Genomic DNA, 224,226 nt, shown 5'->3' with positions numbered 1-224,226 from the left:
GGCCAGGTCACAGGCTCACACCCTATTCAAACAGAGACATACCCTTAAGACAGGATTTGTGAAGGAAAAGACAATGGGGAGGCTTTTCCACTTTAACTTTGCAGAGAAAACATTTGCTCAGTTTAGGAATCAAAATGGTTCCAGGTTGGTCTTCCTGGGCTGATCTATGTATGTGCTTAGTTGGTACACTTATGAACATTACCATAGATCTAAGACCATAAAATTCCTATCACATGAGCACCCCTGCCACACCGTTTCCACAGCGATTCAGCAACACAGCATGCATTGCTGGGGGTTCAAGAACTGGAGTCCCCAAAGCACCCTTTGGGTGTTGGCAGAGCTAAGCATGCAGCTCTTTGCGTCCTGGCCCGATTTACACAGCCTGACATTCCTGTGTCAATTTGTCGGTTCAGTTTGCATGCATTGAGCTGTGGAGAAGCTTGTAGATTCAGCAAGGAGACTATCCATTTCTGGGTAAGGGGATCTCTGGGGGCCTGGCCTGGCCAAGACCTCTCCCTGCTCAGGACTCGGCAGGCAGCCACAGCCTGTCCATTGAGACTGGTAGGGCAGTTGTTGTAAACAAAAATCTGCCCTTTTCCCCCTTATGGGGTATCCAAGAGCCCATATAGAGTCCTTACGTAGCTACGTTCCCTATTGGTAGGAGAAAATAACAGAGGCCAACCAGAGAATATTGAGAAGCAAAGCAGCTAGTAAGCCTGATCTTTATTGATCTGTTGCAACAGATTCCTCACTCACCACACGAAGGAGCGAGGAGGAACCCAGAACAATGGCGCGCAAGGCCTTATATAGACATTTTAAATTCCCTGCCCTGGAGCTCAAGACCACCCCTCCATACATACATCACAGAAGGGGTGTAACCTAAGACCACCCCCCAGATACATCATACCTACATCACAGAAAAGGCAGTCTACAGCAGAAATCTGAGTGACTTGTTTATCTCATCTGACAGGTTACCTGTTTAATGGTCACTTGATTGGATTGCCCGGGGAGCATGGCCAGTCTTTTGAAATGATAAATACTTAGTTCCTGGGCCAGGTCACAGGCTCACACCCTATTCATATCTTAAATGTGCCCTTAAGACAGGATTTGTGAAGGGAAAAGACAATGGGGAGGTTTCCCACTTTGACCTTGCAGAGAAATAATTGAGGTCAATTTGTTCAGGACATTTTTTCTGTGAGGTTTTCAGACCTGTGGTTTATATATTTATGTACGTGTTTGCTTGGTCCATTTATGAACATTTATTACATACCTAAGACCTTAAAATTCTTATCACACAGTCAAGGCTCTCCAAGATTTATAAAAATATTGCGAGCAATTGCTGGAGGTGTGGGGAAAGCAATGGAGACATGTACCACATGTGGTGGATGTGTAGAAAAATAAAGAGGATTTTGGGGCCTGGTATACGAAGAGCTGAAAAAAATCTTTGGAATGACATTTTTTAAAAAAAACCAGAAGCGTTTCTGCTAAGTATTGTTGGTAAAGATATCCCGAAAAACTTAAGAGAAATATTTTTATACGCCTGAACACTAGTAGCAAAAAATTGGAAAGGGGAAAATGTTCTGACTTGAATGGGGTGGCAGAATAAGCTACAAGAATATGCGGAAATGGCGCAATTGACCAACAGTTTACGGGGTAATTCAAGACAAGAATTTGGAAGAAAAAAAATGGGACAAATATAAGAGATATCTGCAAAAATATGCCGGTGGTTTATCGTCTATGACAGCACTTGATTGACCTTGGATAAAGAAACATATGAGAAATAAGATCAATGGTACAAATTGTTGTAAGAATGTATTGGAGAATATATAAAGAAGAGAGTAATAAATAAAATTATACAACAGGAATTGACAGGAAGTCCAAAGTCCTTAGGATATTTTTTGTTAATAATTTTTGATAAGAATTTTGGTTAACAATCACATAAAAGGTAACATAAATACAGTGGTACCTCGGGTTAAGAACTTAATTTGTTCTGGAGGTCCGTTCTTAACTTGAAGCACCACTTTAGCTAATGGGGCCTCCTGCTGCTGCGCCGCTGCCGCTGCACGATTTCTGTTCTTATCCTGAAGCAAAGTTCTTAACCCGAGGTAATATTTCTGCGTTAGCGGAGTCTGTAACCTGAAGCGAATGTAACCTGAAGCGTATGTAACCCGAGGTACCACTGTACAGCAGAAGGTCAAGGTTTATATATAGGTAAAAAAAGATAAAGTATATGTTTTTCTTTTCTTTTTGTGTGTGTATATGATTGAAACTTCAATTTACTTTATGAGATGTATCATATATTTATGTAATGTATTGTAAGACTATTAATAAAGGGGAGAAGAGACTGGTAGGGCAGAAGGCAGGGAGCTCAACAGCAGGTGGCGCCAGAGGCAAGGGCAAGTGGAGCCCAGCCGATGATGGGCTAGCTTTCTCCCCATCCTCTTGATATTGAGAAGGAAGAAGCTGGCAGGTTGGGGCTTGGACTGGTTGTAAACAAGAAGGCAGGGAGGCGGGCGGCTGAGGCTGGTGGGGCAGTGCCTTCATTGCCCCAATATACCAGCCTCCAGGGTTGCCAGTCAAAACAAACAGTACTGCTCTGGATGACCAGTGGCCTGACTCATTCTGAGGCAGCTTCCTGTTTACATCAAAAATGGGGAACCTCAGGCCCTGGGGCCGAGTACGTTTGAGGTCTCTCTGTCTTACTCAAGGGATTCTCCACAGGCCACCCCCCACCCCCACTCCCCAGTTCATACCCTCTATGGCTTCTCTGATTCACTCCCTCCTCATGTTTTTTGCCTGCCTGGAACGTGCCCTTGAATTCTGACCGTGCCTCTTGCTTCTGAAATAAAACAAAATTAAGGTCTTATATATATAATAATAAACGTTCATAAATGAAATATACTCAGAGTCGCAAAGTGATTTCATGCTCTTTATTCAGCTCATAGTGGTGAGGAGGAATGAATGAAAGTCCCCTCAAGGTATCTGCTTTATATACATTATTTACACAATGGGCTGCACATGATTGGCTAATTCCGGAATTCTACTGTAAGCCAATCAGGTTGTGGATTCACTTCTATCTGGAGCATGATTGGGTGGTTCCTGCCAACCAATCATACTGCTGCATTGTTCTAGGACCAATCAGACTGCTGCCTTTTGGATCCTATTGTTCTAGGACCAATCAGACTGCTGCAGTTTGGATCCTATTCAACTCAGTACATAACAATAAATGTACCAAGCAAACACGTACATAAATATATAAACCACATGTCTGAAGCAGCACAGGAAAACAGCCGTGAAGCCATCCTACCTCCATCCATCCATCCATCCATCTCTGACCGATCATGGACGTAGGGGACCACTCCTATTTTTCTATATCACAGCAGACTTAACTTACAATAAGACTAAAAACATTAACACTAAGCATACTATATACAGAACACCACACCAGAAGGAAAGGGAGACAGAAAGTGAAACTCAGGCGCCTTCTAAATTAAAAAAATTGTCCAGTAGCACCTTAGAGACCAACTAAGTTTGTTCTGGGTATAAGCTTTCGTGTGCATGCACACTTCACGAAAGCTTATACCTAGAACAAATTTAGTTGGTCTCTAAGATGGTACTGGAAATGTTTTTTATTTATTTTGATGGTGTCAGACCAACACGGCTACCTACCTGAATCTAGAATCGGCCTCCTTCTTGCCTCATTATTATAGCCAGCATGACCCTGAGTGAAAAGAGTTAACAGAACCAGTTTAAACCAGTGGCTCAGCTTCTCTGAAGGAATAACCCAAACATCAGGAACCTCCTGCATGCTTCTAGGCGGAACAGAAGCTTGCTGGTTAGCTAGAAACTTGCACCAGCTTTTATCACACGGAGAAGGTTCGAGAACCCTCTTGAATCGGTTAGAATAGGAAAGATATCTGCACTTTAAATCAATACTTTCTGTGCCAGAAAATGCCAAACTGACACAAGGGTAACATTTACGCACATGTGGCCCCCGGAAAGTTGCCCAGAAGGGAAAGTGGCCCTCAATCCCAAAAAGCTTTCCCACTTCTGCACTGGGGGATAAACTTGCTCATTCCTTTCAGCCGAAGAAAGCAAAAGGACACTGGGGAATGATGGGCAAGGCCCCTTGTTTTAAAATCAAATCCTATTTAATTTCATTTGATTAATACTCCAAGCAATTCAAAATCACATTCTGGGCATCCTGAAATGCTTCCCTTCCTCCTTAGGCCCTCTCAAGGCAAGCTTTCAGCCATGTCACAATTTTCTCTTGCCTTTTGTTGTTGTTGTTTAGTCGTGTCCGACTCTTTGTGACCCCATGGACCAGAGCACGCCAGGCACTCCTGTCTTCCACTGCCTCCCGCATTTTGGTCAAACTCATGCCGGTAGCTTCAAGAACACTGTCCCACCATCTCGTCCTCCGTCGTCCCCTTCTCCTTGTGCCCTCCATCTTTCCCAACATCAGGGTCTTTTCCAGGGAGTCTTCTCTTCTCATGAGGTGGCCAAAGTCTTGGAGCCTCAGCTTCAGGATCTGTCCTTCCAGTGAGCACTCAGGGCTGATTTCCTTCAGAATGGAGAGGTTTGATCTTCTTGCAGTCCATGGGACTCTCCAGAGTCTCCTCCAGCACCATAATTCAAAAGCATCCATTCTTCGGCGATCAGTCTTCTTTATGGTCCAGCTCTCACTTCCATACATCACTACTGGGAAAACCATAGCTTGAACTATACGGACTTTTGTCGGCAAGGTGATGTCTTTTTTAAAAGAACTTGGATGTTTACCACTAGGGGACATCATTTGCATTTCCTGCATTATTCATTTAAAGCAGCATCATGCTACTTTAACCTGTCATGGCTTCCCCTGGAGAATCGTGGGAACTGCAGTTGTGGGTTCTGAGAATGGTTAGGAGACAAGCTACAGTTCCCAGGATTATTGGAGAGAAGCCGTGGCTGTTTAAAGTGGGAATATGTGAGCTTCTTTAACATGCAGTGCAGATAGGGCCTTCTCAACTCAAGACCTGAGTGAGCTTTAATGTTATCCAAGACCTCCATCTGTACTATGCATTTAAAGTGCTATGATCCCACTTTAAGTCGCCATGGCTTCTCCCAGAGAATTCTGGGAGCTGTAGTGTGTTAAGGGTGCTGGGAGTTGTTAGGAGACCTCCATTTCCCCTCCCGGAACTACAATTCCCAGAGTTCCCTGGGAAGAAGAGGGGCTGTTTGTTAAACCACTCTGATAATTGTAGGTACTTTGCCTGTTTTATCCTGTGAAATGTCTCTCTCTGTTTTGGTGTCCACAACAGCCTCCTGGTTTCCAAATGTGCCCCATGGCACCAGAAAGCTGGGGAGCGCTGCACTAGACATCATTTCAGGACAGGTGGGAGAAAGGACTTCTTCACACAGCGCAGAGTTAAACTGTGGAACTCCTTCCCCCAGGAGACAGGGATGGCCATGAACTTGGATGGTTTTAAAAGAAAATTAGGTACGTTCATTGTGAGGAGGCAGCTAGGGATGGCTGCCAGCCACAATGGCTGTGCTCTGCACATTCAGAGGCAGTAATTCTTCCGAATACCAGTCGCCGGAAACCGCACTCGGGTCCTGCTTGCAGCCGGTTGGCCACTGTGAGAACGGGATGTTGGAGTACATGGGCCCAGGCTGCTGACATTGAACCAGATGGGCTGATGGTTCAACTTGAGATATAAGGCAGCTTCTTGTGTTCCATTGTGTGTACTCAGAGAACCATGAGGACTAGGAACTTTATTTCAAAGTGTAAAGTGCTAAGGCACTTGCTGGAAGTCCTGGGTTCAATTTTTGGCATGATTATTTCTTAAAAATATATCTATATAAAAGGGCTGCAAAGCTCCAGGACCTTTGTCCATTCAGTCTGATTTCTTTTACAGTTCTGTTATGTACTGAGTTGAATAGGATCCAAAAGGCAGCAGTCTGATTGGTCCTAGAACAATAGGATTCAGAATGCAGCAGTCTGATTGGTCCTAGAACAATAGGGTCCAGAATGCAGCAGTCTGTTTGATCCTAGAACAATAGACTTCAGAATGCAACAGTCTGATTAGTCCTAGAACAATGCAGCAGTATGATTGGTCCGCAGGAGCCACCCAATCCAGCTCCAGGTGGAAGTGAATCCACAACCTGACTGGCCTACAGGAGAATCCCAGAATTAGCCAATCACGTGCAGCCCATTGTGTAAATAATGTATATAAAGCAGATATTTTGGGGGAGCATCATTCCTCCTCACTACCATGAGCTGAATGAAGAGCATGAAATCCACACTTGACTCCGAGTATATTTCAAGTTCTGAGCATGGAAATCTAAACTTGCACCAAGAATGGTCTCCAAAAACAAAACAAAACAAAAATTCTTGCACCCCCAGAGCCAGAGACCTTGCCAGGCTCCACTCCATCAACACAGACTTCCTCCTGCTAAACACTGTGGGCAGATCGGCTTCTGTCTTTTTTTGGTTCCACTCAAGTCTCCGAAATTTGCATGCGTTTGTTTCCCCTTCGTTGGTTCACAAATGCTTGAACGTGTCTTCTTCTTCTTCTTCTTCTTCTTCTTCTTCTTCTTCTTCTTCTTCTTCTTCTTCGCAACATTTGTGTACGGAACCACCAACCGGCTGCCTCCACCTCCCTTGCCCCGGTTTTGCGTGTGTCTTTAAGAAACGTCAAAAAACCAGAGATCCAGTTCTCTCTTCCCAAGGTGCTTTTGGGGAAGCAGCCCTCTTGCAACACACGGCCTGCTTTAGGAGAAGTTGGCGGAGGCATGGGGCCCGAGATAGGAAGGATGAGTGCACATTTTCGAAGTCTGGTTTCGGAACGGAACAGGCAACGAAACAAACCCTCTTAGAAAAAAAAAATCAAAAAATTGCTGCAACGGTCTGAGGGTGGGAACGATTCGGCCACGGCATGCCCCCAAAGCATACTGCTCGTGCCTTTCGCCCTGCTTTCCTGGAGAAACAGTTTCTATCCAAATGCGATTTTGGTTTTAAACTCAGTGTAAGGTAGTCTCTACTGGGACACGGGTGGCGCTGTGGGTTAAACCACAGAGCCTACGACTTGCCGATCAGAAGGTTGGTGGTTCGAATCCCCACGAGGGGGGGGGGTTCCGTTGCTCGGTCCCTGCTCCTGCCAACCTAGCAGTTCGAAAGCACGTCAAAGTGCAAGTAGATAAACAGGTACCACTCCAGCGGGAAGGTAAACAGCGTTTCCGTGCGCTGCTCTGGTTCACCAGAAGCGGCTTAGTCATGCTGGCCACATGACCCGGAAGCTGTACGCCGGCTCCCTCAGCCAATAAAGCGAGATGAGCGCCACAACCCCAGAGTCGGTCACGACTGGACCTAATGGTCAGGGGTCCCTTTACCTTTAAGGTAGTCTCTATGGGAGTATATTGTATTTAATTATGGGGTATCAGAGTTTTTAGGGGGCTAAGCAGGCTGGGATACCTGGGATAGCAGGCTTGTTGGTTTTTGAATGTCTGATGTAGATTTTTTCAATTTCGTTGTTCTGTATAGGACAATGACAGTAAAGACTATCGTATCGTAAAAAAGGCTGTCCACAATGGCTACTGGTCATCATGGCTAGTTCTCCCTCCCCTATCAGAGGCAGAATACTAGTCACAGGGAACTGCAAGTGTTGCTGTTGTGCTCAGGTCACAGAATCACGGAGTTGGAAGGGACCATGAGGATCATCTAGTCCAACCCCCGGCAAGGCAGGAATCTTTCTGCCCAGTGTGGGATTTGAACCCATGACCCTGACATTAAGAGTCTCATGTGCTACCTTTCGGGTTTCCCACTGAGCCACTGCGAGAACAGAATGTTGGACTAGACAGGCCATTGGCCTGAATCGGTGGGGCTCTCTTCTTATGTACAGTAAGGTAAAGGTAAAGGGACCCCTGACCATTAGGTCCAGTCGTGGACAACTCTGGGGTTGCAGCGCTCATCTCACTTTATTGGCCGAGGGAGCAAGCGTACAGCTTCCGGGTCATGTGGCCAGCATGACTAAGCCGCTTATGGCGAACCAGAGCAGCGCACAGAAACGCCATTTACCTTCCCGCCGGAGCGGTACCTATTTATCTACTTGCACTTTGACGTGCTTTCGAACTGCTAGGTTGGCAGGAGCTGGGACCGAACAACGGGAGCTCACCCCGTTGCAGAGATTTGAACCACCGACCTTCTGATCGGCAAGCCCCAGGCTCAGTGGTTTAACCCACAGCACCACCCTATGCATGTAAAGGCCCCAAGTAGGGGCTGCGTGAGACCCTCTGTCTGAAACTCTGGAGAGCCTCTGCCAGTCAGTGTGCAGAAATACCAGTAGGTCTGACTCGGTATAAGGCAGCTCCCCAATTCTTTGCGGGAGGCCACAAGTTTTGAATGTCTGCTGCGGACATCACTTAACCTCCCGCCACGTGAGTTTTGAATTATGCGAGCAAACCGGGGCGGCTGCTCCAGAAACAGATCAGCCAACGAGGCCCTCTTCATATTTTGGACCAACCATCATCAAGGCCGGTCCTGTACCGATATCAACATCGCCTCTGGTTTCCTCTCCTGCAGAGATTGTTTTTTCCCACCTATTTCATTCTCCACTGCTGCTTTTCCATTCCGCTTTTTGTGGTGGGTTCCGCGGTTTGACATTTCCGCTCCCTCGCTTGCAGAAGAGTGGGCCAGCGTTGAAATCAGTAGGAAGAATTTACGCACCTGCGATGGCACTTCGGGTTGTTCCACCTATTAATAGATGGCCGGCCGTGTAGCTTCGCAGAGAGGCAGATACAGAGAGGCTGAAAAAAGTCCCTGCTTATCTCGCTCAACTCGAAAGTTGAGTCAGCCAGAACGAGGGCTGTGGGGCTTTCCCTGCCTCAGAGGGTGATTCTGTCACAGGAAAACCACAGCCAGGTGGTACCAGATTTCAGCGAGGGATCCCCTATGTCTTTTTGCCAGGGAGTTGCACCTGGACCAAAACCCTTGGGTGTTGTTTGTCAAACTGTTCTCTTTCTTTCTTTCTTTCTTTCTTTCTTTCTTTCTTTCTTTCTTTCTTTCTTAAAATACATCTTAAAAGTATGCACCCACACACCTTGATTGTATGAAAAAAGCCTCAAAGGAAGGGGGCACAACCAAAGCACAGCGAATTTACAGATTACGATATGCGTTAATGCGAACTGAAGTTAAGTTTTGTAGCTGTGGTATAATGGATTTTATCAAGAATGGATTGTATTTGGTTTCCGCAACGGTCTGGAGGCAGAATTAAAGGGAATCGGACCTTGAAGTACAGCACGTGGGAATCCTTGGTTTTATACCTTGGTTTACCTTGGTGGTACCTTGGTTTACAACCATAATCTGTTCCGGAGGTCCGTTTGTAAACCAAAACAGGTTGTAACCCAAGGCATGCTTTCGCCAATGGGGCCTCCCCAAAAAAAATTTGTTCGTAATCAAAAAAAAAATGGGTTGTAATCCAAAAATAGGTTGCAAACAGGGACACGCACTTCCGGGTTTGACATGTTTGTAATCCAAAGCATAGGCAAATCGAGGTACCACTGTAACTGGCTATGTACCGGTAATTGATTTGTATTTGAATTGGTACTGCTATTTGGTGTTAATATAATATGGCACATACTGGATTTTTGTAACTGAAAATTAATAAAGATTATTTAACATAAAAAAGAGAAAATAATCTTATGTACAGTGGTACCTCGGGTTAAGTACTTAATTCTTTCCAGAGGCCCGTTCTTAACCTGAAACTGTTCTTAACCTGAAGCACCACTTTAGCTAATGGGGCCTCCTGCTGCCACCGCGCCGCTGGAGCACGATTTCTGTTCTCATCCTGAAGCAAAGTTCTTAACCTGAAGCACTATTTCTGGGTTAGCGGAGTCTGTAACCTGAAGCGTATGCAACTTGAAGCGTATGTAACCCGAGGTACCACTGTACCAGCTCTTGGTGGTGGAGGCACTCTGGCCCCCCGCAAAGCTTTTAAGCCGAGAACTGAGGCCCTTCCATATCTGGCAGTGACATCATGTGACGTCAGTCTGTTTAATCGCGGGCACAAGCTGGTGCTCATGCTAATGGATCATAATAATACAAGAAGAGGTTGCAGGATCAGGCCAATGGTTTGTCAAGTCCAGCATCCTGTTCTCACAGGGGGAAAACAAACCTCAAAGCGGTTTACAAAAATAATAAAACAATTATCAATGCAAGCAGCTATTTAGAACATTAAAAAAAAATTTAAACCAACTATACACTTGAAACAGATGAAAACACAGGTCTAAACAAAAATGCAAAGGTGTTTGCTTTGTTTTTTTAATTCAATTTTTATTAGTTTTCTATTACAAAATCAGTCACAAAACATTTGCAAAACTTTTAAGCTTTAGACAAAATACATATTCTTTTTTTATATAAAAAACTGGGTCTTCGGAGGGTATGATACAAGTACCGGTAATATGTTTTAGCAATACATAATGATGCAATCTTACATTGAACTAGGTAGATAGGTTTTGATTTGCACTTTCACCAATAACTTAAAACAGGTTTGTGCGCTTTTGTGTCATGTCCAAAGCACTTACTTTTTCAAAATAAGGCAAAAATACAGAAAAAGAGGAGGAATAAAAGCGAACAATAAAAAACGGGTTTCCTGCCTACCAATCTGCATTGTAAATTGTATAAACGCCTCCCTTCCACGTGCTGACTGATTTTTAAAGCTCAGTTCCTAACCCTATTTATCAGTGCCATACATTAAAAGCACATCTGATGCACATTTAAAGCACATGACTTCTTAAAAAAATATATTAAAGCCCCTCATGGTGCTATAGTTCCCAGCACCCTTCGGAAACTACAGTTTTGGGGATTATTGCGGAGGAAGCAACTATGGCTGTTGAGAGTGGTATAAGAGTGCTTCAAATGCATGCCCTCCAACATTTCTCCGATGAAAATAGGGACGCCCCATTCCATAATGATAATTTTACGGTTTACTGGGTCGCCCCAGCCACTCTGCACAGCTTCCAACATACAGTGGTACCTCGATTTTTGAACGTCTCTGTTGACGAACGTTTCGGAACTCAAACACCAAAAACCTGGAAGTAAATGCTTCCGTTTTCGAACGCGCCTCAGAAGTCGAACATTTTCCGCTGAGTTCAGTTTTATGTATTGAATTTGCAGGCCGCCCTTTGTCCCTCGGTTTCCAAACGTTTCGGAAGTTGAACCATCTTCTGGAATGGATTACATTCGAAAACCGAGGTACCACTGTACAGTCATACCTCTTGTTACGTTTGCTTCAGGTTAAATCCTTTCAGGTTGCGTCCCATGGTGACCCGGAAGTAATGGAACAGGCTACTTCCGGGTTTCGCCAGTTGTGCATGCGCAGACGCTCAAAATGATGGCATGCGCAGAAGCGGCGAATCACGACCCGCGCATGCGCAGACGCGGGTTGCGTTCTGCTCAGGTTGCGAACGGGGCTCTGGAACGGATCCCATTTGCAACCAGTGGTACCACTGTCTATAAAGGTAAAGGGACCCCTGACTATTAGGTCCAGTCGTGGCCGACTCTGGGGTTGCGGCGCTCATCTCGCTTCACTGGCCGAGGGAGCCGGTGTACAGCTTCCGGGTCATGTGGCCAGCATGACTAAGCTGCTTCTGGCGAACCAGAGCAGCGCACGGAAACGCCGTTTACCTTCCCGCCAGAGTGGTACCTATTTATCTACTTGCACTTTGGCATGCTTTCAAACTGCTAGGTTGGCAGGAGCAGGGACCAAGCCACAGGAGCTCACCCTGTTGCGGGGATTCGAACCGCCGACCTTCTGATCAGCAAGTCCTAGGCTCTGTGGTTTAACCCACAGTGCCACCCGCATCCCTTACCACTGTCTATAAAAACATAATAAAACATTAAACATTATTAAAAACTTCCCTATACAGGATTGCATTTAGATGGCTCGGGGGTCAGAAAACGCCCTATCCTCCAACATTTCTCCAAAGGAAATAGGGACGTCCTAAGGAAAAGCAGGACATTCTGGGATCAAGTCAGAAACTGGGATGGCTTCTCCAAATCAGGGACATCCCTGGAAAATAGGGACACTTGGAGGGTCTGCAAATTCATGGGGCAGGTGTAACATGAGGAGACAAGGCAGTTGGCCCCGAGAGCAGAAAGGGGGCATTCAAACGCCCCATGGGATTTCACTTCCTCTGTCCCTCAGCGGGGCCATGAACTTCCTCTGGAGCTGTTTATCGGTGAGGAGGGACCGAAAAGGAGAACTGGAAGATGGAGGGAAGCAGCTGCCTGGACCAGGGGTTTCACCACCAGCCCTCCTTCTCCTGCGCCGCGAACCTGCCGCAGGCCCTCCTCTTCCCTCAAGATTGCTCAACATTTTTTTCTTCCTCTCTTTCTTTCTCACGGGCCAGCACAGCCAGGCTACCCCAGGAAGAGAGAGACAAAAGGAAAGCTGGGCCCCAAACAACGCACACATTTGAAAAGACCATATTCTACCAGGGGATGCAATTATTAGTCCGCTAGCAGTTCGAAAGCACGTCAAAGTGCAAGTAGATAAATAGGTACCACTCCAGCGGGAAGGTAAACGGAGTTTCCATGCGCTGCTCTGGTTCGCCAGAAGCGCCTTAGTCATGTTGGCCACATGACCTGGAAGCTGTACGCCAGCTCCCTCGGCCAATAAAGCGAGATGAGCGCCGCAACCCCCGAGTCGGCCATGACCGGACCTAATGGTCAGGGGTCCCTTTACCTTTACCGATATAATTTTGGAATGTGGCTTCTTTATGAGACACCACCCAAGATATCATAACCACATTTGGCACAACGGTTCCAGAAAAAACCAAAGAGCAATCCCCCATGTTTGGATAGAATTCTGGACACCAGTTTGATGGCCGACTGAGCCATTGAAATGGATCCTGATTTTAGCCACCAATTTCAAAATGGCCCTGATTTTCACCGCCGGTTTCAAAACTGCAGTGTTTTTGGTTTCTTAGACTACCCGGAAACGCTCCTAGACTGCAAGCGTTATCGTCACCAAACACCCCTTTCCCTTCTGCACTGCGGCCTCGCTCTCTTCCTGCGGTGGCAGGATGAATTGGCAGAGTCCTGATTTAGAAGGGTGAGCGTACCACTTCTGTGCAGGGAGCAGGGCATCAATAAATCAACATGCAACGGCAAGGGTGCAGCTCAAATATTCCTGGAGTGTCTCAAAAAGTCACTCGTTTTGAAAATCAATAAGCTAAGCCTTAAAAAAAGTCTTTCCTTTCATTTTCCCCTGGGAGGCTGTTATGCTAGCTTGTTAATTTTATTCATGGAATCCATTTAACACATTTATAAATGTCTTCGCGGCCTAAGGGGCTACCAAAGCAGCAGACGGGAATAAAATTAACCTTCAAAATGGAGACTTTTGCAGCCCTTTAAAAGTATAAACAGTTTTATGGTGGCACAAGCTTTTCTGGATTAAAACTTAACATCTGCAGATGCCCTATTGGCAGATGATGCAAATGGCAGGAACATGCAAAAGCAATGTTGCAAGGTGGAATGGGCTCATGTTCAGTGTGTGCCGGCCATGCCCTTTTACAAATACTCCATTACGTTCCTTCACCTTGTTTCCCCGCCCCCCACCTGACCCTCTCAACAGTCAGCATGCCATGCCTACTGAATATACCGAGCCTTTGTATTTGGGGATTTCACCCTCTTGGGGTCGGTCCCCCCAAATAATTTTCAGGTATCTACAAACCCTGGGGCTCCTGCGAAGCTCAGGTGGTACAATACTCCAATGTGTCTACACAAACGTACACAAGCTACGCACGGCAGTGGTTAAGACAGGAAAAATTGGCAGCCGTGCCATCGTCCTACCTTTGCCCTGCTGATTTAACGCATGTAGTGCATTTATGTGGAAAGAAAACCTTGATTCAGACAGAGTCCAAAATGAGTAGCATCGAACTTGCTGAGGGCAGCAGTTTCCTAGGGCTGGCACTCACTGGCCTTTGAAGTTTTTTGCTAGGCACAGGGTTATGAGAAATCTGTTTACCTTGGTGGCATCGGACCAGACACTTTGCTGAGCTGGTACCTGAACGTCACGCCGATTGCTTAAAGAGCAGTGATTTCCGGGCTGTTCGCCCAGGGAAGGTTCGGGTTCAGGAAACAAGCAAGGCACTGTTTGTGAGCAGCAAGGAGCAGGCAGAAAAAGAAAGGGAGGGATTGCTCCTTATTGCAAAACATACTTTCAGGGTGGGGTGGGAGAGTTAAGAAGCCACAATGCCATCTGCCCAGGGTACACCAAAAAGTGAAGCGAAAGAAGAAGTTATGCCAGGCATACTCAAAACAACCTCTTAAGCTCCATTAGGCCCTCTCCTGAATTGGCAGCTTTAATTTAAGCAAAAAACCTAAAGTTGCTAGTCCCTTTCGTTTGCGGAAATATATAAGGAAAATGTGTCCAGGCAGCATACACTCACGGAGGAGAAATGCAATAAATTTAAACTTGTGGGGCTACCTGGATATCTTTTCTTTTTTCCCTGGGCAGGAAGGGGGTAAGATTGCTATTTTGCAAACTATTACCTCTCTCCTCAGGCTGAAAAATCTGCCTGGGGGGGGATGTTGGGTAAACGAGCATGAACGAATCTTAAGGGCTCTTTGGCAGAGCCTTCCTTGGCTGGAATCACCTCCGGCGTTTTGCCTCCCCATAACCTCTAGATTCATCACCGTCTCCTACGTGGGCGACATCTGAGACACAGGGACACCTTTCACCCAAGCAAGCAGAGAAAGCAGCTAACAGCAAAAAAAGTAAATATCAGTTCTGTTGTTCTGCGGCAGGAAAAAAAAAAGACAGAGTAATGCTGGGTTTCGTAACATCCCAGAGCAGCAAAGTTCCCCGTTGGAGGCAAGAGTTGGAGACTTGTTTACATTGCAGAAAGAGTCCTCCCTTTCCTCTTTTGATGCACGGCAGGGACTATGGGTAACAAAGCCCCTCGCTTTCGAAAGCCCAAATCTCTGTTGCCCCCAGCCAGATTGGGGCCATGTTTCTTCCTGCACAAGACCAGTGGAACAGCCTTGTGTGTCACACCCACGACTCAGGGACCGCACACATGCTTTCTGTGATGGAGGAATTTTGCTGTTGTGCCCAGGTCCTTTTTCGGGCTTCCCATTGGCACAGTTGGCTGACCTTTGACAGAACAGGATGCTGGACTCGGCCTTGGGGGAGCTCCTGTTGTTCAGTCCGAAGCCTTTCCCATGGTAGGGCGGTGAGAAGGACAATTCTGGGACCGACAGTCTGGCTCAGCTAAAAGGCAGTTTTGCACCCACTCTTTCCAATACATCATAGGACTCTGACTGCACCAGCCCAGCCATAAGGTAGGGTTAGCTGGCTGCCTTGGGGGTGAGTTTCCTGGTGGGCAGGAAGCAGCACCAAACCCCCAGAGGACTACCTGTCTTCTGCCCCCTTCAACCAGGAAAGAGTTGCCAGACAGATCAGTTCCTTTGCGTGAAATCAGGGAAGACACGAAACGGCACCTTGTCCCGTGGCTCAGCTTTGCGTACAAAAGCCCCCTGGCCCAGTCCTTTGCTTCCCTAGGCTGGGAGAGACTCCCTGTCTGAAACCCTGGAGAGCTGCTGCCAGTCAGTGTAGACAATACTGAGCCAGATGGAGCAACAGTCTGGCTCGCCAGAAGGCACCGTTCCTTTGAACCAGGTCGCAAAATGTCCTGGGCCAGCCCTGGAACCTGGCCCGGATGCTCTTCCTTGGCATGTAGAAAAGGGCCAACAATTGCTCAAAGTGGTACCCAAAACCACTTCCTCCATCATCTGCCGCTTCGGCGATGACAGCTCCTCCGACGGCAGACCTCCCCGACTTCATGAATCCAGGAGGAAAGACACTTCCTGGAAAGAACTTTCAAAATGTAGGGACAATTTGTTGTTGGTGTCTCCAAGAGTTTTCTCCAGCAGCCACGCTGGGCCGGAAGAAACCTTGCGGCCATGTGCATCCCCATCACAGAAGCCGGGCAGGGACTTGGCAAATCTGCAACCACCATCTTCGGTTTCAAGGACACTTGAGCTCTTCCTGATGAGCGGCGAACAAAATCCTGAACGTGGAGCATCTTCTGAGCAGCCTGACTCCGGACGGAAGAGCAGACACCTTTCCTAGATCTCAGTAGCGTGGGCCTTGACGTCAGCGCTACTTGATGCTGGTACGACCCAAGGGACTCTCAACAATGTCCCAGGCGCCTTGGCTGTGCTCCTGACACTCCACATCCTTCAGGGTACGTACGGTGCCCACATGCGGGGACGCTGCGGCACCCAATAACCTCCCTAAATCCGACGTCTGTCGGCTACTACGGCATCAGGAAATAGTCCGCGTTTGAAACATCGTAGGGGCTGTTCTCCGGGATGCTCGGGGTGTCGACAGAGCTTTCGCTGAAGGGCGAGGCCGGAGGGGAGAGGAGAGGAGATGAACTCAGAGGAGGCTCAGGAGCCATGAGGGTCAGGGAGTGTGGTGGGGCGGTGCTGGATTTCTCTTCTCCGCAAGGCGATGTCCCCCATTTTTTCTTGTACCTGAAACAACAACAAGAAATGGCAGGTTTTGAGATCACGTTTCTACCATCACATCCACGGGAAGCAGTGAGGACCGCCCACTTGGATGGCTTTAAATACATTTATACACCCTTAAGAAGGGACGCGGGTGGCGCTGTGGGTTAAGCCACAGAGCCTAGGACTTGCCAATCAGAAGGTCGGGGTTCGAATCCCGGTGACGGGGTGAGCTCCCGTTGCTTGGTCCCTGCTCCTGCCAACCTAGCAGTTCGAAAACATGTCAAAGTGCAAGTAGATAAATAGGTACCGCTCTGGCGGGAAGGTAAACGGCGTTTCCGTGCGCTGCTCTGGTTCGCCACATGCTGGCCACATGACCCGAAAGCTGTACGCCGGCTTTCTTGGCCAATAAAGCGAGATGAGCGCTGCAACCCCAGAGTCGGCCACGATTGGATCTAATGGTTAGGGGTCCTTTACACCCTTAAGATATCAATGACTTCCCTTCTTCTCTTTCCATGGTTCATTTTTGCATAACATAAATCTTTTACATAAACTAAACCATTCAGTATTCCATTGATTATGGCATCCATCAAAACTCATTTACACTGTTGAATTTATCTTAATGCTGCCAACGTTTTCAAGTCTACACAATCCCCCCCCCCATATATTCAATAAACGTTTTCCAATCGTCTTTAAACCTATGTTCTTCTTGTTCTCTTATTCTATATGTTAAGTCCGCAAGCGGCGCATATTCCATCAGTTTAAGTTGCCATTCTTCTTTGGTTGGGACCTCGCTCGTTTTCCATTTGGGGGCTAACAAAACACGGGCTGCAGTAGTGGCAGACATAAACAACCTTTTTTGACACCTGGGAACTTCAGTCTGCCCTCCCCGGCCAAGACCGGGCTCACATAGGCTATGAGATTAACCCCACTCAGTGGACCAGAATGTGGTCTAAACCCCACCCTCTTTAAATCCATATCAACGAAAAGGAAAGAACTCACTCTGAAATTCACCCACAGGTGGTACCTAACACCAAGGAAATTAGCGCAAATACGCCCAGGAACCTCACCAAAATGCTGGAAGGGTGCACCTCCACAGGCACACACCTCCACATGTGGTGGGAATGCCCCAAAATCCAACTATTCTGGACAACAGCCATACGAGAAATATGTAAAATAACTACCGTATTTTTCGCCCTATAGGACGCACTTTTTCCCCTCCAAAAATGAAGGGGAAATGTGTGTGCATCCTATGGGGCGAATGCAGGCTTTCGCTGAAGCCTGGAGAGTGAGAGGGGTCGGTGGGCACCGACCCCTCTCGCTCTCCAGGCTTCGCGGACCTCTCCGCAAGCAGCGGGAGCGCTCCCGCTGCTTGCGGAGAGTTGCCAGCATGCCGAAGCCTGCGCGCGCTGAGATCAGCGCGCCCAGGCTTCGCGGACCTCTCCGCAAGCAGCGGGAGCCAGCGCTGGGCTCCCACGGCTTGCAGAGAGCTGCCTGTTTGGGGGCTGGGGTCGGGGGAAGCTCGGGCCTCCCCAGCCCCGCGCCTGGGGGGGGAAATAATTTTTTCCCCTTTATTTCCCCCCAAAAAACTAGGTGCGCCTTATGGGACGGTGTGTCCTATAGGGCGAAAAATACGGTAAGCAGGTATTAGAAATCACCCCAGAACTGGCCCTACTAAACATCTTCCAAGACCAAGGTTTCGTGAATTCACCGCTCCCAGTAATCAACATCCCCCCCCCAACTCCTGAAAATTAGGTGGTCTTCCTCACCGGAGAATGACTCCAACGACCAAGATGCCAACAATTCCAGTCACGCTTACAGCCATGATGAGGAACAAGTACAGAGGCGTAGAGGCAGCATTTTCCACTAGAAGGGACAAACAATCAGGGAACACAGTTAGGTCAGGCCACCCTCTTCATTTCCCACAATGCCTCCAGCTTTGCACCTCTCTTGGGCAAAGGCAGGGACCCTCAGGTCCAGGGTCCAAATGCGGCTCTCCTTCTGGCCCTCGGCCAGGTTGCCCAGCAGGGAATTCGGACCTCAGTCCAAAAGAGCCTGCCATGGGAGCCTGTGGGAAATCAAAATGGAATCCAATTTGCATTTGTGCCCCACCTTTTTCTCCAAGGAGTTCAAGGTGGCATCCATGACTCTCCCCCTCTTCCTTCAATCCTCACAACGACCCTGTGAGTTAGGCTAAGCTGAGAGACAGTGTCTGGCCCAAGGTCACCCACAAATAGGGAGCACGGCTATCGCCTGCCATCACCACTAGGGAAGCCTACCTGCCAACGATCCTTGCTCCCGGCACCCCCAGCCTTTCACCCGGGCGATGTCCCCGTATTTTTGCAGCCCTTGGCACGTACAGAAAGCCACCTTTGTGCAAGCGAGGCCACGAAAGGTGGCACACTTACCTGTCGGCTTAATCATGACGGCAGGGAGCTCAGAAGTGTGCTTGGGCTTAACGGTGCTGGCAAAAAGATCGACCTGCAAGAGAGAGGGGGGGGAAAGGACTGAGTACAGCCAACTCTGAATAGCTGCATCTCTCCATTTAGACAAGGAACCCTCAGTGGTCAAAAAGAGGAAGCGGGGTTTATTAGGGGCCGGTGTCTCGCCTGCTGAGAGGGGCAGTTGGAGCCTATGTATTTTGCTAGCGGAGCTGTTTTGAATGCTTGCAGTTTTTGGCCTTTTAAAAATTCATTCTCTCAGAATATTTCAGCTGGTATGGAGGCTACAGATTTCCTGAGTCAGAAGGGTGTCTTCATGAAGAGGATTGGGTTCTGGCTGCAATATTATTATTATTACTATTACTATTACTATTATTATTATTATTACAGTGGTACCTCAGGTTACAAACGCTTCAGGTTACACACTCCGCTAACCCAGAAATAGTGCTTCAGGTTAAGAACTTTGCTTCGGGATAAGAACAGAAATCATGCTCTGGTGGCACGGCGGCAGCAGGAGGCCCCATTAGCTAAAGTGGTGCTTCAGGTTAAGAACAGTTTCAGGTTAAGAACGGACCTCCGGAACGATTTAAGTACTTAACCCGAGGTACCACTGTATTATGATTATTATTCACCTTCTAAAGCTCCGTCTCAATGAAATTTGCACATAAGAAAATAGGAAAGAGTTAAAAACACGAAAACAACCAAGTTATTTAAAACAGCACCAAAAATCTAACAAGCGGAGACTTGTGGCCAAGACCCATTCATCCAACTGGGAAAGCCTGTTTAGAGCCAGTGGGGTGTTAAGTGGAAGCAGGGTCAGACTAGGACCTGGGAGATGCCAGGGTTCAAATCCTGCCCCTTGGCTATGAAGCTCACTGGGAGACCTTGGGTCCGTAGGCCCCCTTGAGCTCCTTTGAGGAAAAGGTGGGATATAGAATAAATAAAATAAATCGTAGCCCTAGGAGGGGAATAGTGTGGGGGTTTCCTAACAAATCTCTGCACCCCTAATGAACTACAGTTCCCAGAATTCTTTGGGTGGAAGCCATAACTGCTTCAAGTGGTGTGGTACTGCTACGGGGCCTAACTTTGGAAAACTGAGAAACCAAAACGAACAGATTATCCATTCTCCCCCAACCCCTGACCCTGCTGGCTGAGGTTGGTGAGAGCTCCTGGTCCACCCACATCTGGAGGGCCACGCCTGAACTTCAGTGACAGGTGGGTAGATTTGGGTTGAAATTTAGGGAAAACACATTGATGGTAAGTGACCTATAAGTCCCCTCCCTCCAATGTTAGGATTTTATGAGCCGCCCCCAACAGACAGTGGAAGCGCAGGAACTCTTCCCTTGTTTTTGAAACTACATCGGAGACTGGAGCGGGGTATATATGGACCGCTTGCTGGGACTCTGGAGCCACCACCCAAAAGGCCCTGCTTCTCATGGAAATTACTTACCTCTGAGGGGACCAGCGTGGTTTCTAAGTCGCGGTCCTTGGTTTCTGAAATGCCAAGGAGAAAAAGAAGGGATTGAATAAAAAATATATCTGGGGGCGAGGCACAGAGAGAGAGAGAGAGAGAGAGAGAGAGTGAGAGAGAGAGAGATGCTTTGTTGGGCTGCTGGGAGAAAAATCTATTTTGAAGCTAGACCCACAAGTCCATCTCCTCAGAGCCTAGGCATCAGTGACTCAGGCTTGTGTATGTGTTCTGCTCACCCCATATATATATATACCGTATTTTTTGCTCTATAAGACTCACTTTTTCCCTCCTAAAAAGTACAGGGAAATGTGTGTGCGCCTTATGGAGCGAATGCAGACTGTGCAGCTATCTCAGAAGCCAGAACAGCAAGAGGGATCGCTGCTTTCGCTGCGCAGCGATCTCTCTTGTTGTTCTGGCTTCTGAGATTCAGAATATTTTTTTTCTTGTTTTCCTCCTCCAAAAATTAGGTGTGCCTTATGGTCTGGTGTATCTTATAGAGCGAAAAATACGGTATATATTTTACAAGAGTACCACTTTGCAGGTCCAAAATACATTTCCCTCAACTCCTCAGGAACTACAGCCAGCTTCCACACAACTGATATTAGGGGTCGGGTGGTTTTTGTGCCAAAAAGCAAAGCTGGGGCACCTGTGTGCCGCCCCCTAGATACCCTTGGACTCCAACTCCCACCAGAACAGCCTGCCAGAACGGCCAATGCTTCGGGGATGATGGGAACCAGAGTCCCAGCAATATCTGGAGGGCCGCAGGTTCCCCAGCCCTGTCCTAGATGCATGTCCCAACCAATCAGGGATTCACATGTTAAATGCACTTACAGAGGCGTCAAGCAGGGAAGGGGAGCCCGTGACCCTCCAAGCAGACTCCAACTTCCATTAGACCATTGTTTCTTCTAGCTTAGTATTTTCTACACTGACCCACAGTGGCTCTTTGGGGCTTTGGCATGCAAAGCTGATGTTCTGCGGCTGAGTTAGAGAACTGTTAGGAGGCCTAAAGGCTACAGCTGAGCAGGCTCTGACCTAGCTAACCCCTCATTCTGCTCCTTGGCAGGTTGCAAAATGGTGGCCCTTGTGGCATGCAACATCACAGAAAGCAGTCAAGTACAACATTTCCTGTTTGCCCAGAGTGGACACACAGGGGGATGTTACTCCAGCCAGGAGGACTTCCTGCCACACCTGTTTGGAGGATCTTTCCCCTGCGTGTGACCAGGTAGATGGGGATGACCCTGGGAGACCCTATAAAGGCCTAGTCATGCAGCCATCTTCCCTTCTTCTTTCGCCTTTCCGCCTCGTTCCGTCTTGATGTTTTTGATGTCTGCTAGCTTTCAGCCAGCAGCACATGGGCTCAGTCCCATATGGTTGGTGCCATTTTACCATTGTACTGTGGAGAGTGTATTAACTTATGGTCTCTGTGTGTGGTTTGGGAGCTGCATGGCCAGGGAAAAAACAATGCAGTCCAGGGTTGTAAAGACTGCAGAGAGAATAATTGGGTGCACTCTTCCCACCTTAGATCAAATCTATGCTGTCAGGTGCCATAGGAAAGCTGCAGAGATAGCGCAGGATAGTATGCACCCCAGAAATATCTCTTTCAGCTTCTGCCTTCTGGAAGAAGGTACAGGGTAATAAAGACCGGGACTAGCCACTTGAGAAACAGTTTCTACCCAAATGCAATTCTGGTTCTAAACGCAGTATAAGGAGTCTCTATAGTATATTGTGGGGACACAGGTGGCGCTGTGGGTTAAACCACAGAGCCTAAGACTTGCCAATCAGAAGGTCGGCGGTTCGAATCCCCACGACGGGGTGAGCTCCTGTTGCTCGGTCCCTGCTCCTGCCCACTTAGCAGTTCAAAAGCACGCCAGTGCAAGTAGATAAATAGGTACCGCTCTGGCGGGAAGGTAAACAGCGTTTCCGTGCGCTGCTCTGGTTCGCCAGAAGTGGCTTAGTCATGCTGGCCACATGACCCGGAAGCTGTACGCTGGCTCCCTCGGCCAGTAAAGTGAGATGAGCGCCGCAACCCCAGAGTCGGCCACAACTGGACCTAATGGTCAGGGGTCCCTTTACCTTCATAGTATATTGTATTTTAAAATGGGGTTTCAGAGTTTTTAGGGGTTTTTGAATGTCTTATGTAGATTTTTCAATTTCATTGTTCTGTATGGGACAATGACAATAAAGATATCGTATCGTATCGGGATGAACCCACACCCTCTTCTGCAACTACAAGCTAAAGGCTGCCTTCAGGATCATACTGTGAACTGAATGTAAGTAAACTTCCTGTTTTTCTTAATAGAAGACTGTTGCGTCTTTATTCTTTTAAGAGGGAACAAAGGGGATTTACCAGGAACAAATCCAATCTGGATTCTGGACAAGCCAGACTGGATTGCTTAACTCAAGAGATCCAAACGAATCTACCAACTAGTTTCCTGCAATATACAGGGGAGTATACTCTGCTGCCAGCTCACTAGCGTGAGTGAGGAAAAACAAATACTTAATCAATACAGTGGTATCTCTGGTTGCGAACAGGATCCGTTCCGAAGGCCTGTTCGCAACCTGAAAAGAATGCAACCTGCGTCTGCGCAAGTGCGGGTGGTGATTTGCCGCTTCTGCGCATGCGCGTGACGTCGTTTTGCACGTCTGCGCATGTGCGAGCGGTGAAACCCGGAAGTAACCCTTTCCCGTACTTCCGGGTCGCCGTGGGACGCAACCTGAAAACGCACAACCTGAAGCAAACGTAACATGAGGTATGACTGTATATCCTCTCCTACTGTCCACAACATTCCATATAAGGAAGGGCAGGGGAGGGGCAACGGAAGGGGCACTGCCAACCTGTCCAGGGCACTCCAAAGCTCTCCCGGCTCCATTCGCTCCAGATCCCTTGGTTGAATTCTTCCCGGGCCCGCACCTGGATGACATGGCGGACACCTGGCATCACGTCAGAGATGGTGTAGGAAGTGTATTCATCCTGAAGGTGAATCTGTAGCCGAGAGAAAGGGAAAGGGGCACAGCTCAGTGGCCTGGCATGCAAAAAGTGCCAGGTTTAATCTGTGGCAGCACCGCCAGGTGAGTCTGTGAAAGACGTCTTTCCTGATACCCTGGAGAGCTGCTGCCAGTCCGTGCAGGCAATGCTGAGCTAGGTGGACCCAGAATCTGATTCGGTATCAGGCAGCTTCCTGCGAAAGCCAGATCTTCAATATGGTACCATGAGGACTGGAAACTTGGTATGTAGGGGAAGGACCAGAGCTCAGTTGTACAGCAGATGTGCTGCATGCAACAGGCCCAAGGACCTCGAGGGAGAGTTGCGGATGGTTCTTCAAACCCTGGGGTTTTGCCACTACAAATCAGCATAGCCTAGTGGAGAACCTGTGGCCTTCCAGATGCCACAACTCCCATCATCTCTAATCAGTGGCCTGGTTGGCTGGGGCTGATGGGAGTTGTAGTCTGACAGCATCTGAAGGGCCACAGGTTCCCCAGCATCGCTCCATTAAAGTGCATTAAATATGTGTTCCCTGATTGGTTGGGATATGTGTCCAGGACAGCGATGGGGAGCCTGCGACCCTCTAGATGTCGCTGGACTACAAATCCAGTCACCCTGATCATTGGCCATGCTGGCTGGGGATGATGGGAACTGTAGTCCCAACAACGCCCAGCAGACCACAGGTTTCCCCACCTCTGGTCTAGCGAAAGATGCAGCCAAGAGGCACACAGGAAATAAGGTGGGGACGCCCATTATTTCTGCGTCCCGAAATCGAGCATTGCAACTTGTACACGTTCAGGGAATGCCTGCCCTCTCCTCACCCCAAAATCAAAAGTAAGGGCAGACCTTGTTGTACGCTGTTGAGGCTTCCACCCGGTAGCGGATCTCGAACTGCAGGCGGAAGAAGGAGGAACCCCAAGAGGGGGGTTTGCGCCAGGTCACAAACAGTTTGCGGGGGTGCAGCTCCACGTTCCTCACCTCCACATCGATTGGTGGGTCTGGCTTCACTGTGGGGGGGCGGGGAGATCAGCCAGAAAGGTTTAAAAAAACCTGATACTACCCTTGCTGGTACCTTTCCCAGGAAAATCAGAGGCTCACTATGTCAGGTTCCTATTGGAAGACCGGACAAATGCTAGAACATTAGCAGTAGCAAAGTTTTTACCGGTGGTTGCAAGAACAAATAATCCCTATATTCTGAACAAAATGCTTGTTTAACCTGGAGGTAGGCTGTATGAATTGTATATTGCTTTGTAATGATTTGTTGGGTCTCTGGACCGTAATAAAGATTGATGATGATAATCAGGTTTAAAAAAGGAGAAAGGAAAGTCCCTCTCTCTCTCTCCCTCTCTCTTTCTCGACTGTTTTCTGCAACATGTCATCGATGCAATATTGGAGCATTTGTGCTGGATTCATGCTGGACCGGAGTATCAAAAGAGAACCAAACTCCCTTTCCCACAGACAACACATTCACAATTAGAAAAACGAGACTTGGTTCAGCCACATCTTGACTACTGCAGCATAGCTTTCTGTCTTTGATTTCTTTTCCCATTCCTTCTATTGTACATAACATAACTGGTGTATGTGCACAGACATGCATATATTTTTTTAACTAAATGGCCAATGGTATGTTTTGATCACCCCATGAAGATGGGGTGGTAAAAACAAACTGGTCTGTGAAAATGCCCCATTCCTCCATGGCATGCTCCTCTAACTTTTATCTTTGTATTCCAGTAAGTTATTTTGCTCTCATTGTTGAAAAGCAAAAACCTTGCATACCTTATTTGATTGGATAATTTCAATGTTTTTCTTTTATCGTTGTACAACCAACTTTTTTGTACGTAGCTGTTACATGTAGAGCAATCTGTCTTTAAGCAGGGGTAAATTGCTCTGAAAGAAATTTGATCTTGGATAGTTTTCCCTTCAAGTAAAGCGTCTTGTTGTTTAAATAAACTTCTCGTTTAAAATAAAAACAAAACCTTTCCCGAATCTCCCAACCTTCAGCTTCATTAAAAAGGTAAAGGGACCTCTGACCGTTAGGTCCGGTCACGGACGACTCTGGGGTTGCGGCGCTCATCTTGCTTTATTGGCCAAGGGAGCCGGTGTACAGCTTCCGGGTCATGTGGCCAGCATGACTAAGCTGCTTCTGGCGAACCAGAGCAGCGCATGGAAATGCCATTTACCTTCCCACCAGAGTGGTACCTATTTATCTACTTTAACTTGACGTGCTTTCGAACTGCTAGGTGGGCAGGACCAGGGACCGAGCAATAGGAGCTCACCCCGTTGCGGGGATTCGAACCGCCGACCTTCTGATCGGCAAGCCCTAGGCTCTGTGGTTTAACCCACAGTGCCACCCGCATCCCTCAGCTTCATTAGATGCTCACAAATTCAGATGTTATGAGAGAGTGAGGAAAACCTCTCTCTGTCGACCATCAACGGGAAGGAAGATGCTAAGAGTTCACGGTCGCTTCCCAGCCGTGTTAAACCATTCACGGCACATGAGGGGAATGTCCAGGGGCTCGGGAAGGATTCTGGGGGTCAAATGGAGAGGTCTGGGGGGCTGCAGACTGATGCTCCCCCAGTCCTGATTCTACACTTTATAGAATTATGAATTGTGGAGTTGGAAAGCACCAATTTTTGCCCCATGTGGGGCTCTAAAGCACAGCCCTGAAATTAAGAGTCTCATGCGTCCAGGAATATTTGGGAGAATTTGCAAGCAGCAAAAATGTGCAGGGAGGAGAGCCGGGGGCAGGCAGATTCACTCCAGCTCCAGCCCAACATCATAGCTGACAACCGTCCCTTATTTGGCGGGAAAGTCCCTTATCCCAGCGCCGTGTCCCGCTGCTGTCCCTTATTGATGATGTCCCTTAAATTTCCCGGGTTTCAAAGGAAGCAGCTCCTCTCCCTCCCTCCCTGCCGGCCAGGGAGGAGGGAGGCTCCAACTGTGTTGCTTGGCTGCGTTTCTCACCCAATAAGGAGTCTAAGAACGACTGGAGGGTGGAGCTTGCCTTGTGCCGATCAAATCAGCCGCGTTGCCTGGGGACTCGCCTTTGCTCAGCGCTTCCCAGCGGAGAGGTGACGGTGGTTTTCCTTGCTGCATCCCCTTTGCCAGGTTGCTGCGCTGTGGGAACCACCGCTTGAGGCTTTGTTTGGCTGCTGGTTGACTAAAATCCCTTATTTTGGCTGCTGGTCCCTTATTTTCAAATCTGTAAGTTGACAGCTATGCACAAAATGCGCCCTGACGCATGTCGTACTGGCCCCGATTCAGAGTAAAGGTGCTGCTACTCACACAGATTTTCGGTGCTGATGAAACTGTGGCTGCTCAGGGCTCCCGCCAGGTTGAAGATGCAGACGGACACCTTCAGGATGTGCACGTCGTCAGCGATTCCTTCGATGCGGCAAGAGAACTTCCGGGACTTGGCGTAATAGCGGCAGGGCTGCTCAACGCGGTTCACCCCGACGAAACTAGGGGACACAGGGGGAAAGTGTGATAGGAATTTTGAGGTCTTAGATATATGGCAATGTTCATAACTGCACGTACATAGATCAGCACAGGAAGACCGACCTGAAGCCATTTTGATTCCTAAACTGAGCAAATGTTTTCTATGCATGGTCAAAGTGGAAAAGCCTCCCCATTGTCTTTTCCTTCACAAATCCTGTCTTAAGGGTATGTCTGTGTTTGAATAGGGTATGAGCCTGTGACCTGGCCCAGGAACTAAGTATTTATCACTACAAAAGAATGGCCGGGCTCCCCAGGTAATCCAATCAAGTAACCTGCCAGACAGGAGATAAACAAGGACAGGAGAAAAACAACATTCAAATTTCTGTTTTAGACCGCCTTTTCTGTGATGTAGGTGTGATGTATCTGAGGGGTGGTCTTGGGATGTCTGTATGATGTTTCTGGGGGTGGTCTTGATCTACAGGATGGGAATTTCAAAAGTCTTTATAAGGCCTTGCATGCCATTTTTCTGGGTCCCTCCTCTCTCCTGCGGGTGAGGGGAGCACCCTGTTGCAACAGATCAATAAAGATCAAGCTTACTAGCTGCTTTACTTCTCAATATCCTCTGGTCGGCCTCTTTTATTCTCTCCTACCAATAGGGAACCCATGTAAGGACTCTATATGTTTTTTATATATATATAAATATTTATTAGGGTTTTACAAAAAAAAGTAGAGATTTACAGAGTAAAAAAAAACCACAAAAAGAGATAAACAATAAAAAAAGAAAACACAAAAAATACAAAAATTCACATGAAAAACAGCTAATTAGAGAAGAAGTTAAAAAAAGAAAACAAATCCATTTTTTCTCGATATCCTCAAATTCATATGCTTGTTTCCTTGACCTCCTCACACCTCCCCCCTTTGTACTCCCATTTACATAATCAGTTCAGCAAATTCTTACCCTTTTTTTCATTTATCTTAACTTTGTGTCATAACATATTATAACTCAGTATTTTCATCCATTTATCAATACATTTTTTACATATTCTTGTTAACTTTTGTTACTAATTCCCACTTATTGCCAATCCAAACATAATTTTAACATTCATTAATTTTACAGTATTTCTGAAGATAGTCTTTAAATTTCTTCCAGTCTTCTTCCACCAACTCTTCTCCCAGGTCTCGGATTCTGCCAGTCATTTCCGCCAATTCCATATAGTCCATCAGCTTCATCTGCCACTCTTCCAGGGTGGGTAGCTCTTGTGTCTTCCAATACTTTGCGATAAGTATTCTTGCTGCTGTTGTTGCGTACATAAAGAAAATCCTATCCTTGTAAGGACTCTATATGGGCTCTTGGATATCCCATAAGGGAAAAGGGCATTTTTTATTTACAACAAAAGAACACGGAATGCTCAGCCGGAGGAAGGGAAGACATTGGATCTCACCGCGATCGAGCATAGCTGGCATGGAAATGCCATGTCTCGCCAGCTACAGCGCATGACAGCGGCCGATGAGCAGACCCTGCCTTGAAATTAATGGGCGCAGCTGACGGAAGGCCGGTTGATTTCAACGGATCTTCTCTGCGGGCGATCAAGGCTGGTATGCACTGTGCATTTAAAGAACATGTGTGTGTGTGTGTGTGTTTTCTATTCATCTTGCACTTAACAGCAGACCCACCTAATCTGCACTTCCCAAAACAATGTGCCAATTGAAACACAGCCATGCTTTTGAAACTTGCTCTTCTCCAAATTTTGCAACGGGAACAAAAAAACCACATATACTGTACTTCAATAGGCGTGGGTAAAAAATGCGCACACTGGCGAAAACGTCATGCATAATTGTACTGTTCCTTTGTGCGCTCAAAAATAAAATAAAATGTGCCTGTTAAGGAAAATTACATACTGTGTAATTTCACTATACTGTGCATATTAATCGCCTTCTAAGCTACCGTCTCAAGGAGATTCACACATCAGATAAATTAAAAATAGTTAAAAGCACAAAACAACTGATGCATTTCAAACTGATACATTTCAAACAAGACGGAGACCCTAATAAACGGCCCTTGTGATTCAAGACCCATTGATCTAGCAGGGAAAGCCTAACAGAACAAAGATGTTCTGACTCTCCTTCCCTGAAGATTCACAGCGATCAATAGCTCAGTCAGTAGAGAATGAGACTTTTAATTTCAGGGTTGGGAGTTCAAGGTCCACATTGGTTGAAATTCCTGCATTGCAGAGGGCTGGACAAGATGGTCCTTGTGGTCTCATCCAAATTGTTATAAGAATGCTAAGGTCTCAAATATAAATTAAATGTTCATAAATGTACAATGCAAACATAAGTATATTAGCCATGTGTCTGAAATAGTATAGTATAGTATGTGTCTGAAATAGTATAGTAATCCTGAAGCCATTTTAACTCTCCCAATGACCTCAAATGCAGTAAGGGAGGCAAATGGGGAAACCCTTCCCATTGTCTTTTTGCTTGCAAATCCTGTCTTAACCATCACAAAAGAATGGCCAGGCTGCCAGGTAATGCAATCAATGACCATTATTAGGTATCCTGGCAGACAGGATTTCTGCTGCAGAGCGCCTCCTTCTGTGATGTATGTATGATGTTAATCTTGATCTACAGGGTGGCAATTTCAAAAGTCTTTATAAGGCCTTGCGCACCATTGTTCTGGGTTCCTCCTCCCTCCTGCGTGTGGTGAGTGGGGACCCTGTTGCAACAGCTGAATAAAGATCAGGCTTACTAGCCGCTTTGCTTCTCAATATTCTCTGGTTGGCCTCTGTTATTTTCTCCTACCGATAGGGAACCCACTTAAGGACTCTATATAGGCTCTTGGATACCCCATAAGGAAAAAGGAGCAGTTTTTTCTTTTAACAAATTCTATGGTTCTGTCTTCTAGGTGATAGATAAGGGTGATCACACAAGGTCCCCGGACATTTCACCGTCTATTGATCCCTGTGCCACCACTTTATTTCTCGCTGCCACCACCCAGGCCCTACCTGGTACAATACTGAGTCTGGTCAGGGTTAAAATGGAACATAAACTTCTGTTTATTTATTGCAGTTTAACAAGTGTGTGGTTTCATAAACGGTATCGGTCAATTACAATCATGGGGTTCCCTTCCAGACCTATAACTTCCGCTACCTGCTCTCACTCACTAAACCACCTCTCAGATATTTGCTTGTCTTCCTAGCCCCTAACTGTTCCTCAAAACAAAAAAAATTTTTTTCTTCCAGTAGCACCTTAAAGACCAACTAAGTTAGTTCTTGGTATGAGCTTTCGTGTGCATGCACACTTCTTCAGATACACTGAAACAGAAGTTGCCAGATCCTTCTATATGGTGAGAAGGTGGGGAGGGGTATTACTCAGAAGGGTGGTGGGAATGGGTGGTTGGCAGATAGCTGTGATGAGCCTGTTGACGACTCTTAACGACTGCAATAGGTCTTACAGGAAAAAGCAAGGGGTGAGAAGGTGAAAAATGGCTTTGTCATGTATAATGAGATAAGAATCCAATGTCTTTGTTCAGACCAGGTCTCTCCTGGTCTGAATACAATCTTTAAATAATCTTTAAAAGATAATAATCTTTAAAGATAATACAATCTTTAAATAATCTTCCCAACAACACTATACTAGCTACTATGGATGTGGAATCTCTGTATACCAACATCCCACACAACGATGGTTTACAAGCTATAAGGAACACCATTTCAGATAAAACCACAGCGGACTTTGCCACCAAACTCTGCCAATTTGTCCTTACCCACAACAACTTCAAATCACCCTTCTGAGTAATACCCCTCCCCACCTTCTCACTATATAGAAGGATCTGGCAACTTCTGTTTCAGTGTATCTGAAGAAGTGTGCATGCACACGAAAGCTCATACCAAGAACTAACTTAGTTGGTCTTTAAGGTGCTACTGGAAGGAAAAAAAAAATTTTGTTTTGACTATGGCAGACCAACCTGTTTAACTATTTCACCTCCAGAACTCTCATATGTTAACATCACACAGTCTCTCTGGTGATATCTAGTAGGGTAAATTAGCATTGGAATACGGAAGAATTCCCACCAGGATTTACTTTATCAGCGCACACTGATGCGGAAATATAGAAACGCGAACTCAAGATCGGGGTGGGAATGACAGGGTTGCCCATTGCTAACCCAACAACCCCGACATCCCTCATATCATATCCGCCCCCACGGTTTAAATGTTGCCCCAGCCTCCACTCACTTTTTCTGCACCCACATCCTGGCTTTGGTGTGACTGGACATCCCACGAGGCGTCTTCCACTCGCAGAAAATGTCCTTGGCTAAGCTCTTTCGGAAGCAGGTGAAGTTTGGCGCCTCTGGCGGTTCTGAAAAGGGGGGAGAGACTGTTACATGGGGGCAGGATACGCAGCCTTCCGCATATGCTCAGGAACTCCAGTGCTGGCTAGTTAGTTCAGTTTAACAAAGTTCACCGGATTCCCTCTGTATATGCAAAGGTCTGGCTTGTTTCGTTCCTCATTTCACTTGCATGAGCCACCTTCTCAAAGCTAAAACCATGCGCAAGGCTGCTTACCCTATGGGATTTATTTTTTATTTTTACAAAATTACAAAAGCATTCCTAAAGAACAAATCAACCATCAAAAAGTGCACAACCCAACAATTTGCACATGAATCACAGTAAGATCCAAGATAAAGATATGGAATAAAGTGTATCAATAAAAGGGGGGGAAAACGGTCAAAAACGGCTGCAGATTCTCCTTCATCAGAGATTTTTTAAGCAGCGGTTGGATGGCCACCCGTCATGGATGCTTTAGTCGCACGGGGTCAGTCTAGATGACCCTCAGGGTCCCTTTCGATTCTGCAATTTTATGATTCTATAATACCCCAGCCCAAGAGTGTGTTCAGCAGCCTCAGCTTCTGCAGCTGGGGTCCCAATTTGTCTATATAGAAGCTTTATAATGAATGATTTTAGAGTGTTGTTTGTGCTGTACTTTTGTACTGTTTTATTGTTGTTAGCCGCCCTGAGCCCGGCTTTGGCTGGGGAGGGCAGGATATAAATAAAATTTATTATTATTATTATTCTCTATAATGATGAAACTCACAGGTAGAGAACACTTTTATTATTATTATTATTATTATTATTATTATTATTATTATTATTATCCCAACTGGGTTGCCCCAGCCACTCTGGACAGCTTCCAACAACTATCAAAGCATAATACATATTTTCTTATTTGTTTATATATAATATAATATATATTTATTATATGGAAATGGAATCTTTGGAAGAGTCCATGCTTTTTAAAAAAAAAAGCTTTTATTTATACATTTTCAAATTTATACATTTCATTAATTTTACAATCATTTTAACATTACAATGTTTGACTTCCTTCCCCCTCTTTCTGCAGTTCCTTAAATTTATTTTTTTAATATCTTCTGCATATCCAAATTCATTTAATTTGCTTGTTTAATTACCTACTTTGAATTCAATTATCTACTCTTCTGAAACTGCAGCTTATTACAATAATCCTGCCAATGTTTCTATCTGTTTGCAATTTATCTGTAAATTACACACACACACACACACACACACACACACACACACACACACAAACTTTCTTATCCCTTTGGAGCTATGCAGTATCTTTGTAATTCTCTTTCCAGGCTGTGGCGTTTTACGGTTTACTGTCTGGTTCTTATTTTATTTCTCTTTGCTATGTTGCGCTATTTATTATTATCATTATTATTAGTTAACAAATCGTATATCCCCTAAAACATCCGAGCCACACCAGGAAGCATCTCCCATCCTTCCCAGGCGAACAGAACATGAATAACAAGTGATGATACCGTTATCAAGAGGGTGCAATGGGGGGGCGGAGGAGGGGGCGTGTCTGGGGAGAGGGGGCATGGTCACGAGGAATCCCGAGGGCCAGGTAGAGAGGCTTGGTGGGCCACATTGGGCCTGAGATTCCCCTGTCCTGGCTCAGGCCCTGGGAAATCAATTCGAAGGAAGAGGGAGGGCAGTAAATGACCCAACCGGGCGGCAACAAAACCCAAGCAGAGGTGCAGCTGAGCAGAACGGGCCCTAACCCTCTCAAAGCGTCTCCCTCACCTTCTACCATCAGGCGCAGGGAGCAAAGGAGGCGGCGGCTGTCGGTGTAGCAAGCGTAGCGGCCAGAGTCACTGAAATATACCGACGGCAGGAAGAGGCTGGGTCCAGGGATCACCTGCCTGCCGATGGATGCGCTCAGGTTCCTTCCATTGAACATCCAGTGCACCTGAGTGATGTTCTCTAGCTCCCCCTCCAGGCAGGGCAGGGTGACGTTCATCCCGGGCTGAACCAGAATCATATTGGGAGACACAGCTGGGGGTCGAAATAATGAGGAAAGAAGAGAGAAAAATGGTCGTCAGGTTATTTCCCCAGAGATGTTTATCCTCTCTTCCCTGAGCTGAACCAAACAGAGTAATACCTGGGGTTGCATACGCTTCAGGTTGCGCGTTTTCGGGTTATGGGCCGCCGAAACCCGGAAGTACTGGAACGGCTTACTTCCGGGTTTCGGTGGTCGCACATGTGCAGAAGCGCTAAATCGCACTTTGTGCATGTGCAGAAGTGCCGAATCACAAGCCGCACATGCGCAGACACACCGCTGTGGGTTGCGAATGCTGCGGGCTGCGAACGTGCATCCCACACGAATCACATTCTCAACCCAAGCGTCCACAGTATACAGAAATCATAGAATCATAGGGCTAGAAGAGACCCTGAGGATGGTCTAGTTCATGAATATGCAGCCGTCCCACAGGGATGGGGAACCGGGCGCATCGAAAGAAGAATGGCAGACGAAATTAATGGACTATGCAGAATTGGGCAAAATGACAGGAAGGATTCGAAACCTGCTGGACCAGAGATTTACAGAAGATTGGAAGAAGTACATGAAATACTTGAAGAGCAACTGTAGTCAACAAATTACGCTAGTAGGACTACAAGAAGTTTTGTAAGGAGGAATATACGAAGTGTTACAAAGTAGAAAAAGATAGAGATGTTGGTTATGAGTTTGAAATGTCATAGGGAAAATAAGAAATGCATACTAAGAGATTAGACTGGAAAATTTTCAGACAGGACTGGTGGAAGTCAAAAAATGGAATAAGATGTAAAAGTATGTTTAATTACTGTTGAAACGGTATGTTAAAAAACTAATAAAAATTTATATTAAAAAAAAAACCCGAGTGGGGAAAGTGTTGTTGCGCTCGTTTCCTGTTTACACCTGTAGACATCAGTTTGGCCACCGTGAGAACAGGACGCGGGCCTCGGATGGGCGGCTGGTCTGATCCTGCAAGCTCTTCTTCCTATTTCTAAGCTGGAGAAAGGGGCACGGCTAGCAGCCAGCTGGCATCCTGAAGCAGAAGCTCTCCCAGGAGGAGGATATGCTGCAACATTTTGTTGCAAACCCCACTTTCTCACACAGTTACATAAACAGGCCAGGCAGGTTAATTCATTCTGGCTGGTTGGCAACCTGTTTGTGTGTCGGGGGGGGGGAGAAGGGGGGGCACAGTCACCTCTGCACTGCTTTGCCCACCCAGTAAATATTGACAAAAGCTACCTTCACCTTTCCAGGAGTGGTTTCCTAGCAACAGGAAAGGACACGCTGTGCGGGGAAACGCACCCCCCCCACCTTGCTCTATGGGGCCCTTCCAGTGGCGAAATCCACCACTGAGCATGAGTGGTACCCAGGTTACATCAGAGGCCCTCATCCACAGCATGCAGTCCAAGCATATTTCACACACATAGCTTCCCCAAAGGGATTTTGGGAAATGTAGTTTTCCCTATACTCTATATAATTCAAGGTATGGTTTTCCCAGTAGTGATGTATGGAAGTGAGAGCTGGACCATAAAGAAGGCTGATCGCCGAAGAATGGATGCTTTTGAATTACGGTGCTGGAGGAGACTCTTGAGAGTCCCATGGACTGCAAGAAGATCAAACCGATCCATTCTGAAGGAAATCAGCCCTGAGTGCTCACTGGAAGGACAGATCCTGAAGCTGAGACTCCAATACTTTGGCCACCTCATGAGAAGAGAAGACTCTCTGGAAAAGACCCTGATGTTGGGAAAGATGGAGGGCACATGGAGAAGGGGACGACAGAGGACGAGATGGTTGGATAGTGTTCTCGAAGCTACCAGCATGAGTTTGACCAAACTGCGGGAGGCAGTGGAAGACAGGAGTGCCTGGCATGCTCTGGTCCAGGGGGTCACGAAGAGTCGGACACGACTAAACAACAACAACAATATGCATGGGTGTATACAAGAGGGGCAGGAGGCCTGCAGGTTCCTTGCCCTTTCTTGCAGTCTCTCCTCCCGTTGCTCCTGAGCCGAATTAATCTGCTTTTTCGGAACCTGGCTGCGCTGTCGGGGGGGGGGGGGAGTGATTAGCATCTTGGGGGAAAGGTCATGGGGGGGTGTATCTATCTCTGAGCGAGCAACACGGCCCGCACCCCCTCCGCCTTTCCTTGCTGCGTTGCCGAAACCCGGGACGCAGCGAAATGTCAACAGCCCAAAGCAAACAGTCCGTTCACCTCCCTGGGCTGGCCTCTTGGCCCTTCCTGGTCCTCTGCCAGGAACAGTTGGTACTCAGCCACGGAAATATCACGGTGCTCTGCTAATCCGGGAGCTTTCGTCGCATGGATTTGGGGAGGAGGGACACGGTGCCCACAACCAGGCTTAGGCCCAGACTATCTGAAAGACCGTATCCTCTCATACAGGGCTGCCAGGGCTCTGAGATCTTCAGGAAAGGCCCTTCTCTCAGTTCCATCAGCCACACAGTCCCGAATGGTGGGGACGTAGGACAGGGCCTTCTCAGTGGCTGCCCCCAAACTGTGGAACTCAGTTTTCCTCGGGAAGCTAGACTGGTTCCCTCCTTGCTGTCTGCCTGCCAGCAAGCAAATGCTGTTTTATTCCACTAAAGGTAAAGGTAAAGGGACCCCTGACCATTAGGTCCAGTCGTGGCCGACTCTGGGGTTGCGGCACTCATCTTGCTTTACTGGCCGAGGGAGCCGGCGTACAGCTTCTGGGTCATGTGGCCAGCATGACTAAGCCGCTTCTGGCGAACAGCGCACGGAAACGCCGTTTACCTTCCTACCTATTTATCTACTTGCACTTTGACGTGCTTTCGAACTGCTGGGTTGGCAGGAGCTGGGACCGAGCAACGGGAGCTCACCCCGTCGCGGGGATTCGAACCACTGACCTTCTGATCAGCAAGCCCTAGGCTCTGTGGTTTAACCCACAGCGCCACCCGTGTCCCTTTATTCCACTAGGGCTCGTGAATGTGCTTTTAACAGTGCTGTCCTGCTTTCACTGCCTGCAGATTAATAAGATTTGGGGTTTTTAAAAAATATATTGCTTTAATTTTATGATTACTCTTTGATGATGATCTTTTATATGTTTGTAGCTTTTTCGTTTTTTACCTGTGTTGTTTTTAATTTGCCTAAGCCACCTTGAGTCCCAGTCTGGGGGAAAGGCTGTGTATAAATAAATATCAGCTGGATAGCTCAGTTGGCTAGAGAGTGGTGCGGATAATGCCAAGGTTGCAAGTTCAATCTGTGAAAGGGACAACTGCCTTGCAGGGGGCTGGGCTAGATGACCCTCAGTGTCCCTTCCAACTTTATGATTCTATGATGATCAGTATCAAACAGGTGTGGGGAGGCTCTGGCCCTCCAGATGTGCCTAAACTACGACTCCCATCATCCCCTGCTATTACCAATGTTGGCCTTCTTTTAAAGCAAAAGCCTTTTTTTAAAAAAAAAGAAAAAGGTTTTAAAGTTGTGCTGAACTGTTTGGACACCTCTTCTTATTTTAATAGATTTTGTTTTATTTCGTTTTAATTCTGTTACGGCTTAATTCTTTTTAAACGAACCTCTTCTACATGTTTTTATCCCTGTTGTTTTTAATTTGTGTAAGCGGCCTTGAGTCCTGGGACTGGGAAGGGTGTGAATAAATATAACAGCAGCAGAAGCAGCACAGTTTCCACAGTATGATTTGGGGCTTGATCCTGGCACACCGAATGGCATATTAGCTACAGAAAGACAACACAACTGCGGTTTCGTTATCAACTTAGGAGGAAGAGGAGCCACACAGAAAGATTTTTTTTTTTAAAGGTTTCTAAATCGAGCCTCCTGCCTTCTTCCTGCTGTTGGTTTTCTTTCTTCAGAACTTAAAAGATCTGGTTTGCATGCAGGAGGTCTATGGTTCAAATCCTGACACTTCCAGGTAGGGCTAGGGAAAGACCTCTAAAACCCTAGAAATCCGCTACCAATCAGTGTAGACAGAGAGAGATGGACCTATGATTTGATCATTTTTTAAAAAAATGGTTCATATCAATATAATAATGAGAATAAATAAGAATAAATAATTCTCAAGAGCAGCAGGTCTGAACACATGTCATCTCTGGAAGCAGAGAAGGTCACTTTCCATTGACGACTGGAATATGGATGAGTCAGTTAAACTGGCAAATGTAATTAGTGCTGGAGAAAGTTGTTCCGCTGTCTGAACGGCTTAGGAGTCAGAAAACCCGCTGCTGGTTCTGCAGCAAATTGTCCTGAGATCCACCAGCTTCCGCCTGTCCTTAATGTAGATTCATTGTTCTATAGATAAGGCAGGCAAGGCGGCGTACAACACACATCTCCCCCAAGAAAAGAACCTGGAGAACTGTAGTTTTAAGGCGCTGGGAACTGTAGGATTGTCAGAGGCAATCTACGGCTCCCGGGGTTCTGCAGGGGATGCTATGTGGTTTAGATATTTGGTGCGCCCGCAACCACAGATAAGATAGCCCTTATCTTCCTCTATCCTGCTGCAACCACCACTCGGAGCCGGCAGAGCGATCATTCAAGAATCTCAAACCACTTCTCCCCTCCAGCCTATTCTCACAGACCGAAAACTCAGAGGTGTGTGGTCTTCCCAAAGGTGATCCCCAGACTCCATTCCGCTCTCAAGCTCTAACCACTAGGCGCCACATCTGTGCCGTCTCCTCCATCCAGACCCCTAAACGCCAGCCCCTTCCACAAGGCGCAACGACAAGTTATAGGAAGAAAAAGAAAATAGAGAACCAACAATTCAGTTTCTCCAAACTTTTGAGGGGTGGGTGCGCACACAATTTGCCAGATTAAACGTGCCAAACTGAAATTGCGGAGGCCTCACCGTTCCATTCACTGCCTTATTATCCCAATAAATCCCCACCGACAGAAAGCCCATTTGAAGGAGCGTGGTGTAGTGGTTAGAGCAGCGATGGGGGGAAAAACCTGGGGGCACCTTCCATATATACCCAGGCTGCAACTCAGCTCATATGTAAGAAATCAATATTTGAGCCTGGCAGCGTCTGAACTTTCAAACTCCCTTCCTATTGATGTTACCCTTTTGTTTTACTCTTTTCTGCACCTGCTATGAACATTTTTGTTTTAGTCAAGCCTGTCTAGAAACGTAGAACACTGATGCACGAGTCTGAATCTGGTTTTTAGCTCATCGTTGGTTTTAACAATTTGTTGAATATTTTTGGATTTTTGGCTCTTTTTAACTGGCTGTTCTTAAGATGAAACATCACCCAAGGGTAAAAGTGTCCTGAGGCACTTCCTTAAAAATTTCATTCTGTCAGCTTAGCCTGCATACTTCCTTGCTGTGAGGGTCAAACGATGGGAGAAGGAACAGAGAGATCGATCATAATAAATTTAATAAAGCTCATCCCGACAGGGCAAACAATCTCTTGCTCTTAAGAAGAAACATACCCCCCAGTTAGCGTTTCCCTAACATGCCATTTTCTCTCAGCCTAACCTACCTACAGGGTTGTTGTGAGAATTAAATGAAAGGATAAATAAATCTAATAAATAAATTTAATACATTTCCTCCTTACAGGAGGAACTGTTTGAAACGTGCCCCCAGGATAAAAAAGGGAGACCCCCCCCTAATTTTTCATTCTCTCAGCCTATCCTACCTCACAGGGTTGTGGAGAGGATCAAACGAAGGAAAACACGGAAAAAAAGCTTTAAAAGTTCATCCTTACAGGGCAGGCACCTCTCGTTCGAAACACGCCTCCACGATTTATTTTTAAAGGAGATTTCCCTTTATTTTTTTCCCTTCTCTCTCAGCCTAACCTACCCTGTGAGGCTCAAAGGGGTCAGGTCGCAGGGCGCAATCGTTGAAAGAAGCGCATTTTTGCAGGGCAAAGGACTGGGGGACTGGCTCGTTTCCGCAGCATCGCGCAAATATTTAAGCCGTGCCAACCCAGCCGTGCAATGGGCGAAACAAGTCTCGTTTTCTCACCCGGCTTCGGGCACAGCTGCTCCTGGTCCACCAAGCCGCTTGCAGCCGCGACCAGCTGCGCCACCCAGGAGACCCCGAGCAGCCACATGGTGCCAGGCAGGTGCCAGCTGCTGCTGCTGCTGCTGCTGCTGCCGCCCCCCCGGCTTCTTCCAGCCAGACCCCCCGGGCTGCCGTGCCACCTTCGCCTTGGCACCATCCTCGCTCAAGCAGCGAAGCGTTTGAGGAACTGTCCCGAGGGGAGGCTGCTGCTGCTGCTGCTGCTGCCTGCCTGGCAGGGTTGCTCTGGTTGGTTGTGCAAGCCGGGGCGGGGAGGTGGGTTGTGCAATGGGGTGGAGCTGAAAGGGGAAGCAGGGCTGGGGGGCAGAGTGACAGCTATGGGGTGGGGAAGAACCCTCCGCAAGAGAGGCCGCCCCAAACCCCTTGGCTCAGCGTTTTCTTTTTAACTTCTGTTTTTAAATTTGAAAGGAGAGGCGCTAGATCTCATGGAGGAAATCTGGGAAAGACCCTGCCGCCCAGGACCATAGAATTGCAGAGTTTGAAAGAAGGGCCGTCTAGTCCAGGGGTCAGCAAACTTTTTCAGCAGGGGGCCGGTCCACTGTCCCTCAGACCTTGTGGGGGGCCGGACTAAATTTTGAAAAAAATAAATGAACGAATTCCTATGCCCCACAAATAACCCAGAGGGACGCAGGTGGCACTGTGGGTTAAACCACAGAGCCTAGGACTTGCCGATCAGAAGGTCGGCGGTTCGAATCCCCGCGATGGGGTGAGCTCCCGTTGCTCGGTTCCTGCTCCTGCCAACCTAGCAGTTCGAAAGCACGTCCAAGTGCAAGTAGATAAATAGGTACCGCTCCGGCGGGAAGGTAAACGGCGTTTCCGTGAGCTGCTCTGGTTCGCCAGAAGCAGCTTAGTCACGCTGGCCACATGACCCAGAAGCTGTACGCCGGCTCCTCGGCCAGTAAAGCGAGATGAGCGCCGCAACCCCAGAGTCGGTCATGACTGGACCTAATGGTCAGGGGTCCCCTTTACCTTTATAAATAACCCAGAGATGCATTTTAAATAAAAGCACACCTTCTACTCACGTAAAAACACCAGGCAGGCCCCACAAATAACCCAGAGGTGCATTTTAAATAAAAGGACATATTCTACTCTTGTAAAAACACGCCACTAGCCAGACCGTCTGCAGGCCATATTTAGAAGGCGATTGGGCCAGATCCAGCCCCCGGGCCTTAGTTTGCCTACCCATGGTCTAGTCCAAACCCCTGCAAGGCAGAGAATCTTTCACTCAATATAGGGTGCTCAAACCCTGAGATTTAAGAGCTTTCTGCTCCGTTAACTGAACTCGACCCACCTAGAAGAGGGCAGCTGCATATAATAAAACTGAGCTGCCTGCTTTCCAAAGGCGCAGGTTTGCCCAATGTGAAGCCTCCTTGGACAGTGGCAGTGTACCTCCACACCGGCTTATTGGCTGGGAATGGAAGTGCAAGGGGTATTTGCAACTGTGATGCTGCTTGAAAGTCGCGGCTCCCCCTCCCCAAAGAGAATCCTGGGAATTGTAGTTTAAGGGTGCTGAGTTTTTAGGAGACCCCTATTCCCCCTCACAGAGCTACAATTCCCCGAAGCGAGCCGGGGTGCCAACTTGAATAAAATATTGGGCAGGGTCAGTAAAATGGAGAGGGAGAAATAAGTACACCTGCTTGACCTCCTCGGAGGAAAGATGGTGATATAAACTTGGCCTGATCCTGGCGGCGGTTTCCCTTGCGCTTCTCCCTCCTCCTCTCGAGTAGCCCAACATGCAGGAACAGTGCGGTAATAAATCTCCAACCTACTTTGCTGCCACGAGATGGGAGGGTGGGTGGGAGAGCTGGCAAAGAAGCCTACCCACCGTTGAAATCTTGAAACCCACAGTTGAAATCTTGAATGTCCAGATTCAATGGTTCTTCAAGGTTTGCGTATGTGTGTGGGTCTGCTTGGGACATAGGTGCCAGGGCCCTGGGTGATTGAAGCACCCACAAAATTCCCCATGCAGGTGCCTGGCACCCACAAAATTTGGTGCCAGGGCCATGCACATCGCATGGCACCCAGAGCAGGCCTGGAGAACCTCTGGCCCCCCAAAGCTCTCCACCCGGCCCTCAGGACACTTCTGAGGCCTCCACCACCCAGCATCTCACTCTCCTTCTGGGTTTCTGGCTGAAATTTGCCCTTGACAGCATTTAGCAAAAACCATTGACTGCCAAATGACCCCCCACCAGTTTATGCCAACAGCCAGTCGAAACAGTGACCGCCTGGGATTTTGGGCGGATGTGCCTTTTCTGGACTTCCTGTCATTTAAGCAACAAACACAAAAAGACATGACGATAGCTTTTTTTGGTCTTTTTTAAGAAAATGCAATTTCTCTTTATACCCATAAAATGATACAATTCTGCCAAGTATAGAAATATGTAATAAATTATATGGAATGTCCCTCGGTCCTTGCACGGCACGGCTGCCCTGCTTATAAAGCCCCTCTCACCCTGCACCCCCCCAAAAAACCACACACAATAAAAATAAGGTAGTCCATGGCAATCCTCTCCCCCCCCCCCGCCCCCCAATGAACTTTTCTCTTTGGTATCGAAGTCGGGTTTTAGACAAGAAGGGGGACGGGTGAGAGGCAGACCTAAAATGTTGCCGCTGCAAAAAATAGCCCCCTGCCTGTGCCTCTGAGATGGGGGGGGGGAGGGAGAAAGAAAATTTGAGGGATATGCTAGGAAACTTCAAAAACTGGGTAGGGGGTGGTCACACAGCAGAGCAAGGAAGGAACCCACCCACAGAGAAATCTTAAATTTTCTGGCTTTTCCTTATCCCGACAGAGGCAAGGAAACTTGAGGCCTCCTAGGCCCCAACATTTTGGCCTATGAGGCTGTTGGGACTGTTGTTGTGGTCAAACTCAAGACTATGCATGTGTGTGTCTATATAGACACGACAGAGGTGTATGTATTTTAAAATTTGCCATTTAGGATTGAAGTGCAAGCCAGCGAGAGAAGACTTTCAGGCCCTGTTCATCTGCATTCAAGGGTGGTGATCCTCTTTGTATCCACTCCAGAGTCAGACCGACTGTGCCTAAGCTGGTCATAAGCATTCGCTTCAGTAGGTCTACTCTGAGTAAGGCTATCATTACATACAACGCCCCAGTTCCTAGCATATCTCAGGAACAGTTCCACAAGGCACGTCCTCACACAGCGACTTGCCGCAAGTGCCTGGATTTATTTATTTTAAATGAACTTTTGCAGGACAAGTAAGCCGCCGGGACGTCTGCCAGAATAAATGTTGCTTTGTGGGAGAGTGGTGAGGAAACTGGGCGCAAAGGGCTTGACGCCCTCTCACATCCTCCGCGGGCCGCAGTAGCAAAGCCCCGAGCCGAGCGCAAGGATGGGGGAAGCTGTGGCCTGAGCACAGCCCAGCCGATTCCTCATCCTTGGCCAGCACCACAACAGGCGAAGTCCCTTGCCTTCTCATTCTCGACTCAACATTTGCGCCATCCAGTTAGCTCTGCTGTGATGGGTGGGCTTTTGCTGGTGGAAACCAGAGAATCGGCAAAGGTGGTTGGTTGGTTGGGTGTTTAAGAGGAGGGAGCCTGCTTGCAAGCCGAGGTCCTACGTTATATAAAAATATTTTTTTTCTTTTTCTTAAACTATTTCCTGCCTTGGGAATAGCAGACCCAAGGGTGTAGACTCTCTGGGGCGCAGACAAGAGGGCAAAAAATAACTAACCAAGCAGGTTCTTCGAGGGGGGGGAGGCGAGAGAAAATAGCCGATGTGTTTCAAAGCTCCCCCCACCTCCCCGCAACCTCTTTCCCCGAAAGAAAAAAAAAAGGCAATCCATGCTCCAGGCATCTTGCTGGAGGCTAGCAACCTCTTGTGCCCGAATTCTTCTCCCTCGCACTTTGGGTGGCACAGCTCCTGCGGAAGCGGGCACCAAGGATCTCCCAAGCCGTGCCAGTCCAACCTTGTCCTTTAAACACCGCCGCCCAGTGCCCGAGGGAGGCACACCTAGAGAACTTCCAATGCCAATGTGGGATAGATAAAAATAATAATCTTTTTTTCCTCCTTTTTTTTTTTTTTGTAAACGTGGATCGTTTTCTTTCATATAGATCTGTATATATATATATATTTTAAAAAGACACGATTAGATGATAGGAGGACAAGGCATGGAGGGCGGGTCAAAAGCGGGGTGCAGGGCCCCCGCCCCCAATCTTTCGCCCGCCGCCTCTTGACGCGAGGCTCCAGCCTCCGACGCACCTTTAAGCGCCCCCAACCTTCTTGCGCCTCCAAGCCAGATACATTCATGTGCGGTTCAGGGAGATGTCACTGGGTTTTTCATTCTTGGAAGAAGAAAAAAAGACTCCCTTTTGCACAACAGTTCAGGGTAACATCAGTCTGAGGGTTGTGTGTGTGTGTGTGTGTGTGTGTGTGTGTTTGGGGTTTACACCTGTGTACCCCCTACCCCAGCCAGTGACCTGTTTGCCACTGTAAGCCAGCAGTCAGTTATTTTTATGATTATTATTATCATCATCTTTTTGGTTATACGGCCGCAAGCCTCCTAGGCCTCCTCGATCCATCCGGTAAGATCCGCATCTCTGCGGCTACCGGGGGGGGGGGGCATTTTTGGCCCGTGGGGCAGCCCTCCCCGCCCCTCCTGAGGCAGGGAGTTCCGTCCGTTGCGTGTGTCTATCTGTCTGTCCCGGGACCTTCCTCCTCACACCTTCAGCGTCTTGTCGGGCCCACCCCCACTAGGGCTGCTGGCCACGCTGCTGTCACCGCCGCCGCCGCTGCCCTTCTTCTTGCGCAAAGTCTCGATCCAGCTAGCGCTGGGGCGGCCGCTGAAGCTGGAGAGGGCGAGGGAACTGAGGCGCATGTTCTTGCCGGACATGATGAGCTCTCCGAAGCCCTCCTGGTGGGAGAAGGCGTAGCCGGAGCGGCGAGAGCCCGCCCGGCCCACCCTCCCCATGCAGCGGTGCTGGGCTTTCTGCTTCTTCCTCACCAGCTGGGTGTAGCGCACCTGAGGGGGGGAAAGGAGAAAGCGGGGAGGAGGGGAGAGTCAGAGGCAGCAAGGAAATCTGTTTCCCCCCCCTCCTTCGTGGGGGCATCCATCAGTCTCCCTGTCCCCATATTCCTCACGACAACCCTGTGAGGCATGTCAGGTTGAGAGAAAGTGACTGGCCCCAAGATCACACCTGGGGATGAGTGGGGATTCGAACCCAGATCTCCCAGGTTCTAGTCTGAGACTTTTAACCACTACGCCAGGTTAAAGGCCTAGGCTGGGACGGTCTGTACTCTTTTAAGAAGTAGGAGGCAACTGCCCAGGAGTTATGAGTTTGAACCCCACGTTGGGCAAAAAGATTCCTGCATTGCAGGGGTTGGACTTGATGACCCCTGTGGTCCCTTCCAAATGTGCAGTTCAACGATTCAGTGATCTGAAGAGCGCCAGGATGATTGAGATTCAGAGTCTCCTACTCCATCGACTGAGCTATCCCACTTACTGTTTCAGACTGCATCTCCCATCAGCCCCAGGCTGTAACTCTATGGCGTGCCGGCTAGAAACTCATGGGAGTTGTAGTCCAGAAATGACCGTGCCGGCTGGGGCTGATGGGAGTTGTAGTCCAAAATAGCCACGCCGATCAGGGAGGGTGATGGGAGATGTAGTCCAAAACTTATGGAGGGCATCCGGTTGGCCGAGGCTGGCCTTGCCCAATATGGCTGCCAGCAATATCCCAAGGATTTGGGCTGCGGACTTAAGTGAAGTGGCACCTCTCAGGGCAGACAGATGAGACCTGCTAGAAGCAGAAGCTTTAATGTGGGATTATAGAATGCTTCATGCTCTGGTTGGAAGAGCCTTTGGGCATTTTCTGCATGTAGCTACCTGGGCAAGAGTGTCGTCAGAACCCTTGATGTGCCACGATGGAGTGGCAAGGGCGGGTCACAAAAAGAGTTGGATCCAAAACCTTACAGATGCCCTGCTTTACGTCAGCGTCCCGTGTTAATACGCAGAGAGATGCTGTACGAAACAAACCCTGAATAGCCACTGTCGACATAATAGATAACAACCAAATGCAAGAATGGCACTTTTTGTTTTATTCCAAAATATCAATTATGTTCCTCAAATTATCAGACAAATGTCTTCCCGGGAGAAAGCCCGCTTGGTCTTTATGAATCTCTTCCATCAATACTTTTTTCAATCTCTTGGCCAAAATGTCAGCAAAAATTTTGTAATCCACATTAAGTAACGATATAGCGCAGTAGTTCTTAAGCTGAGTCTTTTCAGTCTCTGTTTTCGGTATAAGTGTAATATACGCCTCTTTCCACGACTCTGGTGCCCTCTTCCCTTCCAGAATTTCATTGCAGACTTCCTTCAAAGGTTGTATTAACCACTCTTTCAAAGATCTATAATATCTAGAAGTCAGCCCATCCGGTCCTGGAGATTTGCCCAATTGCATATTATTCCAATCTCTCTGCGCTCTGGTTATGCTCGACAGGTGTTGAGAATCATATCGAGTTGGAAGGGACCATGAGGGTCATCCAGGCCACCCCATCCCGCAATGCAGGATATTTTGCCCAATGTGGGACTAGAACCCGCAACCCTGAGATTTAAGAGTCTCATGCTCTACCTGCTGAACCATCTCATTCTTTTTCTGCTTGCATCGAAACATATTCATTTTTTAAAAAATAATACCGTATTTTTCGCTCTATAAGACACACTTTTCCCCTCCTAAAAAGTAAGGGGAAATGTGTGTGCGTCTTATGGAGCGAATGCAGGCTGCGCAGCTATCCCAGAAGCCAGAACAACAAGAGGGATAGGTGCGCAGCGCTCCCTCTCGCTGTTCTAGCTTCTGGCTTAGCCGCGAGAAGCCTCTTCAGGGCAAGGGAAGCCTTCATCCCGCTGCCCTGAAGAGGCTTCGCGCGGCTATCCCAGAAGCCAGAACAGCGAGAGGGATCGCTGCTTTCGCTGCGCAGCGATCCCTCTCGCTGTTCTGGCTTCTGGGATTCAGAATATTTTATTTCTTGTTTTCCTCCTCCAAAAACCAGGTGCATCTTATGGTCTTAAGAGTGAAAAATATGGTAATTAAAAAGAGAATGAAATTTAGAACCTGAGTTTGGCAGGGAGAGTGGGGGCTGGCAGACAGACAAGGTGTCTACCTCGGGGGTGGGGGAGGGAGGAAGGGCCTCTCCCCCATCTTCCATTTGGGATCCCTCTGCACCCAAACTCACCGTATCCGAGAGCTCAGGCTTCAGGTCCAGCTTGAGGAACCGGAAGGCGACCACTGGCATGATACAGACGACGGTGGTGAGGGCAATGGTCAGCCACACGGCGGGTTGGGCCAGTGTGTTCTGGGCGTTGCCTGGGCAGAGGAAGGAAAGCAAGAGGTCAGGGAGAGAGGGAGAGACTCAGAGGCACCTCTGATCTGGGAAACAGGGGAGCTCACGACAGCCTGGGCACCAGGTCCCTCTGCCGTCCCCTCCCCTGTACAAAAGTGTAAAGGAAATTTCCCATAACACACATTGCAGAAATGTCCCCTTTGTGGCTCAGGGCCCTCGTATTTACGGGACCGCCTCTCCCGGTATGCCCCGCAGAGGACCTTAAGATCCATGAATAATCATAGTTTAGAGGTCCCGGGGGCCCTAAGGAAGTTTGATTATCCTGCACCAGGGCCAGGGCCTTCTCAGTGATGGCTCCGACCTGGTGGAATGCTCTGTCCCATAAGACCAGGGCCCTGCAGGATTTAACTTCCTTCCGCAGGGCCTGAGCTATTCTGCCTGGCTTTCAACTTGAATTTAGCCTGGTCTTTTATTCCCCTTCCTTCCCTCCCCCTCCCCTTTTTATGAAGATTACCAGCTCTGGGATCCCACAGCTAATTCTCCCCTGGTCTCCTCGCTGGCCCAAATAGGACTAATTTAGCCAGCTAGCCCTGGTGATCATCTAATGTTTATTGGATGGATTTCCTCCCTAAATTTATTTCTGAATTCTGAATTTATCGTTATTCACGTTTTATACTCTATTTTAAGCTGTTTTTTGTTGCATCAGTTAAGTGTTTTAAATTTGTTGTTAGCTGCCCTGAGCCCGGTTTTTGAACCGGGAAAGGCAAGGTATAAATAAAAAATTATTATTATTAATGCACGGCCGCTGGCCATGCAGCCGAAATCTCCCAGAATGCACAGCCCTTGGGCCCCAGTAGAAATCTCCCAGAATGCACCACCTTTGTCAGTAATAGTTCTGCAAGGAGGCAAAGAAATGAGGCATGTGTGAGAGAGGGCAGGGCGGAGAGAGAGGAAGTTGTAGACCCAAACAGAGAAGCAGTCTCCAGACTCACCCACAAAACGGAACTGGTTGGGGAAGAGCTGGAAGAGGCCATCACTGTGCATGGCAAAGAGGATGGCGAAGTAAACAGCCAGGCTGCCCCAGATGAAGAAATGGTTGATAGCCGTCCAGAATCCTGTATCCAGGCCAATCTGTTGCGGGGAGGGGAGAAGGTCAAGCAGAGCATCATGGGGGTGAGGGACGGCGCAGGCTCTTCCTGCCGCCCCACAGCGGAGAAAGGTTCCACTGAGCATATGTGGAATGTATTCCCCTCACCACCAGCAGGGCAGCGGCAAATTCAGAAGCGCAGGGTCCCTTCCTGATTTTCACAGTGACACCCTTCCTCGCAGCCAAGCCTCCTTTCAAGATTATACAGTAAACTCATAATACAGTGGTACCTCAGGTTATATACGCTTCAGGTTACAGACACTTCAGGTTACAGACTCCGCTAACCCAGAAATAGTACCTTGGGTTAAGAACTTTGCTTCAGGATGAGAACAGAAATCGTGCTCCGGCGGCACGGCAGCAGCAGGAGGCCCCATTAGCTAAAGTGGTGCTTCAGGTTAAGAACAGTTTCAGGTTAAGAACAGACCTCTGGAACGAATTAAGTACTTAACCAGAGATACCGCTGTAACGCAATACAGTCATACCTCATGTTATGTTTGCTTCATGTTACATTTTTTCAGGTTGCGTCCTCCAGCGACCCAGAAGTACCGGAAAGGGTTACTTCCGGGTTTCGCTGCTCACGCATGCACAGACACGCAAAATGACGTCATGCGCGTGCACAGAAGCAGCGAATCGCAACCCGCGCATGCGCAAACGCGCCGCTGTGGGTTGTGTTCTTTTCATGTTGTGAACGGGCCTCCGGAATGGATCCCGTTCGCAACCAGAGGTACCACTGTAATTATAACTGGGAATGCATTGCAACAATCCCCTTTCACCGATACCTAGGGCTAGTCGAAATCTCCCAGAATGCACTGCCCTTGGCCACCGAGCAGAAATCTCCCAGAATGCACTGCCTTTAGTCCCCTAGCAAACTATCTCCCAGAATGCACCACCCTTGGCCCCCTGGGCTCATGCAGATGCAAATACACCTTGGGTGGAGCAGCTGTTTTATTCGGAGCAGATAAGAAGGAGTAGAAAGCCTGGACTGGTGGGAGATATATATTTTTGTTGTTGTTGTTGTTGTTGGGGTGGGTGGGTGGGTTTGTTGTCCTACCTGCACACTGACGACAATGACGAGGGAGGTCGCCACGGTGACGGCAAAGGACTGGTAATCGGCCAGGTGGGAGTTGTCGCTGAAGACCCCGTAGGGAATGAAGAACATGAAGACGGAGGTGTAGATCCCTTGAGCGATGCAGATGAAGAACTCCCGCTTGTTGAAGAGCAGGTTGAGCTGCCCCGGTTCGTACAGCTTGGGGTACTCCAAACTGCGATGCTCAGGCACATCCTAGGAAAAGGGAGTGGGACAGGGCTAAGCCTTTCGGCCTGAGGGCAGGACCACCCCAAGTGGGTCACGCAGGCCAGGGACAGACAGGGACAAAAATTGGGTGCGGCACACTCAACGCAGACTCGCCAGAGGGGATAGACACACATGCACAGAGAGAAACAAACCAGAAGAAGTTGGCCATTCAGGCAAAGGGGGCACTGCTCCGTCAATATCTAACCCAGGGGTTCCGAAAGAAGAAGCAGAGTTTGGATTTGATATCCCACTTTATCACTACCCAAAGGAGTCTCAAAGCGGCTAACATTCTCCTTTCCCTTCCTCCCCCACAACAAACACTCTGTGAGGTGAGTGGGGCTGAGAGACTTCAGAGAAGTGTGACTAGCCCAAGGTCACCCAGCAGCTGCATGTGGAGGAGCGGGGAAGTGAACCCGGTTCCCCAGATTATAAGTCTACTGCTCTTAACCACTACACCACACTGCCCCCCGGGGGAATAGTGGGATTATCTGGGGAAGGGTGTTAGGAGGCAAGGGGGCTGCATGGGACGTTGGAGGTGTAAAGGATTTTGAAAAGCTGGTATCGCTGGATCAAGCCCATTCATTGTGTTGAATTAAACGAAATACTTCTAACTGGATTTTTAATAAAAGTGCCATAATGCAACTTTTATCTTCCCTGGTAGGTCATGCAAACTGCAGTTCTCAGTACAGTGGTACCTCGGGTTAAGAACTTAATTCGTTCCGGAGGTCCGTTCTTAACCTGAAACTGTTCTTAACCTGAAGCACCACTTTAGCTAATGGGGCCTCCTGCTGCCGCTGCGCCGCTGCACGATTTCTGTTCTCATCCTGAATCAAAGTTCTTAACCCGAGGTATTATTTTTGGGTTAGCGGAGTCTGTAACCTGAAGCGTCTGTAACCCGAGGTACCACTGTAATGCTTTTTATAGGGTAGGGAGCACTGGGGAATTGGTCTATGGAACCAGGGGGCACTCGCTTGAACAGTTTGGGAACCACTGACCCAAGCTAAGGATCTAACCCTCCGATCTAACCCTGTGGCCCTTGCTGGACTTGCAGCGTCCCTGACCGTTGGGGCCGGCGGGAGTTTGGAGTCCGACAACATCTAAATGCCCATGGGCTTCCCCACCACCACCTTACCCCCCTGTAATTACATTTGAATTTGATAGTTCAGTAGGAAGAGCATGAAATTTTTTATGTCATGGTTGTGGGTTTGAGCCCCCTATTGCGCAAAAGATTATGTTGGACAAGAAGATGATCTTCGTGGTCCCTCCCAACTCTACAATTCTAGGATCCCTGATTGGTTGGGACATGACGGGTGGGAAAAACATGTGGGGCCCACATCTGAGACAGCCATGGGTTCGCCGCCCCTGCCACTGGTCCTTCTGGCTCACAGCAGCCTTTGCCAGTCTGCTGCCCTCTAACCGCTGTATCACACTGCAGAATTAACATGACTGACCTGGTCAAAGACACCCATGGCGAGCACTGGCAGCGAGGTGTAGACAATGTTGTACAGCGTGATGAAATATTGATCGTAGACAGTCTTTGAAAAGAGAGAGGGAGAAATTGAGAGACCAGGGAGAGGAGAACAAAAGGAGTCTTTGCTGCCCCCTGCAGGCCCGCTGGTGTAAAACAAAACCCAGTCACTCAGCTGGGTTTGCTGCATTTCCAAAACATTTTACAGTAGCTTTTTTGGGGGACGGGGAGTAGGATTTTCAAACCTCCAACTTCATCAGCCCTCAACAACATCAAGCCCCTAATCAACTCGGGACCCAAATAGCTGAAAACCAGGTCTTCCTAGTTATTTCATTGCTCTTAGATCATGGGTACTCAAACTAAGGCCCGGGGGCCAGATCCAGCCCAATCTCCTTCTAAATCCGGCCCACGGACGGTCCAGGAATCAGCGTGTTTTTACATGAGTAGAATGTGCCCTTTTATTTAGAATTCATCTCTGGGTTATTTGTGGGGCCTGCCTGGTGTTTTTACATGAGTAGAATGTGTCCTTTTATTTAAAATGCATCTCTGGGTTATTTGTGGGGCATAGGAATTCATTCATATTTTTTTTTTCAAAATATAGTCCAGCCCCCCACAAGGTCTAAGGGACAGTGGACCGGCCCCTTGCTGAAAAAGTTTGCTGACCTCTGCCTTAGATGGTTGGGGGGTGGCAGAGGAGGGCCTTCTCTGTGGCAGACCTTAAGCTGTGGGCCTTCCTCTCCACAGAAGACAACTTTATTACCCAGCTTTTGGAGAATTCTGAAGATGTACTGCTTTATTGCTATTATTGCTATTATTACTGTTGTTATTATTTACCCTGATTGCAAGTTGTTTAACTGCTTGTGTTTCAGTTGTTGTAAAATGCCCTGCGACCTTAAGGTGAAGGGCAGATAGTAAATTATAATGATTGTCATCACCAAAGAAGACTGGCTACTTAGCAGGGTGGCATGATCCTCTTCACTGAGTGATCCGTGATAGACTGGGATCACCGGTGTGGCTAATCCACGACAACTCTCCTTTCTCTCGGGGTGAAATTGCTGCCTTCAGCGATGCATTTAGCGACTTACTCAATCTACACCCCAACTTTTTCCTCTGAGGAGCTCAGGGTAGGATGAGTGGTTCCCGCCCCCCTCGTTTAATCTCCACAGCAACCCTAGCTTAATTCATTTGGCTATGGCAGGAATGTCCAACAGGTCGATCGTGATCTACTGGTCGATCCCTGCGAGGTTTTGGTAGATCACGGTTGATCTCTGGCTCCCTTTCCTTAGTGTCGCTAAAACTGACTCCTGCACCACCCCCTTGCCCCGCCCTCCATTGTTGTTTGATCTCTGGAAGGGAAGGCAGAGCTTTCTCTGTGCTGCTGTTTTCACCCCCAAAAAACTCCAGAGCTTTCCTTCTCCCCCAAAACGGGGGTAAATTAATAATAATAATAATAATAATAATAATGATGTAAAGGGACCCCTGACCATTAGGTCCAGTCGTGGACGACTCTGGGGTTGCGGCACTCATCTCGCTTTACTGGCCGAGGAAGCTGGCGTACAGCTTCCGGATCATGTGGCCAGCATGACTAAGCCGCTTCTGGCAAACCAGAGCAGCGCACGGAAACGCCGTTTACCTTCCCGCCGGAGCGGTACCTATTCATCTACTTGCACTTTTGACGTGCTTTCGAACTGCTAGGTTGGCAGGAGCAGGAACCAAGCAATGGGAGCTCACCCCGTTGCGGGGATTCGAACCACCGACCTTCTGATCGGCAAGTCCTATGCTCTGTGGTTTAACCCACAGCGCCACCTGTGTCCCTAATAATAATAATAATAATAATAATAATAATTATTTATTTATACCCTGCCCATCTGGCTGGGTTTCCCCAGCCACTCTGGGCGGCTTCCAACAAAGTATTAAAATACAGTGGTCTGTTAAACATTAAAAGTTTCCGTAAACAGGGCTGCCTTCAGATGTCTTCTAAAAGTCTGGTAGTTGTTTATCTCTTTGACATCTGGTGGGAGGGCGTTCCACCAGGGCGGGCGCCACTACCGAGAAGGCCCTCTGCCTGGTTCCCTGTAACTTGGCTTCTCGCAGTGAGGGAACCGCCAGAAGGCCCTCGGCGCTGGACCTCAATGTCCGGGCAGAACGATAGGGGTGGAGACGCTCCCCAGATCACTGCCAGCTTTTAAATCTGAAAGTAGATTGCAGTCTCTTAAGAGTTGGCCACCCCTGGGCTATGACCATCAGGTAGCCAAATTAAGTGGGCTGGATAGCTTTCGTGACATCATCCCCTGCTTTCCATGACCCTGATAGGCTACGCTCACTCAACGTGCGGCTCATCCAGGAAGTAGGGTGAAGCATGAGCCTGGAGAAAGCCCCCACTGCGGACCCCCGCCCTACCCACCCCTCCGATTCGCCAGCCGAGTCACCTGGGCAGAGAAGCCGCAGAAGAAGCCGAACCAGAAGTGCACCATGGTGAAGGCAAAGTTCTTGTAGAAGAAATAGCAAAGGAATTTGCACATGCGCAGGTAGGACCAGCGCCCGTGGACCAGCAGGAGGCGCTGCAGGAACTTGAACTGCGAGAAAGAGTAGTCCGAGGCCAGCACTGCCTGGATGCCCTCCTGGCCGCTGATTCCAACACCGATGTGGGCGGCTGGCGGGAACGCAGGAAACGGAAAGAGGGGTAAGGGGAAGTCAGGCTACTACGGCATCCCAAGCTCAGATCCCCCATCTTCCATCTTAGGAAGGACAAAGCACACGTGGTTCTCTCTGTTTCTAAAACAGGAGAGAGGAGCCTTTTTCCCATGCAGTGGTACCTCATGTTACATACGCTTCAGGTTACAGACTCCGCTAACCCAGAAAGTGCTTCAGGTTAAGAACTTTGCTTCAGGATGAGAACAGAAATTGGGCTCCAGCGGCGCGGCAGCAGCAGGAGGCCCCATTAGCTAAAGTGGTGCTTCAGGTTAAGTACGGACTTCCGGAACGATTTAAGTACTTAACCCGAGGTACCACTGTATAGGTAAACGGACCCCTGACCACTAGGTCCAGTCGTGGCCGATTCTGGGGTTGCGGCGCTCATCTCGCTTTATTGGCCAAGGGAGCCGGCGTACAGCTTCCGGGTCATGTGGCCAGCATGACTAAGCCGCTTCTGGCGAACCAGAGCAGCGCATGGAAACGTTTACCTTCCCGCCGGAGTGGTACCTATTTATCTACTTGCACTTTGACGTGCTTTCAAACTGCTAGGTTGGCAGGAGCAGGGACCGAGCGACAGGAGCTCCCCCCCGTCGCGGGGATTCAAACCGCTGACCTTCTGATTGGCAAGTCCTAGGCTCAGTGGTTTAACCCACAGCGCCACCCGCGTCCCTCTTTTACCATATAGAGGACCAAGAGGCCACATTTCAGTGGTAGGCAGGGCCAGAGGAGGGAAGCAGGTGTCTCAATCCATCAGGGCAGCCAATTGGCTCTGCCTCTCTTTGGAACTTTCCCACCCTGCAAAGGCCTTCGTCACGGAAGTCTGCTTATTTCCTCCTCCCTCCCAACGCGTTTTCCTTTTGTGCTGTGGCATTTTTTAAAAAAATACGCATCCGCGGAACTAAAAAGACGAAAGCTCACGCAAGCGCCGCCCCGGGACTCACTCTTGATCATGCTGACGTCGTTGGCCCCGTCGCCGATGGCCAGCGTGACGGCCTTCTTGTACTTTTTCACCAGCTCCACCACCTGGGCCTTCTGCAAGGGGGTGACGCGGCAACAGATGACGGCTTTGCAGGCGCAGGCCGTCTCCAGGAACTCCAGCTCCATGTCGGCCTCCAGGGCATGCGCCTGTGGGGAGAGAGGAGAGTGAGGGATGCTCAGTGCGACTTGCTGAATAACTGGATTAGCATGCAATGCCCTAAAAGAAAATGTGATGAAAATGATGTATAGATGGTATATTACACCTGTTAAGTTAGCGGAAATGTATAAAGTCAGTAATAAATGTTGGAAATGTAAAGAAAAAGAGGGAACATTTTATCACATGTGGTGGGAATGTAAAAAGGTGAAATGCTTCTGGGAGATGATATATAATGAGTTGAAAAAAATGTTGAAATATACATTTATAAAGAAACCAGAATCATTTATATTGGGCATTGTGGGGAGTGATATAAATAGAAAGGAATGTAAGCTCTTTTTATATGCAATAACAGCAGCAAGAATATTATTGGCCCAAAAATGGAAGCAAGAAGAGTTACCGTCGATTGAAGAATGGAGGATGAAGTTAATGGACTATGCAGAATTAGATAAACTAACAGGAAGGATTCGAAACCGGCGAGACCAGAAATTCACAGAAGACTGGAGTAAATTTACGGACTATTTGAAAAGTATTTGTGAAGAACAGACGACGTTTGTAGGGTTGCAAGAAGTTTTGTGAGGAGTATTATTAGAAGTATTGTAAAAATGGAGAAGGGGGAGGATGATTTGTTAAGAGATGTAAAGGCAATATAAAGTTAAGAAATGCATAACAAGTGGTTAAAACGGTGGGTCATCAGAGGTGCTGATGGAAGTCCAAAAAGATTGTATAAGTGATAAGTTCTGTGGTACATTTTATAATTTATATGTTAAAATTAATAAAAATATTATGAATAACTGGATTAGGCCCTGGGCAGATTCCCTGCAGACAAAAAGGTGATGGGAATGCTAGCTCCAGAGGGGAACTATAGTTCCCAGGATTCCTTTTGGTGGGGGGCAAGTCGTATGTGTTTAAGAGGTGACACGATGGAAGCTTATAAAATGAAAGTATTACATGGAGGATAGAGAATAGTTTCTTTTTCCCTTCCCTCTCTTGTTACTCTTATAACTTACAAGCACACAAGCCAAGTGCTGGAAGGCCCAGGGCAGCTAAAAGGATTTTAAACTGTGGAACTCACCGCCACAGGGGCAGTGATGGCCGCCAACTTGGATGGCTTTAAAAGAGGGTTGGGCAAACGCACAGAGGAGAAATCAAGGCACAGTGGCTATGTTCTACCTCCACTGCCAGAGTCATTATGCCTCTGAATACCAGGTCCTGGGGATCTCAGCTGCTGCTGCGGTTAAATCCAGCATGCAGGGTTTCCATGGGCACCTGGGAGAGCAGGATGTTATCCAGCAGGCCTCAATCCCACATATTTATCGTCCACACAAAGAAGCAAATAGCCACTCCAGGAAATTATTATTATTATTATTATTATTATTATTATTGTTGTTGTTATTGTTATTGTTTTATTGTTATATACAGCCCTTCATCCAAAGATCACAGGGTGGTTCACAACATGGAAACACAAAACTAAGCATTAAGATATATTCAACAGTGTAAATAACTTTTGACGGATGTAATAATGGAATACTGAATGGCTTGGTTTATTTAAAATATGCAGGGATTTACGTTAGGCAAAATGAACCATGGAAGGAGAAGAAGGGAAGTCACCGATATTCGACGGTTGGTTAAATGAATATTCTGAATTTTAAAGCAGAAAATTTAATAACACACACACACAGACACAATGAGAACAGAAAATGCATAATAAAACAAAAACAAACCAGCAATCCGCCTCCCACAAAAAGACCATACGTAGAATGTGTAACTGCAGCTGCAAAGGGCAATATTGTCTCCCAAGAACTATCTGGGCCCTTAAACTACAGCGCCCAGGATTCTTTGTTTAAAGAAGTATTAAAGTGCTTTAAATGTATGGCGTGAATGCGGCCTAGGCAGTGGCGTAGCGTGGGGGGTGCAGGGGGGGCCGGCCGCACCGGGCGCAACATCTGGGGGGGGCGCTCGCCGCTTCCGGAGTCGCCGAAGAGCCTCGGGCGCAGGCTGTAGCAGAGCCCCATGTCTCGCAGAACCGACGAGCTGTGTGCGCGTCCGGGCTGAAGGCGTCCGGCAGGCAGCGGCTCTCAGCGCTTGCCGCGGTCCCCGCGCGTCAGGGCCGCAGAGGGCGCACCAGGCAGCCCCTCCTCACAGCCCTGCCACCGCTGCTGCTGCTGCTGCTGCTGCTGCAGCTGCTGGGCCATGTTGCATTTTCCTCGCCTCTCTGCCCTCCTCCTCTTCCGGGCAAGCGGTGTCGTTTGGGCGGCAGCGCCAGCGGCAACTCGCCTCAGATCACCTGACACGGACCTGCCGCCGCCGCCGCCGTGGCTACCTTACCATAAATACCCCAGCCCAGGCAGCAGCAAGAAGAAGCTGGCAGCGGCGGCAGGTTAGGGGTTAAGGGGCGCAAATTACTTGCCTTGCCCCGGGTTAGGGGGTGCAAATTACTTGCCTTGCCCCGGGTGCTGACAACCCACGCTACGCCGCTGGGCCTAGGTACTCCCCCCCACAAGGCACCCACTTACCAGGCTGTGCCCATTGATCACCAGGGCGTACTCCCCAGCCACAGCCTCCAGCACGGACGTCAGCTTCGAGGCAGAGAGCTTCTCCTGGTAGGTGAACCCATTGCCCACGGACCGGGAAGCGTCCACCAATTTCTCTCGAGCCTTCCTGCCGGAGAAGGTGGGGAGGAAAGCGGGCGGGGGAAAGGATTTGAGAAGCAGCCAAGGACTCACCTGCCTTCTTTCCAAACCCTCTAAGGGCAGATTCGGCAGGTCAGAGGGAACTACAGCAAACCATTCCTGTGGGTGGGTGGGTTTTGTTGTTGTTGTTCATTGGGCTTAATTTTTTGAATGTTACCTTTCCGTTTGCGTGGCTTGGAAAGGGGCAACGGGTAGCACAGAGATGAGAGAGAGAGAGAGAGGGAAGAAAGAAAGAAAGAAAGAAAGAAAGAAAGAAAGAAAGAAAGAAAGAAAGAAAGAAAGAAAAGGAGAGGAGGAGTAGCAGAGAAAAGTGTGGAAATGAGAGAGAGAGAGAGAGAGAGAGAGAGAGAGAGAGAATAGAATAGAATAGAATAGAATAGAATAGAATAGAATAGAATAGAATAGAATAGAATAGAATAGAATTTATTATTTATACTCCGCCCACCTGGCTGGGTTTCTCCAGCCACTCTGGGCGGCTTCCAACAAAGCATTAAAATACAGTGGTCCCTCGGGTTACATACACTTCAGGTTATAGACTCCGCTAACCCAGAAATAGTGCTTCAGGTTAAGAACTTTGCTTCAGGATGAGAACAGAAATCATGCTCCGTCGGCACAGCAGCAGCAGGAGGCCCCATTAGCTAAAGTGGTGCTTCAGGCTAAGAACAGTTTCAGGTTAAGTACGGGCCTCCGGAACGAATTAAGTACTTAACCCGAGGTACCACTGTACAGTAGTCTGTTAAACATTAAAAGCTTCCCTAAAGAGGGCTGCCTTCAGAAGTCTTCTAAGAGAGAGAGAGAGAGAGAGAGAGAGAGAGAGAGAGAGAGAGGGGTTGCCCCTGACCATTTTTGGTTTTTGCTCCACCCACTGCTGTCTTTAGACCTGTCCATTTCACGAATCTGGCCCCAAGAGATCACCACTATTGGAACACCACCAGTAGCAGGAAACGCACCTTGACTAGCCAACAGAGCAGTACTTTCTGCTTGCGTTCAATGTTTGGTGCCAGACAAATGGAAAGGCAGAGAAAGCCCCTAATGGAGGGGCCACCACCAAGGGGGCCATGCCCGCGGGCCTCCACTCACCGCAACTCCTGCCGCACCTCCAAAACCGTGTGCCCCGTGATGATGAAGACCTCCGTCATCTCATCCGTCAGCATCTTGCAGGAGTAGCCGATGTTCACGGCCGTCTCTGAGGGAGGAGAGAGAGGGGACAGGCCCGAATCAAAACCCAAACCCTCCAGGAGTTAAAATTTTCAAAACGGGGCCCCAAGAACCTATCTCAAATGGCAGAGGGTCTCCTAACAACCGTCAGCACCCTTCACAAAATGGCAGCTCCCAGAATCCTTTGGGGGGAAGCCATGACGGTTTATGGTAGTATCACAGCGCTTTGAATGTACAGTGTGAAAGTGGATTTAGGAGGCCTCTTAGACCCAGCAATCTGTGCCGTAATAAAGAGTTGGGGGGACATTCCTGGTCGGGCTGCAAAATGGGACACGTTCCGCTGGCATTTGGAACAGCCGCCTCACCTTGCTTGTCTCCCGTCAACACCCAGATCTTGATGTTCGCCAGTGTGAGGAGGGCAATGGTCTCCGGGACGCCCTGCTGCAGCTTATCTTCGATGGCGGTGGCCCCCAGCAGCTGGAGGGAGACAGAAACAAAAGGCAAAGTTACCTGATGCCACAAAATGGGAGACCTCTGACTCCCGGGTCCAAATTTGGCCCGCGAGGCAGCTCCTCGCAAACCACAGCCACCTGTCGATATTTGCGACATCCCGCAAACGGCAGGAACACGCGCAGCAGTGAAGAAAAGATCAGGAGCTTAAAACGAGGGGCTCCTCTGGAGGCTCCTGATAAAAAAAAGGGCACTCATTTATTTAAAGCAGTCGATGTGGTTCCTTCCAGATATATTGCTGGACTCCCGGCTCCCATCATCCCCGCCCACTAGGCAAAACTGTCACGAAGCTGATGGAAATCCAGGAGGGCTATTCCTGTCAGGCTACCCCCCAATATGAATTATTTGTAGGTGGGTTTTCAGGGTTAAGCCTCCCAAAGGGTAATTTCGGCATGTTGTTGTTGTTTAGTCATTTAGTCGTGTCCGACTCTTCGTGACCCCCTGGACCAGAGCACACCAGGCACTTCTGTCTTTGGTCAAACTCATGCTGGTAGCTTCGAGAACACTGTCCAACCATCTCATCCTCTGTTGTCCCCTTCTCCTTGTGCCCTCCATCCTTCCCAACATCAGGGTCTTTTCCAGGGAGTCTTCTCTTCTCATGAGGTGGCCAAAGTATTGGAGCCTCAGCTTCAGGATCTGTCCTTCCAGTGAGCACTCAGGGCTGATTTCCTTCAGAATGGATACGTTTGATCTTCTTGCAGTCCATGGGACTCTCAAGAGTCTCCTCCAGCACCATAATTCAAAAGCATTAATTCTTCGATGATCAGCCTTCTTTATGGTCCAGCTCTCACTTCCATACATCACTACTGGGAAAACCATGGCTTTAAGTATCTGGACCTTTGTTGGCAAGGTGATGTCTCTGCTTTTTAAGATGCTGTCTAGGTTTATTTCGGCATACAATGGAAAAACCAACACGAATTTTAAAAATCCCTTTTTTGTTTGTTTGTTTGTTTAAAAAAGGGTTATCTAAGGTATCTAACTGTTGGAGATGCAATAGGGATAATGCTTCTCTAAAACATGTTTGTTTATAAAATGGCTTTTAGATTTTAGCGAAAAAATTCCCTCCAAAGAGGAGTGGATATGTAAAATAAAATACTGTGGTACCTTGGTTTACAACCATAATCCGTTCCAGAGGTCCGGTTGTAAATCAAAACAGGTTGTAAACCAAGGCGAGCTTTCGCCAATGGGGCCTCCCCAAAAAATGGGTTGTAAAAAAAATAAATGGGTTGTAATCTAAAAAAAGCGACACACATTTCCGGGTTTGATGTGGTTGTAATCCAGAATGGTTGTAACCCAAACCAAGGTACCACTGTATACAATTGGCAAAAATAAAAGCAGGTTACAGTCAAATCAAAAGGTAAAACTACAATTGAAATGCTTTGAAGAGTATCTAGGTGAACACTGTTCACAAAACAATACGTTGATATGTATAGACTAAAACTGTAGAGTGTATAAGAAGAGCGATGTTTGACTTGAGATACGAAAGGAAGTTAAGATAAGGAATGCAATGTTAAGATTTAATATAATCGAGAAGAGATATCGAGTAGTGGTGGAGGGGAGCCAAGGGTGGGACTACGTATGTAATTTTATTTATATCTTCTTTAGGTTTTTTCCTTTTGTCTTTTTTGTATCTTTCTGAATTGTTTAAAATAAAAATTTATTATTTCCCCCCAAACAAACAGCTTTTAGATTTTAACATGCACTGGCCCAACACAATACACCTACAGTTGCAATTTATGTAATACATGAACAACTAGATTTTATATTTAAAAATTGTAAATAAATAAACATAAAAATAATAATTTAAAAATTACCGCTCAAGCAATAAGAACAAGAATGAGCAGCGTAAACAAATTATGCTAGTAGGACTACAAGAAGTTTTGTAAGGAGAAAAGTTTGAAGCATTGCAAAGTAGAGAAAGAATAGAGATATTAGTTATGAGTTAAATGTAACTGTGGATGTAAGAAATGTATATTTACTGAATAGATTGGAAAATTTTCAGATGTGATGGATGGAAGTCAAAAAAATGGCGTAAGAGATGAAAGTATGTTTAATTACTGTTAAAAATGATATGTCGGAAAACTAATAAAATAATTATATGGGAAAATAAAGAACAAGAACGTGCAACGCAGCGGTGAAAAACACCAACCATCATGTCGTTCTCTACTTCCTCGTAAAGCCGGGCCAATCTCTCCTCGCGACCCTCGCCGGCGGAACTGGCTCGCTTCAGGCGCTCAGCCCAGCCCGAGTAGTAGCTTTCTTCGAGGTCGCGATAGGCAAGCACCAACGTCCGCAGACCCTCGCCAGCATATTCCTGGGGGTGGAGAGGGGAAGAGAAGGAGGAGGTGGAAAAAGAAACCAGAAGCATTTTTACTAGGCATTGTTGGGAGTGATATAAATAGAAATGAATGTAAACTCTTTTTATATGCAATAACAGCAGTAAGAATATTATTGGCCCAAAAATGGAAGCAAGAAGAGTTACCGACGATTGAAGAATGGAGGATGAAGTTAATGGACTATGCGGAACTAGATAAACTAACAGGAAGGATTCGAAACCGGCGAGACCAGAAATTCACGGAAGACTGGAGTAAATTTACGGACTATTTGAAAAGTAATTGTGAAGAACAGACAACGTTTGTAGGGCTGCAAGAAGTTTTGTGAGGAGTATTATTAGAAGTATTGTAAAAATGGAGAAGGGGGAGGATGATTTGTTAAGAGATGTAAAGGCAATATAAAGTTAAGAAATGCATAACAAGTGGTTAAAACGGTGGATCATCAGAGGGGCTGATGGAAGTCCAAAAAGATTGTATAAGTGATAAGTTTTGTGGTACATTTTATAATTTATATGTTAAAATCAATAAAAATTATATTAAAAAAGAGAGAGGAGGAGGTAGAGAAGCCGGAAGCACTTTTTGCAGATCACCGTGGTTTGTCCCCAACTCAGTACAGTCATACCTCTTGTTACGTTTAAAGGTAAAGGGACCCCTGACCATTAGGTCCAGTCGTGGCCGACTCTGGGGTTGCGGCGCTCATCTCGCTCTATGGGCCAAGGGAGCCGGCGTACAGCTTCAGGGTCATGTGGCCAGCATGACTAAGCCACTTCTGGCAAACCAGAGCTGTGCACGAAAACGCCGTTTACCTTCCCGCCGGAGTGGTACCTATCGATCTTACTTGCACTCTGACGTGCTTTTGAACTGCTAGGTTGGCAGGAGCAGGGACCGAGCAACGGGAGCTCACCCCGTCGCGGGGATTCGAACCGCCAGCCTTCTGATCAGCAAGTCCTAGGCTCTGTGGTTTAACCCACAGCGCCCTTGTTACACTTACTTCAGGTTAAATCTCTTCAGGTTGCGTCCTGCGGCGACCCGGAAGTACTGGAAAGGGTTACTTCCAGGTTTCGCCACTCGCGCAAGCGCTCAAAATGACATCATGCGCATGCGCAGAAACGGCGAATTGCGACCTGCGCACACGCAGACGCGGGTTGCAATCTGTTCATGTTACAAATGGGGCTCCGGAATGGATCCCCATCCACAACCAGAGGTACCACTGTACGTTTCTATTTAATTGTCACTTTTTTTTAACACGAAAGCATCAGAAAGGGGTTTAGAATGCAAGAATAGCAACACGAAACCAAACGTAAGAACAGCCTTTGAACAAGAACCTAAAAATGCTGATCCGCTGAGAATACGTCAAGAGGACGGCTCACACCCCACCCCGTTAAAAGCAGGACCAAAAAAAACAGAGGACACACACGCATTCCCAATCTCTCTTCAAATTAAGGCCCAAATGCCCAGGCCAAAAAGAAAAGAAAAAAGTTTGGCATCTAAAACGCTTCTATTCAAGTCGCCCAAATTGGCAACCATCACTAGCCCCACAGAACGGCAGTCTTGCATTCCACTCACCCCTTCTCTTGCTCCCCCCCAAAACTACTTACATTCAGATGGTCAGTGGTGACGTTATACAGCTCTTGGTGGCCTGGGTGAAGCCTCTCCAGCAAAATGGTGTCTGCTCCTTTACAGTACAGACGGATCTGGCCCTCGTGGTTCCGTACTTATGGGGAGCAGGGAGGGGAGACAAAAGGAGAGGAGACAAAAACCCCACAGATTTTAAGCACAAGCAGGTTGAAATTTATTTATTGCTGTTTTAGCTCGTTTTTGATGCTTTTGAATTATGGTGCTGGAGGAGACTCTTGAGAGTCCCATGGACTGCAAGAAGATCAAACCGATCCATTCTGAAGGAAATCAGCCCTGAGTGCTCACTGGAAGGACAGATCCTGAAGCTGAGGCTCCAATACTTTGGCCGCCTCATGAGAAGAGAAGACTCTCTGGAAAAGACCCTGATGTTGGGAAGGATGGAGGGCACAAGGAGAAGGGGACGACAGAGGACGCGATGGTTGGACAGTGTTCTCGAAGCTACCAGCATGAGTTTGACCAAACTGCGGGAGGCAGTGGAAGACAGGAGGGCCTGGTGTGCTCTGGTCCAGGGGGTCACCAAGAGTCGGACACGACTAAACAACAAAGCTCGTTTTTCCTCCGGTGAGCTCAAGGTGAAATATATGTAGTTTCGAGTTGGAAAAAAATGTTTAAAATAACCTTTTCTCAAAAACCTGGAGCTTTCCTTTTAGGAATTCTAGGTGCCGAAATCCCAAAGGAGTAGAAAAGACTATTTGTGTATGCGACTACGGCTGCACGGATGTTACTGGCCTAGAGATGGAAAGAAGATAAAGTCCCGACCAGAGAAGAAGTTAATGGACTATGATGAAATGGCTAAAACGACCGGAAGAAATCAGAAATCAGGAAGACCAAAATTTTAATAAGGAATTGGAGAAATTTTATAACTTATCTTAAAGACCATTGTAAACAGTTAAAATCGTTAGGAGGACTGGAGTAACACTTGTAACTTAAGGTTGAATTCTGGACATACTGGAAGAGGTAAAGGATTTGGAGTATCATAAAAGATGCAGGAGGAAATGATTAATAATAAGACCCACAAAGGGGAGGATGGAAGTCCAGGAGACTCCTTGGAATCCAGTTTTATGTTGCATATGTGACTGTAAAATTTCAATCTGAAAAACCAAATAAATAAATTTCTGAAAAGAAAAGAAATATATGCAGTTTTTTCCTTCTGCTGTATTTTATCCTCACAACCACCCTGTAAGGTAGGGCAAGCTGGGGCGAGGGGGAAAGAGCAAATGAGACTGACTGGCCGAAGGTAGAGACCTGAAATGAGTCACAGAATCATAGAACTGTAGAGCTGAAAGGGACCCTAAGGATCATCTAGTCCAACCCCCTGAAATGAAGGAATATGCAGCTGTCCCATACAAGGATCAAACCTGCAACCTTGGCGTTATCAGCACCACGCTCTAACCTGTTGAGCTATCCAGTGAGTCTACCCCCTCTCTGTGGCTGTAGACTGTTTTTAATCCTGAATTTCAAATTGTGGTAACCCGGACTTGCTGGAGAAGGGCGGGCGATAAAGTTAACCCATGCCTCGTGCTACGATTTATACTCACGCCAGCCATGTGAGGTAGGATAGGCTGAGAGAAGATGGAGAGGCACTAGCCGAGAGGTCGGCAACCTAAGGTCCATGGGTCGGAAGCGGCCCGTGAGGGTCGCTTAACTGGCCCATGAGCTGCCCCCAAACTGAGCCGCGTACTCGGTGAGTCCCCACGCAATCCATTAAACCGGCGCAGGGACTCTTTTCTGCGGCTCCAGAAATCACGTCTGCGCATGTCCGCAGTACCAGAAATCGCTTCTCTGCATGCCCAGACACTGAAAATCGCTTCTGCGCAGGCGCAATTTTCGGTCTCTGGGCATGCACAGAAGCAATTTCTGGAGCCACGGACATGCGCAGGCGCAATTTTCGGTCTCTGGGCATGCACAGAAGCAATTTCTGGAGCCACGGACATGCGCAGAAGCAATTTCTGCCGTCTGGGCCTGCGCAGAAGCAATTTCTGGCGGCATGGACATGCGCAGACGCAATTTCTGGCGTCCGGGCATGCGCAGACGCAATTTCCGGCACCGCGGACATGTGCAGGCGCGATTTCCAGCATTGCGCTACGCTGGTCCGGCCCACGGAGGATCTCCGCAGGAGTGATCCAGCCCATGCCCGGTAAGCCTTGCTGACCTCTGCACTAGCCCAGGGTTTGGTAGCCGCTCCCCTGGCCTCCCATCCCTATCTCCACCGGCGCCTCCCCCATTCTCACCAATGACTGACATGCGCTTGCGGACGTTGTTGAAGTCCAAGATGGCGAGAAGCTGGTAGGTGACGGGCCGTCCCAGCTCCTGGATCACGATGGTCTTGGGGGTGCGTCCGCGGAAAACGAAGCCAAAGTTGCGGGAGGCGGTCACCAGGGCGCCCTCATCCGGGGACTGGGCTTTGTAAAACAACTCCCCTGTTTGGGTTAAAGAGGGAGAAGAAAGAGAGAGAGGAATCTGAAACTGGCGCTGCAGAACGGATGCATTTCCCAAGAAAATATATTCTGAACGAAACAGTGGATGTGTGATTTTTTTTGGTGCAGGCTATATCCATGGACATGCTATGTGATTTGATGGTGAATTTGGGGTGACCCAATGCAAAAATCCTGAGGATTTTACCTTCCCCCTCCCAGGCAGCCTCCTTTCTCGCTAGCATCCCTTATCTCCCTCCTGATCGCTTGCCGATCAGCTGCTCAGCGGCTTCGTTTCAACACCCCCTTCCCTCTTTCTAAAAAAAAAAAAAAAGAGCACAATCTGCTTTTCGCCCCTGGGCAATTCGGCTCCATTTCCCCTTACAGTGGTACCTCGGGTTACATACGCTTCAGGGTACATACGCTTCAGGTTACATACGTTTCAGGTTACAGACTCCGCTAACCCAGAAATAGTGCTTCAGGTTAAGAACTTTGCTTCAGGATGAGAACAGAAATCGTGCTCCGGCGGCACGGCGGCCCCGTTAGCTAAAGTGGTGCTTCAGGTTAAGAACAATTTCAGGTTAAGTACGGACCTCCGGAACGAATTAAGTACTTAACCCGAGGTACCACTGTACTTTTTAGGAGGAAAAAAGTGTGTCTTATGCAGCGAAAAATACGGTAGTTCTCCTTCAAGGAATAACATGCTGTAAACTTCAGAAGACTCTCCATCCCTGTAGCAAGACCAACACCTCCTCCTCTTCCCCCTGATTTTTTAAAAGACCTGATCCCAACCTGGGCTCTTTTCCTCGGACATGACCGTGTGGCAGAGGGAGAGGAGACGGAAGAACTCGTGTACATGAGGGTCACCGAGCTTGACCGCTTCCAGCAGCGCCGCGTCCCAGAAGGTGAACTTGGGGTCTGCCAGAGGATTGAAAGAGAAGTCCACTGGTTCCGTCTTCTAGGGGAGGCCGGGAGAGAAGAGGAGAAGAAAGGGTTACAGTGGTGGCTGGGTGAGCGTGGGGACTGGTAGGGTGGGAGGCCGGGAGCTCGACAGTAGGGGGCGCCAGAGGCAATGGCAGGTGGAGCCAACGAATGCAGTTTCGTCCCCATTCTCCTGCTCCTGATCCCTGCTGAGTTCTGACATGATCAAACTGAGAAAAAGGAGGGGAAAGATGCTGGGAGGCAGACAAGCCTCCTAGACTGGATGTAAGAAATCAAGTAGGCAGGTGAGGAGCTGGCGGAGAGCCAAGTGAAGCTGGTGGGGCACAGCCCCCATTCGCCCAAATACAGCAGCCTCCAGTGGCCAGCAATATCACCCAAGATAACAATTGCCTATTTTTTGAGACTACTATTGGATTGTTGTGGGACGCGGGTGGCGCTGTGGGTTAAACCACAGAGCCTAGGACTTGCCCATCAGAAGTTTGGCGGTTCGAATCCCCGCGACAGGGTGAGCTCCCATTGATTGCTCAGTCCCTGCTCCTGCCAACCTAGCAGCTCCGGCGGGAAGGTAAACGGCGTTTCCGTGCGCTGCTCTGGTTCACCAGAAGCGGCTTAGTCATGCTGGCCACATGACCCGGACGCTGTACGCCGGCTCCCTCGGCCAATAAAGCGAGATGAGCGCCACAACCCCAGAGTTGGCCACGACTGGACCTAATGGTCAGGGGTCCCTTTACCGGATTGTTGTAATTGAAAACTAATGAAACTAATAAAAACTTGACGTTTTTATCCCCCAAAAAGTTTTTGATTGCATTTCCACTGAAATGAGGCTGCATTTTAATGTTTTAATGTTGTATTTTAATCTTGTTTTTTTAAGCTGTATTTCAATCAATTGTTTTTATATTTGGTGTTAGCCACCCTGAGACCAGTCTTAGCTGGGGAGGGCGGGGTATAAATATCTAAAAAAATAAATAAATAAATAAAAATTATTATAAAATAATAATAATGCCTATTTTGACGAGGGCTAATGGAGGGCATATAAAAAGCCACCCTACATAAAGTTTTTGTGGGGTGGGGGTGGGGGAATCTACAGCAAAGGTTTTATTTGGTCCACGTTTTTAAGTCAATGGGACCACATTCGTGCTTCCAGGACAAATATGCCGCTCGGAACAAAAAAACTCCTCCTTTCGAACGATGGATTTTCATCCTCCAGACAGGACATTGGGGAGTTTAAGATTAATCTCTTTTTTTTTCATAGATTGTAAGCTCATCAGGGCAGGGACTTTGTCCTTTTACGCCCTGTGGAATGCCATGCATCCTAATGGGAGTATATAAATTAATTAGGTGACCATTATCACTGTTATTATTCCCGATAACAGGTGGCAGCTCTGCGGGTGGGTGTTTCCGCCACCACTTTCCTTCCCCCTCCCCGCCCCACCCCCCACTCCCCTTAATAAAACTCCTTAATAAAACCCATTTCCCCGTTCCTTTGTGCCATCCATCCCATCGCAGAGATTCTCCCACAGCGCCTACCTCTCCAAGCTCAGCCTTGTAACCCAGAACATCCAGGACATCACCTGCAAAACAGAGAAAAATAAAGAGCGAGTGTTACGACCCAGGAGGGCGAGAGAGAGAGGAGGTATTGACACACCATAGTAGGATACTACCCCAGTAGAACACCATCGCTGTTCTGGCTTCAGCGATAGCTGCGCAGCCTGCATTCGCTCCGTAAGACGCACACACATTTCCCCTTACTTTTTAGGAGGGAAAAAGTGTGTCTTATAGAGCAGAAAATACGGTAGTTGTTTATTGCCTTGACATCTGGTGGGAGGGCGTTCCACAGGGCAGGTGCCACTACCGAGAAGGCCCTCTGCCTGGTTCCCTGTAACCTCACTTCTCGCAGCAAGGGAACTGCCAGAAGGCCATCGGCGCTGGACCTCAGTGTCTGGGCTGGATAATGGGGGTGGAGACACTCCTTCAGGTATACAGGATCGAAGCCATTTAGAACGAGCTCCATCTGCCCCTCACTTCCCTCTACAGCATGTGCAGAAACTACTTTCTTGACCACTGGGCCCATTATTGGTCTTGTCCGTTCAATTCGCTGGAATCTGTCTTCACATGAAATGGAAGTCCCTAACTCACTGGGGTTTGAGACCCATCGGCTACCCTCGCCTGGTGCAGCCAGTCAGTTGAACAGTACAGTGGTACTTTGGTACTCAAACAGATTGGCTGCCGAACAAATTGGCTCCCAAACGCCGCAAACCCAGAAGTGTTCTGGTTTGTGAACATTTTTCTGAAGCTGAACACCCGACACTGAGTGCAGGAAGCTCCTGCAGCCAATCGAAAGCCGCACCTTGGTTTTTGACTGGTTTCGGGAGTCGAACGGACTCCCGGAACAGATTAAGTTCGAGAACCAACCACCAATAACAGCAACTAATAATTTGAAAGAGAAGAAGAAGAACCAATAACAGCAACTAATACAGTGGTACCTCGGGTTAAGTACTTAATTCGTTCCGGAGGTCTGTACTTAACCTGAAACTGTTCTTAACCTGAGGTACCACTTTAGCTAATGGGGCCTCCCGCTGCTGCCACGCCGCTGGAGCATGATTTCTGTTCTCATCCTGAAGCAAAGTTCTTAACCTGAAGTGCTATTTCTGGGTTAGCGGAGTCTGTAACCTGAAGCATATGTAACCCGAAGCGTATGTAACCCGAGGTACCACTGTAATTTGAAGAAGAACCAATAACAGCAACTAATATTTTTTTTTTTTTAAAAAAAAAAACCCTAGTCATAATGACAACAAAACTGGTTTCGAACCCGGCTTTGTCTGCATTTTGGGCCACCTGGCTTACCGTAGCTGCGCCCGTTCACCGAGCACTTGCTGAAGACCATGATGTTCTGGGTGAGGGTGCCAGTCTTGTCAGAGAAGATGTACTCCACCTGCCCCAGCTCCTCGTTGAGGGTCGTGGTCCGGGCCTCGGCCGGCGTGCACCTCTTCACGCAATACATCTTCTTATCCCAGTTGATGAAGTAGCTGTGCCCGAGGCGAATCACCTCCACGCTGCGCAGACACGGGAGGAGGAAGAGGTTAGCGCAGGGATAGAAACCAGCCCACTGCACCAAGGTAAAATTCATTCCCCCGCTCTCTCTTTCTGCCCAGACTACCACTGGTAAGTGGCCCTCGAAAACATGCCCTGAAAGGCCCTCAAGTTGGAAAGGGTTCCTTGCCACCAAATGCCCCCCCCCCGCCTGCCTGGAGGCTCCTCAAAACCACAGATTTACAGACAGGCGGGTGTAAAAGCTGCTCTGAGGCCGCGAGATAGACATCTGACGAATGAACGAAGAAACAAACAGAAGCCCCGAGAAATGAGAGGAAGATCTCAGAATCGGCTACTCACAGGCCTTAAACGCTCTCCCCTACCAGGGTTCGGGGAAGGGGTGGAAAGATAGCAGACTATACCTTATAGAAGAACAGGAAGTTGCCTCATATATTGAGTCAGGTCATTTGGTCCATCTAACTTAGTACAGGCAACTCCCCATTTAAAAAAGGTAAAGGGATCCCTGACCATTAGGTCCAGGCGTGGCCGACTCTGGGGTTGCGGCGCTCATCTCGCTTTATTGGCCGAGGGAGCCGGCGTACAGCTTCCAGGTCATGTGGCCAGCATAACTAAGCCGCTTCTGGCGAACCAGAGCAGCCGTTTACCTTCCCGCCAGAGTGGTACCTCTTTATCTACTTGCACTTGATGTGCTTTCGAACTGCTAGGTTGGCAGGAGCAGGGACTGAGCAACGGGAGCTCACCCCGTTGCGGGGATTCGAAACGCGACCTTCTGATCGGCAAGCCCAAGAGGCTCAGTGGTTTAACCCACAGTGCCACCCGCGTCCCTACTCCCCATTTACAAGTGACATTTTTGCATGCAACTGTGCACACTTGCAGTACCAGGAACTAGAAATGGGGAACACCCTGGAGAGTCCAACTGGCTTGCGAGAAAGGTAAAGGTAAAGGACCCCCTGATGGTAAAGTCCAGTCAAAGGTAGGATCGCGGCGCTTATCTTGCTTCAGGCCGAGGGAGCCGGCGTTTGTCGACAGACAGCTTACCAGGTCATGTGGCCAGCATGACTAAACCGCTTCTGGTGCAACGGAACACCGTGACAGAAACCAGAGCGCACAGAAATGCCGTTTATCTTCCCGCCACAATGGTACCTATTTATCTACTTGCACAGGTGTGCTTTTCAAACTGCTAGGTTGGCAGGAGCCGGGATGGAGCAACGGGAGCTCACTCCATCGCAGGGATTCGAACCGCCACCCTTCTGATCGGCAAGCCCAAGAGGCTCAGTGGTTTGGACCACAGCGCCACCCGCATGCCCTGGCTTGTGAGCAGACCCTCCACAGAGTCCAATGGTCTTCTCGCGAGCTGGAGGCCTCACCGCTTAACACATGAGCAAGCCCCACTGCCCCCCAGGCTTGTGCGAGTCAAAGGGGCAGTGGGGGTCTTCTTGATCAGCTCAGCTGATGGGCAGGGAAGCTGCTTCCCTGTGTGTCAGCTGTGCAAGCTGGAGATGTAATTGGGATTGAACCCAGATCCTTTGGCAAACAAAGCAGCTGCTCCATTACTGAGCTATGGCCTTCCCTTAAAAATAATTGCTTGTGGAACTGAACTAAGCTGCCTTATACAGGTGTATCGGTGGGACACGGGTGGCGCTGTGGGTTAAACCACAGAGCCTAGGACCTGCCGATCAGAAGGTCAGCGGTTCGAATCCCCGCGGCGAGGTGAGCTCCCGTCGTTCAGTCCCAGCGCCTGCCTACCTAGCAGCTTGAAAGCACCCCTAAGTGCAAGTAGATAAATAGGGACCGCTTTATAGCGGGAAGGTAAACGGCATTTCCGTGTGCTGCGCTGGTGCTGGCTCGCCAGATGCAGCTTAGTCACGCTGGCCACGTGACCCGGAAGTGTCTTCGGACAGCGCCGGCTCCCGGCCTCTTGAGCGAGATGAGCGCGCAACCCTAGAGTTGGTCACGACTGCCCCTGATGGGCAGGGGTACCTTTACCTTTACAGGTGTATCATTTATCTATCCAGCTCAGCACTGTCAACACTGACCTGTCTCTCCAGGTTTTAAGGCAGGAGATGCTCTCGTCTGTACATGGGAGATGCCAGGATTTGAACCTGGAACCTTCTGCATGCTATAACCACTAAGCTACATCCCTTATGCAGCTCACAGGATGTTATGGAACGGGACGTCCCACTCACCCCCTACCTCACCGTAAGCTGCAAGGACCCAAGCAAAGCTGGAAGAGGATTTCAGGTGGCGGCGCATGCTCTTACCTGGGGGCTAAGGGTGTGAGAGAGAAAGAGAAATTCGTGCTGAAGAATTCAAAAGAAAAAGAGAAATTAAACCAACAAAAAAAAAAAGAAAGAACAGACACAGATAGCAGGGTTGCAGGCAGAAAGGCAGGGGGAAAATAAGATTAAACCAAAAAATAGGAATGTGGCAGTGCAGCGATCAGGACATACTAAATGCGTATGACAGAGGCATCGTTAGGAGAAGGTGGGAGAGATAAAACTGGTCAGATCATTCCTGATAATAGCATCAGATGCCTGCTTCCTAAAATTCTGCCTGCTCACCTCTTTTAGAATCACAGACTTGTAAAAGCTGGAAGGGGACCTGAGGGTCATCTAGTCCAACCCCCCTCCAATGCAGGCATCTCAACACGTGGTCCCCCATCCAACTTGAAACCATACTGGACCCTGCTTAGCTTCGCAAAGCTGCAAGCGGTTTCATCGCTGCACCACTAGGAGGATCCCAACTCTCAATTCCGTCTCCTCCTGAAGTTATAGGTTGGTTTCGAGGGAGCTCAGGGGTCTGGACACTGCCTGTTTAAAGACTCTGGGACGAGATCAAGGATTCAGGGACAGCAGCTAATAAGCAAAAGCCACAGTTGCAATCTCAGCTGTGAACTCGTTGGAGGTGAAGCAGTAGGCAAGTCACTCGACCTCAACCTTCCCCATCTGTAATAGGGGTGTAATAAATGCTGGCCATGTCTTACAGGGGTTGATGCAAGGATTGTTGACCTGTATTACAAAGGGGCTGTGCCTGCACGAAGCTGCAGAAGTATCAGTCTCACTGACCCTTTCTTTCTGCAAGGAGGAGAATGGGAGATTTCGCTTTCATTTTAGACGCCTTGCAGTTTGTCATGACATCCAAAACTGGGCAGATTACTGTCAGTTGAAACTACGCGCAGCAGAAGCAAGCTACCTCCAAACCCTAGTTTATGAAGCTGGCTTGTTTTCCCTAACCATGGTTAAGATTAAGACTAACCATGGTAAACTAACCATGGTTAAGATTAACCACAGGCCCTTTTTATCCATATAAGTTTTTATTAATTTGCTTCAAATAAAGGAATAACAAAGAATATATATAAATAATAAGATAACAAACAAAAAAACAAGTAACCGACATTAAATACTTCACATCAAAGATTTTACATTACTTTCTCTTTTAGGACTTCCTTCAGCTTATCCGAAAATCATTCGTAGTTACAATTTAAGTTTACGCATTTCCTGGCTTATATTGACATTATATATCTCTCTTTCTTCTAATTCCTTTAGACAATAACTCTTACTGCTTCACAGTGCTTCTTTAAATCCCACTAACGTTGTTTCTCCCTCACTTACATAATCCAGGTAATCTACATATTTCCCCCAATCCTTAATGAACTTTTGGTCTCTTAAATATCTAATCTTTCCTGTCAATTTATCCAACTCCGCGTAATCCAATAGCTTTGATCTCCACTCGTCCACCGTTGGTATATCCTGCTGTTTCCATTTCTGGGCTAGAATTACCCTTGCTGCTGTAACCGCATAGTACACAAATTTATGGTCCTTCTTTTTTATTTCATTCCCTAATATCCCTAGCAGGAAGATTTCTGGTTTTTTTATAAACGTATATTTTAAAATCTTCTTGAGTTCAGTGTATATTTTTTCCCAAAATCCCTTCACTTTCCCGCACTCCCACCACATGTGGTAAAAGGAACCCTCCTGAGCTTTACATTTCCAGCATTTATTACAAACCTTATACATTTTCGATAATTTTAAAGGTGTTATGTACCACCTGTAAAACATCTTCATGACATTTTCCCTTATTGCCATAGATGCCGAAAAGTTTATACCCTCTTTCCACAATTTTTCCCAGTCTTCGAATTGTATACTATGTCCCACATCTCTAGCCCAGTGGATCATTACTGCCTTGACCTCTTCATCTCCTAAATTCCACTCCAACAAAATCTTATACATTTTGGATAGTGTTCTCACATCATTGTTTATAATTTCAATCTGGAATTTCGACTCTTTATCTACATATCCTCTTTCTTTAATATCCTTTTTAAACAATTCATTTATTTGGAAATAGTGTAGCCAGTCATAAACAAGTTCTTTAACCTGATCATACGGTTTTAGTTTCCATTTCCCAACTTCCTTAATTACTAATTGACTGTAAGTTGGCCAACTACTTCTCATATTAATTTTCTTCACACTTAACACTTCGAGAGGTGATAGCCAGTGTGGAACTTTAGCTTCTAGCAGGTTTTTATACCTTTCCCATATCTCAATCAATGGACCTCGGAAGATGTGGTTCTCGAATCCCCTATGTACTTTTCTTTTCTCGCACCATAGGTAGGCATGCCAACCGAACCTGTTGTCGAAACCCTCTAAGTCGAGCAGATCATTATTCACTAATTTAACCCAATCTTTTAGCCAGCAGAGGCATGATGCCTCATAATATAGCTTCAGGTCCGGCAGTGCATACCCTCCTCTTTCCCTTATATCTGTTAACAGTTTGAATCGAATTCTAGGTTTTTTGCCCTGCCAGATGTATCTTGAGAGCACTCTTTGCCACTCTTTAAAAACTCCGCTCCCCTTAATTATAGGGATGGTCTGGAATAGGAACAGCAACCTTGGTAATACATTCATCTTAATTGTGTTAATCCTTCCCCAGAATGACAATTTCAATCTACCCCAAATTTCCAAATCCTTTTTTATTTCCTTCCACAACAGTTCGTAGTTATTTTTATATAAATCTATATTTTTAGGAGTCACCCAGATTCCAAGATACTTAACTTTTTTGACCACCTCTATCTGCGATTTTTGCTGGATTATTTCTAAACCACAGGCCCTTTTTAACAAGTCAAGGCAACCGTACGTCAGGCCTGTACCCCATTAATATATTACTACCCCCTTATTAGAGAACTAAGCTACTGAGAATACTGAAAGGCACATCCCATAATCACTAGGAATTATTAAGGGCGACAAAAACAGTGGGAGGGGGATGAGAGTGCCCCAAAATACCTGACGTAGAGGGAGATGGGGACGACCGTGTTCAGGATGATGATGTAGGACCAGAAGGAGAGGAAGCCAGAGAAAAAGGCACTGTCGACCGCCTCGTCCCAGGGCAGGTAGATCTGGAAGCAGGCGCCCACCTCGTACTCCCAGATGGAGTTGCCAATGGCCAGGATGACGCCCATGCACACGAGAAAGCCAAAGATCTGCCGGGGGAAGGTGCACGGAGTATTAAAAGTAGACAAAGAAAACACACAAAGAGAGGGCAGGATCTTCTATGCTCAGGTGGAACAGGAGGGGAGACTCCTTGCTTAAAAACCGTGGAGAGAAAGGAGCCCTCCTGTGGCGCAACGGGTCAGTGCATCCGGCTGTTAACCAGAAGGTTGGTGGTTCGAGCCCACCCAGGGACAGCTGCAGGCAGAATTCCTGCATCGCAGGGGGTTGATCAGGGGTTGGCAACGTGCAGCCCATGGGCTGGATGCAGCCCACGAAGACCGTTTTACCAACCCACAAGCTGCCCACTCAGCAAGTCCCCCACACGCTGCACTAAGCTGGTGCAGCGCAACGCGGGGACTCACCAAGCGGCGCCAGAAATCACGTCTGCGCATGCACAGATACTGGAAATCATGTCTGCGCATGTCCAGACGCCGAAAATCGCTTCTGCACGGGTGTGATTTCCGGTGTCTGGGCCAGTCCGGCCTACGGACAATCTCACGGGCAATGCGCAGAAGCAATTTCCAGCGCTGCGGACATGCGCAGATGTGATTTCTGGCGCTGCGCCAGTCCGGCCCACGGACAATCTCCATGGGAGTGATCCAGCCCACGGCCAGTAAACCTTGCTGATCCCTGGTCTAGATGACCCTCAGAGGGTCTCATCCAACTCTAGAATTCTAGGAAGGGAGGGAGAAGGGAGCTTTACGTACCCAAAGCACCAAGGTGTTCATCAAGCGGTCAATGCTCGTTCTCTTGAATTTCGTGCGGCCGCTGTTCTGCATCAGTTTGGTGTCTGGGCCTGTAGGAGCCAGAGAAATAAACATACAGGACGAACGTGATGTAATTTACAGTGGTACCTTGGGTTAAGAACTTAATTCATTCCAGAGGTCCGTTTTTAACCCGAAACCGTTCTTAACCTGAGGCGCGCTTTAGCTAATGGGGCCTCCCGCTGCCACCGCACCACCGCCGTGCAATTTCTGTTCTCATCCTGAGGTAAAAGTTCTTAATCCGAGGTACTACTTCCAGGTTAGCGGAGTCTGTAACCCGAAGTGTTTGTAACCCAAGGTGTTTGTAACCCGAGCTACTACTGTAACGTGACTCCAGCATTTACAACATTTGCACTGGCTGCCCATCTACTCCTGAGCCAGGCCCCAGGTCCTTGTCTTAAGTTACGAAGCCCCAAACAAATTAAGATCCAAGGTACTGCAGTTACTGCTTTGAGGACTTGCACCCATAACAATGTAGATTTTCTGCATTGGCCTAGATCAGGCACATCCAACTATCTTTTTTAGGGGGAGAGACCATGGTTGTTGAGCATTTTCTCCCCCTTTCCTATCCTTTTTTTGGGGGGGCCGGGGGAGCTAACAATCGCTTAGGATCAACCAGGAACATCCCACGATCGACCAGTAGATTGCGATCGACCAGTTGGACTTGCCTGGCCTAGACGACCCTTGTGGCTCCTTTTCAACTCTCCAATTTTATGGTTCCATGAAATGAAATGTAAAAAATAAGTCAAGGATTGGGGGGCACTGACTTTCCCCCATTGTTGTGACCTTGTGAAAAAATTCTTCGTTTTTTCAACCAGATCCTGATGGAGCTTCAGGAGACCATGAGAGATCAAGTGAGGGAGGGACAATAACCCCCCTCCCTTTTTCCTTGCGTGTGTGCTGGGCCCAGGGGTAACCTGTGAAATGCGGTCCAGGACAGGACCAGAACCCGAAGGTTCCGCTGGGAGACAGTCCGACAGGGCCAAGGCAGGAAACCAGGCAAGAACAGGTACAGGATCTCAGGCAGGATCTAGCATACAGCCATGTTGCTCCCACAACCTGGAGTGGGGTCCGACAGCCTTTTATCTTTGTCAGGGTAACGGCCGGTCCTGATCCCCCAGCGACTCACCTCCCTGTTTCGCCCGAAGGCGAGCACTCCTCCTGCGAGTACTCAGGTCTCTCCTTCTCTCAGACCTCAGTCTCTGCACCTCGGGAGACGTCGGTGGGTTACTAGACCCAGGGGCCGCCTCAGCCTCCCCTGACCCAACCGGTAGTGGAGCAGCTGTAAGTGATGGCCCAGCTGAAGGCAACAAGGGAATCCCCACCTCTGGAGCCAGGGCAGGCTCAGGCCCCTGACTTGGCCCAGCTGGTGTTTGTTGCAGAGGGACCTGTGCAGACTGGGACTCTTCAGGATCAGGCCCCAGACTTGGTTCAGATGATGTCTGAGGCAAAGGGTCCGGTGCAGACCGAGACTCCTCTGGTTCCGAGTCTGAGCCCGAGTCCCAGGCCATCACAGCGTGTCGGGCCTTTCCAGATTGTGCACCGAAGGGCAGGCTGGTTTTGGGGGTGGGGAGGCAAGGTGCTCTGGATGAGGCTGAAGAGCAGGGTATCAACCGCTTTAAGGAAAACTGAAATAAGCTGGAAATAAGCTCACGCACCTGCGAAGATGACAAGGCCAAAACACCACTCCGTATTGCGGAGGACGCAGCCACGAAGCAGCATGTTCTGGTTGCTCAAGGAGTGCTTGCTGTCCTTCCAGTAGAGCGTCCCGCTGAACTTGTCCAGCTTATTGTTGGGCGGCTCGCAGATCACCTCCCCTGAAGTCGAAAGGCATCAATTCAGAACAAATTCCCCAGCCGGAAGTACCTTGCATTTCCTCCAAGCTAGGAAATTTTGCTGGGTGCAGCGAGCAGAGGCTGGAGGTGCCCACTGGGCGGCAGGCAGGGAGCCCAACAGCAGGTGGCGCCAGAGCCAATGAGAGACTAAGAGGAAGAGGAAGCTCAGCTATTCCTGGTACACCTAAACGGCCTCGGCCCAGTACACCTGAAGGAGCGTCTCCACCCACATTGTTCAGCCCGGACACTGAGGCCCAGCTCCGAGGGCCTTCTGGCAGTTTCCTGACCGCGAGAAGTGAGGTTACAGGGAACCAGGCAGAGGGCCTTCTCGGTGGTGGCGCCCACCCTGTGGAACGCCCTCCCATCAGATGTCAAGGAAATAAACAACTATCTGACTTTTAGAAGACATCTGAGGGCAGCCCTGTTTAGGGAAGCTTTTAATGTTTGAAGTTTTATCGTGATTTTAATATTCTGTTGGGAGCTGCCCAGAGTGGCTGTGGAAACCCAGCTGGATGGGCGGGGTATAAATTAATTAATTCATTATTTATTAATTATTATTATCATCATCATCATCATCATCATCATTGTTATTATCATCACCACCTTGCCCTCAGTCTCTTCTCCAATTCAACGAAACTTCAGATCTGGAAGATCCTCGGGGCAGAGACTTATCTGGTTGGAGTTTTATTGAGGATGCTCCCCTTGCCCTTCTCCCGTTCCCTCAGCATTTTATAATGTAAGCTACCTGGGGCAGGGACCTGTCCCTTTGCAATCTGGAAAGCACTGGTGGCACCAGGCAAACCAGAGGTGGGGAGCGTTTCTCAGCCCCAAGAGACGAAGGACTGTCGGCCCAGGAAGGGGAAAACACACTCACGGAGGGAGGGGTGTGCCAAGGGCCAGTTAGGAATACCTGCATGCTCTGTGTCCCATGCAAAACTACGCAGCCCCCCCCCCACTCACCATCAAAGTGCGCAAGCTTGCTGGTGTCACTCAGCTCCGACGTCACTGGGATGGCCTGACGGACCTTCATGTTGGTCTCCCTGGAGGCAGAAGCAGCATTAATCATAGAGGGGGGGCCCAAGGAGCAGGCCCAGGCGCCTAGGTCCTGGATCCCCGCCCGGGGAGGCAGTCCTCACACTCAAGCCTACCCCCAATGAAAAGAGGCACGGTAAGAACCGGATCAGGATGAAGGGATCCAAGATGCACAGTGTCCTGCTCCTCACAGGTTGAATCCTGACTGAGGTTGAATCCTGACAAGACAGAAGTACTGTTTTTGGGGGACAGGAGGCGGGCAGGTGTGGAGGACTCCCTGGTCCTGAATGGGGTAACTGTGCCCCTGAAGGTCCAGGTGCGCAGCCTGGGAGTCATTCTGGACTCACAGCTGTCCATGGAGGTGCAGGTCAATTCTGTGTCCAGGGCAGCTGTATATCAGCTCCATCTGGTACGCAGGCTGAGACCCTCCCTGCCCGCGGACTGTCTCGCCAGAGTGGTGCATGCTCTGGTTATCTCTCGCTTGGACTACTGCAATGCGCTCTACATGGGGCTACCTTTGAAGGTGACCCGGAAACTGCAACTAATCCAGAATGCGGCAGCTAGACTGGTGACTGGGAGCGGCCGCCGAGACCATATAACACCAGTCTTGAAAGACCTACACTGGCTCCCAGTACGTTTCCGAGCACAATTCAAAGTGTTGGTGCTAACCTTTAAAGCCCTAAACGGTCTCAGTACTGTATATCTGAAGGAGTGTCTCCACCCCCATCATTCTGCCCGGACACTGAGGTCCAGCGCCGAGGGCCTTCTGGTGGTTCCCTCGCTGTGAGAAGCAAAGTTACAGGGAACCAGGCAGAGGTCCTTCTCAGTAGTGGCACCCGCCCTGTGGAACGCCCTCCCATCAGATGTCAAAGAGAAAAATAACTACCAAACTTTTAGAAGACATCTAAAGGCAGCCCTGTTTAGGGAAGCTTTTAATGTTTAATAGGTTATTGTATCTTAGTGTTTTGTTGGAAGCCGCCCAGAGTGGCTGGGGAAACCCAGCCAGATGGGCGGGGTATAAATAATAAATTATTATTATTATTATTATTCACAGATGTCTCCAGAAAGGCCAAAAGGCAGGCAGAAAAGCCTACAGCCAAGTGCCAGCTGGTTTACCAACCTCCTCCACCAGCAACTGACATTGATATAGACTGTGACTGAACAGGGAGGCTCCGCTGAGCTCGCTCCCATTTGTTTGCCGATTTAAAAACTGCTTGGCAGGCAAATTTTTAAAATGTTTTGATTGAAAGGCTGAGGTTCTGTTTTGCTGTCAACGGCATTTTGTAGAACGTAGAAATTCTCTATTCTTTTCTAATATATATTTGGACCTGAGTTATAACCATGAAGAGCCTTGTTTAAACATAGGTAAAGGTAAAGTGACCCCTGACCATTAGGTCCAGTCGTGGCCGACTCTGGGGTTGCGGTGCTCATCTCGCTTTATTGGCAGAGGGAGCTGGCATACAGCTTCTGGGTCATGTGGCCAGCAGGACTAAGCCGCTTCTGGCGAACCAGAGCAGCGCATGGAAACGCTGTTTACCTTCCCGCCAGAGCGGTACCTATTTATCTACTTGCACTTTGACATGCTTTTGAACTGCTAGGTTGGCAGGAGCAGGGACAGAGCAACGGGAGCTCACCCCGTCGCGGGGATTTGAACCACTGACCTTCTGATCAGCAAGTCTTAGCTCTGTGGTTTAACCCACAGCGCCACCCATGTCCTACTCTGTTTAAACGTAAGCAGTACATAAATGGGATGAATGAAATGAACTAGGTAAGCGGTTCGGATCGCCTTGGAATAAAAATAGCTGACATGCCAAAAACAGCCACCCTTTGGAACTCCCTGCCTTTTGACAACAGCCAGCCACCTTCACTAAAAATATTTTTATTTAAGCAAGTCTATCCAGACATGTGGAACGCTGACATGTGCTTCAATTTGGTTTTCAGCTTATCGGTTTAAATTATTTTTTGGAGGTTTCAAATTGTTGCTTTTAAATGTTTTCTTGTCATTGTTCTATTCCTCTTGTAAACTGCTTTGGGGTTTTGTTTTTAGAATTAAGCAATATATTGATTTTATGGGGGGGGGAATAATAAAGTATCATTTTATTCATTTAGTTCGTATATATCCCGCCTTTTCTTCCAAGGAACTCAAGGTGGTAGGAATCATACAATTGTGGAGTTGGAAGGGACCCCTAGAGTCATCTAGTCTGACCCTCCCCCCCCGCAACACATGAATCTCAAATAGAAAACGTTTTACTATGTTTTATATGTGCTGTAAAGCTGCCTGAAGTGGCTGGGGAAACCCAGCCAGATGAGCAGAGTATAAATAAAATATACTAAGTTTTAATTTATATATTTTTTAATTGTTGCTAAATCTGTATTGTCCCTGCTATACCTAATTGCAAATTCAAATGTATCCCTATCGTGTTTTATGACTTCCTTGATATTGTACGTGGGCTGGAACTGGTCTGTGACCGAAATAATAAAATTCATTCATATAAAATATAAAATAACTAAAGCATCCAGGACGGATAGCCAACCAATCTCTCCCTGGTATATATGGTTTTCACTCCTCCCAACCCTGTGAGGTGGGGTTAGGCTGAGCGCCTGCGACTGGCCCAAGCGACCTTCGGGGCTCAGCGGGGATTTGAACCCTGGTCTCTTCCAGGTCCTAGTCTGGCACCTTAACCACTATACCATGCTAGCGGTCCCAGCCCGACGGAGACCCCCATCCAAATGAGCAGACACCTGCTTCAATGCGTAAACCCAATAGCGCAAGGCTCACTTTCCGAGACGGCCCCCTCAACTGCCCCAACTGCTGAGGGAAAAGCATGGAAAATGGAGTCAGCACTCACCCGTCCAGCTCTGCCGTTTCGATGTAGCAAAGTCCGTGAGGTTCGCTGCTGGACAGGAGGAGCAAGTCAGCCTGGGGGGAGAAGAGGAGGAAAGCGGCTAAAGCAGCAAATACCAGCCACAGAGGCTGTGCCTGGATTCACACAAACGTGCAGACTGCACCCTTTATATTCCTAATCTTCTCAAAGAGTATAGCGCACCACACTGGTATTGGCAAGGGGGGGGAGAGACGTCAAATGCATTTAATATGTTGTCAGGTGCAATTTTCCAAAGTGACACCAGATGGCGACGGTGAGCTATGCCAAATTGAATGTATTTTTCAAAACGTTTTTTTAAAAAAGAATTTCCACAGCATTTTTTAATATGTGTGTAGATTCCACCTAAGAGTCTCATGTTCCACTGACTGAGCTATCCATGGCAGTGGCGTAGCGTGGGTTGTCAGCACCCGGGGCAAGGCAAGTAATTTGCGCCCCCTAACCCGTGGATTTGCGCCCCCTAACCCGTGGATTTGCGCCCCCTAACCCATGGATTTGCCCTAACCCCAGATGTTGCGCCCGGTGCGGCCCGCCCCCCCTGCACCCCCCACGCTACGCCACTGATCCATGGTACTATATAGTATAGTACAGTACAGTACAGTACAGTATAGTACAGGGGTCAGCAAACTTTTTCAGCAGGGGGCCGGTCCACCGTCCCTTAGACCAGTGTTCCCCAACCTTGGGCCTCCAGCTGTTTTTGGACTACAATTCCCATCATCCTTGACCACTGGTCTTGCTAGCGAGGGATGATGGGAGTTGTAGTCCAAAAACAGCTGGAGGCCCAAGGTTGGGGAACACTGCCTTAGACCTTGTGGTGGGCCGGACTATATTTTGGGGGGGAAATATGAATGAATTCCTATGCCCCACAAATAACCCAGAGATGCATTTTAAATAAAAACACACATTCTACTCATGTAAAAACACGCTGATTCCCGGACCGTCCACAGGCCAGATTTAGAAGGCAATTGGGCCGGATCCAGCCCCCAGGCCTTAGTTTGCCTACCCATGGTATAGTATAAAAATAATTTCTCTTTTTTGCAGACTATGGATAAACGTATTTTCAAAACGAGAGCAAGAGCATTGGCTATTCTACAGTTGCTGTGATCAGGGATTTTCAACTCTGACAAACAATTTTGCTATTTATACCCCACCCATCTGCCTCAGTTGCCCCAGCCATGGGAAGATCAGAAAAGAGAAAGGTTTCTTTGTGTGGATGAGGAAATGAGTGTTGTTTGTCTCAAATTAGACCTAATTTACATGAGATTATCCGGCAAAAGCAAGCTCACACCTCTCATTGAGTTTGTATACATACTTAAGGTACGTATGTAAGAGGATCATTTAGAATTATATTTTGGGAATGAGTCATGTTCTTAGGTGGCCGTGTAGTTTTATACTTTCGGGACGTCCTACGATCATATTATAAAGTTGTTGTGTTCCACGTTACAAATCAACCACTGCTAGTAGTTGTTTGTTTTGCTCTTTGCTTCACAGTGTATTTCTCATTGATTAAAAAATGGTGTGGCACAAGCAAATTCTTACTATAAAAGTGTGGCCCAGAAGAAAAAGTTTGAGAACCACTGTCCTAATCTCTCAGTACAGTGGTACCTCAGGTTAAGTACTTAATTCGTTCCGGAGGGCTATTCTTAACCTGAAACTGTTCTTAACCTGAAGCACCACTTTAGCTAATGGGGCCTCCTGCTGCTGCCACGCTGCCAGAGCACAATTTCTGTTCTCATCCTGAAGCAAAGTTCTTTACCTGAAGCACTATTTCTGGGTTAGCGGAGTCTGCACCTGAAGCGTATGTAACCTGAAGCGTATTTAACCTGAGGTACCACTGTATAGGGACCACATAGGCTACGTTATAATTTAGGAACACAGAAAGCTGCCATATACCGAGTCAGACCATTGGTCCATTTAGTTCAGTATTGTCTACACTGACTGGCAGAAGCTCTCTAGGATTTCAGGCAGGGAACAGTTCCCAGCCCTGCTCAGAGACTGAACCTTCGGCACGCAGAGCAGGTGCTATATAGTCCTTTCCCTGAAAAGAAACTAAGGTTCCAGTCCTCATGGTTCCGTGCAAAGGTGTGATTTAAGAGGAACATAAGCAATAGGAATATAAGCAAGAGCCTTATAAGGGACGCGGGTGGCACTGTGGGTTAAACCACAGAGCCTAGGGCTTGCCGATCAGGTCGGCGGTTCGAATCCCCGTGATGGGGTGAGCTCCCGTTGCTCAGTCCCTGCTCCTGCCAACCTAGCAGTTCGAAAGCACCTCAAAGTGCAAGTAGATAAATAGGTACCACTCCGGCAGGAAGGTAAACGGTGTTTCCGTGCGCTGCTCTGGTTCAACAGAAGCGGCTTAGTCATGCTGGCCACATGACCCGGAAGCTGTACGCCGGCTCCCTCGGCCAATAAAGTGAGATGAGTGCCGCAACCCCAGAGTCGGCCACGACTGGACCTAATGGTCAGGGGTCCCTTTACCGTTACCTTGCCTTAGTGCAAGTCAGTCCATCCATCTCAGTATTGTCTACACTGACCGGCAGCGCTCTCCAGGCAGGGAGAGTTCCCACACCTACCTGGAGAGGCCAAGGACTGAACCTGGGACCTTCTGCACGCAAGGCAGGTGCTCTACTCACCCTGCCCCAACACGGCTCACCAGACCTTTCCTTCATTCCCAGACTTGCAGGTACTAGTGGGTCTCACTCAGCTTAAGTGGGGCAAACAGCACTGCGGGGCTGGTCTAGGACTCACCGCCACAAACTGGTTGTTCTCCAACTTTATGATGTCACCAACGCGAACATTCATCCACTGTTCCTGACGGAGGCTGTAAGGACCAGGTGTGGGGAAGATTTGGGGAGAGGGGGTTGGCAGTGGAGAAAAAGGAGGTGTGTCAAATGAAAACAGGCAGACAAGCCCAACCCCATCACTTAAGATATATTTACTTCGATCAGGTGTGGGGAACCTCTGGCCTGCCAGGTGTGGCTGAACTACAACTCCCATCAGCCCCAGCCAACACGGCCTTTTTTTTTAAATGCTTTTTATTGATTTTCCAAAACAAGAATAAATAAAATATATACTCTTACATTCAACATTATTGTGTCTTCTTATTTGCCATCACGCCCGGACTTCCCTCCTTCCCTTCATCGGTTTTCATAATTAACATCCACTCTTACAGATTCTTATTTACATTCTGTCCATGTCACAAGATTTATATCAGCCCTGCTACAGTCTTTAAGCTTCTACAATTATTCCTTATACATTTAACGAATTTACTCCATTCCTCTTCGAACTTGGTTACTTTTTGGTTCCGAATCTTATAAGTCATGTTCGCCAGTTCTATGTATTCAAAAATTTTCGTCTGCCACTCCATTAAAGTTGGAATTTCCGCCCCATCCAACACGGTCAATGGCCAGGGATGATGGGACTTGCAGTCCAGCATTCCCAACACTTGTTTTAACTCAAGGATGGGGAACCACCAATCACAGGCTCCAGCTCTAACAATCACAGGCTCCGGCTCCACCAATCACAGGCCCCAGCTCTAACAATCACAGGCTTCTCCTCCACCAATCACAGGCTCCTGCTCCACCAATAACACGCTCCAGCTCCACCAATCACACGCTCCAGCTGCTCTTACTGTTGGGCTCCCTGCCTTCTATCCATCACTCTCAATGGCCACCAACCACCCTGGTGTGTGTGTGTGTGTGTGTGTGTGTGTGTGTGTGTGACCCCCACAGCCCTACAAATTTTGCTGGGCTCAAACTCACATCCTCCTGCTTGATCACTGGCCATGCTGGGTGGCTGAAGCGGGTGTTTTGAGTCCAGGCGTATCCAGAGGGCCACAGGATTCCCACCACCCATTGCTGGTCTAACAGATTTCCCACCCCTCACCCAGAAATCCACCACAACAACCACCACCGATCCGCAGTTGCCGTGGTAATACTCACATCCCATTGATCAGCACCTGAGACTGGCGATTGTTCACCTGGTTGTCACTCTTGTGGCGAAACTGCAGAGAGACAGCAAGATCGCAGAATCTTAAGAGTCGGAAGGGACCCAAGGGTCATCTAGCCCAACCCCGTGATGCAGAATGAAAGGAAGGTCCCCCTACACAATCGAGAAGGGTCAGGTGATCAGGGGCCGCTAGTCACAATGGCTATGTTCTCCCTGCACTGTCGGAGGCAAAATGCCTCTGAACGTCACTTGCTGGGAATCGCAGAGTAGAGAGAGTTGCTCTCGCACTCAGGTCCTGCTTGCGGGCTTCCCAGAGGTATTTGGTTGGCCACTGTGAGAACAGGATGCTGAACTAGATGGGCCATGGGCCTCATCCAGCAGCCAGGATCTTCTTATGCCTTTTTATATTCTTCTGCTTTGAGTGCAGAAGGTTCTGGGTTAAATCTCCAGGTAGAATAATAGTGTTGGAAGGTGTTCCAGTGGTCATCTAGTCCAACCCTAGTCAGAAAGTTCTTTCTAACGTTTAGTCGGAGTCTCCTTGTTGTCTGAATCCATTGGTTTGGGTCCTACGCTCTGAGCAGCAGAAAACCAGCTTCTGAAGATTGCTATCATATCTCCTCTCAGTCTCTTTTCCAGGCTAAACATGCCCAGCTCCTTCAACCATTCCTCATAAGGCTTGGTTTCCAGACCCTTGATCATCTCGCTTGCCCTCCTCTGCACACCTTCCCAACTTGTCAATATTTTTCTTAAATTGTGTTGCCCAGAACTGGGCACAGTACAGTGGTACGTCTGGTTACGTACTTAATTCGTTCCGGAGGTCCGTTCTTAACCTGAAACTGTTCTTAACCTGAAGCACCACTTTAGCTAATGGGGTCTCCCGCTGCTGCTGCGCCACCGGAGCACGATTTCTGTTCTCATCCTGAAACAAAGTTCTTTACCCGAGGTATTATTTTTGGGTTAGCGGAGTCTGTAACCTGAAGCGTATGTAACCTGAAGCATATGTAACCCGAGGTACCACTGTATTCCGGGTGTCGTCTGACCAAGGCAGAACAGAGCGGAACAGTGGTACCTCTGGTTGCAAACGGGATCCGTTCTGGAGGCCCGTTCGCAACATGAAAAAAACGCAACCCACAGTGGTGCGTCTGCGCACATGCGGGTTGCAATTTGCCGTTTCTGCGCATGCGCGAGACGTCATTTTGCATTTCTGCGCATGCGTGAGCAGCAAAACCTGGAAATAACCCTTTCCAGTACTTCCCGGTCGCCGCGGGAAGTAACCTGAAAGAAAGTAACATGAAGTGGATGTAACATGAGGTATGACTGTACAGTGGTACCTTGGGTTACATACGCTTCAGGTTACAGACTCCGCTAACTCAGAAATATTACCTCGGGTTAAGAACTTTGCTTCAGGATGAGAACAGAAATCGTGCTCCGGCGGCCCGGCAGCCCCATTAGCTAAAGTGGTGCTTCAGGTTAAGAACAGTTTCAGGTTAAGAACGGACCTCTGGAACGAATTAAGTACTTAACCCGAGGTACTGCTGTACTATGACTTGATCTGGACACTCGACTTCTGTTAATGCGGCCTAGAACTGCGTTAGCCTTCTTTGCTGCCGTATCACACAGCTGTCTCATACTAAGCAGGTCTGGGTTTGACCAGCGCCGGGGTGGTTGACCTCCCCTTCCGAGGAACTGCCCCGTATGATCCCGCGAGTCCCACGGCAAAAGAAAGGCAGGGTGTGAATTCTGGGATACCAGCAAAGCACCGATAAGCGGTCCAAATCGCCACCAGCCCCAACCCAGGTCTCCCCTCTCCCAGACTCCCCCCCCCCTGCTTACGTAATCGTCGGTGGCATCCTTGACCGCCGTGATGGTAAGCACAAGAACCAAAGGCACTATGGTGGTGAACCACGAAAGGGAGGATATCTGTGGAATCAGCTGGGTGGAGGAAGACAGGCGAGAGGGTAAGTGAAGGCAGGGGAAGAAGAGACGGCAGGGTGCTTCTAAGGAGTCTCCTCCACCACTCTCCAAAACGAAACCCAAAATGCCGCCCACATTAACACTTCCAAATTCCCCTCTTGCCCCAATATGAGAGTCCCGTGAACGGGCCGCACCTGGAGAATAAGGAGGAAGAGGAAGTAAGTGTTAGCCACTTCCTGGAACTGCTCAAAGAGGTTGATGGGCAGGAATGTGACCACGTTGTACTTGGACGTCTTGATGCAGTTACTCTGCGGGGAGAGGAAAGGAAACAACGTAAGATGGCGAAACTCGCAGGGAGCGCGTGTCTCCGCTCTGCCCCACGGCCAGCTTTCCCAGCAGCCCCCCACCCCAAAACTCCTCCAACAGATCTTCTCCGCCCTGTTTTCAACCCTTGGGGAAGGGCTGTCGAAGCTGGCAGAGCTTGGCACGCAGAATGACCCGGGTTCAAGCCCCGATAATCTCCAGGAAGGGAAATCCTGAAGAGACGCTGCCTGCCCGTGCAGACAATATGGAGGCAGGTGGACTCAGAGGCGATCTGACTCGGAATAAGGAGCCTTCCTGCGTTCCTGTTTAAATTAGCCCCCCTTATTTTTCCAGAACTGTGAGGACTACCAACTTCATTTTGATTTGGTGGAAGGAGCAGCTGGAAAGGACATCGGAACAGAGGCCTGCTTTCTGCATGCAAAAAGCCCCGGGTTCAATCTGTTCCCGGTAAGGTTGGGATGGACTCCCTTCCTGAAACCCTGGAGAATCACAGAATTCATAGCATTGTAGAGTTGGTCATCTGGTCCAAGCCCCTGCTATGCAGAAATAAGATTGGTTACTGCCAATCAGTGTGGGCAGTACTGAACTAGATGGACCAGGCGTCTCACTCAGTGCAAAGAAACGCCCTGTAAAGGTACAGGGACCCCTGACTATCTGTCCCAGCTCCTGCCAAACTAGCAGTTCGAAAGCACACCAGTGCAAGTAGATAAATAGGTACCATTGCAGTGGGAAGGTAAACAGCATTTCCGTGCGTTCTGGTTTCCGTCACGGTGTCCCGTTGTGCCAGAAGCGGTTTAGTCATGCTGGCCACATGACCCGGAAAGCTGTCTGTGGACAAACGCCGGCTCCCTCGGCCTGAAAGCGAGGTGAGCATCGCAACCCCTTAGTTGCCTTTGACTGGACTTAACCATCCACGGGTCCCTTACCTTTACTTTACCTTTATATACAGCTATAACAAAAACATTCTAAAACCAGTAACAATTTAAAGGTAAAGGGACCCCTGACCATTAGGTCCAGTCGTGGCTAACTCTGGGGTTGCGGCACTCATCTCGTTTTTTTGGCCGAGGAAGCCGGCGTACAGTCATGTGGCTAGCATGACTAAGCCGCTTCTGGCAAACCAGAGAAGCACGGAAACGCCGTTTACCTTCCCACCGGAGCGGTACCTATTTATCTACTTGCACTTCGTGCTTTCGAACTGCTAGGTTTGCAGGAGCAGGGGCCGAGCAATGGGAGCTCACCCCGTCATGGGGATTCGAACCGCCGACCTTCTGATCGGCAAGTCCTAGGCTCTGTGGTTCAACCCACAGCACCACCCGCAAAATGCCCTGTGCCCCTTGTTAATTCCCTGACGAATAAAGTTGCACTTCTTTGCCATTTTTATTAGTTACTGTTCAACACACTTGGATGTGCACAAGGCTGTGGGGATAATGTACGGGTGGACTAGGAACACAACTTAACTGTTGGAGGATAAAGACTCAAAATCTTTCTCTCCACCTTCGCTCCAGAAAGAGGAAAAAATATCCCAAAGTTTCTTTGTCTGCCTTCCACACTTAACGCTCTATTTATAACCGCTGAGCTGGGCTCTTGTCCCCGGACAGGAAGTTATTCACAGACACACCCTAGCCAAGATACGAGGGGTCAAGCCCAGTCAGAAGCAGGGCAGTGGTGTGGAAAGAAGCTTCCAGAAAGCGGAAGGGCAGCTCAAGGTTTCCGGGGATTTCCCGCAAACCCCCCACCCCCCAAAATAATACTGAGCAGCAATCGCCTCCCCATATGGGATGGGCATATCTGATTCCGTCTCAGTTTCTCATTTTTTCCCCAATCTTAGTTCCAGTTCTCCACACTTCCACATTCGTTTGTGGGTTTTGTTTCAAAGTTCCCTTGAAAATTCATCCGGGCTTTAGCGCAGAATACTCCTAAATCAAAACGGGGGGTTTTGTGTGCAATTTCGCCGAAGTTCTGAAAAAGGATGTTCTGTAACGGAACGTCAAATGTTCTGTAACAGATGTCAAAGAGAACAACAACTACCAGACTTTCAGAAGACATCTGAAGGCAGCCCTGTTTAGGGAAGCTTTTAATGTTTGATGTATTACAGTATTTTAATATTTTTTTGGAAGCCGCCCAGAGTGGCTGGGGAAGCCCAGCCAGATGGGCGGGGTATAAATAATAAATTATTATTATATTATTATAATATGCATCTGTGTAAGCTGTTTTTGCTGAAGTGAAATTTACAAGGCACGCTCCATGTGCATTTTCGTACGCTTGGTTTGGGAGAACGACATTGCAAAAGTCAGGGAATTGCAAATTTCAAAGGATGGCTGGGTTTCATCCTGTGCATCATTCCAGAAAGTGCAAACAGTAGTGGTAGTAGTAGTAATAATAATAATAATAATAATAATAATAATAATAATAATAATAATAATAATAAAACTATTTACTTCTCATATTTATATCCCCCATTTTTTCCAAGGAAATTTAAATCCAAAATACTCCAACTTCTCATTTAATCCTCGTAACAACCCCGTGAGGCAAATTAGGCTGAGAGGCAGCGACTGCCTCAAGGTCACGCCCAGTGAGCTTCATGGATTTGAACCCAGGTCTCTTCCAGCTCCGAGTCCTACCCTCTTAACCACTACACCGTGGGTTAGCCTTTTAAATATTTACACCCACATCCCTAGAGCCCTTCATGACCTCTGATCTCCCCCCCCCCCCCGGCAAAAAAAGGTCTGGGCTCTTCCTTTTCTATACCTAACTCCCCACAAAACCAAGCTCACCCCTTTCACATCCCTCCCTATGGGGTATAAACGCAGCCCCACGCCCCTTCTCTGCCCCACCAACACGGATTTCGTGTTCCCGCCACGAAAAGTGGGCTGTTCCACCACCACCCCTCCCTTCCCAGAAAACTCTCTCACACACAATTTATTATATATATATAAGACTTTAAATATTGTATTACAGCCCCCAGCCGCAAACTCCTAACCCCGTACTTACCGCATACTGGAACTTTTCGTTATACTCTCGGGCGTTTGCTTTCACCCGCCTTTCCTCCTCTGAAAACAGAGGCCAAAAATCAGCTGCCGGCACACAACACCCCCCCCAAAAAAAATCACCGTACCCCACTTTGCCAGGCTTACCACCACCCCTCCAGCAGTTGCCCCTTGCTAGCCATTCCAAGCTGAACACAAAGGGTAGCGGATTTGATAACCCGCTTCCCGACTGCATGAGACTGGCTGGCTCTCTTAATTCTTTGCATGCCCCCCACCACCACAAAAAAGCACCCCAGGAGTAGCTCCCCGCCCCCCGCCTGTCCCAAATACTGAAATAAAACTGCTCTGGGTTTTCGCAACCCCCCCAATCCATGGTTGGAACGGTCTCTGTCCCAGTTTCCAAACTTGCGACTCTCGGCAGTCTCAGAAGCAAGGTCATTTGCGGGGATGGGGGGACGGGTGGGGAGGAGGGGGTATGCCTTTGGGTAAAAGGGGGGCTCTCCTGTGTCCCCACCACCACCAAAAAAAATTTAGTGCAAAGGAAAGGAGCCAGAGTTGGGGGGGGGGTGAAGGAAGCAGGCGCGGTATGAGGTAATGTTTGTGAAGAGAACTGCAATGACAGCTTTCTCCACGGAGGTCGTGACAGGACAAAGGCTGGACGTGGATATTTGAGGAGCCCCCACCCCTAAAAAGCAAAAAAAAAAAAAAACCCTGCTAGTCAAACCCCCCAAACTTTCACTTGTCAAACCCCCACCCCCCCAAAAAAATACCTGTCCCCCCAGGCGCCTGTCCGCGGCTGCCCGTCGCCACGGCGACCCAGGGCCATTTCTCGGGCATCTCCTTAGGGATCGTCATGGTTACCGCCGGGCCCGGATTTGCGTGTGTTTTATGGGGAGGGGGGGCCTTGCAGGAGGCCCCCCGGGCTTAGGCAGCGGCCCCCCATCGGCCTCCCCAGTCCGTGCCCCCCATTCTCCTCCTGCCTCGGCAGCTGCTGCTGCTGCCCCCCCTCCCCACTCGCTGCAGGAGAAAACTCCACGCTGACATTGAGGGAGACGGGGGCCGCCCACCGCCACGCGGTGGCCAATGAGGGGCCGGGATGGCGTTGCTTAGGTAACCGCGGCATGGGGGGGGGGACAAGGGGGGGGCGATCTCTCGCCTGCTTGCTTCTCTTCCCCCAGCCCCACCCCCAAGCCAGAAAGACCTTACGGAGTCAGTCAAAGGCATGCAAATCACTATAATGGGACCCCCCAACCAAAAAAAGTCATTTTCCTTAGGTTGCTGCTCGCTATTAAATCTGTTTTTACCTCAGTCCACCTCTTCTGCCAAAGAGACAGCCACCCATCCCAACTCTCTCTCTCTCCTCACAAGAACTCTGTAAGGTAGTCCGGGCTGCTGGGTTGCCAACTGACCAGGAAGTAAATAAGGCAATGTGACTTGATCCTGTGCTTTAGACAGGAGCCTGACCCAGATGAAAAAGTCATAGGCTGGTAGATTGGGAAGGGACCCCCAAAGGCCATCCAAACCCAGCCCGCTGCTCAGCTCAGGAATCATCAGTGACTTTACAGGTAGGAAGCTAGCTTAGCAGGGAAAGAGAGGGCTGGGCTATATCTCCTTGAGGAGCTACTTGTCTACTTGCAGAACATTTGGCTGGCTTTTAACCTGGGGAACGGGGTTGAATTCAAAAACGGGACAAGACCGCCTTCTGTCTAAAGTGGTACAGGCCCTTCTGTACCTTCTAAAGCAGTACGGACCCACCTCAAACTCCTCATGCCGCTGGCAAGGGTACATATACTCTGGATATGAAAATCTGTCACAGAGCTTTAGAACTGGAAGGCACCTCGTGCAGTCATCCAGTCTGACCCCAACCCCCCGAAGGACGCAGGAATCTTGCAACTATGCACCCCTGACAAACGACTGTCCAGCCTCTGTTTAAATACTTCCAGCAAGGAAGAGACAATCGCCTTCCAGGGCACCATCGAACAGCTCTGACCATTAAAAAGGTAAAGGGACCCCTGACCATGAGGTCCAGTCGTGGCCAACTCTGGGGTTGCGGCGCTCATCTCGCTTTACTGGCCGAGGGAGCCGGCGGACAGCTTCCGGGTCATGTGGCTAGAATGACTAAGCCGCTTCTGGCAAACCAGAGCAGCGCACAGAAACGCCGTTTACCTTCCCGCCGGAGCGGTACCTATTTATCTACTTGCACTTTGACGTGCTTTTGAACTGCTAGGTTGGCAGGAGCAGGGACCGAGCAAAGGGAGCTCACCCTGTTGTGGGGATTCGAACCGCTAACCTTCTGATTGGCAAGTCCTAGACTCTGCGGTTTAACCCACAGCGCCACCCGCGTCCCTTCTCTGACCATTAGGCACCTTTTAATTTTTTTTTATTTTTTTTTATTTAATGCTTCATGGTCTCTTAGAGGAAGCCATTGCGAATGAAATGGAATTAAGCAAAAGCTTCTCAGACGCACAGTTCCCCCACCAGTGGCTACACTGGGGACGCAGGCGCAGAGATCTGTTGGGAAGTTGGCAACCTAGCAGTGGCTGAGTGAGAAAAAGAGTCTGAGAAGTTAAATCACCTAGGTTTTGTGGCTGATTGGGGAGGGTGGGGTGGCCCAGCCCCAGCCCCTGTCAGTCCCACTCCCTTCCCCACCCCCACCCCAAAAAACCAGCCCCATCAGAAGATCTTACCTGGAGGATGTTTCTTAGAACAAAGTTCCATGGCATTCGATGGCAGTTTATCAGGCCCATGGGAGGTGCTGTATTGGGGCGGGGAGATGGGGGGAAAGCAAAGAAATAAAAATAATTGGTTTGGGGTGGGGTGGGGCGCACACACACACACACCTAAAACAAACCAAAGGTGGAGAACTTTGGGGGCGGAATGTGGCCCTCGGAATGCTTCTGTCTGGCCCTCGGGTCTCTCTGCAAGCTGCACCCTTCTTCCCAGGTCACAGCCCCTCTAACACCCTGCTCCATACCCTCCCCAAGGACTTTTGCAAGCAAGGGGGGTGGGGAGGATGAAATAGAAGAAACCTCAGACTTTTGCATGGCTGGAATGCATTGTACCATACAAACGTAAGAGTCACATTCATTGCTCTGCTCACATTTTCGCTTCTGATTCCATTGGCACATTTCCCCCAAGGGGCTTCCCAGAGGGAATGCATCCCCTGGGCAGGAAAGGGTTAACCCTGGAAACAAACTAAGGGTTAACATCATCTTGTTAGAAGAGTGTTCAGAATTTCCCCACCTTGCTGCCTGTTACTCCTGCAGCCCCCCAGCAAATCTTCCTTCTCCTCTATAAAGCCAAAATTGCCCTTCATCCAAACAGCACCCAGTAACTTTAAAATACGTGATAATAAAACAACAGGACTCTCTTCCCTACGAGCAGCGGAATGGAAAAGGATGGTTACGATAGGTATACTAAGCCAAATGAAGCCATCGAGCCAATTTAACAGGGCCACATAAAAAATGCCTTTAAAACCTGTTGCCGGATCTCTTCAGGAGAAAGCACTCCAAAGAGCAATCTGGAAACAGAACAGGAAAAGTTTCCCGCAGGAATTTTTCCAGAAACAGAATCTGCATGCAGGAAATTTTCCACTTAAATGAGCTCATTAGCTAATAGATACCAATTGCAAATCCTCAGGGTTAGTGCCCATTGCGGCTGGTGGGGCGGGAGCCAGGGAGCCCGACAGCAGGGGGCGCCAGAGCCGATGAGAGACAGAGCCCTCTCATCCTAATTTTGTCCCTATCCTCCTCCTCCTCCTCCTCCTCCTCCTCCTCCTTGCTGAGTTCTACAAGCTCTGCAACCCTGAGACGTGGTTGTAGTTGGACCCGCGCCAGTCGCAAAACGCGCCTGGCACCTGGCTAATTTCTAACAGGGTTCCCCACCCCCAAAAGGAAGTGATTTAAAAGGCAGTCGACTGAATCACATGAACCTTCCAGGCCAGTCCACTATTGTCCCTTCCTTTCTAGAACGGACCGCAATGCTGCTGCGGTACCTGGCTCCAAGTCCAACAGACGAGATGGCTCAAAACCACGCTGAGGACTAGAATGCTGGAGAGGCCTGCGGGCCCCTCTAGCGATGGTGGTCGTTTCCCTAAAAGGGCTAGCATGCCGACACATCCACCACCGACCAGCCAGACAGCTACACCAGTGCCAACAGCTGCTACGCAGGCAAAAGACACCTCTTCTAACTGTTTCCTGCTCCATTTCCTGTTTTGCTCCTGGTGGCTGATTTGTGGCAAGGAGCACAGAGAGAAACCTAACATCCGGGGGCACTTCAGAGCAGACAGCAGAAGATCTTCCAATCAGTGTCAGGAGAGATGCTCTTCCTTGTCGAACATGTTGTTGTTATTTAGTCGTCCCCGACTCTTCGTGACCCCCTGGACCAGAGCACGCCAGGCACTCCTGTCTTCCACTGCCTCCCGCAATTTGGTCAAACTCATGCTGGTAGCTTTGAGAACACTGTCCAACCATCTCATCCTCTGTCGTCCCCTTCTCCTTGTGCCCTCCATCTTTCCCAACATCAGGGTCTTTTCCAGGGAGTCTTCTCTTCTCATGAGGTGGCCAAAGTATTGGAGTCTCAGCTTCAGGATCTGTCCTTCCAGTGAGCACTCAGGGATAATTTCCTTAAGAATGGATGCGTTTGATCTTCTTGCAGTCCATGGGACTCTCAAGAGTCTCCTCCAGCACTGTAATTCAAAAGCATCAATTCTTCGGCGATCAGCCTTCTTTATGATCCAGCTCTCACTTCCATACATCACTACTGGGAAAACCATGGCTTTAACTATACGGACCTTTGTTGGCAAGGTGATGTCTCTGCTTTTTAAGATGCTGTCTAGGTTTGTCATTGCTTTTCTCCCAAGAAGCAGGCGTCTTTTAATTTCGTGGCTGCTGTCACCATCTGCAGTGATCATGGAGCCCAGGTAAGTAAAATCTCTCACTGCCTCCATTTTTTTTCCCTTCTATTTGCCAGGAGGTGATGGGACCAGTGGCCATGATCTTCGTTTTTTTGATGTTGAGCTTCAGACCATATTTTGCGCTCTCCTCTCTCACCCTCATTAAAAGGTTCTTTAATTCCTCCTCACTTTCTGCCATCAAGGTTGTGTCATCTGCATATCTGAGGTTGTTGATATTTCTTCCGGCAATCTTAATTCCGGCTAGGGATTCATCCAGCCCAGCCTTTCGCATGATGAATTCTGCATATAAGTTAAATAATCAGGGAGACAATATACAGCCTTGTCGTACTCCTTTCCCAATTTTGAACCAATCAGTTGTTCCATATCCAGTTCTAACTGTAGCTTCTGTAGAGATTTCTCAGGAGACAGATGAGGTGATCAGGCACTCCCATTTCTTTAAGAACTTGCCATAGTTTGCTGTCAAGGCAGTGATCCATGAAGGGGCTTGTCAAACATGCAACCCCGCAACGCCACATATGATAGAATCATGCAAGAGTGTGGGAGGAGGAGGGGATGAAATCCCCAAAAAGGATGTTATTTTTTTCCTGTATGCCACAACAGCTGTGAGAATATTACTAGCGAAGAATTGGAAGAAACAAGATTTACCAACTATTGAAGAATGGCAGATGAAAATGATGGACTATGTGGAACTTGCCAAACTGACTGGGAGACTCCGAGACCAGAAGGAAGAGACAGTGGAAGAAGACTGGAAGAAGTTTAAAGAATATTTGGAAAAAAAATATGTTAATATTTAAATCTTAGAATAGCTTTGCAAGTGGATATAGGCTGTAGGGTTAGAAGACAGTGTATTTTAAAATAGCATTGTCTGTAAAGGATAAAATGTCAAGATTATTATTGTAAAAGTGTGACAAAATGGTTAAAAATTATGATATATGTAAACTGCTAAAGATGAGGTAAAATGAAAATCAGATGGGGGGACTTGGGGAAGCTCACCTAACAATGTTTAGAAAAAATAAGGATAAGACAAGAATTTGTTTGCATTGTTTGTTTTTTTGTGTTGTTTATTGGTGTTTTAAAATGAATAAAAAAATTGGGGGGGGGGAAAGAGTCTGGGAGGAGGAAGTCAGGGGGAAAATGACTCTCCCAACTATTCTTGCTGGGCTCAAAACCATTAAAGGAGTTAAGCTTTGTGGGTGGTGTTAAAATAGCTGGAAAGGGCATGATGTGGAAAGCAGAATTGGTGGGTGGTGGAGGGGTTAAGCACCCTTCCCACCTGCTATCCATCCCATCTGGACTCGGTTCTGGTTTTTAACGGTATGTGTGAGAAAAACTGCTCTGGAAAACGTAATTTGCTGGAAGGGGATGGGTTAAGCACCTCCCTCATCCAATTTCCTCAGGCAAAAACTCCTCCAATGCTTTGAAATTGGTGCCATGAGGAAACTTGGTCATTCCAGAGAGGTCAGCCCTCTGTTTTTAATCCTAGGGAGAGCCAGGGTAATGTAGTGGTCAGTGTGCTGGCCCTGGGAGACCCGGGTTCAAATCTCCACTTGCCCACTAGGTGGGACCTTGGACCAGTCCCTACCTGTCAGTGTAACCAACCTAGCAGGATTGTTATGCGGATTAAAGGAGGAAGCGGAGAACCATGTACAAGCCCCCTGGAGTAAAGCTAGGACATGAATGTAAGAATGAAACAAAATAAATAAATGCTGGTTGAAGAATGTCCAGCTCTCTTTCAGCTGAGAAGGGATTTGTAAGTATGTAGGGCCTTTATATGAACCTGACATTAAGGCAGGGCCTTGTCTGAAGTGGCCCCCCGTTAAAGAAACTGCTATTTCCTCTCTCTTCCAGACCACACCATGGTCTGAAGGCACATGAGGCCACCACCTCCCTGAAGCTAAGCAGGTCCAGGCCTGGTCAGCTCCCGGATGGGAGGCCACCATGGAACCCCAGGTATGTTGCCTTGAGTTCTACTATGGGGGAAAAGCAGGACAGAAATGTGAAGAAATAACAGAGGCACAGCAGTTGTTTAAACATGGAGCTATTTGATACATTTCTGCCCCTTCAGAGACTTCGAGGTGCTTGGTGATGTCAAGCAAGGCCTTCTCTCCCAGCCTAGCCCACTTCATTGGGTTGTTGTGAGAATAAAAGGCTGGTAGGGACGCGGGTGGCGCTGTGGGTTAAACCACAGAGCCTAGGACTTGCTGATCAGAAGGTCGGCGGTTCGAATCCCTGCGACGGGGTGAGCTCCCGTTGCTCGGTCCCTGCTCCTGCCAACCTAGCAGTTCAAAAGCATGCCAGTGCAAGTAGATAAGTAGGTACCTCTCTGGCGGGAAGGTAAACGGCATTTCCGTGCGCTGCTCTGGTTCGCCAGAAGCGGCTTAGTCCTGCTGGCCACATGACCCGGAAGCTGTACGCCAGCTCCCTCGGCCAGTAAAGCGAGATGAGCGCCGCAACCCCAGAGTCGGCCACGACTGGACCTAATGGTCAGGGGTCCCTTTACCTTTACCTATGTTTAAACAAGGCTCTTCACGGTTATAACAGGGTTGGCCAGTGGCTCGTCTTCATCCTAACCTTCCTCACAGGGTCATTGTGAGGTTAAATGGGAGCCTAAATCATTTTTAAAGGTATCAGTCATGACGAGGGATACGTTCCTGTGTGACCAGTTTCCCCCACAATTCCCAACTTGTGGAGCCATCGGGAGACACAGCTAACACAAGAGAGGAGTGCTTTTTAAAACCCCAGAATCTTAACACAAAGAGAGTCCGAATGGATCAGGCCAATGGCCCAACTAGTCCAGCATCCTGTTCTCACAGTGACCAACCAGATTCCCCTATGGAAAAAACCATAAGCAGGATTCGAACTCGAGAGCAACTCTCCCCACTTGCAATTGTCTGGCGTTCAGAGGTCTATCACTGCCTCCGACAGCGGAGGGAGAAAATAGGAAATATGGCTGGTGGAAACCTTTGAACACCCACCCAAAAGCATCGATAGGTGAAAGCGGAAGTCAGAAAGGTTACTCTCTTTTCCAACTCTATGGTGCTTTTCAAGGCTGAGATTGGTACCCATTCAATAATAATAATAATAATAATAATAATAATAATAATAATAATAATAATTTGTTATTTATACCCCGCCCATCTGGCTGGATTTCCCCAGCCACTCTGGGCGGCTTCCAACAAAACACTAAAATACAATAACCTATTAAACATTACAAGCTTCCCTAAACAGGACTGCCTTTAGATGTCTTCTAAAAGTTTGGTAGTTATTTTTCTCTTTGACATCTGGTGGGAGGGCATTCCACAGGGCGGGTGCCACTACCGAGAAGGCCCTCTGCGTGGTTCCCTGTAACTTGGCTTCTCACAGCGAGGGAACCACCAGAAGGCCCTCGGCGCTGGACCTCAGTGTCCGGGCAGAACGATGGAGGTGGAGACGCTCCTTCGGGTATACTGGACCAAGGCCGTTTTGGGCTTTAAAGGTCAGCACCAACACTTTGAATTGTGCTCGGAAACATACTGGGAGCCAATGTACCATAGGTCTTTCAAGACCAGTGTTATATGGTCTCAGCGGCCGCTGCCAGTCACCAGTCTAGCTGCCGCATTCTGGATTAGTTGTAGTTTCTGGGTCATGTTCAAAGGTAGCCCCACGTAGAGTGCATTGCAGTAGTCCAAGCGAGAGATAACCAGAGCATGCACCACTCTGGCGAGACAGTTCGCGGGCAGGAAGGGTCTCAGCCTGCGTACCAGATGGAGCTGGTAAACAGCTGCCCTGGACACAGAATTGACCTGTGCCTCAAGGTATTCCGGCACAGAGATGAAACCACATGGGAACAAGAGAAGAGACACTTGCAAAGATGGGGAACGGAAATGAGGTGTTGAGCTGTGCTATTTAGGCTATTATCATTGTGCAGGCCGGAAGCTGAGATGAGCCTCAGGCAGCCACAGAACATAAAAACCAGAGAGGAAACCCCAACCAGTCCATTTTTTTGACTCAGGGCTCTGCTGCTGGGGAAAGGGCGGTACTTTTTGGGTAGGGAGTGAGCAGCCAATCCCAATTGCCACCTCCCCAGGCACCGAGCCACCCAAACTCCAGGGAATGTTTATTTTTCAAAGCCACAGACACACAGAGACACACACACACAAAAGTTTCCGGGCAGGCAAAGACACAGATGCCACAAACTCCCTTTGCCCCTCCCTCTCGCCTAATCCCAGATCACAAAAGACACGACAACAACTTGAAAAGCACTCTGTGAGAGTCCCAGAGAACTGTCCTCCGCCCTGTCATTTCGCACATTCCAGATGTGAAAACAGAATTTGGGGCAAGGCAGTCAAATTTCCCAGGGCCGTTTGAGCAAAATAAAGAGTTTGTGATCTAGGGCAAAAGATTGGGGGGGGGGTGTGGAGAAGAGTGAGGCAAATACAGAGTTCTCCATTGGCAGTTGCCCCCTCCATAATGTCTAGGTAAACGTAAAGGGACCCCTGACCATTAGGTCCAGTTGTGGCCGACTCTGGGGTTGTGGCGCTCATCTCGCTTTACTGGCCAAGGGAGCTGGCGTACAGCTTCCGGGTCATGTGGCCAGCAGGACTAAGCCGCTTCTGGCGAACCAGAGCAGTGCACGGAAACACCGTTTACTTCCCGCCGGAGCCGTACCTATTTATCTACTTGCACTTTGACGTGCTTTCGAACTGATAGGTTGGCAGGAGTAGGGGCCGAACAACAGGAGCTCACCCCGTCATGGGGATTCGAACCCCTGACCTTCTGATCAGCAAGCCCTAGGCTGAGTGGTTTAACCCACAGCATCATCCGGGTCCCCCATAATGTCTGGGGCATGCCAAAAAAATGAGAGGGGCAAATTCATAGAATCACAGAGTCTGAAGGGACCCCACGAGTCATCTAGTCCAACCCCCTGCAATGCAAGGAATCACAGCTCGAGAATCCCTGGCAGACGGACACCCAACGTCTGTTTAAAAACCATCTTCCCAGGTACGCCAGCTTCACCTTGTTTAGTAGCACAGAGCTTTGCCTAAGAAGGTCGATGTCACACAGGTAAAGCAGAGGCACAGAGGAAGCTGTCTCCTACCAAATCCAACCATGTAGCCCAGTAAGGTCCACACTGCCTGGCAGCAGCTCTGCAGGGCGAGTCTCTCCCAGATGCTTGGGACTGAACCCCAGGACCTTCTGCACACACATTCTTCTACCGTTCCGTTGTGTCCTTTCCTCCAAAAATAAAGCAAGATTCCAGTCCTCATGGTTCTGAATAAAGGCCCTGATTTAAACAGTAAACGCCAGAAGCTGGCTTATTCCCACTCAGAACAATGGGCCACCTAGCTCAGTAATGTCCACACTGGCTGGCAGCAGCTCTCCAGGGTTTTCACGCTCTCCAGGGTCTTTCTGCTTGGAGATGCCATTGCGGATCAAACCTAGAAGCTTCTGCAGATGCTTTGCCACTGATCAGCTCACCTTCCCAAACACTGGAGGCCAGTCCTGGGATAGCTCAGCAGGCAAGAGCACATGGCACTTAATCTCAGGGTTGTGGGCAAAATATCCCTGCATTGCAGCGGGTTGCACTAGACGGCGACTCTTTTAAGATTCCATGGAGCTAATATTGCCTGCACTGACCGGCAGCAGCTCTCCAGGGTTTCAGAGGAGGGTCTTTCAAATACTCTACCGCTGAGCTACAACCCTTCAATCCACATATACAGGTAGCGGGAAAGAGGCTGGTGTATTTAGATAAAGCGGCCAAGGCTCTCCTGCCCAGAGGAGGAGAGCAGTGCTGTCCCTCTCCCGGAATACCCCGTCTACTGCCTCCGTTTGGTGCCAAGCTGGCTTGTTTGGGCATCTGGCTAAGGCTTGGGGGGGGGGAGAAAGCGGTGCGTGGATGTAGGGAGAGATTGCTGCTTCGAGATCGCCGGACATGCCGAGAAGATGACACGAAAGCAAGGTCTGGCTCCCGCCGGCAACATCTGGAAGGGGGGCGTTATGCCAAGGTAGAGAGGAATTGTGGGCGGCCAGCAGGCGGGTGGGGTGGGTGGGCAGGATATTACAGGGGCAGGATCCAGAACGTGGAAATGGGGCAGCGGGGAGGTGGAGGGTAAGATATCTCAGCATCAGCAGTTGGGGAACCGGTGGGGTTGCAGAGGGAGTGAGAATCTGGGCCTAGGAAAAGGATACAGGCTTGGAAATCCAAATCGAGCAGTATAAGATATCTCGGCATCAGCATCTAGGGAGAGGGGCCACCCAAGCAAATGGATTTTTTTGTGGGGGGGTGGGGAAGAGGGACCAGGGAAGAAACTGGGAGTGAGACAAAGCAGGATCCAGAATGTGTGGGGAGAGAACTGGAAGGAGGGGTAGTTGTTTTCTACTGTGCTAAGGCAAGGAACGGGGATAGAATATCAAGGCATCAGCGTTTTGGGGGAGGAGGGGTTGGCGAGCAGGGAAGAGATATGGGGCAGCTAAGGAAGGAGGGTGGGGGGGTCACACTAGGCCAGAGGCACACAGAAACCTGCCTTATTTAGCTCCATCCGCTAAGTAAAAAAACCTAAGACTCCAGTCCTCATGGCTTTGAATAAACGGCTGGTTTAAATAGGAGCCCAGAGAGCTGTTTTATAGCACTGGTCACAGGAACAGAAGGGAGCTGCCTGAGACCGAGTCCATCTTGCTCAGTAATGTCTACACTGGCTGGCAGCAGCTCTCCAGGGTTTCAGGCAGGGATTGAAGTTGGAATCTTCCGCATGCAAGCTGGACACACTACGGCCCTTCCCCAACGTGGCGCCCTGCAGACATTAATTGAGGTTTCCAGCTCCCAGCAACCGCACCCGCTACGCCCAGAAATGATAGGAGGTGGAATGCAACCACAACTTAGCGGGCACCAGGTTGGTTAGCCCTGCGTCGGGCAAAGAGAGGAATAAGGGTTCAGGGCACCCCCAGCAATTGTGTGTGCAGTGGGGAGAAGGAAGGGGGGGGAGAAGGACCCAGAGTTCAGGTGGGACTGGGAGAGGTCAGATCTTGGAACGCACCAGCAAAGAACCCCTGGAAGGGTGGTTTGCCAATAAACTGGGGGAGAGAAAGGCTTCAATATTTAAGGCTACATTTAAAGCACATTGATCCACACACACACACACACACACACACACACCCAGAATCCTGGGAACTGTAGTTCACTCCTCCCAGAACTGCAATTCCCAGCGCCCTCCACAAACTACAGTTCCCAGGATTCTTTGCAGGATGGAGTGAAGAATGTGCTTTAGATGTACTGTATGGTGCGTAAGCAGCCTAAGAGAGGCACCCATAAATGACTTATTTTTTTGGAGGGGGGGACTGAAGGATCCAGAGCATGCATTCATTAGTGAAATTACTATGCAACTGAGAGCTCTAGGAATGAGCATTCGAGCAGGGATCTAGGTAAGAGTCTGGAAGAATCTGGAGCGAATATCTAGAAGAAGGAAAGGAGGTAAGCAGGAGAGATACGGAGCTGTGAGCCTTTCAGGTACTTCCCAGTGGGGGGGGGGGGAGTAAGACCCACTGATCTGAAAAAGCTTACTTTTGGACCCCTTAGTGGGTTGCAACCTGATTTAAGGCAGGTCGCCACAGAAGCACTCGCAAATATATGGTAAAAATTTAAGAAATGGGCATGTTTGGGTTAAAAGGGAGCCCTGGCTGGGAAAAGGTTGTAGATACCTAGCCCATGTTTTTTGGGGGGGGGCACAAACCTTCCCATGGGGGTCAAGGGTGGGGGAGGTTAAAGGTCAAAAGAGAGGGGATCCAGGAGGGTGTTCAAAAGTTAAGGGAAGGGAATGGGGGAAGGGAATTCTCCAAAATTCATTCCCTTCTCCCCAGTTAAGATATTAAAAGAACTATAAAAAACAGAGAAATAATCTGGGGTGGGGAATCTCCAAACCTCAACCCCCCCACACACACACCAGAAACTAAAATAATAATTATGCAAACATTGGAAGTATTTAGAGAGGTGATTTCCCAAAATTCACCCCCACCCCAATAACTAATAAAATACGGATAACATGGAAGGATGGAGGGGGGGAATCTCCCAAAATTCACCCCCAATAGCTAAAAAATATATAATAAGATGGAGGGGAGCAATCTACAATATCCACTCTCAGTAACTTAAAAACAAATAAAGACGATGGAAATATTTGGGGTGGAAATAACCCCCCCCATAACAACAACAAAAAAGATAGTATAGAAGTACAGTATTGCGGGGGAAGGGGGGGAGAAATCTCCCAAATTAACTAAAAAGAGACAGAGATACAACACAGAAGCATTCATGGGGGAGAAAATGCCCCAAACCTACCCCCCCCCACACACACACACACAACTACAAAAAAGCAGTATGACATTAAAGTATTTAGGAGGAGAGAAATCTCAAAAAAATATATATATTTGGAGAGGGGTTGTTGTTGTTTTTTGAGGTTTCTCTCCTAAATACTTTCATGTCATCTTGCTTTTTATGTAAAAAAAATTGAAATAACTACAGTTGAGAGCACCATCTCCCCCCAACCCCGCTCCGGTCCCCTTGCCCGGCCGGCTCCCTTTCCAACCGAGCGGCGGAGGGAGGCGAGGTCCGGGCCGCCCCCAAAAACTCGGCCGGATCCCCCCGCGCCGTCGCCGCCGCGTGGCGCACCTTAACGAGCCGCCTCCGGGCGCCCCTCGCCTCCGCTGCTGCTGCTGGTGCCGCCGCCGCGCTCCATCCCCCGGCCAGGGCCGCTACGCCCTCCTGGAAGCGGCCCGCGCCCGTGCGCCCTGGCCGCGCCCGCCGGCCCGCCGTGCGCCCTGGCCCATGGCTGCGCTGCCGCCGACGCGCCCGGCCCCGGATTGCCTGGCTGGCTTGGCGGTGGCGGCGGCGGCGGCTGGGCTGCTTTCCCCCCCTCCCCGTTTCTCGGGCGGGGATGGATGGAGAGGAGGAGGAGGGAAGGAGGAGGGCTGGGGGTGGGGGGACGGAAGTGATGAAAGGGACCGCCGATCTCGGGGGCTGCTCCTCCGAGAAGCAGCTCCGGGTGCAGAAAGCGCCGCCGAGCGCTGGATGCGCTTTTACGCACGAGGAGAAGCCGCCTCGCGTTTCCTCGGGAGTCAGCCTCTCCATCTCCTCCAGCCAAGCTTTCCTTTGCAGGAGGCGCTGGATTGTTCCCCCGCCCTCCCCAAATCCAGACTTATGTCGGGCCCTGGGCCGGATCCAGCTTTTCTCACGAGTAGACCCATGGCAATGAATGGAGCGCAATTGGCCTGGCCCGTTCGCTTTCAGCAGCCCATTTGACTCCCTCCCCCCTGCAAGAATCCTGGGAATTGTAGTATCTTACTCAGGGTGCTGGGCACGGTAGCTCCGCCATGGGTGAACTACAGTTCCCAGGATTTTGGGAAGGCGGGCAGAGAATGTGCTCTGATTGTAATGGTTGCATATGCAGCCAGGCTAGTTTCTCGGCCCATTTTCTAACATCATGGAGCCCAGAGTAGCATGCAGGTGGATCTCATCCGGACACTGGCCAGACCTGCTAAACTTCAGCAGGGCGGTGGCCTCCTGAGTCTTCTGGGATGGGAACCTGGGGTTCTCCAGATGTTGCCTTGGGACTCCAGCACCTTCGTGGTCAGGGGTTGGGGGATGAGGTGAGTTGAACATCTGGAAGGCCGCCAGATGAGAAGGCTGCGGTATCTGATGATGTGGGTAGTGCATGGGTAGGCAAACTAAGGCCCAGGGGCCGGATCCGGCCCAATCGCCTTCTCAATCCGGCCCGCGGACGGTCTGGGAATCAGTGTGTTTTTACATGAGTAGAATGTGTGATTTTATTTAAAATGCATCTCTGGGTTATTTGTGGGGCATAGGAATTCGTTAATTTTTTTCCCTTCAAAATATAGTCCGGCCCTCCACAAGGTCTGAGGGACAGTGGACCGGCCCCCTGCTGAAAAAGTTTGCTGATCTGTTTTCTTTTTTCCCTTTTTTCTGTCATTTTTGGAAAATTAATAAAATGTTAAAAATAAATAAATAAAGAAGGAAGGAAGGATTGGGCAAATTTGTGGAGGGGCTATCGATGGCTTCCAACCCTATGCTTTGACAAGCCAGGCTCTTTTTATGTTCTTATTTAATACCCCACATTTCTACCAGCATGGCAAAAATGAAAACAGGCACCGTACAACTAAAAAACCCAGTAAATAAAAATCTACAGATGGAAGGTGGTATACTACTACTACTACTACTACTACTGATAATAATAATAATAATAATTTGAATATAGCCCTATTAAAAGGAGCGCCAGAAACGCTTAAAGCTATTTAAAAGCACACACACCAACACATACCTCCAGGAGACCTTGCCACAGCAGCTGGTTAGTGGCCAAAGGCTTGTCTGAACGACAAATTAAAAAGTCTGCTTGCCAAGGAAAGGAAAGCAGAGGGAGCCTCCCATGGAAGGGAATTCCACAATCTGGGGGCAGCCACCAACAAGGCCCCGCCTCATATCATCACCGGGCACAGCCCTAGAGGACAGGTGGGCGTCTCCCAAATTTGATTGGTGGGTGGTGCTGACCTATATGAGTTCGGGTGATTGGCAGGTGGGCGTGGCTTGGCCGAGAGGCCCAGGGATGAGGCTCAGAGACTAGGCAGCTTCACACCACCCATCAATGTGTGAATATGCTTTTTTAAAATAACAAACACACCCTGCAAACAAGTGACAGCAAGTACAGTGGTACCTCAGGTTAAGTACTTAATTCGTTCCGGAGGTCCATACTTAACCTGAAACTGTTCTTAACCTGAAGCACCACTTTAGCTAATGGGGCCTCCTGCTGCCGCCGCGCTGGCAGAGCACAATTTCTGTTCTCATCCTGAAGCAAAGTTCTTAACCTGAAGCAATATTTCTGGGTTAGCGGAGTCTGTAACCTGAAGCATATGTAACCTGAAGTACCACTGTAATGTGTGTGTGTGTGTGTGTGTGTGTGTGTGTGTGTGTGTGTAATGAAAACTATAGCAGGAAGTCACACAGACAGATCTGCTTTTGTGACTACGGTCCCCAGAGGCAACATCCGCACTATCGATTTAAAGCAGTGTCATACCACTTTAATTCCCCCCCCCCCAAGAATCTTGGGAACTGTAGTTTGTTAGGGGTGCTCTTAGGAGGACCCCGCCCCCGTTCTTCTCGCACAGCTGCAATTCCCAGAGTGGCTTAACCATCAATCCTTCCTCCCAGGGAACTCTGGGAATTGTAGTTCTGAGAGGGTAATACTGTGGGGGGGTGCGTGTCCTAACAATTCCCAGCAACCTCAGTTCACTACAATTCCCAGAATTCTTTGAGGGAAGCCACGACTGCTTATAAGTGGTGTCGCCCCGCTTTAAATGTACAGCGGGACGCGGGCAGCGCTGTGGTCTAAACCACTGAGCCTCTTGGGTTTGCTGATCGGAAGGTCGGTGGTTCGAATCCCCGCAACAGGGTGAGCTCCCATTGCTCTGTCCCAGCTCCTGCCAACCTAGCAGTTCGAAAGCACACCAGTGGGAGTAGATAAATAGGTACCACTGCGGAGGGAAAGCAAACGGTGTTTCTGTGCGCTCTGGTTTCCGCCATGATGTTCTGCTGCGCCAGAAGCGGTTTAGTCGTGCTGGCCACATGACCCGGAAAGCTGTCTGTGGACAAACGCCGGCTCCCTCGGCCTGAAAGCGAGATGAGCGCCACAACCCCATAGTCGCCTTTGACTGGACTTAATCGTCCAGGGTCCTTTACTTTTTACCTTAAATGTATAGCTCAGTGGGCCATGGAGAGGTTCCGCATGGAGGAAATTTTCAACCCTGTAAATGGCCTTCTTGGAGCAAAGGAACTTTGAAGGGAGGCTGCAATGTGAAATGGCGAAATTGCAATACATCCATAGGTTAAATGCTATCACTTGAGGAAGGAACGGAAACAAAGGGGTTTTAAATGCATACGTGCTAATCGGCTTACCAATGCCAGGATATCTCTTGTTATCAAGAGCTGTTTTGCAAAACCTCGCTGTTGATCTCGCTATCTCTGATTCTCTGCAACTCATCTCCCACCGACCTCTCTGTTTACAAAACCCCACCCTGCTGCCAGCCATGAGTGTACAGTGGTACCTCGGATTAAGAACATAATTCGTTCCGGAGGTCCGTTCTTAACCTGAAACTGTTCTTAACCTGAAGCACCACTTTAGCTAATGGGGCCTCCCACTGCTGCTGCGCGATTTCTGTTCTCATCCTGAAGCAAAGTTCTTAACCTGAGGTAATATTTCTGGGTTAGCGGAGTCCGTAACCTGAAGCATATGTAACCTGAAGCGTATGTAACCCGAGGTACCACTGTATATCCCTAACTCAGGACGGCTCTGTTTTTCACAAAAGCTGATGCCGTAATAAATTTGTTCGTTTCTATTAGTTGCCGCAAAGCTCTGTTGTTTTCCCCCCTTGGTTGTCCAATGCAACTCCTACTCAGATCAGACCCATTGAAACCAATAGGCTTAGAAAAGGGTTGGAGACAGATCAGAGTGGGCTTTCTCGGGGGGGGGGGGGTGAGGCTGAAGAACTGGGGAGATGGGGGTGGGATTCAGTTCTCAGTATGAGGATGGAAGACTGAGATGAAATGGCAATACACAGATATATAAGATTGTGCTTTATTAGGAACACAGATACCATATTGGCCCGAATATAAGCCACACCTGAATATAAGCTGCACCTTTAAAAGGGAGGGGGGGGAGAGAGAAAAAGAAAAAATACCCAAATATAAGCCGCTCCATTCCTTGCTGCTCCTGGCTGCATACTGGGGGGGGGGGAGCCATGCTGAGTTGCCGGCGGGCTTTCCCCTTCCTCACACTCTCCCTTCCTGGGGGAGAGGATGGGGGACTATGTGTGGGGTGGGCACCTCTTTGCCACGCTGTTTGCCCCCGCTCCTGGCTGCAAACTGTAAGGTCGTGAATATAAGCCGCACTTTAACTTTTCACGGTCGGAATTTGGGGTGGAAAATGAGGCTTATATTCAGGCCAATATGGTACAGTGGTACCTCGGGTTAAGTACTTCATTCTTTCCGGAGGTCCGTTCTTAACCTGAAACTGTTCTTAACCTGAGGTACCACTTTAGCTAATGGGGCCTCCCGCTGCCACCGCGTGATTTCTGTTCTCATCCTGAAGCAAAGTTCTTAACCTGAGGTACTATTTCTGGGTTAGCGGAGTCTGTAACCTGAAGCGGATGTAACCCAAAGCGGATGTAACCCGAGGTACCACTGCATTCCATTTTGTATTTTCTTTGACAGGCATAGGCAAACTTGGCCCTCCAGATGTTTTGGGACTACAACTCCCATAACCCCTAGCTAACAGGACTGGTGGTCAGGGATGATGGGAATTGTAGTCCCAAAACATCTAGAGGGCCGAGTTTGCCTCTGCTTGTTCTTTGCACCCTCCCCAAGGGCTTTTGCCTGGCTGGAATGTGTCCTCGAACTCCGACCCTGCCTCTTGCTTCCCTGGAGAGGTGTGTGTGAGTGTGTGGAGAAACTAGCCTGTGGTACAGAGGGAAAATTTGCATTCATTGCTTCGCTCCATTTTGCCTCTGGCCCACCCCCCATTGCCTTGTGGCCCCTGCGGAGATCATCCAGAAGGGACCGTGGCCCTCGGGCTTCCAAACCTTTCCTGGCCCTGTCCTTGTGATAGGAATTTTGAGGTCTTAGATATATGTTAAATGTTCATACGTGTACCAACCAAGCACGTACATAGATCAGCACAGGAAGACCGACCTAAGACCATTTTGATTCCCAAACTGAGCAAATGTTTTCTCTGCAAGGTCAAAGGAAAATGGAAAAGCCACCCCATTGTCTCTTTCCTCACAAATCCTGCCTTAAGGGCACATTTAATATGTGAATAGGGTGTGAGCCTGACTGGCTCAGGAACTAAGTATCTATCATTACAAAAGACTAGCCAGGCTCCCCAGGCAATCCAATCAAGTGACCATTAAACAGGTAACCTGGCAGGCAGGAGGTAAACAAAGCACTCAGATTAATCTTGTAGACCACCCTTTCTGTGATGTAGGTATGATGTATCTGGGGGGTGGTCTTATGTTACACCCCTTCTGTGGTGTATGTATGATGCATGTGGGGGTGGTCTTGATCTACAGGGTGGCAATTTCAAAAGTCTATATAAGGCCTTGCACACCATTGTTCTGGGTTCCGCCCTCCTGCGTGTGGTGAGTGAGGACCCTGTTGCAACAGATCAATAGAGATCAGGCTTACTAGCTGCTTTGCTTCTCAATATTCTCTGGTTGGCCTCTGTTATTCTCTCCTACCAATAGGGAACCTACGTAAGGACTCTATATGGGCTCTTGGATACCCCATAAGGGGGGAAAGGGCAGATTTTGGTTTACAACATCCTAGTGAGGCCCCCCTCACCTGGGGCTGCTAAACCTGCCAAAGAGAGCAGGGGCTTGTCAGTGCCAGCCCCACAGCTCTGAAACTCTAGAGAGCTCTGAAACTGATGAAAAGCGCCCCTTTTCCAAGGAAGCAGCCAGTTTCTGCTATGTCCTGTTCGTCAGCCGAACTCTGAAGGAGCTGCTGCCGCCTTGCTGCTCTTCCCATGCCTTTGGCTGGCGGGATTTCCACCAAGGGCCGCATACGGCTCCATCACACGCGTCGTAAATCGTAAATGTTGTTGTTTAGTCGTTTAGTCGTGTCCGACTCTTCGTGACCCCCTGGACCAGAGCACGCCAGGCACTCCTGTCTTCCACTGCCTCCCAGAGTTTGGTCAAATTCATTTTAGTAGCTTCGAGAACACTGTCCCACCACCTCATCCTCTGTCGTCCCCTTCTCCTTGTGCCCTCCATCTTTCCCAACATCAGGGTCTTTTCCAGGGTGTCTTCTCTTCTCATGAGGTGGTCAAAGTATTGGAGCCTCAGCTTCAGGATCTGTCCTTCCAGTGAGCACTTAGGGCTGATTTCCTTAAGAATGGATAGGTTTGATCTTCTTGCAGTCCATGGGACTCTCAAGAGTCTCCAACACCATAATTCAAAAGCATCAATTCTTTGGCGATCAGCCTTCTTGATGGTCCAGCTCTCACTTCCATACATCACTACTGGGAAAACCATAGCTTTAACTATACGGACCTTTGTTGGCAAGGTGATGTCTCTGCTTTTTAAGATGCTGTCTAGGTTTGTCATTGCTTTTCTCCCAAGAAGCAGGCATCTTTTAATTCCGTGGCTGCTGTCACCATCTGCAGTGATCACGGAGCCCAAGAAAGTAAAATCTCTCACTGCCTCCATTTCTTCCCCTTCTATTTGCCAGGAGGTGATAGGACCAGTGGCTATGATCTTCGTAAATACCCGCCAGCAAGTTCAGCCAGTGGGTCAATGCTGATCGCGAGGCAGAGATCTGTTTGGGGTGCCTCGGAGGATCCCTTCGGCACTGGCCCAGCCCTAGACCTCAGGAACTGCCAGGGCATGCCAGGCCTTGCCCAGAGCTTGCCAACCAACATTCCTGGGCCCACTGACTGGCATGTGCTCACAAGCCCATCCGAGGGCAGCCCCTAGTGGCAGAAACGCAAAACGCCGCCTGCCTGGTGGGCAGTCCTTTTGGGAACAAGCCAAGACTCTCAGAAAAAACCATTTCCTTTGGAGCAAAAACCTCTTTGAGCCACTGAGAGCTAAGGAGCATAACTAACTTAGACCTGTCAACTGCAGCAGGGTCTACTCGGAGTAAAACTCGGCTACCCTTTCTGGGTTTTTTAAAAAAGTGTCCGTGTGTCCCCCCCAAAAATCCTGGCTGCTTGTGGTTTGCAAACGCGAGGTTTGTTTTGTTTCCTTCATTGTATTATTATTTTCATTTGGGAAGGTTGCAAATTTTAACACGCTGTCGCTCGTTATGCCTTCCGGCGGGGTGAGCATATCGATTGACGAAAGGCGTTTTAAATGAAGAAATGACATGCTGTCGGCAGAATCTTGCAACGAAGCTTCTTGGGTTTCCAGTCTGGAACGTTCCCTTTCTGTACACTCTGCTAAATGGGTCTTCTCCTCCCGCAACCTCTTTTCGCTTACCTGGCTCCCAGGAGGGGCTGCATAAGCTGATTCTTCCAGCAGAAAGAAAGAGGGCAAAAACAGAGACACTTCAAGCCTGGCCTCACACCAGCCTGTATCTCTGTAGAAGAACGCTCCACCGTGCCAAGTTAACATTGCCAGCCATACACAGAACACACCTTGGGGGCTGCTACCCCTCTTCTTGTTGCTCATCACACCCCCAGCAACCCACCACCCGCCTTTCCAGGTCTCCAGTCTCTCTCCTTACACCTTGCCCCCGCCTCCAGCATAAGGTTACCAGATTTTTTTCAAAGAATCCGGGGACACTTTTTTTTTTTAAGAGAAAAAAAAAATATTTAAAAAAATATTATTATTTTTTAAATAAGAAGTAATATCTTCTCTTCTGTGGTCTCCTCTGTTGTAAACAAAAATTGCCCCTTTCCCTTATGGGGTATCCAAAGCCCATATAGAGTCCTTACATAGGTTCCCTATTGGTAGGAGAAAATAACAGAGGCCAACTAGAGAATATTGAAAAGCAAAGCAGCTAGTAAGCTTGATCTTTATTGATCTGTTGCAACAGGGTCCCCACTCACCACACGCAGGAGAGAAGAGGAACCCAGAACAATGGCGCGCAAGGCCTTATAAAGACTTTTGAAATTGCCACCCTGTAGATCAAGACCACCCCCAGAAACATCATACATACATCACAGAAGGGGTGTAACCTAAGACCACCCCTCAGATACATCATACCTACATCACAGAAAAGGCGGTCTAAAACAGAAATTTGAATGTTGTTTTTCTCCTGTCATTGTTTATCTCCTGTCTGGCAGTTTACTTGATTGGATTGCCTGGGGAGCCTGGCCAGTCTTTTGTAATGATAAATACTTAGTTCCTGGGCCATGTCACAGGCTCACACCCTGTTCATATCTTAAATGTGCCCTTAAGACAGGATTTGTGAGGAAAGAGACGATGGGGAGGTTTCCCACTTTGACCTTGCAGACATTTGCTCAGTTTGGGAATCAAAATGTTTCCAGGTCGGTCTTCCTGTGCTGATCTATGTACGTGCTTGGTTGGTACACTTATGAACATTACCATATATCTAAGACCTCAAAATTCCTATCACACCTCTGTTGCATGGCCTTCCTCTGGGCCCCAGCCTGCTCTCTTGGAGCGCTAGCCGCCGTGGAGTAGGCTCGGGCCGGGCCTGGGCTCAGCCACGTGTCCTTGCTCTCCCGGTGCTCCCTTACCTTTCCTAAGTGGCGGCAGCGGTGCAGCAAAGTCAGGGCTCCCCTCTTTTTTCTCCTTCCTCTTTCTCTCTCTTCCTTCTCCTCCTCCCTGCGTTGGCTCCGGGGTTTTCCTAGCCCTGGAGCGCCACTGGGCAGTTGGCTGGGTGGCCAGGCGCTCTCGCTCCCAGCTCGATTTGGGTCGCCGGGAGGGGGCTGTCAATGGTTCCCCCAGTTGACGCGCCGGGCGTCCCCGGTTCCCTCTCGGCAGTGGTGGTGGCAGCGGCAGTCTCAGCAGCCTGGAGCCAGCCTGGTAGCGCAGTCGGCTCTGGCTGGCTTCAGGAGCTGCTCGCTGCCGTGGCGCCTGCCATTTTGCCTCGCCGGAAGTCCCCATATGATGTGTCTTGTGCCATTGAACCAATCACGCAACATTCATTCCCTACTAATAAATCTATAACACTTAAAATATAAATCTGGGGACATTAAATGAAATCCGGGGACATTCCAAGGACGGATTTTGTCCGGGGACAGATATGTAAATCTGGGGACTGTCCCCGGAAAACGGGGATGTCTAGTAACCATACTCCAGTGTCCTCCCAGCCCCTCTGTGCCCTTCCACCCCGGTTTCATCCATCCCTCTGCTGCCTCCTCTTCCTCTCCACCCTGCCCTCCCTGACTTCATGCAAATCTGGGGTTGTGACTCTGTGCGACGACAGCCTTGCATTCCTATATGTATAGGAATATACTTCATTGGGTTTCATCACACACACTCACAAACACACACACACATACAAAATTGACAGCAAATGTGGCCCAGTGGATTCAGAGCTGGGAGAGACCAGGGTTCGAATCCTCCCACTCAGCCATGAAGCACCCTGAGTGACCTCGGGTCAGCCACTGTCTGTCAGTCTAAGCCTACCTCACAGGGTGGAGCTGCTATTTGCCATTCCTCAATCGGCAGCCTCACTGGGGTGTGACTTTGGTGGGGAACCCCTGATGTCTTATGTCGCTAAGTAGAATGACAGGTTCTCAAGGCGCTACCCGGCGCTGCGGTAGTTTAGTTTTTCGACCTAGCTGTGGAGTGCATCCATTCAGCTCTGGAAGAAAGGTTGGTACTTTTCTTCACCCTCCCATGGCAAGGCTCTCGGTCTCTGCCACCTGACACACTCTATGATGTAGCCTGGTCTCCATCTTGCACCCAGATTAAGCCTTGGAATCCCTTTTGGGATGTGGTTCTAAAAGATGCAGTTTAATAACCACAGAGCACCTCTGAGCATATACAGAGTGCGGCGCCTGAGAGAGCCAAAACCTGACAGGGTGGAGAGAATTAAGACGCCTTTAGTGTCACAGCAGAGATGGGAAACTTGTGGCTGTCCAGGAGCTGTTGGACTCCAACTCCTATCAGCCCCAGGCAGTGTGGCCCAATGGTCAGGGATGATGGGAGTTGGAGCTCAGGAACAGATTCTTCTACTGTCCTAGAACAATCCTGTCCCAACCAATCAGGGATCACATATTAAATGTACCCACAGAGGTAAAAAGCAGGGCTGGGGAGCCAGTGGTCAGGGAAGGTAGGAGTTGGAGTTGAAGGACGTACAGGGTGGGGCCAAGTTTCCCACCTCTGTGTTAGAGGGCTTTTCCCAGCACCCTACGCATTTTAGAAACCATTTTTCGTTTTATTTCATCCTTTCATCTCGTTACAATACAGCGGTCGATAAAAAGCATTTAAACAATTCATCCATCAGAACAGCAGCAAGAAAACATCGAATAAAATTAACAGAACACACACACACACACACACACACACACACAAAGAACACAAGTCATCATAGCAGCATTAGGTCAAGTAAGTTGCATTGTGCCAAGGCAAACCATTGCTCCATGTAGCTCACTATTGTCTAGCCTCAGGAATGGGGGGAACCTGCGTCCCTCCTGCTGGACTACAACTCCCATCAACCCTGATCATTGGCCCTATTGGCTACGGCTGATGGTAATAGGAGGAAGGCCGCAACTTCCTCTTGGTCTACGGTGATTGACAGCTTTCCCCAGCCAATGGTGGCTGGCGCTCATTGGGGCTAGTGAGGCGGAAGGCAGGGAGCCCGACAGCAGGTGGCGCCAGAGGCAAGGAGTGGCTAAGTCAACTCATTCTAGTTCCGTCCCCATCCTCCTTCCTGTCGTGTTCCGCAAAGGCAACGCTGCGTATTAAGGCCATATTCACAAAACACATTTAAAGCCGTACAATACCGCTTAAAACAGTCATGGCTTCCTCCCAAATAATTCTGGGAGCTGTAGTTTGCTCTGGTTGCTGAACATTGTTTGGAGACTCCCCTCACAAAGCTACAATTCCCAGAGTTCACTGCAAAGATGGATGAATTGCTGAACCACTCTGTCAAATGTTGCTCTGGGAAGGGAATAGAACTACAGTTCCCAGAATTCTTTAGGGTGGAACCACGGCAGCCCCTGCCCTGTAGGATAGAGCCTTCCTCCCCCAATACGATAAAAAGAGTCGGCACTGAGCAAATACTTCAAGAGTGGTCGTTCCGCAGTGGTGCCACCACAAAAAAGGCCCCGTCTCTGGTTGCTGCCATTGTGTAATCCCCAAAGGTGGGAGTCATTCTGCGCACGACCTCAGGTGATGATTTTAGCAAGCGATAAAGTTCATCTATGGTAAGGTTACCAGATATATTTTTTTCAATGAATCCGGGGATTCAGTGGATTTTGTATGGGGACTGATTTGTAAATCCGGTGACTGTCCCCAGGAAGCGGGGATGTCTGGTAACCATAATCTATGGGGGAAAGCGGTCCTTTGTCATTCCAAAACATCGCTCTTTTATGTGGAATTCACACGCCCAGAGACCTACATCAGTCGTAAAACCAACAGCAACAACTCCATCCAATAGTATATAAAAACGAAAGGATTAAGTCTTTCGCCTCTTCCGGCGCCTGTCCCGTTTTAAAAGGAACTTGAAGTTTCCAATTTGTTATGCCCCCCGTCCGGGGGGGTGCCTGCGCTCCCGCCTGTCCAATCCTCTGCGTATTTATTCACGGCATAAATCGAGATCTCCGTATCCTTTTCCGTCCCTGGGTGATGCTTCTTGGTGGTCAAGGTCTCTTCCTCGTCCTGGGACGGCAGGTGGTGAAACTCCACCCCGAGCTCATACAGAGCCGTCCCAATGGTGGCCCCCACCATCGGAGCCACGACCGGGACCCAGCACCAGTAGTTTCCAGCACTGGAAAGATAAAGCAGAATTGTGACTGGTGGCAGAGATGCAGCCGTACGGAGACAATTTGGAAAGGAGGTGAGTGTGTCACAGAATCATAGCATCGCAGGGTTGGAAGGGACCCTGCACGTCAGTCCAACCCCCTGCGATGCAGGATTAATTTTTTTATTTTTCCCCCCAAAGTGGGTTCGAACCCACAACCCTGAGATTCAGAGCCTAATGCTATACCGACTGAGCTATCCCAGCAGTGGCTTTATATGGAAACCTCCCTACAGGGGGCATGGCTGTGGACCCTCCAAATTGACCATTGCTCTGCCCTGCTCAGGGACGCGGGTGGTGCTGTGGGTTAAACCACAGAGCCTAGGACTTGCCGATCAGAAGGTCGGCGGTTCGAATCCCCGCAACGGGGTGAGCTCCAGTTGCTCGGTCCCAGCTCCTGCCCACCTAGCAGTTCGAAAGCACGTCAAAATGCAAGTAGATAAATAGGTACCGCTCCGGCGAGAAGGTAAACGGCGTTTCCATGCGCTGCTCTGGTTGGCCAGAAGCGGCTTAGTCATGCTGGCCACATGACCCGGAAAAACTGTCTGTGGACAAATGCCGGCTCCCTTGGCCAGTAAAGCGAGATGAGCGCCGCAACCCCAGAGTTGGTCACAACTGGACCTAATGGTCAGGGGTCCCTTTACCTTTACCTGCCCTGCTCATCAGCACAAAGAGACCTTGTATGTTGTCAGGTGGCAGATGATCCAACCCCCAAGACAGGGAAAAGTCCTTACCAACTGCTTCTTATTCAATATTCACAGAGAGGGGCTTGGAAAGGCAGCCTCTTGGAATAATGGTATTGCTCCGAGTGAGTCTCCACTCCCTCCCTCTCTCCCATCACGCATCACCACTACAGGTCCTGAAAGGTGCCCTCTGCCTTTGAGCTCTTTGCTCGCCTACTTTTAAGGCTCGCCAGGTTCTAGGAGAAGGTTAGTGTCAGGTGTGCGTGCAGGAGCCAGGCCCTGTGACCAATAGGACTTTGCAGGACTGGGGCCTTCCTAAGTTTGTTCTGAAGAGGCAAGGCATGGCCTCACAGGTGAGGCCGATTGGTAACTCACAGCACCTGGTGGCAAGAGCCGGGAAGGGATATAGGGTCAGCATTTCCCTTCGGCTCTTTACCACAGCAACACATTTCCTGCCTTGCTGCATTTGGCTCCTTGACTCCGTGCTTCTTGATCCTCGGACCCCTGACTTCGTGACTCCTTGCTCTCTGACCCTCGGACTCTTGGCTTCCTGACTCCTGCTTCTGGACCCCCGTTCCTGCTCCCACCCCGCCATCTTGCCCCTGGTCCTGACGTCCCCTGCTGGGACTTCAATCACCCATGAACCACACCATGACAGTGGGTCTGGAATGCTTTCTAAAGACACCGTGTCCGTCAGCTATCGCCCCTCTGGCGCTTCTTCTTCTTCCTCCTCTCCCATTATTTCTTAGCTTTCCCCCTCATCCGCCTCTGAGCTGTGACCTTCTTCAACCCCCTGCAGTAATTCTGAATTGTCACCTTCTTCTCTGGAAAGGTCAGGCTGGGGAGAAGGTCTCCACCATTCCCCAGTCCCTGACACGCACACACATGCAACTGGGCACCACTTCCTCGCCCCTCGCGCACTCACCTGAACACCTGAGGCCCCCATCCGGCCAGGTAGGTGAAGAGTCGTGGGCCCAGGTCCCGGGCTGGGTTGATGGCGCACATACAGTTGGCTCCCATTGCCAAGCCGAGAGCAGTGACCAGCAAGCCCACCGCGATGGGCTCCAGTCCATGTGGGACGCGCCTGTTGCGGGAGTCGATAATGGCCAGGATGCTCAATATCAGCACCCCGGTGCCCAGGACCTGATGAGGGGAAGAGGGTGGAGGGAGGACAGGACATCAGCCAAAGCACAGGGGCATCGGAAACCACCGGAGACCAGCCTATTCGTTTATCCAGGCACCGGAGACTCAGCACCAGCCTGAGAAGGGCCTTCTTGGTAGTGGCCCCCTCCCTGTGGAACGCCCTCCCACCAGATGTCAAAGAAATAAACAACTATCTGACTTTTAGAAGACATCTGAAGGCAGCCCTGTTTAGGGAAGCTTTTAATGTTTGATGCATTACTGTATTTTAATATTTTGCTAGAAGCTGCCCAGTGTGGCTGGGGAAACCCAGCCAGATGGGCGGGGTATAAATAATAAATTATTATTATTATTATTATTATTATTATTATTATTATTATTATTACAGTGGTACCTCAGGTTAAGAACTTAATTCATTCCGGAGGTCTGTTCTTAACCTGAAATTGTTCTTAACCTGAGGTACCACTTTAGCTAATGGGGCCTCCCGCCACCGCCATGCGATTTCTGTTCTCATCCTGAAGCAAAGTTCTTAACCCGAGGTACTATTTCTGGGTTAGTGGAGTCTGTAACCTGAAGCGTCTGTAACCTGAGGTACGACTGTCAATCTTTTTTAGAAAGGGGTAAGAAAGCGTCTGTAACCTGAAGCGTCTGTAACCCTAGGTACCACTGTATTATTATTATTATTATTATTATTATTACTATTATTATTATTACTATTACTTTGCACCTGGAGGTGCCAGGATTGAACCTGTTACCTTCTGCATGCAACCTTCTGGTGCTCTAACCGCTGAGCCACGGCAAATGAATGGAGCAGCGGCAGAGCAATTGGACATATGGGACGCATCGCCCTGAGCAAAGCATGCCTCCATCTCCGGGCAGCACTGGGAGTTCTACAGACGGCTGGCCCTACCTGGTCGAAGAAGCCGTTGCCAAGCGACAGGTAGGGAGCTGGGTAGGTGGCAAAGATGGAGGCGGTTTCACGGGGTCCGGTGACTGCAAGGGTCCCGTTGCTATAGCTGTGGATGGCGTCTGCAGAGAGAAAAGCCAGTGGCCATGAGGCTTAGCTTTATAGGAAGAGAAGCCGAAGGGGGAAAGGAGAGCAGCAGACCTGCTCCGTCAGTTCAGCTGAGAATCCACCTTCATGTGATTCCTGCCCAGTTTACATTCCCAACTGGTCATTATAAGGACTACCATGTAACTTCGACATCTGATTCCACTGCATTTTTGTTCATCCTCTCCCCTCCTCATCCCTTTTTCCTTTTGTGCTGTGTCTCTTTAGATTGAAAGCCTGCAGGCAGGGATTTTCCCCTGCTCCGTGTCATCGTTCTTACGCAGGGGTCGGCAAACTTTTTCAGCCGGGGGCCGGTCCACTGTCCCTCAGACCTTGTGGGGGGCCGGACTATATTTTGAAAAAAAAATACATGAACGAATTCCTATGCCCCACAAATAACCCAGAGATGCATTTTAAATAAAAGGACACATTCTACTCATGTAAAAACATGCTGATTCTGCCTGCAGGCCGGATTTAGAAGGCGATTGGGCCGGATCTGGCCCCCGGGCCTTAGTTTGCCTACCCGTGCTCCTACGGCAGAAGCGTTTTAAGTAAATGAATAAATATGCAGTGAGCCTCACCGCTTGCAATTTCATACCCTACGGCTGCCAAGGAATGCTTTCGGGCGTCAATAGCAAACTTATCAGCGCGATTATGGCTTTTCTAGTATATCTGGTATATCTTTAACCCAAAGATTGGCTTTTACATCAGCAGAAGATGAGCTGGGCAGAGTCAATGAATACAGACACGGCGAGGCAGGGGAATGTGTCATAAGCCGAGCTTGTGAAGTTTGGCAAGAAAGGCGCCTCTTATTTTCCCCATTGTGAAAACTCTGGGAGATAACGTTACCGTAATAAAGCATGTAGACGGTGCCTGCGCCCAAAAAGGCTCCCATAGTCTGAATGACAGAGAAGATGGGCAGTTTCCACCAGGGGCACTGGCCAAGCAGACACATGGTGAGCGTAAAGGCTGGATTTAAGTGCCCTCCTGTAAGACAGAGAGAGAGAGAATCGTAGAATTCTAGAATCATGGAGTTGGAAGGGTCCGTGTGGGACATCTAGTCCACCCCCCCCCTGCGATGCAAGAATCTTTTTAGCCCAATGTGGGGCTCAAATGCACAACCCTGAGGTCAAGTCTCATGCTCTACCGACCCCCGTGTTTGAAATCCTGTTCCGTATGTTCTCTCGCTTCTGAAATTGCACTTTGCACATGTCCTTTGCAGCAATGAGGACTACGAACTTAGGCTGCACATACACACCATACTGTATATTTAGAGCATATTATTCCCCCTAAAGGGACGTGGGTGGCGCTGTGGGTTAAACCACAGAGCCTAGGACTTGCCGATCAGAAGGTCAGCAGTTCGAATCCCCGCAATGGGGTGAGCTCCCGTTTCTCGGTCCCTGCTCCTGCCAACCTAGCAGTTCGAAAACACGTCAAAGTGCAAGTAGATAAATAGGTACCACTCCAGCGGGAAGGTAAACGGCATTTCCATGGACTGCTCTGGTTCGCCACAAGCGGCTTAGTCATGCTGGCCACATGACCCGGAAGCTGTACGCTGGCTCCCTCGGCCAATAAAGCAAGATGAGCGCTGCAACCCCAGAGTCGACCACGACTGGACCGAATGGTCAGGGGTCCCTTTACCTTTACCTTACCCCTGTGTATGCGTTTTTGTACACGCGGCTTGGCTGCATTGCAAAATGTGGCGAAGCACAAACTTCAAAAGGATGGCTGCGTCCCAGCTTCCTGCATTGTTTCAGAAAATGCAAGTTGTTTAAGACCCGCATCAGATTTCTTCTCTGTCACTTATGGGGATGCTCAGTGGCGTAGCGTGGGGGGTGCAGGGGGGGCCGGCCGCACCGGGCGCAACATCTGGGGTTAGGGCAAATCCATGGGTTAGGGGGCGCAAATCCACGGGTTAGGGGGCGCAAATTACTTGCCTTGCCCCGGGTGCTGACAACCCACGCTACGCCACTGGGGATGCTTGCTGGGGATTGGGCCGCTCCTGCTTCCCCGGTCCTTCCTCTGAAAAGACCCCACCTTCCAGACCTGGGGAAGCCACGTGAAGGTGCTTGCCAAAGATTTATTCTCCGGGGATTGCTTTCTGTCGACTGCAAGCTCCTTATCGCCTCTGGTCCCTGTTATCTCTGCCAACCTTATCTCCCGGAGCTATGACTCAGCCACCTTATGACCAGCTACCAGCAGTTATTATTAACCCTGATAGATCAATGGAGCCTCCATGGCCAGTGGCAGTGTATCTGCTGAGGCTCTGGTGCAGGGAACAAACACTTGGGTTTCCTTAGTCTCAGTTTTGTCCCTTGTAGAACTCGGAAGGGAGGAGGAGGAGGAGGAGGAGGAGGAGGAGGAGGAGGAGGAGGAGGAGGATGGGGCAAATCTAGAATCAGGTGGCCCTGACTGTCATTGGCTCTGGCGCCACCTGCTGTTAGGCTCCCTGCCTTCCGCCCTACCAGTCTCCAATGGGCACTAGCTGTACGCTGGCTCCCTCGGCCAATAAAGCGAGATGAGCGCCACAACCCCAGAGTCAGTCACGACTGGACCTAATGATCAGGGGTCCCTTTACCTTCTACCTTTTTATTCCCCCTAAAGAATCCTGAGAACCACAGTTTGTTCAGAGCACTCTGAATTGTAGCTCTGTGAGGGGTAGACACCTCTCCGCTTGTGAGAGTTCACCCATCGTTTCAGGCCTATACAGGTCCACTGTTCCTTAGACCTTGTGGGGGGGCTGGACTATATTTTGGGCGGGGGGGGGGAATGAACGAATTCCTATGCCCCACAAATAACCCAGAGGTGCATTTTAAATAAAAGGACACATTCTATTCATGTAAAAACATGCTGATTCCCGGACTGTCCGTGGTCCGGATTTAGAAGGCGATTGGGCCCGATCCGGCCCCCAGCCCTTAGTTTGCCTACCCATGGTATAGATAATACTACACTCACCTCTTCTTCTGAGTAGTGGTGCAAATCAGCCCCAGGCAGAGAGAACTAAGCATGTCAAAAACTAGTGCCCATTGGAGACTGGTAGGGCGGAAGGCAGGGAGCCTAACAGCAGGTGGCGCCAGAGCCAATGACAGGCAGGGCCACCTGATTCTAGATTTGCCCCATCCTCCTCCTCCTCCTCCTCCTCCCTTCCGAGTTCTACAAGGGGCAAAACTGAGACTAAGGAAACCCAAGTGTTTGTTCCCTGCACCAGAGCCTCAGCAGATACACTGCCACTGGCCATGGAGGCTCCATTGATCTATCAGGGTTAATAATAACTGCCGGTAGCTGGTCATAAGGTGGCTGAGTCATAGCTCCAGGAGCTAAGGTTGGCAGAGATAAAAGGGACCAGAGGCGATAAGGAGCTTGCAGTCGACAGAAAGCAATCCCCGGAGAATAAATCTTTGGCAAGCACCTTCACGTGGCTTCCCCAGGTCTGGAAGGTGGGGTCTTTTCAGAGGAAGGACCGGGGAAGCAGGAGCAGCCCAATCTCCAGCAAGCATCCCCATAAGTGACAGAGAAGAAATCTGATGCGGGTCTTAAACAACTTGCATTTTCTGAAACAATGCAGGAAGCTGGGACGCAGCCATCCTTTTGAAGTTTGTGCTTCGCCACATTTTGCAATGCAGCCAAGCCGCGTGTACAAAAACGCATACACAGGGGTAAGGTAAAGGTAAAGGGACCCCTGACCGTTAGGTCCAGTCGTGGTCGACTCTGGGGTTGCGGCGCTCATCTTGCTTTATTGGCCGAGGAAGCCGGCGTACAGCTTCCGGGTCATGTGGCCAGCATGACTAAGCCGCTTCTGGCGAACCAGAGCAGCGCACGGAAACGCCGTTTACCTTCCCGCCGGAGCGGTACCTATTTATCTACTTGCACTTTGACGTGTTTTCGAACTGCTAGGTTGGCAGGAGCAGGGACCGAGAAACGGGAGCTCACCCCGTCACGGGGATTCGAACTGCTGACCTTCTGATTGGCAAGTCCTAGGCTCTGTGGTTTAACCCACAGCGCCACCCGCGTCCCGTATACACCTGGATAAAACGTGCATATAATAGCACGTTAGGGAAGGTGGTTCTGCAAAGATGTCTTTGTTAAGATGAAAGTCTCCAAAGGATAAAAAACGAAGAAGATGACTTTGACAATATACAGTGTTGCTTTAATTTCTTACGTGAATAAATCTAGCCGAACTATAACTCCTCCATCAGCCCATGGTACTTTTCGGAGGGAGTCTTTAAAGTTGATACGCTTGACTTTCCATTGTTCATTATTGCAACAGCTGCGTTGTGAATCTGCTTATTGTTTGTTACTATGGACACACCCTCCAAATGTCCCCATTTTCCAGGGACGTCCCTGATTTAGAGAAGCCATTTTGATTTGATCCTGGAATGTCCCACTTTTCCTTAGGATGTCCCTATTTTCACCGGAGAAATGTTGGAGGGTATGGAGTTATCTGACCCCCGAGTCGTCTGAAGGCAATCCTGTATAGGGAAGATTTTTGATTTTTTATGTTTAATGTTTAATTATGTTCTTATGTTGGAAGCTGCCCAGAGTGGCTGAAGCAAACCAGTAGGATGTGTATAAATAGTAAAATTATCATTATGGAATGGGACATCCCTATTTTCATCGGAGAAGTGTTGGCGGATACTTGCATATTTTGAAAACCTTTGAATAAAAATATTTATCCATATTGAAAAAGATGTCTCTATCAGGCGAAATCATATACAAAATTCATATACAAAATTCAGAGACAGGCAGAGAATTTCGAAGGATGGTCGTGTCTTGGCTATGGTATTGTTTCAGAAAGCGCCACAGAGGTAGGTTTTCTGCTTGTAATCTTTCTAACCCGCACAGTTTCAAGCCTAATTTTTTTTCCAACACTAAGGACTAGCAACTTGCATATTCAAAAACAAAACAGATAGAAAGCCACTATGATCAGGAAGCTGCAGCCTGAGTTCAACACTGTATTCTGCGCCTCAGATTCAGGGCTGGATTTAGGTTTGATGAGGCCCTAAGCTACTGAAGGCAACGGGCCGTTTTATGTCAACAACAAATTGTTATTGTTTTTTGTGTTGAATATATGCTATAAGGTAATTTAGGGACCTCATAGGTATCTAAAGCCATTTGCCAATGTTGCTGTATGTAGGTTTTATTTTATTTCTTTTTTATCTTATATTTTGGAAATGTACATCCAGTTGTTTTTTTCCTTTAAATTTTTTTGGGGGCCCCCAAGAGAGTGGGGCCCTAAGCTATAGCTTGTTTAGCTTATACATAAATCCAGCACTGCTCAGATTTCACCAGGCTTAATTTGTGCCCTGGCCTTTGCAAAACAAAAGAAACTATGAAATTTGCTGCTGCTGCTGCTGCTGCTTTTTTAAAAAGGATTTATAAGGAGATAGTGGGGACGCGGGTGGCGCTGTGAGTTAAACCACAGAACCTAGGACTTGCCGATCAGAAGGGCGGCGGTTTTAATCCCGGTGACAGGTGAGCTCCCGTTGCTCGGTCCCTGCTCCTGCCAACCTAGCAGTTCAAAAGCACGTCAGAGTGCAAGTAGATAAATAGGTACCGCTCCGGCGGGAAGGTAAACAGCATTTCTGTGTGCTGCTCTGGTTCGCCAGAAGCTGCTTAGTCATGCTGGCCACATGACCCGGAAGCTGTACGCCGGCTCCCTCGGCCAATAAAGTGAGATGAGTGCCGCAACCCCAGAGTCGGCCACAACTGGACCTAATGGTCAGGGGTCCCTTTACCTTTTTATAAGGAGATAAACACTGCATCTCTCCCCCACAATTGCCCCAAATTTTGAGCGAAGCCTGGACCAAGTGCCTGCCCCATCCCCGGGGCCCGTGCACAAGATAACCTCCCCTTTCTCACCGGAAACTCCTCCCGAAACATGGATGGCTACCATCACAGCAATTCCGCCTGCCAGGGCTGAGCTGAAATAGCCACCCTTCGTCCCTTCGCTGGTGGTGGCCTGCGCAGATGCACTCAGAGTAATCACCTGGGAAAGAGAGAGAGAGAAAAAAAAATAGGGGAAAAGACCTTTGGGAGAATCTTTGCGCTGGGTCAACACTCCTACATCATGCCCACGTTGTCCCTTCTGGGTGGTCCCTGTTTGCCCTGGCGCCAATCAGCTTCCATTTTCTGATGGTTATGGGGTGGAAGCGATGGGCTATGGCAGCGATAGCGAAACTTTTAGAGATGTCGCAGGAAACACCCCCCCCCAATCATTCAGTTTGTACAAACTTCACACACACACTCACACACTACATACGCTATGCTTCTGTTATAAATTCATAGAAAATCAACCATACATCGGATCTGCACTGTTCCACTTTTATTTTACTCCATGAAGGAAGGACTACAAAATGGGGAAGGTTTGATACAGGCCAGCCATAATCCCTTGAGCATACCAGCACATACACAGGAGCCCTGCCCAGTTGCTATGCCAGCCCTGATGGTCCTAGACAGAAGACCATCAAGATCACAAAGAACTTGCATATGGGAGTGGATTCAGCATGGACTGGAACAAAGGACAATGATCAGCTCTTCCCTCTGGGGGCAGGAAACTGCAAACTCCCCTCTGTCACCTGGAAAGTACTCATGGGGAGGGGGAAAGGGGGAACCAGCCAGGTGACAGGACACTCAGGTTACCACCACAACTCCTCCCTCAGCCCCTCCTTTTTGTGATGTAGTTGTGATGTAGTCTTAGGGGTGCAGTTTGGGGAATTAGTAACTAATAAAAGTTGGGGTCTTTTGTTCTGGGCTTCCATTTTGCTTCATCTTGTTGCGGGTGGGAGTCCTGTCGCGACAGTATTTAATAAAGGCCAGGCCTACAGGCTGCTGTTTTGCTCCAATTACAGATAGGTAGCCGTGTTGTTTTTTTGTTTTGCTCCAAGTTTGTTTGCTCCAAAACAAAATTTTTTTGTTTTGCTCCAAGTTATCCTGGTTGGTGTCTTTGTTTTTGTCCAAGGGAGCCCTTGGATTTTTCGGTTAACAGAGACCGAGTGCCCAAACTGCAGCCCCAAACCCACTTATTGATCACCAAGTGCCAACATGGGAATTTAACCTGTATATCTCATTCCCCCCCCCCCGTGTGTTTCACGTTTCTTCTTCATGACTGCTGTTGTAATAAATAATCCTTCATAAAAGCTACTGCATTACGTTCTTCATTAAATTATCTTTTCATCGGTATATAACTTTATGGCATAACTCAGTGCTTTCTTTCTTAAAAAAATGTTTAGGGGTACTCTCGTTTTGGCTCAAGAAAATCACCACCGGGGGAAAATAAATACAGTTCAATATGGGGAAAATAAAGACAGTGAATTTCTTCTCCCGTTAAATTCGCAAAATGTTTAGGGGTATGCGTCCCCCTGTGTCCCCACAGGAAAAAGAATTGCACAGGTATTACTCCAAAACAAAGTGGAGTTAATGAGCCATCAAACCTCGGAAATACATTTTTTTCCAGAAGGTTCCACAATTTTGGCCACTAGTGTACCCTGGAGGAGTGTACGAAGAACCTCCCTCTCCCAGTTTTTAATATGAGATAATAATGATTGTCTGCGTGTGCACATACAAATAAAAATAAATAAACCCATCCAGATGGACAGGGTATTATTATTATTATTATTATGATGCAGGTGGCGCTGTGGGTTAAACCACAGAGCCTAGGACTTGCCGATCAGACGGTCGGCGGTTCGAATCCCCGCGATGGGGTGAGCTCCTGTTGCTCAGTCCCTGCTCCTGTCAGCCTAGCAGTTCGAAAGCACATCAAAGTGCAAGTAGATAAATAGGTCCCGCTCCGGCGGGAAGGTAAACGGCGGTTCCGTGCGCTGCTCTGGTTCGCCAGAAGCGGCTTAGTCATGCTGGCCACATGACCCGGAAGCTGTACGCCGGCTTCCTCGGCCAATAAAGCAAGATGAGCACCGCAACCCCAGAGTCAGTCACAACTGGACCTAACGGTCAGGGGTCCCATCCATTATTATTATTATTATTATTATTATTATTTTGCCATTTCCTTGGCTGCTGTTTGATTGCAGCCTCCACGGAATGAATTTCTCTTGTTGGCTTCCGCAAGAAAGCCCAGCGAACATGTAAACCCCTTTTTAGGTTGCTTACTGACCTGGGAGTTAAGCCCTGCTGAACTCAAGGCGGCTTACTCCCGAGTAGAAAAAACAGACTGGCAAGAGGCCCTGGCACATCAAAAGTCTGCTCAGCCTCTCGCTCGCTCGCCAGGCCCTAGTGCCAGCCCCGGCACGGAAGCTATGGCTCTGCTAGGGCGACGGCGCACGTGACCACAGAGAGGGCTCTGGGTGCCCTTTCTGGCAAGCGTGCCATAGGTTCACCACCACTGGGCTATCATGGGGTCCTGGATTTTGGTTGCCAGCTGGCAAAGTGATAAAAATGTACCTAGAGGGAGGAGTGTTGGAAGTTGCACCCTACGGAGCCCGTAATAAATGATAATAATTTTATTATTTATATGCCACCCATCTGACCGGGTCGGCCCAGCCACTCTGGGCTTCTCCCAACAAAACACACTAAAACATCAACCATTAAAATCTTCTCTGAACAGCTCTGCCTTCCGATGTCATCCAAACGTCAAATCATTTCATCAGGGCTAGGGAGTCCCCTGTCTCCCAGAAATCATACTTCTGTCTTGTCAGGATTCAACCTCAATCCACTTGACTGCCACTCATCCTCCAACTGTCACTGCCAACCCATCGGAACACTGGTCGTGGGGCAAGCATGGGGCAGGATTTGGTATTTCCAGTCAAACTGATCAGTCTGAATGCTCCGAAACGGTATAGGAACTTGTATCTTTCAAAATCCCAGACAAACCACCGCTCCAAAATTAAAGCTTTCAAAATGCACCTATTAGGAGAAGCCGTGCAAAAAAATGAATCTGAGGAGTGCAGTCGCTGACAAGGAAGGTGAAGGTGAAGGTGAAGGTGAAGGAACCCCTAACCGTTAAGCCCAGCTGCGGACGACTCTGGGGTTGCAGCGCTCATCTGGCTTTCTTTCTTTTTTAAATAATTTTTATTAACTGGCCAATCACATCAAATTAAATCACATCACATAATTCCAAATTACAAAGCCAAATTTTTAAATTTTGTTGGGGGAACCCGTACTTCAAGATCCAAAGGGGGATTCAAATCATCTTCTTATTACTGCGTTAATGTCCAAATCAGTCCCATTCCACATCATATCTTGTTCATATAATTTCTATTTTTCCTTTACGATCTCTTCTGTTAGTCTCCTTAAACCGATAAGCAAAATAATAATCCTGTGTGGATTTCCCGTTCCTCCACTAAGTCCAGATGGTTTCCATATATCTCCTTCGTAGATAGCATCGCTCTTTCCATCATAAATTTGGCATTTGTCGCTCTTAAGTCCCACCGAGAAGTTGATCCACGATATGTAAACAACTCTATTTCTCTCTTTCTCCTCCCAGACCCAAGAGCTCCAACAATGCCTCCCAAAATGGCGACGGCATTTTTAACTGCGTCATTCCAAAACTCTTAGCTTTCCAGCTTCATCTTGAAACATTGCTTTGGTTCGAAAGTTTATCTCCACACAGCCTTAAATCCACAGCTTAAGTCCTTAGTTTCTGACTCATTAGGGGAGGGGATTCTTGTTAAATCACATAAGAAAAAGGAAGGCAGGGTTTTTCCCCCTCCCCCCTCAGTCATTTGTCGTACCGTATCTTGACGTATCTTCTCATATTTTATTCTTGTCTTGTTATCAGAGATCTCTTCTGTCAGCAGTCTTTACTCCCCTTTTTCCTTGAAGCATGTGCAATTTATCTCGTCCAAATTGTTTCTTTTGAAGATGCTTGCAACTAGCGGCGCGAATCAGGGACGGCGTCCAGGAGTGCCGGAATCCCACAGGAGGGCTTTGTGCCTAGTGCCCCCACCCCCACAAATTCGGGAGTGGTATAGGGCACAGCAGGCAAGGGCCGTCCCCCCCACAATCCTGGTGGGGGGTTAAGGAGGCTAATTACCCCCATCATAGCCTCCAAATTACCTCATATGGGTCGGAGAGATGTTATTGTCAGCCATCTTCCGATGCGCCACCTAGTGGCCAACCCGCGCTCATCTGGCTTTCAGGCCGATGGAGCCGGCGTTTGTCCACAGACAGCTTCCGGGTCATGTGGCCAGCATAACAAAGCCGCTTCTGGCACACCAGAGCAGCGCACGGAAACACCGTTTACCTTCCTGCCAGAGTGGTACCTATTTATCTACTTGACTTTGACATGCTTTTGAACTGCTAGGTTGGCAGGAGCAGGGACCGAACAACGTGAGCTCACCACCGTCGTGGGGATTCGAACCGCCGACGTTCTGATCGGCAAGCCCTAGGCTCAGTGGTTTAGACCACAGCGCCAACCGCATTGTTACACACCAGCAAAATTGGGGGGGCTTACTTCTGAGTAAAGAGCATGGGGTGGAGAGGCTTAGCGATGAGCCTATTAATAATAATTATTATTATTATTATTATTATTATTATTATTATTATTATTATTATTACTGCTACTACTACTATTTCAAATGAGGAGAGGAGAGCCCAGGTTATCTCCCTGGGCTCCAAGCAAGGGAACCTGAACTCCAGAACTATTTTTTGCATTCCAGAAGAGGTGGAAAACAAGCCTTTTGGACCCTGAACTTTGCCTCTCTGGCTCGCCCGCTCCAGGGTCAGGTGCAATGCAATTAAACACCCATTACCCATGAAGGCGGGTCCAGCATTAACAGCAAGACATCAAAGCATGACAGGTAGCCAGACAGGAACCCCATTCTTAAAAGCATGTCTTCAGAGACAGAACTCAGATCCAGATGTTGCAAACAGCCAACCTGCCAACCTGCAGTGGCATGCGGCAGCAAGAGCATTACTATCACCCAGGGCAACCGATGAACTCCTTTTTTTAATAATCTTTATTAATTTAAATTACACACTTATACAAAGAATTTACAATCTCATACTACAAAAAGAAAATTAAAGAAAAAACAATTAAGAAACAAGAAAAGAAGAAAATACAGAAAAAAAGAAAGAAGAAAAAGCAAATTTACGTACATAAAAAAAACCTTAATCTTCCTAATTAATACTTAATTAAACCGATGAACTCCTATTGTTTCCTGGGTGATAACAAGGTCTTCAAGTTTTCTTTTTATTTGGTGATGGATTAGCAGGGAGGAAGTCAGAGAATCCGCTGGGCTGCGGTTTTGGATTCTGTTTCGGGAGCTGGTTGTGTGTGTGTTGTCATGGTGGACTCCTGTACCTAAATCATTTACACTCCCAGCAAAAGCCAACCTGCGCCTGAGCTCTAGGAGGTCAGGTTTCAGGTAGGAAAGATGGGAAGATGCGATAGGGAGCTGACATGCCGGCACTGACTAGTCATCTTGACACCGATACCAGGGGAGATCCCAGAACGGATAATTAAACAGATAATTGGTCGGTGAGCAATCGGGAAAGGATGCCGGGAGCATGGGTTTCTCAAAAACAAGTCACGACACATGAATCTCGTTTCTGTTATTGATAATTACAGGTTTCGTGGATCATAGGAATACTGTGGACATAAGTGTACCTTGATTTCAGTTAGGCTTTTGATAAAGTCCCCCATAATATTTTTGCAGAGAAGCTGGTAAAATGTGAACTGGATGAGATAACCGCAAGATGGATTTGTAGCTGGTTGACTGACAGAACCCAAAGACTGCTCACGAATGGTTCTCCATCATCCTGGGAAAAGTGACAATGGCGGCATGCCACAGGGGTCTGTCCTGGGCCCTTTGATGTCTTTATAAACATCTTGGATGAAGGCACAGAGGGGATGCTCATCAACTAAGCAGATGGTACCAAACTGGGAGGGGTAGCCAATGCCACTGAAGACAGAATCGGGTTTCGATGTGGCCTTGACAGATTGGAGAACTGGTCTCAAGCTAACAAAATGGATTTCAATAGGGACAAATGTTCAGATTCTGCACTTAGGCAGGAAGAACCAGCTGCACAAATATAAGATGGCGGACACCTGGCTTGCCAGTAGTAGTAGTGATAATTAATAATAATAATAATAATAATAATAATAATAATAATAATATATACCCCGCCCATCGGGCTGAGTTTCCCCAGCCACTCTGGGCAGCTCTCAATCAAGTGTTAAAAACAATACAGCATTAAATATTAAAAACTTCCCTAAGCTGCCTTCAGATGTCTTTTAAAGATAGGGTAGCTGCTTATTTCCTTCACATCTGATGGGAGGGCGTTCCACAGGGTGGGCACCACTACCGAGAAGGCCCTCTGTCTGGTTCCCTGTAACCTCACTTCCCGCAATGAGGGAACCGCCAGAAGGCCCTCGGCGCTGGATCTCAGTGTCCAGGCTGAACGATGGGCGTGGAGACGCTCCTTCAGGTATGCAGGACTGAGGCCATTTAGGGCTTTAAAGGTCAGCACCAACACTTTGAATTGTGCTCGGAAATGTCCTGGGAGCCAATGCAGATCTCTCAGGACCAGTGTTATGTGGTCCCAGCGGCCACTCCCAGTCACCAGTCTAGCTGCCGCATTCTGGATTAAATACAGTTTCCGGGTCACCTTCAAAGGTAGCCCCACGTAGAGTGCATTGCAGTAGTCCAAGTGGGAGATAACTAGAGCATGCAACAGTCTGGCGAGACAGTCCGTGGGCAAGTGAAAAGGATCTAGGGGTTTTAGTAGACCACAAGCTGAACATGAGTCAACAGTGTGATGCAGCAGCAAAAAAAGCTAATGCTATTCTAGGCTGCATCAACAGAAGTCGAGTGTCCAGATCAAGGGAAGTAATAGTCCCACTCTATTCTGCCTTGGTCAGGCCACACGTGGAGTCCTGGGCCCAGTTCTGGGAGCCACAATTTGAGAAGGAGATTGCAGAGGAGGACAACCAAGATGATCAAGGGCTTTATGAGGAACGGTTGAGGGAGTTGGGTATGTTTAGCCTGGTAGAGACTGAGAGGAGATATGATAGCCATCTTTCGATATCTGCAGGACTGTCACATGGAAGATGGAGCAAGCCTGTTTTCTCCTCTTTGGACCTAAACCAATGGCTTCAAGTTACAAGAAATGAGATTGTGAGGTTTGGGAGTTGAGTTGAGTTGAGAGTTGAGGTTTGGGAGTTGAAGAAGGAAGAGGGAGATTTAGGTGTGGGTTGGTAGAGTTGTATTGTGAGAGAGTGAGAGGAATTGTTAGGTGGAGTCAGATAGATAGTTGGGAATAATCAGTTTGGAGTTGTTAGGAACTAAGAATAAGAAACTGCCAAGAAAAATTAACCGTAACCATAAGCTTGTTCCTGCATTTAAAAATAAACTTGATTATTTGTTTATGTTAACAACTGACTGGACTCCGTGTGACCCCGTGAGATACGGGGTGGTGGCAGCGGAAAAAGCAATCGCAGTGGCGGCACAGGGTCAATAGACTGTCAAACGTCCGGGGGCCCTGTGTGTGATCGCCACAAACATCAGGAGGAACTTTCTGACAGTAAGAGCTGTTCAACCGTGGAGCGGACTTCCTTTAAAGGTGGCAGTGGGCTCTCCTTCCTTGAAGGTTTTTAAACAGAGGTCAGATGGCCATCTGTCAAGTATGACCTAACTGAAATTCCTGTATTGCAGGGGGCTGGACTAGACGACTCTCAGGGTCCCTTCGAATTCTTCAGTTCTATGGTTCCAGCCCTCATAGCTCTACACAGAAGTCAAACTTAAACAGGAACATAGCAAGCCACCTTCTTCCAAGTGAGACGATTGGGCCCATCTAGCTCAGTACGGTCTACACTGGCAGGCAGCAGCTCTCCAGGGTTTTCAGACAGGGAGCGTCTCCAAGCCCTGCCTGGAGTTTTCAGGGTTTGAAACTGGAAAAAGCAGGTGCTCTACCGCTAAGCAAACGCCAGCCCTTCTCTGCAACATAGGGATCGTGTACCAGCTCCTGCCCACCTAGCAGTTCGAAAGCACGTCAAAGTGCAAGTAGATAAATAGGTACCGCTCCGGCGGGAAGGTAAATGGCGTTTCCGTCGGCAGCTCTGGTTTGCCAGAAGCGGCTTAGTCATGCTGGCCACATGACCCGGAAGCTGTACGCCGGCTCCCTCGGCCAGTAAAGCGAGATGAGTGCCGCAACCCCAGAGTCGGTCACGACTGGACCTAATGGTCAGGGGTCCCTTTACCTTACCAGCTCAGACTAGGGTTACCAGACGTCCCCGGATTCACAAATCTGTCCCCGGACAAAATCTGTCCCCGGATTTTAATTGATGTCCCCGGATTTATGCCTGGGGACTTCTGGTGAGGCAATATGGCGGGTGCCATGGCAGCGAGCAGCACCAGAAGTCCTGGTGACGTCAAAGTCCCAGCCAGCCAATCTGCTGGCTGGTGGGGCTATTTAAACCGAGACATGAGCCAGAGAGCTCCCTTCTGGCTCGCTTCCTCGATCGACGCTCGCCCCGAAATCGTGCAGAGCCGCCCACAGAAGAGCCCGTGGAGCTCTTCTGCTGCGGGCTCTGTGCACCTGAGTTGGGGGGGGGGTGCTCAGGCGGTGAAGAAGAGGAGAACTGTAGAAAAGAGCTGTTCTGCATTGCGAGACAGAGAGAGAGAGAAGGAGCCTTGTGTGTGTGTTTTAATGTCTGTTTTCCCAAGACCATCGAGCGCCTTTACTCAATCTCTGTCTCCCCCCCAAACCTCTTTGGAGGGGGGCATTTGTGTGTTTGTAGATGGGCCTAGGACTTGCCGATCAGAAGGTCGGCAGTTCAAATCCCTGCGACGGGGTGAGCTCCCGTTGCTCGGTCCCTGCTCCTGCCAACCTAGCAGTTCGAAAGCACGTCAAGTGCAAGTAGATAAATAGGTACCGCTCCGGTGGGAAGGTAAACGGTGTTTCCGTGCGCTGCTCTGGTTTGCCAGAAGCAGCTTAGTCATGCTGGCCACATGACCCGGAAGCTGTACGCCGGCTCCCTTGGCTCATAAAGCGAGATGAGCGCCGCAACCCGAGAGTCGGCCACGACTGGACCTAATGGTCAGGGGTCCCTTTACCTTTACCTTAGATGGACTTATCTGCCTGCCTTTTGTCCAGGTGCATGCCTGACAACTTTGGGGTTCCCCCCCTAAAAAGGTCAAGAACTCTGGGCAACCCATTTCCTAAAATAATAAAGCATGAAATATTTAAAAAGTACCTCCTAGATTCCTTGAAAAAAATCTGGTAAGCATAGCTCAGACTACTTCTTCTAGCTTAGCATTGTTGACACTGACTGGCAGTGGCTCTCCAGGGCTTAATTCAGGGTGGGGGTCCTCTCCCCAGCCCTGACTGGACTGAACCTGGGGCCTTTTGAATGCAAGACAGATGTCCTACGCCTGAGCTACAGGTGCTTTGCCATCTACTGTTTCCCCCGCCCCAAAACCAGCAAATATTTGCAACTTACGATCAACATGAAGACCCCCAGGAGCTCTGCGAGGCACTGGCGGAGGAGGAGGCTGCGGAGACGAAGGCAGGCTTGCGCTTTGGCTAAGAAGCGGGCGTAAATCATCGCCAGCCGGGAGAGAAAGCTTTCCGAAGGCAGATCAGAAATACAGATGTGTGTGTAGCTGCTCTCGGGCTACCGGTGATAATAACTAATTATTCTCGGAACTCGTTGCTTAAATGCCCGGGGAAGTTATGTAAGAAGGGAGAACGGCAGTATGCAAGCGAGAAAAAAGGGCATGGATCCCTCCAGCTCCAGCCTCTCCCCAGGTTGGAATTATGACCCCTGTTGTCAGGAGGAAAAGGCGTGCTTGACCCATATGCCAGTGCTACTGGCACGGTGAGGCCGTGCTGGAGTTTTGCATGTGCCCTTGCAACAACGTAGAGAGAGAGCCAGCTGGATCAGGCCCCCTCCTTGTCCAGCATCCCTGTTCTCGCTAGACAAAAGCCCCAGTGGGAAACCTTCAAGCAGGTTTCGAACCCAAAAGCCCTCTCCCCTCCTGTGGTTTCCAGAAACTGGTATTCAGAAGTATCGCTGCCTCGAACTGTGGAGGAAGAGCGTGCTGGGCCCGGGGGTAACCCGTGAAACGTGGTCCAGGACCAGTCCACAATCCGAAGGTTCTGCTAAAAGCCAGTCCGATAGGGCCAAGACAGGACACGAGGCAGGAAACCCGGCAAGGACAGGTACAGTGGTACCTCTGGATGCGAACGGGATCCGTTCCAGAGCCCCGTTCGCATCCAGAGCAGAATGCAACACGCGTCTGCGCATGCACAGGTCGCAATTTGCCGCTTCTGTGCATGCACGTGGCGTCATTTTGAGCGTCTGCGCATGCGTGAGCGGCGAATACCGGAAGTAACGTGTTCCGTTACTTCTGGGTTGCCACGGAGCGCAACCCGAAAACCCTCAACCTGAAGCAACTTTAATCCAAGGTATGACTGTACAGTGGTACCTCGGGTTACATACGCTTCAGGTTACAGACTCCGCTAACCCATAAATAGTGCTTCAGGTTAAGAACTTTGCTTCAGGATGAGAACAGAAATCGTGCTCCGGCGGCACGGCAGCAGCAGGAGGCCCCATTAGCTAAAGTGGTGCTTCAGGTTAAGAACAGTTTCAGATTAAATATGGACCTCTGGAATGAATTAAGTACTTAACCTGAGGTACCACTGTACAGGATCTCAGGCAGGATCTAGCATACAGCAATGTCGCTCCCGCAACCTGGGGCAGGGTCCGTCAGCCTTTTATCTTTGTCTGGGTAACGGCCGGTCCTGATCCCCCGGTGACTCACCTCCCTGTTTTGCCCAAAGGCGAGCACTCCTCCTGCGAGTACTCAGGTCTCTCCTTCTCTCAGACCTTAGTCTCTGCAACTCGGGAGACGTCGGTGGGTGACTAGACCCAGAGGCCGCCTCAGCCTCCCCTGACCCAACCGGTAGTGGAGCAGCTGTAAGTGATGGCCCAGCTGGAGGCAACAAGGGAATCCCCACATCTGGAGCCAGGGCAGTCTCAGGCCCCTGACTCAGCCCAGCTGGTGCTTGTTGCAGGGGAACCTGTGCAGACTGGGACTCTTCAGGATCAGGCCCCAGACTTGGTTCAGATGATGCCTGAGGCAAAGGATCCGGTGAGACTCCTCTGGTTCCGAGCCCGAGTCCCAGGTCATCAAAAAGAGCACAGCAGCTGTAACTAGAAGCCATGAAGACAGTTTCCATGAATTTGTCCAATCCTCTTTGAAAGCTATCTGGGTTAGTGGCCATCACTGCCTCTTGTGGCAGTGAGTCCCACAGTTTAACAATTTTATCTCTTATCTGTATTGACTCTTCCAACAGTTTTTGACTCTTTAATGGTTTTATTGTACAGTTTTATGCTTTTATTGCAATAAACCGCTTGGGTGTATTTTTTATGATATACATTTTTAATTTTTTTTTACATTCTAGTGTTATGAGAAGAGAAGGAGAAAAACGTCTCTCTATCTACTTTCTCCATGCATGGTGTAATTTTGTTAATTTCTATCGTGCCATCGCTTACCTGCCCTTTCTCTAAACTATAAAGTCCCAAACATTGCAACTTTTCCTCACAGGGACACCTCTCCATCCCCATGATCAGGGGTCAGCAAACTTTTCCAGCAGGGGGCTGGTCCACTGTCCCTCAGACCTTGTGGGGGGCCGGACTAGATCTTGAAAAAAAAAGTAATGAACGAATTCCTATGCCCCACAAATAACCCAGAGATGCATTTTAAATAAAAGGACACATTCTACCCATGTAAAAACACACTTTCCCCCTGACTGTCTGTGGGCCGGATTGCCTGCCCATGCCCTGGATGGTTTTGCCCGGGCCTTAGTTTGCCTGCCCATGCCCTGGATGGTTTTGCCCGGGCCTTAGTTTGCCTGCCCATGCCCTGGATGGTTTTGCCCGGGCCTTAGTTTGCCTGCCCATGCCCTGGATGGTTTTGCCCGGGCCTTAGTTTGCCTGCCCATGCCCTGGATGGTTTTGCCCGGGCCTTAGTTTGCCTGCCCATGCCCTGGATGGTTTTGCCCGGGCCTTAGTTTGCCTGCCCATGCCCTGGATGGTTTTGCCCGGGCCTTAGTTTGCCTGCCCATGCCCTGGATGGTTTTGCCCGGGCCTTAGTTTGCCTGCCCATGCCCTGGATGGTTTTGCCCGGGCCTTAGTTTGCCTGCCCATGCCCTGGATGGTTTTGCCCGGGCCTTAGTTTGCCTGCCCATGCCCTGGATGGTTTTGCCCGGGCCTTAGTTTGCCTGCCCATGCCCTGGATGGTTTTGCCCGGGCCTTAGTTTGCCTGCCCATGCCCTGGATGGTTTTGCCCGGGCCTTAGTTTGCCTGCCCATGCCCTGGATGGTTTTGCCCGGGCCTTAGTTTGCCTGCCCATGCCCTGGATGGTTTTGCCCGGGCCTTAGTTTGCCTGCCCATGCCCTGGATGGTTTTGCCCGGGCCTTAGTTTGCCTGCCCATGCCCTGGATGGTTTTGCCCGGGCCTTAGTTTGCCTGCCCATGCCCTGGATGGTTTTGCTTGCCCTTTCCTGAACTTGTCCTCAACTCTACAATGTCCTTTTTTTGTGGTCCACTGAGGTGCCACTTCAGGTGTGGTAGTGCACAAACTGTCCCATGTGCTGTGTACCCATTTTCCCCTTCCTGTGTACACAACACACAGGAATGTACCGTATTTTCTGGCGTATAAGACGACTGGGCGTATAAGACGACCCCCAACTTTTCCAGTTAAAATATAGTGTTTGGGATATACTCGCCATATAAGACTACCCCCGCCTGCTGCCAACTAGAGGAAGCCAGTCTTTTCATCCCTGTACAAACACCGCAGCTCTCGCAGGAGGATCGGGGGGGGGGGGGGGAGGACAGGACTTCAAAGCCCTGCTTGCCTCATCCCTCCTCGGCGGCAGCCAGCCCCTTGGAGCGGCGCCCTGCGATGCAAGGCGGGAGGTGGCAAAGGTGTTTTTGGCACCCACCGGGCATCTCTTCAGACGGGACGGGAGGGGAAGTTGCGGGGGGGGGGGAGAGAAAGGAGGGTGGCTGGCAGTGTTTAGTTGTGGGTGAACATATCAGACGACACAGCGATTCTTCAAACAGCTCTTGTTTATTCAGAGGCCAGGACAGAACTGAACTGAAGGGTTCAGCCAGCCTGCTTATATACAGCTCCAGTACATCGTAACTGTAACAACTTTCTAAAACTATCCAATCACTGAACGTCACCTTCGATCCCTTATTTGCATAACTATCTACAGTATCCCCCTGCTGGCCCAGGGTGAGAAATTCAGTACATAACAGGCAGAGCGACGTCTGTCGGGTGGGAAATGAAAGTCAAGTCTCGAAACCCATCCCCCACCTCCCATTTCTGGTCCTCCTCGTGGGATGGGGGGCGGAGAGGAGGGGGCGGGGACTGGCCGGCTGCTGCCACTGCCCCACATGGCGCCGGGGCTGGCGGCGCCCCCGGCAGGTTCCCTGTGCACTCCGTGCCCCTCTTGTCACGTTTGTGGTTTGGGACGAGGCGGCGAGTCTGTGCACCAAGAAAAGCCGCATGCCCTTGACCCCCGCCGCAGACCACAGACAGCACTGGCCCCGAGCACCGGCTCCCAATGCCGCTTTGCTCGCCGTTCCTTGGAGCGAGGGAGACGGGTCCAGAGCTGCCAGACCCTCGGCGAGAAGCAGGCACAGGCTGGAGCCCCCCAACCTAAAGCCCGCCATGCGCCGCCAGGGGCAGAGCACGCGCCCCTCCACTGCTTCTGCTGTCGCTGCAGCAGCAGCAGCCTGAGGTGAGGCGAGCGAGCCCCGATCGGCCGTCCAGCAAAGCGGCGGGCCGTGCTCACTGGCTCCCTCTCCTCCTTCCCTCCACGTCACCACAACCATACCCGGCCCCCGACTTTTGAGAAGATTTTCCTGGGTTAAAAAGTCATCTTATACGCTGGAACATCCGGTACCCCCGCGGTGGTCAGCACCACATGCCAGGCGTATCTGCACGATCGGCGGGCAGTGCTGGCACCCCCGGGAAGATTGTCACACCGCTGATGGCACCCCCCCCCCCCGGGTGCACGTCATGTTTGCCACTCCGGGTGCTCAAGAGGTTTCCTCCGCCATTGCTAGGCCCCGCCCCCTCTTCTGAGGCCCCGCCCCCCTCTTCAGCCCCTCCTCGTGTGTTCTTGCCTGGCTGGAATTTGCCCTTGAAACCTGACCATGCCTCTTGCTTCCCTGGGTGGAGGATCGGAAAAGGGTGTAGCGAGTGTGTACCGAAAGCAGCCTACCGTACCAAGGTGAACTTTGAATTTTTGCTCCACCCTCTTTTGCCTCGGGCCTCGTCCACCACTGGTACGTGTCTCCTCCTGCCCCAGGTACAGAGCCTGAGAAGAGCTTGCTGGATCCGGCCAATGGCCCATCGAGTCCAACCAGCGGCCTGTAGGAAACCCTTAGGCAGGGCCTGAACAAAACTCTCCCCTCCTGCGGTTTTCAGAAACTGGTAGTCTGAAACTTTGCTGCCTCCAACTGTGGAGACAGAGTGTAATCATTGAGGAAACCCAGCCAGATGGGCAGGGTATAAATAATAAATTATTATTATTATTATTATTATTATTATTGTTGTTGTTGTTGTTGTTGTTGTTGTTGGTGGTGGTGGTGGTGGTAGTCACTGAGAGCCTCACCTTTCATGAATTTGTCCAGACTTTTCTTTCTTTCTTTCTTTCTTTCTTTCTTTCTTTCTTTCTTTCTTTCTTTCTTTCTTTCCCTTCCTTCCTGCCTTCTTTTTTTTAAAAAAATATTTATTATTAGGATTTATAAATGGACATACAAAGCTTAATATCAAATACCTTTTTTTGGGGGGAGTCAAAAACTAAAATATTCATCTAAATACAATAAGAACATAGAAAGAAAAGAGAGAAAGAAAAGCAGGAAAGACAGAGAGAGAAATACAGAAGGCGAAATAGGTAAGAGGTTTTTTAAAAGAGAGAAAAAAATAAAGTTCAGAAATTAAAGAACTTCCGACTCTTTGTCTGGCCGCTGTACATAAAAAACATAAAAAACATTCACTCGCAGTTTAGCATCCTATAAAAGTCACGTTCTATAAACAAACATCATCTCCCATCCTCAAATTCCAGTCCTCTTTTTCATTGGGTTGTTATTTTTCTTCCTTTTCAGATTTGAGGCAGAGCTCCTTCAGGCCTTATAAGAGCAACTCTTTCAGAATGTGTGCCCCAAGTTTGTTTTTTTCCTCTTCCCTCCCTGTCCCTTTCCCCTTGCGTGCCGTGCACCTTCTAGGTTGTAAGCCTGCGGGTAGTGACTGTCTTGCTTTGACTGCATGTAAGCTACCCTGGGAGCCTTTTTGGCTAGAGAGCAGGGTGCAAATGCTCTAAATATATAAGTAATTTGACACGACACAATGGATGCGACAGGGTTCTTTTTCGGTCTTCAAGAGGAACGACTGAGCAGGAGGGTTTCCCCTTTTCATTTCTGCTGGAGGCAACTTTGGATGGGAAATAAGCACACAGAAAAACCTTAAGCATAAATAAAGGCTATTTAATGTTATATTTCTGGGAGATGGAGCCCACGCGGAAGAAAGAGGAGGCCGCAGGGAACTGAAAACACACAGGAAGGAAGCAATATCTGAAATGGAGGCCTTGTCCGCAGAGGGCACAAATCTGAAAAGAAAAAAAACAACAGAAACCCAATGAAACGGAGAAGAACCCGATGTCCCTCCCCTCACCGCCTAGCTTCCCCCCCCCCAAATCTCCATTTTCATTCTCACAGTAATCCTGCAAGGAAGTTTATGCTGGGAGCTTGTGACTCAGTGACCTTTTAGGGCCAAGCAAGGATTTGAACCCAGGCCTCTCTCCGGGCTTCGTATGACACTCCAACCCACAACACCACACCATAGCTGTCAACTTACAGATTTGAAAATAAGGGACCAGCAGCCTCGAAAATAAGGGATCAGCAGCCTCAAAAATAAGGGATCAGCAGCCAAAATAAGAGATTTTCCAAGCACAGGTATGTTCAACTTCTGAGCCCCTCTGAGCCAAAGGCAGAAAGCCCAGCCAGCAGCCAAACGAAGCCTCAAGCGGGGGTTCCCACAGCGCAGCAACCCGGCAAAGGGATGCAGCAAGGAAAAGCACCGTCACCTCTCCGCTGGGAAGCGCTGAGCAAAGGCGAGTCCCCAGGCAACACGGCTGATTTGATCGGCACAAGTGCCTCATTGGGTGAACAACGCAGCCAAGCAACCCAGTTGGAGCCTCCTTCCTCCCTGGCCGGAAGAGGGAGGGAGAGGAGCTGCTTTCTTTGAAACCCAGGAAATTTAAGGGACATCATCAATAAGGGACAGCAGCGGGACATGGCGCTGGGATAAGGGAGTTTCCCGCCAAATAAGGGACAGTTGACAGCTATGCACCACACTGCCCTCCTTGCTCCCTGAGCACCCAAACTTTGGATAAATTACGCCATGGGCTTCCATAGTCCCTGGGGCAAGATCTGTAATGCTACGCCAACAACTCAAGCGTCATGGAAGGCCATAGGCTTCTCGCCTACATCCTAGGCCCATGTCCCAACCAATCAGGGATCCCATCCCTGACCATTGGCGCTGCTGGCTGGGCCTGATGAGAGCTGAGGGTCTGCAGAGCTGCTGGTTCCCCACACCAGCTCTAAGGTTGAAGGCGAGAGCCCCCAAAGCTGTCTGACTCAGCCACAGGAAAGAGTGGAGGCTGCTCCATTTAGAGAGAACGGGGGCACTGCCTCACCAATCTCAGCCCCCCTTCAGCCACCCCCACCTGCCTGCCTTCTTACTTGCATCCATGTGTGGGGCGGAACTGCCTCTCATTGGTCAAGGCTGTGCCTCTCGTTGGCTCTAGCGCCATCTGCTATTGAGCTCCCTGCCTTCCGCCCTACCAGCCCCAATGGGAGCCAGCCTACCACTGCATAGAAAGACCTCAGATCTTACCCTCTAAGGCCACCCACCAGGCAGAACTATCGGCTCTAGAACCAACGGCGGAAAAAGGTGTCCAGGATGGAAGCGGAGTCGCCTAGGTCCTCTCCAGGGCGTGAGCGGAAGGGCGACAGGTCTCCTGTGGAAGGAACCAGCCCGGTTAGCCAGAGGTGGTGTCATGGATAGGTTGGATGCCAAAGAGCGGGGGGAGGTATCAGCTGAGGAACCCCCAAGGGAAGAAGGCTTCAGAGCCAGGGGATGGGTGGTGGGAAGGCGATGGGTGGTCAGAGGGAGAAGACTGGGAGGAGGAAGTGTCCGAAGATGAAGAGGGAACAGGGTTTAGTGCACAGGAAGAGGCAGTGGCAGAGAGCAGTTCAGACTCAGAGGTAGAAGCGGAGGCTGGAGAAGACGGGGTGGCCAGGCTGCTGAAGAAGCCAGGGAGTCTCCCCCTCCTGCTGTGTGACCAGCTCCTCTTCCCTCTTGGTCTCCCAGAACCAGAAGAGGCATGAAGAGGGTGAAGCAAAGAGTGACAAGACGAAGGAGTCTCAGGTTGCTGGGGAAGGGCCCATGGGAGGAGCCTTAGAGAGCGGTGGAAGGCAGGGACCTTCCGTCTTCACAACTGCCTCAGTTGGGCAAGACCTGCTGGGAAGAGTTGCTGTGCTCGCTAGGCCTGGACTGCTTTGTTTCTTGGAATGAAGAGTTAACTTTTCTGACACATAAGGACTAGAAACTTAAAAAAAAGAAAAAACGAAGAAGCAAAAGTTGAGATTCTTAGGAAGCTTCTGTGTGCTTCTCAGGAACAGCAGAACACACACTATGCTGAATTTCTGTTTCTCGTGACTGTTTACCCTCAAAGGCCAGCATGAGATGAAAGTTCTCTCGAACCAGGCTCCCCCTCTTTGCACTCACCTGAGCCTCCTTGCCGGCCACCATCAAACCCTGGACGTGGCTCCCCTCCACTCTGGCGGGTGACAACTGTCTCCTCGTGACCCTGACTGTCACGCACCGTCCGCCTCTCTTCCACCGTCTGAAGCAAGAGGATGTAAGGGATGGGTGAAATTTGAGGAGGATTCCTGGGGTAGAAGTATAGACTCTGCTCATTAAGAAGGGGATCCAGTAGGATCCAGTGTGAGGAATGGCATGCCGAAATTCAGAGGAGACCTTTACATTCCCAGAGACCTCAGGAGTCAATTCCTCCTAAACTGTTTTGAAGATTAATAAATGGTCAAGAAATTACTGAGCCCATTGTGTAGTTTGCCATTTTTCAGTTTAAAGCCAGGAGGTCCTGAGAGATGTCAATCAGCAGCACCCCCTGCTGCCAGGTTAAAAAGTAAACTTCACAATGCAGCTCAACGCCCTCTTCAGTTCATCTGAATGCAGAACATATTGCCAAATTATCAGTACAGTATACTCTACATACCACTATATAATAAAATTGTCAGGCTGTCATCACGTTGCAGTTTGCATAGCCACCAACAGGTGGTCCCACAAAGTGACAGAACAGAACAATATTACATATTGATATGTTACCCTTCAACCACCACCCAAGGCCAATTAATGCAGACAAAATATTCAACGCAATGAAATAAACCTATCCATCACCATTGCTTCTCAACCTCTCCTTGGCAGAGGAGTGAAAATCCAATAGACACAAGTATCATCTAAGTACTCCTGAAAGTAGATCTTCAAAATGAATGGGCCTAAGTGAGTCACGTCCATGGATTTTGAATGGGACTATTCTGCATGAGGGTGGGATGTGGGTGGCGCTGTGGGTTAAACCACAGAGCCTAGGACTTGCCGATCAGAAGGTCAGCAGTTTGAATCCCTGTGGTGGGGTGAGCTCCCATTGCTCGGTCCCTGCTCCTGCCAACCTAGCAGTTCGAAAGCGCGTCAAAGTGCAAGTAGATAAATAGGTACTGCTCTGGCGGGAAGGTAAACGGCGTTTCCGTGCGCTGCTCTGGTTCGCCAGAAGCGGCTTAGTCATGCTGGCCACATGACCCGCAAGCTGTACGCCGGCTCCCTCGGCCAATAAAGCGAGATGAGCGCCGCAACCCCAGAGTCGGTCACGACTGGACCTAATGGTCAGGGGTCCCTTTACCTTTATTCTGCATAAGGCTAACCCAGTACACACACTCACTCATTCACACACACACTGAATTAAAGAAGCTTTGGCACATACCCCATCTGGTGCTACCACTTTTGTGATCGAGACGCTTTTGAAATACGACCGAGGTTGGGCTGGGGGAAGAATAGTCTCGAGCCCTTTGGACGTGACCTGTGAGTCCAGATCTGTAATAAAAATGTGACCGAGTATCAGCTGAGCCAGTTTTTACACTCACACACCCTTCTCCATTCTTCCCGCAAGACATCCAAGTTTCTACAACAATCCCCCCTTAAGAAAACAAATTCAGCATGTAAAAACACTTTTGCTTAGAGTGTGAATCATTTTTAACCGAGAGAGAGGCTTCTATGCTTTCCTCTGCAACAATAAAGACTAGCCACTTGAATGCACAAGAGTTGTCCTGGCAAAACAGATCCCTCTAAGTCCAGTATTTGGCTCCCCATAGAGGCCAAACAGACACCTCTGGGGAGATCACAAGCAACAGCCCTCTGCTGCCATATCTAGGGGTTGCCATGTGCCTGGAATATCCTGAATATTTGGCAGCAGCGTCCTGGTGAAAATCAGAGAAATGTCTGGGAAAATCCAGTCATATGGCAACTCACGTCGGCAGTGGCGTTTTTTGGCGATTTCCCATAAAAATAGCTCCAAAACGGTAGTTTTGTTTGCGATTTTGCCCAAAAAGGCTCAACAACCTTGGGCAAAACTAAAAAAAAAATCTCAATAATTTTGCCCCACTCCCCCGAAATGCTCAACAACTTTTCTGTCCGAATTTTCACTGTTTGAAATATGGCAACCCTAGCTATCCCCAGTCACCGAACAGATATACTGCTCCTGAACTTGGAGGTTTTATCTTCCCAAAACGAAAGGATAGATTCTTGCATCACACAGCAAATTACATACAGTCGCATACAGAATATATACAGACACCCAGCCATTTCCAAAACACTCATGAATAATCTGGGCGGTCTCAAAAGACCCAGACATGTGGCTCTTCGGATGTTTTGCCCCAAGCCAACCACTGTTCCCTCCCCGCCGTTTGCCCTCTGACCTCTGTCTTCCTTTGGGGTATCTTTCAGTTCTGGGAGAGGTGGATCAGTCTCTCGCAGCTGTAAAAAAACAACAACAGAGAACGCGGTCAGTAAGGCCTGTGAAAGTGTGTGAGCGATGGGAGAAGGAAAAAACACATGCAGAAGGAGAAGGCGGAGTGATATGGCAGAGCGATTGAAAGACTGGCTATCCAATTGACGTTCACCCATGACAGGGCCTTTTTAGTGATGGCTCCCCAGTTGCGGAATGCCCTCTCCATCATTATTAACTTCTGGGAGGAATTGTAAAAACACTACTCTTCACCCAGGTAATTGGTTGCCAAAGAAGACCGTTCCAAGCAACCTTGAGATCACTGCAAGAAGTATTGTTTTCAACTGTAATTGCTTTTAGAATGTTCTAAATTGTTATTAGGGAGGCAGGTGGTGCTGTGCGTTAAACCACAGAGCCAAGGGCTTGCCGATCGGAAGGTTGGCGGTTCGAATCCCCGCGACGGGGTGAGCTCCCATTGCTTGGTCCCTGCTTCTGCCAACCTAGCAGTTCGAAAGCATGTCAAAGTGCAAGTAGATAAATAGGTACCGCTCCGGCGGGAAGGTAAACGGCGTTTCCATGCGCTGCTCTGGTTTGCCAGAAGCGGCTTAGTCATGCTGGCCACATGACCCGGAAGCTGTACGCCGGCTCCCTCGGCCAGTAAAGCGAGATGAGCGTCGCAACCCCAGAGTCGGTCACGACTGGACCTAATGGACCCTTTACCTTTAAATTGTTATTGGTTTTAGAATGTTTTTGTTATAGCTGTATACAAAGGTAAAGTAAAGGTAAAGGATCCCTGGACGGTTAAGTCCAGTCAAAGACGACTAAGGGGTTGCGACGCTCATCTCACTTTCAGGCCGAGGGAGCCGGCGTTTGTCCACAGACAGCTTTCCGGGTCATGTGGGCAGCATGACTAAACCGCTACTGGCGCACGGAGGACCGTGATGAGTGCCAGGGTGCACGGAAATGCCATTTACCTTTCCACCGCAGCAGTACCTATTTATCTACTTGCACTGGCATGCTTTTGAACTGCTAGGTTGGCAGAGCTGGGACAGAGCAGCGGGAGCTCACTCCATTGCGGGGATTCGAACCGCCGACCTTCTGATCGGCAAGCCCAAGAGGCTCAATGCTTTAGACCACACTACCACCCACATCCAGAGTAGGAGGCATAGCTATACATATAGTTTGCTGCCTTGGACTCCTTGGAAAGGAAGGGCAGGATCTAAATTCCATCCATCCGTGGAAATAACTCCCTGCCTGCAGAAAAGTAGCCTATCAGGGGGGAAATGCTACAACAGCCCTATCTGTGACGTGCTCATTTCCTATGGGAAAGGTCTTTTTTCTTGGTTTTTTTAAGCATGCGTGAGATTGTGCAGAAACATCACCGTGCCCCTCAAAATTTAAGGGGCAGAGCTGTAGCTCAGTGGTTGAGCATCTGCTTCTTGCATGCAGAAGGTTCCAGGTTCAATCTGTGACACCTCCAGGCGGGGATGGGAGAGACTCCTTGTCTAAAACTCCTTGGCAGCCACTGCCAGCCAGTGTTGGCAGAACTGAACTAGACGGACCAGTAAACTGATTCAGAACGGGGCAGCTTCATGTGTTCCTACTGGCCATGTGACGTAGTGCCACCCCGAATTCTACCACCTTAGTCATCCAACTCATTCTGCATTATGGGCAGAACAGGTCAAACCAGGTAATTCCTTTGCAATGATCCCTGATGTCAGGGAACTGCCATCAGCTCAGAGGCGAGAGGTGGAAGGGCAGTTGTGCTACAGGGAGCCTCCGAAGATCTTGCAAAGCAGTTCTTCCTCTGGCGAAGAGGAAAGCCCCGCCTCCAGTGGGGAAGGGGCGCAGGGATCAGAAGATGCTGGGGAGAGCCTAAACACTGAGCCTGAGCAAAGCGGAGGGGTTTGCGCGCAGAGAGGGGAGGAGAAGGATGGGGGTCACATGACTGTTATGCTGGGGGAGGTATAAGGACCGGCCACTCCCAGATTCTGCTAGCGACTGAGCAGACATGGACTTGCGACGCTCTGAGCTGTAAATAGTTTACACTAATAATAAAGCCTGGAAAAGGCAGGTTGGAGTCTTGCTTGTTTGCTCTCGAGCAACCACACCACCACCTGACACCTGACTTTGGGGATTTGTTTAAAGAGCAGACTGTCCCCATCTCTCTGGCCACTGCCCCTGCCCAACCCCAAACATCAGGCCTCCTCTGCCAGAATTGCAACCATTTCACTTGGCTACCTCAGTGGGAGAGAAGAGAAGCAGGGCAGCTCCTACTGGTACCTGAGTTTGCTTTTTTCCTCTTCCCTCCCTGTCCCTTTCCCCTCGTGTGCTGTGTTTTTTTCTTAGGATGCAAGCCTGCGGGCAGGGATTCTTTGATTTAAATGATTATATTTAAATGATTAAATGACCTTTAAAGCCTTTCACGGCCTAGGACCCTCATACCTACGGGACTGCCTCTCCTGGTATACCCCACGGAGGACCTTAAGGTCCATAAATAGCAACACCCTAGTGGTCCCAGGCCCTAAGGAAGTTAGATTAGCCTCAACCAGAGCCAGGGCCTTTTCAACACTGGCCCCGGCCTGGTGGAACGCTCTGCCTCATGAGACCAGGGCCCTGCAGGATCTGATTTCTTTCCGCAGCGCCTGTAAGACGGAGTTGTTCTGCCTGGCCTTTGGCTTAGAATCAGTTTGATTCACTCCCCCTCTTTCTTTTTCCTTTCTCCTCCTGTGAAGAGGCTACATCCTAATGTTTTAATGTTGCATTTTAATCTTGTTTTTTAAATTGTATTTTAATCAACTTGTTTTTATTATTGTTTGTTAGCCGCCTTGAGCCCAGTATTGAGCGGGGTATAAATAAAATTTATTATTATTATTATTACATAAGCCAATCTGGGAGCCTTTCCTGTAGCAGAATGGGGTACCAAACACTCTAAACCAATAGGCAAAGATGAGGCATCGTATCAGCGATGGTCCCCAATTCAGAGCACCACACACCCCTTGGAACGGCTGCCAGGGCCTCCTCTCTGGAGCCGTGGGGCCTGAGTCGTCCTCTAGGGCTCTGCTGCTGGACCTCTGGCTATCCGGATGTTTCAGCATGAAATCCCGCAGAGTCTGCCTCTTCTCAGGTGATGGTGCCGGTGGCTCTGTGGGTATAGAAACAACAGTTGTTCATTTTGATTTTATTTATTCTGGGGCTAAGGCTGTAGCTCAGGGGCACAGCAACTGCGGAGAAACCGCCATCTGAAAATCTGGAGAGTTGCTCCCCTTTATTCAGGACCATGAGGACTAGAACCTTGCAGTCTTTTTAAGGGAAGAGAAGAAGGTTCCAGGTTCAATTCCCACTTGCCCATTTCCCTCCAAACCGGGCCATCCCTAGCAGGACGCAAATCCAGTTGAAGCCACCCAAGATCTCGCCTACCAAAGGGCCCAGAAGGCAAACTCCTCACTCCCATCTCTTGGAAGAGGTTGTTGAAATCCTGGAACAGCTCGTCAAATCCGAAGGTGTCGTGGAAACGCATCCCGCCTGGGCTGAATGTGAACCCGAACCCAAAGTCCCCGGGGTGCCTCGCCCCAAAGCCATCTTCATCATCATCATCATCGTCCCGTGTGATTCCCCCAAAGAAGGGGTCGCGGGGCCTGTAGCAACAATGGGGAGAAGGGGAGAGGTTTTTTGGGGGGGGTTGTTTAAAATGTTGATGTGCTTTACAAAACACATTTTGTAATGTTTTTCTTTTTTTCTTTTTGATAAATGTGAAAATCAATAAAAAAAAATTGGAAAAAAATAAATAAATGTTAACGTGCTTGCTCAGCCTTAGCTTATTTACTGTTAGGCGGTACTCAATTTCTGTTTAAATAAACAAAAATCAAAATAGTATGTAATGCACGATGCAACCCACAGCTCGTAACTACACAAAATGGCTAAAAACGGTTACATGGATGGACCCAGGTTTAAATCTCCACTTGGGGATAAAATGGGGGGGGGGCCTTGGGCCAGCCCATCTCCCACAGCGCAGCCTACCTCGCAGGGCTGTTGCAAGGGGGGGTCGGGGACCCTCCAGCTGCTTTTGGGGAAGGGCAGGATACCCACGGTGGCGCGGGTCACCCACAGGATACCCACAGGATAGAAGGGCAGGATACCCACAGAGACATGAGCGGCGCTGTGGGTTAAACCACAGAGCCTAGGACTTGCTGATCAGAAGGTCGGCGGTTCGAATCCCCGCGACGGGGTGAGCTCCCGTTGCTCGGTCCCAGCTCCTGCCCACCTAGCAGTTCGAAAGCACGAAGTGCAAGTAGATAAATAGGTACCGCTCCGGCGGGAAGGTAAACGGCGTTTCCGTGCGCTGCTCTTGTTTGCCAGAAGCGGCTTAGTCATGCTGGTGACATGACCTGGAAGCTGTACGCCAGCTCCCTCGGCTAGTAAAGCGAGATGAGCGCCACAACCCCAGAGTCGGCCACGACTCAACCTAATGGTCAGGGGTCCCTTTACCTTAACCCAGTTCAAGGATAGGAGGTGCCTGACGGAACTGGACTTTCAGTTGCTCGATGGTGTGAGCAAACTGTCCACCTCCATATATCAGCTGTCCTATCGATGGGGAACTTACATCGGGTACCACCACAGATGTTTCCAGGGAGATAACTCTTTGCTTGCTCTCCCCTTTACCTTAGGATACCCACGCTTCGTTAAAATGTCACCAAATAGGCGGATTGCTTGGAATGAGGCCTTAGTAAATAATGCGATCGCTTTGCCAGCTGCAAGGCAGGCAGAAACTCGGCCGGTGTAGCCCCAAGGTGTTGGGAGGGAAGCTGCCCCGGTGGGATTTCCGCCTGCCAAGCTTTGAAAAGCTCAGAGGAGGAGAGGGGGCAAAACATATGCGCATAAAATAAGAAGCGAGGAGGATCCTGATCTCCCAGAGTCTCACCTTCGCTCCCCGGGGAAGCCGAAGAAACCCCGAAATACGTCGTAGAGGCTCATTCCGCGGCCAGCCGTAAAGCAAAACCGCCACGCCTCCCTTCGCGCTTCCGCCACTCTGCTGTGAAACGCCCTCTTTCCTCCTCCCCCCGTCTGCCCTTATATGGCGGCCGTAAAGCAAGCCAGGCTGCACGACGCTACCTCTAAACGAGACTCCAGAGATAGAACTGACGTTCTCCTCTCCGGCGGCTCATAGACTTATTCGTGAGATAGACGGATGCAATGCGCAAGCTTCCGAGTTCAATCCCAACGTCCCCCAAGGGACCTTGTGAATCAATGGAGAATTTAGAGTTCCTTAAGAGCGATTGTTGACTGGCGCTGCGAGAGGGCACCAAGTATTATTATCATAGCTGTCAACGTTTTCCCTTTTTTAAGGGAAATTCCCTTATTCCGAATAGAATTCCTCGCAAGAAAAGGGAAAAGTTGACAGCTACGATTATTATGACATCGTACGTGGCTCCCTCCCCATTTTAACCTCACAGAGGTTGATGTAAAAGCCTCCCTTGCCTGCAAGAATGCTGGTAACTGGAGATCTCTCAATTTCCATGCAATCTTCAGTTTATTTCAGGTTTATTGATTGTAAGCAAGCTGGCTGGCAGGCCCTCTCCTTTTAACTATTGTACACCACCCAATTACTTAAAGACTTAAATGCAGGTTTAGTTTTGTACAATACAGTGGTACCTCGGGTTACATATGCTTCAGGTTACAGACTCCGCTTACCCAGAAATAGTACTTCGGGTTAAGACCTTTGCTTCAGGATGAGAACAGAAATCGTGCTCCGGCAGTGCGGCAGGCCCCATTAGCTAAAGTGGTGCTTCAGATTCAGAACAGTTTCAGGTTAAGTACAGACCTCCGGAACGAATTAAGTACTTAACCTGAGGTGCCACTGTAGTTAAGGGACACAAGGTTTTGCTACCATCCCTGGACAACAAATATTCAAGGCTGCCATAGAACAACTTTGGACCCAGATGCCTCCCGGAATTCCTCCTCCAGTCCAAAGATCTACAGGCTAATGGTTCTAGAGAAGGGATAAAAAAATTAATTCCTTCCAGTAGCACCATAGAGACCAACTAAGTTTGTTATTGGTATGAGCTTTCGTGTGCATGCACACAAAAGCTCACACCAATAACAAACTTAGTTGGTCTCTGTGGGTTAAACCACAGAGCCTAGAATAGAACTTGCCAATCAGAAGGTCAGCGGTTTGAATCCCCGTGACGGGGTGAGCTCCCGTTGCTCAGTCCCTGCTCCTGCCAACCTAGCAGTTCGAAAGCATGTCAAAGTGCAAGTGGATAAATAGGTACTGCTCCGGCGGGAAGGTAAACGGCATTTCCGTACGCTGTTCTGGTTCGCCAGAAGCGGCTTAGTCATGCTGGCCACATGACCCGGAAGCTGTACGCCGGCTCCCTCGGCCAGTAAAGCGAGATGAGCGCCACAACCCCAGAGTCAGTCACGACTGGACATAATGGTCAGGGGTCCCTTTACCTTTATGGTGCTACTAGAAGGAATTTTTTTAAAATTTTGTTTCAACTATGGCAGACCAATATGGCTACCTACCTGTAACTAGAGAAGGGACATTTGGGGAGTGGTGATGCATTGAAAGGGCTCTCCTGGGGTGGGGTATTGGGGAAACTGCTGGAATAATCCACCCCTCTTGGATAGCCACTTATCCTTGGTCTTTCTGGGGGGGTGAGAAAAGCAGGATCTGCAGATACTGCGCAACACTGCAACACCTCAAGAACCGCCTTTCCCCATAGCTGGAGGACCCTGTGCCCATCATCTGAGTCCCTTCTTTGTGTGCCTCTTCCATGAGAGGTTGGGAGGACATCAACAACCAACGGGGCCTTTTCTGCAGTGGCTCCCTGCTTGTGGGATGCTCTCCCCAGAGCAGCTCACCTGGCACCTTCATTACATAACTTTAGGCACCAAGGAAAAAAACATTCCTTCTCCCAGGCCTTAGGCTAACTAAGCAATTAATGGCTTGGGGTGTGTGTGCTGTTTAGTTACTGTTTCTTTGTGTTTTTATATTGCAAAACAACCTGTGATCCTCAGATGAAAGGCAACATTGGAATTTATTAAATAAACTACCACAAGCCACTCAAGTTCAAAGTTATCTGCTAAATTGATTATGTTTATGGATGTTCTGTATGGTTCCAACGAGTGAAGCACAGGTTAGTTCAAGTCCAAGAAAGCAGCTGCTCTCGATTTGACTGTCTTGCAGTCTGCAATTCTTCCATTCAATGTAAATCCGTCCCCAAGATTTTGGCCCCCATAAATCCCAACGCTCCATTGCACAAAATGATGGTACATACAAGCAATGCCAAACTAGTATGCAGCATTGATTCTGGAGTTCTTCAATCTCGAGTCTGCAGGTGTTGCTGAGCTCGAACTCCTATAATCCAGAGTGTGTTTAGCCAATGGCCAGGGATAATAGGAGGTGTAGTCCCAACGTAATGTTTGAAGGCCAATTATCTAATGGTGGTGGGCTTTTGAGGACTGAGTAAAACTGAGTTCTTTATGGTATTGCTTTGTTTTTAGTTACTGATGCACAAAAGTCACTTGAAGTAGCTGAACAGAACAAGGACTTGTGTATACAGTGGTACCTCGGGTTACATACGCTTCAGGTTACAGACTCTGCTAACCCAGAAATAGTACTTCGGGTTAAGACCTTTGCTTCAGGATGAGAACAGAAATCGTGCTCCGGCAGTGCGGCAGGCCCCATTAGCTAAAGTGGTGCTTCAGATTCAGAACAGTTTCAGGTTCAGAACGGACCTCCAGAACAAATTAAGTACTTAACCCGAGGTACCACTGTACATCCTTCTCTTGACTACATTTGTACCTTGCCTGACATCACAGGGGGCGCAAGAGGCACATGAATGGCCAGCCCTTGCAGAAATCCGTTATCAGAGCCCAAATATGTGAGGTGGGGAGAGGGAGGGAGAGAAGGCACCATGACCTGCCCAGGGTGTGTGTGTGTGTGAGGCTTTCTCTGGTAGGCAAGAGACAAGGAAGGTGGAAGGACAAAGGAGAGACACTGAGGAGGAGAGATATTATGACCCTATTGTGCATGGGTAGGTAAACTAAGGCCCAGGGGCTGGATCCGGCCCAGTCGCCTTCTCAATCCGGCCCGCGGATGGCCCGGGAATCGGCGTGTTTTTACATGAGTAGAATGTGTGCTTTTATTTAAAATGCATCTCTGGATTATTTGTGGGGCATAGGAATTCATTCATATTTTTTTCCAAAATCTAGTCCGGCCCCCCACCAAGGTCTGAGGGACAGTGGACCGGCCCCCTGCTGAAAAAGTTTGCTGACCCCTGCTATTGTGGGTTGGGTAGAGAAAATACACAAACACAGCAGTCTTGGGGAGATGGCTTCAGTGTGGGGAAGGAAACAGGCATGGAGGGGGGCTGGGGCTGCCTGGCAGGTACCCTCTAAGTGCACACACACGCACACACACACACACACACACAAACTATGGATGGAAAACGCAAGGCCCAGAGAACAGAGTGGGGTTTTCGTTTTTATATACAAGACACATTTATCCATTAAATTTAGAACACAGTACAAAAAAAACACTTCAACTAATTAATCTTACAATGCGGTTCATATCAATTACTGATCTTATTCCTAATAATAAAGGGGGGCATTGTAGGAGGAGGAGCGGGGAGAGAGAGAGAAAGAGAGAGAAAGAGAGAGAGAGAGAGGATTCCAGATGTTGACTCCTTTGGATCTGTCAGGCGGTACTTCTTTTTTTTTTCCCCCTTCCTTTTTCTGGGCGGGCGGGAAGAGTAAGAGTAAAGGAGTAGAAAAACAAAACAAAAGGCCCCTACGGCTGAACAGCTCGTAATCTGAATGAATGCAGAGAAAGAGAGAGAGAGAGAAAGGAAAGAAAAAAGATACAAATTCTATATTACATACAATGGGGAGGGGGGGGGAGAAGGTGGCTGGAGGGATGGGGCGGGGGGAGGATGCTGAGCCCAGAGCCATGTTGGCCGGGGTCCGCCGGGGCTGTTGCAGGGCTGTGCTGAGGGCAGGGGAGCTCTTCTTTCCTTCTGGGGTCCTTCCTTCTTGGGTAGATTGCTGTCGTCCTTCCGTTTGTCTCTTGGTTGAAGTGTGTGGAGCCGCCTCTGAGCCTCTCCTCAATTGGCGCCCCAGTTGTAGCTGTTGTAGGCAGACTTGTTCGCCTGCGACTTCTGCGGGATGGAGGTGCCCTGGCTGCGCTGCCCAGTGCCGCTCTGTGCAGGAAGAAAAGGGGGGGAAGAAGGGAGAGAGAGAGAGAGGGGGGAAAAGGAAGAAGGTGAGCGAGGCTCGACTAGCAGCTAGCTCAGCTCCCCAGGCCTTATCTGGACGCACGAAACAGGCTCCAGCAACCCATGAGCATGTGAAATGAGTAAATCAGCTCAAGAAAAGAGGTTGCTTCTCTTGCCAGCAACAGGAATGCTCTGTCTGCCTCTAGATCAGTGTTTCCCCAACTTGGGTTTTCAGCTCTTTTCAGACTACAATTCCCATCATCCCTGACCGCTGGCCTTGCTATCTAGGGACGATGGGATTTGTAGTCCAAAAAAACCAGCTGCAGACCCACCTTTGGAAAACACTGACCTAAACGCTGGACTGCAGCTCCCACCAGCCAGCAAAGGCAAATAAGTCAGGGATGATGGGAGTTGTAGTCCAGCAACATCTGGAGGACCCCACAAGTTTCTCGCAGCCCGGCTCCGGAGCAAGGCCAGGCAGGGCTTGGGTTTTTTTTTTTGATAGGGCTTTTGTTAGTTCACCAGCCAGAGCCAAGCGCAGCACAGGGTGGGTGTGGAGGAATGCACAAAATTACAAGTTTTGGGTGGGGGTTGAAGCCAAGCATACTCCAGGAGACATAAATGGGGATGACCTGTGTACACAAGTATAAATTGGCACCTGAGGACTGCCAATTCGGGGTTTGGAAAGACCCTTCTGCTGCCACTGCTGCCAGACAAGGGGAAGTCAGAAGCCTTTGCCAATTCCATGGCAAGTGGCAACTTATCAGTAGATCCTCCCTCCCTCTACTCTAGAGGGAAGAGCCTGGACTCTGCCACCAATGGCCGAGGACCATAGCAAACTGCCACAAACGCTTCTTTTGATGTCCCAAATCCTACTGTGCCATTGGGTAGACTGGGAAAGCAAGGTACTCCAATTCTAGTTGCAAAATCTGACGTGGAGAGTTTTACGACCTGGCGGGGCAAGACACTAGCAGCTGCTATTAGTTATCAAAGCATAGCCAATAGTCTGGACAGCTCTGCCTGCTGAGCATAACGGCACCTGCAGCTTATCTCTGTGCTTGGCCATTCAGATCTGAGGTGGGAGACCTAAGCTGGACAGCTTTTACCGTATTTTTCGCTCTATAAGACGCATCAGACCACAAGACGCACCTAGTTTTTGGAGGAGGAAAACAAGAAAAAAAAATATTCTGAATCCCAGAAGCCCGAACAGCAAGAGGGATCGCTGCACAGTGAAAGCAGCAATCCCTCTTGCTGTTCTGGCTTCTGGGATAGCTGTGCAGCCTGCATTCGCTCCATAAGACGCACACACACATTTCCCCTTACTTTTCAGGAGGGAAAAAGTGAGTCTTATAGAGCAAAAAATACGGTAATTTTATTTTATTCATTGAGCCGACTTGGATCGCCCGGTATTCTGTGGCGGGGAATCCACACTGCACACAACACAATTTGGTAGAGGGAGCAAGTGCTTCTTAACACAGCGCACGGTTAAAGCTCATCACCAGGGATAGCCAACGTGGTGCCCTTTAAATGCTGAAGGACTGCAATTCCCACCAGCATCCCAGAACAACGTTCAGGGATGATGGGAGCTGCCAATCAGCATCATCCGGAGGGAACTTAGTTGTCCAGCCTCGTTCCTGGCGGAAAGAGCTGTTTGATGGTGGAACAGCTTGGATCTTTTGTTAGAGGTTTCTAAGCAGAGGTTGCTTGGCCATCTGCCTGGAATTCCTTTAACTGTGCTGTAGGGGGCTGGACTAGATGACCCTTGGAGTCCCTTCAAACTCTCCGATTCTGCTCATGACGTGCTGCCTCACTTCCAACACGTCCTGCCTTTGCTCCGTTCTCCTTAGAGAGCCTGTGCAAGGCTGGTTCACCATCGACCAGCCCCAGGACAGAGGGAGGAGCAGGGAAAGAAGATTTCTGTGGGTCCGTCGCCCTGTGCGTGTTGTGTGTGTATGGTTGTGTTTTTATGCCCACGTCTGTCTGGGGCAGAGCTGGGGGAACTGGCAGTCTTTTCCAGGTTCTGCTGGACTCCCAGGAGCCTCCGGTCAACAGGCAGGAAGGAACGATGGGAGGCTGGAGTCCGGCACACACATGGGAGGAATGCAAGCTTCCCTCCAGCTCCCTAGCCTACGCAAAGACTGACCACAGCCACCAGGGCGCAGCAGGATGGGCGCAAGCGATCACCCCCTTCCAAGAGGTTCGTTACCTGGTCTTCCTGCTGGCGTTGGAAGTACAAAATCGACTGTTTTGGGAAGGTGGAGGCAGGCCCAGGATATGGAAAATACAAGGAGACGTTATGACAGCCCCCCTGGACCCAAGTGTGCGAGGACGAGTCTGGGATGTGGCAGGAGGGGAGAAGTGGAGTGGGTAACGAACCAGCAGCTGGGGCGATCAAGACACCTGTTAGAAAAGTATCCCAGGGCCTTCCCTACTGCGTGTGCATGAGGTGTGTTGTTTTAAGTCTCTGTGCAATGAGGGGGATGGAGATGGAGGAGGAGGAGAAGGAGGAGGAGAGACCTGGAGACAGGTGGTGGTTGCCCAAAGGAGGGAAGGTGTATTGGGACCCGCCCTTACCTGCCCGTCCTGCTGCAGGTGGTGGTGCAAGATCTGGGAGTGCGGCTGCTGATGAGGCGTCAGGATGTGCATGAACGGGGCCGGCGGATATGCTGCGGCGGTGGCAGGGTTGATGGGGCCGCCACTGCCCAGCGCCGATGGCAGGTTGAAGGAGGCCGTGGGGGTTCCGGTGTGGAATCCCTGCTTCTCAAAGGACTGCTGCTGGGTACACACACACACAGAGGGGCCTTTAGGGACAGGAATTCTACCCCAAGCGTCTCCTATGTCCATAGCTGTCAACTTACAGATTTAAAAATAAGGGACCAGCAGCCTCGAAAATAAAGGATCAACAGCCAAAATAAGGGATTTTGCTGTTGTGAAGAGTTACATACATTGGTAGGATTGCCAGATGCTGTCAATCTGGCATGAGGCGGTTGCTGCGGCGCCGCCGCAGCCACTGAAGCGCCGCCCTTCTGTGTCCCTCCCCATCCCCTACTCTTCCTCCTCCCTCAGGCCGCCTCCTCAGCTGCCACCACCGCTGCCGCCTCTGGGCTCGCGGGCGGCATGGGCGAGTCTCTCTCCCTCCCCCCTCTCTCTTGGGCGGGGAAGGGCCAATGGAACTCCTCGCGCCAGGACGACAGCGCGCACTCTCTCTCACAGCGGACGACCCTGAGCCACTGCTTCCCTCCCGAGCCGGGTGAGCATGAAACCCGGGAAATTTAAGGGACATCATCAATAAGGGACAGCAGAGGGACACAGCGCTGGGATAAGGGAGTTTCCCGCCAAATAAGGGACGGTTGACAGCTATGCCTATGTCGCTGGCAGGGAACCAGCGTCACCACCCCACACCCAGTTCCTGATGTTGCTAGGCTCCCATCAGTCCCTGCAACAGCCAGAGTGGCTCAACCGTCAGGGATTATGAGAGTCAGGAGTGCAGCAATATCTGCAATGCGCTCCACATGGGGCTGCTCTTGAAAGTGACTCAGAAACGGCCCGAAATGCAGCTGTCAGATTGCCCACTGGGGCTCCATTTAGATCACACACAAGCCCTCTTTGAAAACAGGTTGCCAGTTCATTTCTGGGCCCAATTCTAGGTGCTCACGTTAAGCGTTTAAAGCCCTAAACCACTCAGGCCCCAAATATATGAAATATATGAAAGACCAGATCCTGCCCTACAGACCCTCTAGATGGGACCTGCTCGGTAGTTTTGCCTCCCTCAGTAGGCTCGGGGAGAGGCTGGCCAAGGAGTGGGCCTTCTCTGTGGCAGCCCCAAAATTGTGGAACTCCTTCTGCACAGAGAAGCGCATGGCACCTTCATTATACAGCTTCCGGTGAATGCTGAAGATGCATCTCTTTACCCATGGGCCTAGGACTCCGAAGATATATTCAGGCAACCCCTGATTTGTGTGGGGTTTGCGTTCTGGGTCACTGCGTGTTTGCGTGCAATTGAAACACCTCATTCTGCTCTTTTAGTGATGCCTTTTATGATGTTTCTGAGTCACTTCCGGGTTCGGTGCTATGCGCATGTGCACAATCATGCACAAAATAATACAATCACAAAAAACAGGGGAGGGGGTCCTGAAAAATACAGGCAACTCGTTTTAGGCGCGACCCCCTCCCGTTTTTTGCGATTGTATTATTTTTGTTTCTCAGCAGGGGAAGGGGAGATTTTGGTGTGGAAACCGGGGCAGTTCCTTTGCTCCTACACTCCAACTGGATTACTGCAAGGCAGCCAAGCACCCAAACCTCACACAGCACACTCAGGAGCCACCTCCCACATTGCAGCACCAACCTGCGTTTTGGAGTAAACGGAACCAGAGATGTCTGGCACTCCTGTGTTACTGGATGTTACTGACACACCTGGAAAAGGGGGGGGGGGACAAAGCGGCGTTAGCAGTTAGCTTGGTCGGTTGCATGCAAAGCCCAAACTCCTCCCCTCCTGGCTCCCCTAGCTCCTTCCCAGAGCGATTTGAGGGCGGGAACAGCCTCCTAGCCATATCATGATGTTGCAAAGGCTGACTTTGGTGTACATGTGCACACATCAGCTTGGATGCAGTGGCGAGATGTCTCCTAGCAAGAGGGAGGCACTGTGGGAGAGTGGCTCCCATGTCCAAGAAACTGGTCAGATGTCTTCTCTGGAAGGAGCAGGCTCACAATATGGCAGTGCTGCTCTGTCACTGGAATGCCCAGGTAGTCTCGGTGGCCAGATGCTCATTTTACCATACTGATGCAGACTAAGTTCCTTGGAGCATTAAAGGTAAAGGGACCCCTGACCATTAGATCCAGTCGCAGATGATTCTGGGGTTGCAGCGCTCATCTCGCTTTATTGGCCAAGGGAGCCGGCGTACAGCTTCCGGGTCATGTGGCCAGCATGACTAAGCCGCTTCTGGCGAACCAGAGCAGTGCAAGGAAACACCATTTACCTTCCCGCCGGAGCGGTACCTATTTATCTACTTGCACTTTGAAGTGCTTTCGAACTGCTAGGTGGGCAGGAGCTGGGGCCAAACAACAGGAGCTCACCCCGTTGTGGGGATTCGAACCGCCGACCTTCTAATCAGCAAGTCCTAGGCTCTGTGGATTAACCCACAGCGCCAACTCAGAGCGTTAGGCCCTACCTAACGCCGTGTCTGTGTCTGCCTTCCAGATTAAGCAGTGCAGGGTCTGTATCTGGGAGCAAGACCAGGGTGGGTGTTCCCAGCTACCCCAACCGCAGCCTTTGGAAGCCTTGCAAGTTGCTGCAGGAGAGGGACTGTGAGCAACACAATGGAAAGGGTGTTTCTGGGACCAAGGCGAGACTTCGAAGCTCCCTTGTTACTTTTGCTGTTGCCAGGAGGTCTAATGTTTCAGTTATAGTAATGAAGTGCTGGGGTTTTTTTTTTTTGTATGCTGCTATATTTGCCGCTAGGATGCCGTTATGAAATGGCTCTTGCAGTGGTTGATTTTGAGACATGCTCCTGTTTTCTTTGCTGTTCTTTTGGTGGGAAAAAGGCATGCAAATGAAACTACAAATGAACGAATCTGATGGAATCTGTGGAGAAATGTGGGGCCATCAAGAGGACCAACCCAATGGAGCTATTTTTGAGGAGTCAAAGCAGGCATAGGCAAACTCCATCCATTCTGATGTTTAGAACTACACTTCCCATCATCCCTAGCTAACAGGACCAGTGGTCAGGGATGATGGGAATTGTAGTCCCAAATGACTGGAGTCTGCCTATGCCCAAGTCAATGGATGGCTGTAGGAATTTATAACAGACCCTAATATTATGAGCATGCAAAGCTGCCTTGTCTCAAGTCAGACCACGGGGTCCATCCAGCCCCACATGATTTTGGTCCTCCAGAAGGCAACTCTCAGGAGCAAAAAAGGCTAGTGCTATCCTAGGCTGCATCAACAGACGTCTAGTGTCCTGGATCAGGAGAAGTAATAGCCCCACTCTATTCTGCCTTGATCAGGCCACACCTGGAGTCCAGCTCTGGGCAGCAGAATTTAATAAAGATGTTGGCAAGCTGCAACGTGCGCAGAGGAGGGTGACCAAGATGATCAAGGGTCTGGAAACCAAGCCTTGTGAGGAATGGTTGAAGGAGCTGGGTATGTTTAGCCTGGAAAAGAGAAGCTATGATAGCCATCTTCAAATATCTAAAGGGCTGTCCCATGAAAGATGGAGCAAGCTTGTTTTCTCCAGCTCTGGAGGGTAGGACTCGAACCAATGGCTTCAAGTTACAAAGAAAGGAGATTCCGGATAAACAGCAGGAAGAACTTTCTGACAGTGAGAGCTGTTCGACAGTGGAATGGTCTTCCTCAGAAGGAGGTGGGTTCTCCTTCCTTGGAGGTTTTTAAGCAGAGGTTGGATGGCCACCTGTCATGGTCACTTTAGTTGAGATTCCCGCATTGCAGATGACCCTTGGGGTCCCTTCCAGCTCTACAACCCTATGATCCCTACCCATCGGCCATCCGAGCTGGGGACGCTTGGAGCTGGTGTCCTGCAACATCTGGAAGTAACCATGTTGGCTTTTGCCTCGATTCTTAAAAATGAACCACTCTGTTATATTTATAAAAATATCTATACAGCGGTACCTCGGGTTACAGACACTTCAGGTTACAGACTCCGCTAACCCAGAAATAGTACCTCGGGTTAAGAACTTTGCTTCAGGATAAGAACAGAAATCGCGCGGCGGCGGCAGCGGGAGGCCCGATTAGCTAAAGTGGTGCTTCAGGTTAAGAACAGTTTCAGGTTAAGAACGGACCTTCAGAACGAATTAAGTTCTTAACCTGAGGTACCACTGTATACCGCTTACAACAACTGTACCCAAAAACCATATATGAAAGTTAAAAGTCAGAAATCACGGTAACTCTTGCTGAAAGACGCTGGCCTGCATACCAAGCCTGGCAGAACCCATGTTTTCAGCAGGCATTTAAAAGGTTGCAATGGAAGGGCCTGCTTGCAGAATTTCTAGCGGCAGGGCGTTCTGCAGGACTGGGCTGAAGGCACCAAAGGTTTGGCGCCTTGCCATCGCCCAGTGAGCCTTGCCAAGGCAGGGAGCTGTGGCAAATGATGCCCCTTGCAGACGATCTCACGCTCTCCCTTCAACTCTTGTGGCCGCCCCACCTACTCACCGGTGCTGTATCCATGGGAGCCGTAGCCGCTGGGCTGCTGGAAGGGGGTGGCCGAGGCGTTCATGCTGACGTTGACGCTGTGCTGCTTGGAGGAAGTGGGAGCCACCTGGGGAAAGCAAAGGGCTGGGGAGTGAGCAGGGTGGGAGGAAGCGGCCGGGTCTGGCTCCACCCCAGCCCCACAGCTCCACAGCAGGCCGGCACTCACGGGGAACACAGCTGGCCCGTACTGGAAGGTGCTGGGCAGCCCCGGGACTCCGGTGTAGTAGGGCAGGCTGGTGTAGCTGTAGCCGGGAGGCAGGGCCGGGTTCAGGAACGTCTGCTGGGTGGTGTGGTGGGTCTGGGTCTGGTTCTGCTGAGGCTGGGCCAGGGTGGTGGCCGGCGCGGGGGAAGAGGCGTCACCGCGGCCAAACTTCGTAAGGTCACCTGGGGGGGGAGGGAGGGCAGAGTGAGAATAATAATAATAATTTATTATTTATACCCCGCCCATCTGGCTGGGCTTCCCCAGCCACTCTGGGCAGCTTCCAAAAAAATATTAAAATACGGTAATGCATCAAACATTAAAAGCTTCCCTAAACAGGGCTGCCTTCAGATGTCTTCTAAAAGTCTGGTTGCTGTTTATTTCCTTGACATCTGGTGGGAGGGCGTTCCACAGGGAGGGCGCCACTACCGAGAAGGCCCTCTGCCTGGTTCCCTGTAACTTGGCTTCTCGCAGCGAGGGAACCGCCAGAAGGCCCTCGGAGTTGGACCTCAGTGTCCGGGCAGAACGATGGGGGTGGAGATGTTCCTTCAGGTATACTGGGCCGAGGCCGTTTAGGGCTTAAAAGGTCAGCACCAACACTTTGAATTGTGCTCGGAAACGTACTGGGAGCCAGTGTACGTCTTTCAAGACAGGTGTTATATGGTCTCAGCGTAGGGTCCCAATGGCAAAAGTGTGCATCTAGTTTGCCACCACCCTTCTCCAGCAACGTAGGGAGATTACGACACATTACTGATAGGATACAGCTGCCTCTGCGTGTTGTCCACCACCTTGCTCCATTTTCTGCGCAAATGATGTTTGTAAATACTTAGAATAAATATCCTGTATTTTTCAGCGTATAAGACATTTTTTTTTGCTAAAAAACCCACCCCTTTTAGTCCAAAATTGGGGGTCATCTTCTACACGGATAGTGAATGCACAGGGGTCCATCAAATGTCTGGGTTTTTGCCTTGGGTGGGCCAGAACGTGGTGTTCGGCAGGGTGATTGGGTGTTGGTTTGCCTGAAAAAAAGCTCAATGGCTTTGAGGGCGATTGCCCCCAGAAGGCTGAACAACTTTTCACCGCCACCAATTGCTCGGATTTTCACTTCTAAAGTTATGGAAACCCTAAAATACTGATTTCCTAATTTTGGGTTCAAAAAAATAGGGGTCGTCTTATACACAGAAAAATACGGTAAGTGGCAACCCACCCCCACAAGAAAAACCCACCCAAAGGACCTAGCTTGGTGCCACCAAGTTAGTGTTCTAGCAGGTATCTTTCTATAGAAAGAAGAATGTTAGATGTCGTCATGCTTTGCAGTTCACGTCGCTCCCTTCCCCATTCCCTTTTCTTTCATGTGTCATGTCTTTTAGGGAAGGAACTGCATTGTCCCTTGGAGCGCCTCTTTGACTGATGGACAGGATATGAATACTGGAAATAAGTTAGTTAAACAGAAACCTACAGAACTAGCCTGATTAGGACGACAACTGAACTGCCCTTCCCAGGTGGCTTAAATCCAACTCCCTTCCCCAACCGTCTCCTACCAGAGTAGGGATTGCTGCTCAAGCTGGCATCTCTTCCAGTAAGCGGGGTGGTCTGTGTGGGGAACGGGATGCTGTAGTAGTCCTGGAAGAGAGACGGGAGGAGAAGCTAAGGATGCTCATCTCAACTGGGGAGGATGAGGAGGAGGGAACTGGCCTCTAGGGACCAGAAAGCAACCCCAGCACACATCTGAAGCACATGACTCAGGACAAAGAACTGTTGTCTGCTAAGGATGCTGGAGGCTGTGGCTCTGGGAGGGGGAAATTACAGTCCCCAGGATTCCTTGGGGGTAGCCTTGTGCTTTAAACGGGCAGAGCGTGGATCTGCCCCAAGTGAAAAGGTTGGTGTCTTTGTGAAAAACAAGAGCTATATCTGAAGGGGCAGGCAAAGAAGGAGAAGACCAAAAGCAGTACCTTTGTTCAAAAACTGGGCTTGTTTATTAGTTACTGGCAAAGTACCACTCCCAGGTGTCACATAGGTTTAGCAGATGTTACGGGGTGGCATACAAATGTCATTGACAAAGACAATTTATTTTCAGTTTATTTCGGGTTTTGCATTTAAAATTATTCCAGTCTGCTCCGTTATGAAAGTGTTACAAACATTGCAAGAGAAGAACAAAGGTGTCCTGCTACACAATGCAGAACAGCGGGAGGCAGCATGTTTTCTAAGTAGCAATGATGATGATGTTATTTTAGGAGGGCAGAGGGAGGGCTGAATTTAACTCACCAAGGGGAATCTCGTCTGAAGCATCTGTAGGTCGTCGTAGCCATAAACCTGCGGCTGCAAGAGAAGCAGCAGGTTAGGGAGAGGCCCGCATCTCTCACAAGGGACGTTCATTTTTGCATTGTATTGTATTGGTTTGTTTGGATTCGCTTCCCATAAACCAGGATTATTTCAAAGGTCTTGGGTTGTTATTTTTTTGTCAGAGTCAGATGTTGCAACACAAGCAGGCTGGAGGCTGCTTTGATTGCATCTGGTACCGACTCCAGGTTGATTTCCCATGCTCTGTCCCTCCTGCCATGCTATGGTCAAGAGCCAAGCAGGATCTACTGGCATGGAACTATAAAGTGGCCCCTACTCACCGGGTAGGCGTGCAGCAGCCCTGGAGCCATGATGTATGGGTTCGGCAGCAATGGTGGCACACCTGGAGGCAGGTTGGGTGGAGCCTTCCCTATGGGGAGAAAGCAGAGTTAACTATGGACACCCCAGGACCACTGCCCCCTCCTCTCCCACAGGCACCGAGAAGCAGGGAGACTTACAATTAAGAGAGAGAGAGAGAGAGAGAGCATGAACAAACCAAAATTTTAAAAGTGTGTGACTGGCAATGTTAGATATGGAAGAGTAAGGATAAAGCTCACAGCTGAGTGGGAGGAAACAAGCTTCTGTGTGCAGAAGATGGCAAGTCTAAAGCCTGCTGTTCCTAGATGTTACTGGACTCCAGCTCCCATCAACCTCAGCCAGCATGGCCAATGATCAGGGATAATGGGAGTTGTAGTGCAGCAACGTCTGGCCACAAGTATTCCATGCCTGTCCTAGACACATGTCCCAACCAATCAGGGTATTTACAACCAACAGTATGGGATGATGGGAGTTGTGGTTTGGAAATACCTGGAGGGCAGAAAGTTCCCCATCCCTGGCTTAGGGACATAGGAAGCAGACTTCGGCCAGTTATAATACAATTAATTAATTAATTAATTAATTAATTAATTAATTAATAATATATTTATTTATACCCCACCCATCTGGCTGGGCTTCTCCAGCCACTCTGGGCGGCATCAACCAAATATTAAAATACAGTAATACATCAAACATTAAAAGCTTCCCTAAACAGGGCTGCCTTCAGATGTCTTCTAAAAGTCTGGTAGTTGTTGTTCTCTTTGACATCTGGTGGGAGGGCGTTCCACAGGATGGGTGCCACTACCGAGAAGGCCCTTTGCCTGGTTCCCTGTAATTTGGCTTCTCTCGCAGTGAGGGAACCGCCAGAAGGCCCTTGGCGCTGGACCTCAGTGTCCGGGTAGAACGATGAGGGTGGAAACGCTCCTTCAGATACACTGGACCGAGGCTTTTGGTATATGCAGCTCAGTATTGTTAGCATTGGACTTCCTTCATCAGCAGAGGGAAGGACTACATGACTTTGGAGGTATGTACCAACTGTGTGATCCTACAGTCTATGCCAGGGGCACCTCCAAGAATTGCTGGACCCAGCTCCTTTCAGCCACAGTCCGTGTGACTAATGCTCAGGGGTGATGTGACCTGCAAGTGCAGCAGCAACCTTATCCAGCCCTGCTCCAAAGTAAACTAGTCACTAGTGACAGGGACTAGACATAGCTGAAAAGGAGGGATTGGAGGGACAACGCAATGAAGGCGCACCCATGCTTCAGAACGTGTGGCACAGAGGGTGCTCACAGTGTTCTCCCCACTTCTTGCTTTATTACAGGGCTGGGGCAAACCTGTGACAAATCCCCCACAAGAGGTGGTTGGACTACAACTCCCATTAGCCCCACATAGGAAGCCAATGGTCAACGGCTCATAGGAACTGTAGTGCAACAACAACTGGACTCTTATAAGAGGGCAGGAAATGCGAGAACCAACCAACCATATAAGCACAGCTCTGCTGGCACTCTCCATTGTTAAAACCCCCCACCCTTTATACATCTGCCTCCTCCATGAGAGATCTGGAGGGTGGAAACATGAGAATGGGCCTTTTCTGCTGTGGCTCCCTGTTTGTGGAATCTTCTCCCCAGGGAGACTCACCTAAACACCTTCGTTACGTATCTTTCGGCACCAGGTGAAAACATCTCTTCAACCAGGCTGATTATTATTCTACAGTTTTCTAAAAATGTGTGTGTGATTTGTTATTGTTTTATTGTGTACATTTGTACCTTGGTTTGCGAATGCCTTGTGATTCAAACATTTTGGCTCCCGAACGCCACAAACCTGGAAGTGACTGTTCTGGTCTGCGAACTTTTTTGGGAAGCCAAACATCTGCAGCGGCTTCCGACTGAGTGCAGGAAGCTCCTGCAGCCAATCAGAAGTCGCGCCTTGGTTTTCGAACATTTTCGGAAGTCAAATGGATTTCCGGAACGGATTCCATTTGAGACCCAAGGTACGACTGTATTCGCATTCTGTATTTTTCTGCTGTAAACTGCCTTGGGCGCTTTGGATGAAGGGCGGTGTACTCGTTTTATAAATAATAGTGATATTATACGAATGACGGTCACATCAGCTCCAGTTCGGCTCTGGCAAACACACACTCACTCTCTCTGCTCAAAGCAGACGAGTGAGGCTGAAGGGAGCTCAAAGCTCACCACTTGGCTGGCTGCTAAAGAGGTTGCACTTGCCTTGCCTTACAGAGAGGGACACTGTCCAAAGAGGGAAGAGCAGAAATGTATATATGAATCAACAGCCGCAGGAACAGAACGTAAAGCAATGTTTAAAAAAGGAGCAGCCCTGCTCTCTCCTTTCTCATGCACACATGTGCATTTTAGCCGCTGGCCAGGCCTAGAGCCTTGAGGAAGCACCTGACGTCGTGGCAACAGAGCTGCGGGTCGTGGCAGTCACCGTGGAGTTGCCGCTGAGGCTCAGGCCCAGGCTGCTGACGCTGCTCAGGCTCGAGGAGGCGCTGACCACGGGGGGCGCAGCCGAGACGGTGCTGGAGGAGGTGGAGAAAGTGCTTGCGGAAGAATGGAGCCCGGCGTCGCTCTCCACACTGGTGTGCTGCAACAAAACCAGGAGGGGAAGCAGGAGAAGGGAGGAAGTCAGGATCTGCAAGACGGAGACCAACATGTCCGTGTGGAAAAGTCGCATGGCGCAGCAGAAAGGCGCATGTCAGAGCACTGCAGTTCAGCCAGCCACGGGTTCTAGGCTGGATGCATCTGGTTGCGGCTCAGGGGTTTGCTTTCGCACGCTCACCGCCCTCCTGGATAGCTACGGGGCAAGCTAGGCAGGATGTTGGGGGGCATGCACTTTGCAGGCCTCAAACTTAGATGGGAAGCCAAACACAACAGAGACAAGAGATTTACAACCATACAGATTTACAAACACCAGCAGACAACCTTGCATCTTCAGGTGTTCCTGCTCCTGCACAGCCAAGTCAGGGATGATGGGATCTGAAACTCACCAGTATCTGGAGGGTCACAGGTTCCCCATCCCTGGTTTTAAAAAACAAAAGCCTTACAACCCCTTCAGCTCTCGCAGCAGAAGAGGAACGAAGGCAGAGGAGATATGCTTGTTGACAGACTGCATGGTTTCAGAATACAGTTATGGGAGCATCTATTTTTAGTATTTCCTCCTCCACACAAAACGCCCCATAGACACACAAGGCTAGTATGTCAGGGAGAATAATATGGGGGGGGGGGAAACAAAATATTCATTCCCCCCCACAGCATATACATCACACAGGGCTCATACTGAATTGGTGGGGGGGGGGGGCAGAGAGAAACAAAGGGTGAGTTCCACTACATATATTTCGGGGGGGCCAAAGAGCAATTGGGGAATAAACCACTAATCTTGCACAAGCAGTTCTGTCTGCCACATGACAAGTAGTGCAACTCCCTGGCCTACTTTCCTGAGGTTTATCTAGCATCATTATTTAGCCTCAGTCATATGTTGAAGCTTTTTACCCTAGCTCAGAATCATGTTTTGTGACCCACTTAAAAACTGTCAAGTTACCTGATGACTTCTGTGTATGGCTAGTTGGTTTTACTTTGATTTAAAGGGTATTGTTTTGTTGTAATCTACACTGGGACATGGGATGTGGGTGGCGCTGTGGGTTAAACCACAGAGCCTAGGACTTGCCGATCAGAAGGTCGGCGGTTCGAATCCCCGGGATGGGGTGAGCTCCCGTTGCTCAGTCCCTGCTCCTGCCAACCTAGCAGTTTGAAAGCATGTCAAAGTGCAAGTAGATAAATGGGTACCGCTCCGGCGGGAAGGTAAACGGCGTTTCCGTGCGCTGCTCTGCTTCGCCAGAGTCCTGCTGGCCACATGACCCGGAAGCTGTACGCCGGCTCCCTTGGCCAATAAAGCGAGATGAGCGCCGCAACCCAAGAGTCGGCCACAACTGGACCTAATGGTCAGGGGTCCCTTTACCTTTTTACACTGGGGCATGACAACAAAATAAGAAGAGTTCTGCAGGATCAGGCCCATGGCCCATCTAGTCCAGCATCCTGTTCTCAGAGTGGCCAAGTAGTTGCGCCGATGGGAGGCCCACTCCGCTCACACACGGTTCCCAGGAACTGGTTTTCAGAGGCATGATGCCTCGGTCAATAGGAGGCACAACAACTCCCTCTTGGAAAGCAGAGAGGGATTCTAGTATAACCTCACATAAATTCAACCAACGGAGCTCTCATGTGTGCATAAATGTGCTCGTGCCCTTAAAGAGGGAGCAGTCAAAGCAGAAGCAATACCATGCATGACCCAGACAAGGGTACCTGGAAACAGACTGCTGTTGGGTCTTGGGAAGACAGACACGAACTTGCACTCCAAGCCCACTAATAGGCACCGCCGGCGCCAAAACCTTACTCTCCCCTCTCATTCCCTCTACTCACCAAGAGAGTGGAAGTCGACGTGCGGCCAGCAGAGGTTGACGAGGAGAGGCTGTTCTGAGGGGTGGGTAACGTGCTGTGGGGAGAGAGGGAAGGGAATGCTGATCAGCCCACAGCCAAATGGCTGGCAATGCCTGTGCCTGGCCTTTTCCATTTAACTTGACCTTTACAGAATCTTTGGCGCTATTCCATTGGTTCTCCCCTCCTTTTTTTTTAAAAAAAATTAAATTTATATGCTGCCCTTCATCCAAAGATCTGGGGGCAGTTTACTTCATTTCCATAGTTGTTTTAAAAACAGCTTGTTTTTAAATCAAATCGATAGAAAAATGGAATAAAACTGAACACACGACAGCCAATGCAGTGGTTTTCTTAGGTGCAAAATACAGATCCTCAACTTTACTGCAAAAGGAAGTTGCTAGCCCTCATGACCGAGCTTGAGAAAACTGCCTTAGGCAGAGTCCAGCTGTTGGGCCCAATTCCAGGGGTGGGGAACAGAAGATATTCATCTCCTCACTCCCCACCCCAACATCTGCCATGGCACCAGGTGACTCAACTTCAAAGGAAAGCACACTATTGGGGGTGGGATTGGGGTCAGTTCTGAGGGCCCCCTGCTGCTACCTGCTGTGTTGCGTGGTGGCCGTGCTGGGGAGCTCCTCCGTGTGGTTCAGGCTACTGAGCACCGAAGAGTGCTGGGTGGCCGTGGTGAGCAAGGATGCTGCGGACACAGTGTCATTGAGAGGGGTCGTGATGCTGGGGGCAGAGGGGGAGTCCGATTTCACAGCGGGGCCTGCAGAACCTGGGGGGGGCGGCAAGTTTGAAATAACAAGAGAAACACAGAGTTAAGGCGCAGATCACCCAAGCAAAACTTCTTCCCCCCTTCCCCTTGCAAAATTTGAAGCAGCATAGAAAGCAACATTAAAAGGGCAAAAAACCAAGATACAATACACAGTGACTGTTTTCTAATTTATGATAATTTAGAATTTTAATGGATTTTCATGTAATGCTTGATACTTCGAGTTGATGAAGGTGAATACATCGAAACAGGGCCCTGTCCTGGTTTCTGATCCATAACTGACTTCTGACTTCTGCTCAGTGATTGAAACTAAGACCTTCAGGTCGAATCTGACTATGAACTAACATGAACATATCTCTACTCATAAACTCTGATCTCTAATTCTGTAACGAATTATTGTGTTATACATATCCTTATGAGTTTGAGTTTGTAATCCTTGTCAGAATACATACTTTTGAATGGATTAGTTTTTGTTACAATTGACTATTGATTTGCAAGTAGGGACTACTCCCACTACTGAAACTTATACTGGCCAGAGTTCTTGGTGTGCTTTTTTCAAGATACAATACACGTCAAGTCCAGCCCAGCGCCCTGTTCTCAAAGGCGCCAACCAGATGTCTGCTAGGGGGCGCCTGCAAGCGGGAGCAGAGCGTGCCGCAGGTTCGCCAACACTGCTTGCTGCACAAATTCTTTGCGAGTTCGGCTCGTTTCTTCCCCCCTCCCCAACCGCAGGCATGCTGGAGAGGCACTGACCTTCGGCTGTCTGCGTGGTCTGCAGCTGCGTGGGCGGCACCGAGCTGAAGCCGTTCTGAGAAGAGAAAGAGAGGGGGAAAGAGAAGTCAGCGGCTGTTGATACAGAAACACATATTAGGTGCACAGATCAAGCATCGCCCCAACCCCAGCCAAGTACCCTGCTCTCAAACACCTCCCTATTTTAAAAGACTAGGATCTGTTAAATGTTTCTAGTAGCGACGCTCATCGTAGGCACTGGTCAAGCTATGAATTACTTGATGCTTTGAATGTGAGACCCAAAGGCATCCACTATTCCCCATATTCTTTCTAGGCCAGGGGTGGGGCAGCTGCAGCCCTCCAGATGTTGCTTGGACTACAACTCCCATCATCCTTGACTGTCAATCCTGATGGGAGTTGTAGCCCCAGCAACGTCTTCTTCCCCTGAAGAAGAGCCCTGATGGATCTAACCCCTTCTATTCCAGCATCCTCTTGCCGTCAGCCAGGTGCCTCTGAGAAGACAGAAAATGGGAGATTTTCACGTTCTGTGAAGGTTTTATCCTAATCCAAAAGAGACCACCTCTGGTGACAGAGTTTTCCACAGGCTGCCATGCTGATCATCATCGCTGTTGTGTTGTTAATAAGGCCCCATCTTAACAGAGCACACGGTCTTCTAATGCAACACACAAGTCAGTCAATCCCGTTCTCTGAGAAACGCAGAGGCGACCGGCAAGAAGGAATGGGGCATGAGATCCACACCCGCTCAACACTAGGCACTCGGGAACAAAGCTTACCTTGGCCTGGGTCAAGTCTTTTTGGGGCGAGGAGGAAATGGAGTTTGGGTACCGCCGGGTCTGAGTGGATCTCTGCTCGTACAGTGGTCCCTGAGCGCTGTTCTGGGAGGTATATGTTGCTGTAGGCATGGTGCCGCTCTGGTAACCCGGCTCCTGGCTCTTATTGGACGAAATCGTGGAGAGAGACTCGCTGCAGGTGAAAAAGAGTCAGGAGATTTCAGCATGCAAACTGCCAATGGGCTCCGGCCAATGGCGTGCAAGAAGAGACTTCCACCAAACTAAGCCTCCTAGAGCATGGGTTGGCAAACTAAGGCCCGGGGGCCGGATCCGGCCCAATTACCTCCTGGATCCAGCCCGCGGACAGTCCAGGAGTTGCTGCGTGGATTGGCATGGGGATTCTGATTGTTTGGGCTGCACCATTCCCCGCCCCCCCACAACTGCGTCAGCGCCTCCTCCCTCCCTCCTCCTGGCTTCTCCCCGCCCTGCCTAGAGGAGGAAGAGGGCTGGGCTTTGTTGAGCTGTTGGCTGAGTGCCATTTTAAGGAGCCCCTCTCCAGAGCCAGCCCTTTTGCGCTGCTCATCGTCCCTCTGCCCCTCGCAAGGCACAGGTAAGCAGCCACTGGGGCTCGTCTGGTGCTGTGGAGGAGGGAGGGGGGAGTCGATGGGGGGATTTTATTTCCCTTCAAAATATAGTCCAGCCCCCCACAAGGTCTGAGGGACAGTGGACTGGCCACCTGTCGAAAAAGTCTGCTGACCCCTGTCCTAGAGCAAAACATACACCAGGAGGCTTAGTTTGGTCAGAATCAATTCCACACTTCCAGAGTTAACACTAAACACATTACTCCTGGAAAAAGAACCAGCATAGATGCTAGAGGGCCATGAAAATTTGTGTCCTGGGTTTTTTAGATTCATCTACCCGTGTACTAGGGACGCAGGTGGTGCTGTGGTCTAAACCACTGAGCCTAGGGCTTGCCGATCAGAAGGTCAGTGGTAGATAAATAGGTACTGCTCCGGCGGGAAGGTAAACGGTGTTTCCGTCTGCTGCTCTGGTTCGCCAGAAATGGCTTAGTCATGCTGGCCACATGACCCGGAAGCTGTCCACAGACAAACACCAGCTCCATTGGCCTACAGAGCAAGATGAGCGTGCAACCCCAGAGTTGTCCGCGACTGGACTTTACCTTTCACCCATGTACTATCTGAAACCAAAGGGGCTCATTGGTTGCCAGATGTGAAATTTACTGGCACTATTTTCATCTCTCTTACCCCACTAAAGGCGTCTTTTTGCAGCCCAACATAGAGACACCACAGAGGATTGTGCCTGGGACTTTCTGCTTGCCAAGCTGTCTCCCACTTAAGCTAAGACCCTTCCCCCAAATACAACGTCAACAGGCTCGTCTCACCTTGCAGTACTCGTGTACAGGCTGCTCGGAGGCTGGCTGACGGAGGCGCTTGTCGCGGGGGCAGGCTCATACTCCGAGAGGACAGGCTCCGAACCGAACTGCAACGCCCCGAACTGCAAGTTGAGCCCCGAGATATCCGCAGAGCCGGGCATCTCCACTGCCAGAGCGGGAATCTGAGGAAGGAGAGGTGGCCTGATGAGCTGCCGACATGCAACCTGAAAGTGGCGTTCCCGCTCTCAAACTGGCAAACCATGAAGAGCGGAGGCTGCTAAGGCTTTCCACTTCCTTCTGTGGCAGAGGGCGTGCCTGGGTTTCAACGTCGCCTTTAGAGGCTCAGGGTTGTTGCATTTTTAAAATTATCACCATCATCATTCAATTGCTAAAAGCGTGCCACGCTTCCACGCTGCAACAACAAAAAACTAGTTTTAAAAGTAACAGGGTGTACAAAGAACTAAAAGCAACGAACGGCTGTATTATCAGCGTTCTACTTAGTAGTACAGTATATCAAGAAACAACCCCCCCCCCCCGTTTTCCCATGGATATATTAGGGTTTTGATTCAATTGCATCCTCCTAATCTAATCATATTGAGCCGCTGTGAGATATACGGGGATAGGGCGGTATACAAATTTAATCAATAAAAGAACAAATAATCTAATGATTTTCACCACTGCCCATTTTTCTCATTCCTTTCTAAGATGGCAGGTGGTGCATTTCCCCCACCCCCGTAAGACGCGAGGTCTTGAACAACAGAATCAAGGAGCTAGAAGGGACCCCAACCCCCTGCAATGTAGGAAGATTAAGAAACTTAAGAGTCTCATGCAGCTGCTGGGGGCTGAATCAGAGACCTTGTGCACACAAAGCAGCTGCTCTACAACTGAGATTCCACCCTTCCCCAGTACAATATCTTTGAGTCATCATCATCATAATCATCATTTATTTATACCCCGCCCATCTGGCTGGGTTTCCCCAGCCACTCTGGGCGGCTCCCAACAGAATATTAAAAACATGATGAAACATCAAACATTAAAAACGAAACAGGGCTGCCTTCAGATGTCTTCTAAAAGTCAGATAGTTGCTTATCTCCTTGACATCTGATGGGAGGACGTTCCATGGGGGGGAGACACTACCGAGAAGGCCCTCTGCCTGGTTCCTAGTACCCTCACTTCTCGCAGGGAGGGAACCAGCAAAAGGCCCTCGGCGCTGGACCTGTGTCTGGGCAGAATGATATGAGGTGGAGACACTCCTTCAGGTACACTGGGATGAGGCCATCTACAGATTCAGACCACTGGGTCCACCCAGCTCATTAGACTAGCCTCTGACGCTCCACTCCTGAGCTACGGGCCCCTTCCCGCTCACCTGCCAAGTTCATTGGGCCCTTTGGGGGGGCTGCCTCAAGCCTAAGCCCCGCGCCCTGCAGGATGGGAAATTCCTGTGTACCTTTGATGTCAAGGACGCTTTCTTCTTCTGCTGCTTCATCTTCTGCTGGGCTGGCTGGGGGCTGGAGGACTGGTTGTCCGAGGAGCCCGGAGACATCTGGGGGACAGGGTTAGTTTTGCTGGCCAGGGGGGACGACGGAGGCGGCGGGGCCGTGACGGACGCTGTCACCACAGGCTGCTTGTCCTGCAGGAACACTTCCATCATGGCGGAGGTGGGCGGGAAGGCCTGGCGCTTGGCAAACGGGCTGTGCACAGCGGATTCCGACGGGTTCTTCAAATCTGTGTGCCGGAGACGGAAGGAGGGTGGTCAAGCCCGGGACAGGAAACTCCTAGTTCCTCCTCCTTACAAAGCATCTGTGTATTAACCTATGAGCTTTGCCCCACCCACACCAACCTCTGGCTGCACCTGTTATTAGCATGTGGCCCCCAGATGGTTCCGTATGACACCATGCAGCCCCAGGCTGAAAAGTTCCCCCAACCCTGGTTTTAGACGCAGCGGGATCTGCAATAAAAGCCTTGTTTGTTTGATCACCACAGGCGGTCAGTCAGCTACCACAGACGCAGGACTGAATTTGCTGATGATGCCAAGACTTGCTATAGCATACGCTGTCCCCCCTTTATAGCTATGAGGGAGCCAGAAAGGGTCTACTGGTATGCAGCCCACACGAAGGCAGGAGGGATGTGTAGATTTAAATCAGGATTTAAAAATCAGTGAGAAAATAAAGCTCTCCGTCAGTAGTACGAATCTGACCACTCAACCCATGTTGATTTAGGGTATTACTTTTACCCGGAATACTTGTTTTTATTTTTAAAAAATGGCTTTTTAAAAAACAACAACCTAATTTCATAGCACACTTTGGCAAGCATTTCGAGGTAGTTTTTATGGTGAATTTTAACTGATCTTATACTTGGTATGGTTTGTCTTGTTAATGTTTACATACACCCATTAGAAATTCTGAACTATTATGTAATTGTACAGATACCCGAAATAATGTTACAGAATCTATTGCTAACCTAAAAAATGTCTATGGGCTGTTTGCTGTCTGCAACACTAATCCTACTCAAAGCAGACCCACTGCATAATATTGGAGATAATGGTCTCTTCTGTGTATGATTTTAGTTGGCAGCAACCCTAGGTTTGTAGGGAAGTGTGCAAATACTCAATTTTTCACAATGTTTTTATTTTCAAGGTACAGAAGCTAAATCTTGAGAAAACAATTGTTACAACAGTAAACAACAAATAATTTGTCCTGATGAAATTACAATTTTTTTTCATGCCAGGTATAAAGTTTCATTTGATAGCCTAAGAGATCACACTGCATTTTCCCCATGAGTGCTAGGTAGATCCTGCCACAGTCTGAACAATTTATGTATTCAAAAAACATTTGCCATCTGTTATAAAAGAAAAGTGGATTGCGTTTGCCCTTTGTCGCTCTCACCTGGCATGTTAGTTTCTCAGCCAATGCTGACTCTGTCAAACCAAGAATCAATATTCAACCCAACACTGCTTTTCCAACACCTGGCTATCACCATATGGGCCGCAGCCAACAGAAAGGCTAAGAGGTTATTCTTTAGGATAATCATGAGCAGATGGGATCCTAAGCCCAAGTAGTGCTAGCGCAGGGGACATTTCAATTGTTTTGTCGTAGCACTTCCTCAATTTACACTAGAATATGGCAATCTATTGTACACAAAAGTGCCATGGGCAATGGGACCTAGATGTGCAAATACCAAATGAAAAATGGAATGGCTTTCTGGTCTGGGAGACCGTTGAAATCAGTTTCTGCAAAAATATTCATATTTGAGAAATGCTCATTTACACAGAAAAAAGCCTCCTTAAACTCAGTGTATTTGGTAGAGGAACTAGTTCAGTTTAGTGATAAGCAGTAGGGCTAACATGCTTCTATTCAGATTACTTAAAATGAACCAATTATTGCTTAGGACAAAAAACTTAGCACTCATAATTCTTAAAAAATATATTTTTAATCTTTTTTTTTTTTTATTCCACCCTGGCCTCTTAAGGTCAGTTCAAAGGCTCTGACAAACCAGAGGTGCAGGGCCAGAGTGTTTTAGTGGTTAAGAGGGCCAGACTAGGACCTGGGAAAAATGAGGGTTCAAATCCCCGCTCAACCATTACACTTGCTGGCTGGGACCTTGGGCCAGTCACTGCCTCTTGGCCTCACCAACCCCACAGAGTTGTTGCGGGGATTAAATGGGGGGGGGGGCGACAGCGTGCAGCTCCTTGGAGGTAAAAGAAAGGTGGGATATAAATGCAAAATAAATAAGTGTTCTTCACAGGTTCAATTCTGGCTGCTGGAGTGGCCAGATACGGAGTTAGGTACACAATGGTACCCTGAACATAATACGTTCCGGGAGTCTGTTCGACTCCCAAAACCGTTCGAAAACGAAGGTGCGGATTCCGATTGGCTGCAGGAGCTTCCTGCACTCAAACGGAAGCTGCGTCAGACGTTCGGCTTCTGAAAAACGTCCGCAAACCGGAACACTTACTTCCGGGTTTGCGGTGTTCGGGACCTGATTTGTTCGACAATTAAGCCGTTCAAGAACCAAGGTACCACTGTAGAAGAAGAAGAAGAAGAAGAAGAAGAAGAAGAAGAAGAAGAAGAAGAAGAGTAGTAGTAGTAGTAGTAGTAGTAGTAGTAGTAGTAGTAGTAGTAGTTTGGATTTGATATCCCGCTTTATCACTACCCGAAGGAGTCTCAAAGCGGTTAACATTCTCCTTTCCCTTCCTCCCCCACAACAAACACTCTGTGAGGTGAGTGGGGCTGAGAGACTTCAGAGAAGTGTGACTGGCCCAAGGTCACCCAGCAGCTGCATGTGGAGGAGGGGGGACGCAAACCCGGTTCACCAGATTACGAGTCTACCGCTCTTAAACACTACACCACACTGGCACTGTACTAAGAAGCAGTTATTAACTCAACCAAAGATCCTCAAACAGATTCAGAATTTGGGGGCATTGGGTGTAGCCCTGCCAGGGCTGTAACAGTGAACTGTGCATTCCAACACTCTCTCCATTCAGAAGACCCCTCCAGCCTCCAGCTGCCCCCTTCCACCTTACCGTACTGCACAAGAGACGAGGAGTGGCTCGTGGTGCCGCTGTCCCAGGACGTGGCCGCACTGCTGCTCCCGGATGGCTGAGGATGCTGAGCCGCCAGCTGAGCCAACGCCTGGGCGGTCTTGAACTGCTCCAGGAACTGCGAGCCGGTGGTGGTGGTGGCGGCAGCGGAGGCAGAGACTGCGGTGCCTCCGCCGCTGCTTTTGGCCTCGCCGACGTCGCTGAACCCCTTCCCCAGCATGCCGACCTGAAACGGCAGGAAGGGAAGGCCGGCTGAAGCAGGCGCATGCCGGCTTTGGCTGGGCAAAACAACACAGCAGCCCCAGATGGGGACCAGGAGGCTGAACTCTTCTAAATACGTGCACGACCGCAGGGTTCAGAGGCTTGTCCTTTTCCTTACCATGCCGTGGTGCGGGAAGGTGTTCCCCGAAGTGGGCTGGGATATAGGAGCCTGCTTGGAATTGCTGAACACCAGCGGCTGGCTGAGGGCAGGTGCCTGTGAGGAATCCAGGTTGGGTGACTCGTTCTCCAGAGAAGAAGGGGTCTTTCCTAGCAGCACAGCAAGGTCGATTCTAGTAAGGAGGCAGAAGCGTCACCGTGAGTGAGGGGTTGGGTGAATGGCCTGGCCGGCCCACCACTGCTCCTGCACCAAAAGGGATGCCCCATGCCAGGGCTAAAGCTAACAAAATGAATTTCAATAGGATCAAATGTCAGGTTCTGCACTTAGGGCAGGAGGAACCAGCTGCATGAATGTAAGACGGGGGACACACCTGGGTTTCCAGTAGTACATGTGAAAAGGGTTTAGGGGTCTTAGTAGACCACAAACTGAGCATGAGTTAACAGCAGCAAAATAAGCCAATGCTATTCTGGGGTGCATCAACAAAAGTACAGTGGTACCTCTGGTTGCGAACGGGATCCGTTCCAGAGGCCCGTTCGCAACATAAAAAGAACACAACCCGCAGCAGTGCGTCTATGCATGCGCAGATTGCGACTCGCCGCTTCTGCGCATGCATGTGTGATGTCATTTTGCGCATCTACGCAAGTGGCGAAACCCGGAAGTAACCCTTTCCGGTACTTCCGGGTCGCCATGGGACGTAACCTGAAAGAACGTGAGTATGACTGTATAGTGTGCAAATCCAGGAGGGTAATAGTACTGGTCTATTCTGCCCTGGTCAGACCAAACCTGAGGTTCTGTGTTCACTTATGGGCACCACAGTTTAAGAAGGATGTTGACATGCCGGAATGTGTGCAGAGGAGGGCAATCAAGATGACAAAGGGTCTGGAAACCAAGCCTTATGAGGAACAGTTGAAGGAACTGGGTATGTTTAGCCTGGAAAAGAGGAGACTGGGAGGAGATATGATAGCTATCTCTTTAAATATCTCAAGGGCTGTCACTTGCAGGAGGCAGCAACCTTGTTTTCTCCTGCTCCGGAGGGTATGACCTGAAGCAATGGATTCAAGTTGCAAGAAAGGAGATTCCAACTAAACATCAGGAAGAACTTTCCGACGGTAAGAACTGATCGACAGTGGAATGGGCTCTCTCTCTCGGGAGGTGGCGGAGTCTCCTTCCTTGGAGGTTTTTTAGCAGAGGTTGGATGGCCACCTGTCACGTATGATCTACAACTCCCAACTCTACAATTCTATGTGATCTGCTTGTGTACAGAATTACTGTCCAGTGCAGAATCAGGCAGGGTTGGCAGAGGATCTTGGGCATACCAGCAGGCTGCTGAGGTGGCTGAATGCATCTGATGCTGCCTGTGCCAACATGACACTCTCCAGATGTTTTGGACTACATTTCCCAGCAGCCTGTGTTAACCCAGCCATTGGCGGAGGCTACTTTAGTCTCTGATCTGGCATCCACGGTGAAATTGCTCATGTTCAGTTTATGCTACAGTATGGTCTTGGGAAGCAAACGCACACAGAAACCAGGGTACAAAAGACCTTACACCTCAGGGAGAAAGTTGTGGGTTTTGTGTTGGGTTTGGGTTTTTTTTGCTTTTTCAGGCAGAGGGAAGCCCCTTCTGGGGGCCACAGAGGCAAATGTGGACAGAGCAAGGAATGTGAATTTTCCCTCTGTGCAGCAGCCTAGTTTTTACACATGCCCCCCTCTCTTTCTATCCTCCATCCTGGGAAGCAAAAAAAGCTTTATCAGAGCTCAAGGACACATTCCAGCCAGACAAAAAACTCCCAAGAAGAGCGCAAAGGAGGACTGTTGGTGAGGAATGTGCCTCTGGATGTTGTGCAATCTGGGGGGGGTGGAAGAGTCCCAAGGGCCAGATGGAGAGGACTCAAGAACTGCATTGGTAGGAGCCAGAGCAACAATTGGTAGGAGTCAGCTTGGGGGACGGGAGCAAGAAAACCCAGAACAGTACATGGGGCGGTGAGAGAAGCAGTAAGATTGTTCTATCTGGCAAGCAGAACTGCTTCCGTTGATGGAAGGACTGTAATAGCACGCCTCTGAATTCTTCCCAGGGTGGCCTGACACAGCCCTGCCTGACCTCTGGTCATACAGTGGTACCTCGGGTTACATTTGCTTCAGGTTACATTTGCTTCAGGTTACAGACTCCGCTAACCCAGAAATAGTGCTTCAGGTTAAGAACTTTGCTTCAGGATGAGTACAGAAATTGTGCTCCGGCGGCATGGCAGCAGCAGGAGGCCCCATTAGCTAAGGTGGTGCTTCAGGTTAAGAACACTTTTAGGTTAAGTACGGACCTCTGGAACGAATTAAGTACTTAACCCGAGGTACCACTGTACGGCCAGGGCTGAAGTGAGTTGGAGAGTCCAGCAACATCTGGAGGACTACAGGCCTGTCCGCCACATCCTGGATACGGCAATGGTTGTTTGCTTTCTTCCCCTGCTCTCCCCCCCAGCCCCGCCGCCAAAAAGAAACTCATTTCTAAACTGAAACCCAGCTACTGTGGCAGGCGCAAATGGACCACCTCTGTCCAGCCGTGATGGTCACATTTTCCGCAGGCAGAGGCACAGAGGAGACGTTGGAGGCAGTGAAGATCTTGGTCTCTGAAAGCTGGGGAAGGAAAGGAGAGGCAGGAAGTTAGGGTGATCCCAAGTCAGAGAAGGCAAAGCGCACACAGAAAGGGAAGCAACGCAAGAGCTGGGGTGTACCTACATCCTCATTCCAGTCCTCGGTCCCCCATTCCTCCGTCGCCGTCCTCCACGCACCTGGCAAAGAACAAAACAGAGAGGGGGTTTGGTACAAGCGGATCCTGGGTGCTTCCAGGGAAAGGGGGTGATTTTCAAGAAGCATTGCAAGCAGCTAAGCAAGTTGGTGCCCCTCGGCCAGACAGACACAAGCTTGGGGTGGGGGGTGGGGGGAGAGGAGGAAAAATATGGGCACACCACGCAAGCTCCCCCACCCACTGAACCCCAAAGCAAAGAGGCTGGACCCTGGAATCACTGTGGGGGAAAGAGATGTCTTCCTTGACCCCGTCCTGAAACTCTCTTCCCTTAGGAACAAACGGTGATGGACTGCCCTACTGATATTCTACATGCCCCCTGCCCAGTTTCACTGCTCTCTTGCAATCAAATGTGGCATCTTTTCCACCCTCCTCCTACCACTGCCCCTCCCCAAAGTCCTGCAAAAGCCCAATTTTCCCAGAAGATCGCCGCCACCGGGTTAGGATCCGTGCAAAATGGTCAAGGGAAGGTTTCGTTTGTGCATACGTGTGTGTTCACACAAATTTATTCATTCAAGCAGTTTATAAACTGCTTAATTACAACAGTCTCTAAGCAGCGTATAAATAACTCAATGCTACACGATGCTTGTGCATCCTGCAAGAGACTTGCTCAGATGTCTCCCCCTGCAAAATTTTGCTTTCAGCCCTATGAAGGCGAAGGCAGATCTTTTACCGTTTCAAAGAGGCAGGCTGGGTAAATGGTTAAGAAACAGCTGAATCAAGCCAAGATACATTTCTTTCCCATGTTTTAAGGTTACTTTTACTAAATAAAAATGCCCCCTGCCCCCCCATGCTGCTGTTCAGGTCACTTCCCTGTTCCTTGAAATCTTCATTTATTGACTATGGGCATTTAAAAACATGCATACACTCTGCTGGCTCCTGAAGGTGTCTTTTGCTTTTTAAAAAAACCCACATAGCGCCATTAGCCAAAAGTGCAAGGGAAAAGATATGAAGACTTGAAACTGGGGGGAAAAGAAAACTCTGCAAGGCACTACAGTTGGGAGTTGGACCAGGGAGACTTGAAGCACGCCCCGCCCCCAGCCACGTTTCTCAGGCATGAAGCTCGTCGAGAGACCTTGGAGCAATCCCACACTTTCTTTCTCTCAGTCTAATCCAGGTGCGTAACCCCCAGAGCATCCCAACTCCCATCAACTCCAGCCAGCACGGCCAAGGGCCAGAGATGATGCAAGCTGTGAGTTCTGCCTCCCACGTCCCCCACCTCCCCAATCTGCTCTGGGGTTTCTTCCAGCCCCTCCCCAAAAGTAGAACAAGGGGGCGTGCCAGGAGAAATTCCACTGGGCCAGCTCGAGCGGTTTTACTCGCACAAGACCTTCGCTAGATTCAACACCCTGTCAGCATTCACCAAATCTGCAGAAGTCTGCACACAGTTGGTCCCTGGATGGCTAGCAAACCAGACTTGTGTAGCAGGACTGCCTCCCCTCCATAGTCCATTTCCCCCCCCCCACTCTGCACCCGCAAGTCAGGCTATTGATAAGTTTTTTAGAAGCTGCAGAAGGGGATTAACTCAGGATCTCTTCACGGTCAAGGGGCAACTAACCTGTCTTCAGTGATCCCAAGTCTGCGCTCTTGCTTACGAACATAAGAAATGGCCTCACAGGATCAGACCAAGGCCTCGCCCAACTTTCTCTGCAAGAAATCTCAGCCGCCTGCCAGCAACTGGCCAGCAATCCACCAGGAGATTGTAAGAACCCACCAGTGTTAACTACCCACAAGTTGGAACTGCAAACGAACCACCTGTAGATCTTGAGGAAGGTGTTGCAGCAGAAATTGCCTCATCATTGACTCCTCAGAAGGCCAATTAGATGGAGTGTTTAGAAGCAGTGTATCTGTGGATGCCAGATACTGGGGGACTGTCACCTTCAGTCCCACTTGTGAGAGCCCAACAGAGGCACCTAGCTGGTCCCCACCCCAAAAAAACCCAGAAATATAGATGGACTCCTTGGTCTGAACTGACAAGGCCATTCTGAGCTTATGTCCCAAGGATACTTGGCCTTCGAATCAAGATGCAAGAGCTTTAAAGAGCCAGGAGAGGGAAACCACAACAGGGGCAGCCACAGCCGGTGGAGGGTGCAATCAAAACAGCCAGGAAAGCAAACTCATCTCCCCACCCCCCCAAACACAGAAAAACACAACACATGGAAGCCCAAACCCCGCCTCCCCTTAAAAACACAGAGGTGTGGGGAAGGCGGGGTGAGGTGGGGTGTCAGTGTTAGTAAAAGCACAGGCAAGAACGTACACATATTCATTAAATGAAACCAAACCGAGATGGAAAGAGATGGAGGAGGGCAGGGGTTGTGGAGTGGAAGGAACGAGACAATGACATATCCACAGATATATTCCAACTTATAAATAAAGAGATCCCGGGCAATTAGTGCACCTGGATTTCTCGTACCAGGAGCAGTGTCAAATTTTCGGGGATAATTTGACCCCTCTCCCCTAATGTAATCAACTCCTGAAAAGAAACAGAAAAAAAAGAAAAAGAAAAAAAAGAACGGGGTAAAAACAGTGAAAACGGTTTTGTATTCTAATGAGAAAAGCGAGGCGATTCTGCCGCTGCTGCCGCCGCCACCCCCTTCTCCACCCCAAGACTACTCTGCCGCCCACCATACCTGTGGATATTGTTAAAATTAAAAAAATATACTTAATACTACAAACTAATCATGGGAGTATGAAATGAGGAGTGCGTTCTGTAGACACTGTGGACAAGTAAACCCTCCTTGGGGGCCAATGAAAAGGGTCGTCCCCTTCCAGCGACAACTTTTAACAGTCCCCCTTTCTTAGCTCAGGACACACAAAGAACGGCGGGATCTACTTCCAAGAGAAAAGTTAAAGACACTGCAGTTCTCTCCCCGCTTCTACATTTCTACTGCACACCCAGGAAAGGGAACCTTCCCTCAAAAACCTCAAGTGGTCTTTTTGCCCAAGCAGAAAGACATTGTTGTTTTCTTCTATGGAGGAAGGCCAGAGCTCAGAGGCAAGGTTCCAGGTTCAGCCCCCAAGGGCATTTCCAGGTAGGACTGGCAGAATGGCCCCCCCTTTGCCTGAAACCCGGGGGGGTGTGTGCCTGCCGGTCAGTGTAGACAGTACTGAGCTAGATGGAGCAGGATTTCCGAAACTTGGGTCTCCCTACTGTTTTTGAGCTACAATTCCCATCATCCCTGACCACTGATCCTGCTAGCTAGGGATGATGGGAGTCCAAAAACAGCTGGAGACCCAAGTTTGAGAAGCTCTGGTCTACGCCATTACAAGGCTGCTTCCTGCATTCAACACTTTAGTTCCCCGAAGTTATGCTGTTGCTGAAAGAGATGAAAAGGGTGTGCAACGGAGCGGTGGGTGGAGAATATGTTTCTTCCCTTTCTTGGGAAACCTTCATTAAAATCATAGGCTGGCGGACCCAACTCACCCCTGCCCAGTGGAGGTTAACCACCACACCCTAAAGACCAGGGGTAGCTGATGGGATGCACTCAGATGATGCTGGGACTCCCAGCTCCCATCAGCACCGGCCAGTGTGGCCAAAGCTCAGGGAAGATGGGAGCTGGGAGTCCAGCAGCTTGCAGGGTGCGCCACAGGCTCTCCAACCCTACACTAGGACTTGCCAGGGACACCCTCTAACTCCAATGCAATACAAAAACGGATCAGAAGCGCTTAAAGTGGATTATAACCGTGACCCAAAGCAGTTTTAAACTGAAATAAAACCAGCCATTTTTTATTTTTTTTTACAGCATCAAGCACAAGTAAAATGGCTGGTTTTAAAGGCATGATGGGGCAACTGGATAGGCATTAAGTGGCTCTAAAGGTAAAGGTAAAGGGACCCCTGACCATTACGTCCAGTTGTGGCCAACTCTAGGGTTGCGGCGCTCATCTCGCTTTATTGGCCGAGGGAGCCGGCATACAGCTTCCGGGTCATGTGGCCAGCATGACTAAGCCACTTCTGGCGAACCAGAGCAGCGCACGGAAATGCCATTTACCTTCCCGCCGGAGCAGTACCTATTTATCTACTTGCACTTTGATGTGCTTTCGGACTGCTAGGTTGGCAGGAGCAGGGACCGAGCAACGGGAGCTCACCCGGTCGTGGGGATTCGAACTGCCGACCTTCTGATCGGCAAGTCCTAGGCTCTGTGGTTTAACCCACAGTGCCACCCTATGATTCAGTGGCTCTAGGTGGCAGAATTGGGTGACTTCAATCACACAGGGGCATGGCTGGTCATCGCTCAGCGGCAGGGCAGGTGCTGGGAATGGTGGTTCTCTCCCCCCACCCACAGTCTCCATTTAAAACAGTGTTTTTCAAACTTGGGTCTCCAGCTGTTGTTGGGCTACAGTCCCCATCATCCCTGACCACTGGTCCTGCTAGCTAGGGATGATACGAGTTGGGTTCTCAGCTGTTGTTGGGACTACAGGTTTGAGCAGTGTTGACATAAAGGGATCTCTGGGGAAGGTGTCTACCTGCAACACCCAGAGCGCTGTTGCCAACCAATACTGGGATGGCTGGACCAACAGGCTGACTTGATAAAATGCAACCCTTTATGTTGAAGAAAGGCAAGCTGTATTGAAGGGGACCCACTTGTTGGCCTTTTTACTGACAAGAGCTGAACTCTGGCCCCAAACTGCGGCAGCACAAAGCGCCCAGCTCACTTACTCGTGCCGTCGTCCGGCTCAAAGCTCCCGGTGTTGTTCCATGTATTGCTGTTACTGTTCCCGTAGCCTTCTTCCGTGCTCGTGGGCTCGGCATAGTCCGCGGGGTTGAAAGTTCTGGAAGACAGGGTGGGTGAGGAAAGGGGAATTTGAGCGTACCTCTCAAGGGCACGTCTGTCCTGCTTTGACCCTTTAGTCTCTTCCCTCCCCCTATCCAGGCCACAGGTGAGTGTCATCTGGTCACAGATAAACTCCCTTGCTCTGCCCATCCCGCCCAAGATTAGAGTTAAGACAAAGGCTGCAAAGCTCACCCCATGCCTTGGGCTGAAAACCTTCCTCCCCGCCTTCCAGATCCACCTGCAACAACAAAAAAACACAGGCAGCTTTAAACCTTACTGGACCCAGGATACACCTCCAGGTAAACTAAACCAGATTTTTAAAAGTCTTCTATCTGCACCCATCTCTTGTTTTCCCCACCAATTTCACTCCTTTGAACCAAGGATGGGACTACAACTTCCATCATGCATCGATGATATTGGTCGGGGATGATGTAAGTCAGCCCCCCAACAACTTTGGAGGGCAGAGACAGAGGACCCCCAGCCTTGCTTTAAAGCAAAACAAAAATGAGCCTACTGATACAACCACCCACCTTGTAGGTACCAAATTGAGACTGAGAGCTGGACTAGTGCCGGAGTTCAAATCCACAACGAAGGTGGGAGAACATGGGATATTCTAGACGTGGAGAACCTGTGACCCTCTAGTTATTGGGCTCCCAACTCTGACCATCTGCAGCAGGCATGGCTGAGGGCCAGGGTTGAGGGGCACTGTGGCCCCCAGAAGGTTCCCTATGTGGGAATGAAACTTCCAGGCTGAAAAAGCTTCCCCTGCCTGGTTTCAGGTGCAGTCGGATTAGGAATCAAACACCTTGTTTGTTTGATCACCGGAGGCGGCCAGTCAGCTATCGCAGCTGCAGGACTCAGTTGGCCAACGATGCCAAGACTTGCTGTAGCATACGCTGTCCCCCCTTTATAGCTATGAAGGAGCCAGAAAGGGTCTACTGGTATGCAGCCCACCGTACAGCAGGAGGGATGGATTTAAAGGCACTTTAAATCAGGATTTATTTATTCTTTGTCTGTCCTGAGTCTTCCGACGTTTGTTTGATGAGCCTGGATTCTAGTGTTAAGAGAGGAAAACCTCTCTCGATCAACTTCCTCCACACCATACTTAATTCTATACACCTCAATCACCTAGGTTTTAACCTGATTTTATGGTCTTACAAAAAGTGCATCTGATCCATCCTGTTCTCAAAGCGGACAAGCTAAGCAAGGGAAGCCTGGAAGTCTCACTTTCTACACTTGATTCCCAGAAACTGGTTATCAAGAGACACCCTGCCTCCAACAGTATGGGGAGTAAACAGCCACCGTGCCAAGTAGCCACTGGCAGCAGTATCCTCCATGGTAATTTCCAGTCCTCTTTGTAAAAGCTATCCAGGCTGCTGAGCCGCCTCTCTCACCTCTGCCTCGCCCGCGGCCTCGTCGCCCTCTCTCTGTGCCTCTTCCAGTGGGTCCGGCTGTCTTGCCACTGTCCAGTCCATTCTCCTGGCCCCGAACTGGAAGACACAAAACCGCAGTAGTAAGTTTCCAGTGTGCTGAGTGCATGGGGGGGGCGGCGCAAGGCTCGGGTGCAGTGCTGAATGAATTAAGGATTCTTGAGCGACCTGCAGAAAAGCTGGCAGAAGCTGAATTATCCAAGGGTTTGCCCTGCCCACCAGGTGCACCCTCTCTGAAGTTCAACCGCTTGCCAGGGGAGAGATGGGTGGTGACAATCCACACATGATCCCCTTCCTCTACTGCAGGAGAAGCAACCCACGCCACACCGTTCCAGTTTTCCCAGCCCTGCCCTGCAATAGGCCCGTGTCTAAATTTTACAGACTCAGTGTCCTCAATTTCCCTTGAGGGTCTTTAGAACGAGCCATCTGCTTTTAAAGGAATGAAGATACGTGGTCTTCAGATGAAAATAAAATACAACCCATAGGTTGCGAAACAGATGTTGTAAAGGGTGTTGGGTGGTCTTTTTTTGTTTGTTTTAAAGAAGATACAAACACCCAAGCAAAACACATCTTCACAGTTGGCTTGTGAAACGGCATTTGTATAAAACAGGTCTCAATTTTAAAAAACGAAAAACCCTAAGGATCCCGATTACCCAAAACACCTGGATATTTGAAACATTTTTTTGACTCCCAAGCAGAGCTAACTATTAAAAAATAAAGGAAGTGTGGAGCAGGAATTCAAAATGTGACTTATTTTTCCAGCTCCGTGCACGGCAATGCCAGGTACGACAGGGAAGACAGGGAAGCCATAACTGCCCCCACGCTGCACACCTCTGGCCGTGAGGTTTTAACCATCTGCTACCTTTCCTCTCGTCTCATTGCCCCACCCCACACCGGCAGCTACCCCGCACAAAGTCGCGACTCGTACACTCTCTTCCGCGGCTCGTCCCTCGGCCCCTTCTTGGCAATCCACCTCGTCGCCGGCTGAAGTCCCGCTCCCTCTCTCGGTTCTCTTTGCTTTCTTCGCTGGGTTCCGTCTGCCCGCTGTCTTTCTGTCCTGAAACCCCCTTCTTCTTCCCAACCATCTCCCAGGAGTGCTGCGAAGGGAGAGGCAAGATTTATTCCCACTCCCCATGCATGTAACACACGTTCAATTTCACAGATGCATGCAAGAAACATTATACAGGTTTCATTGAAGTTGGTCACGGTCGTTTTATAAAAAACCAATATTCTTTTTCAAAAAATATTTTTCAAAAAGCACCGTACAGGAGAGATGTGGATATACTTGTGCTGACCCTTATAAAACAGTGTACCGGGTGTGTTTGTACATTTTAGATTAGTTGCAAAGATGGTATTGTAGAACTAGACTTGTACCCGGTTATTGTTTTTAAAAGTTTATAAAGTTTTATTTTGGAAAATAAAAATTTCATTGGAAAAAAAGAAAGAAAAGCCTGCAAAATATCAACTAGAGTTAAAATTCCAGTTCAGTTCTGGACATTTTTTGAGAGGGAGGGGGGCAGAAAGCATAACTGCATCAACCAGGTTTCATTTTTTCACATTTCTAAAATGAGAATTCATAGAAGGAATCAACACTGGAGTGAAGGCAGCAGAATATTTTGCCAACTAGAAGCAGTATGCAGAGGGGGCCATGAATGTCAGGAGAGGAGAACCGCAAGATCTGGGCCTGGGCCGATGAACAGGTGAGTCATCCTCAGTCTTCTCAGGTCTCCCAAGGGCTGCATTTCCGCCTGGGGAACCTTCCAAGGGCCACATGCCAGCGGTGAGGCAAAAGTGGGTGCGCAAAAAAGTACAAACACATACAGATGAGAGGCATTATCAGAGCTCAAGGACACATTCCAGCCACCCACAAATGCTTGGGATGCCAAGCAGGGCTAGGGAGCGGTGTGGCCTGGGAAGTGCTCCAAGGGCTAAGCCATGGGTAGGGAAACTAAGGCCTGGGGGCCGGATCCAGCCCAATCGCCTTCTAAATCCGGCCAGCAGACAGTCCAGAAATCAGCGTGTTTTTACATAAGTAGAATGTGTGCTTTTATTTAAAATGCATTTCTGGGTTATTTGTGGGGCATAGGAATTCGTTGACCCCCCCCCCAAAAAAATATTCCGGCCCCCCACAAGGTCTGAGGGACAGTGGACCAGCCCCCTGCTGAAAAAGTTTGCTGACCCCTGGGCTAAGCTGAGAGGCCTGGAGTGAGGCATGCAGCCCCTCGGGCTGCTGTTCTCCCTGCCTGCCTTAGACCCACAACTTAAATTTAAACCACAGAATACTACACAGATTTCATAGTGCCCCATGACCTGACTTTTCAAAATCTGCCCTCTGCAGATCTGCCTCACTCTGTCAGCTTTTTTCCTGGGTCTGTCTCTCTCTCTCTCTCTCTCTCTCTCTCTCCTTTCAAACTCCCATCAGCTGCAGCCAACACAGCCAGTTATGAGGGATGATGGGAATTGTAGTCTAGCACAGATAGTAGACTGTGAACTGCCTCATCTTCTGAGACATGGGGTCTATACATGGGCTGCCCTTCTCCCCTCCACAATGCTACTCCCTTTGCCCAACAGAGAATAAAAAAAGGCCTTTGCAACCCGCAACGCCACTCTGCTAACCGAGTCTGCAAAGCCACAGATTTACCGTGTCCGGGTTGCCTTCCAACAGCACGTTGATGGCTCTGTTGACGTCCCCATTGCAGTCGTGCAAGGCGATGACACACTCATCCTGGTTCTTGCCCGTGATGTCGATCAGCTGCCGAGGGAGAAGCAACACAGCATAAGGCCACCCGTCGAATCGGCTGGGACCTGTCACCAGTCACGGGACTTCAAACCCCTGAACCCGAGTGCCTCCCTAAAGCTATCCAAAGCAGCCATGAGTGTGTCCATCGTGTTCCTCTCTCCCAGGAGACATCAAAGACAGCTGGCGGGGCAAGGAGTTAAAAGGCACACTCTCCTTGGAGAGTTTCCCCCTTTCCTCATGTCCTCCAGCATCCCAAAAAACTTACTTGTTTCACTTTCTCCTCAAAGTCAGCATCGTTGTGGTCGGATATCATCTGTGCAAGTCGGATTTGCTCTGCAGTGGCCTGTGGAGACAGGGGCCAGAGGTGGAAGTGTTAGAATGAAACACGGCAGAAAGACAACAGGTTAGCCCTGTAAGTGGGGCGTCTGGCCAGGAACAGGGAAGCTGCCTGAGTAAAGAATGAGCTGGACACTGCCATTCGCTCTGCCCTCAGATCTGAATTGGGTACTTCCAAGGCCAGGCAGCCACAGACAGCAGCGAGGGAGGAGGGCAAAGCCACAAAGCTCCCACCATGAAGTTACGAGGGAAGAGCTGCGTAAAGCCCTGCCCTACTGGCTTAGATATTAATCACCTGCTCAGAGCTGATAGGGAGGAATTTTCTCATACAGACACAACTATATAACTACGTTATTCAAAACTGTAACTTTAAGAATTTGCACCCGAGCTTGCTTCTTCTCTCCCTAACCCTTGTCTTAAGAGATTGTAAACCCAAGGAGCAGGGACTGGTTTGTGTAAGCTGCTCTGCTTTTTGGCTAAGAAGCTGAGTACATGACTAACATGGAGACTAACACGCTGGGACCAAGACTGAGAGGTTTTAGTCCTCAGTTAAGGGTGAGGATCCAGAGTGCAGTCTAAAGTAGGGATGAGATGTATTTAAATTTTCTCTCATCATGTCTGTTCTGATCTCTGTTAAACAAGGATAAAGGCTTGTTGTGGTTATCAACGTAAGAGCTCAACTCCTCTATGTTCACCTCTCATTAATCTGGTATTAATTTTCTATTTCTTATACATATCAATAGCACAACATGCTTCCATGGAATGCAGATTAATGGAAAACCAGAGGTTCTGGAACAGAAAGGATAAGATATTGTCCCCTTTTGCAATCTCTCTTCCCCTCTTTGAAAAAAACCCAAATGTTTGAAAACTGTAATAAAAATGAATGATAGGCAACTGGTTGGGCTTATCAATGGGGGAGGTTTCAAGAGCTTTTCACTGCCCAGGCAACCAGATGTTTTATCCAGATATCCCAACAGGTTCAGCGTCAGTGGCCGGGAAATTAGTCATTTCACCTGCCACACGTATCAAGAAAGTTTGAACACTGTTTTCTCTTTAAAAAGGTAGAAGGGTCTTCCCTTCTCCTTCCAATTCTTCCTGTGTTTGCCCACAAAGCCAGAACTTTGCCTCAGCTCCTAAGCATGCAAGCTAAGAGCAGCCCGAAAGGGTGCGGAGGGGTTTTCCTTTGTCTCGTGGGAAAGTCGTTAGGCCAGCGTGCTCTTAGTCACAACGGGGGGGGGGGGGGGGGAGAAAGGTGAGGGAGCCAAGAGGACTCCTCCCCTCCCAAAGCCAACTGGTTTCCATGGACACCCTGGCCTGCTCCGCCCTCACCTGTGGCCTCTGTTTGTGCTGTGCCTGGTTCTGCGTCTGCTCCCAGCTTCCCCGGGCTCGGTTAGTGCCCACCGATGTCATCATTTACAGTATATACAAATAACAGTATTTACAAGGTAGAACTCTGTGGAGTGGAGAGAAGAAGAAAAGGTTTTTTTTAAGGAAACGAGCAAGCAGATGGCCCAGCCACATTTTGCCAACACATCCCCTTTTGTGATTAACATGGAAGAACCAACTCCTGATCCCTTAAGTCAGACATGTCCAACAGGTAGATCATGATCTACCGGTAGATCACATCCAGTGGCAGATCACTGGCTCCCCCCAAAGAAGCTCAACAACTTTGGCCCGAACTGCCAGATCATTGCCAGTTTTTAACTCTGTGAGTAGATCACAGCCTCTTGGGAGTTGGCCACCCCTGCCTTAAGTCAAGGGGTCAAGCATTCTTTCTCCCAGTTCTGCCCCACGTCCTGGTACAAATTGCCTTCTTAAATCCATCAGCTTGCGCGGACTCGCATGTCCCAGGTGCAGAGTCCACTCCTCAAATCCCTCAGACTCACGCCAATTCTCAAAGGGGAGAGTTCCAAGCTTGTTCTCAGCTTTGGCTGAAAAGCCTTTGATAAAACCCATCTCCTCAAGGAAAGTTTCCATGACCAATGGAAAGTTACAGGTTGGTGTTGCAACAAAAAAAGAAAAGAAAAAGGGAACTTCGACAAGTTGGCATCTCAGAGCAGGGCAGCGACATTCTCCAGCTGAGCTGCATCCAGCAACCCTCAGAGCTGGTAACCAGGGAGTCGTCTTCGCAAGATCAGAGGTTGAAGCAGGGTCTTTCCTTGTCCTCGGGCTCAGATTCTGGCCCCAAGACCACACCAGTTTTCAACAAGAATGAAGCCAAGCTTTATAAAGCGGCATAAATCTGCGCAGCCCTGCCTAAAAACAGTGGCACAAAAACTCTGGAAATTTGCACCCTGGTAGATGCATTTAACCAAGAAGGCCTACAAATGCAAAGGATCAAATACAGCATACATTTCATAAAACCCACACCTAATAAGTTTGAGAGGAGGACCACAGCTCAGAGGCACCAGCTTCGATCCCCAGGTCATGCTGGGAAAAGGCTCCCTTGCCTGAAACCCTGGAGAGCTGCTGCCTGTCAGTGTAGACAGTACTGATCTGGATGAGCTAATGACCTGACTTCCTAAGTTCGTTAGTAGGCTGTTACTCACAGTGGCCAATGCTTACCAAATCAGATACAAAGAAATCCAACTAAACGATGGGTTTGCCCCCCATGAGTTAACAAGACACTGTGGCCAGTGGGGGGGACAGTGTTTTTCATCAGTCTCCCCTTCCTCCTGTTTCCAAAAAAAATGCTTGGGAGAGTAAAGAGGCCCTGGTACTCCATGGGCTGAAGCACGGCCAGATTTTGTACTAGGTGATTGCAGGGGAACAGAAACAACAGAACTAAATATTGGTATTTTTTTCTTGCAGTACGGATGAAGGCAAGGAAACTTTTGCAGTTCAAGGGCCACATTCCCTCACAGACAACCTTCCAGGGGCCACATGTGCAGGGCCAGAGGAAGGTATGGGCAGAGCAACACATGCAACTGTTAACATTATATCAGGGAAGGGGAGACATTTTGACCCCTAGATGCTACTGAATTACAATTCCCTAACCACAGGTGTACTGACTGGGGCTGATGAGAACCGAAGTCTAACAACCTCTGGAGGGCCAAAAGCGTTATACTGTAGGTGACAGTCCAGACACACAAGAACCAAAGATTTCTACACACCGTTCTATATTCAGCTAGGCAAGAAGCATTGCCACAGTTAAATGGTACATTCCAATCAGGGAAAATCCCTTGAACAGGGTGCAGAGCAGTGGCACAGTCTTGGAAGAGTCCCAAGGGCCACATCCATGCTCCAGGATTGAGGTTTTCCATCCCTGCAATAGGGGGACTGTGCTTCCAACAGAGATTGCGGGAGAGCAGGAGAGAGAGAGAAGGAAACCATTTCTCTCACACCAATGTGAGAACAACGTTCTATGGGGCCACCAGAAAGGAAAGCATGCTTGAAAAATAGGCTTTCTCCAACAACTACCCACTTTTCCTTAGGGAATTCTGGCATCTACATGCAGAATGACCACAAAAACACAGCAATTATTCCCAAGCGATGGGAGTTGTGGGCAAGCGGCCCATGCGACTCTCGGGATCCTTAGTGGTACACGCTGGGGGCACCTGAGCACAGGAGTGGCAGACAAAGTTACAAAGTGGTCTGGAACAAGAGACAAAAACTCCCATTGGCAGGTCAGTGCTCCCTGTACACTCTTATCTCATGGATGAACTACAGCCACAGGCAACTGAGGACCAAGCATTATGACCTGCTTGCCCCACATGAACAGTTTGTTTGCTGCTGGACACAAGACAAGCTGCAGAGCACATACGTGCTTTGCACACACAGAAGGTCTTTGGTTCAGTCCCCAGCAAACAAGGTTTAAGGATCCCGGGTAGCAGGTAGAGCCAGCCTGACCAAACTCAGATATATAAGCTAATTGCCAAATGGCGATTAAACCTAGGTTGCGGTCACCACAATGGCATGTCTAGATTTGTTGTTGTTGTTATTTTTATTTTCATTTCTATACCATTCTAGATCCTTAAGAAAAAAGTCAAAGCAACATTTGACAACACATTAAAACATCAAATAAAACAATCCAGATTATAACAAATTTCCGTTCCTTTTGCAAGTGACATTTTGCTTTCCCCACATTTATTTACCTACTTAATTTATAGAGCTGCCGCGTAGCAGAAGGACTCTAGGAAGGCAGTGTAGTGTAGTGGTTAGAGTGTTGGACTAGTACTTTGGAGATCAGGGTTCAATCTCCACTCAGCCATGAAGCTCACTGGGTGACCTTGAGTCAGTTGCAACCTCTTAACCTACCTCACAGGGCCGTTGTAGGGATTAACTGAGGAGGGGGAGGTGAACCATGAACTCCTTGGAGAAAAGGGTGGGATATAAATGCAGCAATTAAGCCCTTCTGCTTACCTGATTAAGAAAAGCTGGAGGGGCCAGCCAGATGGAGATATCAGTTGCTAACCCAGCACCCAGAGACCTCCATGTGGTTGCAATTGGACCCGCACCAGTCGCAAAACGCACCTGGCGCCTGGCTAATTTCTAGCACTGAGCTTGTCTGTTAGAGGAAGTCAGGCAGCAGGCAGGGAAGGCCTTGGAGACCTGCTGCCCTTAAGTGTGGTAGACAGACGAAAGACTCCGCTGCTACTCCATGTGGGTTTTATACACGGAAAAGGGAGGGTTTTGCACCACCCTGTCTTTGCCTCGAACAGTAAAATATCTTGGTAAAGACCCCTCTCTGACCGAGACCCTGGAGAGTTGCTACCAGTCAAGAACAGACTATTCTGAGCTAAATGAACCAATGGTCTGACTCGAGATATGGCAACTTCCCTTGCTGGGAGGAAAAGCCATAACTCAGTGAAGTGAGGTCAGGCTGCAGCTCAACAACTGCTTTTCAGCAGTGAGCTAAGCAGCTCTGCATACAGAACACAGACTTTTAACCCTCAGTTCTGCAGGGTGGCTTCAGGACAGAGTGCCCCCCCCCTCCAAATCTTCACAGCTTCAACAAAGTCGAAAACCTTGCTGAAGACAAAACTCTTAAGCCCAGCAGCCTGTAGTCATGGTTTGTGTTAAAATAAGCTGGCTTTTGTAGTTCAGAGTCTGTTTTACTTGAATTTTCTTTTTGAAAAAACAAAGATGGGAGAACATTAAGAACAATTAGCATGAACCTGTTCCGCATGCAATATGCCATAACAGTGTTTTATTTTTAGACCTTTCCAAAAAGGTTGGGAACGACGTCACTGCCCAAGACCTTGGGGAGCTGCTGCCAGTCAGAGCAGCCCTGATGGATCTCAGCAAATGTCTAGCATCCATTCCAGCAGCCTACTCCACATAACCAGACAGATATGTCCCAAGACAGCCACAAAAACACGACAGAAAAGTGAGCGCAACAGGGATCCAGAGACAGACATATTCCAAATTAGCCATCATGGCTAATAGGCCTCTCCCTCTTCCATCAATCTGTCTCATCCCCTTCTAAAGTTGTCCAAAGCAGCAGCCTTCATCAAATTCTACTGTGCTGAATCCTACAAATTAATGCACTTAGTTAATGTATAATGCAGCTTCAAAATACTCAGATGACATTGAGGTGGCTCTCTTCCCCTACACTCCTTTTCGGTCCCTACAAATTACAAGGCCTTCCAAGGGACGCACTGTGGGGCTATTTATGCTCAGGTCCTGACCATAAACACCTCCCTGAGTTGGCATAAAAAGGAGCCTCAGTGCACTTCCTGTATTACAAGGCCAGCGGCTTCCATCTCGTGGGTGGAATAAACTTCCTGTTTATACGTGAGTAGGCCTTTGAGTCAATGACAGAAATCTATAGTTGTCCATTGCTTTCATACAAGAGGTTTCATTCCCACACAGGTCTGGGGGCTTAGAGGGGTCTATCCATGTGCCCTCAGTACCCACAGCTGGGAATTTGGAGAGAATCCAACTAGATTTCTCAGTCCCTACAGATCACTGCACCATCAAGAATAAGAGTTAAACAGCGTAATCACACCAGACTGGACACCGCGGAAACTCACTGATAAGCTGGAGAAGATTTTGCAGAGAGAAAAGAAACTCAGAAAGAACACAGAAAGGTCCAGATAAGTTGTGTGCAGGGGAAAGCCTGAAAATACTGATATAGATAGCTAAAGAAAATAGAGATGAAGGATGTGATGTGATGAGTTTCTTTAAAGGAGAACAGCCGCTATTATCTGAGATCACGGTTTGGCCAGGATGAAAAGCTGTTGGTTTCAGTTCACTCAGGAAAATTAAGCATTAGAAACAATATTTATACAATACTCAAAGCCTTCAACCATCTTTAATATAATTAGTGAGATTGGTCAGTGCTAGGATTCCCGTTATTACTATTCAGTACGAATTGATAAGGCAGTGTTGCTCTCCCAATGGAAATTTATTCCTAAATATCTGACACGCCATAATATCAAAGATAATCAAGAGCACTGCTGATGTTCAGCTCATAGCTTGAATGCTTAATCATTACACTAAGAAAAAGTTCCTCAGATGCCTCAAAGCCCTGCTTCACATCCTTTTCGTGCAGAAGACCCCAGGTTTAATCCCAGGTAGGGTCAGGAGACCCCTGTTGGAAACTACAGAGAGCTACTGCTACCCAATGTGGAGACAATACTGAGCTAGCTGGACTAATGGACTGAGTAGCTTTCTGTGTTCCAAACAAGGTCTCCCAGAGCAATATGCAGTCTTCTTTTTATAAGTTTGAAGGAAAGGCTGCCATGGGTCTGACAGACCCTTTAGTGATGAATACCCCATGTCAAAGAAGAGATCTGGTCCCACAAAGCATCTTCTGAGACTCCTAGGTTCTAAGAACAAAGCAACAAGAAAGATGGTTATTCTTTGCTGGAAAGACTAGATACTGGAAAGGCCAGCAATCCTGACAGGGTGTTTATGCTTCTGGCAACCCAAGCAGGCGAACTTCACAGCCATAGATGGAAAAACACAGGTACACACAAAAACCAAAGCAACTTTGCCTTTAGTAAAACATTTTTTTTGTACCTAAGGGTGCAGTTTTCTGTGAGTTACCCCACTGAAGTAAGTGATGTGGTTCGGAGTCATAGGACTGGATTGCATAGGAGATCACAATGCAAACACACTTTACTAAAAAGCTATACACCTTCACCCTGAAACTTGTTTTGTGTCCGTAGAAGTGTGTGTGTGTGTGTGTGTGTGTGTATCTATATATCTATATATATAGAGATATAGATATATATAGTTGTAAATGTGATTTTTTCATTAGTAGTAGTGGTAGTAATAACACCTAAAAAGGATCTTATCTGCTGGACTCTATTTTCTCAAGATGAAAAAGTTTAGAGTATTATTTTGGTTAGTTACAAGAACCGCCTTAGGAGAGACATAATGGCAAAAGTGTTGACTTTCGTTGTGTGATGCCTGAGCCCTTAAACTCCTAAAGCATGGATGGGGAACCTTTGGCCCTGCAGAGGTTGCTAGACTGCAATTCCCATCATCCCTCAACCATTGGGCATGCTGAGGCTGATGGGAGCTGAAGTCCAACAACTTGTTCTAAAGAGCAAAGGAGGGAAAAGGAATATTTGCACAAATCCCAAGCCTCAGAAAGGAGAAACAAATAAATAAGCAACAAAGCAGCCACTCACTGGTTCTGTTCCTTGTCTGTGAGACAAAAATTAACAGCAGCCTAGGTTATAGAGGGATTGCTCCAAGGATTAAACTGTTCCATCTACTATCTTTTAAAAGCACAGAAGCTGCAAACTTAAACCCACTTACCTGGGAGCAAGCCTCATTGACCTCAAAGTAGGTATGGTTAGGATTGCAATGTACGTTATTAAGAATCACTTTCTGAAAAGCAAGAACTTAGGTTGAAGAAGCCAGGCAGAAGAGAAGATGCTGAATAGCAAGAACAACAGAAGCAAGAGTTTTTGTGCTGTACTGATGCAAGTTCTCTGGCACAAAAAGAGGGCCGTTCGAAGGATGGGAGGCAGAAGCAAGGACTAGCCATGGAGCTGCAGGCAGTCAGCTTTCTCAAAGGCACCAAATCTCAACTGAAATTGCCATGTGGAAAGTGGAGGCCCTAGAAATGGTACTGGTGACTTGGAGCAGATGGCCTGGCCGGAGGGGACACTGAAGAGAGAAGAGTGACGGAGATCAACACAAACTCCCAAGGTTTGAGGAAAAATGAGCTAGCTGTCCTGCAATACAAGCAGAAACACCATTACGCAAACCCCACTGAGCGACAGAATCCTCAGGAGAATGGTGGTAGTTAGCTTTTAAAGGCAGGACAAGAAGAAGCTCTGCAGTATTTGAAGTCTCTTTTCGTAAACACCACACCCTTTGGATTGAAAGCTTCCGGCACCAAGGGAATCCTGGTTCTTTCAGTGCCCCATCTGTCTGCCTGGCACCAGAGGTCTTCGCAAAGTGTCCTAGACAAAGGTGCAAGAGTAATCTGACAAGGAAGTTCAGCAGCAGTGCAACACAGGCTTCGGACACCTGGATTCGAAACACTGTTCGGTCACAATGTTCACCAAGGCCAGTTATGCTGTTTCATCCTCAAGCAAAAACAGTGAGGGTTAGATAGAGGAAGGTAACCCTCCCATATAAAGGGGAGGGCAACATCCTGAATTCTTTAAAGGAAGGGCAGTATCCAAAAATATTTTTAAAATCCAAGGACGCAGCTAGGAGTTTAAGGAACAGTCCAGAAAATTATTTAGCATAATAAAGGGGGGAGTTTTATAGCCAGTTAACAGTTTATTCAGAAGTTAAGTACCACTTGCATGAGGTAACTTTATAAGAAGGGATGCACTAGCAGCTCAAACTTACAAAGTAATAAGGTGCGAAGAGTCTTGCAAGATCTGGAAAAAGGCCCATCTGCATCTTGTTCTCAAAGTGGCAACTAAACACTTCTGAGAAGCCTACAAGATGGGCATCAGCACAGGAGCATTGATCCTTAGGAAACTGGTATTCAGAGGCCTTTGATAAGGGAGGACATAACAGAGCTATGATGATTTGTAGCTACAAATGAGACTCATCTTCTTAAGTTTTAGCAGCACCGGTCCTCAGGAAACCAACATTCAGAGGCCTTTGATATGGGACGAAATATATAACCATGATGACTTGTAGCCACTGATAAGAATCATCCGCCGTAGTCCCGCTTTGTACAATGGAGTTTACCTCTTTACTTCAGCGCCCAAAGGACTGCAGCTAGAAAGAGCCCAACCTAGCTTCAGAGTTACTCGGAAACAGAACGCTGCTGCTGCTGCAAACTTGGCACAAGCTGTTGTTTCTCTCTCCCCCCCCCCGCACAAAAAAAAGAAAGAAGAAAGAGGAGACTGGGGAACTTTCTCTCCTCCCCTGACTTTTTTATTCTTAAATCGTTTCCACGTGCAGGTTTTTAAGGGCTACTTGGGGAATGTTTACAGATCTGCGGGCGGTGGGGACAGAAAAGAGAAGTCGTCTAACTCTCACAGCCACCAGCCAGATTTACCAGCTTTTTACACCTTGGCGGGGGGGGGGGGGGAGAGAAAGAAACAGAAACAAGCGGTCCTGGGGGGAAGGAACAATGGATCCGGCTTTCTAGAGAGGAAAAGAAAAGTCTCCCCCACCTCGATCGCAGGAAGCTCCCCCCAGGCCTGGTTGTCCGGGAAGAAGGATCAGCTTGCAGTCAAGGGTGGGGTTGTGTTTGCGGTAAAGGATTTAGAGTGGTGGTTGGGGGGGGGGGAGGAGAGAGTTGGAAAGAAAGACTCCTCTCTCTCTTTTCCCCGGTCCGCGGAGCTCTCTGGAAGCGGAAACAGCCCAGAGGGCCTCAAGGTGGGGCGAGAAAGAGGAGGAATGTTTTAAAAATAGTGATGAGAGTAATAACCATAGTAAGAAGAAGGGGGGGGAGAGTAGTTTACCTACCCAGAGGTTGTGGGGGAAGGATCGACCTCGAAGAAGTTTGAGCTGGGGGGGAATCGGTCCCGCCTGGTTCAGCCCGACTCAGCCCCTCCCTGGCCCAGCCTGGCGCGCTACGCAAGTCCCCGGCTTCGCTCTGGCCGACTAGGCCGCGGTGGCGCTCGGGACCGGAACTCTCCCCTCCTCACGCCCCCTTCCCCCGCCCTCGCCCCCTCCCTCCCTCGGAAGGCCCAGCAGCTCCACCGCCTCCTGGAACAATTCCTGCCGGCCGGACTTTCCCCCTTCTACTCACCCTCCACGGAAAGCTCCTTTTTTGAAGCCCAGGGGAGGGGAAGAAAAAAAATCCCCTCACAAAATATAGATATACATATATAAGTCTGTATTAAAGAAGGAATTTATTATTATTATGTGGTGGGTGGGGGGGAAGGGGCGGGGCCGGCGCTTAAAGGGCCCGCGCGCAATTCCCGGCGCGGCCGCCAACTTTACCTGAGTCTCCACCGCCTCCTCCGCCGCCGCCACACACACTGACAACTAACCCAACGCGGCCGCGGGGCCGCCCCTCTGCCCCCACCACGTGACGCGCGCGCGCGGGGATTGGAGGGAGGGCCGCGGCGCGGCTTCGGCCCGCGTCACGTGACGGGCGGCGGCGAGGGAGGCCGGGCCACGCCCCCTTTGCTGTTGTCCGTCAAGAGTCCGCCCGCCCGCTCTTCGGCTTCATCCCGGCGCGCTTTCGCACTCTTACCCCGCCCCTCGCAACCTGACCCCGCCTTCTTAAAGGAACCACGTGACGACTCCCTGCCAGAACTCACATGGCCAAGGATGAAAAAGGGGAGGTGGGTCTGTAGGATAGGGAGCCGTTATCGCCGGCGGCCACTTCCGGTTCTCGTTGGACACGGCGGGTTTCGTAGAACTATGTTTTACTCAAGAGTAGACCCTGATTGAAATTCATGAGCCTAAGTTGTTTGTTATACTAGTCATGTCTATTGACTCCAGTGGGTCTGCTTTGCGTAGGACTAAGCACTGGGTGCAACTCAGTGTCAGACAACCCAATCAGATGGGCGGGGTATAAATAATAAAACTGTTGTTGTTGTTAATAAAACTGTTGTTGTTTTATACCTTTTTTTTGAAGAGGCGGCGGAGAGAGGACTTCAACTAGGAAATTTGTGTAGCGTAGCAGTATAGTTTAGTTAACTATCTTTGTTTTTTAAAGTTTTCCTGCTTTTGTGTTTTCTTGCTAGTTTATTAACTGCACAACTAAGAAAGTTTTCTGATTAAGTGAACTTTACATATTTCTATAAAATATAAAACAATAAAAGCGATTAAACATTAAGGCATGGGTTAGGGGGAAAGTAGCAGTACAGTGGGTTGTTGTTGTTGTTGTTTAAAGGTAAAGGGACCCCTGACCATTAGGTCCAGTCGTGGCCGACTCTGGGGTTGCGGCGCTCATCTCGCTTTACTGGCCGAGGGAGCCGGCGTACAGCTTCCGGGTCACGTGGCCAGCATGACTAAGCCGCTTGTGGCGAACCAGAGCAGCGCACGGAAACGCTGTTTACCTTCCCGCCGGAGCGGTACCTATTTATCTACTTGCACTTTGACGTGCTTTTGAACTGCTAGGTCGGCAGGAGTTGTTGTTTAGTCGTGTCCAACTCTTTGTGACCCCCTGGACCAGAGCACGCCAGGCACTTCTGTCTTCCACTGCCTCCCACAGTTTGGTCAAACTCATGCTGGTAGCTTCGAGAACACTATCCAACCATCTCGTCCTCTGTCGTCCCCTTCTCCTTGCACCCTCCATCTTTCTCAGCATCAGGGTCTTTTCCAGGGAGTCTTCTCTTCTCATGAGGTGGCCAAAGTATTGGAGCCTCAGCTTCAGGATCTGTCCTTCCAGTGAGCACTCAGGGCTGATTTCCTTAAGAATGGAGAGGTTTGATCTTCTTGCAGTCCATGGGACTCTCCAGAGTCTCCTCCAGCACCAGAATTCAAAAGCATTCCCATCATCCCTGACCACTGGCCCTGCTGGATGTGAGACTGACAACAACCAGAAGGCCACCAATTGCCCCCTCGTAAATTAGAGGCACTTATCTCGCGCACAGATCTCCCTTTCTGTTACAAAAATCCTGTGTACTTACTGACCCTATCCCTTTCTCTCTGAGTTGGTCCTGCACGTGGCGACGTCCCATTGGGAACCGGAAATGCCGCTCACATTCCACTGAGTGGGTAACCCCAGCCCTTCACTCGCCCCCTGTAACCTCCCCCACTAGCCGGGCCACGTGACTCACACATTCCCAGCCCCCTCCCCAAAACCCGCTTCCCTCAGTCCAGCATTTGCTATTTTCCCGCCCCCTCAAGACACACTCTATGTCTCCTCCCCTATATGTTATCGCCTCCTTCCGGTCACCTGACCCGACGCGCCTCTTCTCCCGCCCTCTGGAAACCATAGAGTCTGAAATCGAACGGGGGGGGTGTTACGGACCGCGTCACGTGACGGGGGCGCAGGCCGGCTTCGGCGCCCGCCATGTTGTGTGGCCCTTTCGGGCGGCCGGGCCAGGCCAGGCGCCAGGGCCGGGGATGGCGGCGTCCTCGACCTCCTCCTCGTCCTCCTCCTCCTCCTCCTCCCCCCCTCCCCAGTCCAGCAACTGGCTCTCCGGGGTGAACGTGGTGCTGATCATGGCCTACGGGAGCCTGGTGAGGACAAACGCCGGGCGGGAAAGGCGGCCGGAGCGAACGCGGCTGAGAACAGCGGCGAAGGAAGGGCGGCCCCTCTCGGGGTGCTGAAGGGAGGGAGGGAGGCGAGGGGCTGGGGGGTCCCGTGAAGGGCGCGCGCGGAGGGACAGCAGCGTCGCCATGGCAACACGCGCCTCCCCTCTTTTCCACGGGTCTCTCTTTTTCCCATGCACGCCTTTGGCCCCGTCGCTATTTTGGTTACCTCTCATTCCCTTCTGTTCTCGTTCCGGTTTTGCCCTCACAACAACCCTGTGAGGCAGCAACTCCCAGATTTGCCCCTGCGAGGTAGGAGCTCCCAGATTTGCCCCTGCGAGGTAGAAGCTCCCAGATTTGCCCCTGCGAGGTAGGAGCTCCCAGATTTGCCCCTGCGAGGTAGAGCTCCCAGATTTGCCCCTGCAAGGTAGGAGCTCACAGATTTGCCCCTGCGAGGTAGAGCTCACAGATTTGCCCCTGCGAGGTAGGAGCTCACAGATTTGCCCCTGCAAGGTAGGAGCTCACAGAATTGCCCCTGCGAGGTAGGAGCTCACAGATTTGCCCCTGCAAGGTAGGAGCTCACAGATTTGCCCCTGCGAGGTAGAGCTCACAGATTTGCCCCTGCGAGGTAGGAGCTCACAGATTTGCCCCTGCAAGGTAGGAGCTCACAGATTTGCCCCTGCGAGGTAGGAGCTCACAGATTTGCCCCTGCAAGGTAGGAGCTCACAGAATTGCCCCTGCGAGGTAGGAGCTCACAGAATTGCTCTCACACTAACCCTGCGAGGTAAGAGCTCCCAGATTTGCCCCCACAACAACCCTGCGAGGTAGCAGCAGCCGGAACAGCCTGCGAAGAAGCTGCGCATTTTGAGAAAGCTTCACAAATTCTATGGCGGCATCAGTTTCCCCCTCACACACACCAACACAAAAGCTTGTGCTCAGTTGCTAGAGAGCATGAGACTCTTAATCTCAGGGTCGCAGGTTCGAGCCCCACGTTGGGCAAAAGATTCTTGCATCGCACCAGGTTGGACTAGATGACCCTCGTGGTTCTTTCCAACTCTAGTATTCTGCACTGGAGCGACCTTTGTTCGCCCTCTCCAACACTACACGGACACCTTGATGCCTTTCATTTCATCTGTGGGGCAGGTTGGACACGTTGTAGGTCCCTCTTAGGTTGATGCCACCTGCGGAAAAAGACTGAAGCGGACCTCTTTCGGGCAGCGGAATTCCAGCTTTTTGGAGCTACAATGACAAAACTCCTCCAGTTTCACATTCTGCACAAAGGGATCCTTCTGCAAATTCAAAACTCTCACTGAATCCTTTCCATTTTTGCTTTCTTTTTCCTTGAATGGGTCTTGACTGCCTAGAACCGGCCCTACAGGGAAACCAGCCGTTCCAGTGCTCAGTACTGTGGTGCCTTCTCACGTCTCGGACATGATGCCCAGGTTGATGGCAGCCCACAATTGTATTGGGCTCTTGTGCCACAGCATCGCTTTGCTGGCTCATGTACAATGTATTCTCACTATAGATACTGTATAAGCGTGGAGGAAGTAAATCCCTGTGGGCAGATTGTGGGAAGGGGTCAGGATTGCTTCAGTTCTGTGATACTGTTTCAGCATTTTTTCCGTCTTTTTCCCCAGGTCTTTGTGCTACTCTTCATATTTGTTAAGAGGCAGATCATGCGCTTCGCCATGAAGTCCCGCCGTGGCCCCCATGTGCCAGTTGGGCAGCACGCACCAAAGGTTTGTTGGCAGGCAACCCTGTTTTAGGGTTAGAAGGGCTGGGGAACCTCTGGGTTTAGGAGCTGTGTGCCACTCTCCAGGCCTCTCTCCTTGTCCCTTGGGATTCTCTTCCTACACGAGACTCAGACCAGATAAAATAAAGTGCTTCTTTGTGTAGCACATAGTTAAACAATTGCACTCGCTCCACAGGAGGCAGGGAGGGCCACCAACCTGGATGGCTTTCAAAGAGACAAATTCATGGAGGATAAAGCTGTTGGTGGCTCTGCCTCCATGGTCAGATACAGAAATTCTTCTGAATATCAGTTGCTGGAAACCACAGGAGCAGCATTAGAAAGTGAAATATGAAAGCTAGGAGCTCAGTGGCACCTTAAACCTAGGTTACGGGTGCAACGATGGAATGTCTAGGCATGCTTATTTTATAACAAGAATGTAAAGCTGAAAATGAATGAACTGCAGCTAAAATATTTTTCTTGAAAGGGAATGTGGCCCTCTGACTGAAAAAGCTTCCTGACCCTGACTGATGTATAATCCCTGGTTGGGAATATAAGGTCCTGAAATTGAGCTGTATGAATAAAAATAAGTACTGTATTGGGGCTGGGTGATATCTAGTTTTCAACATTGTGATATATCACCAGCTAAACCGCATGATGTATCGATATATTACGGTGTCTGAAATACGAATGGAGCATTGGCTGGCTGTACGGCTTTTACCGCATCGTGATTTTTGCCGGCGCCTGCTCTTGCGATTCGCTGGCCCCTGCAGGAGACAGCGGAGAGCTGAGCCGGCAGAGTTAACAGGGGCTGCTGGAATCAAGAGAAGCATTGCCTGGCTTCACGGTTTTTCCCACATTGTGATTTTTTGCCTAGCAAACACACACAGTGATTTGCAATACAGTGGTACCTTGGGTTACATACGCTTCAGGTTACAGACTCCGCTAACCCAGAAATAGTACCTCGGGTTAAGAACTTTGCTTCAGGATGAGAACAGAAACCGTGCTCCGGCGGCGCAGCAGCAATGGGAGACCCCATTAGCTAAAGTGGTGCTTCAGGTTAAGAACAGTTTCAGGTTAAGAACGCACCTCTGGAATGAATTAAGTACTTAACCTGAGGTACCACTGTATATTGCCAGGTCAGAAATTATGAAACTGATATAACGATACAGACTTCAGACCAGTTTTGGGCAATAAGTTGTTATATTGCCCAGCCCTAATAAGTGTTTAGGAGTGTTTAGTTTAGAAAATGAAATGACTACTGGCAGGGGGAAACTCTGAAGACTTGACAATATTTATTATTGTTTATTATCGCTTTGTACTATATCGTTTGGCTCAAGTCAGCAAGCATTGTTCTCCCCAGCCCCATTTTATTACCACAGCATAACATAAGCTGACTAGCCCCTCCCTCTTTTGCCTCAATAGGAAGATAGGAAAGTATCTTATCCCAAATCAGATCATTGGCCCATTTACCTTGGTATTGTCTGTCCTGACTGGCAGCAACTCTCCAGGACTTCAGGCAGGGAGTCTTTCTCTCCCAGTCCTGCCTGGGGGTGCCAGAAATTGAACCTGGGACCTTCTGCTTGAGAAACAGGTGCTCTATCCACTGAGCTATGGCCCTTTCTGATGATGCTGTTTTGCCTGTCTATGGGTTAACGCCCAGAGAATGAGCTTTGCTATTGGTCTGTTGGATCTTCTGCATTCCTACCTGGAAGTGGCTATCTTCAAACTTCACCCAAAGCAATCACCGATGTCTGGTTGGCACTTAGAGTTTTCCCAGGAAGGGAGATTGGCAGTGCTGTTGCAATATTCATGATGCTTCATTTAAAAAGATTTTGATTGGTGCTCTCCCACTGGCGTCCCAGCCATGGGCTTTCCTTGGCTCTGCTTTTGTTGAAGACCATGGCCTTCCAGATCAGGGCCACCCCTACCATCAGACAGAGTGAGGCAGCCTCAGGTGGCTGGTCTTTGTGCGCTACTTAAAGGGGAGCAAACTGTTAGGCTTATGGATACCTGTGGGATGTTTTGGTGTGTGTGCCGTGTGCCGTGCCCCTCACCTCTGACCCTTCCCCTTTACCTGCTCAGGGCCTGAAGGAGGAGATTGACATCCGACTATCGCGGGTTCAGGACATCAAGTATGAGCCCCGGCTGCTGTCCCACGACGACACTCGCCTCCTTCAATTGGAGTCGCCTCGAAGCCCATGTACTGTTTCCTAATTCATGCCAAGGGGGTGGGAGAAGAGGGCATGAATGTTCACAGAGATGCCAAACTGACTCAGGCCTCTGGGCTGTCTTTTTTTATTGCAGTTTGCTATAACTACATGTACAGGATGAAGGCCTTGGATGCCATCAGGGATTCAGGTAAGCAAACAAATGTTAAGCTGGCTGGCCTGGTGGCTACAGTTCCTGCTCGTATTCACACTCTCTCTGTTCCCCCCTACACACCATAGAGATCCCCTTCTCCTCTGAAGGCAGGCACCCCAGATCCTTGATCGGGAAGAACTTCCGCGCCTACCTGGTGGACCTTCGGAACTCCAGCACCCCCTTCAAAGGCGTCCGCAAGACTTTGATTGACATACTCCTGGATGGGTACGAGAGCGCCCGTTACGGCACAGGGGTGAGTAGTCTCTGCCCAGAGTGCTAGGGACTCTGGGACTTCAAAAGCATCTTGAGAACTCCTGACTGCACTCCCATCATCTCTGACCATTGGCCATGCTGACTGCTGAGGTTGATGGGAATCCAAGAACGTTGTTAAACCACAACTCCTTTAATCCCTGAGGGCGTTGGGCTGGGGGAAACTGATGCACTAGCACTGAAAGCATTGGCTTCTCCTTGTCCGCCTGTGGCGGACAGCCTTAAAATGGGCCCTGCCCCCTTTCCCCTTTAGATCAGGGGTAGCAAACATTGGGGGGGACACAAATACAACCTTTGTCTGGACCTCTGGATTCTCCTCTTTCCCATCCATATCCCCCAGCTGCCTGATTTGTGCCCTTGTTTGATATTTTTGCCCAGTGTCCTAGAACATCCTTCTCTGGGTGGTGAATCAAGAGTGCTATGTGTAGGAACTATGCACTGTGGGTTAAACCACAGAGCCTAGGACTTGCCGATCAGAAGGTCGGCGGTTCGAATCCCCGCGACGGGGTGAGCTCCCGTTGCTCGGTCCCTGCTCCTGCCAACCTAGCAGTTCGAAAGCACGTCAAAGTGCAAGTAGATAAATAGGTACCGCTCCAGCAGGAAGGTAAACGGCATTTCCGTGCGCTGCTCTGGTTCACCAGAAGCGGCTTAGTCATGCTGGCCACGTGACCCGGAAGCTGTACGCTGGCTCCCTCGGCCAATAAAGCGAGATGAGCGCCGCAACCCCAGAGTTGGCCACGACTGGACCTAATGGTCAGGGGTCCCTTTACCTAACATTTTACATCTGTTGCCCCACCCACTTTTGCTGTTGCCACCCCCTCCCCTGCTGGCATGTGTTACCCTGAAAGGAATGCAGCTATTGGGATGGGGGGGGGGGGAATCCCCAGCCACCTGCTTTTGTTGCAGGCGTTCAGTTCCTTGGTGTGATCAGAGGTGGCCCGCGCCTGGCATTTCTGTTTGTATGCGTATTTAATCTGTGTCGACTGTGGTAGCAGCCAGGATAGCCTTTTGCTCTGACAACAGCGTTGATAGACACAACACCCAGCTGACAGAATCCACATGTTCCTTGCAGATCATCTTTGCCTTCAGTTTGGGACGTGTGTGTGTGTATATGTGTTTGTATGGTGCAGGGTGAAAGATGCCCTGGCGCCCCATCCCCATGACGTGTGTGCTGCTGATATGGCCATCTTTTGGCCCTTCTCCAATGCCCAGCTAAACGGGGTTGGAACACTCCGCAATCACCCGTTCTCTTGGACCCAGAAAGCTACATTTCTCTATGAAACGGGCTGAGGGGTGCGCCTGATGCTGTTGTACTTTGAATTCTTTATGTCTTCTTTTTGCCTCTATGCTTCGTAGGTGGGAGGGAGAGTGAGATGTTCCGGGGCAGGCATGACCCACAATGCTAAACCACCTGATATTCTTGACCCACTTTTGTGTGTTTGTTTGTTTCCCAGACTTTCGGGAAGACGGAATTCCTCAAGTACCAGGAAGCTCTGTATGAGCTGGCGGCAATGTAAGTCCTGGGGCTGGGGTTGTTCTTTTGATAATCGCCTTCCATCTGGGAGAACTGTGCAGTGTGCTGGGAGACCTGTAAATCCCTCGCACAAACCGGCAACACTTTGCATAGCGCAGCGGTAGAGCATCTGCCTTGCAAAGGGAAGGTCGTGGGTTCAAATCCCGGCATCTCCTCTTCCCGAAATGAACAAACCCAAGTTAGTTGCATCTATGAGCTTCACTAGGGGACGCGGGTGGCGCTGTGGGTTAAACCACTGAGCCTAGGATTTGCCGATCAGAAGGTCGGCGGTTCAAATCCTCGCAACAGGGTGAGCTCCTGTTGCTTGGTCCCTGCTCCTGCCAGATAACATAATGCATTGTTTTCGCAGTTGTATGCATTTCTTTGCCTCGATACCTTCTGTAAGTGAGGGACGCGGGTGGCGCTGTGGGTTAAACCACAGAGCCTGGGGCTTGCTGATCAGAAGGTCGGCGGTTCGAATCCCCACAACAGGGTGAGCTCCCGTTGCTCGGTCCCTGCTCCTGCCAACCTAGCAGTCTGAAAGCACGTCAAAGTGCAAGTAGATAAATAGGTACCGCTCTGGCGGGAAGGTAAACAGCGTTTCCGTGTGCTGCTCTGGTTCGCCAGAAGTGGCTTAGTCATGCTGGCCACATGTCCTGGAAGCTGTACGCCGGCTCCCTCGGCCAATAAAGCAAGATGAGCGCCGCAACCCCAGAGTCAGCCACGACTGGACCTCATGGTCAGGGGTCCCTTTACCTTTACTATGAGCTTCACTGGATACAGCGCTTATGCAGCCGCTCTCTAATCCGGCAACTGCTCATTTCCCTCTCCCCCTCTCTTCCGGCGCAGCATCAAGGCCCGAGGAGGCAGCAGCCAGCGGCAGCACCAGTCCGCAGCCAAGGACCTGACCCTCTCGCCTGACCTTTCCGGCCCAACCACCATCCAGGTCACCTACCTGCCCTCCAGCCAGAAGAGCAAGAGAGCCAAACACTTCCTGGAGCTCAAGAGCTTTAAGGACAACTACAACACGCTGGAGAGCACCCTGTGATCCTCACCCTCAATGCACAATGGGGCCAGGGCTTTCTCCCTTCTCAGTGGCACTGGCCTGCGGTCGGTTGGCCCGCCAGGACCAAGAAGACTCTTCTCACCCTGTCGTTCTTATTTTGCCTGCGCACTTGGGCTGCCATTAGCTGCTGCCAGGTGGCGTTTCAGTGGACAGTCCTGTGTGAAGCATGTTGCTGCTTTGGGGTGGGGAGTGTCCTGAGTTTTCCCTTCCCTCTCCCACCCTGTGTGGTCTTGTAAATATATCATTCCGTTACCTCTTTTATTTATTTAAAAAGACACAGCCTCCCAGGCACGCCTCTCTCTCCCTACTGTCCGCCGAAGATGCCGAGAACGAGCAGAGGGGCTTGTTTTTGTCATTTTATTAACTCTGGCTCCTCGTCCTCCATCCCCTTCCACCGTGGGGACATTGTTTCTCTCCTCCCCCCCCTTTTTTCCAATATCATTTCCCTCCCTCAATTCTTCCCCCATGGCTTTGCCTTGCAATCTTCCCCATCTCTACCTTCCAGCCAGCGAGGAAGAAGCGAAGGTCCGCAGCCACGAGCACAAGAGGCGGCTGGGTTGTAAAACAGCCACGTTGGGACGGCTGTTTTTCTGCAGTGCCATTTTGGAGTGTCGCGACGAAACGGCTGCTTGCCGCCGTGGGTCCTGACCAGGGCCCCTGTTTTCCTTTTTGTCTACTTGCCGTTGATGCGCTGGAACATCAGTGCACCCCCAACACAACCATGGGGATGTCCCATTCCCCCCTACCAACCTGGGTCTCAGCACAACAAGCCTTGCTTGCCCCTCTTCAGCCTTGAGAGAGAGCCGGACTGTCCTTGTCTGTTTCTGAAAACGTCTCTTTAATAAAGCAGACACTTGCACAGCCATGGGCTCCTGGTTATCTCTTCTGCAAAAGAGCAGTTCTGACTTGGATGTGGCTCCCAGGCCCATCACTTTCTCTGTCTCCAGGAACTTTTGAGTCACACCTGGAAGGGCCTCCTAGGATACGCATTATGTCCCCTGCACTCCATTGCCGTTGAAAAAGATTCCCTGCCTCTGCTTTTAAAAGACACAAGTGTTGACTGGTTCCTACTTCAAGGAGAGAGGAAACCAGCAGGAAGAGCACAGGAAAGCTAAGGACTAGAGAGGGTCTTCCCTATGACTGCATGAGATTTGAAGGTGGGAGAGAGAGAGAGAGACTTTGTTGCCCTCACACAAGCACATATGCTTTCTTCCTTGTTCTCTGGGACTTCAAACTCCCGATCTTGGAGCTGCGTCATCCTAAGCCCACATGGTTTGTGTTGCTCTGAGCTATATCATGGGGAGTAAGGCACCTGTGGCCATCTACATGCCGTTAGACTACAACTCCCATCATCCCTAACCATGCTGGCGGGAGATGTAGTCCAACAATATGGCGGGCCACAGGCTCCCCTTCCTTGCTTTAATATGCATTTAATATGTGACCCCTGATTGGTTGGGACATGTGTCAGTTCAGGGGTGGGGAACCTATGGCCTTCCTCCAGATGTTGCTAGACTCCCAACTCCCATCATCTGTGTCTGAGTCTAATGGGGGTTTGAGTCCAACATCATCTGGAAGGAGGGTGTCGTCCCTCCATCCCTTCTATATCGGAGTAAAGGCCAGATTTCCACTCTCATCCATTTCGAATGTGTTCGCTCAGGGGCCTTTCCTCTTCGACATCAATAACTGAATTTAAAACTCCGTGAAAATTTGCATCGTATTTCAACAAAGCCCTCCTTCGAAATTCACACTGCTCCCAATTTTTGAAGTGTCCTCTGGCCCAGGAATTTAGACGAAACTGCATATACTGGGAGGGTGCATTTTATTACCATCTATTAGTGATGGTAACATACACAAATGTGTTGTATTTGGGGGAAATGTGCTTTGCAAAGTTATATAGAAATGTGTGTATTTTAGGAGGAATAAATGCCAGTTTTCATGACTTTTTAAGAAAATGGTGGAAATGGGTAGAAATGGAAAAATGAGAAATCTAAAGAGAAACCGAACTTGACATGTTTGCCCATCCTTACCTGTGTGTTTTCTGTGGTCGTCCAAGAGGGGGTCACCCTTGTGCCAGAGTTCGCTCCTTCTGGTGGCAGTCTGTCGAAGTCAGGCAGACACTGCACATCCTGCCCTGCGCATTGGACAGTGCTGAGCCGACAGAAGAGTCTGCAGGATCAGGCCTAAGGCCCATTTCGCCTAACATCCTGTTCTCACAAAGGCTAACTGAATACCCCAATGAGAGCGCCATGAAACCATGTAGATCCGGCCCAACGCTGTGATTCTGTGTGTGAATTCATTCCTGTTGCAATCAGCGACAGTACAGACCACCGGGGCTTGTTTCCCTTTCTGTGGCCAGCAGATGGCAACTTTTCTCTTGAGAAATGCAGCTGGAAGATTCTCCCAGCCCTATCGCAGCCAACCCATGAGGGTCTTGTTCCAGCCATCCGTACAGGGCAGAGTTCTCCACAACCTTCGGTCCCTCAACTGACGTAGGACTCCCAACTCCCATCATCCCAAGCCTACTTGAAGGGAGCTGTGCTTCAGCAGCAGCTGGCAACCCCAGGTTGAAGAAGGCTGGTGGAAGAGGCAAAGTGAGTCTCGGAAAGTGAGGAGCATTGGAATGGATCTCCCTGGCAAAACACATGCTTTGCATTGGGCAAATCCCAGGTCTCACTCAGCATAAAAGAGCTTCCTAGGTTCCTCTTTAAACTAGCCGTCCTGTTTTGGACGGTGCAGACTTGAATCTTACATTATTCCTAGAGGAAAGTCTATAGATTCAGTGGCAAAGCACAGGCCTTGAATGCAGAGGGGCCCAGATACAATCTTCAGCATCTCCAGGTTAGGGCTGGGAGTACCTCCTGCCTGAAACCCTGGAGAGTCCCTGCCAGTCAGTGCAGACAATGCTGAGCTGGATAGACAAATGATACCCACTCCATGGGACGCAGGTGGCGCTGTGGGTTAAACCACAGAGCCTAGGACTTGCCGATCAGAAGGTCGGCAGTTCGAATCCCCACATGACTAAGCCGCTTCTGGCGAACCAGAGCAGCACATGGAAACGTTGTTTACCTTCCCGCCGGAGCAGTACCTATTTATCTACTTGCACTTGGACGTGCTTTTGAACTGCTAGGTGGGCAGGAGCAGGGACTGAGCAATGGGAGCTCACCCCGTCGCGGGGATTCGAACCGCCGACCTTCTGATCGGCAAGTCCTAGGCTCTGTGGTTTAACCCACAGCGCCACACGCTCTGGTTGTACATACGTCCAAATAAAACAAAATGTCATAAAGGCACCGCAAACTCCATTGACCTTGATTCCAATAAACCCAAACTCTGGAGTCTCTTCGGTAGGGTGTGTGCAATGGCATTTTGCCCTGTTCTGATCAGAAATGGCACGTCTTTCAGAACAGACCCCCCCTCTCCCCTCTGAGATGCTCTGTCCACCCCCTGTATCTGCCGTTCCCCAATCGCCCACCCCGCCGACCTTGATGCTTCTCTGCTCTAGGGCCCATCAGCGCCTGGGCTGGTTCTGGATATTGACAAGGGCGAGTGGAATGGGAGCAGGCCCCCTGCTCATTACGCAGGCTGTCACCCCGGATCACATCAGCCCTGCCACGCACGAGGAGCAGGCAGAGCGGTGGCACCAAATCAGGCCGTCAGGCTTGGAGATCAGACCCCAAATTCTTGCCCCTGCCAGAGCTGGCCCCAAGAAACAGGCAAATAAGGTTTTGGGAAGGCGTATGTTGATCTAGGTACACCCTAGAGAAGTCTCAGAACCTGCTTGGGAGTGTATTAAGCAAGGTGCATGGGTCTCTGAGCATGTTCAGAACGCTGTAATCCTATATGCCAGGAGTCGCTAGCTTTTGGGGATACATCCGGATTTTTGAGTGAGTGATAGGGCTGTAGCCCCTCCAGTCCCTTCACTCCCCCTCCCCCAAATAAACCCACCACCTGAAAAAGAGAGGCACCTGTACACACTTTTCCAAAGTATCCGGGTAAAAGAGGGATCCAGTAGAATTAGTCTGGGACTTGGAAAGCACATAGAGCTGAAACAGGAAGTGGTAAACAGTGCCCTCTCCACTTTTTATTTCTTTGTGGTTTGGTTCACATATTTGTTCAGTAAGAATGTTGGGGCTTTTTAATTTGGAGAAAAGGTGAGTAGTGGGGACATAGGACGCAAAAGTTGCTGAGCTTTTTGGCAATATCTCAAAAAAAGAAATAAGTTTTTGAGCATATTTATAAGGAAATCCACCCAAATCTACACCTCCAACATGGGTTGCCATATGTCCAGATTTTCTCAGACTTTTCAATTTTTCTGATGGCTGAATCCTGGCAATGTCTGGGAAATTCTGGACGTATGGTAACCTTAACATCGAGACATAAATTGCTCAGGTTGCACTGGATGTATCTGGGACTAAAACTGTATCTCCATTGACCTTCGTGCCAAGGAAACTGAACTCTGGGTAATCTCAGACACACCTGGAATCATGTTGCTTGCAGATTGAGTTGTGTGCCACACTGGTGTCAGAAGTGGGATCTGGAGGAGGAGGTGTCAGACCCTCCATCCTATGCTCAGGTTGTGTGTGTGTGTGTGTGTGTGTGTGTGTGTGTACAGTGGTACCTCGGGTTACCGACACTTCAGGTTACATACGCTTCAGGTTACAGACTCCACTAACCCAGAAATAGTACCTTGGGTTAAGAACTTTGCTTCAGGAAGAGAACAGAAATCGTGCTCCAGTGGCGTGGCGGCAGCGGGAGGCCCCATTAGTTAAAGTGGTGCTTCAGGTTATACAGTGGTACCTCAGAATGAATCAAGTACTTAAACTGGGGTAACGCTGTATATATATACAGTGGTACCTCAGGATACATACGCTTCAGGTTACATACACTTCAGGTTACAGACTCCGCTAACCCAGAAATATTACCTCAGGTTAAGAACTTTGCTTCAGGATGAGAACAGAAATCGTGCTCCGGCGGCGCGGCAGCAGCAGGAGACCCCATTAGTTAAAGTTGTGCTTCAGGTTAAGAACAGTTTCAGGTTAAGAACGGACCTCTGGAACGAATTAAGTACTTAACCTGAGGTACCACTGTACAACTGTTGATCCCAAGGACACCGCCGTCTCCACTGACCTCCAGGCCAAGGAAGCTGAACCTTGGGCAAGTACAGGAACACCTTGCAGCTTCTCATCCACAGGGACCTTACACCGGTCAGGAGTTTTACTCTACCCACACTCCAGCCTGAACATACACGCATGCAGACGTGCACCACAAACTTGTAGAGGGGACCGAAATGTTCCCTGCGTTTAGCCACTGTCACCCTCCCTTCCCCCAGCCCGTTGCCCCCTTCCCAAGGTCGGCCGTGTACTACCCACTGAAGCATGCCCCGTCGTGGCCGCAGGGGAATCTCCATCAGCAGATGGGCCGAGCGGATCGATGCATCAGTGGAATATAGCAGTGGAGGGGAAGGGAACTGGCTGTGCACTAATGGGGCGAATTATGGCTGCAGAATGCATTGCATTAGTTAGTTCCCTGCCTCTTGGCACCTGGGTTGGAAAAAGAAGGTGCAATTCTGTACACAGGGCTGAATGCCACCTGAGTCCCGCTCACTGCAGACCTGCCTAAATTGACGGATTCATTACATTACGTTTCAATTTTAATTTGTATACAGTGGTACCTTGGGTTACATACGCTTCAGGTTACAGACTCTGCTAACCCAGAAACAGTACCTCGGGTTAAGAACTTTGCTTCAGGATGAGAACAGAAATTGTGCTCCGGCGGCGCGGCAGCAGCAGGAGGCCCCATTAGCTAAAGTGGTGCTTCAGGTTAAGAACAGTTTCAGGTTAAGAACGGATCTCCGGAACGAATTAAGTACTTAACCCGAGGTACCACTGTACCGCCTCTCTGTATGACTCTACACAAGGCGGTTTACAGGCCGAAGAAACAACAAAGATAACTTTCAATAAAATGGTTATATCCAAGAGATTGGAGCTCTAAGCTATAGCTTGTTTAGCTTATATGTAAATCCGGCACTGGACTCTGTCTCCAGGCACTACGGTCCTCTGCAGGGGATTCCCACATAGCAGGGCTGATGTTGCCAGCCTTGATGTCATGTTGGCGGACATCTTTGTAAAACAGAGTTAGTCTGCTAACAGGCCTGAAGCCAGTTAGTTCCCAATAGAACAGGGGTAGGCAACCTAAGGGCCGTGGGCTGGATGTGGCCCAATCGCCTTTTCAATCTGTCCCACGGACGGTCTGGGAATCAGCGTATTTTTACATGAGTGGAATGTGTCCTTTTATTGAAAATGCATCTCTAGGTTATTTGTGGGGGCTGCCTGGTGTTTTTACATGAGAAGACTATGTGCTTTTACAGTGGTACCTCAGGTTACAGACGCTTCAGGTTACAGACGCTTCAGGTTACAGACTCCGCTAACCCAGAAATAGTACCTCGGGTTAAGAACTTTGCTTCAGGATGAGAACAGAAATCACGCGGCGGCAGCGGGAGGCCCCATTAGCTAAAGTGGTGCTTAAGGTTAAGAACAGTTTCAGGTTCAGAACGGACCTCCGGAATGAATTATGTTCTTAACCCGAGGTACCACTGTATTTAAAATGTATCTCTGCGTTATTTCTGGGGCATAGGAATTTGTCCCCCCCCCCCCAAAAAAAATACAGTCCAGCCCACGGCTGAAAAAGGTTGCTGACCCCTGCCATAAAGCATGTCTTTGGAGATCTTTCCATCTTCCATTCTGTGGACCAAGCCAGAGTAGAAACTCCTGAGACAGGAGGGGTGTGAATATGCTGGAAACGTGGAGCACATCTTTCTTTGAGACACTGCCCTGCCATGGGACGCCCAAAACCTCCAAACACAGTACTTACGGAAGGTATCGAGGCATAAAAATGCATACGACTGTGAAAACAAAGCATTACATTAGGGAAAATAGAAAACACTGCAAAATGGTGTACAGTGGTACCTCGGGTTACAGATGCTTCAGGTTACATACGCTTCAGGTTACAGACTCTGCTAACCCAGAAATAGTACCTCGGGTTAAGAACTTTGCTTCAGGATAAGAACAGAAATCGCACAGCAGTGGCGCAACGGCAGTGGGAGGCCCCATTAGCTAAAGTGGAGCTTCAGGTTAAGTACAGTTTCAGGTTAAGAACGGACCTCTGGAACGAATTAAGTACTTAACCCGAGGTACCACTGTACTTACGGAAGGTATCGAGGCATAAAAATGCATACGACTGTGAAAACAAAGCATTACGTTAGGGAAAATAGAAAACACGGCAAAATGGTGTACGTATATTTAGGCCAGATTGCATACGAAAGAATTTATTTATTTATTTATTTATGGGATTTATATACCGCTGTATACCCAGAGGTCTCAGGGCGGTTCACAGAACAAAATCAAAATATAAAACCACAAAATATAAAATAAAAATAACAACCCAATAACTCCCTTTCCCCCCCCCCGCAACCCCCTCCCCCATTTAAAAAGGGCATGGGATGTGTCTATTCAGAGAAAGTCGCTCTAAAATGCTGGTAAATTTTCAAGGAAACTTTTTGTCGTCGTCGCAAACCTCTGTGGAAATGTGCAGAACCTGAACTCGAGACTGGGAAAAACCCAAAAAACTGACAGGAACTGAAACCAACAGGTTCAGACATCCCTGGTCCTGAGTTTCCCATCATTCAGCTTCTGTGGGTGACCTTGTTTGAATATTGTGCGCGATCTCTCTCCGTCCCGGTCATCCCCCCTACTTTTCCTAAACTAACCAAATCAGAGCTGGACCATCAAGAAGGCTGATCGCCGAAGAATTTATGCTTTTGAATTCTGGTGCTGGAGGAGACTCTTGAGAGTCCCATGGACTGCAAGAAGATCAAACCTCTCCATTCTGAAGGAAATCAGCCCTGCGTGCTCACTGGAAGGACAGATCCTGAAGCTGAGGCTCCAAGACTTCGGCCACATCATGAGAAGAGAAGACTCCCTGGAAAAGACCCTGATGTTGGGAAAGATGGAGGGCACAAGGAGAAGGGGATGACAGAGGACGAGATGGTGGGACAGTGTTCTCTAAGCTACCAGCAGGAGTCTGACCAAACTGCGGGAGGCAGTGGAAGACAGGAGTGCCTGGCGTGCTCTGGTCCAGGGGGTCACAAAGAGTCGGACACGACTAAACGACTAAACAACAACAACAAACCAAATCAGGGACTTTTCCCTGACAAACAGAGATACCTGGCTCTCCTGGACCAGAGTGGAAAACGGGAAAAATCGGGGGGCACATGAGAGGAAAATAGCCCTCCCCTCTAATATATCCTGGCCTCTTGATGGAAGGAACTGTCCAGAGTAACGTATATTGACGTGAAATTGACAAGGCCCACAGGCCAGCCAGAGAGGAGGACAGAAGATCGAACCTTTATTGATCAGGATAATTTGGCTCCAAGGGCATTGAGGGCTGGGGCTGGGGAGTAGTTAATGGGAACACGGACACGTGTGTGGCAGTGGGGCTGGAGCCCCTCGACGGGGAGACCCCACCCCACCCCACTGTGCCGGGGGGGGGGGGCGGGCAGCAGGACATGGTTATAAAGTAGGCTCAGGGCAAGGGAATTGTCAGATCGCCAGCATCCGTTGGGCAGCCCATCCATCGCTCAGGTAAGGCGCCGAGAGCTATGGGAGGTTTTTTGAATCTTCTGTGGACAGACGGTTGAAGGGGGAGGGAAAAGGTTCGCAGAGATCCCTCCATTAAGCCCTAACTTGGCTCCAACCTAGAGGAGTGCCAGGCGTCGGATTTTGGTGGATCGGAACATTTCCCGGGCTAGTCCAGTTTTATTATTGCTGCCGGTATTGTCGTGGTTATTTATTAAATCGTTTTAATGGCTTGCCTGCCCTCTGACAACAGGTCCCAGGGAAGGTTGCTGCAATTTTGAAAAGCAGGATTAAAAACAGTTTTATTTCGTACTTACTTACTGCGTTTCATAGGAAATGCAGAATTAAAGCAGGGGCAGGGACCCCCAGGGGGCATCTAGTCCAACCCCCTGCAGGAATTGCAACCGACAGGTGGCCATCCAACTTCGATTTAAAAACCTCCAAGGAAAGAGAGTCCACCGCCTTCATATAGCCCACCTCTCTCTCTCTCTCTCTCTCTCTCTCTCTCCCCCGAGGGGCTCAAGGTGATGTAGGTGGTTCTCCCCCCCTTCTCATTCAGTCCTCACAACAACCCTGAAAGGTAGGTTAGGCTAAGAGGCAGAAACTGGCCCAGGGAGCTTCGTGGGCCAAGCGGGGATTTGAACTCCCCCAAGCCCTAGTCTGGTGCTCTAACCACTATGCCACACTGTCGCTCTTATGCTCACAGGGTCAGTCTCAGGCAGAGACTGTCAGAGGCAGTGATGTGCCCCTGAATGCCAGTTTCTGGAAAGAGTTGCTCCTGAGCTCGGATGCTGCTTTTGAGCTTCCTTTGGGCACTGGGTTGGCCACTGGAAGAGCAGGATTCTGGACTGGGTGGGCCAGTGGCCTGATCCTGCAGCCAGGCTCTCCTTACATTCTTAAGGGTGCTTCACATTACCTGCTTCCAATACTTAAAAAAATATATTTCTTTTTAATGGGGATAATAATAATAATAATAATAATAATAATAATAATAATAATTTATTGTTTATACCCCGCCCATCTGGCTGGGTTTCCCCAGCCACTCTGGGCGGCTTCCAACAAAACACTAAAATACAATAACCTATTAAGCATTAAAAGCTTCCCTAAACAGGGATACCAAGAGATCATGCAGAGTGGCTGGGGCGACCCACTCAGATGGACATGGTACAATTATTATTATTATTATTATTATTATTATTATTATTATTATTATTATTAAGCATCTGCTCTGCCACTGCTATGTTCCCTTTGCTAGCTGGAGACTGTAGGCAGGGCTATTCTAAAAAAAATAAATAAAATCACATTGATAGTGCAGGCCACAGAAAAGAAATCCTGGGGTTGAATATGGAGGACTGCATGCCTGCTCTACTACCAACTGGCTCTTTCTCTTTGCTAGTGCTCTGGATCCCCTGGACGGATGTGAGATTCCCCCAGATCAGGATTGATCCCCACCTAGGCATTGCCCCCTGTAACCATCCTTCTGGTCTTCTGGGCTTCCCTCCTGCCTCTCTTAGCGATGCGGATGGTGCTGTGGGTTAAACCACAGAGCCTAGCTAGGACTTGCTGATCAGAAGGTCAGTGGTTCGAATCCCCGCAACGGGGTGAGCTCCTGTGGCTTAGTCCCTGCTCCTGCCAACCTAGCAGTTCAAAAGCACGTCAAAGTGCAAGTAGATAAATAGGTACCACTCCAGCAGGAAGGTAAACAGTGCTTCCGTGCGCTGCTCTGGTTCGCCAGAAGCGGCTTAGTCCTGCTGGCCACATGACCCGGAAGCTGTATGCTGGCTCCCTCGGCCAGTAAAGCGAGATGAACGCCGCAACCCCAGAGTCGGCCACGACTGGACCTAATGGTCAGGGGTCCCTTTACCTTTTACCTGCCTCTCTAGCCCTGTCCTCATCCCAGTGCCTGGGCAGGAAGTGGAAAAGACACTCCTATCTGGGCATACCTGTTCTGTGATCTCCCACAGTTCAATGCCCATTCAATCGGTCATGGCGTCTGGTGACAGCTCTGCATTTTGAGCCTGAAAACATCTTGTTGAACTCCAACTTCCATCATCCTTGACTGGCTGGGATCTTAAGGGAGCTGGAGTGCAAGCGCATCTCTTGATGTGCATGAAGTTATTTCTCTTGTAGAGCTGGAAAGGACCATGTGGTCATCTAGTCCAACCCCATGCAAATGCAGGACTCTTTTGTCCAATGTTGGCAACTTGAACCCACAACCCTGAGAGAAATTACTGAACGGTGTGACTCTGATGCACATTTTCTGTTCTGTCTCCTTCTGCAGACCTCTCCGCACCCCAGTGACGTTGTTCAGGGGCCCATCGTCTCAGCCGGAGACCCACCCGCCTCCCCTGCTTCTGTCTGATATGTTTGATATTAGGTTGTTCTACTGGGAAACCAACTAAATATCAAACATATTCTTACAGCGCCAGGGTTATTTCGACACCCATTGGAGCCGCAGCTTGGACCAACACACAGGCGATCCTGATGTCTTCCCCTTCGGCTTCTTGGTTGCTTTCCCTTTCCTTGGGCTTAACCGATTATCCCCCTGGTGTCCATTGGGTTGGATAGGACAGAATACAGGGAGTTCAACAGCAGGTGGTGCCAGAGCAAATAGCAGGCTGAGCCCAGCAATTGAAGTTTTGCTCCCATCCTCTTCTGGGAGTCAGTTGGGGGGAAAACAATTTTTTTTTGTCATTGTTTTTTAAAAGGAGAAATATTGTTTTTTAAGGGAGGGAGGACAGGTAATGGAGTCGGCCTGAGGAGGGCATGGCCGGCAGATTGGAACTCTGAAAAGATACACTCTGCGCTGCAATGTTTGATTGCAAGTTCCGCTGTGGAAAATGGGGTAGGGAAGGAATCGAGTAGCCTGCTGGCTGGCTGGCACCCTGAACACTCGGCAATATTTGATTGTAAGTTCCCCTTACAAGGGGTTTCAGAGGACAGTTCTCTGTTTAAAGGGCTGCCCATCCAAATGTGGTTTGAAAAGACAGAGCCCTAGGAAAGAGGAGCAAGAGAGAGCCTTGAAGTTGCCTTGAGGTCACCTGCTCATCATCTTCCCACTATATTCCTATTGAAATTATTGCACTTTTTTCTGAAAGTTGCACCTATAGATACATATCAGCATATGTGAACTTTGCGAAAATCTCTTGTTTTTGTTTGTTTTGAAGCGGGTATGGGACACGGGTGGCGCTGTGGGTTAAACCACAGAGCCTGGGGCTTGCTGATCAGAAGGTCGGCGGTTCGAATCCCCGCGACAGGGTGAGCTCCCGTTGCTCGGTCCCTGTTCCTGCCAACCTAGCAGTTCGAAAGCACGTCAAAGTGCAAGTAGATAAATAGGTACCACTCCGGCGGGAAGGTAAACGGCGTTTCCGTGCGCTGCTCAGGTTCACCAGAAGCGGCTTAGTCATGCTGGCCACATGACCTGGAAGCTGTATGCCGGCTCCCTCGGCCAATAAAGCGAGATGAGCGCCACAACCCCAGAGTCGGCCACAACTGGACCTAATGGTCAGGGACCCTTTACCTTTACCTCGCAGGGTTGTCGTGAGGGCAAATCTGGGAGCTCTTATCTCGCAACGTTGTGAGGGGAAATCTGGGAGTTCCTACCTTGCAGGGGCAAATCTGGGAGCTCCTACCTTGCAGGATTGTTGTGGGTGCAAATCTGGGAGCTCCTACCTCGCAGGGTTGTCGTGAGGGCGAAACGGGAGAACGGAAGGGCATGAAGAGATAACCGAAATAGCGACGGGGCCAAAGGCGTGAATGTGAAAAAGAGAGACCCGGGGAAAGGAGGGGAGGCGCGTGTTGCCATGGCGACGCTGCGGTTCCCCCCCCCCCGTGCGCGCCCTTCACGGGATCCCCCAGCCCCTCGCCTCCCTCCCTCCCTTCAGCACCCCGAGAGGGGCCGCCCTTCCTTCGCCGCTCTTCTCAGCCGCGTTCTCTCCGGCTGCCTTTCCCAGAGTCGGTCACGACTGGACCTAATGGTCAGGGGTCCCTTTACCCCTTTACCTTTAAGCAGGTATCAGAAAACAGAGATTGCCCCTGGTATAATAAATTGGTTGCCTACACTGCAAGGAGGGAGGTACTGGGAGAGACGAGGCTTCCCAAAGGGAGCAATGGGTAAAGTACTTCCTAGGAGTTTGGGTGGCCAGAGCCCACAGGAGGAGTGGAACAGGAAGAAGAAATTAATTCGGAGACACTGAGGACTAGCAACTTAAATATGATTTGGCCCTGGTGAATAGCAACACCTTTGACCATCTTAATGACGCCTGCCCCCCGCTGAGGTTTAGGTTGCAGGCTGAAGATGACATCCATTACCCGTGGCAGCCAGGGCATTGTCTAAGCAAGCAGGGGCATTTTGGGGACACAAGAAAGGTTGGCATCTCACCACCTGTCGGTGCCGGGATTGAATAACGGAATGCGAGCGGCAGCCTTGAATAAAAAGTGACAGAGCCGCTCGGCTCCCCGCAGCCTCGCTTGCTGGGCACAGAGGGCGGTGAACGGTGAGGAATTGTTCCGCGGCTATTTAAAGAAAGAGGATAGCATATCAGCGGGACAAAAGACCGGGAACAAGATCTGGTGGGCGGTGGCGGAGGCTTGGGCACTGGGGACATCGCTGCTGGCTGCTGACCTTACCAGCTCGGGCCTGCAGCCTCAGCGTGAAGAGACAGAGGCAGGAGAACGAGGCTGGTGAGCAAGGGAAACAGTCCTGAGCGGACTGTACCACTTCAAGGCTAGGGGTGCAGGAATTGGGGCCCCTCCAGACGACATCAAGATTATGGAGCATTCACCGTATTTTTCGCTCTATAAGACACACTTTCCCTCTCCTAAAAAGTAAGGGGAAATGTGTGTGCGTCTTATGGAGCGAATGCAGGCGGGAGGCTCTGTTCAGCGCTCCCTTTAAAGAGCCGCGTGGAGCGTGTGTGCGGCTCTTGGGGGCTTTTCCTTTGTGGCAATCACACAGGGCCCTGGACATTTGACGGTCTATTGACCCTGTGCCACCACTGTGATTGCTTTCTTCGCTGCCACCACCCCGTTTCTCACAGGGACACACGGAGACCAGACAGTTGTTAACATTAACAAATAATCAAGTTTATTTAAAAATGCAGAACAAGCTTATGGTTCCAGTTAATTTTTCTTGTCAGTTTCTTAAACTTAGTTCCTTTGCTGTCCTATACGTTTCTAACAACTGCAAACTGATTATTCCAACTATCTGTCTGACTCCACCTAACAATTCCTCTCACTCTCTCACAATACAACTTGACCAACCCACTGCCTATTCCTCCCTCATCCTTAGGGAAGGAAAAGCCCCCAAGAGCCGCACACTCGCTCTTTAAAGGGAGCGCGACTCTTGGGGGAGTCTTCATGTCCCTGCCCGGGAGAGGCTGCGTGTGGCTATCCCATAAGCCAGCACAGCAAGAGGCTATCCCAGAAGCCAGATCCCTCTTGCTGTTCTAGCTTCTGGGATTCAGAATATTTCTTCTCTTCTTTTCCTCCTCCAAAAACTAGGTGCGTCTTATGGTCTGGTGCGTCTTATAGAGCGAAAAATACGGTATTTCAGTCTTCTCACATCATGCTTACACAGAGGTTACATCAGAACACGAGAAGAGCCTGGCTGGGATCAGGCCAGTGGCTTATCTACCCCAGGATCCTGGTCTTAGATGGAAAACCTGCCAGCAGGATCCAACCCCCTCCTGTGGCTTCTGGTATTCAGAAACATCGTTAGTATCGATAGCCTTTTCCTCCATGAATTTGCCCAGTCCTCTTTTTATAGCCTCCCAAGTTGGCGGCCATCTCTGCCTCCAGTGGGAGTGAGTTCCACAGTTTAGCAAAGAAGGACTTTCTTTTATCTGCGCTGAATCTTCCAGCATTCAGCTTCTTGAGTTCTAGTGTCCTGAGAGAGAGAGAGAGAGAGAGAGAGAGAGGCTTCTTGCTATCCACTTTCTCTATGCACTAGGAGAGGCATTCCCCAAACTCGGCCCTCGAGATGTTTTGGGACTACAACTCCCATCATCCCTAGCTAACAGAGCCAGTGGTCAGGGACGATGGGAGTTGTAGTCCCAAAACATCTGGATAGCCAGGTTTGGGGGTGCCTGCACTAGGAGGAAAGGGAATACAAAAATGTATTTATTAGCATGAATTTGCACCAAATAATAGTTGTTCTTGTGCTCGGTTTCTGCTTGCAAGCATCCTGGGGCCATCTGTGGGAAGAGGCTTTTACTATGTACTTAGTTCCAGATGAATGCGGGTGGCGCTGTGGGTTAAACCACAGAGCCTAGGGCTTGCCGATCAGAAGGTTGGCGGTTTGAATCCCCGCGACGGGGTGAGCTCCCATTGCTCAGTCCCTGCTCCTGCCAACCTAGCAGTATAAAAGCACATCAAAGTGCAGTAGATAAATAGGTACCGCTCCGGCGGGAAGCTAAACGGTGTTTCCGTGCACTGCCCTAGTTCGCCAGAAGCGGCTTAGTCATGCCGGCCACATGACCCGGAAGCTGTACGCCGGTTCCCTCGGCCAGTAAAGCGAGATGAGCGCCGCAACCCCAGAGTCGGTCACGACTGGACCTAATGGTCAGGGGTCCTTTTACCTTCACCTAGTTCCAGATGTGTGCAGATATGGCTGTGGTCACCTGCTGGTAGGGAAGGGCACTCAGCACATGCTCAGAGATGGTCTCCTCTCCAGCTGTTGAAAAAAATGGGCAGCACATTGACTTAGGATTCAATCAGGCTTGTGTGAGGGAGACCAGGCACATCAAATCCCACATTTCTAGGGACTCAGAAACTGCCCCTGAGGATTATGACATCCTAACTAGGCACCCCCAGATTCCAAAAAGTCAAGTTTCTGGTCCTTAGGATTTCCTGACGTTGCTCTTTCAAGTCCCTTTGCCAGGTGTGAGTCATTGATCTACTTGCAGCGCTTGGGCTGTAGCCTACGAAGAGTAAACTTAATGAACAGGACAAACATTGTTCTGTTATTTATTTGATTTCTTGATTGCATTCCTAGCCTGCCTTTTTCTCCAAGACGGCGTACATGGTTCTTCCCCTCCTCAGTTAATCCACGCAACAACCCTACAAGTAAGGTGATGTTGAGAGGCAGCGACCGGGGATAGCTCATATTAAAAAAAAACCTGCTGTGAAAATGCTTTTAAAAAACGTTTTGAAATATATATGGAATTTGCCATTAGCTTACCAGCGCCATCTAGTGTCACATTTGTAGAATGCACTTAAAACATTATATTTGCAGCAGTATAGCTGAGTCCCAAATCTCAGGGTCCTGAGTTTGAGCCCCACGTTGGGCAAAAGATTCTTTCATTGCAG

At 49.3% G+C, this 224,226-nt stretch overlaps 6 protein-coding genes and 1 long non-coding RNA gene across 41 annotated transcripts; 2 read left to right on the top strand and 5 right to left on the bottom strand.

The window, feature by feature from the left end:
- Positions 1 to 14,754: 14,754 nt before the first annotated feature.
- Positions 14,755 to 39,403, bottom strand: IL6R (interleukin 6 receptor). The gene is made up of 10 exons (XM_083591302.1): positions 39,120 to 39,403; positions 32,931 to 33,182; positions 31,062 to 31,185; positions 26,677 to 26,852; positions 24,237 to 24,397; positions 23,243 to 23,390; positions 20,387 to 20,430; positions 18,904 to 18,976; positions 18,265 to 18,361; positions 14,755 to 16,522 (listed from the first exon to the last, which is right to left on the bottom strand). Exons 1-10 carry the CDS (start codon positions 39,313 to 39,315, stop codon positions 16,303 to 16,305), a joined length of 1,491 nt encoding a protein of 496 aa, XP_083447428.1. The 5' UTR covers positions 39,316 to 39,403; the 3' UTR covers positions 14,755 to 16,302.
- Positions 39,404 to 41,476: 2,073 nt separating this feature from the next.
- Positions 41,477 to 103,800, bottom strand: ATP8B2 (ATPase phospholipid transporting 8B2). 2 transcript variants are annotated; one of them, XM_083590985.1, is made up of 28 exons: positions 103,665 to 103,800; positions 92,802 to 92,869; positions 90,119 to 90,177; positions 86,998 to 87,111; positions 86,723 to 86,821; positions 84,883 to 84,944; positions 83,690 to 83,762; positions 80,909 to 80,979; positions 77,988 to 78,067; positions 76,851 to 77,009; positions 75,136 to 75,224; positions 74,222 to 74,418; positions 68,736 to 68,944; positions 67,419 to 67,462; positions 65,742 to 65,907; positions 64,767 to 64,955; positions 62,496 to 62,611; positions 60,714 to 60,878; positions 58,420 to 58,531; positions 57,977 to 58,082; positions 56,720 to 56,864; positions 54,013 to 54,196; positions 52,807 to 53,030; positions 50,361 to 50,444; positions 48,667 to 48,897; positions 47,461 to 47,599; positions 46,361 to 46,491; positions 41,477 to 44,153 (listed from the first exon to the last, which is right to left on the bottom strand). In XM_083590985.1, exons 2-28 carry the CDS (start codon positions 92,830 to 92,832, stop codon positions 43,851 to 43,853), a joined length of 3,582 nt encoding a protein of 1,193 aa, XP_083447111.1. In that variant the 5' UTR covers positions 92,833 to 92,869; positions 103,665 to 103,800; the 3' UTR covers positions 41,477 to 43,850. The 2 variants fall into 2 exon arrangements, with proteins under 2 accessions (XP_083447111.1, XP_083447110.1); XM_083590984.1 differs by lacking the exons at positions 92,802 to 92,869; positions 103,665 to 103,800 and adding an exon at positions 90,885 to 91,108.
- Positions 70,473 to 74,214, top strand: LOC310752006. Its single transcript, XR_014542782.1, has 3 exons — positions 70,473 to 70,558; positions 70,937 to 72,232; positions 74,046 to 74,214. It is a non-coding gene; the product is annotated as an uncharacterized lncRNA (long non-coding RNA).
- Positions 103,801 to 110,012: 6,212 nt separating the features above from the next.
- Positions 110,013 to 134,056, bottom strand: AQP10 (aquaporin 10). Of its 2 annotated transcripts, XR_014542668.1 has the most exons (7): positions 133,762 to 134,056; positions 124,227 to 124,353; positions 119,217 to 119,354; positions 118,227 to 118,345; positions 117,102 to 117,319; positions 114,175 to 115,463; positions 110,013 to 110,163 (listed from the first exon to the last, which is right to left on the bottom strand). XR_014542668.1 is itself a non-coding variant. In XM_083591504.1 (6 exons), exons 1-6 carry the CDS (start codon positions 133,864 to 133,866, stop codon positions 115,187 to 115,189), a joined length of 984 nt encoding a protein of 327 aa, XP_083447630.1. In that variant the 5' UTR covers positions 133,867 to 134,056; the 3' UTR covers positions 113,889 to 115,186. The 2 variants fall into 2 exon arrangements, 1 of the variants encoding a protein (XP_083447630.1); XM_083591504.1 differs by lacking the exon at positions 110,013 to 110,163 and having other exon boundaries at positions 113,889 to 115,463.
- A 5,746-nt stretch (positions 134,057 to 139,802) lies between these two features.
- Positions 139,803 to 149,473, bottom strand: HAX1 (HCLS1 associated protein X-1). Its single transcript, XM_083591554.1, has 8 exons — positions 149,340 to 149,473; positions 147,839 to 148,056; positions 147,415 to 147,563; positions 144,390 to 144,447; positions 143,399 to 143,508; positions 142,129 to 142,246; positions 141,235 to 141,358; positions 139,803 to 139,945 (listed from the first exon to the last, which is right to left on the bottom strand). The coding sequence occupies exons 1-7, from the start codon at positions 149,390 to 149,392 to the stop codon at positions 141,270 to 141,272; spliced, it is 795 nt and encodes a 264-aa protein (XP_083447680.1). The 5' UTR covers positions 149,393 to 149,473; the 3' UTR covers positions 139,803 to 139,945; positions 141,235 to 141,269.
- Positions 149,474 to 152,893: 3,420 nt separating this feature from the next.
- Positions 152,894 to 199,300, bottom strand: UBAP2L (ubiquitin associated protein 2 like). 33 transcript variants are annotated; one of them, XM_083591002.1, is made up of 29 exons: positions 199,139 to 199,300; positions 190,148 to 190,271; positions 188,748 to 188,825; positions 188,384 to 188,494; positions 186,671 to 186,839; positions 185,707 to 185,802; positions 184,505 to 184,550; positions 184,198 to 184,310; positions 181,954 to 182,013; positions 179,474 to 179,526; positions 179,286 to 179,371; positions 176,747 to 176,918; positions 176,350 to 176,593; positions 173,275 to 173,552; positions 171,837 to 172,009; positions 170,438 to 170,627; positions 169,668 to 169,722; positions 168,740 to 168,917; positions 168,125 to 168,197; positions 166,100 to 166,295; positions 163,661 to 163,749; positions 163,305 to 163,352; positions 162,581 to 162,662; positions 161,007 to 161,224; positions 160,802 to 160,907; positions 157,982 to 158,049; positions 156,211 to 156,408; positions 155,843 to 155,878; positions 152,894 to 153,621 (listed from the first exon to the last, which is right to left on the bottom strand). In XM_083591002.1, the coding sequence occupies exons 2-29, from the start codon at positions 190,229 to 190,231 to the stop codon at positions 153,526 to 153,528; spliced, it is 3,396 nt and encodes a 1,131-aa protein (XP_083447128.1). In that variant the 5' UTR covers positions 190,232 to 190,271; positions 199,139 to 199,300; the 3' UTR covers positions 152,894 to 153,525. The 33 variants fall into 33 exon arrangements, with proteins under 33 accessions (XP_083447128.1, XP_083447127.1, XP_083447124.1 ...); XM_083591001.1 differs by having other exon boundaries at positions 163,305 to 163,358; positions 199,139 to 199,287; XM_083590998.1 differs by having other exon boundaries at positions 156,211 to 156,411; positions 163,305 to 163,358; positions 168,737 to 168,917; positions 181,939 to 182,013; positions 199,139 to 199,249.
- Positions 199,301 to 201,148: 1,848 nt separating this feature from the next.
- Positions 201,149 to 209,151, top strand: LOC310751827 (protein C1orf43). The gene is made up of 7 exons (XM_083591552.1): positions 201,149 to 201,334; positions 202,984 to 203,085; positions 205,161 to 205,278; positions 205,383 to 205,436; positions 205,526 to 205,692; positions 207,164 to 207,222; positions 208,072 to 209,151. Exons 1-7 carry the CDS (start codon positions 201,218 to 201,220, stop codon positions 208,268 to 208,270), a joined length of 816 nt encoding a protein of 271 aa, XP_083447678.1. The 5' UTR covers positions 201,149 to 201,217; the 3' UTR covers positions 208,271 to 209,151.
- Positions 209,152 to 224,226: the final 15,075 nt, after the last annotated feature.

This window comes from Podarcis filfolensis (genome assembly GCF_964270895.1).
Source record: "Podarcis filfolensis genome assembly, chromosome: 16".
NCBI lineage: Eukaryota > Metazoa > Chordata > Lepidosauria > Squamata > Lacertidae > Podarcis > Podarcis filfolensis.
Note: the sequence above shows the minus strand (reverse complement) of the source record. Positions and strands in the feature narration are given on the sequence as shown.

Coding starts and splice junctions, on each gene's coding strand:
- UBAP2L (XM_083590998.1), bottom strand. CDS start 190,231: ATGATGACATCGGTGGGCACTAACCGAGCCCGGGGAAGCTGGGAGCAG. Junction 188,495..188,747: donor TTGAGGAGAAAGTGAAACAA/GTAAGTTTTTTG, acceptor CTCCCTCGGCAG/CTGATCGACATCACGGGCAA. Junction 163,359..163,660: donor GGCTGCTGCACGCCTACCCG/GTGAGTAGGGGC, acceptor CTTCTCTTGCAG/CCGCAGGTTTATGGCTACGA.
- IL6R (XM_083591302.1), bottom strand. CDS start 39,315: ATGGTGCCAAGGCGAAGGTGGCACGGCAGCCCGGGGGGTCTGGCTGGA. Junction 33,183..39,119: donor GCAGCTGTGCCCGAAGCCGG/GTGAGAAAACGA, acceptor TTCGACCCCCAG/CTGTGTCTCCCAATATGATT. Junction 24,398..26,676: donor CATCAGCACCGAAAATCTGT/GTGAGTAGCAGC, acceptor GCCCCCCCACAG/TGAAGCCAGACCCACCAATC.
- HAX1 (XM_083591554.1), bottom strand. CDS start 149,392: ATGAGCCTCTACGACGTATTTCGGGGTTTCTTCGGCTTCCCCGGGGAG. Junction 144,448..147,414: donor CCTGGCAGCCGTTCCAAGGG/GTGTGTGGTGCT, acceptor GTTTTTTTACAG/CTGCGAGAGACTGATCCACC. Junction 141,359..142,128: donor TGGCCGGCAAGGAGGCTCAG/GTGAGTGCAAAG, acceptor TTCCTTCCACAG/GAGACCTGTCGCCCTTCCGC.
- LOC310751827 (XM_083591552.1), top strand. CDS start 201,218: ATGGCGGCGTCCTCGACCTCCTCCTCGTCCTCCTCCTCCTCCTCCTCC. Junction 201,335..202,983: donor TCATGGCCTACGGGAGCCTG/GTGAGGACAAAC, acceptor CTTTTTCCCCAG/GTCTTTGTGCTACTCTTCAT. Junction 203,086..205,160: donor TTGGGCAGCACGCACCAAAG/GTTTGTTGGCAG, acceptor TTACCTGCTCAG/GGCCTGAAGGAGGAGATTGA.
- AQP10 (XM_083591504.1), bottom strand. CDS start 133,866: ATGATTTACGCCCGCTTCTTAGCCAAAGCGCAAGCCTGCCTTCGTCTC. Junction 124,354..133,761: donor TGGGGGTCTTCATGTTGATC/GTAAGTTGCAAA, acceptor TCTCTTTCCCAG/GTGATTACTCTGAGTGCATC. Junction 119,355..124,226: donor TGTTTCGGGAGGAGTTTCCG/GTGAGAAAGGGG, acceptor TCTGTCTTACAG/GAGGGCACTTAAATCCAGCC.
- ATP8B2 (XM_083590984.1), bottom strand. CDS start 90,969: ATGACGATCCCTAAGGAGATGCCCGAGAAATGGCCCTGGGTCGCCGTG. Junction 90,178..90,884: donor ACAGGCGCCTGGGGGGACAG/GTATTTTTTTGG, acceptor CTCTGTTTTCAG/AGGAGGAAAGGCGGGTGAAA. Junction 87,112..90,118: donor ACGAAAAGTTCCAGTATGCG/GTAAGTACGGGG, acceptor CTCTCCCCGCAG/AGTAACTGCATCAAGACGTC.